This window comes from Chiroxiphia lanceolata, chromosome 5 (genome assembly GCF_009829145.1).
Source record: "Chiroxiphia lanceolata isolate bChiLan1 chromosome 5, bChiLan1.pri, whole genome shotgun sequence".
Lineage (NCBI taxonomy): Eukaryota > Metazoa > Chordata > Aves > Passeriformes > Pipridae > Chiroxiphia > Chiroxiphia lanceolata.
This window is the reverse complement of record NC_045641.1, coordinates 73,002,021-73,286,309: the sequence shown is the minus strand read 5'-3', so window position 1 is coordinate 73,286,309 and position 284,289 is coordinate 73,002,021. Positions and strand designations below refer to the sequence as shown.

Here is a 284,289-nt window from a genome sequence, read left to right as displayed (position 1 = left end):
TTTTAAAAAAAAGTATCATGGTTTAAATCTTTACTCTTGCTTTTACAGTGTTAAAATTGAAAGGATGTCCAGCATGCCTTCAGTCTTCCTCAAATCCAGGTTCTCTTTAACAAACTCATTTATATGAAATAGACACTTTATATTGCATTAAAACAAACACACACACAAAAAAAAGACAGACTTTGTAATCGCCTGGAGTCACATTTCAAAACTAGCAAGTCAGGTAGTTATCCAGCAACAACCTCCTTATTTTAAACATTTTTAAATCTTTAGAAAAGACTGAAACAGCAGTGACCCAGCACTAGCCTAGGTTTTTAAATATTAAAGAGATTTTTATCAGTGTACATTTGAAAAACAAACCAGCTGCCACCACCGGGGTGTTGATGATGTTGGTCAGAGTCCAGCAATGACCTCCTGTTGTAATTCGTGTGTTCACTCTACAGTCCATAATTCAGGGCCCACCAAAAGGCAGCGACCAGCAGGGCTGCAGGCACCAGCTTCTGGCACACACACCTGAAAGGAAGCCTGGGAACCTGGCGGGAGAAAGGAGGCAGGAATTAGGGATAACAAGCAGCAAAAAGACAAAAAAGTGTCAAATCCAGCTGCAAAGACCCTTCCTCTCTCCTCCAGGGTGAACACTGCTGGCAGCAGGCACTGCTTATCTCCCCTGGGATAGACCCTCCCAGCATTTTCCAGTGGGAGATGCCTTCCCTCTGCCAGGAATCCTTGGAGCTGTGTGGGATTTGAGCAGCACGCCCTGGCAATAAATGAGAAATTCCAGCCTAACGGGAAAAAACAGGGCACCAAGGAATAAACCCCAACCTAGAGCTGCATTATATCCTTTACTCATTGACGCTTAATTCCCTTTTAAGTGTTGCTGTTACTTCCTTGTCAACAAAAATTTGGGAGAAGAGGGGGAGACCATACCCAGCTTCCGCAGCCAACGATGCCCTTCACCCAGTCACTGTTCAAAATGTTCCGAGAGCTTCTTACAACACTTCTAATAACATTCAATGTCTGGAAAACACTGATAGCAACCCTGAGGATTGAAAGAAAACAAAACAACAAAAAAAGAAAGCGTGGGGATGGAAAATTCATTCTAAAAACTGGCAAAGAAAATACCCAAGTTTAGAAAATTGAAAAAAAGCAGCCAAGAAAAAAAAATCAACTAAAAAAAAATCAACCAGAAAAAAACCCCCAAACCCCAAAAAACCCCCCAAAACACCAAAACAACCCACACAACCACCCCCACCCCCCCAAAAAAAACCTCACACCCAAACAAAAACCTCCAATGTGTTCCTTCCTGAAAGTCTCATGTGTACGTGCATATTTCTCTAAATATTTAGGGTGTATATTTCCCTAAATATTTAGGAAGCAGACCTCCGAAAGCTAAAGGTAATTTGCTTTCTGAATCAAGTGATTAAGTGGCAATCTCGTGCCTTTTGACTTTAAATGGCTGCAGTCAATTTACATGCTAAAGCTTTTCCTTGTACAACAAGCTGCAGCGTCTGTTTTCCTTCCTTAGACCCTGGAGGCAGCAGTAGTAGCTATAATTTTTTTTTTATTTTGTGTACAGGAACACAAATTTTTGGTCACCTAACCTGGTTTTTAGAAGGATCTGCCAATAAGGTGACTTACAATCGTGCCAGGTGAAGCAGTGTATCTTCTAAGCTCCTGTGGTACCTCCTGTTAAATTCATCCCCGATCAGGGCCAGCTGACGGCCAACCTGAGTAGCTGAGCTGCAAGATGTGCACGTTAGAGGAGAATTCTGCGACAGCAAGTCCTTAAAAGCACTCTGCAAATTCAGGTACAGTTATTCCCCCAGCAGCTGGGCATGTGAAAGGGAAATGTTAAGGTTTGGGTTTGGTTGGTTTTTTTCCCCCACGTTATTTATGGTTTAGTTGATTAAGCATCTCACGCCCACATTTATATGCAGAAAGAAGTGCCTTGATGTTTTCTTAAAAAGCTGCATATTTGGCACTTTTGAGAAAAACGTTTTGATTTTTTAAGTGTCTCCTTTCTTTATAAAAGACAATGGAATTCTGGCCTAGGGTTGGTTTTTCTTTCCCACCTCCACCCCCCTGAGTCAAAATATTGAAACAGCCTTCACTTAGAACCTCTCAAAATACTTCATCTCACAAAAATGTTGCCTCTGTCATCCAACATTTATACTCCAATGATTTCCATGATGCAGTCTGGGTCTCCAGCTATTGGGTGGTACCCTGGTATGAACTGACCAAAACCTAAAGGCTTTTAGGGGGGGGGTCTGGGGCACAGAGAAACCTGAAAACAACGTCTGTGGCAACATTTTGATGCCAAAAACCGGTTATGCCTTCCTGATGAAAATCTCCAGTTAGATTTAGCTTCTCTCAGACACAGGTTTTTGTGTGTATTTTGGTACACAAATAATAGGAATATACATTTTTATTTTAACTTGCATTTCTGCTGAGATCTGCTTGTGTGAGATCTGCTGAATAGTCACTGGGCTTAAGAGCTTAATTCTAGAGATCTGCTTAAAAAAACTTGGGCTTGGTCTGGTCAGTCCATCAACTGAAAGAAAAAAAAAAAAGAACAACCCAAAACAAAAACCACCCACAGAAAGGAATTTTCACAGATGGGGTAGAAAGGCAGCCCCTGACTCTTCAGCTGGAAAAAAATGCACGTATGGGATTAAGCAAAACCCAAAGCAGCCCCACCAGCTCGCTGCGAGCGGCGCCTGGAGAATTATGTAAAAATGGCCTCTTCAGCTGCTTGTTATAACAGGTGGGTTTCCAATGAAGAGCCACATCTGTGTCCCTGTGCAAGATTAAAAACCTCACAGGCACTTTGTGCTGCCTAATGGTGCACTACAGGTTATCTACACTTGCATCTATCCCGTTCCCAGCAGCACCCACTGCGATTATTTGGCTTAGCAAAGTCTTCTGGAAAGTCTGGCCCTCTGTGCTGGGGGGAGGACAGGAGGAGCATTGATGTGGTGATACCTGATATCAAACTCCATTTGCTCTGTGGTGTCTGGGATTGTCTGGAGGTTACTGTAGGTCTCCTCTTCTGGTGCTCCACCGGGGTAGCTGGAGAGGACAAAGTGCCCGGGGGTTCTCCTTATTTGAGGCATCTTGCTCTGCAGAGAGTCATGACAGACAACCTTGTGGCTTCTTGTTACGTAAGGTCTTCCGAGCTTGGATGGAAATTAATCTTTAAAGTGCTCTTAAAGTTGCTCTTTTTACTCCTCCAGTAGTCAGAACACGAGTGTTGCTAATATTAACTATTTTGAGAGCAGTCAAAGGAAAGTTTCAGTGACCCAACAGATGTTCAGCAATTCAAACACACAGCATTTAGATGGCTGCTGCTTTACACTGGCCCAAAACAACCTAAAAATTGGAAAATCTCGATAAATATAGCTAGTGTAGTCAAGTATAGTTTCTCAGTTGTTTCATTTAGCACGAGATGCTTTCCTACACTGATTGCAACAACCTGCCTGGCACTAAATCAACTCTAACCCATGGAGATCCCCAGGCAGCAAAGTATCTAAACCAAACTTGAACAGGTTTTCCTAAGATTTTAATTTAGGCCCAAGTTTACACACCTTCCTCAGCTGGAGGCCACCACCACAGAAATTACAAGCAACTCACCACAGAAATAAATCTAATGAAGATTTAAACCCATTAAGAGCCTTCCACACAGAGGAGTGGACAGAAGGAACCACTGAAATCAGTGGAGCTGCCTCCTGGTACAGTGGGGAAGTTATTTGGAAAACACTGAGAGAGCAGAGCTTGGAGAGGGGCTGATGTTTTTGTAGTCATTAGGAGTGTTTTATTTGGCTCATCAAGGGAAACAACATCAGAGCTGAAGATGGGGATTATTTCAAACCACACACAGCCTTGGGCAGGTAACACTCCTGCCCCTTGGATATTTGCTGGCTCAGCCTGTTGTCCTGAGGGTGCCTGATGATGAACCTAACTACAGTCTTCTGGAGATGCCCTGGTTTTACCTGGCATTGGTTTTGCCCAGCTTTTTGGATGGTTTCTTTGCTTCCCAGCTTTGTCCTTACAGGACTGATGCCCTTTGTTGATGGTGTGATCTCGGACAGCAGATTCCTTTCTCCTTTTAAGCACACTCCCAGCAGGTCAAATTAATAAAACTCAACGTGAAATATTCTCCCAGAAATGAAACTAAACCAAGCAAAAAGTAATGTCCCCTGGATATGGATTTGGTTTGCCACATTTCTGCAGCCTTGTAAACCCTCTAAATTTTACACTGGGGATGAGGTTAAGGCCTTTGTGTCCCGAGGGAGCCTTGATCTTCTCTCAGTATTTAGATGAAGTTTACATTTTCCACAAAGCAAAGTTATTAATAATTAATGTGTATATATTATTGCATGAGCAAACTCACAGAAATGTGATACTACATAAATGAAAATATATTTGGTTTAAAGAGTAGGATCTTCTTAGTGATGTTAATGTGGCGGGGGAAAAGCAGCTACAAACTAGTTTCAGCTGGGTAGATGTTATGTGTCATACAGTTTGTAGTTTAATCTTCTGGGTTTTTTCCTTCTGTTCACAGCATTTCTGTTTTCCTTACAAAGATGTTTATAATCTAGGATTTTAAATACGTCCAGAGTTCTGAAAACCCCAGCAGTGCTGGGGTCAGGTGTTCTGAATTTTACTGCAACTGCTGTGAGGGAGTTGTGGGACCCAGCTCTGTTTCTGAGGGGAAATAGTGCAGTCCTTTCCTCCAAGGGAGCACCTCTCTGAACATATTTTACAGGTGAGTTAAAAGGCTTATTTCATTCAGATAATCTTTTTTTAAAAAAGAGTCTTTTCAGGTGCTATACTTGTTTTAAAAGATGCCGTGTCCTGTTTTAAATTCTTCCTTTATGTATTCCTGTGTCTCTCCCCTCAGCCCCCCAAAAAAAAAAATCGGGGAACAAAAAGGGTAATGTTCATAGAGGAACTTTGTGCATTCCTGATTTCCAGATACTCAGTCACCCCAAGGACTTTGAAGCTCTGAACCAGGGCAGCCCCTGATTTGAGAACTCCACCAGAGCTCAAGAAACTTGGGAATGGCAGAGCAAGGTTTGGAGGATCTCGGAGGTGTGAAGTGCTCACTCAGACACCAGGCAGACAAAGTAAACATCCAGGTATGTTTGTGGGGTATTCCTTCGGCCTGTGGGTGCCACGGGGAGACTCAAACAAATGGAAATGGACTCACTGTGTTTCCTCACAGCTTCTAAAGTCCTTAAAAGTTACCTAGTAAAACAAGTACCGTAGTGGATAAAATGTAGAAAGGCCAAGCATAAAAAGTCAGCTGTCTACTGCACATGTATACTAACTATTTTTAGCTTTCACAACCATGTAGTGAGGGAAAAAGAAGAGGAAAAAAAAAAAAACCCACTAAAAAAAGGTATCTTCTTTTTCTGTTTGTTTTTTTTTTTTTTTTTTTGTCTTCTTCATTTCTAGACTAGATGCTGGTTTCACATTCACGGGGCCACACAACGGAAACGTCTATATCTGTGTGAGATGAAAACTGCTCTGAAAAAGACCTATAATAAGTCAAGGCACCACAGGACTCAGACATGTAAACAAACCATACAACACCACAACAAAAGCCCCAAGTGCAGCATATGCCACCTCACACCTGTTACCATGATAATACCTTCCTCCCACGGGCTAAAAAAGAAACTGTCAGAGCTGTTGGGTCGTGCTTCCCACAACTCAGCTGCAGCCCATCCAAAAAAGAAGGGAGTTATAACGTATTTTATGGGATGGACAGTGTTGAGGCAAAGGCAGTCTGGCAAGGGCTACTCTCTTAAAGAAGTACAAGATGGCTCTAATTTAGCTTCAAAGCTCAGCAATTACCTTCTTGGCCTTGGGGCCATTTACTGATCTGTGTCATCGTTTTTAAAATTTAGGTGTATGGGTATAATGTAGAAATGCACCTAAAAGCTACATTAACATGGACCTGTTCTGTTCTTCAGATCTGGACCTGTGCAGAGGAGCAAATATCACACTCCACAGGCTCTCCTGGTTCCCCAAAGCAGGATGTGTTAATCTTCCACCACCCATATTGCACTTGCCTTCCTTCTGCCTTCAGCAGAATAAATAGTGTATTTCAAGTTTAAATACATACCTAATATTCTGCTGAAAATCCTATATCCAAATTTTAAAAAACAGCCCTCTAAGTGGCTAATTATATGATGGAAATTGTGGCAGTTTATGAACACAATTATGACTGAAAAATGAAGCATCCTCGGTGGAAAGATTATGTTTACGCTGTGTTTACTTTGCACAGGCAGGGTTTTTGTATTTGTGGGTTGTTTTGGTTTTTTTTACCTAGCGAAAGAGAACAGAAAATCTTCTTGAAAAAAGAACACGTTGCTAAACAAGTCATGCCAGCCGGTGAGTGGGGGAAAACAGAGGGATCTGAAATTTACTTTTAGTCAGAAATCTACTTTAGATTTGCTGTGTTAACTGTTTTTAAGACAGGCACAATAATACTTCAGTATAATTATAGTGAATGTATTATCTTTATGTATTTTATGACATCTGTAGTACAGTCTATGTGCACTTTATGTCTCAGACATAGAATCTTACATATTTTATGCAGACGTGACACCGTAAAGCTAACAATAATTACAATATGCGGTTTAGAATGTTTTAAAACTGGTTATGATAATGGAAAAAGTAATAATCTAATTCCAATATTCGGGCTCAAGATTCCCAGTGCCCACCTACATAAATAGAGATTTCCAGACAGGACCCTCACCGTTTACCCCCAAGGTACCAAAGCACATCTCAAACTGTTTCAGATTCTCCCAGCTGCCCATGCAAACCAAATTTAAATGAAAAACAAACAGAGGCTTGGTTGTTTGCATATATACCTCCAATCCATAGCCAACTCTTCCAAAACATGACATCATCCTCCCTGCTGCGAATACAAATCTCTAATGCCGTTTTACAAGGGCAAGTCTTTGATAAAACCAGCAAAGATTAAGAGCCAGTTCAGGTTTCAGAGAACCAGGAATATGAATATCCCATCAGCAACCTCAGTTTCTCATGGAAAGATGAGAGGTGAAGTCATTGCTACTCGTTTTTTTAATAGTGCAGGTTAGTTAACCCAGGTTTCTGGATTAACTCTTAAATCAGTATCAGGTCAAGGAGCAAAGATAAATTAATTCTTTGTCTCATACCGTGTTCTCAGTCAGCTTAACATCAATGACCTTGGAGACTGTTTACACAAAACACTTGTTAATATTGCCTCAAACAGCCATTAAAGGCACACTTCTGTAAATCTAAAAAATGCACATTCTGCTTCTTACATTTTCCTTCATTTCTGGTTTTCTGCTCATTAACTTAGTGATGATAACATGCCTTCACTGGGAATTTAACACAGGTTCTCTCCCCTCAAAACAGGATAGGGATTAGGCATTTGATTATATTTAAACTGAAAAAAGAAGTATTCCTTAAGCAAGTTCTGTGACCTCGGAAGCAAAAGAAATGCATAACTGAGGGAACCTTTTAAAGTAAAGAGCTTGTACAGGTATTCTGTATTTCAGTCTCTGCTGAAAATGTTTAAGGGGCCCTGGTTCTGAGTCAGGACTTCGAGAATCCCTCAAGATTTTTATGCATCACCAGCATTTGCATGTTGTCTGTGCACCACTGTACCGTGCCAGTTAATACATGACTCTGGAGAACAAGAGATCTCCACCTTAAAAAGCAGGCAGTACAGTTATGTCCACATTAAAAAGCCATGATTTGATAAGCCTACAAAGTATCACTTTCCTTGAAGAGTCCACTGATTCCTTCAGTGCCCACAAACCCATTTCTGCGGCTTCTAAACAAACAAGAAATGAGGGGTGTCTGCTTTTAGCAAGATGAAAACATTAATTACCCAGGAGGTTTTATGGGAAGAACTGAGAACATTGAAGAGAAAAATGCATTGATACCAAACCGAAACTATTTCTATTAAAAAAAAACAAAACAAAACAAACACAAAACCTCACACACACTGCCACATTCAGATTTTTGTTTTGTGACAGCACCACCTATCTCAGGGATATCACCTTTGTTCTATTTGTTTACAAAGAGCTAAGGTTTAGATTAAGTCAGAAAGCTCCTGCTCTAACATTTACATTTCCCTTTCAAAACATCTTCTGCCCTTTGCACTCCTCAGTCCCACCAAAAGGTCGAGATTCTTTTATAATGAAGAAGCATTTGTTTGAAACTGTTACTTGAATTGCACAGCCAAGTTGTAGGAGGTAGGTATGACAATGTGTGTAGTCATCTATTTACATTCATTCGGGTGCCTCTGAAACCCCAGTTATTGCTGCTGGATTGGGAAGATGAGAGATGTAAGCGTAAGAACTCAAATTTAACTCACTATTTGTGCTGTCATTCCTGTTCTGCACATCAGTATACAGAATTAAAATGCCACACCGTTCTCAGTTTTACTTAGGCTCCCTGTATTGGCAGAATTTTGGTAGTAACAGTTTTACAAACGCTGTTTCAGTTAAATTATAAATTTATTATATTATTATAAATTATGGCATTACAAAGTTATGACAAAATTCTAGTTCACCTACAATGTTTTAGTGTTTGGGGTTTTTTTTCATAATAAAATAGGTAAGGTATATTCTCTATCTCTTGAAGACATTGCAACTCACAATAAAAATAGGGTCTCTTATTAAACAGATCAAATGTACAGAACTGACTGTGAGGAGCAAACAGATGTTTTATGCACAGAACTCATCCTGCCCCAACACACCACTGTATTTCTTCAGACACAGTGTGTTTTTCACTCATTTTCTTCTTGTAGATTTGTAGCCCCTACTCATGTAAGCTTTAATTTTAGCATTTGGCTTCCCAGTTTCATTTCAGATTCACACTGCTTTAGGAGGGGTTAAACTACTCCCTTTGGTAACCTCAGCATCAAGCTCAGAGTTATTATTCTAATCCCACCAGTTCTTGCTTTGGTCCCGCAGAAGCTGAGTGCATTCAATTCTTCTCAGTGCACTCTTACAGTCAATGGCCTATTGATATAAAAATCCTTAAAAACAGCTAAGACAGACACCTACCAAACAGGTAAAGCAAGAAATTTTGTTGAATTTCTTCTTTCAGAGATAGTCTCTACAGTGGTGACATTCTGACAGCAGAAGAGATCAAACACCTTGAATAAACATTGATTTTTTTTTTCTTCATTATACTCAGTGCTAACTCCCATTCCACTGACACGCATCAAATGAAAAAAGATAATTCAATATACCCAAAATAAGTTAACTCAAAATAACTTTATCCATGTACCTGTGACAGAATGACAATGGAGCCCACTCTGTCTTGTTACGCACGGCCTAGGGAAGCAGATTCAGGCTAACACTCACTTTCCATTTAAACACCTACAAATCTGCTAATCACAGGACTCACCACGCTGCTGAAACCACTCTTTGTGAAAGGATTTAAACATTACTGAGGGTACACTGCCCTACAGCGCTGTGTACAGTATCCAGTATCTGTCCCCATCCCTGCTGCCGCACATCGCTACCAACACCCCGCACACAGGTGGAGAAAAAACGAGTTACTCGGGAACACTTTTAGACGTTTTAGCAGCGGCGCGCACTTTGCTGTGCATCGCGGGCTTATTTTGAGGGCTTATTTCCTGCTTTGCTAAAGAGTGAAAGCACACGTACCGCGCTCGTCATTCGCGCCCAACACAAGCGCGGAGCACACGGGTCCTGCCCGCAGCATCCTCCGGGAGGGCACGGGGAGCAGCGGGCACAGAGAGCAGCCCGGACAGGGAGCAGCCGGGACAGGGCGCTCCTCCCGGCACCGCCGCCCTGGTCTGTTAAACCACATCCATCCCTCCTGCTCCTCCTCCCGAAGATGCTGCGGCGCCGGAGCCGGCGGAGGTGCCTCCTGCGCGGGACCGTCCCGGGACACCGCGGAGAGCAGGTGAGGGAGGCGGCGGGTCCCGCAGCGCCAGCCCGGCACCGCAGCCCGGCTCTGCCCCGTAAACTCGGGTTCTCCCGCTCCTCCTCCGCCCCTCTCCCGCCGGGACCCCGCCGCTCACCTCGTCCCGGCGCCGCGGGAACGCAGGGCGGCCGTCGGGAGAAGGGGGGTCCCGGGGGTCCCCGGCCCCGCCGCGCCGGCCACTCACCGCGGCGTCCCCGCCGAGTGTCCCTATTGTCCGCCCGGCCCCGCCCCGGCACGGCACGGCCGCCCCGCCCCGCCGGGGACACCGCACGGGGGGAGCGGGCAGGGAGCGACGGGGCGGGCTGCGCTGGAAGTGTCGCGGCGGTGTGAGCGCTCTTGGACGGCCAGGAGCGCGCTCTCCTCGGGGTTCAGCTCAGCTGAAGCGGCTGGGGGGCACCTGCGGCCCCCTGCTGTCCCCTGGGTACCTGCGGGGAATGTGGGCGCAGAGCAGGAGAAGCCCCGGCAGCAGTTGCTGAGGGGTTAAAGAGAGAGAGAGGGATTTCGCTGCTGACCCCTCGCCCGAAAGGTTTAGTGAGGTCATGGGACTCGCAGTGTTTTTCTTTTGTGCTGTTGATAGCAGGGTGGTGAGTGATTCAGGCGGAGAGCACGGTTTTACTGCAGAGGAGCTTTAAAGGAACCAAAACCCCCTGTTGCTCCACGCTTTATTGTCATGTCAAACAGCAGACTTTACCCGCTAGTGTTTGAGAGTGGACTTTGCCCTCTATTTATAGTATGATTTCATCGCTTTATGAGTGAAGGTAAACACCAGGAGGAGCAGAACGAGCAGCATAGATACAGCACTCCCCCTGGAGCTGGGATGTCCTTAAGACTTTCACGGCTAAGTTTTTAAATGTACGAAAGTGCTTGTGTACGTATCTTACCCGAACCACTTCGGCGCTATGCATAGCAATCCTCCTTGTCACGTGGATGTTTTTCTCTCATCCTCGAGCTCCCTACACGAGGTTTACTCATCTGTGAAAGGAACACGACAAAGCTTATCTTCCCGCTCATGCCAAGGACTGTGCTGTGTTTGCATTTGCACATGTTAGATGAAAATTGCCTCGAAAGTACAACATAATAAAAGGGAAATTAACCTCCGTAATATCACTTCTTGCCATGACTTTCTCCTATTCACGAGTTCTGATATTTCAATTCTTGTATTTACTTAGCTTCAAATCAATACCAGTTCCTCTCCCAAAACCAGGCTTAATTCTGCACATACAGGTAACCTTTCTTAACTCAGTGAGTCGCCTCAAGCTCAAAATAGAATACCCAAATGTCATCATAGGAGTGATTTCTGTCACAACGATAACAAGCCAATGCTGCCACAGCATTTCCTGATACAATAACAGCGAGCATCACTGAGCTGCTCTCAAATTACCCTCCACTTCTCTTGTTTTAACAATAATGTTACAAAGTGGAGATGCCTTAATATTAAAAACTAGAGCGTCTGTTATTAGCTGTGATTTAATACTGTCAATGTACATTTCAGAGAGACAGCAAAACAAAACAACAGCTTTTTATCCCACGGAACTGGAACTGCAATTAAGGACTGCTGAATTAAGCTAAAAGACTTACATAAAAGAGAAACACCAAACAACGGTCTTTAATGAAACACTTGATACATTTAAAAAGCGGTATTTTTTTCTCAGCTTTCCTCTGAGGTATGATGGATGCAGGGACCACAAAAAAAAAAATGATTAGCAGCAAGGAGAAGATTGAGGTGCACTTTTCTTGCCACCAACTGTCACAGCAGAGGTCCCTCCCTCCTCGATGGAAAGAAGGCTGTGGAGGCTGCTCCCCTCTGCTGCCAGAGGTATTGTGGTGCCAGGAAATTTCCACTGCACGTGACCATAGGGCGATACACTGCATTTTGCAGCTGCTTTCATAGCTGAACTAGGGAATATTAATTATTAAATTTAACTTTTTCCTTTTAGTCGCATCCTCCAAACAGCCTATTACCATAGGGTGATCTGGCAAATCATAAAGCGTTTTTATTTTATTCAGATTATTTGGGGAATTAAGGCCCTTAGTAAATAAGAGATCATACACGGTTTCAGAGTTATTTGCTCTACTCTGACACACTGCAAACCGCTTGTTTCAGCCAGTGGCTTCATGTATCTATTTTTTTTTTAATGAGCAGTTTGTCTTACAGGGACAAATTAAAGGTATCATAATAAGTAATTTGTCCATTATGTAATACCTTATTGTTTTGTATTGAGCCTACCACAAAATGTCAGTGATCTGACATTTACGTTGGGTGTCTCAACATAATCTCTCCTTGGAAGGAATTTTGAATGTGTAAATCAGGCTTCTCTGCACAGGATCTAATGCCATAACTGTTTTCGTACTATTTCACTGTGAATTACAGTTGTTGATCATGCTGACGATGGCACAGGTTGCCCAGAGCAGCTGTGGCTGCCCCATCCCTGCAGGTGTCCAAGGCCAGGTTGGACGGGGCTTGGAGCAACCTGGGATAGTGGAAGGTGTCCCTGCCCATCCCAAACCATCCTGTGATTCCATGATGATACTATGACCATCTGTGTGAAAATCTGGACGCTTCCTTTGAACAGTACCAGTACAAGAGCAGCTATTCCTACAGCCACGCGGGCGAGGAACACTTTAGCACCTGATGGGCTCGAACAGAGGGGCTCGAGCCGTGGCATCCGAGCGCCCCTGGGGGTTTGGTGTTGCGGTGACACCCAGGGACGTTTTGTTCCGCCGTGGCCTCCCGCCAGCCCCCGTCTGCCCATGAACTCCGTGCCGGGTCGTCGCTGAGGCGCCGCCCCGCACAAGACATGGCGGCCGCGCCATGGCGGCCCCGCCCCGGGAGCGCCGCCGGAACGGGCGGGGCGATGGCGGCGGCCGGCGGGGACGGCCCGGCCTGAGGGGCAGCGGCGGCCGCGCCTCCCGCCCGCAGGTGAGAACGGGGCGGCGCGGGGAGGGTCGTGTGTGTCCGTGCCCCCTCCCCGACACCCCCTGCACACGCATTCCCCATCTTCCTCCTCCGTCCTTCTCACCCCTCTGCCCCCCCCACCACACACCCTCCATACACGCGCGGCCCCTTTCACCCACCACACGCACTCCCTTCATCCCACGATCACTCCATTCATCCCACCCACCCCCCCATTCACTCCACACGCACCCCATTCATCCCCCCCCACGTACCCCCATAAACCCCCCATACACTCCCGTTCACCCACACGCACCCCATACACCCCGCACCTCCACACTCCCATTCACCCTACACACCCACACCTCTGTTCACCCCACACACCTCCCCGTTCCCTCCCCATCCTCCACAGCCCCTCCCCAAACGCACACACTCCATTTACCTCACACACATACCCCATACACCCCACAGCTCCACCCCCATATACCACACACTTCCACACTGCCATTCACCCCACACACACCCCCATACACCCCCCACATCCACACCCCTGTTCACCCCCCCATGCAACCTTACACCCCTTCCCATACACCTAACGCACCCACACCCCCCGTACACACCCACACACCCCCAAAGCCCCCCTTTCCCCTACACCCCACACCCCCATACACCCACCCACACACTCCCAACACTGTACACCCCCACCCCACCATACATCCTGCACACACCCTATACATCCACCCCACCTCCCCCATATACCCCCCACACCCCCATACACCTCACACACCCACCCCCCCCCATACACACCCCTACACCCCCAACCCTCTCTTCCTCATACACCTCTCACACCCCCATACACCCCACCCCTCCCATACAGCCCCCCAACCCCCTCTTCCCCTTATACCCCTCACACCCCCATACACTCCACCTCTGTCATACAGCTCCTCACTCCCATAGACACCCCCCCTCTTCCCCATACACCCTCTCCACACCCCTCCATACACCCCACACACCCTCATACTCCCCTCATGCTCATACACCCCTCAACACACCCCACACCCCCTCATACCCCCCTCATGCCCATACCCAACACCCCCCAACACACCCCACACCTCCCCACCTCGACGTCTCTGTTGCAGCCTTGGGCTCCTCCTTATCCCTGACACTTCGGAAATCTCCCGACCTCCTCTTAGGGCCCAACTGCTTTGGCCAAACTGGATTTTCCAGTAAGGAACTCCACAATCAACCACACAGGGACATTTTTGTGCCATCAGAAGGACATGGAGCTGGCTGGGCCAGGTGCCTGCATGGCTTAACTTATATTTTGCAGTGTGGAAAGGTAAGTCTGCCGTCAGCACAACCGCCTTTGGTGGTGGTGGTGATGGCCTGGTTATCTGGAATACCTAGTTTGCAGATCAGAGGATTCCTGTAGAAAATTATGCTGTGTTAAAATTATACTGCTGAAAATAAGAAAGATTTTGCCATGACTTAATATGTTATTTCTTTGTGCACCCTTCTTGGTGGGTTTCAGTTGTCAATTTATAGAAAATTGGAAGATTTTGTTCTCAGGCCCCTTAAGCATCAATCTGAGATGTTCAAACTGTCTGCAGAAGCCAAGGAGGAATTCTCAGTTTGCTGTTTGTATTGTTATCCTTTCAGTCCTCCTGTAGCAGGAGGGATCTGTAAGGCCTAAGGTTCCCAAAACAGGAAAAGAATGGCAAACTTGTGATTTTTCTTTTTTGTTTCTGGTGGAAGTTATCTTCAATGTTTAGCCTTCCTGTGTGTGAATCTTCTGCTGGATTGTTTCTGGCTTCTGAAATCGAGCACAGTGCAGCCTCTGGGAGTCAACATAACTCCTCCCTGCTACCACAGAATCCACTTGCTGGATCAGGACATGGAATCTCTCAGGGTTCCTTGCCATAGGATGTGTAGCAGGTGTTGCTAATCCCTGAGATTTTAAACCCACAACAAGGTGGTGCGTGGCACTAGTGAGTCACTGACGGTCGATCCTACACACTTCAGTACAAATAAAGGAATCCCTTTGTTCCATTTCCTTTTGTTTTGGTGGTATCTGGAAGGCCCAGGGAGAGATCATGACCTTGCAGAACTGAGCACACACAAAAAGACAGACCCCGAGCCTTCATGTGCTCTTTTCTGTCTAAGCTTGATTTCAAATCGGTTTGCCAACGGGAATAAAAATAAGAGTGTCTGAAACTCTGTAAAATTGGAGTTTAGTAGTAAACGTTTCTGCCTTGTGGGATTTGACAGTATAAATAGTCTGTGGGGGAGCACTATATAATGGGTTATACCTCCTAGAAAGAAAGGAACTTTAGGGGCCTGAGCTTGCTGGGAATTGTACATCTCCATAGAGAGTCCTGGAAACTGAAAACCCCTTGAATTCCAGTCCAGTATCTTACTTGCAGAAATTATATTCACTACATTCATTACTCGCTTGCACTAATTAAATTACAACATTAGCGAAGGTGATTTTATGTTTTAATTTCCTTTTCAGTGGAAAATCGTCTGTGGAAGGGGAAGTAGATGGTGTTATATGTATGTGTGTGTGTGTAATAACCCCAGTCTCCCACTCCTTTGCGTGTTTTTTGTTCTGGGGAGAGAGTCTGCCTGTGGCTCGAAGAGATTTCCTTCTGAATTAGGATTGCCCTGCAGCTGATTTCTGGGAAGCACGGCCGGAATGATCCAGCGATCCTGACAAAGGCTGATCCGGGCGAGTGAGATCCCGTGTGGAAAGTGACACCTGGTGTCAGGAGCTGAAAGGCAGCTCAGAAACACTCCTCAGGTTTGGGGAAATCCTGCTGCCAGGGTTTAAGGAGATCAGCTTACAGGTCCCTGTAACTCCTGTCCTTGTGTGCAGTTGTCCTGTTGAGAAATGCAGGGTTTCACTCTGAACCTGAGACACTGTTTCCCTTGATTTTTAAATCAGTATATCTGTGTGGAAGTGATTTCTCTGTGCCCGTTCTGCTCTGACTTTCCTATGTCCTCCCCCCTATTTTCAGCTTCACATCTCCAAAATTTCTTTACCAACAGGTTGATCCTGCTTTGGGATAATGGCAGGAAAAGTGAAGTGGGTGACTGACATAGAAAAATCTGTTCTAATAAACAACTTTGAGAAAAGAGGGTGGATTCAGGTGGCAGAAAACGAAGACTGGAATTTTTATTGGTAAGTATGTTACAAATGCCAGTTTCTAAATTTGTGAAGCATTTTAGTGTCTTATGTCAATACCATAAATAATAAAGCAAAATACATATTGAACAATGAAAGGTGCAGAAATTAGAACTGATTTTTTTTGTCTGCAGTAATCAGAATTTTTCCTTTTCAGTTGGAGGGAATTTGTGGCTTCAGGGGAGTCTTTGAATGTGTCTTTTCCCAACGTTTTCTGATGACAAAACATGAGCAAAATAACCCAAGAGTACACAGTTGCAATATACAATAAAATACTGTTTTGTCCATGTTATGGAGGCTTGCCCTGTAACCAGAGTCCACTTTATTGTTTAATAATAAATGCCTTGTACTTTCCTTCTCCTTCATGATAATGATTTATGTGCAGACTAATTTTTCAGCATTTCAATACTGAGAGTGAATGTGAAATTAGATCAAGATTCTGCTGAAAGGAGGGGAGTAAATAATCTGCCTTCTTATTTGGTATTTATCTAAGACCACGAAATGCTGTCCTAGAATGCAGTAATCTGTTAATTGGCAGAAACAGCACTCTTTAAATAAACCAAACAATTTATAATGTCCCTTTCAAATACAGCAGAATGGCAGTTTGTGCTGCCAAATGTGCCCTTTGTGAACCACTCATTTAAACGGGCAGGAATCTGGTACTAATCTGCCCCTGCCTTTGGAATGCAACTGGGGGGAGTGGGGGGAACACTCATGGAAGTTGTTGTGTGACTGGTTGGTTTGGGTTTTTTTTTCCTTTCTGAAATGATAATGTTTCAGGTTGATGGTGTTCAGAGAATATTCTTAAATTTTCACTGTGAGACATCTAACCCTGAAAATTCTTGGCATCTATGTCCCTGCTCCTATCCTTTGTGGAAAATGTGGGAGATAACTGATTTGATGACTTTGTCCTAGGCTTCTGTAGCATTTGGGGGCACTTCAGTCATTTTTAGGCCCTGCTGGGGCTTGACCTGGCTGTCAACAAGCCAGAGAGTCCAGTAGGGGTAGTTTGTCATCTTCCTCACATTCGGGAGTAGTAGAGGGACTGATAAAACCTCCAGCTGGATTTCATTTGCTTTGCTAATAGAATTTCAGGATATGTTGGACTGTCACTGCAGCAAAACACTATACTATAAAGAGAAAGAAAAGAGGAAGAAATTGGAGCAAAACCATTTCTGCTTTGTCCTCCTGGGTTGTGTTTCTTGGGAGAAATAATTTGATGCCTGTCCTTGCTTTCAGGATGAGCGTGCAAACCATCAGGAATGTTTTCAGTGTGGAGACTGGATACCGCCTCTCTGATGACCAGATTGTCAATCACTTCCCAAACCACTATGAGCTGACCAGGAAAGATCTGATGGTGAAGAATATCAAGAGATACAGGAAAGAGCTTGAGAAAGAAGGAAGTCCTCTTGCAGAAAAGGATGAAAATGGGAAATACATTTATTTGGGTGCGTTGTTCTCATTGTCAGAGTTCATCTTTTTTCTTACATAGTCAATAACCTGGAATTGATCCAGCTTTTCTGAACCTCTGGAGTGTTAGAACATTGAAGTGACTGTCTTGAAATGCTCTGTTGCTGTCAGGGGAAAAAAAAAGTGCACTTTGTCCTAAAATTGTTTGCTGTTTTCTGCAAACCCAACACCCTTCCCTCTCCATCATCCCCTTTTCCCTCCCCTCAGATCTGGAGCATAAGGAAACACAGGAATAGGGAAAGTGATTCAAACAGTAGCAGCGAATGTTTCCTAGGAAATACTGTCTTTTCAAAGCTTTTCACAAGCCTTGCTTTGAAGAATAATATTTGACAAATTGAGAGGAATAGAGGGAACTTGTTGAAGTAGATACAAAGCAGGAATAAAGATTGAACATTTCCTTGTTTCCCTGTTGTATTCCCACAGCACTAAGCCACAGCTCCTCCACAGTGTTACTGCTCAAGGAGGAGCACAAATTCAGTTTTGATGCATGGAGTTTAGTTTTGTTTTAATTTTTAGGCTTAGCTTTGTAAGTAATAAGATCCTTAAAAACACTGAACTTAATAGAGCAGCATTATCTGACGCAACATTGGGTGAAGTGATAGTGAAATTATTATTTTTAAATGTGAGGGTGCAGAACTAGATTTGTGACTAGGATTTTTGTGGGGGTGTGTGGGAGTCAAGGGGATGGATTGGTTGGTTGGATTTTTGTTGGGTTTGATTCATTTTGGGGTTTTTAAACTTATTTTGGAGAGGGAAAATTGCAGGATTGAGGTACTTTGGAGTAAAATTAGTGGTGGAACCAAAGGACCCTGGTACTTCATATGATATAGGGTTGCAGTTTCTTTAATTCAAAAGTGAAAAACCATTATCTGAAAATCTTATACTGGAGCAAAAACTAAAATAAACTTTTGCAGAAAGGCTCTGGACAGAACTGAATGAACAAACACTTCAGAGGAGAAATTTGGGAGAAGTTTGAGAACAAAGAAAAAACCCAACAAAATAAAAAGAAAACCAGACTAAAAAAACCAACCAAACAAACCAAACCAAAAAAAACAACCAAGAACCCCGAAACTAAACCAAGAATAAATCAGGAATGAGGAGAGTTGGTTTGGGGGTCAGAAAGCATCAAAGTGAAACAGATGGGAATGTGTGGAGTTGATTTACATCTTGGGAAAGTGAGATGAAAACACTTCATATCCCATGTAAGAAAGAAGCAGTTCTTTATGGATGGAAGTGAAGATAATCTGATAGCAGGAAGGGAAAAGTGCTTTTCTTTAGGTTTCAGTAATCATGGTAAAACTGATTGTGGGAGAAAATAAGAATAACTCGTGGGGGTTACATGGAAATAAAAATTCCACATCCAAAGAGGAGGCAACATCAACATTCACGTTTTTGTCTGCACAGGGGATGATAAGTTGGTTAATGGAATGGTGAAATTTTGATTAAGTTAAAATGATATCTAGTACTCTAATGTCACAGCATATAAACAGAAGAAGAAAACTGATTCATGTGAATTAGAATCTGTTAATATGAAGGTGGCATCATATAATATTTTGCAATTGTTTAAGTAAAAAAGTAGAATTTAAATGGGATAAAAAGCAACATGGATCTTAATGAAGGTGGGTCATGCCGGACTGGAAAATTTAAGAGACAGAACCTTTTTTCCCCATCTCTATGTGTCAATAACCTTATCAGATATACTGTCCTTAATCGTGCACCTTTCTCTTTTCTCCCCTTAACTCAGATTTTGTTCCTGTGACTTTTATGCTTCCTGCCGATTATAATCTCTTTGTTGAAGAATTCAGGAAGAATCCCTCCAGCACTTGGATTATGAAACCTTGTGGCAAAGCCCAAGGGAAGGGGATATTTCTAATCAATAAACTCTCCCAGATTAAAAAATGGTCTCGAGACAGCAAAACATCTTCGTAAGTTCTTAAAACCTTAAAGCCTTTATTATATTTTCTGTATCAGGTGAACCACATCAACACTCTGATTGTCTGATGCATGGGAAAAGTATTCCATGATTGTTGTTGCTTTGTCATTATATACTTAGGTTTGCATTTAATCTCAGTTGTTATCTGGCTTCCTCCTTCAACAGGACTTGTTTTGGCATGAGGAGGTACAAAGAACTGTGCAAGTAACTATTCTTTATAAAAATGCTCTCAGTGTTGGGGGTTGGGGGGAAAACTGCACGGAAATAAATTGTTCTGCTTCTTAGTATTAAATAACAGGAAGCAAGAGAAAAATCTTCCCCTCAGCAATTTCAGTAATTATTTAATATGTATTAAATCACTTTCTAAGTTAGTACGAAGGAAGAATGGATTTATATGAAATAAACACATTGTCCTTTTGGAACAGAAAATAATACACCTCATGTTCATGAAACAGTTTAGCAATCTATGCTTTTCTCTACTGGGAGAAGTTTTGATCACAGAACTTATGTTAAGTTTTGTTCCTGTGATCAAGTGACTGGCCGAATATGACTTGAGTATTTGTTTCCCTGTTGGACTTGGAATCTGAGGAATGTCACAGTCTGAAAGTTACCTCAACTTTTCACAGCGGTTTGCAGTTGCACACCAAGCATAAATGCAAATATTCTGGTGGTGTAAGACCTTGAATAAGGAAGGTAATGTACTGTGTGCTCTTTGCTTGTCTGAACCATGCCAAGCTCTAAATCCTCTCTGAGGAAAAGACTGGCTTGTAGAGCTGCATTTAGAGTGGCTTGGTCAGCTACAGTGTTAACTTCAAAACTAGGTTTAAATGGTTAATTCATATGGGTCAATTTTATTTTTATATATATATACACATATACACACCAACTTTTATATATATATATATATATATATATGCACACACATACACACACATATTAACTTTTATACATATATATCTACACCAACATTTTTGGTGTTTAGTGCCTGGTGCCAAGTGTGTATTGTCAACCACCACAATTTTACACGTTCTCTTGGCAAAAGATGCAAGATTTCAGTCAATTCAAAAATTTACAGAATACTTCTAAAGAAAAAAAGACTTACTGGATTGTATTGCAAACATGACTTGTGTTTTTCAGGTTTGTGTCCCAGTCTTCCAAAGAAGCCTATGTGATTTCACTCTACATCAACAATCCCTTGCTTATTGGGGGAAAAAAATTTGACCTCCGTCTGTATGTTTTAGTATCTACCTACCGTCCTCTGCGGTGTTACATGTAAGTTTGTATACATTTGTATTTTGTTTTGAGACAGTGTCTGAAGCAGTCAAAATAATGTTGGGCTTGTTGCTGAAAAGAAGTTTTAACAGGCAGGTGGTAATTGTTGGCCTTTAACACATTTTAATGACTTTTTTTCAAGGTATAAACTTGGATTTTGCCGGTTTTGCACAGTAAAATACACCCCAAGCACCAGTGAATTGGACAACATGTTTGTGCATCTCACGAATGTTGCCATTCAGAAACACGGGGTAAGTGTTCTTAGGTGCTCTTTTGTAGCAAGACTGATCTTCTTAAGTTGTCCCAAAAACTTGGAATAAAAAGGTTTTGTTGTATTTTTCGTGACCTTGCAACTAAAATGCCTCAACTTGCACTTACAAATAAATAGATTTGGGAAGACTGGAGATCAAAAGTGTGCAAGATAATGAGTTGCAGCTCTGTAATAGGCTGTTGAGAAATGTTCAGCAGTTGAGAGCAGGGGTGTGTTTCCAGTCTCTTTCCATTTAAATGTTAATATGCTCACTTAGGGATTGAGCAATGAAATTAATGGTGCTTGGTTCATGTGGATTTGTGCTTTATAGCAGTGCTTTAATATCTCCTTCCTGATCTCTGTGTGCTGCCTGGCCAGCTGATGGCTTCCTCTTGCCTGGACAGAGATGTTCTACCTGCACAACAGCTCTGTCCTGGGATTTGCCATTGATATTCATAAAACACCTGGAAACACAACAGCTCTGACAGCACATCCCTGTGTCCCAGTGGGCTGAAGTTCAGCAGTGGGGAGGAAGGGCTGCTGGGTCAGGGGTGACGTGGCATTTTTGTCGGTGCTACAAACATTTCACTGCTCAGGTGCTGATTTGGGAAGTGCTTTAAACACATCGTGGTCTGACAGGGCACACTGAGAATTAGTTGTGGTACAAAAGCAGGTCCCACACAACTCAGAGAATAAATCCTGGTGCTGTTTTCAGTAGCAGTGAAGAGGTGAGGCGTGTCATATGTTGCCTCTCTTGTTATTATGTGCCCTTCCATCTTCTCTATCTGTCAAAAAGAATGGCCTTCAGAATTTTTCCCAAATAAAAGCAGCAGTGAAAGTGGTGGTGAGGTCATTTTGAGAGAATAAAGAACAGGAATGGGTATAGAAAGAGCAGCCTGAAAATGTGGAATCGTTGCTAGAATATTTGAAAAGCTTTTCTTAAATTGTAAACCCCTGCTATCTGTTGAGTTTTGCAGACAGGCATAAGAGAAGTTTAATGTAAAGCCATCCTGTTTGTTCTTCTCTTTTAGAAGTGCCTGTAACTTGGGAGGCACTTAGGCTGTACAGTTTTAGTCTTCTAAAACTCCACCTAATTTGAGCTGTCAAGTAATTTGTCAGAATTATGATGAGGTCTGGAAAAACTCTTCTAAGTTCTGGCTGTTAATCTCCACTCTGAGCCTTGTGTGAACACAGACTTCCAGTGGTTTGTACCCTCCAAGCTCATGCAAAAACATCCCTGATTTGGAAAGGGTACAAATCAGTATGGGGAGAGGGAAAGGGTAAAATTAAGGAAGGAGGATAAGTCAGAATACCCACTGTAATATTTCTGCTGGAAAATACAGTTCCAAGTCATTATTCACTGCATGTGCAATACAAGCAAGCAGCAATAATTCTTATACTTAATATTTTCACTCAGTGATCTACTGTGTAGCCTGCAATATCCTACTTTGTTTTAATGTCTTTAATTAAACAACTGTGATTGTGCAATGAAATGGTCTGGGGGGAACCTTTATAAAGGGACACAAAGCAATTTCCTGAGAGTTACCTGAGGGCTGAACATGTGTCTTTCCATCAGTGTGCACACCCTCTCTTTGCACTGGTCTTAGCATTTAAAGAGAAATAATGCAGAGCCTTGATAGCCTCTGAAAAGACAATGTAAGGTGTCCTCTTGGTTTTCCCAGTCCACTTTCAGTAACAGCAGGGTTTTGTACTGAATTACTTGAAAATTAACTTTTAAAAACAATTTGGGTTGTCATTTGTTTCCTTGTCTTCTTGAATGTAACTGTTGTCAGTTAAGAAGTCTGTTAAGAAGAGACCATGTTTGCCTTGTGGGGAACAGACAAGTCCTATTTTAAATGAATAAACACAGACAAGCACTTTCAAGTGCTGCATTTAAAAACAGCCAACTTCAGTGAAATTTAGCTATTGCTCCCTTAATTGTTTCTCCCTTTTCCCCAGAGGAGGAAAACATTCAATTCTTCCTTTCACAATTTAAAACTTACATTTCTAGATCTTAAATCATGTCTTACTCTAAAACTGTCAAAGTACCCATTGTTTTTTTCTTCTAAGAAAGATTTGTTACTTGACTTGCAATGTGAGATATCAGCATATATAATAAAAACAGTTGTCTCTGTAGGAGGCAGTTCAAAGTAAAGCTGCAAGAACAATTTGCCAAGTTTCTTTTTAGAGCAACACTTTCATGTAACTGTAAGAGTGGACTTTTTGTGTGAATGAAAAAAAAACCTGCTGAGCCACTTCAAAGTCTTAGACTGAATGAATTCCTTAAACCCTTCAGGATGATTACAACCACATCCATGGGGGGAAGTGGACAGTGAGTAACTTAAGGCTGTACCTGGAGAGCACCCGTGGAAAAGAAGTCACCAACAAGTTATTTGATGAAATCCACTGGATCATTGTGCAGTCCCTGAAGGCTGTGGCGGTGAGTACTGTCCCTGCAGTGCTGCCAGCTGCACCATTGGGGCTGCAGGCTTCTCACAGCCATCAAAGTGAGTTTGCCAGCAAAATCCCTGCGTGTGTCTGCTGCTGTTTGAGTGATGGTGTTGGTGCTGATGTCTGCAGTGCTGTCATCTCTTGATTTCTCTGAGAATCTTGGGTGGGTGAGCTGTCTGCCTGTGTTTGAAGGAGTGGGTAAATCTCTTTCCTTGAGGGCTTTGTGAGCTATTTAATATGACTCGATACTGCCCTTGTGAATAGGATTAAGTTCTGCCAAGATGTGTGATGTCATTGCAGCAATAACAAATGTGTCAAGGAAAAAAATACCTCTGGAGGACAATTCAGCAGAGAAAACCTCAGGCTATTAGTTCATCAGAGTTGCATAACCTACTTTCACCTCTTCTATACACAAGTCACGTAGTTATAATGAACTTTTATTAAAAAAAAAAAGATAGAAGAAACAACCAGTCCTGCTTGAATGACTTTGTGGTGTTTGGGTAACATCCTGTGATAACTTCAGAGAGCAGGTATTGCTCTGTGGGTCACCTGGGGTAACTGAAGAGCCCAGGACTCTCCTGTTCCCAAGTGCATTGTCTTGTCCTCTGTTTTGGGTTGGTCTTGGCACTGCTGTGAGCTGAGTCAGCTCTCTGACAAATTGCTCCCTTGCTTTATTGACGGGTTTAGTGTTCTGCCAGTGCAATGAGCTGAGTCATGGAAGGAGCAGAACACCAGACTCAGCACGAGGAGGAAGGACAAGGTCACACAGCAAAGAGCAGTGGGAGGTGGGGAAGCTCAGCTTAACTTGGCCTCTGCTGGGCAATCCTATTTGGAAACAGTTGGGAGAGCAAAAGGGATTAAATCCAATGGTAGCAGAACCTAGAAGAGAAGAGAAAAAGTGCTGAGAATGACTGAGCATGAAATTTGTTGGTCCTCTGGCTTTCTGACAACGGCAAATGTAATGAGATGCTTGTTCCTCCTTCCCCCTTTCAGTCCCTGAAGAACTGAAAAGCTCTCATTATTAGTTTGGGGGAAAACATCTCCCTAACCTGTTACTAAGGTTTCTCTAAAAGATCTGATGAGATTTGCATAGAAGAAGAGTCTTACTGTGCCCACTGCAAATGTTGAGCAGGTGCTGGAAAGCTCCTGATTCTCTAGAGGATCAGCCAAGCACGACTTGTTCCTTGGTCTCTCCTGGCTTTGGGGTTATAGTTGGCTTGAGCTAATTATAATTTAAAAAGGCATCTTGGAATTGCTTGACCTAAAGTCTCTTCATAGTTGCAGCAGCAGGATAAAAGAAATGGTTTTGAATGAGTCTTCTTTTCCTAAATTTTAAAGAATTTGTGGAGCTGTACATTTTCAAAGTTCCTGTTTTCTCCTGATGTGTGCAGGCTTTAAATGTTGTTACTGCTTTTGCTAGATATGAAAACACTTATTTTTACACTGGAAATATAATGGAAAGTTAATGTAACTTCATACTTGGCATCAGTGCAATCTTTAGTATTGAAACTTTTGCTTACAGCTTGGGGAAAAAGAAGGCAATCCTGAACTTACTAGTTGGGAGAACAAAAAGGGATTTAAACCAATGTTAGCAGACTCTTTAAAGAGAAGAGAAAAGAAAAAGTGTTGAGAATGATTAAGCATGTGATTTGCTGGTCCCTTGTCTTATATCAGCTTATATCAGAGTCACAGCACTGAAAACCAATGTAGAAGATTCACAATGTCATCACATTGTAGCAAACGAAGTGTGTAATCAGGTTACTTACTGAATTGTTGATTTTAATGCATATTTTTGTCTTTTCCTTTTTTTTTTTTTAGCCTGTAATGAATAATGATAAACACTGCTTTGAGTGCTATGGGTATGATATTATCATCGATGACAAGCTGAAACCCTGGCTAATTGAGGTAAAGTTGCATGAAATACAGGAAAAAACTCCCTTCTTATTTCACAGGAAAAAACTAAGTAGATTTCAATGTAGTCGTTCCTCTTTTTAAACAATGTTTTTTGTTCTTTCATAAGTGGATTAAGAAAAATTATGGAAAGTGAAATGGGCCATGTGATGACCAAATTGGTGTTTCTATTTTTTGAATCCAGTGCCTTCATACAGTTGGACTTCAGAATGTTTGCAGCCCTGTTAGATAGTGTAGCTGTAAAATTGGCATTGGCTTGATGGAGCATAACATCAAATGAAGTTTTTTTAACAGTAAATTTAAGTTTTAGATGCTGTCAGTGTAGTGCTTCGAACAGAGAGCGTGGATATGTTTTTCCAGCTCAAAATTTCACAGAATCACGGAATATTCTGAGTTGGAAGGGACCCACAAGGATCATCAAGTCCAACTCTTAGGTGAATGGCCCAAACAGGGATCAAACCCACAACCTTGACCTTATTAGCACCCTGCTCCAACCAAGAGGGGAGAACAGATTAAGAACTTAAATAAAAGTTGTTTACCTAGAAGAGGCCCCTGGGTTTCTGTATGTAACAGTGAACTGGGTAGATTTTAAGTACTGAAATTTATGGGGTTTGTAACCATGTAAACTTAGTTAAAAAAAAAAAAATCTCTGTCTTGTGTGATTCACCCTGGTGATCTCATCTGAATAAAAATCTCCAGGCTGACACTGCAGTGGTGTGGTACTTTCCTTTTTAAGTAAAAAGAGAAATTCCCTGTGGGGGGATTCCTTCCAGTGTCTGAGGAACTGAGATGTGCTTTGAGTCTTCCCCTGTAGAACACACAGCCGTCACAGATGCACTTTGGAGAACTTTATACCACCCAAACATTGATGCTGGCTTTATTTTTGTCCTTTGTAGGTCAATGCTTCCCCTTCCCTCACTTCCAGCACTGCTAATGATCGGATCCTGAAGTATAATCTGATTAATGACACCCTCACATTGCCGTGCCTAACGGGGAAATTCCTGACTGTAAATGGAATAAATCTCCACCAAAGGAGGTCCTTGGCAATTATGAAGTCTTGTAAGTTTTGTCAGTGCTTTATATTGTGGTTTTCTGTCACCTCACTGTTTTATTCATGTCTAATGTAGACCAAAGAGAGGCGGTGAACTTCATTCTGGAGGGAAAAATGGGCATAAAGTACCACTTCATGTCTTTGGAGCTGCAACAGTGACTTTGGAGGTGGGAGGAGTTGTCTCACCTCATGTCCAGAGAGAATGTTGTCTGATAAGCCCCTGATTGCACCTTCTGAGCTTCCAGCAACCAGATTTGAGGGACAGAAAGAGAATGTTTGTCTTCTACATGCGTAGGACTGTAATTGTATTGAGGGTAATAGATGGTAGTTAAAAAGATATAATAGTTATTTGATGCAAATTTTGTCTCAGTTCACAGAAATAGTGCTTCTTGACTCCTGTAATTCACGGAGGTAACAATAAATAAAGTTGTCAGATGCTTTTTAAATTCCTCCATCTGTATTATAAGGAGAGAAATGAGTTACATACATGGTAGCAGTGAATACCCATAAAATAGTGTAACTCAGTATATATTTTGATTGTTCTACACAATATCATAGTATTATCTTTTGTTAATTACAATTACCTATCTATAGCTAAATTCTGCTTGGAATTTGCATAGCAGCTGAGAGATCAGTATACACTGAGTTATATACTTAGGTAAGTGTATAACTCAGTATACTTAGATAACTCAGTATATAGAGTTATCTGAGGCCATAGATATTAAGGGCTATTATAAGATATTTAAAGATATTTTATATGGATATATGAGAAGGTATTACACAGATATATTAAAAATTACATAGGTATATTAAAAATATTTTAGATATTGTAAAGGCTTAGCTATTTAAAGAACTACTCATCACTGTGGTGAAGTGTTGCCAAATCCATGTCATGAAATGCATTTAATTTAATCACATGGTTGCTCAGTTCACCTCATTCTTTCCCTTCTCACTCTCTGATGCAACAGTGGGGTTTTTAACACTGCAGCTAAAAATCCTCCCTTTGAAGCAACAGCTTAAGATTTTATTTAACTGGCAGCAGCCTCGTGTTCTGCTTAACCACAGAGACCTGCAGAAGTACATGGGAAGTTTCACAAGCACAAAATTTCACAAGCTCAGGAGTTTTGACTAAAGCTGCCAGATGGTTTGTGTTTCTCTCAAAATGCAGCTCAAGGTATTTCAGATGATCTGTGTTGTAAAATCACACGTATTTCGTAGAATCATGGGTGCATGTCGTACCATGCAGGCACGAAGCTGTGTGTGGGACAGCTTGTGTTCACTTTCAGGGCTAGATATTAAGCAAAATAGAATATAAAAACAGAATGTAGAGGTCTTACTTTGTCTGTGTAACAGGAGCAGGCACTGAACTTGTCTCATTTCCAGGTATGATGAGGAGATGGCACAGAGTGATGGGCCCGAGCGGGACCCGAGGGGTCGCTCTGGGCAATCCGCTGGAGCCAAAGGAAGTCGTGCAAGGGATTTAGGAAAGCCTGTCCTGACCACCTGGAAGTGATAACAGGAAAAACAGCTGCACTCCTGGTAGGAAGATATCACGAGTAAAACAGCAGTTTTGCAACAGGTTCCTGTGTTTTGCTGCACTGCGTGTAGGAAATACTAAAGGAGATGAAACAGTCTCTGAAAAGAAGTGAAACAAATATTCAAAAACCAGGAACTTTACTAGACATACACTGGCTTGATTGTTATTACAACAATATATGTATAGTGTGTATGTATATGTAATAATATTTATATAATTTGTATAAACTGATATTATCTTGGTAATGATTAAGAGCTTTCTGTATAAAGATGACAACTCCAAATATGCATTCTGAAAGAAACTCTTTGCTGTGCTGGGTATTATTTATTTCCTCCAGCAGCCTATCCCTTGCTCCCTGTAAGAAATGAGCTGTGGATTCTGTAAAAGGGTGAGAGAGGTAAGTGTTAACATTGTCATGATGCTCTTGTAGTAAAAGAAGAGCAAATAGAAAAAATTAGGAATACATGCACTTGAGGCTAATGTCAGTTAATGCAGCTAATGATTTATATCAGGATTAAGAAATTGGAAAAGAGCTCTTTATGTGCTGAGGGTTGGGGGTTTTTATTTCCTTTAAGTGTTCTGAGCATCTAATTCTTTGAAGGTAGAAAGCTTGGTGGACTGAGGGAGTGTTTCAATGGTATGTGGATGGTATATTGACTATTTCACTAGCCATTAATGTTTGTTTTGAGATGATGCACGTCTGTGGAAAAAGAGACAGAACAACCACATACTGTGATACATCTCATTGCTGAAGCTGATGGAAAAATCTTCATTTGCACCAGAACCTCTTAGTATGTTTATGTATGTATATAAGTCAAATATCTGTATATTTTTATATATTTTATGTGTGCTCTAGCAAAATACTGTTGCACATGGCGAGCTATTTCTGGTAGCTTTGATAACAACAGTTGTGATGATTAGCTGCCAAAACATAGAGCAAAAGATAAAATGGGTATTTAAATGCTGTTAGTTCTTCTAACAGCAGACTAGATAATAAACTAGTTGGATCCGTGATTGCTGAGAGTTGTAAATGTCCATGGAGCCATAAATTTGACCTCGTCCCCAGAGTTTTCAGTTTCTTGAGCACAGAAAACAGACCTCTTTGCTTGCTTTGGAAGGTCCTTCTAGCAGAGGGCAGGAACTGTGGTCTTTGGGACAGTTGGTGCTGATGACTCTTCAGTCTGAACACAGGGCAGAGGGCAGATGTGGGCTGGGCTCACCAGGAGTACCCTTACACATAGTCTGGGATTCATCCTTGCAGTGAAGAATGGAATATGGGGACTGAGTCACTCCAAGTGTAATCTTGGTCTTCGTTGGTCTTGTATGTTCCATTAAAATAAAGACCAAATCCAGCTGATTCGTGTTCATCAGACTCCAGTCTTCTCACTGGCCTCTGCAAAAGCACCTTCTAGTTGGCTCTTGAAAAAGGCTAAGAAAAGATGATCCATGCAGGGTAGTAAAGCTCATCTAAATTCCAGGTCTCACATATTTTTGGGGTTGGGATCTTCTGGTTTTGCTTGGGGTGTTTTATTGGTTTTTGTTTTGTTTTGTTTGGGGGTTTTTTTGTTGGGTTGGGTTTTTTTTTTGGTTGGTTGGTTTTTTTTTTTAGTTCCTGTGAGTCCTGCTTGCATATTTGAACCTTGACAGGTAAGTAGATGTGTTAATCATCAGCAGTGTTGTTTTAATTATGTGATATTTAGTGGGCAGATGTTTCCAGTTTTACCCCCAGCTGCCTGTCAGGGGTAAAGTGGGAAGTAGTGACAGCCTTAGGAACTATGAGACTGTAGTAAATAGGATTTTATACTCATAACATACCAACTGAGGTGCAGTGACTTTCAGTCTCACTTTTGGGAAGGCTTAAAGTGAAAGCAAAACTAGGATTTATTGCTGTAGAAGGCTTTGGAGACTTAATCCAGGGGATACTTTCAGATGTAATTTCACTGATGGTAATAATCTTGATCCTGATCTAAATAATCTTGTTCTTTCAAACTAGTTTGCAGGTGGTTACTCTGTGTTGTGTTATTACAGTGAGTTCAGTCAGGGCCTCCAGAACACAGACACTGCCAAGACAGAATAGTATGGCACTGCCTGTGATATTACTGATATGGAATATTCTCATTTAATTGTTCAGGGGGGTTCTAATGGCTTGGAAAGGGTGAACTCACTTGGGCTTGTACCCTCAGTATTCAGTATAATAAAGCCTCTCTTCCATTGATTTAACATGATGACAGTTTTTCAGAAGTCAGGGCTGGAATTCTTGGCATTGCTTTCAAAGAATAAAGATTTCTGTCCCAGTGTGTAGCAGATGTATTTAATTCAAATATAGTAGTTGCAGAGCAATATTTTATGTGGAGGATATTTTTGTAGCAGAGCTGTCAGTTCTGAACACGCAAACCGTTCTCTCTGGCCACTGCAGTGTTGAGAAAGCATATTTCAAACCCTTGAGGATGAAGTATCTCTAAAATATCTAGTAAATTATCATTACTGCCTCAAAATAAAAACATTAAAATATTACTAACTGGGGGGAAAAAAGGAAAAAATACCCCAAAGTGATGTGAAACTTCGACTATGTAGTACCTAATCTCAGAGCCAGAATTTAGATTTTAAATGTTGATAACACGTTTTACAGTTATATCTCCAACCAGTGTGTTACTACTAATTTATCTTTGCTGGCCCCAAACATGAGTTTGGTAATGCAGCACTCCCTTCAAGAGCAATGCAGTGACTGATCTCTTCCTGATCTCATTCCACTTTCTTTTTAAAAGCAGTAGGCCACTGATGACATAAATCAGGCTGCTTTCTCCCCACTTCCTTTTCCATCAGGCTTTTTGCAGAGGTTGAAGTTTGAAGGCCTGACTGTATTTTCAGTTCCAGTACATGAAGAACCTCTGTTTGCAATGGAGTTTTAAGGAGCAAACGGAAAACAGCACGAAATTCTTGGAATACTAAGGTGGATTTCTGATCAGACAACGCTTCCTTTTCTGTGCAGAACTTGAGGCCTCTTGTGAGTGAAATGTTCTTGAGAAACTCAAAATTAGGAAGCTGTGTTGCTACCTAATGTCTGGGTTTTGGTTTTTTTTCTGTGTAAGACTTGTTGAAAATACAGTGATTCACTGAAGGAATTTGAATAAGGAAATTTTTGAATGAGGAAAGTTTTGATTAAGGAAATTTTTAAATAATTTTTTTTTTAATAAGGAGATAATTGAATAAGGGAATAATTGAAAAAGGAAAGGGTCTGTGGTAGCTGGAATGGGTGTTTTGCTCTTGTGCTTGTCTGGAGACTCTGAAAAGGAGGATGACAAGGATACAAAAGTACTCTTAGCTAATAGGAGGAGGAGGAGGGTGGTATGTGGATATCACTCTGTGAGATGCTGGTTTGTACCTGGTCTTGAAAGGTAAAGGTGAAAATCCGGTGAGGAAGAAGAGAAACTGGAAAGAAAACTTAATTGTTTACTGAGGGATAAATTCTTAAAAACTTTTCACTCCTTGAAGGAAATCTGCTGCTGCAATAGGACAGAACTAGTGGTACAAAGACTGGTAAGAGCCTGGGGGATGCTCTGCCATCAGCTGGGGCTGAGGGGATGGTGTTCTCCACTGGAGGCATGTGGAGAGGGATTGACTGAAGGTGTGATGCTTACAAGTGTAATAAAAGCTGATAAACCTCATGGGATGCTCTCATTCAAAGGTAAAGTAGCTCTTTTTGCAAGTTTTCCAAAAGATTAAAGCCAGGTTTACCTCTGACTGAGAGGGCTTAAGTGGGTTTAAATCTGCAAGCAACAAGCTCTCAGTGCTGACTAACTCACTGTGGCCTTGGGCCAACTGTCCAAACGTATCTGACTGTGGGGCAAAGACGCTGATTTGGCTTTCAGGGGAGCAAAATAAATCAGAAATAACAAAACTCATGAGTTCTGACTTGGGCTGGTGCAATAACTTGCTGGGCAGAGCTAAAATAAATGTCTGAGCCTCAAAATGCTGTTGCTGGTGTGCTGGAGTGACCGCTGGCATAAGGACAGCATTGTGTGCAGAGTAAATAGACAGCTCCAAACGGCTACGGGGAGCTGTGATAATGGCAGCAGTGTTAGAAGGAGCTCATTGCTGGGGTTGAATAGGGGGCTTTGCTTCCTGGGCACTAACCTTTCTCCCTATTAATTCTTTGACATGGAAGGAATGAATAAGATTCCCACAGAATGGCTTCTTTATGTGGCTTTAGGAACTTCATTAGTAGAAAAGAAACAGGTTATCCCTAAAGCGACTTTGTTACTGTTGGCTTTACAATGGGACTTCTGCCTGAAATGTCCCTGTCTCCTGCTTCACTTCCTGCTGCACACTTAGCAAAACAATGGACATTTCACAGAAGATGTATAGCCCTGCATTTCATCAGCAGGACCTGTCAGGCAGAGCTCATTTATCTGCGGGAGAGGAAGGGCTTTACCCTCTCACCGTAAGCTGGTGCTGTTTCTGAAGTGGTTTTAGAAAGAAAAGGGACGTGTATAGCCAAGAAAAGCTGTACCTGCGGCCACAGTTTTGTTAAAAATTCGATTATTCAGAGGAAATAGGAACAGAAATGAGCATCTTGGAAAAACTGATTGTTTTTACTGAATGGCAGGAAGTTGCGTGTGCTGGACTGGATGTTTTTTCCACCTTTTTTAAGTTGCCATCAAAGCTCAGGCAAAGCTCTCCACAGAGAGCAGCCCATAGCCAGAACTTTCCAGTTGTTGTGATGACATGGATACCTTTACCAGTGACAGAGAGTCTTCTCTGCCTTAATTATTCTCAAATTTTATGCCTGTTTAAAAGCACCTTCACATCTGACATAATCATGCTGTGAAAGATAAAGTTTTGGAGAGTGTGAAACTCGTTAAAAACAGTGATGTGAAAAACGAGGAGATAATAAAGAATATTTCAGACAGGAACATGTCTTGTCTTGAAGGTTCATTCCAGTGAAAGTTGGCAGTGAAACAGTGAAATTGCTTGATTCGAGTGCAATTAAGTTTCATAATCTCTAATTCTTTGTCAATTGGCTGGTTATATAGTCACTAATGGCATTGCATTTCCAATCCAACATGGTTCAGGATTTAAATTTACATTTAAAGTTGTAAATAAGATATGTGACACGTGGACTTCCTCAGCAAGAGGGAAACATTTTGGAAGAGAAATGCTGAGATGTTATTGCAACAGTCAAGAAAACACAAAATAAAATTTGTTCTGGGTGAGCCAAAGACAGAATTTCCGTTACAGAGAAAGTCTCATGCCTGAAAGGACACATGGAATTTCTGAGGACAGCAGAAGAAACAAGAAGCATATTTAAAAATAGATTGTGTTAAAAGTAAAATAACCGTGGGATACTATCTAAAATAAGAGAGGAATTTTTTTTTTCCCCAGAAACTTCCTGTCCTGTTCCTAACAGTCTGAATCAAATGCCCACCAGAGCTTGGAGAGACTGTCAGCTGTTCTTCTAAGAAAAGATTAAGACAAGCTTTCTCAGGATGTCACATTTTTATTAGAACTGGAAGTGTATTTTAATATTCTGATTTAATATTTAATTATTTAATGATGACGTTTTAATGGTTTCCATATTTTTAATATTGAGGGAAATATAAGAATACTAAAATCAAAGTGATTCATACATTAAAGTGTGACTCACTCCATCAGTAAATTATTTATGGCATCATAATAGTGTCATCATGCTGGGAGCTGCATCACTGATGATAGATATAATGAGACCACTAATCTCTTTTAATTCACTACAAGAAAAGCTGAAGTGTTTGAATATACATAAACTTACTTTACATGTTATAAATTGAAAGAAATAGGACTTATTAAGCACTGAGGTATATTTCCCCAAGCAGTTTTCCAGTGCATATATGTATTTATTCAGTGCATGTGGCCTCAAGACCTGTATACATTTAGACATACATTAAACTGTGTTACTGTAAGTCATGAAGTCAAATTACTACACCATTGCAGCCAAATTCACAGGAGGAGCAGTAGTGTTGATGCAAAAAGTGCCCCTAAGATGACTCTAAAATTGTGTCAAATGGTACACTTGGAAAAGGAGCAAAAAACCTGACAGTTAAAAATGTGTTTTTTAAAATTCTGATAGTGGTTATCGTCTTGGTTGGCTTCCAGAGGTGTCTAAGTACCTTTCAGCTAAGTGTAAAAAACAAAAAAGGATAGGAAAAGTCTTGCAAGCAGAAAAGAATATTCAGCAGCTTTTTTTCCAATTAATAGTCCTGCCTTTACCTCCTTATCTTCAAAATTATAATTTCATAGCATTTATAAATATGTTTCATAGCAGTTGCTAATTGGTTTATGAAGATGTTTAAGTGAAAAACTGGAAAATCATTATCTCAAGTTTTACTAAAATCCGAATTGAGTTGTTAGTATAAAAAATGTTGTGTGAATCCCTAATTTCTGATCACCCTCCATTCCCTTGGAAGGCAGTTCAAGTTCCATATGAAGAAGACTCCCAGAATAACATCCTGTGACACAAGAGCTGTACCTATATTTGTGTGTGTATATATATTACATACATACATATATATATTACATATATATATATAACATATAAATATAAAGGTATAGTAAGTATATATAGTAAGTATATATATGGAACCACAGCAAATGTATGTAAATACAGTAATAAATTATATACTATTTATATGCACATACTATAATGTAATATGTTAATTATACGTTATCTATGTATATATAGATATAAGATATATATATATATCTATGTATATACAATATCTATATAAAATTGTGTGAGCAGCACACTGGCCTAACAAGTCGATGCTGGCTTAAGTCCTGTCCTCTGCCAAGCTGGAATTCCCTTTCCTGGGAGGATGAACTCAGTTCTAGCAGGGAGTGCTGTGATTTACACTGAATTCCTGTGCTGCTCCTTCGATCTTGGAACAAGTTGGAGCATTATTTGACCATACAAAGAGATGAATGGACTGTTTTGATGTTGAGCAAAGTCTTTAAGTGTTCTGGCAGGGAGAATTCCCAGCTTTGACAATGCTCCAGGCAAACAGAAGCATGATTCCGTACAGAAAGGACTGGATTATGACTGGATGTGTCCCTTGTCATCTGTATAACGCTGGGTCGTGCAAAGCTTGATCTCACGTTTCATGAGGCAGTGGGAAAAAATAAAGTGCAGCTGTGGTCAGGAGTGAAAGAAGAAACAATATATTCCAGGTTTCTCCTCTCAAACGTGAACTGTGGACTTTCAACACAGGAGAGAGAGAAGAACAGGTTAGGGGAGGAGAAATCATGTTCAACCTTACGCAGCTTTCGCAGTGATTGTAATTGCAATTAACTCAAATCCATATTTGAAGGATTTTTTTTTTTTTTTACCAGAGGGTAAAATTTATCCCAGTGCTATGGTCTCACAATCCTGCAGGAGCTAATCTAAGTTCCCAGTGAATGTAAAGCTCCTTAAGTTAATGAGTCACAGCCTAAGTGAAAGAGTACAGGAAGGCTTGGCGCCGATCCTGATCCTGTGCAGGATCCTTCTTGCATAAGAACCGTGGCCAAGAGGAAGGACTCTCAGGACTGTGTTCCAGCCCTGCCCACCGGGCTGTCCTCAAACCGGGCTGTCCCGGGGGACAGCGCCGGAGGCACAGCGGGGCTGAGGAGGGCAGATGGCAGCGAAACAGCAGGAACCAGGAGAGGAGAAGGTGAAGGTTTTGAAGGGACGGCACAAGGTCACCGCGGTGGCTCCTGCTTGGAACTTCAAACAGTCCCGGCTAAAACAAATATCGCCACCACGTCCCGCGGGGCTCCCGCCAGCGGTGTCCTGCACGGACACACCTGGATGTGTTCCCCCGAGGAGACCGGAGCTCCTCCATCCCCAGGTGACCCCGCAGTGTCCGATCCCCCATCCCGAGGGAGACCAGAGTCCCTCCATCCCGAGGTGACCCCGCAGTGTCCGGTGCCCATCCTCAGGTGACCGATCGGTGTCCGATCCCCATCCCGAGGTGTCCCCGCATCCCGAGGTGTCCCCGCAGTGTCCGATCCCCCATCCCGAGGTGTCCCGCATCCCGAGGTGTCCCCGCAGTGTCCGATCCCCCATCCCGAGGTGTCCCCGCATCCCGAGGTGTCCCCGCAGTGTCCGATCCCCCATCCCGAGGTGTCCCCGCATCCCGAGGTGTCCCCGCAGTGTCCGATCCCCCATCCCGAGTTGTTCCCCACAGCCGCCCCTCAAGGAGCGCGCACCGGCCGCGCGCGCGCACACGCACCCCGCCCCTTCCAGCCCCGCCCCATCCCCTTTTCTAAGGAAGCGGCGTTGATTGACAGCCGCAGAGAGCCAATGGGGCCCCGGCGCCGAGGGCGCTCAGCCAATGGGGCGGGGCGCGGGGCGCGGGGCGGGCGGGGCGCGGGGCGCGGGGCGGGCGGGGCGCGGGGCGGGGGCGGGCGGGGCGCGGGGCGCGGGCGGCGGGCGCGGGGCGCGGGGGGGCGGGGGCGGCAGTCGCGGCGGCGGGCGAGAGGAGCGGATCGAAGCGGAGCGGGAGCGGGGCCGGAGCGCAGCGCTGGGGCCCGGCCGCGTCCGCCGCGCTCTCCCCGTCTGGTCACACCCCCTACACCCCGCGACCCCGCCGGGCACAGCGCACAGGCGGCTCCCGGCGCTGCAGGTGAGGCTGGAGCCTTGTCGAGAGGCGCAGGCCGGGGTTGCGATCCACGGCGGGCGGTGGGTCCGGTCGGGCCGCGCCGGGCCGGGCGAGGAGCCCCGGGGACCTCGCGGCGGGGCCGGCGGAGGGGCCGGCGCTGCCCGTGCGGAGGGCGCGGGGAAGGTGAAGCTCTCCTTGCACGGCGGGCAAGGGCAGGGCTGGGGCCGGCGGGGGATGACGACACTGGCTCGGTTCCTGTAGGAGGGCAGAGCTCGGCGCTCGCCGAAGTTTAGTGACCCCCTCGGACGGCGCTGGCGTTGGGAGGGGGGCGCAGGGAGAGAAGGCGAGGATGGAGCCCCTACACTCGGGCGGGTGGGTTTTTCTTGCCGGCGGTGAAATCCCCCATTGGCAGGTGACGGTGCTGGGCTGGTGGGAGGAGGTGTTTGCAGGGGGAACAGTGATGTTTTAAGCGGCTCACACCCCTCTGAGTGTCCAGCTAAGCCAGGCTTCGTGGTCTTGCCGTTGCCGCCTTCTTTCTGGACTTTCCCTTTTTTGGCTCGTGGAAAGAATCTCCTCATCTCCCGAAACTATGTGAGAGACAGACATCCCTTTATGTGCGGCGGGGCTACCTGGTCGGGGAAGGACAGGGTCTGTACAGTGCTGGCTGTGTGGGTCCGTACCAGCTGCCTGGCTGTCCCGGGCTGGACTGACTCAGGAGCTGAGAGATTCACTCCTCTGAGAGATTCATCCTTCTGAGCCTTCACCCTTTTGCCCTCCCAGCAAAGGAAGCCAGGAAGATGCAGTGCTGCCCTTTGCGAGGTGAACCTTTGGAAACTAAATGTAACCTTGCAGTTTTGAACCGTCAGATTACTTATTAAATAGCGAGGATAATTTAAAACTAGTGCACCGCTGCATCTGTTTGTTTAAGTTTGATCCTTTCCACCTGACCCAGACTGGGGTGAAAAATGAGCCTTTGGATGTGTTACTTTGGTTTTCTTCTGTTGTGTTCCACAGCCTCCGAAAGACTTCTTAAGAGGTTACCATGAGGCTGTTTTCTTGCTCTTGTGGGGGGGAGGATCCCCTTCTGCTAATTGGGATCTAATTCCAGCGTTTGTTCAGCACTTTTCTAAAGACAGAACCTTCCCACTGCTTTTAAAAGTTAAACCAATGATAGTGCATTATATATAGTCATAGTGAAGACTGCGTTATGTAAACAGCTGGGTTTTAGTGCAACAAAAGGATCATTCTCGTGTGTCTGTGACAGGAGGCTGATAGAAAAACACTGCTTTGTTGCTTCCTTGGGCAGGGGGGACACACAGGATGTGATGACTTAAAGGTGAGAGGCACCTCAAACAGTTTGCCAGCTGTATTTCAGATGGGCAAAGCTCCTTAATTGCATTCTTCACTATTAAGGTTATTAACACCGAGGGCTACTGTGCTGACTGTTCTATACCTGTACCTACCTGAAATGGTGTTTTGTCAAATTTGCATTTTGCCTTCAAAGGTAATAGTTATATTCTTCCAGTTATGGCTGTAAAAAGTAGTGTGTGTGTCTATTTAGCACAGTGCAGCATCATTTTGGAGGTCTCTGATCATAATGTACCACAGCTTGGGTATGGTGAGCAGGAGTGCAGCTGCTGTTCTGTGTCCAAGGAAGTAATTTACTGATCTGGGGTCGATTTTTTTTTGGCTCAGGTCTGCGTGTTGTGCAGTGCCACAGCAGAACAAACATTAAAAACTGCCCTGGGGTTTGAACTGCATACCACACGTCGAGCAACAATATCGGTGTTGAAAGAAAGCACAAATGATTAAATACTTTATTAAGGGTTAATAGGCAAAACTGTTTGGGATTTTTTTTAATTTTTTTTTTCTCTCATTTTAAAGAGGGTGTGCTGCAAGTGGGTGCAGTAATTAATACTGAGCTGACAAATTAGATGGCATTTATGATTGCTAGGCTTGGTGTTTGCTGTGTGAATCTGTGTGGATGGCCTTAAGTGTTCTTTCACTTTTTGTTTTAAACTGTCATAGGGTAATGAGAAAGCTTCTCCATTCCACAGGTCATCTCTGCAAGAAAAGCTTGATTTTACTTTGTGGTATATTAGGTAATATGTGGTAATATATATATTTCTACTTGTTCTTTTTATGCCTTTGAAGTACCATCATAGTGAGTTGGCTTTCTGACTGTGATGGTTGTGATCTACGAGTGTTTTTAAACAATACCTTCAAAACACCCAGATGATGTATTTCTTCTAATGGGTAGATATGTCTGCTTTCTTCTGTCGTGTCAAGGCACTTGAACGTTGGTCTGAAAATCAGTATTTTGAACCTGTTCTTTGATGTGTTTGGATGATTTAGGGTTAGGCATGAGAAGTTTTGTTCTCATGGTCTGTCTATACAACATATGGGTGCCTTCTCCTCCTTGGAGCTGAGTGAGCCACTTGCTTAAAGATGTCCATCTGTCCATTCTGTGCTTCCCTGGCTGTGCTTAAAAGCTGAAGGCTCCTGCAACTTGGAGTGGTACAAGAAATTTCTGTGCTTGTTGCAGGAACTGGAAGAGGAGGAAATGCTTAGCAGTGCTGCTGCCAGTCAAAAATTGCCTGTGCTTGTATGAATCTGTAGGAGTAATACAAAGTAGCTAATAGGTAATTAAAAAAAAAGGTGAAAAGCTAGTAAAAGTAGCTAACTGAGCTTTCTGTTTCTGAGTTGGTGAATGGTTTTCTCACATGTGGGAGTAGCAGGTCCTGGAAAAAGTGCGTCTTCTCATCCAATGAGCCAGAAGAATGGGTAGATGCAGATGGAAGGGTTGGTTGGGTTTTTTTTTTTTTTCTTTAATAGAGTTGTTTAAACATGCATGTAAGCTGATACATTAGTGTCTTTTTGGTTCTTGGAATGTCTGCTTTTTAAAAAAATACCAAGATTTAATGACTACTTGTTGCCTGGAATGAAGTCTCTAATGCTTGAACTGAAGGACCAGTCTGTGAGATTAACAACTTCTTTGTAACGCAGGATTTAATTTCCAGTTCTGTCTTAATCCCCAGAACTTCAAGAAGTGACATGGTTCCTTTCTCAACCTAACCCCAGTTACTGATTTTTTGGCTTGACTTAATGTAATGGATGGATTGTTCCCAGGAGATGAAAAGGAAGAAAAGCAGGAAATAACTGTGATGTAACTGTACTGAGATAAATCCACTTAAGGATTCTGAGTCTGTGGTTGAATAAATGACATATGTAATATGAATGTTACCTGGCTGATTGACCCACTGGGGTTGAGAGGAATAACCTGGAGCTGATGGTAAATTCTGTTGTATTCTGGGATCTACAGTTGTGTCATGAGACTTTAATGTTGTTCCTTTATATGTTATCCAAGGTGCCTTTTTCTGGGGAAGGGAACAGTCCAGATTTCTCTGATAAGGTTGGTCCTTGGAGTGTGGGTGATTCTGCTGAGCTTGTGTGTGTGGGTAGAGTCCTGTGATCCTTGGTGGACAGGATGTGTCAATATTTGAGAAAGTACCAGCCCTAATTAGTAAATAGGAGTAGAAGTGGCCTGGCTGTTTGCAAACCCTGCACAGTAATGGGCTCTGAAGCAAAAGAAAACCGTCTCTCAGGCTTCAGATAACGGGGTTTGGTTCAACTTTTAGAATATGCAAATATTTAAAAGCTGCTCTGGTGTACAGAAGGTATTGTAAATATTTTGGTAATAATGGAAACCGGTATCTTGCATTGTTTGGCTCTGGGTCATTGCATGTTGTTAACCCCTTTTTTTGGACCTCTGCTTTGAGTTAAGATTAATTCCAGGGCATCTCCAGACCAATATTTTAAACCAACCTTCTGTGCCTTTTATCACATACTCCTAAGCCAGTGAATGACAAAACCAGAGTACAATCAACAGCAAAATGGTGGGGACAAGAACAGTCTGTCAAATCCATATTATTAAATACTTCTTCCAAACAGTTTTACTGCAGCAAAGGCTGCATTTTATGTAATCTCTTGATATAAAACTTATAGATGTGACATGGATGCAGACTATGAAGTGAAAAGAATATGACAAAGAATATATAAGCTTGTTGTGTTTGTTGTTTTCCTAATTTTCTGACTTAACAGGTTAAATAAAGGTTGCAGGGGTGAATATGCGTAATGTGTCCTGTAATGTGTAGTACAGATTTCAATAAATGGGCTGCCATGAGTCATAGACAAACAGGACATCTCTGTAGTTTGACTTATGGCTCCCATCCTCTGCCTTAATAGTAGGCTTTCCTGGCAAATTGGCAGATCCCTGGATCCCTGCTGAGTGGGCAGTGGCTGCTTTCTTGTTGGGAGAAATGGTAAATCTGTGATAATATTGATAACGTGTTAAATGCCTTCGTGTGGAACGTGGTGTTTATGGACTTTGTCACTGTGTGGATGTTAAATTCCACACTGGTGTCAGAGCTGGGAAAGGGAGGCATGAACAACCCATCAGTGGGAGCAAAGAGCTCCATGATAATGTGACATCTTCCTTCAGCATCAGCAGCTGCAGGAGCAGCTGAGAGCTCTGAGTGTTTGGTGTGTATTGGGGGTCTCTGTGGATACCAGTTAGAGCCGTTGGAAGATGTTCCAGAATGTCTGGGGGAGTGCCAGTGTTCCTTAAAGCAGCTGATATTTCAAATGTTATTGCAGAAGTGTCACCACTCCTTTCCTGGCCACTTAGTCTCTCTCCCTCCATTATAAACCCCACACAAACTCTTCACTCATGGGACACGTGCAGTGAATTTCAGTGGTACTAAACGGGCTGGATTTATGTTCCCGAAGGCAAAAATTTAATCTCTTACTGGTGTGCTTGCACATTAACAATGAAAAATACCTTTTTGCCTGTCTTTTCAGGGTCTCAGACTTTGTGTGTTGTCTGTGCACTTGCTATTCCTTGTGTTAGCAAAACATCTTGTACTTGTTAAACCAGCTCGGAAGTTTGTTTGTGCGACTTCTACTTGCCAGTGATAATCAGGATGTAATAAAGTAGGAAAATGGAGTGTGTATAAACACAATTTATACAGAAACTGTTGCTCATCCTGGCAGCTGAAGTTGTGCTACATGACGCTGCTCAGATACAACTTACTGACTCGAGACTGTACCCTCAAACTCTTTATAGTTGAGCGAATTGAAGATGTGCTTAAATTTATGATCCTTGATTTTTACCAATTTTAAATGCATGGGTGAATAGATAATAAGATAGATAATAAATAGATAATAATCACTTCATAAATTTAAAGGTGAACTTGCTGGTTTTTCTTGTATTTTTGCTTAAAATATTTTAGTGTGGAAGGACCAGAACAGTTGAAAGCGTTTTTAAAGTTTGTGATGGTTTCACTCTACAAGTTCCAAGTAGAAAGGAGCCAAAAGTCCTTGTCTTCTAACTTTCAGAATACTCACTTGTACATGTTTCTAAGGTATAATGCTGATAATTATTCTTATGTAGTGAAATACTGTTTTTATAGAAAAAATTGAGTGTTAAATAATGTTTTGAACCTCCAAGCAGAATGTTTAAATTAATCTGGTAGCACATTGTCATTAAACCAAGTTTTGAAGAAATAGCTTTGAATTCCAGTTCAATATGTAGCTTTCAAAATTTGTGAAAAAAATCAAGTGTGTTTTAGAATGTTATTTTTTCCCTCCCCCCTTTTTTTTTTTCCCCTCACAGGGTAAATCTAGATCTACACAAAACATGCCAGCTCTCTATTTTGTAGACTGGAAAAGCTACTAATTGTAACCTGTTTGGGTTTGGTTTTTCTTTTTCTTCCTTTTTTTTCCTTTTTTTCCTCACCCTTTTTTTTTTAGAATTAGTGGAATTCTAGAAGTAGAATTAACTGGATTCTTCTGTTACTTTCTAAGCCCGATCTGCTTTCTTGGCTTTTCTCAGTAAAGTACTATTCCACCTGATGGGGTTTTTTTTGAAGCAGGTGCTCAGATTGGCCAGCAGAGAACATTTGAGCAGACAGAACACTGTTGCAGGACATTTTGTGCTGTTCTTTGTTTAATTGCTCCCTTCACTGGATATCATGAATGTCTTGTCTGTTATTGAGGTGGGACCTAATTTATTATTTATCTTTGTAAACACAAATTTGAGGAGATTAAAAGACAGTCCACGTAGTTTTAAAGGATCTGCAGGTGAACCTTAAAAATTATTTGAAATTATATTTGATCTTAAAATTGGTTTGAATTTGGCCAAGAAATCCTTTGTCCAAAGTAGTATAAAAGCAGCTGCTTTGCTTGTAGTGTCCCTGTATCAGAGAGCAACATGTGGGTTTAGTCTGTATCAAATGACTGTATTTTTAGCACTGGGTTTAGTGGCTATTCCATAATTCCTGGTAGAATGTAAATCCTGTGGGTGGTGTGAGTATCATGAATAAATCTGCGTGGTGCAAATGTTGGTCATTGTCAAGTCCAGTAACTGATAAACACAAAGAGATAAAGCAAATACCATGCCTTCATTCTGAATTTATTTTGGGTTCTGCAAGACAACCTATAGATTTCTTGGCCTTAGGCTTTGATCAGGGTGATAAAATACTATGTATTCTCCAGTTATCTGGCGTTTTTCATTGTGGAGGAACTAAAACTGGAACAGGAGATTCCCCTTTATCCCTCTCCCTCTCCTGCCAAAGAGGCCACATAGAAGCACCTTTGTTCCTACTTGTTCTTAGGTATTGCAGAGACATTTTGTGTAATTGTAATTAAGGCAAAATGGGGCTAAATTTAGCATGTAATGAATGGCTGCTGAACAAAATGACTGGGTTTGCAGTAATCATTTTAGCAGGTTTTTTGCCTAAAAGGGGTTTCACTGCAAGCAGGGAAATATGGAAAGAGATGAGCGATTTTCATGTTTTCCAACACATCTAAAGGTATCTTCATTGTGCTCATTTTATGGGGTTTTTTGTGCTTCCAGTGTTTATTTCATAAATATGCATAAAATACCACATTTTTTGGGTGAAAACGCTGTCCCAGTATAATACCTTTTGATATTATTTATCTGAGTTGTGAATGATGTTGGTAGTTCAGTTTTGGAGTTAAAAATCCCATAAAAACGTTATAAATTTTCAGGGATGTGTCAGTATCTAATTTAGGTAGGATACTCACTGGAATGCAGTTGATAAGGTAGGAAAAAATACCATGAAAAGCTGAAGATTTTATAATACACTTCTCAAAATGTGTTTTGAGTTTGCCAAGGGAAAATATGCCACGTGAATCCTTGGATTTTCTTATTGCAGTGAATAGTCAGAGAACAAAGTTATGTGATCTCAGAAAGAAAGCTTTAATAAAAATCTTGTGAAACACTCTCTTGTCATGCAATAGCAGTTGGCTTGTGCACTGTTCAACCCTGCAAATGGGGAGAAATAAGCCATTTAAGACTCCTGCTATTGTTAAATTGCTTGGTCAGCTCCTGTTGCAATCCTCCGAATCTCTGCAGTGCCTTCCAGAATGATTCAATTGGAGCTGCTTTAGTTATGCAGCTGAAGTGGCTCATGAGAATTATTGGAATGTGCAAAGAATTTTTAAAATTTAAACTAATTCTAAAATTTAATTTAATAGATTTTTAAAAATCAATTTACAGTGAAACAAATTTAGCATTAAAAGCTTAAGATTAAAAATATTGTGCCTAAGCATTTACATCAGAATCAGGATGCAAGTTTTAAATTTGGAGTACTGTGAAAAATCTCAGTCTATCTGTAGTATCTGCCCCCAAAAAAGATGGAATGTAAGTCATGTCTTCCATTTATCCACCATCACCCAATTTCAAGTGCTTCACTGCTTTGTGTAGCTGTGAATACTGAAAGAGTTGCTGGAAATGTAACTACATAAGCTTAAAAAGACATTTTTATATCTTGTTTCCCAGTTATTTTTCTGGTTTAAGTAAAAAAATATCATTTTGGGTGAAAGACAAGTACAAGTAGGGATTTGACATGCACACGTCAAATGCATCAAATGAAATGGAATAACTGGAAGTTTTATCTAAAGCTTAAATATTCAAGAAGTTGCCTGCTTGAAAATTCACTTCACAATTTGTTATTGAATTTCTTCTGATGTTTCCTAGAATTTCAGACTTGATACAGAATTCCTGATTATCTGTGTTAATCTGCTGAAGATTCACTTAGTAACTTGCATCCAGATCCTGAAATTGCTGAATATATTCTTGGAATATTCCTGTTGAAATACCCTGACTAGAGGACTGGTAAAGGTGATTTTAGAGATTTTGGGAGTCTGGGATAAGCTCTCAGTGCCTTTATCTTACAGGCAAAAGTGCTGGCTTTGTCTTGGGCCCCTTGAGCCAGAAGTGTTTGGCTAAAAGAACCCTTTCTGTATGATTTATTCTGATTACTTTGTGCCTGAAATTAGGAGGAGGTCTTCTCCTTTCATCTCCTTTCCTTTTTTCCCCTTTTCCCCCCTTTCTCCCTTTCCCCCCCTTTCTCCCCCCTTTCTCCCCCTTTCTCCCCCCTTTCTCCCCCTTTCTCCCCCCTTTCTCCCCCCTTTCTCCCCCCTTTTTTTCTCCCCCCTTTCTCCCCCTTTCTCCCCCTTTCTCCCCCTTTCTCCCCCCTTTTCCCCCATTTTTCTCCCCGTTTTCTCCCCTTCTCTCCCCCTTTTACCCCCATTTCTCCCCCTTTCACCCCCATTTCTCCCCCTTTCACCCCCATTTCACCCCCTTTTACCCCCATTTCTCCCCCTTTTACCCCCATTTCTTCCCCTTTCACCCCCTTTCTCCCCCCTTTCTCCCCCTTTCCTTCCCCTTTCCTTCCCCCTTTTTCCTTTTTTTCCCCCCTCCCCTCCTTTCTTTTGGAATGCTTTCAGGCTTTGATCCTTGCTGTGATTGGGAGTTGCAGCACTGGATTCCTCCTGCTCTCAGAGCAGCATTAAGCACAAGGTCAGATAATTGCAGAGTTAATAATTGTGTGAGTGTAATGAGACGATAATGCAAGTGCTGAGGGGGAAATAAAGAGGACAGACCTCTTTTATGTGACAAAAAATATGGTGGTATGATAAGAAGCAGGTAGTGGAACAGTTATTGTGGTGACTTCCCAATTAAAATCTGCCAGTAGAAATGCAAACAGATCTGACCTGTGTTTTCTGTGAATGGGGGAATTTTCCTGATGGAATAATTTTTGATTGAATTGGATTTTCCTGGTGGACTGTGCTCTGTCACAGGTGAAGCTCATGGATTGTCAGACTCAAATGCAGCCAAAAGTTTCCAATGCCAAAGTGTTCCCAGTCCATGACAGGATCAATAAACATCAGCCTTCTTTGTTTGCAAATTGGCATTTTCAGTTGGAATTACAGCCACAGTTTTTAAGATGTTATGACAAGTATAAACTAGGTAATAAAGCATTTTCTCTTCCTATGAATATACTGAATATTCAATTTTATGAGGGGAAAGGGAGGCAATTTGTTTGAAGGTGTCAAGAGCTGGACATTTAATTTTCAGTTTCATAAATTACAAGGTACAGAATAAATGCACATTGTTGAAGGAGTCAACTTAAGGTTATTTAACTCTTGAATACTCTATATAGCACATTCTTTACGAATGCAGTTTTTTAGATGTGGTAAAATACAACTGTTCTGTGTGTAATGCCTATTTTCATTTTTGGGGGTGACTGATGCATCATTAAGTGTTCCTTTTTAAAATTATGCTTATGCCTGAAACACATAAGAAGGAGCATGTTCTGAAATAACCTCAGTAAATACTCCAAAGAATATTTTAAAAATACTTTGAATTTTGTTCCTTTGTGTGCTCTGAGCTTTAGGAGATTTTCTAGGGGGCCTGCTTTTTCTGGTTATGTTCATAGCAGATGGCTCCATTAAAGCTTTAAGCTTTCAGAACCAGAAGTGAAAAATGCCTCTTCTCAGCTGAAATGTTCTTGGCTTGAACTGTGACATGATTATGAAAAATATCTGTATATGTGGCTTGTAAATATTATAAATAACATCCTTTTTTTATGGGCCATTTTTGTCATGTTTTCTTCGCTGTCATTCATTTTCTTCTATTTGTCTAAGCCTTCTTTTCCTGAATACTTCAAGATCTTACATATCTATTTTATTCTTTCCACTGATATGATAAAGAGAGTGAAATGTGGAATTTATTATTCACTGAGCAAGCACATGACTTGGTTTTCTTATTCTTGGGGAAGCAGAAATCTTATTTTCAATTCAACTTTTAAGGTATTTCTGCGTAATTGAAGCTTTCATCTTGCAGCTGTTGAACTCATCAGCCCTTTTCTTTTCTGGGCTGGTGGCACCAAAACTCTGTATTGGCTGTTTTTACATGTTTGTGGTATATAAACCCCATATAAATGGTTTATATGCACAAAGTACACGTTAGAAATCTGGCTGAAGCCGTTCCTTTGGAGTGTGTGCATGTTTGAGATTGTAATTCCAGGATGATTTGATTGCATTTTATTTTTGCATCGTGCAAAAATACCAACTGAATTTTATTTTCATTTAACAGGTGATGCTGCATTAGAATGTAATGACCCAGACTTTGTGGAGTCTCACGTTGTGCAGTTTTTCACTTTGATTGCCACGTGTAGAGTGATTTGCAATAAATTAAATGGCTCTAAGAAATGTGATCACTCTGTTCTGGAGCTATTTGGGCCTGCTCTCCTCAGCTGTTATGACTATCACACATAAATTAAATTCAGGAAGCAAAAAAGGTGTATAATTCTACCTTTAGTAGCAGTTGATCCTGGTTTTGAGAATCCTTGTGTAACCATTTAAAATGCTGAAGTTACTCGAAGAAAAGGCAGTTTGTATTACTGCTTTTACTAACACTTTGGACCATATTATATTAAAAATAGTCTTGCATACTTAAATTTTCAATAGTAGGGTTTTTCAGACTCCGCTCTCGAGAGGGCACTAAACTGAACTTTGGATTATCTCCCTTTCTTTTATTTTTTTCTGCCTTTTGGCTCTTGCCAGCGTGCAGGTTCCAGCTGTTTAAATGCTCTGCAATCAGTGATGGCACATTTATGAACTGCAGAAATACAGTGGGAATGGTAACTGTCGGCTCGTGGGGCCTCTTGTCCCACTTTCCTTGAACTTCAGTCCCATTTAGGTTGTGGAGCACATGGCTGACCTACTTGTACTTCAGTCAGGCATTAATTGCAAATGGCATTAAATGGTATAAAAAACTTTCCTTTTCCTGAAAAGCCAAAGAAGGGTAAAATAAAAACCCCAAGTCTTTCTGGGGTTAGTTCACCAAATTAAGCACTTATTTCACATTTAGAGATTCTGCATTTGAGTGATTTTGTGTTTGGGCACATAATGTGTTCCCAGATCTGTGCAAATCATCAGGCAGACTGGCTGCTCTGCTGGGCCTTCTGTGCTAAACCCTTAATGAGATTAGTGAAACCTTCCAGAAGCAAAGGAAAACTTTCACCTTCTCTCTTGCCTAACCTGGATCTCATGTACCTCTTTTAAAGCACACACTGAAAGCTTTAGATATTTCAATGGCATTAAAGTAGGTTTAAATGTACTGGCTATGTTTAAAAAAACCCAACCAAACAGAAAAACAGCAACAAAAAACATTTCTGTCTTTGCTTGTCAAATTATGGCACAAGGAAGGCCATAAAATATGATCTCTCACCATAATATTTAAGAGTGACACTTCCAGGTACCTTAGACCAGTGAGTTTGGTATAAGGAACCAGTTCATTATATTATTACCAAAAAAATTAATTAAATGTTTCTAGGGAATATTAACTCTGCTGGGTGTGTAGATTACTGAGTTGTAAGTACAGGTCTTCTGACTTTGTTGCAGTAATTATCATTTCAGGAGCAGAAAATTAAATTGCCCAGAAACAGGAGAGGTCCTGGCTAAAGTTTAGCTCAGATTCACTGAGCTGAAAATCTGTTTAAACAGAACTCAAGAGTTTCTTTTCTCAGTGACCATGTTAATGAAACTAAGTGTTGAGTAACCTTCTCCCCAGCTTCAACACAAGCACACTTTTTATTTTCCTAATAGTTCCTCAGGAGCTGGATTCAGTTTGCTTTAAAATCTGAATTAATCTTGTTTAATCTGAAATATGAAATACTGTCACATGCTCTTTTGTCGTGTTGCAGTATGGCATTGGTTTTGAAACACTTGAACAGATCTTTCATTGTTCCTAAATGAATAATTGCTTATTTAACTTACTGGAAAAGAAAGACAATTGAAGTTAAGTGTGGCTGTGGTTGTTTTCTTTCCATATTTATGAACTGTCCATAAATTTTGTATCAGTTCCAGAAATGACCCCTCTGAAATTATGTATAAAGTTTATCTGATGATGATCACAGCTGGAAATGTTGCTTTTAATTTGCAAGGCTGTCTTCATTAGTTATTTTTACATTGATGGTGCTTTCCCCAAATACTGAATTACCCTTGAACGTATTTTGGGAATTGAGGAATGTTGCAGGATGATTTGACCCACTTTTTGCCCACAGGGCTGTGACAGGGAGGGGGTAATGACTGCAGAAAGAATTGGTAATAATGGAAACTACTGTTGAGAGCTTTTTCACAGCCAACAGTTATGGAAGTGGTCATTTAATTAATGCTTTAGCAACAATTTACACAGTTCTGTACCAGCTTTGGCTGCCCCTTGAACAAAAGCAGTGCCAGCACAGAATTCCTGATTTTATAGGTGAGGAGCTATCCCAGAAAATTGCTGACTTTGCCTCGTGGAGAATAATCCCCTCAGCTCCAAGAGTTCTGTGTGGAAGTGGGACCTCTCTGTACTCTTTACATGAAATACAATATAAAGTTGTTGGGTTTTTTTTAATGAGTGCATTGTGGTGTGAGAAACTCATTTTACTGATTCTGGGAGTCTTCTCTATCATCCTCAATGATTTCTTCCTGAGACATTATACAGGAAGGTCTATTTTTCTTTGTGCTTTCTCTTACTTTATCTACGGTCAGAAAAGATACAGGGGAAGACAGAGTTTGCTGAGATGTTGTTAATGCACAGATTTACAGTTTCTAACAGAGCTTTAGGCTTTGGAAATAAGTTGGTGTTAAGGACAGGGCTGAGTTTGGCTCAAATGACGTCTGTGATTTGGTTCTCTCCTGAAGTAAAGAACAGCAGCTCCTCAATTTAACCTTCAGATGCAGGAAGAAAACCCTGTTTCACCTTAATTGAAGGGTTTAGACGTGCTTCTGTTCAACCCACATCAACATTTCATTAATTAGTATCACAGCCCCGTATTTCCTGAGGTGGAAAAATACAGCTTTTGCCTGTGAAACAACACAGCTGTTTCCTAAGTCTGCAAAGTGTGCCTCCACGTCTCACTGAGATATTTAAAAACACTCTTCTCCACGAGCTGTAGGAGCAACAATCATAACCTTTACCATGGGCTACACATGATCTTTCACATAGTAAACCTGAATATTCCACTTATAGAATATTCCATTACCTATAGAGCTGAATATTCAGTGATACAGAACCATGGTGGGACTGGAAACCCTTGGGTTGTTTTGAGTGCTGTGGGGGGGGGGGGGGGGGGAAGAAAAAAACTGGCATTAGTTTGAGCTGCAAGGTTTTCCTCAGCCCCCAGGAAGTGCTGAAGTCCAGTCTGATGAGAGAATTGTGGTTGTGGAAGTGGAGGTCAGGCCATGGCGTGCAGGGACCACAACTTTCCGTGCCTTGCTGAGCTCCATATGTAGAAAAAAAATACCAATTTATTAAGGCTTGCCTTTTCAGGTGAGTGTTTTGCAAACAGAATGTGGAATGGCTTTGCAAAGAACTCTCTCAGTTGCTTTTTTTTCCTACCAGAAATGTCCTATACTGTGGCATGGCTGACATAAAAGCTTTTTTGGCCGAGGGAATGTGGTGTTTTGCAATGTTTGTTTGAGAGTGTTTATCACGTTGGAAATGATGGTTCTGGGACCAAACAGCCTGCTGTCTAGAACATCTATTTCTAGAATGGTCATTGTATTATTTTTTTTATGTGCTTTTATGGACTTTTTTTTTTTTGCCAAGTAGATCAGTGTTCATGATTTGTGTGGTCGGATAAGTAAACTGTGATATCTGAGGCAGTGCTTCTTGTAATGTTCTATTTGGCTCCTTAATTTTATGTCATTTTAGAACAGCCACTTTTCTCTGCATCTGCTTTGTCAGTGCAGCTGGAAACGCTGGTTCATGGTTTCTCCTGGAGAACACATCAATATTACCCTTGTTTTTGTGCTGCTGTAAAATTCTACTTAAACTAAATATCCAGTGTGTATGCTTGAGATATTTCCCTTGATGTTTTACTGAAATAAATTTCCATTATGGCCATCTAGTTCCACTTGGTAAAGGAGCATTTATTGATTTTTTTTTTTTAAGTATCTGGGCACTTAAAATTTCTTTCTAACTAAATGCTTACCAAGTTTAGTTTGCAAGTTTCAAGGGTTTTGTACCCCCTTTGTGCTTCTTTGAAACAAACTCAAAGGCATATTTATCTCATTTTTATTTAGGAATATTAAGGTTCACTTCATTTTAGGAGACTGACAGGACTGCTGAATTAGTGGCTGATGTCACAGGCACTACAAAAGTGAACATTAGAAAAGGGTGAACACTTATAATTAAACTGAAGTTTTTTCCTGCACTTTGTCATTTTAATCAGTCAAAGCTAAACAATGGAAAGGTCTGATTTGAAAAATCAAAGAGTCTTTTAGTCTTAAAAAAGTAACTTTTTTAAAGTTACTTGAAGTGACAAATGGTCCTGAGTTCTTCAGGTGGTTTTCTGGTAAAATTTACCCAAAGCCAAATTTTATGTGTTTTTTTTTCTGCAGCGAAGAAAATGTTAATGTGGATTTTTCCTTCATCCAAAAGACCTAAAAGGTTTTCAAATCAACAATCCTTTCCAGGTTGGGGATAGTGTTATAAAATAAATACAATTGCAGTTTTTATCTGCAGAACTGTGTATTTTCTTTTCCTCACACAGTTTATTCTGATTACTGCCTCATCTCTCATACCTCCAGATAAGCAAGAAGTATAATCTGAATATATTAAGGTTTAATTTAAGTTTATGCAAGTATTTTAAAGCTCCACATACCACTTTATCAACTGGGCTGGTGTATCTATGCTATTTAAAGCCTGTGCTTTGCAGTGTTAATAATTTCCTGTGGTCAGTGTCTATTTAACTTAAAATTAGAAACCTGCAAAGCCTCTGAAGGTGAGTAATAACTGTCCTGCTTAAAACAAAAATCACACAATTAAAATAATAATAATAATTTCTGCTTGACAGGCCACACACAGGATAAAAATTTTAGTTCTATTTTCTTTCAGTGTCAAACCAGACAGAAACAGTGGCTCGTGACTCGTCCTGTCTTATTTACTTGTATATATGTGAAATAAAATGTGCAGGATAAGAGTTTTTGCCAAGTTTGGGTCATTGTCTCACCTTTGAGATGCACTTCTGTGCTGTGTGTATTCCAGTGTGATCAAGCTTAATTGGTAATTTTAAGTTTTATCCCTTTAATAAAATATTCAGTGTAATTACCAAAAAAACCTGTTCCCATTCCGTTTATTTTATACAGTTTAATTTCAGAAACTTGTCTTCTCTCTATAGTTGAGGGGGGTTTTTTACATGTGGTAAATACCATGGAAATTTAAACTTCTTTAGTGATCTTCTGATGTGTGTTAAAACTATGGCTTGAAGGGTGTTCATCGCTTGTATATTTAGGGCAGTGAATTAGTGCTGCTTTCAGAGGTTACAGCCATCAACATACAGGCTGAATTCCCCAGGAAATAGTGATTTAATTTCCTTTTATGGCCTTTTCTCTGGTGTTTGTTGCTGGAGTTGTTTTCTTGATGGAGACTGAGGGATTTTCTTAAATCCCTATGAAAGAGGGTGCTATTCTCCTGTTTTAGAGATTGAAAAATAAGAATTTGGCCCAAATCATTGACTTGAGACTCCACCTTTGAAAATCCAAGGCCTGACCTCTATTAATAAAATGCAGTCACGTCTCCTAATTGCAGTTAGAAGACTCCACAGCACTTAGTGGTGATTAATTGTGGTTTGGTGCATTTGTTCCCTGCACCCAGGGGCTGGAATTCTTTGCTGTCACTGGAATGTGTAAACCCAAGCGACCTTTCTTCCTGTAGTTACTTGTCCTGTGAATTTATGGAGTTTTCAGTGTACAGTAGCTGTGATTGTAGCAGGTTTTGGTTCATGGTTTCACAATATTGCTAAAGGAATTATGGCACTTTTTCTCTCTGTGTAAACAGCAAATAGATTGCAACCCTGAGGAGGCTGGAAAGTCTTGTATATGGATAGAATAGGGAAGGAAGTCATGTCTAAATTGCTTTATTTAGCCAGGGAATATGAGGTAGAGCATATTCATGGTAGGTACACTTGGTAGCAAACCACAGGAGTGTGCACTTAAAGCATGGGATGTATTATTTCTATACAGTGAAGTCTCATTTCCTTCCTGTTCTGGGTGGAACAAACCCTGAGAGTTCAGTGGAGATATATTAAGGAAGGATCCTATAGCTGAAGGTTTTATGAGCAGCTAATTGCAGTTGTGTCCTTGTACCTCAGTAATTCACTCCCCAGTGATGAAACTTGGGATCCTGATGAGTCACATCCCTGGTGACAAACCCTGGCATTCCAAAAATAAGTTTGAAAGCTGATGTGACCAGATGCTTTTCTCTTCTAGAGACTGTCTCTGTTTCACAGTGAGAGTTCATCAAAGTTATCCCTCATTAGAAGCTTGGGGGGTTTAACCAAAGGATTTCTTTAAATTCTCTTTCCCTTCTTCCTCTTTGAAAACACTGGGATTCATTGGATTATTTTATCTTAAAAGTCTGCATTTATTGCACAGATTTTTGCAAGTTGTGTGTTGTGCTAATCTCTGCCACCTGACATAATAAAAGTGATAAATCAAGTATTTCAACATGAGCAAAGCAGGGAATTTTGCAAATTACTTTCAAGGTAATAACATCAAACTCAACTTCTTGAGAGTAGAGGCAGCTTATTCTGTTCAACTGGTTTTGTGTGTGGTATCTGAAGGTCTGCCTGCTCATTATTAGTTAATATTTTCCCAAATCCTCCTGTGTTAAGCCTTCAGGATGTTTATAACAATTCTTTTCACATTGTGGGGCAAGGTCTTTAGCTAGAATGTTCCCTAAGAGGAAACTTTAAAGAAAAAAGTCGTATTTATTTATTGCTCAGTTACAAAGATCAATATATTCTAATTTACAAGAATTGCTGAAAAACCAGAGACCAGAACCCCCATTTTTGTGGCTATTACATTATGTGCTGTTTAGAATATAGTTATTTTTGACAGCTGGACTTCATGGTTTATTTTTAGCCTCTATAAGTTCTAGTGGCTGATGTGTGCTGGGACCTTTTATGACTTTATTTAGGACCTTTTATGACTTTCTCTGTGCTGATTCATGTTTGGTGCTTTACCTGCTTCTGGTGACACAGGCAAAAACTTATTTTTAAGGCCTTTGGACTCGATGATTTATTAAATTATTGATATTTTGGTTTTTGATGGATATTCCAAAGTTCCTTGACACAAGGGGTGTGAAAATATCCGAGAAGTATGAAAATTATGAAATGTCATTTGTGTTGGCTGAGGAAAGGGCACAGAGCAGGATGCAGAGGGGTTTGTGTCCAGTGAAAATCTTTAATCTGCCTTTGAGGAAAATGAGATTTACACCTTTGCCTTCTCTTCCAGTCCAGCTGAGCGAGAACCCCAGCCTTGTGAGATGCAGGTGATTATTTGTGGAGAATCTTTCTTGTTGTCTTGGTCTAAATTTTCTGGATTTTATATGACAGCTGTAGTTGTTGATAGATTTACTCCTTGTAGTGGAAGGAAAGACTCTGCAGGGGAAAAAAAAAAATTCAATTAACTTTCCTCATGAAACCTCTGCAAATTCACTTGAAGGAGGGGAGGACCAAACCCTGACAGAAAAAATGTGCTAAAGGCCTGGCTGCTGTAATAATTCTCTTTCATGACTCACCCCAGTCAATGTTCCTATCTCAGAATTCAGTTTATTTTTAAGTAGGGCTGCACAAATAGTGGCTTTTCTGTGCCAGCTGTTGCTATGACTTCACAATATTTCCCTAAATACGCTTGCTCATACTTTCTCACAGCGTAGTATTTGGCCTCTCAAAACCTTCACATCAGTATTTCCTGAGTGCTGATGGTTTTCGTGCTTTTATGGAAAAAAGGGATAACTCTGTGTTGCGTAGTTTTAGCTGAGGAGGAATAAAGGGGTTTTTTTAAGAGAAAAAAACCACTCCCCACAACCTGTTCCCTCATTTAAGAAAAGCTCTGGTTTGAGCTTTTTCAGTTTTTCCATGTAACTTTTCAGATTAAATTTCCAGCACTGGTATAATTTGGGCTATTTGTTAAAGGTGAGTGGACACTGGATTATTCCTTCAGAACAGTTTCACTGTCTTTTCTTTTTGGGATTGGAGGGGGGAAAAATACTGCTCATGTGTTTCGGGGGAGCGGGGTGGATGAATTATGAATTGGTTTCTTTTCCAAGGTGCTGAACTCTACACTCTGCCTGATCTCCTCCAAACTGCAGTAAAAACCTGGGTTAAAAAATCTTGGTGTGTTATGGAAAAACAACCATAACCCTTCCTGACAACCCTTGGAATCTTGTTCCTTCCCTTGTTCTGCATGGCATTCCTGGCACACAGGCTTGCCTCAGTTGCTTCCTTGGTTTCAGAGTAATCAGGGCTGCCTTAATTGGAAAAATAAACAGTTATCACAGTCTTTCATTGATCTGACAAGTTGTCTTTAAACAACTCTTATAAAATAATAGTATTATTACAATATCTCATATATATTATTGTTATAATATATGAGATATTATATATATTTGTATATAAAATAATAACCAGAAATCATGGATAAAGATACCACTGCATAGCAGACTCCTAGAAAAAGCTGTTTAAGTTTAAACTATTCTTACGAATTTGTCCAGCAAGTTGCAACTTTATTGCACTTCATTGTTCCCTCCCTATGCTGCTTGTAGCTATCTAAGAAAGGAGGTGAAAAAATATAAAACCACTTGCAAGTGTGATCTTTGTGTTGTAAAAATTGCAAGGGGCAAAACTGCTCTGGAAAGAAGACATTCCATGTAAAGGTGTGGTGCTCAGAGACTCAGAATTGGGTAGAGTTTTTAACTTTTCCCCTTTGGTTCGGTAAAAGCACAGGTGGAAAAACTGGGGGTTTTTTGTAATTACTAATAACATAATTTGAGGATTGTTGCAATAACATGTAAAAATAATTTGCCTCATTATGATCTTATTTGCCATTTTGCAGAACCTTTCCTATATTTTTTTGGTTGTCTTTTAAAAATAAAAATCTAACGATTGATGTTCCTGTAGTGGTTTTTATTCAGAGTTAAGGTTGTTAAAGCTTTCAAGAGCTGCATTTTGTCGTGATTGGAAAATGAAAAGGTATTCTCACAAGGGGGATTATCTGATACCAGTATGCACGTAGTGGTTTAGGCATAGATATCTCTTATGTCTAGGAGAGAGAGAGAATAACTATGTTAACAAATAAATATGAAATAAGTATACATAAAATAAACAAATGTAAAATTATATAAAATAAATAACTTTTTAGAGCAGTCTAAACTTGAAGTATCTGGGAGATTAAACCTGGATTTGTGTGTGTCTTGTGAGGGAGCTGTTGCCTTTCTTTCCTCCTTCTCGGTTTCCAGCCCACAAATTGCATTTGTGGATGCAAGTGCCTGAATTTTTGTCTCAATATCAGTTTTGATAGTAACCTTAAATGTCATCTTAAATGTCAGCTTGGGGTACCCCTAATTTTTTTTATACACAGTGATTTATAAAGAGCCATGAGGATAAATCATATCTTCCTTCCTTGCAGCTGTGTCTGTAAAAGCGAGAATGCCTGAATTATTAAAGTAATGACTTATTTTTAATACAGATCAGAATTTGGAGCTGATTGTTCTTCTGTTTGTTCATTTTGCTAAAATAAACCGATGACATCCTATGGTAACATGTCACAAATGTGACCCAGGTGGTTCTGGCCTTAATATTTCCAGGGGTTTTCATTATGTAACACAGATTTCCAGTGGAAAGGAATAGGAAGCAGGGGCAGGTCATTGTTTCAGAAGCAAAGGGCACTTGCTGTCTCTTGTGGAAGACTCTGGAAGTGGAATAGTTAATGAACAAGCATCTCTCTGCTCAATCCTTTGGTTGCAACAGGAAATTATAGGATTAAACTCAAAATACAAATGCATTGAAAGGTTTCTGGACAACAAATGTCACGGAAGAGCCAAGAACTTGGTGTGGTGGAAGTTCTCTGTTGCAAAATGCCCTGTGTGGTCACCTCTTGTTTTATTTGGCATCCCTGGATATCAAAAAATGGAATGATGCTGCCCAGCATAATTTCTCTTTTCATAACTTCATAACAGCTTTTCATTAATGTGCTCATTAATAATTTTTAAATCTTTTTTACAGATTCTGAAGGTGTTTCAGCTCTGAATACTCACAAGCTCTTCATACCTCGAAATGTCTGGCTCATATGATGATTCTGTTGAGTAGAAGTTTCTAGTGACAGCTTCTGGGAGGTAATCCAGATGTTTTATACAATATTTTGATTTTATTTTCACTCTTATTGTAGAAAATGAGATTCTCGTGCATTGCAAACTGTGGAGAGAGCTGCAACACAAGACACCTTTGATTCTTGTGATCTGCAGAAATAGGGCAAAATTACCTTTTAGGTTTTTAACCTAGTTCTGTCAAGGGTTTTTAATGGGCACAGAACTTGAGGATCATCCCTTTGGGTAGGATGTGCAATTCAGAATTGAACCTTTGCCTATGTAAAAGCATAAAAAATAGCATAAAATACTCTGTAATATCAGTAATTTGTGCTGCCCCAATCTGACGAAGGCTTTCAGATATTATGACAGTTTAAGCTTTAAAGAAGAGAAACTTCATAGAAGAAAAACCTTTTACAAAAAAGAAAACAAAAGTGTTTTTCTTTCAGGAAAAAGAAAGGCTTGTCAGTGTCAATCCTGACAATTGTAGGTAAGTGCTGTCTGGGTGAGCTGTATTTTGTAGGACAAACTTCCACCATTGCTGAGGCAACTTCCTGAGCAGCTTCCTTGGAAGAGTACTTCAAAATAAAATAAGGAGACACTCAGGAAAAAAGAATCCTAGACCAAAGGGGATTTTTTGATGAGTGTTGGGCACTGGATGCTTGGCAGACCATGACTTCAGGCTGGCTGTCCTGTACCAAGCTGGTGTCTTCCAGATTTTCGTGTCTGGAAGCTTAAAAGATGAGTGAATGAGAATGGGAATTCTGTAAATTCTGTATGATGATGTTTGGACAAATGTGAATTAAATCCATAAAGGATGATCAGAAATGGCAATTAGCCTACATTAGGACCTTCATGAAGGCATTGATGCCCCCTCTGCCCCCCTGCAGAGCTGCCTCCAGCTCTGGGGGCCCAGCACAGCAAGGACATGGAGCTGCTGGAGTGAGTCCAGAGGAGGGACACCAAGATGATCAGAGGGATGGAGCAGCTCTGCTGGGGAAAGGCTGGGAGAGCTGAGATTGTTCAGCCTGGGAAAGAGAAGCTTTGGGTGACCTAATTGTGGCCTTCCAGGACCTGAAGGAAGCCCACAAGGAAGATGGAGAGAGACTATTTCCAAGGGCCTGGAGTGACAGAACACGGGGGAGTGGCTTCAAACTGGCAGAGAGGAGGTTTAGATTGGATATTAGGGAGAAATTCTTCCCTGTGAGGGTGGGGAGGCCCTGACACAGGTTGCCCAGAGAAGCTGTGGCTGCCCCATCCCTGGGAGTGTTTCAGGCCAGGTTGGATGGGGCTCTGAGCACCTGGGCTATGGAAGGTGTCCCTGCCCATGGCATGCTAGGTTGGAACTACATGATCATTCAGGTCCCTTCCAACCCAAACCATTCCATGATTCTGTGATGCTTCTGGTTTGGAGTCGTCTTTCCAAATTATATTTGACTGAATTTTAGTCTAAACCGTGTCCGTATCTTACGTTCTGAATTGGTTGTTTCTCTCTGAAGGTTGCAACTTTGAATTACAGTCTTAATCTTTCTGGAAAGGGATAACTAAACAGCTCTGATCAGTGTGGCTTTTTTGACTTCATTAGAAAGGATGGTGCCTCTGGAATGCCAGCTGAGTCCTTCATGCCTCGGGTCACAAGAAGTAAAGAACTCTTAATCAGTTGGGAAGTTGTTTTGTTACCACAGACTGTCATCTGCCCTCTTTTGTTAGAGGTTTTTTAAGATGTTTGACACCATAGGTTTTTTCTTTGTTTTCAGAGTCAGCTTGCAGTTTGTTAAAAGCCACCTTGCTGTGTTCACTGCCACAGCTGAAAGCAGTGAGTGTATTTAAACTTGGCCATGGCACAGAAGAGACAGCCTGGCAGGGTGAGCTTTTGAGTTTGTTCCCTCAGACTCCAAAATAGCTCAGATTTTTTTACCTTTGGAGTGTGCTGCAAAGCCCATCTTAGTTTCTTGAAAGGCATTTAGGAAAGAGTGAGGTTGCTGGGTGGGGACCCATCTAAAAAACTGACTGTGAAAACTCTTTTCCTTAGTGCAAATCTTTTGCAACTAAGCCACTTTTAGTCCTTGAAAGTTGATGTTCTATTGAGCTGATGAGAATTGTACTTAATAAAATGTTGAGAACCAAGTTTTTGTCATTGCTGTTGAAAATTTCATATAACATTGTCTTTAGGAAATAAACCACTTGGTTCTCTGTGGTTTTCTGGCTCTAGAGGGGCTTTGTTTTCTTGGGAACTGTCACTGAGAGTTAAGCTCAATGCTCGAAATCCAATACAAATAGTAACTTTGTTTAAAGGTTAATATTTTTTATTACAACATAGATGTTATCAGATTCTGATTTGTGGCTAGGAAATAGTTGCCTTGTTGAAAGGGAACGGGAGAAGTTGCTGTTTGGATTTGTGTTCTTGCTGATGGCTCAGACCTAGCAGTCAAAATATGTTGGGAGGACAAGGCTTAGGCAGAGGTGGTATCTTGTATCAGAACAGCTGATAGGACTGAAAAAATTAGGCTTTCAGAATTATACATGTTTGTGAAAGCTGCTACTATTTCCATTTCATGCTAAACAATTAAATTGAAGGGGTTTTATTTTCCTATTTGGTTACCCCAAGCTACTACTTGTTTTTTGTCTTCTAGCAGGATGAAATCCATTTCAGGAGAACAAATCCTTTTCTTTTCCTCTAATTTGTCCAGGTGTTTACTAAATAAAGTACTTTAGGAGTCAGAGAATTTCATACGTTTTGATAAAGGTTGCTTAGAGAGCAAGGAGTTGCAAAATAATGAGAAAAGACTTTCTGAAAGGTAATTCCCTCAACAACAGTGAAGGATTTCATCAAAGTTTCAGTTGTAGTAATGTCTTAATTTACTTCAAAAATGGAAACTTCTCTCCCTTTATTTAATTGTCTGTCAAGCCTCAGTGTACCTTGATGTGTCTGGTTAAGCTCATAACTCTCTGGGTGCAGAAATTCTAAAGACTGAGAATCTTGTTGATATGCAGGAATTCCTTCATCTGTGGTACTTGGCTGACAAGGGTGATGTGCTTTGGTAATCAAAGGTCATTGCTGGTACCCTGAAGCAGGGTGGCACTAAGTTTTCCAAGGGAAAATGGAAAATTTGCAAACCCCATGTGCAGTTTGAAACCCTTTGCATTTCTTTCTCATCTGTGATAAGAACTCTAAGCATTTGCACGACTGCTGTCAATGCAAATCTCAGTTTGTCATCATCATTCCTGCCACTTTCTGCATCCAAAAATAAAATTGAGTTAGTGAAACACAAGCAGTGGACAAACCTCTTGGCCTTGTTCTGCTGGAGTAGTTTGGAAATGCACGTGAAAGAATTTGGGCTGTTAATAATGAACAAAATGCGTCCTAAAATTTGCTTTCTATTAAGCTCCAGCCTTATGCTTGCTAATCACTGTTATGGACACATTAAAAATGCCTTGGGCAAGATGAGACCAGTGCTGTTGTTCACTTACCTACCTGTGGAGGTAAGAAAACCCCTGAGTAAGTGCTCCTAGAGATCAAAGTGCAAGTGTCTGCATATCTTGCAAGGTAGGACATCAAAAGGAACAGCTCCCCAGCCTGTGGAATCACTTGTTTTTAATGAGCTATGGGTTCCTCACAGACTGTGTGGGACTCCCACCCTGGCTGTGCATCCTTATCTCCCTTGTTTTCTGCTCTGTCAGCAAGAGGGAGCCCCATTGACAGCAGGGCTGTTTGGCTGCCCTGGGGAAACACCTCCTGCCCCCCCAGAAACAGTCACTCTGATCCCGGGATTGTTTGAGTGCTGGGAGGGATTCCCTTGCAGGACAGGGCCTGGTGTGCCTTTGGAAGTGCTGAATGCATCCTGAAGTATTTTCTGGGAATGCACCAGCAGTACAGGGTTTTCATCTTCAGAAAGTGGGAGTTGATCCCATATGTAGTGTGGGTGAGTCAAATTTGGTGTCCTGTGCTTTGTTCCTGCTGCTGTCAGCCAGGGTCTGCACGAGGCAACTCTTGAAGGGGGGGTGTTGGATGCGGGGAAGTTGAGGGAGAAATTCCCCAAACTCACTCTTGAATGTTGAAAATTGTTCCTGTGCTGAGGGACTTCAGTTCCTTGTCAATGAGTGCTTTTTGCTGATGGAGCAGACTGCTCCTGTTTGCCTTTTTTCATTTTAAAATATTTGGGCTCTGCAATAGTAGATTCCTGTCACATATGCATTTTTTAATCTCCTCCTAACATTGAGCAACATAATGTTTTCCATTTCTATTGCCAGGTATTTGCTTACTGCTGTATTTGGCTGTAGATTTTGTGGGTTTAAGAGCTTCCTCGGGACTTTTCTTGTAAATTCATATGGGCAAATTTGCAAAACTTACTCAGAGCTAGTACTCATAGGTACTTGGACTGTGCATGTGCTAATTATGCAGCAAGATAATTGTTTTTATTTATAAAAACCACACAGTGTTATAGATGTTGGTTGAAGTGTTTGGAAACTTCCCCTTTGACGCAGCTGGAAAGAAATTTTACTCCTGGTCTAAATGGAATGCTGGAAGTAGTGTTTGGCCATCAGTGTGCGTGGGTTTGACTGTGAACCCTCAAAGCTTATTATTCTTTTTCCTGCCTGTGAGTATTTGTCCCTAAAAATACCCTTGTTTTACCCTGTGGAGACTGACTGTCTTTCAAATTATTCCAGTTCATAAGGCCAACTTGTCATGAATAAGTGGAAAAAGGAGTTGACATCAGATCTTTCTTCAGGCACTTGCAACTCCTGAAATATTTGTGGTTATAACAATTATCATGATATAGAATTCACTACCAGGAGAGTAGCAGTAGCTGAACATTTGAGACCTTCTGGGCTGCCAACAAATTAAAATACTCTTGGTTTTTGTTTTTTTCATTCAGTGTACCAGAAAAACCTGCAGTGGGTGTTTATATAGGCTTTTATGCTGCTCTGTGAAAATGCCTTTAAAAAAAAAAGAGTCTTATTAGTTGAGGTAAAGGAGCCTAAATAGTTTAAGACTCTCCCTTTGTGTTTAGTGCTGTAAAATAAGGAGGTTGTAAACTCTTAAATATTCCCACTACAGATCATATCAATTACAGTGCTTGCCTGCAGGATCAACTGAGGCTTATTAGTAGCAAAGCTCAGTATTTTGGAAAAGGGGAGACTGGTTACTTCAGCTTAGAAAAGGTGGGAAGAGACACAAAACTATGAATCACAATTTTCACAGAATTCAGTGACTCACCGAGTCTGTCAAAAAAGTGACCCTTACAGTGGTATTTTTAAGCAATAAACTCTTGGGGCTATTTCCTTCTGAAATGTTTCTGACAACTAAGGGTGAAGAGCAGCTGAGTTTGGTATCATGTAATAAACTCTCTCAGATGGATTTAATGTTGGTGCTAAAATGAAAGGGGGATATAGTTTGTAAGCATTTCTTTTTCTTCTGGAAACAGTCAGAAACTTTACAATCTTGCAATTTACCTTCCTGAAACAAATGTCCTATTTGTAGGACAAGGGAACCTCAAGTTTTAGTTGTCTGCTGTCTGTTCAACTGGAAATAGCCCAATGCTCAGAATGATCAGATTATTCTAAGTAGCAAAAATTATTCTAACTAGCAAAATCATATATTTTAATGTATTGATCAGGGCTAATGGAGAAATCTGCAAAAGGCATCTGAAAATTATGTAAATGTGGCTCTGACAAAAACAAAACACCAGGATTTCTTTGTTTGGTTTTGTTCCTGCTCAGTTGCTACTAATAAAAGAATTCGTCATTTTTGCTTTAGCTCAAATACTTCTCATGAAGGAGAAGGGGGAAGTCTTGCAGAATGTTTGCCTTCTACCTCAGAAACTGGAGAAAATAGTCTTGAATAAAACAGTGTATTGTTTCTCTGATCAGGGTGTCTTTAATGTGTTTGTAGGTTTTTAGTTTAATTGTTTTACTTATCTACAATTAACTCGGTAGTTCCTTGGCCACATAAAGACTGGAATTCTTTTCCTTTTACTGCGGTTTAAAGACCTTGTGTTCTCCTACCTCTCACTCTGCCTGCAGCAGTGACAGGCTGCACATTCCACTTCTCAAAAATGTGTCATTGCAGTGTCCACAACTTAAAATGCAATTTTTTTTTTTTTTGCTTGGTATATTCCACTAGGTATTTAAAATGTTACATGCCAAGTTACATAACTTATGTTCTCTGTCATGGGACACAGAAAAACACTGTATCTCCAAAATTCTAGCATTCCTCAGAGGGCAAATATTAGTGTAAAAGGCTTTCTTTGCAATAGTAGGTTATTTTCTGGTATTGCAGGCCTACTTCCTCTTTATACTGGTTCTGACCTGGAGTGCTTAGTTCCTTCAGTCCCCCTATGGAGTGAATTATCTGTGAATTATCTGCAGGCAGCTCTTTAAAGGTGCAATAATAGCAAACAGACCATAATAGGTGAGATAATTCACTTCTCTGAATACCTGCCTGGAATTTGGCCAAGTGCTGGATGTTACCACGGGGTTAGAATTGGCTCAGGCAATGCAAAATGAAAGGATTAAATACCCCACAAGGCAGCCAGCTCTCCTTCAATATTAGCATTTAAAATGCTAATTAACTAGTGAGAATTTATGGAAGGAAATGTCGGTGCTGGAGACATAAATCCCTGGGCACATAACTGGAGACACAAATTGATGCTAATACAAGACCTCAGTAGTTGTGCCAACTCAACATAACCTGTTTTTTGACTGTGGACCTACAGCTGGAGTAATCTGGATTTGTCTTCCATTACAAAGGCTTTAGAAAGTATTCTCTGAGGTACTTCATGTCCTTAATGTTTTGGTTACATATGTATATTGTGTTTGAAACTGCCTGTTCTCAGTTTTTATTTCTCCTGAAAACAAGAGGTTATTTTTCATGCTTTCTTGTTAATAATGCAATCTGTTGACATGGATGCACTGACCATCCTGATTTTTGGTGTCAGCTTCTTTGTGATGCTGGGACCTTCTTGTCTTCAATTATTGTATACAGTTCTTTACAGGATTTACACAAATCAGTGACTGCCAACTAATGCTTTATTTAGGTGCTGCCTGAACTTCCTTGATCTGTTGAAATGGATCTAATCCAACCCGAAAAACATGCTCAAAGGAATTCCTTGAGGCCACTGAATTGGGTTTGTCCTGTCATCGATGGGTTTAATTTTATTTATCTTCCCAGCTTTAGTGAGGAGTCCCAACATAGATCTGTATTTATCAGTACAGTCACTTATTTTCCCAGCAATTAATAAAGAGCTTTTTTTCCATTTTTAGAGCATTTCCCTATATACCATTTTCATCAAGAGTATTTCCCTGTATACCATTTTTATCAGAATGTACGTCTGCTGCCAAAATTCTGAATAAATGTCAACCTAAAAGCTGGGTGTTCTTCTGTGTCAGATGTGGAGCAGATATGATTCAAATGTAAAAGTGACTACCATGCCTTGAGTATTTGAATGTTTCATTCACTGCTAATCTTTATTTTTCAGTCAGGTGGTTTGGGGCAGATAAGAAACTGGCTGTGACATTTAACAGGCTGTGCAAGTTCTTTTAACAGAATTCTTAGGTCTTGTTTAATGTTTACAAAAGCCAACCTGAATGACCTTGAATTCAGTGGAAATATTACTCTGGGAGCAGTATGAGGCTTTTTTTTTCTTCCCTTCAGTCACCTAGATTAGTTATTCCATGTGCACAAGAATGAAAGGAGAGTGTTAATTATGTAAAGGATGCTCACTGTACAGTGTGCATTTTTCTCCATATCTTCATTCTGTATCCTCCTACATTGCAGGACTAATAAACATATAATAAAACTTTCACTTTTAAAATTTTCATTTTCAAGATTAACAACTTTTTTTTTACAGGAGAACTTGTGGCCTTTGTTTTATCGTTGCAGTTGGGGTTTAGGATAATTTAACCTTCTGCTATAACTGATTAATTCCTGCTAGATTTTCTTACTCTTATTGAACAGTATTTGTGTTAATTAGAGATTCATCTTCTTTTCAGAACTTTGAAGCAGAAATTGAGTGTTGGTCTCTTTGCAGGTTGGGAATTACAAGAGGACAGTAAAAAGGATTGATGATGGTCACAGACTTTGCAATGACCTCATGAATTGTATCCATGAACGGGCACGGATAGAGAAGGTCTATGCTCAGCAGCTCACAGAATGGGCTAAAAGGTGGAAACAACTTGTGGAAAAAGGTAATCCCTTCTGATTCTGAGCTCTGAAAACTTTCCCCAATGGAAAAAAAAATGTTTCTGTATGTCCTTGTTTTGGTAAGTACAAATATTGCACTTTTTAGCTATAACGGAGTCCTTGCAAGAGACTCAGTAATGTGACAAATGACCAAGCTTTTCTTGATAAAAAACCAACCAAAGCCCTGCTATTTTGCAAGTTTGCTTGTTCCTTACTGAAGCAGATGAATCTTGCCTCCAGTACTGAGGTATGTTTTAGAAAACTAACTGTTCTAGATAACTAATAGTAGAATAGGTTTGAAAAGGGATTCTGAATAATAAGGGGTCAGTGGCTGCGGGGAAAAGACTAATATTGCTCTAATAAGGCTAAGTTTAATATTTGAATATATTCTGCCACAGTTTGTCCTTTCATGGTTATCTGGGCTTCAAAAAGCATGTTGAGAAATGGAAGGCAGTTCAAAGGTGGAATTCTGAGAATTGTGGCACAGGGAGAAGGGCTCCAGACTGAATCAATATTCAGTTTTCTGGCGTAAATTTTGCAATATTGTGAATTCCTATGAAAAAAACCTGTTACCCGTTCTTGGTTTGCATCGGTATTGCTGTTTAAAAGTGAATATAATGAATAGTTTGAGGTAGTTTCTTGGGAATATAAGTTCCATGTGGGTGGTGGTTACTGAGAAATGACACTTTCTGTTGTGTTTAGGCCCAGTATGGAACAGTAGAAAGGGCTTGGTGTGCTTTTATGTCAGAAGCTGAAAAAGTGAGTGAACTACATCTAGAAGTAAAAGGTTCACTGATGAATGAAGATTTTGAAAAAATCAAGAACTGGCAGAAGGAAGCCTTTCATAAGCAAATGATGGGAGGATTTAAGGAAACCAAAGAAGCAGAAGATGGATTTAGGAAAGCTCAGAAACCCTGGGCAAAAAAGCTGAAAGAGGTACAGCAGTAGATTATGTATTAGATATCCTGTGTTATGAAATACTAATGTATCAAATCTCTATAAGGGAGTAAACTCCCTGTTCTCTCTGCTGGACCCTCCTTTCTCAAAAAGATCTCTTGCTTTCTGTCCTCTTCTGAAAATAAGCATTTTTCTCTTGGTCTCTCCTAATCTGGAAAAAGTGGGATTTAAGCTGTCACTTAAACAGTATCTGATTTCCTGCATTTGAAAGTTATGAATTGCTCAAAGGAATGAGCAGGGGAAATGCGTTTGTATTTCGGGGGTTTTTTTCCCTGTCATGTAACATTATTCGTAAATAACAGGTTTATAGAAGGGGAGCAGGAGAATGTGGGCATGAGGAAAAATATTCAGTTGGGGACTTTCTGTAAACCTTTTGTTGAGTCTGTTCAACACTTCTCTAAACTGTATGATTGACATTCCTTGTGTGGTGAGAGAATGCTGCAATAATTTCCTTGTGTTGATTCCTTGGCCTAAAGGCAAAAACAAATCCCCCCCAAGAAAGAAAGAGCATCCTGAAACAAAACCTGACACTTTCATTGCATCATGATTTTAAGGCTAAAAAGTAGTTGATGTTTGCTGTCTGCTGTCCCAGATGCAAATACTCAACTCTGCTTTGTAGGTGGAAGCTGCAAAGAAGGCCTACCATGCAGCCTGCAAGGAGGAGAAACTGGCCATCTCCAGGGAAACAAACAGCAAAGCTGACCCAGCACTAAATCCTGAGCAGCTGAAGAAGTTACAGGACAAAGTGGAGAGAAGCAAACAAGATGTGCTAAAGGTATCCTGTGTGCTGACATACTTTTTAACCCACAGCTTGTGCGTATTTAAGCTTTTTTTTTTTCCCTCCTGAGTGTGCTGTGAGCAGCAGGGGAGCTCACCTTCAGTACCAAAATTTAGTGTTCTCCCAAGCCTGGGTTGCTGCCAAATTATTCTCCTCTGAAGAATGACTAATGTGTTGCTGCTGTTTCATGTAAGTACTTTCAGCAGTGAGCTAAGAACAATAAGCCAGCAAAGTTCTAGGACTCATTTACTGGTGAGAGCTGAACTGTGTCACTTGGGAGGCTTTGAGATGCTTCAGACTTGCTGATAACATCTAGATATGTTGTCCTTCTTACTGCAGAATGCATTTTTTTAATACAGTAAGCTTACTTACTATAAAGTAAGATAGAATTCATTTAAATAAATGCTGTTGTGTTGCCCAGTTTGGTTCAGCTCTTCACTAGGCTGCCACCAAGAGGCTTTTCCAGTGTGACTTTCCTTCAGAGATGTCTTTCTCCTTTGAGGGTGCTGTCCTATGGTCTGGAAGGCTGATGTTCCATGGGGTGGGATCTTTTAATTCCTGTGTGGGGACTATTTCTGTAAATTAGTGCAGAGTCTGAGGTTCTGTCTGTTAACTGAGCTCACAGCATATGCAATTTATGTTTACAAGAGTTGATACAACTCACAGTGGACTGTAAATTACTAAAGGAGATCTCCAAATAACTTCAATAACTTGACTGCCTGCTCTGATTTACTCTTTCCTTTCGTATTACACCAGCATTTGTAATACTAAAGGAAAGTAAAACAAACTAATTTGTTTGTTAAAAAGCCAGAGAAGAGGCTTTTAGAGCTTTATTGTAACTGTTTTGCAGTTGACTTAGATAACTCTCATCATGATCTAATGTACAGTGGTCACAAGAAGAGATTGCAGGTCTGCTCTAAATCTTGGCCATTACATGGATGAGTCTGTATTATAAGATAGTAATAAAATGCATTGCTAACAGTTTGTTTTTTCTGCCCCCAGACAAAAGAAAAGTATGAGAAATCCCTGAAAGAATTAGATAATGCCACTCCTCAGTATATGGAGAACATGGAGCAGGTGTTTGAGCAGTGCCAGCAGTTTGAGGAGAAACGGTTGCGTTTCTTCCGGGAAGTGTTACTGGAGGTCCAGAAGCACCTTGACTTGTCCAATGTTGCAAGGTAAAACTGTAAGACAGATTCTCCTTGGGAAAACTTCTGCCTTAATCCAGAGTCCCATGGGCTTAGCACAAAACCAGTTTCTACTGTAGACAGGCTTTTGAATTCAAGCAGCTCCAAGGTTGGTGTTCAGTATTTAAATATAATCCTATGTACATCCTGTTTTTACTGCCAGCCAATTAAATTACTTTACACAAGAGTCATAATTCTAAAGTCTGGCAAATAAGGATTTTATGGTTTACTTGTTGGGCTGCTCTTCCTTTTTTAGAGGCAGTTAATAGGTCTGTCAGTCTGTAAAAGTCTGTCTTGCTGTAACTTGTTCTTTTTTGATACTATTGTGAACTTTGAAATATTAAAAAAACCAAACAAAACTGACTAGGGGATTTTCCATGTTTCTAAATGTTATACCGAATTCAAAGGCAAATTTGTTTTGCAGTTACAAAAGTATTTACCGTGAGCTGGAACAGAACATCAAATCAGCAGATGCTGTTGAAGACTTGAGGTGGTTCAGAGCCAACCAAGGTCCAGGGATGTCAATGAATTGGCCTCAGTTTGAGGTAAGCTCAGAGTACCTAAAACCCAGAATTGGTTTGGCTGTTTTTTCCTCTTTGCTTTTTGTAATGTTCCTTTCTGGTGTAACTTGAGGCTTCCAATGCTGAATTTTTTGTTTCTGCAAGTCAGAGTAGTTCTCTTAATTTTCAATTTTAATTCTCATCCTCCAACTTCTGGAGGGGATTATGCTGGGCACCTATTTAAAGAGAAAAGGGGTAACCCAGAAAACTCTAGTGATATTTTTTTAAGATAAAATCATAAACCATCATTTAATTGATACATCTCTGACAGCTGGATGTGTTACCCTTTATGTTTTACTCTCCCTTTGGTGTCAGACTTGAATTTGAATCTCCTTGCTGTTACCAGGTAATTAAGAGTGAGTGCAGCAAACTCTCTGAAAAAGTCTGAACTAAATACTTCAAAATTTGAAAATTGGTATTTAAAATTCAATGCTGCCATATTTAAAAAAAATGAAAGTTCTGCCTTTAATTTTAATTACTGAATGCTATCTTCCAAAGGTTGTTCTAAGCAGTGTTCTGTTAACATAAGTACAAACAAGTGTCAGTGCAGAGTCGTAGTACTGGGGTATCAAATAGCTGGATTTGAAATGAGTTTGACCAGAATCATGGGTTTGGTTGAAATAATTTCTAGACATTAAATTAATGGAGTGGAAGAATAAACTATTTCACTATTCCCTTATTAGCAGGAATGGAGAATATCACTTGTTTTTAAAATATTGAGCAACTTTAGAAAGTTTGAGGAAGAAACTCATAATAATACTGCAGAATTTACCTGAAATGCTGAACTAGAGTTAATTCTGTGAGGGGCAATTACCATCCTTTTTCTCAATTATAATTAACAAATTACACCCTCTTGTTACTGCTCTCCTAATCAATTTTCTCTCATTTACATGCTACAAGGATGACGTAAGTAAAAAAAGTCATGATCAATGCCTATGAAATTGCATTGTAAACTGCAAATGTGCATAGGTCAGTGGTCTTTAAACTGTGATAACTCAGAAATCCAATGTCTATTTTGAAAAGTTAAAATAATGAGGTCTCTCTGAAGAGTTGACCAGAAAGCACTTTAAACTGGGCTGACTTTGCTACATGTAAAAGCCCAGTAGTAATAGCAAGTCTCAAAACTTTAATTTCCTGTTAAAAGTATGATTTTTTTTTTTTTTTACCTTTAATGGTTCTGACAGGTAACATGTCTCAGCATAGGATAATTTGCTTGCATCCAGTTTGTTCTCTGTTTTACATCAGTATATGCAGTTTGGTTTGCCCTCATGTAGGAGTTGTGTTTAGGTCTCATCCTGCCTGTCCATCTGCCTCTGAATGGCTCAAAACATCAAGGAGGGTCTGCAAGTGGCATCATGAGTCTTGTCATTTGTTGATTTGAGCCTTAACTCTCAGAGATGGCTTTTTAGCACAATAAATGTCACTAAATCTAGAGTGAAGGACCTTCTGGCTCAAATCTTAGGGGCAGGAGAAATGATGCACAGTGAGTTTAAAAATCAGCTTCTTTGTAGGTCATTCTTGGAGCACTTTGTGAGAAGTAAGCTCTCTCTTATAACACTTTTTTAAATTACATGTAAGATTTACCTTTTAAAGCCAGATGTCCTGGCACTGTTTGAAACTGTGAGCCCTCACAGTGCCTCTTTTTAAGAGCTGCACTGACCAGCTCTTTTGATTTCTCTAACTGAAACATTTAGACTGACTCACCTTTTTAATAATTATTGGTACTCCTGTATGGATAGATGTCTGTTCCATAACTCAGTTTGAAATTTAAATGTGGTAATTACTAGTTCAATTAAATGTCTCCATCATGTTTTGCATTCCTTGATAGGAGTGGTCTGCAGATCTGAATCGTACCCTCAGTAGAAGAGAAAAGAAGAAGGCTTCTGATGGAGTGACCTTAACTGGTATAAATCAGACAGGAGACCAAGTTTCACAACCTAACAAACACAGCAGGTAGATTTTTCATGCCTAAAAAGACTAATTGCCAAAGATTGTTATCTGCACTAAGCTCTACAGCATCAAAAAGTTTCTGTTCAGTCACATGATAATTATCTGTGAGCATTTTTAGTGATGTCTCTGCAGTTCACAAGTTAATTTGGGAACTATGCTCCATTTCACAGTTCTCTGTCCATTGGGAATTAAAGGAAGCCAAGCTTCAGGAGAAAGTGAACTTTCTGTAGCTAACCTGGTAGTCTCTTGCTATCTTCCCATCTCTAGAAAAGACAATTACACTGTGAAATCTTAGCTTGCAAAACAGTCACTTCAGAATTCTGGATGTGATTAATATAAAACTCTTAACATCAGCTGCTCAAAAAAGGAATAAAACTTGCTAGAAAAATTGCACTGCCTTTTATTGCAGGCAGTAGGAAAAAGAAATTATGGTCCATGAAGGATATTTCTGACTGTGGAGGAAATGTGAGACTTTCCAGGCTTTTTTGGGTCTTTATGCTGCATTCAATGGATATTTGGGGTTTTATTTATTTTTTTCTTTTTTTTTTTTTTAAATTTGGCTGAAGGAGGGGTCTGCTAAGAATCTGCCTAGTGGGACACCAGTGACAGTGTTCTGCTCTTCCACAGATAGGGTCACCATAATGCTTTTTCTTTTCCAAATTAGCAGTCTTAGTGTCCAGAGTAACACAGTGCAGTCAGTACAATCAAGTTACAATCCCTTTGAAGATGAAGAAGATACTGGGAGTACTGTCAGTGAAAAGGAGGACAATAAGATCAAAAAGTTGGTGAAATGTCGTTTTTTTTTGTTTTTTTTTTTTTCAATTGTTTTCACATTTTGCACTTTCTCTGTCCAGGGTTTCCTATTTTTGGTTTCTTTAACACTCTGCTGGTCAGTGCATGAAGTGTTTTTAAGCAGTTGTGTGAGCAACACTGTGACCTAGCTTGTCTTTCCTAACAGATGCCACATCTGTTGCCTTGATCTTTGGTCTGAAACCACTGGGGTTATTGGCAGTTGCTAACAGAACTGCTGTTGCTTTTTTCCCCTTCCTTTACCCCTCTTATGAAATGTTAAAACTGATGTGTTTTTCTAGTGGAACTGCTTCTGGGGCTTTACTCTGTGTCTTCTTGCTGAATAACTCTGCTTTTAAGGTTGCTTTCTTTTTTTGTTTAGGACCTTCTCAAGCAGCTGCCTGTTGCTTCAGTTTACACACTAAGGACATAGCACTCTCTTAAATGGCATGTGCATGCTGGACAGTGAACTTTCCTTTAAATCACAGACTTGTTGCAGTATAATAGAATAGAAATACAAGTTTCTTTATTGGTGGATTGCACCATGCAAAAAGTGTTGTAGAAGTGCATAGAGGTTTGGGAGGAAGGTTCTGCAAAGCTATTTAAATGTCTTATCCTAAACCAGATAATTCCTCTCATCTACTACTGTTTTACCTTTCTAGAGTAAATAGTCCCATGGATTGTGTAGATTCCTTGATAGAGAAGTTTTTTGAGTTTGTGGGGAGGTTGTCTTTGATATGTGTCAATTTTGCCTTTTTCTACCTTGGTAAATGTATTATAAGATTTGTTTGGTTTGGTTTTTTTTGGTTTTTTTTTTTAATGAGACATTGTCAGTTAAAGATAGGTAAAAAGAGACCAGAAAGAAAATTTCAAACCTGGGCCTTAGAGTGGAGTTTAAGCTTAATTAGGGAAGCTGATATCTTAGTGATATTTCTACTCTCCTATTTTAAGAGCAGAAAAGACTAACTGAAAAATTGATTTTCAGCGTGAGCAGCTATGAAAAAAACCAAAGCTACCCCACAGACTGGTCTGATGAGGAGTCCAACAATCCCTTCTCTTCCACTGATGCCAATGGAGACACCAATCCCTTTGATGAGGACACCTCTCCAGCCATGGAGGTGAGAGTACGAGCACTCTACGACTACGAGGGCCAAGAGCAGGATGAGCTCAGCTTTAAAGCTGGTGAGTCAACAACATTATTTATCCAATAGTACTTAATATTAAAAATATCTTTCAGAATATTTATCAGAAAGGAGAAAGGCTGGAGATTTGGTTTTTTCTCTTCATCTTTTCTCTTCATCTGTAACACACTCGCCTGTGTTACAGAACGAGTTGTATTTCTTTAAAAAGGAGTTTGTGCAGCAGTGAGGGAAGATGTTGGGAAAATCTTTTACAACATAGTGTTTGTCGAAATGCCAGTGAATAATGCCTAATTTTGTACCAGAGGTAGTGCTTAGTACCTGTGTCAGAGATTAGTGTGGTCTTGTAGCAGACAGTGCTGACTCCCTACGTTGGTGCCTGGTAATCCTGTGCCAGCTGGTGCTTAATCCCTGTATTTACCTCTCCCAGTTTATTGTTTACTAGTAAATGTCTTAGTTTTGAGAGCAAAGACAGGGGGTCTGAGCAAAGCTGATAAGAAAAGCGCATCTTGACCTGTCCACAAATTGAGATGCTTTCAAGGAGAAGAGATTCATAACAGGATAATTTGGGGAATGGGGAACCAGAGGCCCTCAAAAGACCTCTACTCGCTTCCAAATAAATCCATGGAAATATTTAGCATATAAGTAGGTATTCCAGAAATGTAATGGATGTGCTAGTTTCATGAATATAACCTGGTTTTTAGACTGCTGAGTGTGCATTTAGGTGGAGAGATCCCTTCTGCACCCAATGCTGGAATTAAGGAATGTCAGCTTTTTAACCCCCTAAACTGGTTGGAGAGTTTATTCCCCTTTTTTGGTTGTTTCTAAAGCTGTTTCTGAATGTACAACTCCCCTTACAGGATCCTGCCTAACCCTGCTCCCTCCCTATAGTCCTTCTGAGTAGCTCCTATTTGACAGCACTGACTCCTGATCTGTTTGGAATATGTTGAGATGCATCTGTTTGGGATATTCCTTCCTCTGTTAAACAAAATGACCTGCAGAACTGAAAATCCCTCTCTTCTTACTTGGTGCAGTAACAGCTGCTGCTTTTGGCTGTCTAGAAGTGCCAACCCTACAGGAGTTTAGTAGGCAAACCCCTAAACACCTGACTTTTCCCTTTTGGTAGATAAGTATTGTAGGCTTCCAGAGTTTGTTTGGCCATTGACTTGTTTGAGTCGTGCCCTGATGGAAGCACAGTGGTTACAAAACATCTGTGGAATGCACAGCAACCAAAATGATTCTTCATTCTTCAGGCTTTAACTTCTCCTTTACTGAGCAGGTCTGGGAAGCAAGTTAATCCTCTGGAAATATATCTGTGTGCTGTGCCTGCGAAGCAGCAGGGTGGCAATCCAAGGGTTTGCAGGAGTCTTCCACTGGCAAAACTGTGCAATGTTTATACCCATAAATACAGATAAAGTGCAGGAAGTATGAACTGTGAGATGTAGGCAGATTTAACTTAAATTAGCTTTAATACCTTGGAAAGAAGAACATCAAAGTATGTTACAACACCAAATTATGTGGTTGTATCAACCCTAGGAAAGGGGTGGCATTCTAGCCCATGAATCCCCTTACAGATGCTGAATTATAATTAAGCTTAGGGTTTTTTTCAGAAGTATTTGTCTGATAGATTTGCACTGAACTAAAGACTAAGGGAAAAGACTCCTCAGGTCATGTAGGAGCCAGTTTTAAAACGTCCTCAGTCCTGTGCTCCTGTGTAGGTATCCCCAGACTCCTGAGCAGCTGTCAACAGAGGATTAATGCATTTTAGGGATGGGTTTAAATGTACATGGATATTCCCAGATGGGATTTCCTTGGGTATTCAAAGAATTTGCCTACAAAGTTTCTTTGTGGTCACTTCTAGATATGTGTTGTAGAATATCTGCTCTGCATAGTGTCCATTAAATATACTTTAATACATGAAATTCATTTTTGTTAGTGGAATACTTTATACATTTGGTGTTTGACTTTTTTTTTTTCTCTTGGCAAACAATTGTGGAAGGCTTCCAAAGAGGAAGAATAACTTTATTTATATCTTATGAGAGATTTTATTTTATATATATATATAAACTATCTACCATATGTCTGTCTTGCCCTGCTGTGGCCCTGCCATGGCTGAGAATAAATAGCTACAGTAAATGTTGTCAGAATATGTTATTGTGTGTTCTGTTTTTATCATCACACTTGTTTCACTGTAACTGTTGTGCAGATGACACTTTAAAGTGTTAATATTTTCTTAGACCTCCAAGATCACTGAGTTTCCAAGCCCAAGCCTAAACACAAATGCAGCTGCACGGGGGGATCACTGTGATTTTGTTTTCACTCTTTCACCCTTTATTAACATATTTCATTGTTTATTAACATATTTCACTCTTTATTAACATACACTTCATGGAAGAAACAGGAAGGTTTGTAGTTGTGCACTCTCTCATTCTGCAGTGGGAAAAAAATGTCTGCATAAACCAAGTACAGTCAGCAGTGCCAAACATTTGTTCATAATGTTTGGGGTTCTTTTGTTATCTGGTAAACATACAAACCAGAGGAGATGAAGCTTTAACCTTTTTTATCTAAGAGAGGAGCTGTAGAAGATGGATGTGTTAGGAAGATTTGATGTGAAGCTTGGCAATTTCTGCCAAAGATTTTACATTCTTTAGGCTGGTTCATGTCCTCCTAAATGATACCAAGACTTTATACCATTTGGGACTGTAATAAGTGGTTAATGCCTTCATCCTATATTTCCTATTGCTAACTAAGGTGAAACACAAATCAGTTTTGTCCAGGGAAACCATTTGACACGGATCACGAGGAAATAATTGTTGCTCAGTGTGGCCTTTTTTACCTGGCTGAGGTGGATGTTCATTTGCTCATATACAACATCTTGGAGTCTCTCTAATGCCAAAGTATTTCCTGAGAATGTACAAGATAAGATTAGTCAAAACAAAGTTGTGTTATAGTTCATGAATGTCTGGACATTCATTTTCAGCTTTTGCTGAGAGCAAACTGTGAATTACTTAATTTTTGTGGCATTTTCGTCCTTATTTCCCATAAGCTCTTAAAAGGATGCATCAACAGCAGGCCTAATGAAACATTTATTTCACTTGCACTGACATGTGTTGAGGGTTAAAAAATGTAGGATTATTCTAGTTCAGAGGGAGTTGTATCATCCACAACTACCTTTGACTGTTCAAACCTTTAAATATTAGGGAGTCTTTGATCTCACAGTGAAATAACAGAGTATATAACTTCAAAAGTTAAAAAAAAAAAATTCCATAACCTTTTTGAAACGCCATCAAGGTAATATCTGAGTTTCTAAGTAGCTTGTTTCTTCCTGTTTTCTTATCCCATATGCAAATCTGTAAGTGATAGATGTTCTCAAGTAGCAAAAGCACGAGGAGCAAAGAAGGGAAGGTTTCTACTGGGGCCTGTGTTGGGCAGGGGAATAAAACTGGACATGTAGCTAATTGTCATTTATCTTCCTGATGTTACTTAAGATGTTACAGTCTCTTAACAGTTTTCCTTCTTTTTTTTTTTTTTTCCCAGGGGATGAATTAACTAAGATGGAGAACGAAGATGAGCAGGGTTGGTGCAAAGGACGCCTGGACAACGGACAAGTGGGTTTATACCCAGCCAACTATGTAGAACCCATCCAGTGACAAAGGACAGAATAAACACAGAGGTGTGCCCAAAGCTCTGCAGGCCTGTACAGTGTATTTAGTTCCAGTGAGAGGAAGCTGAATGATGTATAGAATGTATATATTTTAAAGAAAAGGCGAGAGCTTGAGACAGAAATCATGCTGAATTAAAGGCAAAAGTCTGAACCAATAATCTGACATTGTTTTCACAACTTGTGCACAATGTAAAGGAAAAGGGGTTAGGTGGAAAAAAATATTATGATAGGAAAAATACTTTTTAAGCTTTTTCTTCCCACATGGTCTGTCATTGTGGATTCTAAACATTTTGCATTTTCTATGCTTGTGCCTCATCCTACCCTGGGTATGTGCTTGTGCTCACTTTTGTTTAATCAGTTATTTTAAGTGACCTTCAGTAACTTGCAACTTGAATTTAAAGATTATTATAGTTAATTTTTTTATTTGTTCTTATCAATGTCGTGAAAGATGCAGTATTTTTTTATTTAAATGCCATGTAGTTAAGCACCTTTTTGTATGCCTGGATTTATCAATGAATACTTAAATTATGAGATAGATTTAGTCACCAGCTGACTGAATGAAAACTCCTTCCATGTTGTAGTATCTCTCTGTGTCGTCAGCATGGCTTGAAGTTGTAAATGGAGTTGTAAAACAAAATACTGTATTTAATAAATATCTGTTACAGAAGGTTATTGTAGCAGAGGTATCTGCAGGTGTCATGGGTTGGGACTCTGTTATGAATGTTCTTCACGTGGGTTGACACTTGAACTAAGAGTTTTCCATCTGGATCTTAATGGCATTCAAAAGAAAGATAAATTATGCATAAGCCCCAGAGTAGTAACTATTTCCAGCACATGTTTGCAGGAAAAAAAAAAAAAAAGGTCCTTTAAACTGCTAATGATTTTTGGGTGATTTGAAATGTTAAATCTGTGAAGGCTAATTTTCTTGAAGAGAGAAGACTGTAAAATAGACCTTAAATGCTTTTATTAAGAGCCTGTCTAGTTGTGTATATGTACATATGATTTGATATTCCAGAGTATAAAAGAGCATGGCTGTTAGTTATCAAGCCTTTGGATGTCAATAAGATTTAGAACTGTTTTAAGAGTTTAAATTATAGGTATATTTAAATCTGCTTTCCTGCCATATTCATTACTGTACAACAGACAAAGCATCCTGTGATTAGACTTTTCAGAAGTACAGTAAAAACGCACCAATATACTCAAAATCAGTATTTGTGGATAAATGAATGGGTCAGAATATAAAGTAGCTTTAGTCCATATGTGGATTATTGTAGCAGAACACTGTAAAAATCTACATTTGCAGATACAACTTGGCCAGCTGTAATCGTGTCAAATAGTAGCCATTTGTGACATTTAAAACTGGGGTGTAAAATTCCAGCAGATTTGTGTTTAAGTATCAGGTAAGTAGAGATGCTCTGTTAGGAAGCTACACTGTAATGAAGCTGACAAAGCTTTTTTCAAGGTAACTATAAACACTGTTTATTAGTCTTGGACTTTGCTTTTTGAGCTTATAGATATATTTAGTCCTCATTTTCAATGAATCAAAGTGTGCAGGCTTAGGAGGTGGATGTTTGTACATGTCTGTCAAGGAAAACTTGCCACCATAACTGTTCATCCACAGGATGGTCACTGAAGTTGTCAGGAATTACTGGTCTGGGTTCTCTGTATTGTCAAATATTTTAGAAAACAATAAAATCTGTTAATCTCCTGAATACACAGAATGCACCTTTGGCTATTTCAGTGTGTGTCAAAACAGTCTCATGAAACAAATAATCTGTGCACTGGGTTCCGTCCCCGGTGACAGAACCTGCATTGTCTGAAAGAGCCACCCAGAGGAGTGTGACACAGCTGGCATTGTGCTCCTAACAAAAACAGGGAGGTGCTGTGCACAGGAGTTCTTGGCAAAACATTCCAGCAAAATCTTCGTGGAAGAGAGGAAAACTGCCTTTTGTGGGTGTGCAGAATGTGCTGTGATGCTGCTTTCTGTGGTGTTGTCAAGTCTCACGTAGCTGGGTGAGCACCTAAGCTTTTTCTTTTTTTTTTAAAGTACTATTCAAATACTATTATTTGAATATTTTCTGCCTTCTCTGACTTTTCTTGTTGACTGGCAGTGATTAATGTGGCACTGTTGGTGGTGAATTTGATCTCCTCTCCCCCATCAGTGCTGGCTGAACAGCAGATCCCAGAGGGTCATAATCCATGGCACAGGGGCTGGCTGGAGGCTGGGAACTACTGGAGAGGGTCCAGCAGAGGCTACAGAGGTGGGGAAAGGATTGGAGCATCTCCCTTACAGGGAAAGCTGAGGGAGCTGGGGCTGTTCAGCCTCCGGGAGAGACACTGAGAGGGGCCCCCATCCCTGTCTGTCAGTGGGAGGTGTGGCTGTCTAGAGGACTGGAGCCACACTCTCCTCAGTGCAGTAAAACAAGAGCAATGGGCACAAACTGATGCCCAGGAAATTCCACCTGGACATGAGGAAGAACTTCTTCCCTGTGCAGTGCCCAAGCACTAGAACAGATTGCCCCGAGAGGGTGAGGAGTCTCCCTCACCGGGGATATTCCAGAGCTGTCTGGACACAACCCTGTGCCATGTGCTCTGGGATAGGCCTGCTTGACTGCTGACAAACAATAGGCTGTTTTGAGTGCCTGATGCCCTTATTAGGCTTCATTTCAATGAGAACTTTGGGAAAAAGACTTGGATTTGGTCAAATGAAAATGCCTGGTTCCTTCTTTGCTTTGAATGCGCTGCTGTTTACCCTGCACAGGTGAACTCAGTGGAGTTTGCTTTAAAGACATGGGTCCTACCTCGTTATCTAGTATATAGAGTTTGTATATACCTTTCATAGCCAAATTTAGAATGCAAATTTAGAGTTCTGGAGGTTTCTTAGCCCAGCCAGGACACCCCAAGGCAGGTGCAAAGCGGGTTGTTCAGGGCTTTCCCAGCTGAGCTTTGAACATCTCCAGGGATGAAGAGTCCACCAGCTCTCTGAGCAATCTGTTTTAGTTGTTCATCACTTTCACCGTGAGGATTTTTTTCCTTTTATGTATCAGGATTTGCTCACATTTCCTCCTGCACTTCACTTGTGCTCCTCGAAGGGTCTGGCACCATCTTCTCTTCATGTTCCCATGAGGCAGCTTTAGCCTGTTGGTTGCTAAAACAACCTGCTGTGCTGTGGGCTGCCTTTGCAAGGTGCAAAAGGACAATATGATGCTCAGAATTTAATCTGTCCCAAGCCTGTCCCTCCTGTTCCCTTTAAAATTCTGAAGGGAATTCTTTTCTGAAGGAAGGTTCTGTGCCAGTGCTTGATAACCCTTTTGGTTCCCCTTTTTGGGGAACACCACTTGTGGTCAGCCTCCAGCTGGATTTTACAGCAGTTAAATACAGTGGTATCACTACAGTGATATTTGCAGTGATCACAATAAATTAGATGCTTTGTGTAATACTGGTATTTATTTCCAGCAACTGATGAGTTCATTTATTTAAGGTGGAGACAATCTTTTCAGGAAGATAACAGGCTATTTTATTAGAGGGGTGAGCAAAGGTGAGCAGTTCCTGATGCACAGTAATACTAAAATTCCTCTTAAGTTGATGCTTCTGAGGCTGAGAAAGTCTGGCACCAAAATTTTGAACAGGCTTTCCCCAAACTGGCTCTTAGTTTACTAGTAAGCTATAATATGGATATTTAAGACACTTGCTGTACACATACAAGATGCCAAAAATAAACCTACCCCCTCAGTGTAATAAACCAATCTCTTGTTGAGGGGTCTGTGAAGTTTGTCTGATGTCTAATATTGTTCTCACCATGGCTGAGCTGATTTTTTTGTTCTAGTATCTTCTTTCTTCCAATTATGTCTTCATCCATAACACTGCAAAGCAAAAATTCAGGTAGGCTTCACAATTCGAGGTAAGCATAAAAACTGAGTGGGAAGTTGGAGTAGACAAGAAATGGTTTTGGACTGATCTGATATGGTTTGGGTGATTTTATAATAACATTGTTAGGTGTATTTACTGTAAAACAAGAAAAGGGATAAAATACAGAATGATAAACTGAAGGTTGGCCATGCAGCAGCAATAACTCCTGTTCTGAAGTTGCATCTGCTTTAAAAAATTACGGATTTAAAAGATTTAAAAGATTACAGAATCTTTCTCCAGCCTTTGTGATTTGGCAGAAAGTTGTTGGTTCACCTCAGAACAACGGGGAGCTTGTTAATTGTGGCTGAAAGCATTGCTGGTGGTCACTTTGAAGAGCTGCAGTTCCTGAAATGAGGGAATACAAGCCAATCCCAGTTTTACTGCAATACTTTTCCCTTCTTATTATGTTTGAACTGAAACACAAACAGCAATTTCAGAAGCTTTGGCAGCAGCTGAACACCCCACTTCATACAGATGAAAAAACTGCTTTCTTAATGAAGTGGTTCTGATAAGAGAAAAGAAAGAGAATCAGCAGTGTTAGGTTTTAGAAGTAGCTGGTTCTGACCCCACTGGAGAGGTTCACGCTGTATTTTTAATTTTGCATTTGTCTTTGAAATTCCCTCCTTGTTTTACCTGGTCAGTCAATACCCTGCAAGATACTTTTGCAGCTGTTTTACACTTCTGTGATCGTAACAACTCAGTAATCAATCAACTGCCACCTTTCTGCTTACCCTTTCTGTAGATAAATATTCAAATCTACAAGTCCAAGCATGAATTGAATCCCTCTGGGAACACAACTGGTGCCCTCCCACTTTTTATTACCGTAGTCAGTAACTGATTAAATGATCCATTTATTTCATGGCAGTTTACTTTGGCTTTTATGAGGGACATTGAAAATCCAAGTCACTTGTTACCTCAGCTGGATCACCTTGGTGTGTGACCCGTGAAATCTCCAAGCCTGTGAGGTAAACAATCGTATCAAATGTGAATTGCTGTGCTTATTTCTGGAATCCCTGTGTGGAAAGCTCTGAAATCTGAGTGCCCTGGCAGAGATGAAACGCTGCCACGTGGCAAACGCAGGTGGGGTTTGCAGTGGATGCTACATGTAGGTGCAGCTTTGCAAGTCCATTGCAAATAAAAGCAACATATTTAAGCACAACTGAGCTTTGAGTGTGTGGATGGGCTGGTAAATTCCAGCACAGTAGGTTTTTGGCAATGTTGTTAAGATGTAGGGCACTTCCAAGAGTGGAAAGCTCCACGAAACCTCACCTGTTTGAAGTGGTTGTGCTTGGTGATGTTATCAGGGCAAACAATGCATTAGCACTAAATAAAAATGTTGAACTGGTTTCAACTGGTTTTTTAACGTAGTTCCCAATCTTCATTTCCATATAGTGGGAGAGGCATTCGAATGCTTGATATTCCTCTTCCAGTGAAGACTTTTTCCGTGTGAATTATTTATACATGTGTGTGACTGTGTTGTTAACACTGGCAGAGGGAGGTTGGCCTGGAACTCATTAAACTACAACTGTCATGAGGCAACATATATTTTCACAGTATATCTGTGAGGAGTGACTAGTTTTGCTTAGTGTGGCCAGGTTTTCTGAAGGGCATCAAGCAGAATTTACCCTTCTCTGGCTCTGAGGGGACCTTTGGCCCTGGGAAAACAATGAAGATCCAGGTTAGCAGGACCTGGGGCTGTACCCGTGTTCCACTGTTTCTCAGGAGCACTGTAAGGAGAAAGCAAACAAGGAGGGAGGCTTGTTAACAACTGGAGAACAGCACTGAGAGAATTTCACAGAACTAAAAGCTCTGAATGTTGGGAATGGCAGCAAATATTTAGGAGCTGTGAGGCAGTAGGTGGCCACTGAAGCTGTAATTCCACACAACTTGCAGATGCAAGTGCCTGGTTATCAAATCAGCCAAAGACCCAGAGAACAGACTGTTCTCCAGAGATAATCCTGAACAGTTACCCTCCTTCGTGTTCATATGTCCTGGCAGTGTTGTCTGGTGAGATCCAGGAGCCCAAGACCTTTGTTGTGCCAGTGGAATAAGTGAGAGTAGGAGAAAACACTGGAACAATTTGCCTGTGCTGCATCAGCTCACAGGGTGGTTCTGGCACCCCAAAAAATGTGTGTCGACAAAGTATCCCATGAAGAACTCATCCATTGCAGGATGGCTGTGCAGAAAAGGGGGCACTGGCACAGAATCATTCAGAGAGGAGGGGCCTCAGAATGTCTTCAGTCCAATTTCCTCCTCAAACCGGGGTCAACACTGACCCAGGAGCTTCTGAAAACCTCTAAGGACAGAGCTTCCACAGCTGCTGTGGGCAGACTGCTCCAATATCTGATTCTCCTCGTTAAATCATCTCTCCATATCAAATTGGAACTGTATTCTGGGTTGGTGTGAATGAGGGCCCGTGGTTTTTGATTTGCTAAACAGCAACACCCAACATCACACTCTGGCACGCTGGCAAGTAGTTGCTCTGCATTTGCACACGATCAGAGGACTTAAAATACAGGGCACTTGTTTCTGAGGATGCACAGGGAGCAGCTTCCTCCATGTACGTCTTTGTCAGACCAGCTGGCGTGGGAGTGATTTTTAAATGGTTCTCTGTGCAGTGGGAATACAAATATGTGTATTTTGGACCTTCTTAGAAACCACTGGCAAGATGTGATGTTGCTACACTGAGGTATAATTGGCAAAGCAGCAGTTGTGGTTCCCTTTCCCACCATTGCTGCTGGTCTCCCTCTGTGCCTTCCCTCTTTCTGTGCTCCACTCAAACCACAAACTTGCTCAAGTGGCCCACCTCTATTCCCTGGAAAAATTCATCACCTTTCAGGGTTTATTCTTTTGTTTAGGCTGGTTTGCTTCTCCCCTGGGGCTGGGCAGTCCCGATTAAGAGGATATGGAGGCTACTTCCAATATTTCTTGAACAAATTTGCATTTGTTATACAGCAAAGAAAACAGCAGCACAACCTGCTGTGGGTAGTGGTACCAGGGAAGGAATCTGTGGTCCCTGGACAGGCTTTGTCAGGGTGAAAACCTGCTGAGAATTGAGGCCAGAAGCAATATCAGCCCAGGGGAGTCAGTCTGGCTCACAGTGCTGGTCTGCTGCTGGGTCTGAGTAAGGACCTGCAGTGCAGGTAACAGCTGCTCACAAAGCAGAGGACACTGCAGTGCCTGATGTGCAGCCACCCTGGGAGCAACTTCTCTGGTTTGTTTTTCTTTTGAGTGTGTGTGTATTTTTGTTGTTTGGGTTTATTTTGATGTTTTTGTTTGTTGTTTGTTTGTTTTATTTACTCAACACGCAGAGCAGCCAGTGAATTACAAGCGCTGCCTTTTCCCTGGTGGAGATGGATCAGCTCATCCCTTTTTTACTTTTTTTTTTTAAATTCTTTTAGATCCCTGCCAGGATAACTAGTGAGTTGATAAGCAAGGTGGGGGCAAAGCTTTGGTTATTTACTGAGATAATTCAGTCTGTGGAGGTGAGGCGAGGGCGATCCTAAAACTGATATTTGCAACGGGGTAACAAGTTTATCAAGGAACAGTCCTACTCCCAACAGAGAGAGTCAGAGGGAAGGTATTTTCCAAGCTCCTGAAATTCAGTGGCACTGTGTCTAAGAGATTGAGTGGCTCTGTAAGGCTGTTGCAGTGCTTTTTCTGCATTGGTATATCACAGGAGAATTAAAAAGTACTGCCTGTGGCTGGCGAGGGTGGAAAGCCCGAGGATGGAGTGTCTCAAACAGTTCCCCTGTGCTGAACTCATGACCAGGCTGGACTTAATCAGGTGGATGTGGCACCTGTGGTTGCTCAGGTGTGTCTGTGTCTCCTTGTAGTCAATCAGATGGCACACAGGAATTTAGTGCTGATATCAAGGAATGATATTAAACACTGTGTGCTGCCATTCCCACTGTCAGAGGGGAAGAGGCAGCTCAGGCACAGAGAACTCACTGCAGTGAAGCCCAGTCTTGTTGATCTGCAAAGACAGAGAGGAGGGAGAGGGAGAAACATCAGCAGCTCAGATCTCCCAACTCTCCCATGCCCCTCCCTCTGATGGTTCTGAAGTTGTTCCTGCCATGGGTTTGTCCCCTCATGTTTTATTACATCTTGTCTCTGGTGTTCTTGAGCTGTTTGCCCCTTTTGTTTGTAAGGCTTTGGAAAGAAAGACACGGGAAAGTGCAAATATTGGATCTGTACTAAAATCTTAGTAATTTTGCTTTAACTCTCTAGTTCCTGTGTAGAGTTTGGGAAGGACTGATCTCTCCTCTGTGCAGCACCTGGGCTTACAGGCTGCCTGCTCAGAGCAGACACGAACATTTACACTGTGCTGGGGACACAAGCTTAGGAAAATAATTCCCATTAAATAAATGTGCTGTTGAATTTGTGGATTATAGTGTGTCGAAACTGAATAACTGACTTAAAATTAACGCCTGTAATTTGATCTTAGTTTCCTTCACTTTGTATAGCACGAGAAGTAGCTTTTTTGAGGGTTTTGGTGTGTCTTTAGGTGTTACCTAACATAGAGTTGCCTGATGACTCAACAAACATATTACAGTTATTAAATAGGGTGTGTTTTGTACAAATAAAAATGTTGTTAGCCCTCAAGCTACCTGGCACTGCTAACTTGAGTGTTTGAGCTCTACAGCTCACTGGGGCTGTGCTGTAAGTCTCTTTTAGTCTGGCCTAGATCTGAGGTGTTTAAGTAACTTTGAGAACAGTTCTCTTCATACACAGAAGTCATGTTTGGATTGTTTGATTCAGCTTGGTAAAGTTCACGGTTGATTCGTTTGAAGGTGATCAGATGAGTGGGAATTTAAGGAAAAGCAAAAAAAAAAGAAAGCTTGGGGTTTTTTTCTGATCTACAGATCAAACAGTATCAAATTTAATGCATTATAATAATTCTAAGTTAGTCATCACCAACTTCAGAGAAGTCTGACTTATTGTGACTTTTAAACAACTTTAAATGTAAAACCATGTTTAAGTAAATATAATATACTGTGTGCATTTTGATGGTAAGTTCCCCAGATGACATTTTGAAGAACTGTGATTATCTCGCCTCCATTACAGATTTAATGAAATATTTTATATTAATTGTCTAGTTATTATTTTAAAATTTTAGCAAGTATGTATTTTAGTTACGTACTGCAAACTTAAGTGATTTTGTGTGAAGTAAATTATTCTGATAATTGGATTTAGTACCAACCCTCCCCTCCCCTGTGACATGTGACATTTGCCCTCCCCATCCCAAGCCAGGAATGAGTCAATAAGGCTCTTGCACCTTGCTGTGGGAGCACAAACGTAACTTTGCCTGCAGAGAAGACTTTCTGTGCACAGAAATCGAAGATGTGTGTTTATTCATAAACATAAATGTACATAAATATAGACCAACCCCAGATGACTTTGATATCAGTTTCCCTACAATGGGTTTATATGAGCATATATTAGTTCTTTACAGAGCCTGTGATGGGCCACACACCAGTCACTGAATGCCTTTGGCTCTGGCCTAAAGAGGTGCCATCACAAAGAGTTTTCTTGCCATTCCCTGAGCTTTTTGGTTGTCCCAGTTGTAGGTTTTTATTCGATCCCTCAGCTCTAAAAGAAGATCTGAGCAACTTCACCTGAGTTTGAACTCAGCCCTGCTCCAAGGAGGGAGTGGGACTACACGACCCTCCCATGTAAGTTTTTCTATGATTCTACAGTGGTGATGGCTGTGAAAAGGAGAGGAAAAGGAAGGATACTGCAAGGGTAAATTGGATCAAACTGGGGCTTACCAAAGGATCTTGTTGAAGTCTCTTCAGAGAACACGTATCCCTCTGGGATATAAACCATTAAATTAAGCTCAGCCTCCCACAGTGTGTGTGAGGTTGGTTTAATTTAAACCCTCCTAGGGGTTGTGACATGAGAGATCTCTCATCTCTCAGCAGGGGCAGGCCCAGAATATAAAATCCAGGAGTCTCTGTGGTTGCTGGTGACTCAGCTAAGGATGCTCTTCCCACTAAGTGTTACATGTAGCTTGTGATTAAACAGCTTTCCCCTGAGAAAACTTTTCAGTGGAATTAATGCTTCTATTTTCATTGGAAGGGTTTTCTTTGAGAAGTTTTACCTGCTGAAAAAGCTTTAGAGTTTGAAGAAGTTTCAATTAATTTTACATGTGTCAGAAGCCATTTTTCTGTGAAAAATGTCCAACTGCTTCCAATGCGAAGTGGATGTTTTATTATTTATCTTTCCACTTTTTAATGCGTTTTAATTGCATTAATTACACCAACCGTCCCTTCCCCTGTGACATGTTAAAAAGTTACAGATTAAATCTTCCTTATTCCTCATCTTCTACTGCCATCTACTGACTCTTGGCTGAATGGCCTCATCGTTGAACCTTGAATAAATATCTGTGGTGTACTCCATTTAAGAGCTACAAATTTTGATAAAAGCATCATTTCTACTGGCCTTGGAAGGTTTGTTTTCCTCTCCATTTTAAATATTTTTGATTCTCTGTTAGCTTTTCAGCACAGATGTATCATGTTGAGTTATGTGCAAAAAAAAAAAAACAAAACCAAAAACAAACCAGGGCTTTTTGGATCAATGGGGAAGAGAAGGAGCAGGAAGTGTAGCAGCATTTCTGCATGTGAGTTCAGAAATTCCTGGGGAAAATTAAGGAAAATCAGCTGTGTAGAACAGGGAAATGGGACTTGCTTTAATAGGAACTGGCTCACTTTTTTCAGGGGAAGGTAAATTCAAGTTCAGAAAACAGAACCTTTCTTCCTCATTGAAAGGTGTTATTGGGTTTTTTTTCCAAGAAATACAATTACAGAAATTGATTTGTGTCTGCAAAATGTTTATGCTTTGGTGAACACCACATTTTCTAATTACAGAATCAGTTCAATCTGCTCTTTGAACTCTTATTGGATCAGTGTGTCCTGTTACAGACAGGTGAAAGCAGCCACCTTGAATATCATCTACCATGTAAAATATTCAGGAACCCTGTTTTCCCCTCAGATTTCTCAGTAGAGCCTGAGGCCCCTGAAGAGATATTTGTAAACCAAAAATTATATTGGTATCCATAAATCATCAAATAGATTTCACTTCTCTGATTTAGAACTCTCATGGTGTCCTTTTGCCAGTTCCCAGCACTCCAAATTCACTGGGGTCGGTTTAAATAATGAGATATTTGGAACAACGATGAATTTTAGTTTTTCTGAGCTGTCTTTTGGTATTTGAGCCTTAAGCAGCACATTTCAAGATCTTTTCACTGTTAATGCTACTGTTTTCAAGTATCTGCTGATTATGGGTGGCTGCCTTGAACTTGCTGTTTTTTTACAAGGCATCTCCTCTGACTCAGGATCTGCAGGAACAACCTCCCCTGAAATAAAATAGGACATAAAATAGCCCCATATAAGAAATTCCATGCCACATGTCCCAGCCTCAGGCATCCCATGTCCCACCCAACCTGTGAAAAGAGCAAGTTCCCTGGAAAAGAAATCCATGTGTGTCCAAGGCAGCCACACATAATCAGCAGATACTTGAAAAGAGTGGCATTAATCCCTTTTTGCCTCTGTTCCCCATTGCCAGAACGGAGATGATAATCCCAGCTGTTGCACGGTGCTGGATAAAATACCCTCATCAGTGCCTGTGATCCATGGATACATAATGGTAAAAGCCTCACAGGATCCTAAGAAAGAAGGGAATGAATAATTCTACACCTAATCTGAGGGTTATGTAATATGCATTCAATAAGTGCACATCAAATGAGGAGGATGAAAGGGACTATTGAAAACCAGCTCGTTTGCTGAAGGAAAAAAAAGGCAGGATCCTGTGGGAAGAGGAATATGTGATCATCTCATTAAGAAATATATAATTATCCCTACACTTAAGGGGGCTGAGCTTCAAGTTTAGAAGTAATCTAATTCCTAGTATTTCTTAACTTTTCCTTGTTGAACTTTGCAGCTTTATTATGTTTTGTGGAATGGGTTTCGGTTCAGCAACCACCTCCTCCAGGCTCAAGAGTTGCCCATCCTGACAAGCAGGAAGGCAGGCAAAACCACACTGATAAATTAGGGGCTCCTGGACCACAAAAGCCTTGGTGGAAGAGGATCCAGCCAAGGAATACTCAGGCAAGTTGGACCTTGATGGGATGCATCAAGGCACAGGCCTTGATGGGATGCATCCACAGGTGCTGAGGGGAGCTGGCAGATGTCACTGCCAATTTTCTGTCCCAGTACATTGCCACAGCTTGTACACTACACCTTTTTTGTTGATGTTGTTGAATGGGTTTTTCAGTAAAATTAACTTGAGGAAGAAAAATTAAGGAACAACTTCACTGAAAATAAATCTGATGTATCAAGTGCACGTCAATGTCTTGATTATGCATTTGACTCAACAAGCCTTCCTCTCAAAATTCATTTGAAAAAGCAATCCTCTTAGAAATTTTCATGTACCCTGAAAATTGAAAATGATACAAAGTAATGAAATGAACATAAGTGGAGGATTAAAATCTATGGGACAAAAAGCGTTTTTTGCTTCTTATGTGTACAGTGGGATGCAATGAGGAGAACTGTAAAAGCAGTAATTTCTGGGCTGTAGAAATTGGTTTAAGTAATAGAACTGGGAGTAGTGAAGCCTCTCTGGGTGGAAAACACCCCTGAATTCCATCTGGTAGGAAAGGATGGACACCAGCAGAGGCAAATAAGAAAAGTGATGTGGGGGGGAAAGTGGAATAAGGATGGGGGGTATGTAAACTGCAAAAGAGAGCAAAAATTGTTTCCAAATACCTTAGAAATCCTTGGGATAAATAAAACTCTCTAACACTGTCTTTTCGGTTTCAGAAAGCAAGGCATTATTTTATTTACAGTGAGGGGTGTGTATGTGGCTGACAAAAATCCTGCCTCCACACAGACACCAATACATCACTTTTTCACCTATTTATACATTTTTGACAAAGAAATCAATGCTCATTGGTTCTAAGTTACATAATTCCCTTTCGTTAATTAGTATTCTATCCAGTATTGGTTATCAATCTCTCATTGCTTATGCTAATTAGCTCATATTTATAATTAGCTCATATTTAGTCTTTTTAATATCTTTTTCTGACACAAACACTGAGCCTTTGTCAGTCTTCTTCCTTATCTGCTGGTTTCTGCAGAAGGTCCTTGTAATCCATAAATCCTGTGTTCCAGATGTCCACCTTCATCAATACATCTTTCTCTCCTGGGCTTTTTTTATTGAAGCATATCCAGGTTAACTTTAACAAAACTTAACAGTTTTAGTACTTTTCCCGAGCTATGTTCTCACAAAAGTAGTTTATGACAACTTCTTTTGCTATCCGCTGGCTAAAAGCAATTTAAGGCCTAATTAAGATTAATTAAAACAACTAATCCAAAGGTTAACTAAGACCATTAAAAAATTAGAGAAGTTATCTAATTTCCAACACCCCGAGAGGGTGTGGATGTAAAGGGGCTGTGATCACACACAGAATCACAGAATATGCCGAGCTGGAAGGGATCATGGAGTCCAAGTCCTGGCCCTGCACAGGAGCATTCCCAGCAGTCACACCGTGTGCCCCAGGGCAGAGGAGATGGGGAAGAGCCTTGATGGGAAGCCGGGTGAGGACACTGAGGGCACTTGGTGTGTTCAGCTGGAGCAGAGGAGACTGAGGGGAGACCTCAGTGCAGTTCCAGCTGCCTGGGCAGGGGCAGAGGAGGGGCAGGGACTGAGCTCTGCTCTGGGGGGACCAGGGACAGCACCCAGGGAATGGCTGGAGCTGTGTCAGGGCAGGCTCAGGTTGGATCTCAGCAAAAGGTTCTTCCCCCAGAGGCTGGTTGGGCACTGCCCAGGCTCCCCAGGGCAGTGGGCACAGCCCCAAGGCTGCCAGAGCTCCAGGAGGGTTTGGATGATCCTCTGGGGCACAGGGTGTGATTCCTGGGAATGGTCCTGTGCAGGGCCAGGAGTTGGACTGGATGATCCTTGTGGGTCCCTTCCAACTCAGCGCCTTCCGGGATTCTGTGACATGTCTGATATTGCGGTGACCAAAACCGCACACAGTGTTCGAGGTGGGCCCGCACCAGCGCAGAGCGGGGCATGTCGTGTTGTGTCGTGTCATGTCAGGACATGCAGTGTGGTGTTATGTCGGGACATGCGGTGCCATGTCGGGATAAGCGGTGTGGTGCCGTGTCGGGGCATGTGGTGTGGTGTCGGGACACGCCGTGCGGTGTCGGGACACGCCGTGCGGTGCGGTATCGGGACATGCGGTGCGGTGTCGGGACATGCGGTGTGGTATCGGGACATGCGGTGCGGTGTCGGGACATGCGGTGCTGTGTCGGGATATGCGGTGCCGTGTCGGGATATGCGGTGCCGTGTCGGGACATGAGGTGCGGTGTCGGGACACGCCGTGCGGTGCGGTGTCGGGACATGCGGTGCGGTGTCGGGACATGCGGTGTGGTATCGGGACATGCGGTGCGGTGTCGGGACATGCGGTGTGGTGTCGGGACATGCGGTGCGGTGTCGGGACACGCCGCCCACCCCGCAGCGGGAGCGGCCCCGCTCCCCTCACGCCGCCGGCGCGGCCCCTTTAAATGCTAATGAGGCGGCGCGCGTGCCGGCGCCGGCCCTCGCTGACTGTGTTAAAACTTCGGCGGGGCCATTTTGGGGCCAGTAAGACCCAGCGCGGCCCGAGCCACACGCGCCGCCACCGCCCTGCCGGCACCATGAGCGAGGCGGCGGAGACCAGCGCTGCCAGCACGGCCACCACCACCACCACCAGCGCCCCGGCCGCCGCCAGCACCACCGCCACTGCCACCGCCGCGCCCGCCGCCACGGACGGCGGTGCCAAGAGCCCCGGTAGCGCCGCCGCGCCGGGCGCGGCTGTGGGCGAGGCGGCCCCCGGCGCTGCCGCCGCCGCCGCCACAACGGCCGCGACCGAGTCGGAGAAGAAAGTGCTGGGTGAGTCCGAGCTGCCGGGGCACCTGTGGGACGGGCCGGGCCCGGCGAGCGCTCCTCGGGCGCTGCCCCGATGGGGAGGCGGCCGTGCCTCCCCCGCCCGGGCCGGAGCGCCGGGGTTTGTCGGTGGCCGGGACAGCGAGGGAGGGACAGCCCTGGGGAGCCTCTGCCCGGCACCTGCCGGCGCTGCCCCGCTTGGAAGGGGCTGCTGCGGAACGCTCTGTGTACCTCTCTTTAGTTTTAAGGTCCTGGCACAACTTTTCCCTCTGTAAAGAATGGGTTTAGTGCGGTTTGCTTCTTTGGGGCTTTTTTGGGAGTTTGCGGTGCTTGTTTGGGGTTTTTTTGTTTGTTTGTTTTTTTCCCCAGTTTCTAATTTGTTTTCAGTAAAGAGGCAAAAACCCCAGGCTCCCCAGGGCAGTTGTCACAGCACCAAGGCTGACAGAGTTCCAGAAGCCTTTGGATGACACTCTCGGGCACATGGTGTGATTCTTGGGGATGGTCCTGTGCAGGGCTGAGGGTTGGGCTCGATGATCCCTGTGGGTCCCTTCCAGCTCGGCACGTTCTGTGAAAATGCCGTGTTGCCATCTCTCAAACCCAGGGCATAGCAAGTGTGTTGGTTTTTTTTTTTTTTTAATTTGTGATTAAATAAGGTCAACCTGTTGAAAAGGACAAGGGTTGAATCTGTGGAACTAGGGATCTGCTGTTTGTAACTGTGGGACTCCAAGAGGCTGTTTAAAAGCAAAGTTGAGGCTGACTAATAGTCGCAGACTTCACTAAAGAATGACAGCACCTTCTATTCTGAAGGGAAAGACTGAGGTCTTACTGCAGCAGAGAGGAGCCAGGTAAAGGATTTCTCTGGAGTGGAGGTAGGAAGAATTCTGGCAAAACACAGATTGGAGGCACGGTTTGTGTGATTTCCCCCTGTTACCTGATTTATCAGTAAATAGAGCACAATAATCAGCACATCCATACCTGATGTTGTGTCTGGCTTCTTCTTGCATTAACATGGCTTGTTTCATTTTTGGTAATGTTTTTGTCTTGTCCGCCTGTTGCTTTTGCTTTGAGAAGGGGTAGGGGGGAAGTGAATGCACAAATACTTTTCCCAGATGAGCAGGAAAATGAAAACCACCATGGGGATGGTTTTGCACAATGGCCCTTTTGCTACCAAGCTTTTTAGTAGGAATTGTGAGGAAAATGATCACTGATAGCACTGATAGTGCTAATTGAAATGGCCTTGCCTTAAAGTCCACCTCAAATATCCCTCTCGATGGTGGTGTAATTATGTTCACTCAAGTCTTTTACAAAGATCTCCTTAGAAGCAAATGCCCAGGGCATCTAAGTGTCTGACTTCTAGGAATAGGGATAAGGGTTACTCAACTCTCTCTGTTCTGCTGGTCACAGGAAGCTTTGGCTTTCCTTGTTAAAAGGTTATTTTGTCACGGGTGGGAGTGGCTGATGATTGTTTCCTCTGATAGCATCAGAGTACAGCATCTTGTAGCAATATGTGGGCTTTCACTGGTGGGACAGACGTCATCACATCAACCACCTTCTCTGACTCATCAGTTTAACTCCTTGCTGTGTTTTCCTCTGGGCTTGTTCTCCTTGCCCGACTTCCCTGTTGGGACAGCTCAGGCTTTCCAGTGACTGTGCCGTGGCCACGTGGATGTTCAGAGTCGTGCTGTTGTCCGAGGTTCTTTGGCCCCACAGTGATACTTAGGGAAGACTGTAAGACCGATGTCTGTAGGGAATAGTGTTTCCTCAGTACTCACCCCTGGTTTCTTGCAACTTGTGCAAAAGTTGCTCTGAAACTGTGAGCACACAGAGAGTGAGTTGTGACTGCCTCTCATTCCCCCAGCTCCCTGACTCCTCTGAGGGGTTTTGCCATGCCTCCTAAGCTTCTCCTCCTCTTCCTAATCTGATTGAAATAGGCCAACGGATTCAAAAGCTGTTTTGCAGCGGAGGGAAAGAATGATGTTGAGGGAATCAGTGGTATTAGCACTGTTTCTTAAAGCAGCTAAAACCTGCCATTGGCACCTGTTTCTGTGCTTCCCTCCTTCTCCTCTTGTGTTAGTGCAGTGGGCTCTTGTAGCCAGAGCCTTTGTGGTAGCAGAAAGCATCTGTATGTAGTGATGTCCCTATAAATACTGATGCTGAAGATTCTCACTGAGTCAGTGTTAGGCAGTGAAACTTAGGAGGTTTTTATCTCTGTAAACAAGAATTCTTGGGAATGTATATTGTAGTGGGCAGAGCCCTTTTTTCCAGGTGATGTCTCAGTCTTAACATGACTTTGCTTCTTCTAATTAAGAACATTTTCTGCTGAAAAGGGCATATTAAAGGAGACCAAAAACCTCACTTCTAAAAATGGGATGAGAAGAGGCCTGTTATTGGAGGTAATAACAGCGGCAGTACGGCAATGGGTGCTGCTGTCAAACATTCTCATTTGAGGTCTGTGTTCAGAGGAGTGTGTGAGAATGGCAAGACTTCATGGGACTAAAGGTCTGTCTGGCTCTGTCATCCCGTCTGGGCATTTAGGGAAGAATGCAGGCATAGAGAGGATGAAGGTGACAATTTACAGTGAGTTCCTGCCCCCAGCAGAGTGGCTCGGACTTCTGAATTGGAGATTCTCTAGACTGTTCTCCCTTTAATTGTCTCCTGCCACCTCCAAAACATAGGTATAAGGTTTTTAGCAAGCAGTCATCTGTAAGTGACTGGATCGTTTTCAAGTAAGTGCTACACAGATTGCTTAGATACTTGTGCTCAGGCTGTGTTCAGTTGTAGAAGCCAAACCTCTCCTTTTGGTAGAGATCTGAAAAGTACAAGTTTGTTGTGTCCACCCAGTTGCTGAGAGGGAAGGAGGGGTTGAACTGCCTCCTTCGCTGTTGAGTTCCTCCCACACATTCCTATAAGTTGGAGGAACAGGTTTTGCCAGATCCTATAAGACACTGCAGTATGGCTTCTAAGTAGGTGCTGTTTCAGTGTTGAGACAGGAGCTTGTCTTGATCCTGGAAGTCAATGAACATCAAGTTGGACAGTTTGCAGCTGATCTCTAGAAGCAGGAATATTTAAAAAAGTCTTATGATGTCTTTATTTGGTTAGAGTAATGCTGACAATGCAAGAAAGAGCTGGGCCAAAACAGGGATGTGCTGCCTTTTCACTTGAGAGATATAGTACTTGATACTGCTTCTTTGGCCAGTTCTGGTTTCCAGGGAAGAAAGAAGGGTAACTCCTGAAGTTACCCTGAAGTGAAAGAAAACACTTTTAAACAGCTTTCTTCGGCTATGTTTCATGTCTGGCTACTGACCTAAAGAGAACTGATGAATTGCAGTGGGATTGTCAACTTTGCTGCCCCTTTCTGGGATAAGAAACACAAAAAGAGAAGGGATGGATGGCCAATTCTGGAAATAGAGTTTTGTGCTGTGTGTTAAACTCTTGGCTGGAGAACAGTCTGTTAAAGCACTGTGTCTTGCCACTGCATTAGTATAAACTGAGCTGGGAGATGTTCTCTCTGTTAAGAGAACAGAGTAGGTCTGGTGGTGAGTTCCCACGCAAGTATAAAAGTATTTTTGTAACACTGTTGTACTTTCTTATGCTTTAGATTAAATTCTTTAACTTTTTCTTTCCAGCCACCAAAGTTCTTGGCACAGTCAAGTGGTTCAATGTCAGAAATGGATACGGCTTTATCAACAGGTATGTTTAGATGGTGATAGACTCGTGGTGCAGATAACATGCCATGCATTAGTAATTGCAACAGGGACCTGGGGACCTGACTCCCGGCTTCATGCAGTTGGTGGTCAGCTTTGGCCAGGCACTCAACAAGCTTTTTTTCTTAAACACCCCACCCCCCAATCAAAGGGAGAAAACAGAAAGGGTCAAACTCATTACGGATTTGGTCTGTTACCGGTTTCTCGTGTTTACTCCTACTACACCTTTAATGACCTGCATAATCTTTCCTGACTGCCTGGCTGTTTTCTAAACGGCAGGAAGAAGGGAAATACTTCTGGGTAAAGTTTAAGTGTTAACTGGTCAATACACCTCCTGTGGATACACATTGAGATGCTCTGATGGCACCTCATTGAAGATATTCCAGGCCTGGCTTTCATAGAAATTCTCTTTGTCTCTTTTTTCCCCTTCTCCTCTGAACACAAGCAAAGCTCTGGATGGCATTGATAATCCGCACAGCTGTAGGTAATACCGATCACCCTGCAGCCTTAGGTGCCCAGGACCCCTGCTTCCAAGTTACTGGAGAAAACTCTGGCTTTTAAGGCTGGAATATCTGTGGGGTTGAGGGGCTTAAATCTCTTGTGTGCTTTATGAAGAATGAAATGCCTGCATGCTGAGCTCTTGCAAAAGACATACCTGGCAAGTTATTTCATTCTGCAAGTCCTTGAGCTGTTACACATCAGGTAGATTTGGGTAGGTGCAGCAGGGGGGAGAAGACCCCCCTGTCTCAGTTGTGGTGCAGTGTTGATCTCAGTCCCTGGAGGTTACTAGCCAGTGTTATGTAAGCTTAGAGGAAAAGTTTGAGTTAGGAAATACTCTTAAAATCTTTTATAGCAGTTGACTTAAGAGCCTTCAGCTGGTTATGGTGTAATAACTTGTTAGCTGCCTTCCTAAAGTGAAGCCTGCAATTGCTTCAATCCAGCACAACAAGTTTTAGGTTATGTATTATCTTCCCAAGCTCTTTGACCTGCCCGTTGTGTTTGCAGAGAGGGAATGAACAGATGGCAGGGTTTAGGCTCTCCCTTGTTGTATGGGAACACAGAATCAAGGTCTCAGACTTATCTTCATGTTTTGCACGTGGAAGCCTGAACTGTCTGGCCTAATCCGTGTCTGGGTCCTGCTCCCGTGGACTCTCCTGACACCTCTTGTGCACGGTTGCTTTGAGTTTCACTGAAAGGAGATCTCAGTTAACAGCTGCGGTCAGTCCTGCTGATAGTCTTGTTTGACCTCTGGGGTAACAGCTCAGGTTGCATTCCCTGTGCAAGTGTTTTTGAGGAATTAGAATAGCGAAAAACAAGCAGTCCAGTCATTAACTGTGCCCTGTGCAAAAACAAAACATTGAATGTTTGCCAGAAGATTACAGAGAACCTCCCCCTGTCCTCTCATGCTTTTGAAGGCTGGGGAGTCCTTTCTGCTCTCAAGCATATGACCCTACAAGTTCAGAGCAGGGTTTTGGTAGCGTAGACTTAGACAGAATGTATGGAATTCAGGGCATGTGCTACAGGCTGAGAGAAGGAGGGTTTCACTTGTAAAGCCAGGAATTTCTATTTAAGTCTCTTAGCCTAAACTCTTACGACTTCTTGTTTTCTGTTCACAGAAATGATACCAAAGAAGATGTGTTTGTTCATCAGGTAAGACAGCAGTGATTGAGCTTAGAGTTGTGTACTATGGTAGGTTTCTAGTGCAACTCCTGCCACAGCCACCCAACCTTGTCCTAGCTTCTCCTTAAAATATTGACTGCAGATACCTTGAATGAATGTGTATGTTTGAATTTTCATGGAGAAATATTAGGTTATGTTTTCCTTTCCTTCTCTCTGGAGTTTAACTGAAGAGTTATTATAGCCCTTCATGCTTTCTTTTTGTCTGCTCCAATTTGAGCACTAAAGATGCTTGGAGGGTTTTCTGGTGTGGTTTGTGTTTTTGTTTGGTTGTCTCCTCCTCTGTCTGTAAATACCTTGCTGCTTGTTCTCTCCTCCCTGCCATTTCCTCACACTCCTCGTGTCTTTTGTTCTTCCCTCCCCTCCTCATTTGCAGGTTTGTTCTGTCTGCCCTCCCTGGTATTGGGGAGAAAGTGAGCTAGTCTGGCTGTTGACCAGCCAGTGTTGCCATCAGCTGTTGTGCACGAGGCAGCTGCTCCCAGAAGAAGAGGAGGAAGGCCGTGTGCCAAGTGTGCCCAGGCAGGGAGAGCTGGCCCAGAGGCTTGTCATTGGTTCACTTTCCTTGAGCTGTCAGGAGGCTGTTCTAAGTTTATCCTGGGACTCTCAGGTTGCAGGCAAATGATGGCAAGACAGAGGATGCTGTCTCCATGCTGGTGTAAACTGATTATTGGCTTAGATCTGGTTGTGCATCACTTGCATCATTCACCAGAAAATGAAATAGTGCCCCTAGAGCTGGTCCCACATAAAATGTCTGCAGGCTCACATGATCCTTAAAAGCATGAACTTTCTCTGTGGCATAAGTGACAGTATTTCCATCAGATGTAACCAGGAAACTTGTACTCAGGGCTGCTCACAGAGGATGAGGATGTGTGCATATATAGTTAGTTGAGTCAACCCTGAGAGTTGGTTTAGTTCCTGTGGCTTTGTGACTAAATAGCCTGTGATAACTGTTTCTCTGGGTCATAGGGTATAGACTGAAACTGGATAGAGCTGGGAGGGAGTAAGTCCAGTGCCCACAATGAGTGAAGGTGATGTTGGGAAGTGTGCACAGTGCACATTCCTGGTGGACTTTAGAGCAAGAGCTGTCAATGCATATATTGATTTTTAATGGTCATTTTCCTTTCTTAAAGGACTGGTGCTGTGAGCATGCTGAGACATCAGTGCTCTGATGGGAGGGTGGGAAGAGTTCTGGTAACAGAAACATGTTCTGGATAGGCAGCACTGTACAACTGCCTTGAAGACAAATGAGGTCTCTTTGAGAGAGTGAGAGGATATCCTGGAAAATGGCTGTTGTGCTGATGACAGAGATGACATGGATCAATGTTCTGCTTGGGAAAGCTGCCTGCAGAGACCCAAACAGCAAGCTGCTGTTCCCTGTGCTGTTTTGTCTCCTTCACCCGTAGGGCCTGTTCCCCTAAATGTGACCTGGTGGGTGTGTGTGGAGGGGGGATGGAGGCGGGCACTTCCACCTCCTGGGGCTGAGAGTCCTCTGGGAGTGAACACAGAGCAAAACTGGCTTTGGTTCAGAAATACCACATCATGTGCAGGCCTGCACCCGAGCAGCCCTCTCGGGGTGGGCTGAGCACGGCAGAGTAGATGTTTCTGCAGTGGGATGTTCCTCAGCAGAGCTCGGCCCAGAGCCTGGCCCGTCCTGGCCGGTGCTGCTGCTGGGGCCGCCCGGCGAGGGAGGCAAATCCCTGCTGTGAGCAAACATCCTGCTCCCGCTCCGGCTCTGCCCCTCCTCCCCCGGCCGGGAGGGGCTGGATTACATGCCTAATCCCTTCAGAATAAGGCTGACCTAGTTGAATGGATCCAGCCTCCTCCCTGCCTCCCCTGCCTGCATCCTCGTGGGGAGGGAACAGGCCGATCTCATGATTGGAATGGGGGTTAATGCTTGGTGTCTGGCTATTGGATGCTATTTATAAACCTAGTACAGATTAAAATGCTTTTCTTTTTAGGGCATGCATGGCTTGCTTTGAGTTAACCCTTTGTCTTGCTGGGGACCCAAGCAGTGTTTTTTGGGAAGGGCAGTTCTTCACCTGCTCAGTCATGCTTGGTTCATGCAAGGTGCTATCTGGGGCACTGTGTCAGCCAGCTACAGGTGGTGTGAACAGCAGGGATCAGTCGTGGTGGGGTGGAGTGTGCCTTGCAATGTTAACACCATTCCAAGTGTCAGCAGCCAGAGAAGTCCAGTTTAATTAGGTATAGTTTGAATCAACGAGCAGTGGGGAGGAGTTAATCTCTTCTGTTGTAAGGCTCTTTCTTTCTCTTCACTCCACTGGACTGTGTTGATCGTGCACCTGTACCTGTTATAACAACCTTTGGCTGTTACTGTGACAGTCCTGGATGTGCATGGCATGTGCTGGTGTGAGCATATGGGAAGAACTCTCTCAAACAAAACCCTGAACTGGTTTGAAGACTCTTGTAGCTGCCTGTTCATCAGTGTCCCCTTTGGAAAGGAAAGGCTTTGTTGTTGAGTGCTGTGTTAATATAAAACATCTGTCTTCTGAATCAGAGGAGCTGGAGCCTGCAGGGTGCTGGTAAACAGTGAAGGGAGAACAGTGCTTTCTTCCCTCTGGATACACATGGTAAAAGTCTTTCCATCAAGCTTAGAGCTTAGGCTTGTTAGAGGCTTATTTCAGCAGTGTTTACCTGCAGCTGAAGTTGTAAGTAGTAAAGCTGCATAGTTCCTGCTTGGAATTCTAGGATTTATTCAAAATTGTCCTGATTGCCTTTATAAAACAAGCCCCAGCCTAGAGTGTAGCAGCCTCTGTCTCCAGTTGGCAGGTTATGCAATATAACATTTATGGAAAAGCAAACACCTCTGTGTGATTTTTAGAAATGGGGCAGTTGCACTAAAAGGTCAGCAGAAAGCAAACAAAGTTGTCTGAGCTAATGGTGTGAGTCTCTGCTTGCTAAAATAATCCCCCAAAGAATTCACTTGACAGCTCGTTCTGTTTCTGTGTATAAGAAAATCCCCAAACAGCCTCTTGGGTTGTTTTTGCTTTGGTAGTAACAATATGTACACTCTTACATTCTTCCTGAAGCCCTTCAGGGATGCTGCAGGGTACAGGGACAGGTGTGGCTACAAGGACACGCTGGCCTGTTGCCTGAAACAGAGAGGAGATTGTATTCAGCAGCAAGGAGAACACGTTCCCTGAACTAGTCAAGATCAACTTTAAGCTGATTAGATTTTTCCTTCAGTGAGAAATGCTTTTGGGCTGTTGTTGACTGAAGGAATATCCTACCACACACAGGCAACAAATCCTCTGAGCTGCATTCTGCCTGTTTTCCTTGTACTGCAGATATGCCAACTTTCTTCTCCTTTTGCCCTACATCCCATTTCTTAAGCTGGATTAATGCCCTGTATTTCCATGTGTTTCTGTTTACTGGTTCTGCACCTCCCTCTTCCTGCTGACAAAAGATGCCCAGATCAGGAAACTTAAAGTGAATTGGGCTTTAACAATCCAACATAACTTCAGTTAAAAAATGGCTACTAGATTGGCTTGTACAGTACATGTGTTTTCTCCCCTGGCCTCTCCCAGTTGATGAAGCCTTACCTGATGAACAGACAGTAGGCTTGTCTTGCCTACTTTTATGGAATCCAACCAATTTTTATGGAATCCTGGAAATACTCCACAGAGTAAAAGGCATCTGTAGTTGACAGACTGAAAATCACGCCAGGAGGTTTGAGTGTTCCTGTGAGCCTGAGGTTTTGATGCAAACCCATGTTGTTAGTAGTATTAAGCATTCTAATATAACTAATAATAGTGTTATTATTAATAATAGTGTTATTATTAATAACAGTGTTATTATTTTGGGGGTTTTTCTCTGTAGATGGTCTACAGGTGTCCTAATAATGGAAGGCACAGGTCACACTTGCTGCTAGAGCTGCCTTGGTGTAGCTTGCAGGAGATGAAACACGCAGTATGAACTGTAATGATTTGGATGTTTAGCTCACTGGACAGAGTGGATCCTGATTTATAAACTCAAAAATAGTGAGAAAAGAGTAAACTTTGACTGAGTATTGGTGGGACTGTAAAATGAGAGAGGTGTGTGTTTGAACTATCTTGGTGTGGTGACTGAACTGGTGTGTAGAGTTGGGATTGTAGCAGAAGAATGCTGCCCTTCCCTCATCTATGTGGTTATGAATTTATAAGGTAAGTAACACACAAAAATATATGATTTTGTATCTTTGTTCTTTAAAGACGGCGATAAAGAAAAACAACCCCCGGAAGTACCTGCGCAGTGTTGGTGATGGAGAGACTGTGGAATTTGATGTGGTCGAGGGAGAAAAGGTAGGAGATTACGGAGTGTGGCCCAACAGAGTGGGGAGTGACACAGAACCTTGCCTGTGTCTCTGGGGTTTTTGTCTGATGTGTTAATCCCTGGGTAGGTGGCATTCCTACAGCTTTTCTATGGGAGAGCTGGTTTTTAAAGGCTTCATCAAGGTGTGTTTCTAGATACGTGTCAAAACTCTACCTCAGCTACACACCAGTGCTTCTAGAATTTGTAATTTTTACCTGATAGAGCATTCAAAGCTTGCAGCCTGCCCAGCAATCATTAACTGAGGCATATATTGCTCTGAAGAGTTTGTTTGGAGTTTGGTAGTTTAATAACTGTAAGAACTTCCAAGTTCTTTACACTTCTACTTTCTTGAACATTTTTGAGAGTTATGGGGGTTTCATGTTTTTGTCAATCAGTTACTTCTTGCTTCCTTCTCCAAACTCAGCCTGATATGATCTTAGGACCTTAACTCATGATCATAACTCTTGGTTATGGGGTTGGGAATAACAAACCTGCTTTTGCGCTACGTGGGAGAAGGGAATCGCTGTAGCTTGGAATTTGGGCCAAAAAGCCTCTTTGCTGTTTCATCCTCTCCCTGTAGCTGGTGGTTGTTTTCCCAGCCCCTGGCTGACTGTGTGTTGTGCTCTCAGGGTGCAGAAGCAGCCAATGTCACTGGTCCAGACGGAGTCCCTGTGGAAGGCAGCCGCTACGCCGCCGACCGGCGCCGCTACCGACGGGGCTACTTCGGCCGACGCCGTGGGCCACCTCGGAGTGTGAGTTTAGTTCCTTTAGTGCTGGTCACCCACCTCCTCAGCAGCTGTCCATGAGAGGGAACTACACCTTCAGCACTGGCACACAGTGAGCTGTCAATGATTAACTGAGTTGTGAGTGTTCTTCAGTGACATTCTGGGTTCCTCCAGCGCATCGTTTAGGTTGACACTGATACTTTCTTTTATTTGGTATCTGGTAGCCCTTCCTTGTCATGTTTTTCTAGGATGTGTTAAAAGCATCTCCTTGGGTGTTGGTTTGAAAAGTAAACACAAAGGGCTACGACACCTAAGTGGCTCACCATGCCCTTTACCTGAAGCAAACATATTATATTACTCATAACCCTCCAAGTTATGGTTATATATGGTTTACTTGGAAAATGGGATTTATTTTAGGAGTTTGTCACTTCTGCATGGCGTGGCAGTAGTTTGACCAGCTGGCTGAAACCTCCCTGTATCATCCCTTCATAGGCCTCTGCCTACAAGTATTCTGTGTAAAGATAATGGTGTTTGGGGTTTTTTTCCCCTTTAAACCAGCTATGCACCACTGTTCATTACATCTGCAAGACTTCCTAAGCATCTTCCCTGCAGGTTTTTGCAGAGGAAGAAGTAAGCATGAGGACCATGACTGTAGTTCTAGCAGTTACTGCTCCTGTCCACATTGTACTTTTGCTAAATTGGTGCCTAGAATAATCCAACAAACTGGAACATATTTTTTTTAATAGTTAAGTCTGATCATCACTTGCAGAAATGTGTGAATGATCCAGTATAACAGCCCTGGTGGAAGGCTCTGCCCAGGCAACATAACTTTCCTCTCATTTTGCAGAGCTGACAGCACAGGGGCAAACAGAACTAGTGTTGTTGAATCCTTCCCTAAAGCCTAGTTGTTTATACCAGCTGTCATTAGGTGTTTTCTTTAATCCTGCCTCAGTGTACTTGTGCTGAGCTGTGTTCTCTTATCTAATGCAAACTCGTGCAGCTAAGAGCCTGGCTTTCATCTCACACTTGGATCCCAGTCCTTGAAGATGTACACAAGGGGAACAAATTGTGATTATCACCCTGTTTTCCTCTGGCTTGCTTATATCTGAGTCCCCAGGCTGATTTGGTGTGGGTACCAGACTTCAGCTGCTGTGTGCCCTGTGCCTGATGCCTTTAGCAACCATATGGCATTTTATAATGGAAAGGATACTGCTCATTCTTTGGGATCACTGACTCTGGAAGAATTACAGCCTTAAAAGCTTACAAATGATAGTTTACAGAAGGACATTAACCTGGGTGGTCATTGTTTCCCATTGCTTATAAGGTTTGTTGGTCCTTCCTTTGGCTTGAGCATCCTCTGAAAGTCATGTCTTGCCATCAATGCATGGACTGCTCCTCTGGATTTGATATTATCTGTTAAAATTTGGAGCAAGTTCTGTTTCATTCGAGGATAGTCCCAGTAACAGGGGCATTGGAGGTTGTGCCTCTCTACTTGAGGAAGTTTTTCCAGCTCTTGGGCACTCTTGAGCTGTGTTTGCTGAAAGTGTGTTTACTCTTTCTGCACAGCTGAAGGAAAAGGTTTCAGTGTACCCAGGCCTGCTGTAATTAAAAATCTTCAGGATTTCTAACCTGCCCTTTAGGATGACCTAATGTTTTGTTTGAATGTACAGGCTCAGTTGGAAGGTTTCTGTGGAGGAGTCTGAGTGAACACGTGTGTGCTAGACATGGGGTGATGCTTTCAAGAAACTTTCCTAATAAATTAATCTCATATACTTACTATCATATGGTCAAACAAGACCTCAAAGCTCTGGTTCTGTTTTCTGGTGGAATTACACCTGTTTCAGTGAGTTATGACAGCATAATTGTTTTATTCTGGAGCCATACTTCACTTCTGATCAATTGACAGTGATACTAATGTGATGTGTTCATTGAATTTTTGTGCTGCTATAGAAGAGCAGGAAATTATCAGGGCTTCTGGGCTAAGCAATTCAGTTACTTTGCTGTTCTGTTTTCAGCTGATTGTTTAAGCCAAAACCATTTAAAATTTTGATATAACAGTATTCAGCTCAAGATGAAGAGGAAAAGGTTTGCAATGTTTTTGAGTGATGCTTCATCAGGTCTAGTCATTGTTTCCATCACTACAGGGGATGGAGTCTTGTAACTGAGATTCCAACCCAGCCCTCTGCAGGGAGGAGTGGACTTGGGCTGTGCCAGTAAAAACATGTAAAAAACTCCAGTAGTGCCTTTCAAAGAGCTGTGAATGTGATGCTGATTGTCAAGGGCTATGGGAGAGCTTTAGCTAATGAAAAATGTTGAGTGCTCCTCCCTACAATTAGACTGGTTGATGGTTTTTAAATTTAATTCAGATTTTCTATACTAATCTCAGCAGCTGACCCTGTCAAATTGTTGAAAATAGGTGGTCTAGCTATTTCTGGGTACAACACCTGCCTCTAGACCAAGTCTCTGCTTTATGAGAACTTAAAGAGCTACGAAGTGCACTTGAAATTATTAATGCATTTGGAGGGTATTTTATGTAAGATTGTCAGGGTTGATCACTGGAGTTCATTTAATTCCCCAGGATTTCCTGTTATGACCTACAGCACTCCAGGCTTTTTAAATATTTATCATCATTTTATCTAAAGAAAAGTTCCCTGCCTCTGCAGGGTTAAAATAGAGCAAAATATGATAGTGGTGTAGAATTGGAAGGAAACCTGTCAAATGTAGACTACTAAAGGCTTTCAGGAGGCTTTTGCTTCCTACTGGATCAGGTGCAGAAGATGCACTTCTGTTTCTAGATGTCTTGTTAAATTCCTTCTTTTAAAGGGAAGAGTACACTGAGAACTGCAAATCAGGTAACACTTTAAAAACCAGACATTGCTGATGGCTGGCATTTAAAACACAAACCCACCAAACTGACATACAGCTTTATCACTATCAGCTTTAACAACTAAAAGAGAGAGAGAACCACTGCATCTCTGAAAGGCTGACAAGGCTGAGTGTGTAGAAGAGTATTTGAAGTGATGTAATACAGTTTTTCTGCCTTCAGCTTTCTCGGTGTTTTTGTGGGAGTTCTCTGTGGAACAAGGCTTTGTGTAGAATGGAGCTAGAAGGGGTCTCTGGCACGTTTCTTTCTGTTAACTTTCCAAATTGGGAAGTGTCCTGATCGGTAGCTGCCTCTCCATAACACGTTCACCCCTTACAACGCAGTGCCATGTCTCGAAACACACTGGAATGTGCACCAGGGAGAACTGTCAAGATCTCTGCCTTTTTTGGCAGGCAGGGAGGAGGCATCATCGGGTAGTTTTTTAGTCTGTTCCTGTGAGGAACAGGGGCAGCAGTGTTGGCTCTTGTGTTGCCCTCCTCTTCGCCCAAATTAAAGCCTTTTGAGAATCTGCTGCTTCTTCTTTACCAGTGCAGGTGTTTCTCTACTGATACACTGGGTTTGGACTGGCATCCAGGTCATTTGGCTCTATGGTTAATACATTGCCTGTCAAGGTAACAATTCATCTTTGACTGTCTCTTCCTTTGGTAGCAGGGTGCTGAGGGAGAAATCAAGGATGGGGTCACAGAAGGAGGACAACTTCAGCAAGTGCACAGGAATCCTACTACCTACCGGCCCCGCTACCGCAGGTTGGTGCCATTTCCTTTGCTCAGAATTCAGGTGCTTGTGTGTCCTACACAGCCTTCTAAGTGCAGGGACACTTGTGCAAGTGGTAGGGACACTGAGAAGCACTTTAATTACTGGGAGAAAGGTGAGCCACAGAAATAAGGAAACAACTGGAGAATTTGTTAAATGTGCTTATATGTTGTTTGGAGACATATTGGCTAAAGGAGGGCAAAGAATTCATTGTATCCCATTGCTTCTCACAATTGGAGTGAGATGCAGGGTCCATGATATTTGCTGGGGCAGGGTGTGCTCTATAACATTTCTTGTGGACTGCAGACAGTAGTTTATGCACACTGAACTCAGTCCTACATGTCACACAAGCTTGGTTTTATGCCGTGGTGGTACTTGTAGGTACAGAGGAAACCTCAGTATTCAGTAAAAGCTGAAGTTGTGTCCTACCTCTGACATGGGAGCATGTAATCTAATATAGTAGTATATCCTTTGTTAGTGGGAGGGTATTGCTGTCAGTCAAGATGTAAATTTTAGGTTCCTTGAGAAACTCCTAAAGGAGAAGGTAACAAAACAGGATTATTGGAGTTAAGTCTTGCTAGAGCCTTTGGAGAAAAGGGGTGCTAAAGAGCCTGGAGAACTTCCAGAATAATAAGAAAACTCATAAAATGATTGAAGGGGGAACAAATGTGTGAAGAGTGAAGTGACTGAGGACTCAGAGGCTGAGAGAAGAGACAAGTGAAGGTGGATTACAGAGGTCCTCGGAGTAATGAGTAGCATGGAAAGGATGGCACAGTTGTTCTTCTTGTTCTTCTGATAGAAGAATGTGCTATGAGGAGCCTTCAAGTGAAGGCAGTGGGAGACCTGCTGAAAAACAAAGTGAGGTTCATTGAACTATAGGACAGGCAAGGTTAGAAGGGACCTCAAGGTTCCATCTGGTTTGTTCACATCTCTCTGCTGCTCTTGGCTCTGGGGGTGCAACCCAGGGCCCATTTTGCCTTTGCTGCACTGGAGCTCTGCTGACTCATGCTCAGGTTGCTGACTCAGGTTGTTGGGCAAGCAGTGGATTGCTGGAGCTCTTTCATGCCACAGGATGTTGATGATGTTAAAAGCTTCCATGAGCTTGGGGGAGACTGGTGAAATAACTAAAGAAAACAGCATTGTGATCTCTCTGGAAAGGCAACTGTATCTGGCTCTCGAAATCCCCAGCAAGGAAGCCAATGGGAGGCTGGCAGGCAAAGACCCAGGAGTGGCTGACAGGTGAAGTGAGATTCCCAAGGGTTGTACCATTAATGGAATACAGCCACACCAAGGCTAACATAGCAAATCAGCCTGTATGGCCACTGCTGGCTCGTTTCTTCTAGCCAGCAATTCAAATGGGATAACTACAGCTTTGTTGTAGGATATGCTGATGTATCTTCAGCAGTGAAGAGACACCCCCCTTGCTTGTCTTTCCTCTTCAACCCTGTGCCAGTCAAACTCCAGAGGGATGGTTTGCTCGCGCTGGAGATGGTTTCAGGGTGGAATTGGTTATGGAAGGCTTTGCTGGGCTAAAATTACTGTAGTTTAACCTTCTTGGGCTTCTTTCATGCCTAACACCCGGTTCTGCCCCTCCTCAGAGGGCCCCCTCGCCCACGCCCTGCCCCAGCCACCGGGGAGGCTGAGAACAAGGAGAACCACCACGAGGCCAATGCCATGGGCCAGCAGCCCCTTCGCCGTGGCTACCGCCGGCCCTACAACTACCGGCGCCGGCCCCGTCCTGCCAGCGCTCCAGCTCAGGAGGGCAAAGAGGTAAGGCCAGCAGGTGCCAGAGGGATGGGGCAGCTCTGCTGTGAGGAAAGCCTGGGAGAATTGGGGTTGGTCAGCCTGGAGAAGGGAAGGCTCCGGGGTGACCTGACTGTGGCCACCTGAAGGGAACTTGCAGGAAAGAGGGGGCAAGACTATTTCCAAGGGCCTGGAGTGACAGGATATGGGGGAATGGGTTCAAACTGCCAGGGAGTAGGTTTAGGTTGGATATTAGGAAGAAATTCTTCCCTGTGGGGGAGGTGAGGCCCTGGCACAGGTTGCCCAGAGAAGCTGTGGCTGCCCCATCCCTGGAAGTGTCCAAGGCCAGGTTGGATGGGGCTCTGAGCAACCTGGGATAGTGGAAGGTGTTGCTGCCATGGATTGGAACAAGATGATCTTCAAGGTGCCCTCCCAACCCAAATCATTCTGTGATTCCATGTGGCAATGACTGAGGTTCTGATGGGGTGAATGCTCAAGACCCTCTGTCCTATATGAGTTTTTGATAAGTGTTTTGTTGATGTGCTGTGGGTGAGTGGTGACCAGCTCTGAAGTGCTGATTTCCCTGCCTGCTTCTGACCCTCTTGGAGAATGAGCAGCTTATCTTAAATGGAACTGGCAGTGGGATAGGGATTGCTTCTGGAGAGTCCTTAATTGGGGTCAGGCTGTAACAACTGTTTTTGAAGTGCAGAGAAACCAGTTGTATTTTCCAGCTTCCTCAAACCCTCAGTCTGCCTGTAGTATAAGAGATGGATTTGAAAGCTCTAGATCCATTTCCTGAACTGCTCAGACCAGATCATTTCAGGAAACTGTTTGCAAACCAGATTTTACCTAAACGAGGAAAGATTTTCTCATTCTGTGTCTACTTGAGGTGTTCCCCTGACAGAATCTGCTGTGAAATACTCAATTACAGGAAATACACTTAACTTTACAAGATTACAAAAATAAAAATTACAAAAATGACAAGAAATACACTAATATTTTCTGAGGATTCATTTTTCTTGATTACTTTAAAACCTGGGTTATGCTGGCTGTGCCACTGAATAGAGGAAGGGTCTGGAGGTCGGTCTTTGCCTCTAATCAGGGTTTATTGTGTCTCAGACAAAGGTAACTGAACCACCTGCTGAAACTCCTGCTCCAGTGACAGAGCAGGGTGGTGCTGAGTAATGCCCGGCTCCCCAGGCACCTTTACCATCCCTCAGGTAAGGAACATGGATAATTGCTGTTTGCCAGCTCAAGCAGAGTGGTGTGTATTTCCAGGACTTGGCCTCTGGCCACGTGCCCTTATGGCCTGATATTTGTGCTAAGTTCTGGGAGTGCTCTGTAGCCAAACCAAGAGCAGTTTGCTGCTTTTCTCTTCTTCCTCTCTTCTTCTCTGTGTCTATATTTGTCACAGAATAAGTTTTGCTTTATAACTGATTTTTTTTTTTTTTCAGAAAGCTCAATGTGGTCTATATAGTTACAGCATCTGCTGCTGATTAATAATATTTCATTTTAGGAAGACCCTGCATTATGGACAGGATAAGCCAGTTGTCCTTATCCTGTCTGCTGTAACTCTCTTTTCACCTGACATTTTGCCAAATTCAACGAGAAAATGAAACTTAAACTGCATTTTTATTTAGTTTTTTTAATGTGGCTCTTCAACAGGTGTCCTAAAATACAGCTCAAAAGTAACACCAAAGAAACACACAAGCAATAAATTGTCAACAGTGATGATGAGAGCGAAGATTTGACCTATGGAAATGCAAAAGAAAACAAAACTTACCAGCAGCTGAGATCCAGGGAACGCCTACAAGAGAGATGCATGAGAGAAAAAAGAGAGCGAGGTTCAGAAAGAACAACCTCCCTAGTTTTCAACAGCAACTGTGGAGCTTTTGTTTTTTCGGGTTTTGTTTTTTTTTTTCCTAGAATTTCACTGTTTTGCTAGTAAGGAATTTTTAAATTTTTCGATTTTTCTTTTGGTATCAAACTGAAAAGGGAAAAAAAAGCAACCAAAGAACTAAAAATTGAAACAAAAAATGCTTTTTTTTTATTGGATGCTGGTGCTAAACCTCCCAAGTGTGATGAGTTGTTTTTTTCTGTGCCAGTCCTGATCACTGCAGGACGTGGGGAGGAGAAACTTCCGCTTTCCTTGTTAAGATCTATTTGAAACTGTGCAGCATTGGGTGACGTTCCTCACAAATAAAAGTGATTTCAGTTACTCAAAGAACCTGTTTGAGTATGGGTTTTAATTTTATTTCTAAACCAATCCATTATTTTGCTGCTTCAGCCTTTCTGTGTGAAAGGGAACTGCCTCTTTGGTGTGTCTTGATGTCTAAAACCATGCTGGGTGATACATGAGCGTGGGTAGATGGATAAAAACTTCAATCCAAAACAACTTCTGCAAAGAAATTACACAACAAGAGCTATAACCTGCACTGTCCCCTCTGCTCTTCTGGCTCAGATGACATTAAAGCTTGAATTTTCCTGTGACCATCTTGTGGCAGGAGTCTGGGGGACGTGAAGTGAGTTCCCGGAATATTTTTCCTCATCTGTTTTGCTGGGCTTTTGTGTTGTGTAAACAGTTGGATCCAAAGTTTGAGACTCCTCTGCTGAGGAAAGACACACACCCAGTAACTGCCAGGCTTCTGCCCTGAACAATGGCAGTGTGTTTTATTGGCCTCTGCACTCTTCCTTACTTGAAACCAGTAAAATCTCTGTACCTGTGCCATCTTGTGTTAATAAGTAATTTACTGTCTTACTAATAACTTCTGTGCTTTTCTAATGTTCCTCCCTAAAACTCTGCTGCCTTGCAAATGTTATCAGTCCACTTCCAGCTGGAGAATTTCTTCAGATATCTCGTGTCCTTCACTCCCCACTCCACCAGTTCTCACGTTCCTGCCTTGCAGCTGCTGTTGGCCAAACCTTAGATAATGTATTTGTTTCCCTAAAACACCCCTTTCTGTTCTTAGCTGGGCAATCTTTGTCCAGGCTTTACTGAACAACACTTGATGTAAACCCCTTGGTCTGAGCAAGGCTGTAACTGTGCACATGCAAGACTAAATGAGAGTGGAGAAATGGCTGGCTCTTTGTCTCTTCTAGTTTCCCTGTTCTTGCTCCCTGTTAGAAGTTTTGTTCAGAATGAAATCTATTTCAGGCAGATTGGGGAGAGGTTGGAAATTTCATCATAATAAACAGGTGCAAGGTATTTGTAAATGCTGAGCCACTACTGAAGAATTTGTCATAAAAACTACTTGAACTGCCCTCAGTTGTTCAAAAGTAGGTGTTTTTTATCTGAAGTGAGATTTGACAGGCCAAAGAGAATTTTCTTCATCTCTGCAAAAATGTAGGTCAGATTGAATTAGTTTAACAAAAGTACCTAACTCCAGTCATTGTTATTTTATGAAAGGAGAAGGGAGGGAAAAGGCAAGTAGTGTCCTGGAATCTAGTTCTATTTGTTATTTCTGTCCTGACTCTGTGATAAAAAGAATCTTTGCATAAAACAGGAGCAAGTGACTGACATAACCCACTTCATCCCTGAATTCCTGCTTATGACAATACAGGTTTAACTCAAGCACTTACTAAGATGACAGTTTAGATGTCTTGAGCTGGGCATAAATTGTGTTCCTCTACTGGGCCACTTGAGCTCTTGTTACTTGAATTTGGCAGAAAAAAATATGAAGCTGGTGCTCAGTAATGAGCTTTGGTTCTCTTGGCAAGTGTGGTGTCTTTGTACCTTAAGCAAGACTATGAGCAGAATTTCAGATGAGTGCTTAGTTTGTGTGTGGTTTCTTAAAAAGACATTTGGCTACATGGATTTTGAATTTGCAGAGTAGTTAACATGCTTTTATATTGTACTTCTATATTGTAATCATTTTACACTTTAAACTTTCGCTTTTGTGCTGTTTACAATAGTGGAGCAATGCTGCTGTGATTTGATTTGAAGTCTTAGAGCTTGACAGTGATGCACTGAGCAGAAAATCGATCTTGACTTAATATCACCAGCTGATGAGATGAACCTTTAATACCTTAAGGTTTCAAGATGTGATAGAAAAGACCTAAACAAAGTTGTCACCGAGTTTGGAACTTCATTTATTTCCTGACTGATGTCAAAATGCATCATCATTCTTCAGTGCTTGGCTGTCGGTTTTGATTTGTAAATTGTGACTTTATTAAGACCACGAAGGTTTTATAATTGATCAGGAATTTTAAGGAAAATTGGCTATAAAGTACATGTCTGTAGTACAGAAAGTGACCTGCTCTCAAAAAATTTGGTTAAATGTGTGGAGCCCCACATAGTCTTAAATGAGTGGTTAGTGTCAGCCTAACTCGAGCTGCACCTCAAGTTACAGTCAAACTTGTGCTGTTTTAATATGTTAAGTAACAGCAGTTTGGTGGTGAGTCAAAATAGGCTTTGTACAGTGTATCTGTAACAGCCAGTTGGTTTCCAAGGTCCCTGTTCTGGGCTTTCTGCTCATTGTGTTGGTGTAGCCAATTCTTTTCACTTACATTATACAATACTCACATTTTTGTCCATGATTTGGAAGTGCTGTTAACAGTTGTCTTCTGAGTCTTGCCCTTCTCTCTTTAAACTATTCTGTGTAGAGTTGGTGTATACAACAAACTGTGTGTAAAATCCCAGCAATTTCACAACCATAGGATGTATCCCAAATTTGGCATGTGAGCTTAAACAGTCACTAGACCAACCTGCTCTAACTAGTGTGTATTTGTCCTGGAATATAGAAATTCTCCCTATTTCTATAGCTGGGAAGATGCCATGTGTCCTCTTTAGCCACTATTTAACTCCCTGAGGAGAGTTTTTCTAGTTACCAGCAGAACTCAATCCATGGCTAAAATCACATTTCAGGAAAAATGACTGCACTGAAATTTTGAATTTATGCAAAAAGCTAAAACAGCTACTCTTCTTGAGCCTTTCTGAGATAATTTTTTAATACAGAATTAAGGAGTGAAAGCAATGTAGTGAAAGGTACCAAAGTGACAACATGGCATTAAAAACCCTCCAGAGATGAATCAAAGTGTGAGTTTCCTTGTGTTACTCTGCCAGTTTGCCCTCCTTTGGTTGCAGTGAAAACCTATCTGGAAAGTCAAGAGCAGAGTTCAAAGTTTGTTCCTTACCATTTGTACCTCTAGAAATATTTGGTAGCATTAAAAAAAAATAAATTATTTGTTTTTCACTTCAGTGGATAAACATTCTGTGGGACCAACCCATGTCAAAATATACATAGTCTAAAAATCAAGCAAACTTTTGATAGATCATTTAGATGGGATTTCAGTCATTACCTCTTCAAGGGAGGTGGAGATACTTGCTACATGGTGCTTACTTTCTAGTTAAAAGAGACAGATTTGAATGCAAGGGAAGATCCTCCTTAAAACTTGTTGCACTGACTTCCATCTCAGATTAAATATTTATGTACAACTGCAAGCCACGAGGTGGTGCTCTCAATCCACTTAAAAAGTAATATTTTTTTGTCCTTTTTTTATATTTGCACAGTAGGAATATGTAGAGGAAAACATGTTTTATAACTTGGTTTGGTTTCTGCAGCAATCCCACTACACAGACTGCAGTCTATAATGGTAAAAAAATTTTACTTAAATAAGTCATGCTACCCTTCAGAAGATTTGAGAAGAACAATCTTTCTGGGAAAACCAGTTCAAAGAAATGGTTAAAAATCCAGTGAAACAAAATGGAACACCTACAGATGAGCTACCTGAATAATGAAACTCTGGAACTGAACACCTAGATGGCAATCGTACATCCGACTAACTCAGTCTAGAGCGTCACCTGTTTTTCATTTGGAAAAGTAAGTAATTCCTCAGTTTTCCTTGAAAGGCATGGGGATGGTCCACTACACCAGCCCTGCTCCCCCCCCCAGTGTGCTCAGGTCTCAGAGAATTCCAGTTACACTGAGGATGAAGCGAGTGTGAACTTCCAGGAGGAAAGGCACAGAAGGCGTGTGACTGGTGTGTGCAAACACTGCAGGGGTTACTGATGGGCCCCACAGAAATAGGCACTGTTACCTTAAATATATCTGTGTAATCTCATTAAATACTTCCCCAGATGTTTACTTATAAGTTCTTAGCACGGTGAAAGCCAATCCCTTTTCCGCAGTGGCTGTGAAACCTCCGTGGCTGGCAAATAAACGGAGCGATTTCCCAAGGCTCTGCCGGCGTGAGAGAATTCAGTTTATTCCTCTTCACCTTTGGATTCCTTTAGCACCTCTTGCCACCTCCTCCCCACCTGTTCTTTGCACCTCAGGAAGGCGTCTTCCAGGTGCTTCATGGAGCTGGCCAGGTCTGGGTTGGTGTGGATGGTTACGATGCCGTAGGTCATCCAGGCTGCACGAACTGCAAACCCAACAGACAGCACTAAGCCAGGAATTTTCGCTTAAAAAAAAAGCAGGGGCTGATTCAATAAACGAAAAAAGGACGTGAATTATCTATCAGTCAGGGAAGGCTTTGCTGCAAAATAAAGTGGAAACTGCCTGTAGTAATAACTCAAGGTTAAGGAGGCTGGTCAGTATTACTTCCTTATAAATGTCTCAAAATGCTTCATGACGGAAACACAGTGATGTAAATGATGAAATAATTTCACTAATACACATGTCACCTAAAAATTACAACAAACCAGGCAATCAAATAGAAAGGTTCAACAGACTGGTTTAAAATACGTGAATATTATATAAGGAATCCTCTCTCCAGACCAGTTAGGCCAGGAGGCTCCTGTTAGGTGAGGAAGACTAAGATCAAAGAGACTGCAACAGCGAGAGAAAAGGTTTTAATAATAACCTAAACAATGAAATCTTGATCTTCAAATAATGAGTAACTTAAATAGCGAAATTGATTTTGAAATAATGAGTATATCTGATAAAGGTGAGCAAATAGTTTTAGCACTTAAGCCATACCTGCCCTTTTGTTTTACCCAGAAGTGACTGTAGTTTGCAATGGCACTCATGAATTGTTTATTTACAAAAAGTTTAATTAACAGTTCTTGATAGCAGCACACAGTTTCTGATGGAAATGTTGCAGAGCATGGGGAGCAATATGCAGTCCTCTCTGTACAAACAGGACTAAGATTAAATTTGCAGAGGAGTCTTTATTGTAGCTGAGGAATTAAACCTGAGAGGTGCTATGTACCTATCCCAATGTTTTTCAGAATTAAGTCTCATTTTACATACTAAGTTTTAATACTGGTACATTAAATACCTTAGTAGTATTTCTGTTTTTAACTAAGCATCCATTACCTATTGATTTTTAATTCTGAGCCACCTGAAACTTTTATTTACATGCTTTTTCACAATTAAGAACATTAGGGCGTTAGTTGATGGTGATTGTTTCCACTTACATTTCTACCACAAGGAAGTTTACAGAATAAATATAAATAATAAACCTTCAGTGTCTTCACTCTAGTAGACAAATCTGTATAATTCTTAATAAAGATCTGTACCTGTTATTTTTTCCATTTCCTCCAGAAGTTTTTCTAAGTCGCTGTTGCACTTCTCCATTGTCTCTATTGAGTTTTCACAGTTTTCTTCCTGAGGTTCTGCTTCAGCCATCTACAAGGAAACCAGGAATTTTGTACTTTATTTTACTCTAAAGTGAGTTATTTTCACAGCTGAAAGTAACATTGCACTAAATAATAAAAAAAAAAAAGGTGTATACATTTTGAATGTACATGTGAATTCAGCAGGAATCTGACCTTGAAGTTACTGGCCGTCACCTGTATGCTGCATATTATTTTCCATCCATTTTGAAATTAATTTAAGTAGAAAGAATTATACTCAAATATGCTGTTGTTTGTGTCAGATAAAGATTTTTGGTGTCAGTAATGACAAGGATCACTGTGTCAAACACTTCATTAGAAAACTTCCTCTGTCACCCCGTTACAGTTGTCTTCAAGCTTCTCTCCCAGATACTCTGGCCAGGGGCAATTCCTAATTTTCAGTGAGTTGTAAAATCCCCATTTATAACCAGTATTTCACCCTTGCGGGCTCCAGCCAGGTAAGTAAATACACTTCAGTTCTGTCACCGCGTTTGAGTGCTTACGATTTCCTGACCTTTAAGTTGTAGGGAGTGAAATTTCAGGACGTAAAAACGCTCGGGGCAAAACCAAACGTAGTTTTAGAGCCGACAGCGCGACACAAAGCATTGCCTTTAATTTAATTCTCTGAAAACCACCGACGGATGGGATGGAACCGTGACGGAGGAGATGGAAGAGGTTCACTGCAGTAACTACATACATCACATAGCAGGCACAGTTTTTGTCAGAAACTCATTGTGTGAGGGGTGTTTTCTGTTTTTTTACTGCCACTAAAGGTGGAAGGGACGCATTGGACTGTTTGCAATGGACTGTTTGCAGTGGCCCCACAGCGTTTTCAAGCGGTGCCAAACCTCACAGACGCTGGGGCGCTCGGGCGCCGCTTCACACAACCACTCCCATGGCGTAACTGCGCGCCGGTGAGCTCTTTAAGCCAGAGATCTTACAAACCACAACCCCCTGCCTTTACCACACACTCCGGACACGCTTCGATCGCCCGGCGAGGCCGGGGACGAGCCCGACCCACCCCGGTCACCGCCCCCCTCACGGGCCCGGGCGGAGCCGCGGCCGCCCCGCCTCACCCGGGGCGGGACCGGAGCGGGCGGCGACGGGACACCAACAACCCGCCCATCAGCCGGGCCCGTCCGGTGCTGTCGGCGGCGCCGCCGCGCGCGCTTGATTCTGTGTTTCACGAGCACAGGGTGAGGAGGCGGGCGGCCCGCGGAGGGGAAGGGAGGGCGGTGTGGCGCTCCGCGGCTCCGTTCCCGGGCTGTGCCCCGGCTCCATGCCCGGGCTGTGCCCCGGCTCCGTGCCCGAGCTGTGTCCCGGCTCCGTGCCCGGGCTGTGTCCCGGCTCCGTGCCCGGGCTGTGTCCCGGCCCCGTGTCGCGGCTCCCTGTGCCGGCTCGATGCCCACCCCAGCCCCCCTTGCAGCGCAGCCGGCTCCGAGCCGCGTCACGGCCCCTCAGCCGCCCCCCATCGCCGCCAGCCCCGCGGCACGGCCGGGCAGCGAAACCGCGGCGACACTTGGTTGCGGTTTCAAGGGTTTTTCCTGAAAGCAACCGAGAAGTTGCATCTTGTCCCTTTAAAGTTTGCAAGCTGTTCTCCTGCTTCTTCCCTCAGGAGTCTTTACCTCCCCGCCTACGTGATGGGGAGAGGCTTCAGAGCGGGGGCTGCAGTGGCAGCACAGGGAGCAGCAGTTTTAGGATCTGTTTAGGTTAGATAATAATAAATGCTTCACAGTGAGGGTGGTGGGGCGCTGGAACAGATTGCCGCGAGGAGCTGTGGATGCCCTGTTGGAAATGACATAACTTTCCTCAATATTTTCTTAAATTTTTAGCTAATGATAGCGGGTGGCTGGGTTTCTTTTCCACAGGCTCCTGTTGGTGCGATCTCTAAAACAACCGAAGCTTTTGAGTTTCTCTGGGCTGGCTCTGATGAGCTTCAATAAATAAAGCTTGAGGGAATTGAGGGCTGGACATCTGGGATCTTAAATTTATGGTCCATGTTGGAGCAACCAGAGGATGCAGAGGGGATTGATTAACAAAGATATTACAGCCCGCGAGTTGGAGACTTGTCTGAGGAAGAATGATAAGAGGACCAAAGAATGCAGACCAAATTAGCCAATAAAGGATAGAATACTAATCAAATGGAGAGAACTGTATAACTTAGAAACAATAAATGTCAATTGCTTTGTTTGCTAAAGTGTATAAACGTGAAAAGTCTTCAAAGGGCCACACGTGGCTGGAATGATTCGCTGCATGTCTCTGGCCAGAATCAAGTAATACCTGGCTCACTAATGCTTAAAAGGTGGAGTTGGAGAGTTTCATTTCTTCCCGAGGATTTTTGGTAACATTATCTCCCTGCCAGCACGATGGAGAGAGACTTTGGGGCCTGCAGTGACAGGACAAGGAGAGACAGCTTTACAGCAGAAGAGAGTTGGTTTAGATGAGATATAAGGAAGAAATACTTCACAGTGAGGATGGTGAGGCCCTGGCACAGGTTGGCCAGAGAAGCTGTGGCTGCCTCATCCCTGGAAGGGTTCAGGGTCAGGCTGGATGGAGCTCTGAGCAACCTGGGATAGTGGAAGTTGTCCCTGCCCACGGCAGAGGGGTTGGAGCTGGATGGTCTTTGAAGACCCTCTCCTAAACTGTTCTAAGATTCTGTTATCTTTGCCTTTGTAAAAAAAAAAAAATATTGGAGAAGATGTTTGCAGGACTAGGCAAAATCAAGTTAGAAATTTTCTGGAGAATGAGCAACAAGACTCAAAGTTTGAGAAGAGTTTGCTGATACAAGGAATTACCTTCCCTGAATTGTCCATGCCCCAAATCACGTCCCATTCCAGATCAATATCCAAACCTTAAATGGTTTGGGCTGTCTCTTGTTCTCCTTTTTCATCCACCAACGCAAACTCTGTCCTGTTTTTAAATTATTTGATATATTAGTATTCTCATCATGCAGCACACTTGCTCATCTCTTGCAATCACCACTCATTTTGCTGCCAACTGGTGACAACCCACCTTCAAAATAAACAAAATGAAATATTTATTCCCCCAAGTTACATGAATGCTGTATAATTTATGAGCATTTTGTTGCTAAAGTTTTGCTGGGGTTCAAAATCAGTTGAGTAAAATCCTTGTTATGTTGTTACAGTCTTTTATTTCCCCAGACACTCTCACTGTCAGCTGTCTGAGGCACAGCTACTGGGTGTTTAGGTCATTAGAAGTCAGGTTTTGCCAGGAGGAGCTGTTGGGTCATCACTGAAAAACATGAACAGTGTGAAAATGTGGTGGTGAAGAGAAGCAACTTAAGAGGAAAATTTATATATTTAACAGAAAGAAAAAAAGTGCCAAACCCCTAAATAGAGAGGAAGTGCTGGCAAACTACTGAGCCTTCACCTGGCTGATGAAAATTGATGCATAATCATTCAGTCATTTCAGTTTTATATGGAGAAGCTGGTTTTTTTTCTTTATTTCTTTTCATATAATTCCTACCCCTTCCTAGGCTTTGCTCCTTTGGAAATGTTAAATAACAACTGCAAGGATGAACTGAAAATCACACTAGAATTGCCATTTTCAAGAAAAAAAAATTTAGACATTAAATAGGCTAATTAATTTTTCTCAATTAAGAAGACCTGCTATCTTGAGAGGCAAAGCTCATGAGGCAGAACAGAGACTTGGGATGATGATGGGAAGGTTTTTTTTGTTTTCACTTTTAGATCATTCGTTCTGATTCTTCCCCCAGTCAGGGATTAATAGCTGGCTTGCAGAGCCTTTCAGCCTCTTGTGATGTGCCACCCCTAAGGGGAAGGGAGCACCCAAGGTTTGTAAATACCTGTGGTCAAAAGGAACGACAAAAGTCGGAGGGTCCACAAAAAACTCACTGAATTTTATTAGTAAATTACACACCTGGCTTGGAAATTGGTATGTGAGTCCCTGACATACTATATCAGCACGTGGCAGTGTGGTTTGGATGAAGGGCTAAGATAAAAAGGAAGGGAGAAAGAAAGGGATGAATTAAAGAGGAAGAGAGAGAGAGAAAGAAAGAAAGGAAAAAAGGAAGGAAAGAAAAGAAAGAAAAAGAAAGAAAAAAGAAAGAAAAGAGAGAAAGAAAGAAAGAAGAAGAAAGAAAGAAAGAAAGAGAGGAAGCTCCTTATCTTCTGGGATTTTACCACTCTGTGGGCTTAGGTTGACCAAAAGATCAGTCCCAGTCCATCAGCCACAGTTTTAAGTCTTACATTAGAGTGTGAAAGTAAGTCAGAGACCTCACAGCCTCTAAATTACTGAAGTAAAAGTGAACACCACAATGACATTTAACAAGGGGATCCTTTCACCTGAAGTTTGGTTTCTTTCTGGTCCAGCAGCAGTTGCTTGGAGCATGCTTAGTTCTGGAAGCTGAACTGCAAAATTAGCACCTCTGTACTAATTTTAATTAACTGTCCCCCACACAGGACAAAGACTGAATGGTTTGTGGTTGAATTGCTGCTTGGCCCCAGAACCCCATCTGTGTGTGGTTTGGATGGTTTCTAGGTGTGCTGTAGCTGTCTTGGAGATAAAGAGGATGGGTATGTTAACAGAGCTGTCAGTCTGCTGCCTTTCAGTGTTTTTAATCATAATTGTTGAAGGAAAAAGCAGAGAGCAGGACAGAGGCAGTTAAACATGCAGTGTGTTCTTTGTGGATGCACAGGCAATACAAGCCACAGCAGGAAAAGTTTGTTTTTCACAGCACAATAAATGACTTCTGTCACTTCCCTGAACAGGGGGAGAGGCTTGTAGATGAGTGAGAAAGATTATATAATTCTGAGGCCTGAACTCTGAACTGTATAATCTTAAACTCATTAAAATCTCTTATCCAACCAGTCAGACTGGGAGCACAACAGAGAGATCGATGGGGGGAATTAAAGGCAGCAGTGATTGCTGCTTTGCACATGCTTACCTGAATATTAACCCTTTGCCTTCCCACCCTCTCTTCCACAGTGGGGAGGGGTAGAAACTGAAAGAAGGAGGAAGGTTTTAATTTATCCTATTTTTAAACAGGGGTCTGGATAAGTTTTTCCAGGTGCCCCCGGGGAAGATGCCTGTGGAACGTATTTCAGTAAAGAACTCATTTAAATGAGGAACTGTCCGTTGTGTTTTAGCCACTTTTTGATGGAGAATAAGACAGATCCCCTGCTCCCTCAGGGAGAAAATACTGCAGAGAGTCAATGCAACTTAGTGCCAGAATGAGAGGAATGCTGAAACCAGAGTCTGAGCCTACACTGTGCAGCTGCAGTGATGTTTTGAACTCAAGAAGATTTTCAGTCTAGAAGGTGTCCCTCCTGGTTTCTCAGGGGATGGAAGTCCACATCACAGGACTGTTTCACTAATACTGTTTTGCCCTCTTCTGTAGACAGATCAAGCAATGAAGAAACTACTCCTGGTTTTCACCATTTTGCACATATGGGTAATGAATGCCAGCTGGAAGAATAACGCCAGAGGGAAGTTTAGGATGTACTGGTGTACAAGTATATTCATCTGCAGTCTCTCTTATGGATAAATTAGCTACTGTCTTTTGGTATCTAAAGTTATTGACTCTGCCACAACTCAGATTTTCCCACAACAACATAATTATATGCAGTCCCAGAGTGTTAACAGGAGTAGGTGAGTTTTGCTGAAGCAGTTGGCAGAGATCATATCAACTTCTGCCTCTTCCCAAAGCCACCTGCATCCTGCTGTTGACTGCGACATGAACTTTGTCTCTCAACAGTTGTTTACTCTTTTAATACAACTGCCTGGAGTAGGCAAGCAAATAATCTTGTGTAGACTCATTTAACCAGGACTCGGATCTGGAACTCCTCACACAGGATTCATCAGTGACAGGGGAGGGCAGGCCAAGAGCTGGGACTGCAGAAGAAAGTCCCCAGCACTAAAATGCTGAGAAGATCACACCCCACGGCTGCTGAGGGCACCAGCACAGCACAACAGACCCCAAGGGCATCCTGGCAGGAAAAAGTCAGAGGGCAAGTTCAGGAATATTGTCTGGTCTGGTCTGGGAGCTCAGGATGGTGTGAGGAAAGGGCAGGGCGGAGCTGATGGCAGGGCTGGAAAATGCTGGCAGAATCCCTGGCCAGCCTGAGCAGGAGGGGTACCAAGGGACAAGGCAGAATGTGAGAAAAGCCAGCGTTCCTGCTGTCTCTTGTAGCATGTTCTGATATTATTAACCTTTTTATCTCTTTCTTCACTTGCAGATTGTGTCCCTGATGCTTTTTCAGCACGTGGAGTCTTAGGGGTTTTATGTGGATTTTCTGTTCCAAGAACCCGTTTTTTCTGAACGTGAACCTGTGACTGGAAGCGCCCGATTTCTGTTTATTACCTTTAATAATAATAATGTAATAAACCTCTCCCTCTTGACCTGGGTTTGTCTGCCTTTCCAGTCACACTCCAAGTCGGTGCCTGAGGACTCTGCCTGTCTCTGTACCCGCTGCAGGAGCAGGCAGACCCGTTTGGCAAGTGTGACCCTGCCTGTCAGCTGTGTGTTGGACATCCCTGGGGAGACAGCTGAGAAGACCTTGGGAAGAAAAGAACTGAAGCTGGGCGGGTCTGGGGCAGAAAAATCAGTGAAGGAGGAACTTAGTCATAAGAATTACAACCACACCAAGGTAATCATCAGCTTCGTTAGGAGTGGCCTCAAACGAACTGGGAACCAGCAGCAGGAAAAGACTACTGCGGGGCAGGAGAAGTGGTGCAATCCAGGTGAGTGAGAGAAAACACTTCTGGAGGAGCAGTTAATGACTATTTATTTTTTAAAAAGGCTTTTAGTAACGTGAATGTGACCTGAATTAGAATATAGCTGTACCATGAAGTCTAGATGTCTCTGGATATATGTGTATACTATATATATGTGTGTATGTCTGTATATATATGTGCTTACTCCTTGTATTGAAGTTACTTATAAATTTCTGTGACCATGATGGTATTGGGGCTTGAGGAAAAAATAAGAGAGGTCTACACGCAGGTTGATTTGAACAAAATAGCTTATGGGCACTTCTTAAACAGGAAGAAATTAACAAAGTAATTAAGTTTCATATAAAATTAGTCTCAGTTCACTGAAACAGTGCAGGGTGATGCTATGCTTGTGTGGATAAATATGTTCAGTGTTTGGTTAAGTAATACATGCCTAGGGCTGAATTCAGAACTAATTAGCATTTTACTTCCATCACTGGTGCTTGACTGTGAGGCAGTGAACTCTAATCCAAAGTGGTGCAGATATCTGTACATTTTCCTGTGTTTACCTGTTTGCATGAGCAAAAATTAAATTATAAACAAAATCCATGTTAAATCCACCCAGAAACATCCAAAACTTGGGAAACTGTGAAGCTAAAGTTGTGTACACAGCTTCAGGTGGCTGTGAATTTATGAAAGCAGATTAATCTTCCATTTCTTAAGCCATTAAGCAGCAATGTGATGTTATGCAATATTTTTATCACACAGCAGGTTTTTTACAAAAAGAGCTATATGTATGCATGATCCTTTGGAATAAACTCCTTTATTATTGTATTTTGTCACAGCTTTTCCTGTCACACTTATTCAGAATATCTGTATTGAGTTTGTGTTAGAGTTTGGTCCAGGCTTAGTACCAGCAGCTCCCAGCAAAATCAGAGTTCAGTCTGCAAGGAGACATTTTCAAAAGTAATGTATAATTTTGACTTCACAAAAGGAAGTCGTAGGTAAAACTGTGCTGTTGGGAGTTTAGCCTCTAGGCTTTTCAATCCCAAACTCTAAGGGCTTCAGGTTAATGTATTCCTCAACTTTTCTTTTTATTATTTTAACTTATTTTTGCAGATTACTTTTGAGCAATTACTTTTTGTGGTCTTAATTCAGGGGCAGTGTAATTAAGATACACGTTAATTTTTCAGAAACCATAACAGGCCGTGTCTGCATTAGGAAAAAATATTTTTGTCTTGATCACCGTTCGGGTTCTGTACCATTCCTGTACTTAGAATTCTTTACAAGGCACAAATAAATTAATTTTTGTGAGATGATCTGAGTTTTTCTGCTGTATTGAAAAGGAGCCAAGTTGGCCCTAAGTGATCCACCTGCACCAGTAGCAGCATGGACCTCATTATTTGCTGTTTTCTCCATGGTCTGGCTCTTCAGAAGTGGTCAGCCTAATTTTCTTTCACTCCCTTGCTGGGCTTCAGTAGCAGCTGGCTTGGGTTTGATGTTCAAGTACTGCCTCTAATTTTAGACCAAGAGAAAACCTTTTGTCACTGTAGGTGATTTTTGAAACACTTTGTTTTCTTACAGGGTGTTAACAGCTCCCAGCTGTTTCAAAAGGGAGTTGTACAACTAAACCTTTGTAGCTGAGTGGTACAACCAGTACAACCAGCCACATTTTTGTAATCCTTGGTCACAAGGACAGAGGTGACTCTGGTGTGTTATAATCTGGGCTGACTGGTCAGAATTTCCCATTTTTTTCCCCATTTCCCCAACACGGTTGAAGGTGCTGCTTGGTAACCCCCAGGTGCTTGCAGTGAGAGATGAGATGGCTCCATGGGCCAGGGAAACCTTGCAAAGGTCTCATGATCTGCCAGGCTCTTGGAAACAGTCCCTCAGGTCTTCTGAAGGCCGAAGAGACAGAATATGTGGTCTAACAAATGCACAGCTTTTTGCATCAAGCTGTTGGTCTTGAAACCTGTCAGACTTGTTTTTTATTTGCTTTGGATGCTGCTTTTAGTGAAAGAGGGACATGGCAAGGGAAGAAATCTCTATTTCACTCTGTTTGCTTCTCCATGGCGCTTTTCTTCTCCCTCTTCTCTCCCGTTCAGTGTCCACAGCTGCCGGGCTGTCCTGAGCCCACACGTGGTGGTTCCTGGAATTCCCTTTCAGCCAGGAGGACACTGCACTCCTGCAGAGCAGTTGCTTGAGCCTTGACTGGTGCCCGTGTTCAAAGGTCACGTAAAAGAGGAGGAAAATAATAAAATAAAATAATAAATGGTGACTGGAAAAAAGCTTGGGAGTAAGGTTCTGCCACTGCAAGAAATTAAGTGGAAAGCATCGTGGTTAAAGGATTTATTTTGTCTTTTATCAGTCAGGCAATATGCTGGACTGAAGTGGGGAGCTGTTCAGCTGTTCCTTAGTTATATTCCAGTTGGTCCTCACAATCAGTGCATGGACAAGTGTAAGAATACTTTTATAATAAAGTGGTGTGCAGTTAATGTGGGATAGGAAGTCTGGAGACGTAACTGCATTAATTCCATATCAGCCCATAGCACGTTTTAAATGAAGATCCAAATGAGTCTTGGCCTTTATTTTTGTCATATTAAATTAGCCAGCTGTTTCTTTGAGCAGAGTAGCTAATCATTGCTCAAGGATTTACACATTTGCACTGATGGTGGCAACTGCTGTTAGTTCACAGGTCAGACATGTTCAGTGGCAAAGCTGTCTTACTTACTGTGATTAGGTACAGCTTATTTTCCTGAGCATGGCAGGAGCAAGCAGGAGGCAGCTTCTGTGTGTGCAGCATTCCAGCTGTCTGTTCCCATATATTCCATGGACATGGAAGACTTGATATTTCTATTTCTTTTCAGTCTTCACCACCGTATTTGTCACTCAGGCTTCTTAACTCTTAGTCCCGGCACTTTAAATAGCATGAATTGAGCCTGATGAGAACTTTAAGGACATAAAATGTGAGAGAAAATAGATTATTTTAGGGCAGATCACCTTTCTGATCCAGTGAATGCTTCTGTCAGTGCTAAGGGGACAGTTTACATGTGGGAGTGAATGACAGGGGGCTCTATAAATCATAGTAAGGGTTATGCTGGCACGCAGTGCCTGTGGATCTGTGTGGGAATGGTCTCACAGTGCAGCTTCAGATGAATTAGCCATTCACCACCACTAAAAGGGCAGGAAACCACCATGGCAAAAGAAACAGTGAATTTTTCCTGCTGGGTTAGTGGTTTGGATCAGTTTACCATGTTATCAGTTGCACAGCTGGGAGCAAAACAAGGAGTGAGAAGAAAGCAGAGGGAAGAGGTAATCCCTTCTTTTGGCATTGCTGAGCACTTAATTCAGCTCAGCTGCATTCACCTTCAATGTTTGGGCTTCCTGAACTGGTTTAAGCAGCCCCCACAACTGAAAATGTTCAAACCCACATGTGCTGTGCCACTTGGGGACATAGTTTAATGGTGAACATGGTGGTGGTGCTGGCTTGGCTGTTGGACTTGCTGATCCAAGAGGTCTTTTCCAACCTTAACGACTCTGTGATGCTGTGAATTCCAGGGAGTGGAATTCGGTGTAGGTAAAAGAGTACTAAAAAACCCCAGTGGAACCAGCTGGCTCTTACTTGCAATTGCACCAATTCTCTAATGCAAAGTCTGAATTTGAACCTTTTGAGGTGTTTTTGTCCCCTTTATCCTGGCTTGGCACTGACAAACTGTCTTCATATAATAAAATAAGTAACTGAGCACTCTTGATGTGATTCCTGCCATGTGTTAGTTCCACACAACTTTCATGTGTCCCCTACTGGTACACTGCAAAATGTATTAAATGTATAAATTCTGTGGATTTCTGAGCTACAGTTGGATTTCTGAGTTACAATTCTTGTTGTGAGCATAGGAATGTAAGAACTGCAGTAATGTTACTGTTAGACCAGTAAGCTGCAGAAAAAGCCCAAGTGTGAGAATTCATTTAGTCTCAGCCTGAAAAGCAGCACTGAAAGGCACCTCAGAATTATCTTATTGAGTACAGGTTCTGTTCCTGCTTCCTGAGCTTTACAAGGCGATGGGACACATGGAGTGGAAATGGGCTTCTCTAATCAAACTTGGAGCTTGGACTGTTTATGACTCAGATTATATACATTGATTGCTGGCTAATGGTCCTAAAGTCTGTTTCTCTGTGTCTGTTCAGATGTGTCTTTCTTGTCTCTGTGTATGTGAGAGTGAAAGAGTTTGTATGTGTGTGTATATGTTATAGGTTGGAACCAGCTGAATTTGCTGGCATTATCAATCCAATCCAATTAAATAAAAAAAGGAAAGAGACTTTTTGTGACATCTTAAAGCAGAGATATATTCCATTTTCCTCTGTCCACTGCCTCTGTTGTGCAACTGATACAGCACAATTTCACTTGTTAATTTTAAGCATGAGAACAAACTCTGTTTAATGTTCCATCACCGAATTCCATAAACCCAATGCCATATATTGTCATTAACATTTGCCATTGAGGTTAATTGCCTTAAACTCATAGCCCAAAATAATTACTTGCGGGATAAGTCACAATGCCTATGAAATGTTCTGGAGGATTCTGTGTGTGAAGCTGTTATGTCTTAAGTTTTTGGCAGTGTTTATAAGCAGCAGTGACTATATGTACATGCCTTGCCTTTCTGTCAGTCATCAAACTATTCACTACATGGATTTTTGCAATTTAGAAATAGTAGTCCAGGTCCTCTGATGGTCAGTGCAGCACCACACAGACTGTCCCTATCACAGCTTCAGTGCTCAGTAAAGATTATTATGATTAGTGAAGGGGTAGAAAGCTGCATATCCAGTTCATTTGTTGCTTCATAATCATCCTTTCTCCTAATAAATTTTGTTATTATTCCTTGTCTCTGTGCAGAAGGCAGAGGTTGGAGACCTCCTTGCTTGTAGCTGAACATGCCAGGGGATGTGAAGAGGTTCACACGAATGCTCCTGGAATGCAGCAGCAATGACAAGCTGTGTGGTAAGATTCCCAGATTCCTTTGTAATAATAAAGCTTATTAATAGTTTAATAATAAAGCTTATTAACCTTTATAATAGCAAAGCTTTCACATGCTGAGCAGGGAGTCCACCTTTGCTAAAAAGTGGACCAAGCCCTTTCCCCTCTTCCACCTGCATCCCATCCCACACAGAAGGCTGGGATTGAGCTTTCAGTGTGTCTCAGGGGAGAAACTTTTATGGGGATGCAGCCTTTGTGGCAGGATTCACCTCACATAATTTTAGCTATTTTAGAGAATTTCTACTTTGAATTAGACGTGCAATAGTCATTAAAGGTTCCCTGCAGCTTCCCAAAGGTCCAGTGTTGGGAGATTTTGATTTCATGACTTTCTGGCATCTTTGGGAACTGAAATATGGTCTTGGCCTGTGCAAAAATAGCACCATCTCAAAATCTGGGGACCTAAGATAGTTCCCTTCACAAGCCTTGTTAACTGCAATGTCTTCCAGTCAAACCCCAAAGCAGGTGCCCACACCTTGTTTCCTTTAAAATGCTCCGTGTAATTTTAATGGAAGGAGCTGGAGCTGGAGTTGCATGTGTATTTGTGATGGCTTAGCAATGTCCAGCCCTTCCCACTCCCTGCTATCCCTCTGCCAGTGCTGGCTCTGTTTCAGTGGTGGATAGTGCTTACAAATGGCTACAATTCCATTCAGGCATCTGAATAAGGGATTCCAGGCAGTTTTGAACAAGAGGGTGGCAGCACTAACAGTGTCCAGGTGCTCTTCCAAGGAGCACAGGTTGCAACACGTTGCTCTTGGGGTTGAAATTCAGTTACTGAGATGGATTGTTACCACTTATTGCTTGGCTTTCCATTTGCTTTCCCTGCTGGCAGTTGTGCGTGAATATCAGCCTGAAGTGATCGTTGTCCCGGTTCTCCTTGTGGGGTCTTTTGTCATCGTGCTCACTGTGATCCTTTGGCTCCACTGTCGAGGCTTGAGAGCAAAGCAGGAGCAACCCCCTCCACCATCTGGAACCCAAGGTAAAAACCAGGGCTTTCAACCAGAGGTTGGTTGAACCAGGGTGTGGATAGCAGCAGTATGGATGGATCTGAGAAAATCTAAAGCACCATGTCATATAGGCTGTTTAACATACACGTGAGAGCTGTGAGGTGTACTCATTAACAGCCTTCTAGAGGCTACTGCAAGGAGGGGTTTACATAATTAATTACCAATGGCAGTAATTTTGATGTAGATCACACCTAGTTAATCCATTTTTTGTGCTGTCATTTAAGAAATGTAATTTCAAGCTGCTTTCTCCCACTTCCTATGGAGACAACATGAACTGGTGAGGGGGTAAAGAAAGCTTTCTTGGTGCAAAGTGTTGCTGTGTGGAAATGAATATACAGTTTTGAACTGTATGTAGGGCTTTGGGGTATGTAGGGGCCTCTTAAACCCATATTAAGGGAAATAATTGAGAATAAAGATAAGGCCTTTGTGGGAACACCCCGTGCATGTCCCTTTCAGAGCAGCTAAGAGCTGGTAATAAAAGAAAAGGGTCATTGCTTGAGCACAGAGGAATGAAGTACAAATGTGTCTGATCTAGAAAGTTTATGTAGTTAAATATAGAAGAAATTTCCAGACTAATTCTGCCTTTCATCAAATAGAGTGGGAGATAAATTCCTTCTCCTTTTCAGGGGCCAGGGTAAGTAAGGTACAATAACAGCTCCTTACTTTGTCCTGATTTCCAAAATTCTATGGAGCAAAAATTAAAGAGGATAGAAGGGTGAGCATTGCCACCCTTTTGCAAGAGTTCGTCTTCCTGTTTTTGTGCATCATCTGTATTTGCTTTTGTCAGTGAAGAAAAAGAACCAGCAGGAATCCTGCTCAACAGAGAATGGCTGCATGCAGCTGAGTGAGACATCCGTGGAGAGCCTGCTAAAATCTGCATCCCTGACTCTGAAGGAACTGCAGATACCACGAGAGAAACTCCTGCCAGGCACCTTCCAGCTGATAAAACAGGGTGGCCGTGGGAGCATCTACAGAGCACAGCTGGAAACCGGGAGCTCTGGGAAGACTAGGACTGTGGTGCTGAAAGCCTTACAAGGTGAGGCACGTGGTCAGGATCCCCCGTGGGACAGATCTCTGATGCTGGGCAGAACTTTGCCATCACTACTGGGCAAGAACAAGCTGTGTTCAGTATCATGTCAGCCAGTCAGAATGGTGTTTTTGTGGGAATGTCTTGGTAGGATTAAAGATTCCCAACCGTCTTGATTTTAAGCTACTCACCCTGTTCTTTGCTGCTGCTGTTTGGTTTTGTTGTTGTTTGGTTTTTGTGTGTGGGTTTGGTTTGTTTGTTGTACTTTTCATTTGTTCTGTTTGTTTGTTTTTGTTCTTTCAGGCCTGGGCAGTCCCCAGGAAGTAAAGGATTTCCTGGGAAGGATTAAATTCCATCAAGATCTTGGCCGTCATGAGAACCTGGTTGAGCTGGTTGGATGTTGTGTAGACAAACTCCCACTTTATATGATCATGGAAGACATGTCTCTTGGTGACCTGCTGACGTTTCTGTGGACGTGTCGGAAGGTGAGTCGAAAGAAGTGATGACAGAACAGCTTCTTAAATTCCTTAGGTGCATATTTACCCATAAGCCATAGTCCATCAGTCAGAGATGATTCTTTTCATCTCTCCATGCATCCCTCTCTATCAGTTCAAACTATTTCCATCTCCCAGAGAAGTTCCACACAGGTCTAAACTAGAATAGAATTTGGGGGTTTCTCCATTGATATTCTGTAGTTTGGAGAAGCTGACACAGTTCTGTAAAGCCAAGTCCAGCTTTGCAGACCATTGGACCTCCTTGGAAGGTAGAGCAGGCACTGGAATTAGAGTGAGAATTGATACAGGTGCCTGAATCTGCAAAGTTTGAAATAATGTCCCACTCCAAATGCTTTTAAGGAAACAGAGCAGTTACAACACCAGGGAGAAGGTCATTAAATGATAACCAGTTGATTAAAAGGGAAGAAATAGAATATAAGAATGAAAGGTTGGTACTTTCACTGGAGGGAGCTCAACTGTCTAGGAGCTGGTGCTGATTGTTGCATGTATTAATAACCTAGAAAATGGGATGACAGTGAGGTCATGATGGTTGCTGATGATTCCAGCCAGTAAAGGCAAGGGCTGACCCAGAGGAATTGCAGAAGGATATTCCAAGTCTGAGAGACTGGCCAATAAAAAGAACAAATGAAATTCAGCATGGCTAAAAATGAAATGATGCATAGGTGGAAAAGCAATCTTAGTTTCACATATGTAAATGATGGCTCCATATCTGCCCATTGCTGATGAGGAATGAAAATCTGAAAGTATGAGATCTGATAGTATGAAAATATGCGTCCATAGGAAATGTTAACTGTGCTGAAAAAAACAACCCAGATATCAGGGGAGGTTTAGATTGGATATCAGGAAAAGTTTTTCACACAGAGGGTGGTTGGGCACTGAACAGGCTCCCCAGGGCAGTGAGCACAGCACCAAGGCTGTCTAAGTTCAAGAGATGTTTGGACAATGCTCTCAGGCATTGTTGGGGTGTCCTGTGCAGGGCCAGGATTGGACTTGGTGATCCTGAGAGATCCCTTCCAACTCAGCACATTCTGGGATTCTGCATTTCAGTCAATTTATGACCAACTGTGAAATTACATGGGGGAGCACAAGATTAGATAGTACTCGTTTTATGAGGTTAGAAGGAAGCATTCCCCACTGTCCTACTGCTATGTCACTTGTTGGAACCAAACAAATTTGTCTCTAGGATGTAATGGCAATGGATGGGATCCCCTATGACTTCACTGAGAGGCAAGTTTATGAAGTTGGACAGCAGGTTGCAGCAGCCCTGGTAAGTCTGCTCCCATTTACTGCATTTTTTTTTCCTTCTTGCTTGATTGCAACACAAATCTTCACAGTGGCCTAAGTCTTCTTGGCCTAAGCACTGAGAATGTGTGCTTTGTTAAAACAGAGCCCACTGTGCTTGCTTGAGGTTGGTGAGTATATCCCTCTACTCCACAGTGTGGAAGACAAGCTTGAACTGAGTGAAAATTTATATCAACTAAATTGATATAATTTAAAATGCTCATGGTTTTCTTTCTTTTCCAACTTCCCAGGCTTACCTTGAAGAGAAGCAGCTGTTCCATGGTGATATTGCTGCCAGGAACATCCTCCTCCATCCCAACTTCTCTGCCAAGCTCTGTGGTTTGGGTCTGGCCTATGAAACCCACTCTCGTGGTGCCACCTCGGTCACACGGGGTGTGCCAGTCAAGTGGCAGGCCCCAGAGAGGCTCCTGAGGAAGCCCCCCAGCATCAAGGCAGACGTGTAGGGTTTAATTTTTGGACTAGAAGTCTGTCAGACCTGTCTCTTTCACTCCTTTATTTATAATTTTCATGTCCCAAAGGCGTATCCAGTCGCTCCACATTGCTTTGTTTTCTTCCCTTGCAGATGGTCTTTTGGAATTCTACTGTATGAAATGATTACATTAGGTAAGGAGGTTTTGTGATAATTAAAAAAAAAAATAATTTAAGGAAGCAGCAAATTAACAAGACCCAAAATCTCAAATTTCAGCATGTAAGGTTGGGCCACTTAAATAAGCACCCTGTTTTTTTTTCCAACTTGCAAAGTCTTGACAATTCCTTTAGAGCTTTCTGTCAGTCTGAATTGCGGTAGAGAAAAAAACCTGGATCTTGGTAGGGAAGGGATTTTCATTTTCAGGATTTTCATTTTCCATATCGAAGTTGTTGTTTCAGAACAACAACTGAAAAAGTCAGTTCAAAATCAGGTAAGTCAAAATCCCAACAGACCTCCACCCAAGGCAGCACATTCCTCCAAAACATTTCACTTTCAACAAAGGCAGTTTCTCTACATGTTATTTATAAGAGGAAAATGTTTTCTTATCAGAGGAAAACAGGCTGTGAGAGGCCAGAACACATTGAGTTCATCCAGCCATCTGCCCCTTAATGGGATCAGCTATACTGTGTCACTTTAACTTCTGTTTTCTTCTTAGAAGTCTTTCAGAACAGGTAAAATATTCTATTCTAGTACTTCATCCCCCTGACAGGAATTTTTTCCTACTGTATGAACTAGATTTTTTTTTCCCGGTGAAGTTTAATTTGTTGTTTATATGTTTCACCCATCTTGAACACGGAATCCTCCTTGTGGAATATTCTCCCTATACTTGAAATCAAATATCTCTGTCTCTCATCTTGGCTTGTTAAGCTTAAATAGCTGCAGTTTCTTTCAGCCTTTCTTCAGAGGTCATATTATCCAGATGACACGATCCTTCTGTTGCACAGGAGCTTGCACAGCAGCTGTTATCTGCAACCATTGCCACTGAGTTGTTCTACTGTTACTCCTTTTGTCCTTCCAGGTGCTCCACCGTATCCTGAGGTACCACCTCCTGACATCTTATCACACCTGCAGAGACAGAACATCATGAAGCAGCCCTCACTGTGCCAGCAAGCCATGTAAGCCCCTTGCTTTGTAGGTGATTGAACAGGAGAACTGCAGAGCTGAATGGAAGTGAGACATGGAAAACCAGATCTTACCCCAAATCTCTAAGTCTGGACTAAGCTGAGGAGACTTGTTCTCATGTCTGCCACATCTCCTCACTGGGTTCTTCTGCATGAAACCCTTGATGGCCAAAACCTTTCTTTTCTTCTTTTGAAAATTATACTTGTTTTTGTTTCCTTCTTTTGAAAATCCCACTTGTTTCTGTTTCCCTCTTGTGAAAATTATACTTGTTCTTTGCATTTTGTTGCTCCACTGCTTCCTTGCAAGGTGCAGGACTACTCTGGAGTAATCTTTCTCCTCTAAGTGGTGGGATATTCCCTGAAATGAGCACAGCATCCACAGGGAAGATCTAAAGCACATTTCCTTTGTATGAGGACATAATTTCTTTTAATATTCAGAGTTTTTTTCTTCCATCATGCTGTTTCAAAAAGGGATGCCAGACAATATTCTTCCCATTTCCCACAATCCCAGTTGACATCCTGGCAAACAACTGCACACCCATGCATTATTATGTGGCTGCCTCTGAAAATCTTAGTACAGATGTGACTCTCTGTGGTGTGAGGAGCTGAATTTGGTGTATCACTGATACTGATGAATAAAGAACCCATTCAAACTAAGGATTTGGCAGGAGGAGAAGGGTCACTGAAAGAACTTCACATGGAGGAGGAAAAGGGGGAGTTCTCTGGACGTTTTAAATGTGAGATGACTTGGCTGTAGTAAAACTTGGTGTTGGTTGCTTCTCATTCCCAGTGTTTTCCCTGCTTCTCCATCTTACAGGTACAGCATCATGAAGTCCTGCTGGCAGTGGGATGCAGCTAACAGGCCTTCTCCAGCACAGCTCCTCTGGTCCCTGGAAACAGCTGTGAAGAGCAGCAATGGCCACACAGTTCTGCAGGTGCCTGAGCCAGTGGTGCCTGAACTCTATGCTGATATTGCAGGTGTTGATGTGCACAGTGTAGTGAGGGAATACACCATCCTCTGAAGGGCCCTTCCACGTGCTGGTGAAGTCACTTGAGTTTTCCCTTCCTAAATATTTTGCAAGCTCAGCGTGAGGTGTGTGTGTGTTGGAAGGGATCCCTTTGTTTTTCAGATCTGTTTTTATATCTCAAATCTCTCCTCCGGGCCAGACACAACAAGCTATTAGCATTGTTATTAAATCAACGTGTTGATATCATTCTGCCAGTGGTCATTTGGGAGATAACTGTGTTTAGGGAGCTGTAGAAAATGTAATGAGAAGCTGGAGTTAAAGAAGTGTATTAGGTTTGTGTGGCAAGGATTTGGTTATGGGGTGGACTACAGGGGTGACTTCTGTGAGAAGAGAGTCCACCTGCAGCCCATGGAGGAGCCCACACTGGAGCAGGTGGATGGATGCCTGAGGGAGGCTGTGACCCCGTGGGAAGCCTGGGCTGGAGCAGAGTCCTGTGAGGGAGCTGTGGAGAGAGGAGCCCACTCTGGAGAAGGACTGCACCCTGTGGAAAGGGACCCGTGCTGGAGCAGTTTGTGAAGAACTGCTGCCCGAGGGAAGGGCTCAGGCTGGAGAAGTTCCTGGAGGATCCCACACTGGAGCAGGGAAAGAGTGTGAGGAGTCCTCCCCGTGAAGAGGAAGGAGCAGCAGAGACGCCGTGTGATGGACTGACCACAACCCCCATTCCCGGTCCCCCTGCTGGACAGGAGGAGGCAGAGAAACCGGGAGTGAAGCTGAGCCTGGGAAGGAGGGAGAGGTGAGGGAAGGTGCCTTAAGATTTCGTTTCATTTCTCATTATCCTACCCGAATTTGATTAGCAATAGATTAATTTCCCCCAAGTCGAGTCTACTTTGCCCATAATGGTAATCGGTGAGTGATCTCTCCCTTAGCTTGACCTATGAGCCTTTCTTTATTGGATTTTCCCTTCCAGTTGAGAAGAGGGAGTCAGGGAGTGGCTGGAGGGGCATCTGGAATTCAGCCACTCAACCCATTTGAGGTTTCTGTCAGTCTTTCCCTTCTGTCCCAGGAAATGCATCAGTTGGGTATTCAAAGAAGTAGATGCGTTGGGGAATGTGCTGGGGAAGTGTTCAGTAAATGTCTGGGATCTCTCCAGTGCTTTATACTCCCATGGGAGAGTGGGTACTGTGTTAAAACAGACAAGCAAACCCACAAACAAACAAAAAAAACCCCAAACAAAACCAACAGCAACAACAAAACCGAGCAAAGCCCTTCGTATCTGAAAATATTTGATCGTTGATTTTAATGGGCATGCAGACTTGGTAAAAAATTGGAGGTACTTGAAGTTGTGAGCATTTTGCCTTCATTCCAAAAGAAGCAGAATCAGTCTGTGAAACAAATTTCTTCTTCTCCTCTCTGCTATTTGTGGTTTCTAAGGCGACAGTGCCTTAAGGTTTCTTCTCTCATTGTTTTGGTGCTTTGAGCATTACAGGTTCTTGTGAAAAAAGAAGGAAGGAATCATTTAAAGGAATGAAATCACTTTAAAGGAATCATTTTACCATTCTGTGTGGAGTGGATTCAGTGTTCACTCAGTATCCCTCCAATGGCTCTTGTTTGAAGTTGAAGGGCACAGAGACCTACAAAAGGCTGCTTGCAGTCAGTTATATTAATTGGTTTTCAATATTTCATGTAGTTGAATCCCTGATAATTCCAGAACCAGTTGCAGGCCTGCAGCATCCCATGAGACCAAAATTAGGTGTGTGAGCCATGTAGGATTTAAGGTGTGAAAAGGCTAAATGGGTGCTCCTCAAAATAGGAATGTTTATCCTAAAGGAAATCTTCAACCACCCCTTTAGATATTAAACCCTTAGATATTAAAGCTGTAAAAAGAAACAGATCCTGTTTTCCATTAAAATTTATTGGTCTTCTTCCAAAATCAATGTTAAGAAGTTTTCTATTTTGAATGCAAAGTAACATGAATGACATGGTTGTTTTTTCTATATCACTTAGGCTTTGTGAGAAACTGTGTTTCCATCCAGAAATAAATGTCATGTGAGTTCCTACAGCATCTATATGACCACTAAGCACTGGGACATTGCAAAGTCCATGTATATCACTACTGTACATTGCAAAGTCCACTAAAGAGGGCTCAGTTACCCTTCTGACTTCTCTTATGGTGTTGCCACCTTGATATCCATAAACCACTGGTAGTGTAAATCAGATATAAAGAATGGAAACATCTTCTTTTCCAAATGCTAAAATTAAACATCCTCTTTTCTCCCCCTCACTTGAAAACAGGTTCAAAGCTGCCTGGTAAATTTAGGTCAAATTCACCTGTCATTTAGGTGAATAAACTGTTCATTAAAAAAAAGCATTTAATTGGTTCAGACTCCAGGAATGGGATATTCTCAAAGGTCTCTACTGTGAAAGGTGTTTCAGACAGGTAACACAATCCCTGAACTGCTGCTGCAGAGCTGGTGAATAACCCCTGTCAAACAGAGAGCTAAAGGTAACAAACACAGCCCTGTTCTCGGAGCACAGAAAGCAAAGTCCTACTTTACACAAATGCTCATATTTTGTTTCTCTTGTCAAAGCTCTGATCAAGGGAATCCATGGGAATTCAGAATGCTGAGCACCTCACAGCCTCCAACAAAAGATCTGCTTTGGTTTCCCCTGAAAGCAAATCTGTGCCAAGAGCCTGCTCATGAATTTGTCCACAGAAAGACATTTTCCTGCTCTATGAAAAGGTCTAATTTAATTTCCCTTCAATAAAGTGGCCTCATTCTCAATCTCATTCTTATTCTGAGCTGACTGTCTTTTCCCAAGGTTGGTTTGGAAGTGGCTGAATCTAAACCAGATTAAGTTTTGCAGTGGCATGAAAGGAATTATACATGTGGAGTTGCCCTAGTTTAACCACACTTCATGCTAATTAAAGTAGTCAATATAGAAGTTTTTTTCCACAGAGCAGTCTCCATTTGTGCACCCACATTTTTAGCATCAGTGTAGACTCATGAATTCCTCCTTAGTGAATCCACTGAGGGCCTGGTGAAATTTTTTTTCACAGATGTTGTGTGGAGAATCATGGCTTTTCAATGGCAGCCCTTGTTTTATTTGTTTAATTGGAATATTTTGTTCCCATGAAAAATGTAAACTTTTAATTATTATATTGAAATTATATATCTATTCTATTAGGAGCAGTTTAGCACCACAGCATATAAATGACATGCATTTGAGTATTTATTAAACCAGTATTCAATGTACCTACTTATACAGACTTGGAGACTGGAAAACAGTGGATTTTTTCACCATTTTTCTTGAATTTGGTGTGCCTTTCATTACAGATCAAGGATTATCTCTGCCACCTTTCTTCAGCCATCTGATCAGCAGTGAGAGGCTGAATGAGCACCAATAGATCTCCTGAAGGTGAGGAAAGTCCTGTCCAGAACAGACAGAGAGGGAAAAAAAGGTTATGGTCCAAAAAGTGGCAACAGACAGGATGCACAGATACTGAATATTCATGGTGTGATTTGGCTTCACCATGTTGGAATTTCCTGAAACCACAAATGAGCTTTTTAAGAGTCCTTTTGAACTCTGAAATCTTTTAATCTGCAAGTAGCAAAGGATTCCCATTTAAACACCCAGAAGAGAGGTACTGCAGTACTCCCTCTTCTGCACTCACAGAATGGCTTTTTGGTGAGGGCTGTGATTTAGGCATGAGGATGTGAGAGTGTATTTGTGTATGCTACCTCCTACAGCTTGTGGTTTTATTTGTAGCAGGTGTTGCACCACTAAGGAGTAGCAATAATTCACAAACATCCCCCCCAACTCTCCAAGACACAAAAAATGCTATTTTTTTTTCACATTAATTAGGCTCATATTTATAGAATTCCTTAACAGGTCTTTCTATGATAAGCCTCAGGAGGTGGCCTGAGGTTTTTCCTCTTGCTTGTATTTAAACAGCCCCCACTGTTACCCACTTCTGCAAGAGGCATTTTGCTTCATAGAATCACAGAGTCACAGAATGCCCTGAGTTGGAATTGACCCACAAAAATCGAGTCCAGCTCCTGGACCTGCCCAAGACAACCCCAAGACTCACACCCTGTGCCTGAGATCGTTGTCCAAACCCTCCTGGAGGTCTGGCAGCCTTGGTGCTGTGCCCACTGCCCTGGGGAGCCTGGTCAGTGCCCAACCACCCTCTGGGGGAAGAACCTTTTCCTAATATCCAACCTAAACCTGCCTGACACAGCTCCAGGCCATTCCTGGAGCCCTGTGGAGCCCCACCAGTGACTGGTCTCTACTTCTGTAGCTTTGTGTTTCACTTTAGAGCTGTTGCTCTCTCCATGTCCAGAGCTCCATACAAACATGTTTTAGCCATCAGAATTTACAAGCTCGTTCTCCTTGCAAGCTCATTTCCAGCTTTCCACCAGTGCTTTAGACCTGGTTTTGCTTTCCCCTGCTGCCACCACTGCATATTTTGCCCTTGGCTAGAGCAGCCCCCGTTGTCAGAGCTGCTCCGGGGTGGCCTCCTAACCAGAAGGATCAGTCCTGCCTGACTCAGCAGCCTCTCACCTCAGCAGGGGGAGTTTCTCACACGTCAGACCAAATGGATGTCAAACCCCCCTTCTTCCAGGGTTGGGGCTGCCTTTGCTTCACACGGGTTCATAAAGGAGGCCAGTATGGTTTCTGATATAAAAAACATGTGACAAAATCCCACAGGCTGCAGTGTTTGCCCCCATTTCCCTGCAGTTCATGTGGCGTGGCAGCACTGACTGGTCTCACCACAGCTGCCCTCCTGTGATGCAGGAACAGGACTTGGCCATGGAATCCAATTTTGTAGAGAGGCAGCTGTGAATCTGAACACAATTAAAACAACTCCAGGTGGAGTTTCACACATTTCAGGTGACAGGAGCAGCTGCACTGTCCTCTAATGTGCTTTGAGCTCTCAGGTGGAATCTGCTGCATTTGAACTGCTGTAAGAATTGAGATATTCCTGTTTCTCTTTCTGGATTATCCCACACGTATCCTGATTTGGTGAAGCCTTTTCTAACCAATCCTTTGGGCCATTGATAAGTTTCTACCAGTGTAAAAAGACCAGTGTAATTTAAGGCATAAAATACCAGTGTAAAACTGAGGTTTAAGGCCCAAATCACATCAAAAGACTCCACGTCCTACCTTTAAATGAGGAGATGTACAAAAGTGGCCAAGGGTTGTGCAAAATTCTTAATTTGCTCAGATATTTTACATGATCAGTAGAGGAAAAAATGTACATATCGGTAAAAAAAAATAAAAATAAAACTTTGGAGGGATTTGTCACGTTTTAGGAACAGGAATTTTGCTGTCCCCGAGTGGGAATCTTGGCTCACATGGGGAGCTGGGGGCTGTCACATCCTCTTTCCCCATCATAAGGCAAAGCTGACCCTGAAAAACACACTGAGATCCACAAAAATGATGTAAATGAATAATTTATATTCAAAACCTCCCCCCGCAGTGGAACAAAACCTGGAGGATTTGTCCAGGAGGCTCATTTAAAACAGAGGCTGAAGATGTGGCAGCTTGAGGATTCCCACATTTTTGGCTTATTTTGGGGGTTTTTACAGCTGTTCATGGGATATTTTTCCATCGGCTCTGAGGGAAAACACACAAAAAATACAAAAACCAAGGATGACTTGTGCAATTGCAGCCCCAATTCTCAGCTAAGGCAGCAAATTGCCTGCATTTGTGTTTCCAAAAAAACGTGGATTTAAGAAGAAAATACGCAAAACTTTAAATTGCTCATTTGGTGATGTCATGAAAATTATTTTTAAAGTCTTCTGTGGCTTACAGTTTGATATCCAGTAATTTTGCTTTCCAAATGTTAATAAATGCTGGTTTGGTTTTCTTGTTGCAAATTGCTTTGGATTATAATAATTGTATCACAAATTCCATCTTCTGTGGTAATTATTTCTGTGCAGAGTGTTGTATTTACCTTTAATGGGTTTGGGTCCATCTCCCTTGACGATTTTGCCCTTGGAAGCTTGTTTTCATTCCTCTTTTTCCTCCCTTGCAGGACTCAAAGTGTTAATAAACACTTTGCAAAGCTACTTGTTTTTGTTCATTAGTTTTCTTTAATAGCTCTGAGTTACAAAAAAACTAACACAGCATGTGAGACAAACAGCAGAGGTGCTCCAAATATTTCAATAAATACTGTTATTTTCTGTGTTTCTTCCTGGCAGAATGTGAAGTAAACCAGGCAGGATCCTTGGCTTTTAAATTCTTCTCATCTGTGGTGTTGTTTCAGCCTCTGAGGCTATTTAAAATGCCTCGCCTGTTGTTTGTAATTTTGCAAGACTGACATCTAAACCCTCATATATTTTTACAATGCCCATTCAAGCATTTTGCCACCTGACAGCCTCCCCTGATTATTGAGCTTTTTGTCTTGGTGAAAACCCTGTTAACTTTCTGTTCCACTCTGCCTTCAGTGTGACAAAGGACTAAAAGTATTATTTTCTTTCTGATGGTATTTTATACAATTTGAAAGCACTGCGTGCACAGTGCCAGGAAAAAAAAAACAACCAAACCTGGGGAAAAAAAAAAAGTTAAATAATCTGGTTCTTTTTAAAGAATTTTTACCTTTAGTCTCTTTAATAATATTAATCACAAAGGCAGTGGGGAACTTTTCCCTGTGATCTGGGATGCTTAATGCTGTGTGGACATGTCCAGTGGAGGGCACTTGCTTGGAAATGTGGGGGAGGATGCTCTCAGGAGCTATTAACAGCCATCTGTTATAATAATCTGATTTATTTTTCAGCAGTTTTCAGTGGACAAGGTTGTGAACACCCTGACATAGTGACATATGTCAGACCCAGACAAGTGTCTCCCATCTGCTGCCTTGCTGGCCCGTAAGACATGTTATGAAATATTAGAACATGGGGTTTTTTTCCATCTAGTTTCCAGCTTCATTTCCAAATCTGGCATTATTTCCCAGCTGGGCCCACAGACAGCAAAAAAAAAAAAAAAAAAAAAAAGAAGGAGGTAGCAGCCTTACTTAATATTCTTTCAATCTGCCCAGCCTAAAATCACCTTTCAGCATCGTTTGCCAGACTGATGATGCCTGAAATGGGACGTGGAGGAGGGACAACCAACACAAAGCTCTCCTGGGTTCATTTCGACTCCCACCAAGTCAAGAAAGGAATTTTGTCACTGAACTTTGAAGATTTTCTGCTGAGAAATAAAAAACTTCAGTATTGCCAGCATTTTGGGTACGAGGAGGGTGAAATATCCATTAATTCCAATATTCTGGTTTGGGGTGGAACATTCAGCTGGTTTTCAGCTGAGGACTGCTGAGAATAGGTGTTATTTTATCCAGCTAGTTTGGAAAGCAGAAGGAAACATCATGTGTGTAAGATAACCCTGGATTATCAACCTCCCACAGGAGCAGATGTGGATGAGCACTGTTCTATCAGACCTGGCAGTTCTGAGCACTTTGAACCTTTAAAATATGCTTTGCAACAGTAATTAATTACTAATTAAGTAATATGTTTGAAATAAAGTCCCAATTAAATGTACTATTTCTGCAGACTGGTATTTTTATATTTTTAATTCATTTAAATTACCTTTTAATTTTTTTTCATTACTTCTTTATTAGAATCTTGCCAGTTATCATCAAATAAAGCACATAAGTGAGTCAGACCTTCTAATTAATTCTGTTGTTCTGTTTTTCTTTTCAAATTACAATGAAATGAGATAATTATGAAATCTATTAATATCTTTTTGTACAAAAAGTTAAATTGAATAATATTTACTAATAAAGCACAAGCTTGGCAGAAGAGATTCCCAAGTATTTTGACGATTACAGACTCTAAACTTCATAGCAGTGAATCCCACTTAATGTAGGGTCCTACTTAATGTCTTGGGTCCTTTATAATTATTTTGCTATTACTATTATTATTATTTATAGTTAAAATATATTAGTAATAAATAAATTTAACAGTAATACAATATAACAAATATACAAATAACAAAACACAATAATATATTATAATAATAATGATAATATATATTATATGTTAATATATAAAATACTAATACCTAATAATTTAATATAATAATTATGATTATATATGGATATATTTATGGGGTGTAGGAGTTGTGAATCTCCAAAGTGTGGAAGAGTCATCTTTATACAGACTAATAATAATAAATCTATATAATAATTTATCAATAAACATTAATGTATTAACAGATGATAATTTATTAATAAACAACAATTTATTAAGACATAATAACTTGTTAATAATAAATAATATCATTATTATTGAGATTCACAACTCCTACACCCCACATCAGGCAGACAAATATGTTACATTAGCAGTGGCTATTTGGGTTATTTGACTGAAACATGAGTTTTTAATAGAAAATGCTTATAATAAAATTATCTAAAAGTGGAAAACCAGAATAACTGGGGGGTTTCTGTCTCACCCTAATTCACCCCATCTTTTTTTCTGTACTTTTTAAGAGGCAGTACAAAACTCCACAGAAAACACACTATCCCCAAATTGTAGCCAGAAGAGACCATTAATTAACATATTAAATCTAAATCTAAAGCAGCCTTGGCTGACCTGAAGTAATTTGTGACTTCCTGGCCATCTCAGACAGGGATTTATTATCCCTTCCTGAGGGAAGGGACCCCACCACACAGAAGGCTGACGTTGAGCTGGAACTGCTGCATGAACCAGCTGTGCCACCAGACAGGTCTTGGACACCTTTCCCAGGTGGATTAAGGGCCTTGTCATGGCCAAAGCAGTCTTGACTTAGGGAGTTTTATTTAATTTATTGCCAACTAGTGCAAACTTTTGGTTAATGACTCGGACACTGAGGGAATAAAACCCAAAACAATTTAACAAATATTTAGGTAAACAGGTTTTTTCCTCTTCCCCCAGCTCAGGTTGAGTGGATGTCCCCAGCAATGACTTCTTCCCTTTTGTGGGTGGGGCTCTTTCTTAAATCTGTTGGAGCAACAGCTTACTTTCCTTTTATAATTGTTTCTTCATTATTTTGTTGAGGAATATGCTGCTAGAGAGGAGATTTTTGTAGCTTTGTAGTCTGGACAACCCCAATAGCAGCTGCAGGAAGTAGAGAAAATGTCCAAGCTGTGGGAGCAACAGAGTTTCAACCCCTGAGTCAAAGAGAAGTGTCAGTGCACTCCATCAAATTGCAGTTTATTCCACATGGGAAACCATGTTTGTGTGTGTTTTCTGCTTTCTGGGAAAGTATGAGAATATTACAATAAAAGAATATGTTAAAATAGGAACCTGCCTTAGCAGCTCTGTGATTTTTCAGGAGCTCAGAAATCAGTCCAAACATCCAATTGATTCTGCCTTCTGGAACAGCCAAAAGTTTGCAAATTTTATGAAACCTGTTCATAATAAAACAGGAGAGCAGATGCTAAATACTTTTAAGTTGCCAGAAAATCCAAAAAAATGGAAATGACAAGAAGAAAAATCACTTTTTCTTTTTTCAGGCTTGCACTGTGATTTTTTTTTTTTGTTCCAGAGAAAGAAGGCACTGATAAATGAAACAATGAGCTTTGGAGGGAGCTGCTGCTCCAAGACAATTCAGCAGTGTTTTCTTGGCAGTATGTCAGGAGCAGGGACCACCTTCTTGTTACTGGTTTTGGCAAAGAAATCAGAGCTTTTCCAGGCTACAAATGGCAGAATATCAAAATGTTACAACAGTCTCTTCCCAGAGAACCCAGGGGGTTCTTTCATTAATTAAAGATAATATGAATATACAGGATCCACAACTCAAATTTTACTTTGTAAAGAGTATAAGCTTGTGATTAAAAGTGCTGGGGATCAGAAGGACAAGGCTTTTTTTTTTTGTCCTGACTCTGTTTCATTGTATGGCTTTGGGACAAGTCAGTCCACATCTCTGCACCTCCATTTCCCCAGCAGCAGACTGGAGAAAACAAGAACTACCCCACTGGGCCACTGGGAGTCTGAATAGATCAGTATTTTTGAAAGAACAGAGACTGGCATATAGAACTTATTATGTAAGTGTGAAGTAATAAAATGCAGACTGTGATCAGACCTGTCACTGCTCATTTTCTGTTATATGCCCCCAGGAACAAAGAACTGTGAGTGAGAGCTGAAATATTTCAACGTTACCTCTGAACAACCACTGGAAAATGGAACAATACTTATTTCAGATTCTAACCTGTATTACCATCTCCTCAGTCATTTTTATGTACATTCTTACATAGTGCATTGCAGCTGGACTACTGCCTTTTTTGGCTCCCATTCTAAAAGGCTTGTTTTGTCCTTTTGCACATTGTCTCCTAGTTTTTCTCTCCTAAAAACTTTATTCTATTGTCCTTCATATCTGCAGAGTTTACACTGGCAAGCTTTTCTGTAATCACCTGAAGCCCATGACTCCATATTACCCTGTGTGTTTTTCCTAATCCTGTGTTTCCCTATTGATTGCCACTCTCCAGTGGCTATTTTTGGCACATGGCTTTTGGCTCCAGCTGCTCTGTTAATGCATAATGCATGTTTGTCCATCATCCTAAAGGCTGGGTGCACATCTTGCTGTTTTGCTTTTCTGATTGCCTGTACACGCTGTACTTGTCCAGGTGGTGTGTTTAAGAAGTGTGTATTTGTCGTGGGAATGACATGTGATGTGAGGCATTTTTCAGCCCTGCTCAGTGTTTGGCTGCCAAGTATCTTTGGGAATGAAAGGATTGCTAATCAATGCTATAAATAGAAGAATAAATGCTCTACGTGGAAGCAGGAGGAGAGTGTAGAGATTCTGATTTTCGAGTGATGACACTGCTGGAACTTCATTAAGGTTGAAGGGACTGGATTATGAGCTGAAGGAAAAACTGATCCAGTTCATCTCCTGTCCAGTCTTTATTTCCCTCCATAGCTTAGAGGAGTATCCCAGGTAATGGAGATTGGAGATGCTTCTGCATGAGAACAGATTTCAGCCTTCTGTCATCTCTGAGAGAGAAGGTGGCTGGACATCAGTGGGTATGGAAATCCTGGGATACTCCTCTAAGCTGTGGGAGGAATAAAGACTGGAGATGAACTGGATCCATTTTTCCTTCAGCTCATAATCCAGTCCCTTCAACCTTAATGCAGTTCCCCCAATGCCATCACTTGAAAATCAGGATCTCTACCTTCTCCTGCTTCCATGTGTAGCATTTATTCTTCTATTTATAGCATTGATTAGCAATCCTTTCATTCCCAACATGCAGATGACATTGGCCAGGGAGTAAAATCAGGGAGAATCAGACTCTTGCTTTACAGAAAGGTGCTGCAACATCCAGCTTTTTCAGGAGAATATTAACTATTTCCTGTAACACCTGTATATCCAGGCCTGAGCTGTGCTTTGGGATGCCTGCAAGGTTCCAGGAACACAAATCCTTGGGACTTGTACCATTGGCAGCACAAGCTGGGTCAGCTGTTGTTCGTGGTCAGTGTGCTCTGCTTGGGTCAGTCCTGCTTGGGTCAGCCCTAGGCCCTTTCTATGGCTCATCCTGGGGGAGCATTTATCTGAGATTGAGTGACAACAATGAGCTGCACTTTGTCCCTCTGATGGCATTATTTCTGTTTTAATCAATGTTTTCTTTCACCTCGGACACCTCCCTGTTTAGCATAATTTGGGATCTTTTATGTTACCCATATATGTCCTTCACAGTGATGCTGTCAGGCCCTAATGCCTCAGGCCACCTCTTTCCTTAGGTAGTCTCTGCTCCAGGAGAATGTTTCCTTCCAAAGCAAGCATCAGGATGACTGGAGAAGGGATCCCATGTGCAGTGACAGTGACCAAGGCAGAGTATTAATTACTCAGCCTTCCTAAACCGGCTGAGCCCATCATTTCCCCCAGGCCTTGCTTCAATACCATTTCTATAACTTACAGAGCAAAGGCTACAGATATAAATGAAACAGCCTTTGAGCACAGGATAATGTTTCACCTTTGGACCAGGCAAATCACATGCAGTAAATGGGTAAATGTAAATGCTTGCCTGCACATTTTGTGTTTGTGCCTCCCAGTGATGGCACCGACACAGACACAGCATGGCAGGTACAAACATCACCGTGGCACCATGTTCCTAGGAAATGGGGGAGAACGGGAGTGGGAGAGGGCTACTTAGACATACTTCATAGTGGTTTCCTACTCGAACCAGCAGACAATGCCACAAGCTACACAGAAAAACCTGCGCTGTATTTGAATCTGAAATTCAAATTATTTCAGCTAATAGTGTAAGCTTTTAGCTGATCTATGCCCATCTGACTGGAGTCACAGCACCCTCCTGCCATGTGGGGGGAGCTTGTTTTAGTCACAGTGGTGGGTACGAGCACAGGAATTGCTGCTATGGGCAGGCTTCAGTGCAGGATGAATTCCTGCCTCGCCCTCAGCACTCGCAACAGAAGCTCCCGCAGTGGTTCCACTCTGGATGCAGCAGGGAGGAGGAGATCCTATTAAGCATAGCAGGTTTTGTTCCTGTGAGTTTCAGTGTTGTAATTCCTGAGCTCAGCACTCCAAGGAATTCTCCTGCTCAGAGCACGGCAGGGTTGGATCCGGCGCTCACTCCTCCTCCTCCTCAGGGCCCATCTCCGCTGCTCCTGCTGCCAGCACCCCCACGGGCCACAGGGACTGGGAGAGGTGGCACGTCTGTCACTGCCTCCCCAGGTGACAGCACACATCCCTTTCCTCCCGTGCACTGCCAGCTCCCGACTCGAGTTCTGGCACTGAGCAAACGGCAGCTCCCAGCAGGACTCCTTCCCTCTCCGCGCACCAATATCCGCCAGGAAGAGCAGCCTGATTTATCACCACTGCAGGCTGCCTTTCTGAGGAGTCCCAGATTTCCCTAGCTTTGCTTTTCCTATCTTTAGAGTAAATGCTTTTCCTATCTTTAGAGGGCCCTGGGGCCTCTCCCACACTTGCTGGGAGTCCCACCTGAGCCCGAGCGGGGATGGGACAGCGAGGGCCAGCGGCTCCACAGGGATGTGTGACAAGGCACTGTGGGACCCGCTCCACGGCACCCAACACGGCCAGGGAGGGTGGCCAGGCCCAGGCACAAGCCCCATCCACAAGGCTCATCATGGTGATGAGGCAGGCCAGGCTCAGGCCCAGCGATGGCAGGGCTGTGGGCATGGGGATGGGCTGAGGCTTGGCCCTGTAGGCCTGGCTTAGTGGGGCTCGTAGCTGGGCAGGGCTGTGGGGAGCTGGAGACCAGCCCTGCCGCAGCATCACCAGGACAGGGGCCAAAATCGGTCCTGAGGGGGCTGAAATGGACAATGCCAGGACAGATGCTCACAGTCCTGGGCCATGGTGACCCCCCTCTGGGGGCATGGCATGTACAGTCAGGGCTGGTGATGCTCTTGAGGCCCCATCAGCTGGCAAGGACTGTTCAGAGCCTTAAAATGTCAGAAAAAGCCTCAGTGCATCCATTACACACCTTAAAACCTTCTCACATCATCCAGGTATAATTAAAGTTCCTACTGGTGGCATGGCAAGACAGAGCTAGGTGTGTACATGACAGTATCACCAAAAAAAGGAGATGAGTGACTTGTCCTGGTAGACAGGACTGAGTAAATCTGGGGTGGTGGGAAAAAGTAGTAGCAAAAGTAGCAAAAAAAAAGTAGTAGCAAAGTTCTGGCAAAGCTGTCCCTTTATTTATAAGCCCATGTCAGAAAGAAATATCACTCACCCATTTGGACCAATCTGTGATTTTCAAATGCATCTTTATTGATAGGCTGATTAAGCTCTAGTCTGAACTTTATTTTACAAGAACCTGCAGCTAACCAACACAAAAAAATTACCATCATTACCTCGTACAATACCGGACTAGCACAAAACCAGAAGTAAATGCCACAATCCAGTTAAAAGAACTGTTAAAAGAACTAAACTGTAAACTCTACATGTAACAAACAGCTGTGATTAGTCCCACATGTCATTTATAAACCCAGCAGCGGGAGGGGAGGTCTGAACACAAAACCAAGCACCCCAGATGCCAACTCCTTCTCCCCTGAGTGTGCTTGGCAGTCCACACATGGACAAGTGGGACAGCAGCAGAGAGAGATGCACACCAGCTGCCTGTCTCCTGTCTTTTACCCTAGAAAGCCCCCTGGGTCTGTTCTCTGCTTCAGAACATTCAGAGCATCCTAAAACATGATACGGATTTGCACCCAAAGGATGTGAAGAGAGCCTGGTAGCTGAAGGAGAGTGGGTCTAAAAGAGAGGACTGAGCAGTGCAAGCAGAAAACTGAAGTTACCCAAGTTGGCAGTAGGTACAACTCATCCAAACACATTTATTCCAGATGGATGGAACAGCAAACCTGAAGTTCAGGGTTGTAACACTGGGGATATGACACTCCCCATTTCATCTTCTGCTCCCTCATTTTCTGTCTGCCCATTATGACCAGTCTGTCTACATCCTTTGTGGTTCCTCTCTTCTCTCCCACTCTTCTGCTACTTTCCATTCCCCACCAGGATCAACCCTCCTGCCCCTCTGCACTGCCTTCCCTGACCTTCCCACAGTTCTGCCAGTGACTCCCCCCTGACACTCCCTTGAGCTCTTCTGCCTCATGCACCTCTGCATAACAACACTCAGAGAAGGCTGAACCTGATTTCCTGTTTCCCACAATCAGAGGAGCACTCATCTTGATTTCTCATTCATGAGGAACACAGGAACTGGGATCTAACTTTATAAACAATAGAGCAAACACCTCCAACTTATTGTGGAGTCTGCCTGTGTTCTTCATCCTTCTTGCCTTTTCCTTCCTCTTGGTCCCTCTCTTAAATGTAGGAATGTTTACAGTAATTCAGGTCTAGTTCTCTGATTTTTAGATAAGACCCCAGAATTTTCCTGAAAGTCAGCTCACTCTCCAAAACCCATTCCTTCATCACAGTTATGGCAGTTATGGGAAAATCTGCTGTTTGTGCCACTGGGAAGAAAACTGCTTTGGCATGACAGCATAAGGCTTGCACAGGACATCACCCATCTGGCACCTTTCTAAGAACAACACTGGTTTAAAATAAAATAATTAAAAAAAAAATCTACAGATAATCTATTCCCCTTCAAGTCTAAAAGAACCTCTCTTGTGGCAAAGAGTGGCACCATTATCCAATCACAAAAAGCCAGCAAAACACACGTGGCAGTGACTGATTTCTTCCACTTGTGCATGTGGTACAAGGGCTGTACAGGGATGAGACGTGGAAGGGAAGGCTAAACCCACAGGACTTCTGCCATCCTCAGATCTGCAGAAGACTGCTACAAGGACAACACTGAGAGATAATTTTCTGTGTTCACCAATAACAAGACCACTAGTAGTTAGTTGTCTTAATGCACAGCAAGGGAGACTAAAGTTAGGATACCAGGAAAAGCAATCTCACTTGTAGGCTAGCTAGGAACTGAACAGTCAATCTCAGCAGCCTCCAGGGTCTTCCTCAGGGAAGTTCAGTAAGAACAAGTGTGATGAGCAGCCACGGTGGACATGTTTGGTGTACTCAGTCCTGTCTCAGAGCTGGTGGGGGCTAGTCCTTCTCTTGAGGTCCTTCCTAGCCCTGTGCTTACGAGTTTATCAATTGACTTCACTGAAAAGAACAAAACGGCCATCTCTGATTTTTCTGTCCAGCAGTTGCAATTAAAGCAACAAAGGGAAAAAAAAACCTTAAAAAATCCTTCCTTCCTTTCCCCAACCTTCACATCTCACAGCTGAGGAGTTCCCAGCCCTCAGAGTTAGCCCTTCTAATACTGGTGGACAGAGTCAGCCCTTCTAATACTGATGGAAGTGATGGGAAACACAATACCCTTGGAACAATTCACATGCAGCAGCTGGAGTGAGGACTGTCAGCACAGAACAGCCTTGTGAGAGCAGAGTGAAGCATTTCACAGCTCACTGAATGCTCACAGCAGTGTGGCTCGTGCCACGGGCAAGACATGATAGGGTCAGTGTACAATACATGGCATGCCTTCTTCATCCAGTGAACGGGTTACGTGGGAATGGCCATCCTGCCCAGTCGTTCTCCTGGAGCTTCCCCACACTGCCTTGTCCAGCAGCCTCCAGCACTAACTAACTACTTCCAGCTGTGGCAAGAGAAGAACTGTGAACAGTGGAGTCTCCCCATCCCTCAGCGTGGAACCCCTTGTTAGTCTTCCAGTCCACCCTGTCCCCCTCCCCTCCCTCCCCTCGATTTAAAAAACAATGGTTATAATTAATGCGTGGAAGTTGATGACAGTGTGCACGGTGGTTCACTTCCAGTTCTCTTTCCCTCTTCTCATGCATCCTCCTCCTGCCTCTCCAACAACCCCCTCCCCTGCCAATCCACTCCATCAGTCCATCCACCCTGCAGGCCTGGGGGGCTGCTGCTCACTTGCCATAGACGCTCTCGTCGCTGTAGGCCACGTACAGAAAATAGTCCTCCTCGTGGTTATCCTGCAAGGGGGCAAAGGGACAAAGTAACAAACCGGAGCCCTGGAACTCACCACATGTGAAAAAGCCCAACCCAGAGGTCACTGTAACTAAAGGGCATAACCTGTCTTTCACTGTTTCTCCCCGTTCACATTGAAGGCTTCCCTTCCCAACTCCCTCTCTCTGGCCACAGCTCTGCTTCCAAGTGCAGGCACGGCACATATCTGGGCACAGTGAATTTACTTGAAGAGCCACATGGAGAGGAGAGACTTGGTAGGCTTTAAACAAGTCAAAAAATCTAGATGGTATTTTTAATTTTTCAGAACACTTTGACATGTGGCTGCATTTCTAGGTCCTGTTTTACAGGCGGGCAGCAGAGCTGAGATGTTCAGTGATTCACTAACACAAAAAGTCTGTCAGTCTCAGTTCTGGACAGTCAGACAGCTTCCACTGACGTGTTCAGACTTGGAAAACTCCCTGCCTTATCTTTTATTATCTTCATCACTCCACACACTGAGGAAGAGTCCAGTGATTGTCAAAGGGTGACAGGTCAGACAAGGCTCACAGCACCACGCTGCAGCTCTCTTATTAAAACACACTAACACAGCAGAAGGAGAAATCAAGGAGAAATCAATGCAGGCTGCAAATCACCCATGACATAGTGGCTGTATAACTAAGGGACGTTCCTCTGATGGGCACTGAATATGCCTTTAAGGTCGATCAAATAACAGTGCTCAGCAGAAACAGTGGGCAGCAACATTCACAGCATCCCACACAGTCCTTACTTATACAGCATAAGCAATGAAAAACTAATTCTGAGCAAAGAATAAGTGTTCCTTAAGAACCTATTTATAGACAGTTGGTTGCCCAGTGATATTGTGTCCTTTTACTGGCTGAAAGGAAATCTCCTTTGTATAAACAGAAAAGCCAGGGCCTATGTTCTGCCCCCTCCCTGCCCCAGACACAATCCTTCCTGTGAAACATAAATTGGTTTATTTCCATACTTTTTCAAAACAGCAGGACCAACATGTTGCTGGGGCAACAACTCCCCACAACCCTTTCAAACAGCAAACAATCAGTTGAATTGATAAGGCTCCCCAGGCTCCTAACTGTGGGATGGAACTTCCCTGGACAGCTGATGGGACAGAGCTCAGGGCAAGAGGGTCCATGTTCATGCACCTGTGACCAAGCTGAACCCACTGCCAGCTGAGCAGTGCATTCTTCTCACCAACAAAAGGTGAGAGGAAGGGGCCAGACTTACCTCGTAGAGCTGGCCCATGGTAGCACTGGTGGGAGGGATGGTATTATTGACAAAGAAGAACAGGGCATCTTCCGGCCTCAGGTGGATCCGCTTTCGGATTAAGAAGTAGAATTGACCAACTGAAGAGGAACAGAGAAGGCCTTAGATGCAGAAACAATGTCAGTTGTGGTTTTTGTTTGTTTATTTTTGTGGGTTTTTTGTTTGCTTGGTTGCTGGGGTTTTTGTTTTGGTTTGGGTTTTTTTTTTGTTTTGTTGTTGCTGTTTCTTTTTTGTTTTTTAACCCTAACCCCGGTTGTTTTCTTTTGGTGGTGGAGGGCATATGCTGTACATAAAAAGTAGGGGAAAATGAAGTTTGCAGGGCACAAAAAAGCAGTAAAAGCAAGCAGTTACTTCATCACATCAGCAGCCAATCCACTGGGAGCTGGCAGGTTCTCAGGTACACACCTCATGCCACGTACCCTGCAAATCCACACTCCATACTGTGGTATGAAATGCTCTACTGAGGGGATTGGTGGGAAGACCCTTAACTAGCTTAACCTTTAAATCCCACAGATCAAAGACACCTTAGGGAATTTAGCCTTGGTGCAAACGGTCATACCACTCCTGAAAAAAAAATTATCCTTGCTATTTGCTTGAACTGTGTTGCACAAGAAAGTATTTCACAGTCCATTCCATACTGCAAAAAGGAGAAATGCTGTTCTTTCAACTCATTCAGGTTCTTCAATGAAAACAAGTGTAATCACACACACACAAAATCACCGTGACCATTCAGAACAGGAACTTTGCAGCTATGACTCTAACCACAGGGGTGGAAAAGGATGGGACTATTTCAAGAACTTGTCTCTTCCTGCAACAAGAATACAGCCTCTGGCAACTCTGGTCATCACTGGCTGATAATTATGCTGCTGCCCATGATACACAATTCAGTCATGGTCAGAACTCAGCTGTGACACGGCCATGGCAGCCAAGGCAGTGGGACACCTCAGGGAATTCTCCATCTTGCAATCCAGCTGGAAGGTACATAAATCCAACAAGGACAGCAGGTGAAATGGGTAGTGATAAGATGCTGAGCCTGTCTGGATGTTTTCTTTGTGCTGATCATGGAGTAAAAAGCACTTCTGAGGCCTTCTCACTGAAAATCAGGAAGAAAAGAGGTGAACATTGTTACCTGTGAGGTCAGAAGGCACAAGATACTTCCTTTTGTCTAGGTCAGGTACTCTGGCTTTTGGTGCTTTTTCCACAATTACCTGAAGGAAGAGAGAGAGAGTGTGAGAGAAAGCAAGAAAACAAACATGAATATCATAAAACAAAATGGTCCAAAAAGCATCAGTGGATATTATCCTTTGATGGTGCTACCAGGCCTTTAGCTATTTATTTAATCCATAACAAATACACAGCATTAAAGAACAGAGAGGTGAGAAGATGACTTAAAATCACTAACAGTAGCTGTCCTGGGAGCCCAGGACTGCAGCAGTAAGCACAGTGAGTGAAAAAAGGAGTCCAGCACAGACATAAAAATAAACCATAATGGCTGAGGAAAAAAAAAAAAAATCAGGACACCTTGATGTTCCCAATTCAGGTTAATTTTGTATGAAGCAGCTGTCAGGAGGCCAATGCATGAACACAAGAAGTATCACAAGTAAGTTAAACTTTCCAGGTTACAGTTCCAAACTGCCTTGCACAAAATCAGCCCTACTCCCAGTAGTCCCACATCCTAATTTCTACTTTCACCAATACCAAGGGCTCTAGAATGAAGAACTAAAGACAAACTACAGCTCATTGGGGAATTTATTTTAAAAATCTCCAGTTCCTCATTAGGTATCTTCTGCTCTGATATTCATATCCTGCAAATGGATATTACAGTGGATAATAATATGGATAATATCCACACCTCATACAGCTATGGACATTTCCTTATTTATATAAATACCTAATAATTAAACCCAGCCTACCATCTGGGCAACTGGACCCACAGAGACCTTTGACACAAAACACTAATCTTCATTATACTCTAATGTCATTATAATATAGGAAAATATGAAGCTCAACAGCCTTAAGGTCAGACCAAGAGACCTTCTGCTACAAGTTAAGTTTTGTTAGCAGAGGTAGGCAAATATTTACCTCAGGAGCAAGAAATATTCCAAAGTGACCTGACCTCCTTCCACTAGAACTACTGGGCTTGTGTAGAAAAAAATTGCAGGCTTCATTTTTTTTTTTTTGTTGTGATATGTATTTTTAAACTGGTCAGAGTTCATGATTCCACCTGTGTGGCTTGCTGTTCTGCAGGGGCCATTTTGACCACGCAAACTAAATCTTAAAGCTGGATTTTACGAACTTCTTCAACTTTTTAATTCTGTTAGACCCTGTAATTGTAAATACTCCAACTGAGACACCGTGGGACTAATTCCTAAGGGTTCTGTGTTCCCACAGATCCCAGCCTGGACATCTCTTGCCTGTGCTCCATTTGAGTGTGGCCAACACAGCCAAATCCCCTGAAATTTCCAAGTTTGATTTTAAAATAGAAACACAGTTGTCTCTGCTACTTCAAGGATTTCAAGTACCTAAATTAGAACAAGGTATTCAAGCTCTTTCAGGCAGTTTGTGGTACAGGACGTGCATTTCTGTGCAAGATGCAGTTGGTAAATGCCTCGAAGGAATGACAGTTCTACAATCTCACTCAACAGGAAGACTTTGCACATTTTTTTTTTTACCAGCACATCCAACCAGGCAGTATCTAACACAATAAACTGCAGTGGAGAGAAACTTTTAGCACTTGCCCCCAATTAAAAAAACGACTGGCAAGCAGAACTGCTGGCTGTGACTGCCCTGACTCAGGGTGGCTTTGTCACCAGATGATAAAGGAGAACAAGTCATGCCTATGAGGAAGAGGTGAGAGTGTTGCTGGGGTTTCTAAGGCCCTATGGAAGATTTAGGGAAAATTTAACTCAGCGAGCTTAAGAAAGCTCTCCCTCCTGCAAAGAGGCAGGGAAGGAGTGGAGGTGCCCTGCTAATCTGACTGGCAGCTGTAGTCAGCGTGCCTGACAACGCAGGTTATCTCTTCTGAAGCACTAAACCCTCCACACACACACACAAAACCCCCTACAAAGATAATCCAGAGGGCAGATATAGATTATCTGTGCCTCTCCTGCTGCTGAGTGGTGACTGTGGTAATGCAGGGCCGTGCCAACAGTAAAATCTCAGCACAATGCTGAGATGTATCAGGGCACTGCAGTGTGGGCAGCCAAACGAGTGACATCTACAAGGATCCTGCTGTCAGGAAGGGCAGAACAGGCTGCTGCATCCATTTGCTTCCTATGCAGCTCTGACTACAGGCTACCCTTAATAATTCCCCCCTGGGCCTTGCCATGCAGCACTTCCATTTAACCTTAACTACAGCACGCCTTGTTATTTTGGTCCTGGTTTTCTTAATAAAGGTCTGATGATGCCCCCCTGTCTTGACCTCCTTTACCTCTTGCCAGACCAGGCCTGGTCCTGGGCTCTTCCAGAGCTCTTTCAGACACGTTTATCATGGCCTGCTGCACAACCTGCCATGTTAATCCTCAGTTTACAGCCTGTCTCACTTCAGACCTCGCAGGTCCTCACCATGAGACACCAAACCACACACACTTCATTACTGATTTACTCAATCTGCTATGCCATGGCAGGCATCCCATAACCAAATGCACCCAAATACTGACTTCCAAAAACTTGTTTCAAGTCCAGTTGAGGGTCACTTCCAAGATAAAAAATATGCTGTTAGCCTGTAGGGAAAACATGGGGTTTAGTAGCTGTTCCCCCTTGTCCTTAGCTTTACAGGGGTGCCTAAGTATTTCTGGCATGCAGTAAATCTAGGGCAGACTTCTCCAGTGGGGATGGAAAAGAAAAGACATTTGCAATAGGTTTATTAAAAAGGGAAAAAAAAAAGAACAAACCAACCCAAACACGATTAATTAGATTTGTCATTTCTGCCCCCCCCCTCAATTATTGTTAATAATTATGAAGGCAGAAGTTTTCCACAGGCACGGCAATGGGGAATGAGGAAGCAAAGTTTAGCTGGATGACCTTGCATTCTGAGGGACATTTTGTCCACTGGGGCGCAAAAAGATTGAGAAGTATAATTTTTTTGCTCAATGCAAAGGAAAAGAACAAAGCAAGAATATATTGAAAAGACAAGCCAGGAGGCAGTAAAATAAAAATACAGGGAAATACGAGATGACACGGACACAGATGATGTTTCCTATGATGGATTAACCCACTCATTGTTCTCCTCCATTTTCACAGACCAGGATAAGCTCCTTCCCCGCTCATCACCACCACGCAGAAAAAGACGGGTAGCGTCTTCCCCGTCGAGTTATTGCGGACCCCCCCCCAAAAAAGGTGCATTACACCCTACAGCCCCCCCAGCGCGGAGGTGGCCACCACGCAGGGAGGGGCAGCCGGGGATGCGGCTCAGGCCATGGGCAGCACCGAGCGCCTCTCGCCGCATTAAAGAACAATCCCGGGAGGCGCCGGCAGGGAGAACAAAGGCGGGGCCGGCGCTGCCCCGGGAGCCCCCGCGCACTCACGGGCACTCTGTCCGGGTACTTCTTGCGGATCTTCTCGCCCTCCTTTTTCCGGTACTCGAACGGGTGATCCTCCTTGTACTGGAACTTCATGGTGCCGGGCTGGGCTCTGCCTCCGCTCCGAGCGCTGCGCCCGCTCCGTCCCTGCCCCGCGGCCCGGCCTGCACCGCCCTCACGGTGACGTCACGGAGACCCGCCCTCCCCGTGACGTCACGGGGAGGAGCCCCCGCTGCGGCCGGGCTGTGCCGCTGAGAGCTGTGACGTCACGGGGAGGTGCCCCGCCGGGCGCTGTGACGTCACGGGGGGGTGCCCCACAGAGCTCCGGGACGGGAGGTCCCCCTTTGCTGCTCTGACGTCATGGGGAGATGCCCCTCTTCTGCTGTGACGTCACAGAGAAGTCCCCCTTTGTCGCTGTGACGTCAGGAGTAGATGTCCCTCTGCCGATGTGATGTCACAAGGAGGTCCCCCTTTGCCTCTGTGACGTCATGGGGAGGTGGCCTGCAGGGAGGTCCCCCTTTGCCGCTGTGACATCACACAGAGGTCCCCCTCTGCCAGTGTGACGTCACAAGGAGGTGCCCCACTGTGCTGCACATTGCTCTGACGTCACAGGGATGGTGCCCCTTTTGTGTCTGTGATGTAACAAGGATGTCCCCTTTGCCACTGTGACGTCATGGGGAGGTGCCCCACTGCATCTGTGACATCAAAGGGAGGCCCCCCTTTTTGCCCCTGTGATATCATAGGGGTTCCCCCTTTGCTGCTGTGACATCACAGTGAGGTGCCCCCACTGTGCCATGGATTGCTGTGACGTCATAGGGAGGTGCCCCACTGCCTTTGTGACATCACGGGGAGGCCCCCCTTTGCCACTGCGACATCACAGTGAGGTGTCCCCACTGCCTGTGTCTGTCTGTCCCAGGAAACGTGAACATTTCCCTGCAGTTGCCAGGTGGTGTAAGAGGATCCATCAGAAGGGGCTGGTTTTGTGCAGTCCCACAGGGAATAGCCTAAGATGGAAGGAATTCCAGGGTTCTGACCTGTGGAAAATTCTGGTTTTGTGGCACTGCATCTTTCCATGATTCCTGTGTTTGGCCTCCTTGCTTCCTAACTGCTGGCAGCACAGCAAAGTGTATTCAAGGTCTGTGGTGATGTAGGTTTGTCCTCAAGGGCAAAAGAGAGGAACTTACCTAGCCTGTTTCACCCAGGCCACCAACACGTCCTGGCAATTTTAACAGACTGACCTCGAACTCCCTTTGTCCCGTACATGGTTGTTTCCATCCCCAGGACTGCACACAAGGCAGCTGAGCCTTGTTTGGTTTGAACTGCTGATGACAAACCAGGGAGAAGCTTTAGGGTTCTTCCCTGTCCTGATGAAAAGACATGGCCTGTGAGTGGTTTGCTAAGTGACTTCTCCCAACAAATCCCACGTGAGGTGAGATTCACAAATCTTGCTGTTGTCTTCCTGCCCTGATGATGCAGCTCTGGATGTGCAGCCACAGGACTCGCCCCTCCTGCTTCCCCACTTCATCAGGCACCGAGTTCCCAGCTCTCTCCTCCAGCTTCAATAATAACAACAACATCACTGGAAAAACAGCAGGCAGGAAGATGACACGCAGGAGCAGTGACAAACAGCTAAACATCTGACTTGGAGTTATTAGAGTGTCATCCCCTGGGCATGTGACAAACCCCATGTTATGGATCCGTGTGCTAGAGGGAGGAACTGGAAATGGGGTTGGCACAACCCACAGGCTATCAAAACAATGTAGTTTTTCTTAACCCAGAGTGTCAGACCCGCTCTGAGCACGTACTGTACTGCTGTGCCTGCAGCTCACGTAGAGGGACATTCTGACAGGGATTTCCCAAGCGCTGCCAGTGCCGTAGCCATAGAAGCAGGAGATAAAAATATTTGCACAGAACCTGGGGGCAGGGTTTACAGTCTGTGCTGTACCACACGGTGCTCCTGCCCAACGATACTGTTCAGCTAATTGTAGGTCTGGATTCCCTTGGATATTTCTTTCATTAGTACCTCCCATGGGATACCTTTACTCCATTTTGCCTCCACAGGCTGGCTTTATCTGTTTTTAAGCCTTTGTTGTGGATTCAGCATATCAAAGCCTCTCTTTGTCAGGACACTTCTACTTTGTACTCTGAATGGGGATTAAACTACACATGGTGTACCTGGAAGCACTTGTGAATCTGTTCTGCCTGGTGTCCATCCCTGCCTGGCATCTCTCCCATACCCCTCACGACTGGTCTGGTGACTTCAGAGCCAGTCTGGACACATTGGTCTTGGATGAGGGCACAGGATTAGTCACCGCCACCAAACAATGTCTAATTGTGTGTATGTTTTCCTTTCCTCCAGAAAAGGACTCTGTGTTGTCTGTGCTGCCTCACTGCTCTATTTTTCTGCAGTTTCTTATTTTTCACAAAAAAAGTCACTCGTTCCTCCCAAACTTATTGTATAGCCCAGCCTCAGCTCAAGCAGCTTAAACTCATACAAATGGTGTCACGAGGAGATTAAGGAACATACCTTGTGGCATAATGAAAAGCAGCAAATGACAGCAAAAGGCTTATCCTGCCTTTTCACAAAACACATGTGGTCTTTTTCGACTCTGTCCTTGTTTTTGGATTACTTCAGAGGAGAGAACTTTGAATTGTAACAGATCTGCCAGCAAGAGCGAAGTGTCTCCAGTCACCTGTGCCTGGTCTTTGCTTTCTTACACAGCCTTCTATGTTTAAATAGAGTACTCTGCTTCTGCTTTTTGTTTGTTTGTTGTAATCTGGTGTTTTATTGGCTCACCTGAAGTCAGTTTAGTAGGAAACAATCCCTGAGCAAGTGAAGTTATATCTATCATTATTGTCATTTCAAATGCTTCAGATGTCTTGGCAGTAAAAAACCCCTTCAAGGTACCAGCATAGCACCTGAAAACTAGGAGTGAGACAAGCAAAGAAGGATGTGAGCAGATGGGAAGGGACTGGAGAGTTAGACATGGAAATCAGCAGGTAAAACAGCTGAAATCAGGTCTGGGTACAACTGACCTGTAACTTTTCCCCCGAAACTGAAGAAGGAGGGAGCTCAGTTTGTTAGAACACCATGCTAAAAACACCAAAATCACGTTTGATCCCCACATGGACCATTCACTTAAGAGCTGCACTCAGTGATCCATGTGGGTCCCTTCCAACTCAGAGTATTCTGTGATTTAAAGACAATTAGAAAAATTCATAGAAGAAAAAAATCTCATAGAAGTTAAAATATTTAAGACAGTAGAGTAGAGGAAAAATAATAATTTTAAAACGTCCCTTATCATTGCACGTATTAGAGAAAAAATTGCGGTGTAATTATTATGGTAAATTGTTGAAGACTGAGCATTTCTGCGTTGCCAGGCAGGATTGCTGCCCTGTGGAGCGAGGTTGCCACCGTGTGTTAAATGCCTGCACAGCTCGGGCTTCGCAGGCAGGAGGTGGAGTAGGAACAGTCTGTTCCCTCTGGAAACGACTGTGAAAACTTCCAGGAAGTCTTCTGGGCTTGGTAGCACTTGACGCACGTTCAGCAGACTCAAATGTCTCTGCTTGCTTCAGGATTTCCCCGGGGAGTAAACAAGAGCCTTCCAGGAAATGTTCTGCAGCTTGGGGGACACGTCATGGCTGAACAGGACTTCAGAGAGCAGCTGATAAAGTGGGTCACTCGACGAGATGTTCCACAAACAGTTGCTATTATTTCAAGGCCAGGTTGGATGGGGCTCTGAGCAACCTGGGCTAGTGGAAGGTGTCCCTGCCCATGGCAGGGGGTTGGAACTCAATATTTAAGGTCCCCTCTAACCCAAACCATTCTATGATTCTGTGATTCAAGCATGCTGTACAGCAGAAGGGACATAAACTTACATGTCACTTCTTTATTTTTTCCATTCCACTTTATCACTCACTAATGATACAGTTGGGCAATGACCAGACAATTCAGGAAGAAGTTTATAACCTCAGAGATCAAGACCCTTAGACACAAAATTCCTGTGACTGGGCAAGGTCTGGGACATATCAAAGGTGTTTGGGTTGTTCAGTTCAGCTTGATTCTATCCCTGCAACCTTCTCCAAAATTTTCTGTGGTTGATCTCAACAGCAGTTAGGTCCCTAAAAACATGTGGGACCCTGTCCTTGTTGGACCTTGTCCAACATTGTCCTTGTTCTCCTTATCTGTAAAAATAACCATATTTTCTGTATTTCACAGGAAAGAAGACCAGCATATTAGGGACAGTGAGAATTTGGGTACTTCAGTAAGAAGGGCCATGCAGGTGTTTCAGAAAGATGTAATATCTGTGTCCTGGGCATTCATATCAACATTAACATATACATCAATAAATTCATGGCTGCTTATCATTTGATATTTGATGTCCCTCTGCTTTAATGTTTTCAAGTGCTGAACCTGGGGTAGAGACAACACTGATGTAATTCAATACTCACCTTCTCCTGACTGCCTAACCCAAGAAAACATTTTACAGATGGTCCATACCCATGTTCATCCAGTTTGATCAACATTTCTGGATGGTTCAGCATATTTGTATCAATCAGGAGAGACTCACAAATTATTCTATCTGGGAAATGGCTTAAATACTTCAAATGGTCTTACTTAAATTGGTCTGGTTTTGACAACAACAGTGGGAATTAATAAAGAATACAATATGAATGCAATTAAAAGATGATTGAGCTTTATTTCAGGGGCAGTGTTCCTGCTCCTCCCCTTCTTTGATCTGTTGGCACCTATATAATACTTTTTAATTCAAATATAACAGGCTACTATTTCAGAATTGCTATATATCCTATCCAGAACCAGACTGTCTTCATTCTCTGTAACCTGGAGGACATTTGGGGCACATACTGCACAGAGTGTCCGTATATATGCTGTCTTTTGTTTACATGCAGATTGTTTGTTTTAAAAATGACTATAAATGTTTGGCACTTTCCAGAAGTTTGGTGTTATTTTTGGGTCTTAATAGACCTTCTCACATGTCTTTTTTTGCTTTGGTGTGATTTTTGTTTGTTTGGTTTGGTTAGGTTTCAGTTTTGTGTTTTGAAATCCTCTCTGCCATCCCGAGAAAACTCGGGCTGGAGGCAGGAGGAATGAGAGGCCTCTGCCACCACCCTGCAGGTCACTGGCCTGCAAAATGGCTCAGCACCTTGATCCTGCTGCCTGCTTATTTGTGCCAACTCTGCTGCTGGTGTTGTGTGCTAATAAATGGACTTGGAGAATGCCAGTGGCCAACCATCGCAAGGAGGGGACAGAAGGAGGAGTCAAACTACGACAGCTCTGAAAATATTTTGAATTTTAGTTAGTTCCCCCCCTCCCTTTCTTGTTAGACTAAGGAAGTTAATCTGAGATTCCTAACCCTGCCCAGATGAATTAGTCTCTGCATGTAACTGTTCCATATTATTTGCCATGAGTTAAACTCAGACACTAATGTCCTGGGAGGGCTGGCCGGGCATCCTTGCCCTCAGCAGGTGCCTGCAGCTTTTCCTCCGGCACGGGATCCAGGTCTGGCACTTTCTGGCCCGCCTTGGCCACCGTGAATCTGCTCATGTGCAGGGCTTCTTCGTACACCGGGGGAGTGTCCGACCCCGAGAGGGGTGGTGTTCCCTGGGCAGCACTGTGGGAGTGTGCCACTGCTAATATCCTCCTGGCAGCAGGCCCAAACACGGAGTGGAGAGCTGGAAGGGAGGAGACAAAAGCTGTTTGCCTCATCCTGAAAGCATCATGTGATTAGGGAGTGCATCTGCAGGGCACAGGCTTTTCTCCCCTTACAGCCTGAGTGTTTTCCTTTTCCTGCCCCTTCAGCCTTCCCTAAAAGGAGTGTGTGTGAAACCCCATCAATAACATCCCACAATTACTCTCTCCTGAAATGCCACTGAGACCTGTAGCTGCCCTAATTCCACCCAAACGTGTCTCAGGGCTGACTCTCCATCTGGCTGCATCTGCTACGAGGAGTGAGTACCTCAATTTGTAGGATGTACAGGTGCTGCTGTCCCTCCATCCTGCTATGAACTTCCCTCTGTCAGCCTTGGGGTGTCACAACCTGGGCTTTTCAGAGTGCAGCCCCTCCCTTGGTGGTGTGTTGAAGTCCCCAGCACCCCTCAAAGCCAACTCACAGGTGATGGTGCTCTGGAGGGTGCTGTCGTGGTCGAAAGCGATGACGGTGACCTCGTAGGGCTGCGGCCCCGACTCGTCCCCTGCCTGATGGCACTGAAAACAGCACCTCACGCAGACAGACACCACGCCACACAGGAGCAGGAGCCCACCAATCACCACCACCACCCTGGAAAGGGAGGGGACACACAATTAGGACAGAAAGGTTTTGTTTGGAGGACACGTCCTAACGTCTCTCACTGCTGAAAGCGTGGCTGGACCTCAAAGCTAAACATCTGCAGCCTTTTCCAGCAGAGTTTGGACATTCCCCAGGGATGCAGATCCCTCATCCCCTCCAGGCACCTGTTCAAGTGCTGCACCAGCCTCAGGGGAGGCATTTTTCCTTCTGTCTAATCAGAATTTTCCTGTATGCAGCTTGACCAGCCACCTCAGGTGCTTCTGGTGAGCACCTCCAAGAAGTCTCTATGTCTTGTCTCAAGATCCCCCTTAGGTAGCGGAAAACTAAAATCAAGCTGCGCTTTTGGCCTCCTCCAGGCTGAAGAAACCTCGTCCTTATTACTGGCTCTCCAGTGGACTTGTTTCAGTTTGTCAGCATCTCTTTTTTACTGGGGGACCAAAACTGGACTGGTCATGAGTGAAAAGCAGGGAGGAAAAATTGGATCTCACAATCTTCTGGCTATGCTCTCTCTCGCTTTAAAGAATATTATATACATATATATAAAATACATTGTTATTAATTATTAATGATAATTGCATATTAAATATTATATATAGTAATGCAGCGTTCTAGATGTTCAATAAGTACTGTCCTTTTTAATCTCATCCTGGTAAGAATTACTAAGGAATTAGACTGAAATGACTTAAATAATGGGTCTTTTAAAAGGCATATTGTGCCATGAATGCTTTATTACTGTTGTTCATACACCTAAATTAATATGTGGAATAAAAAAGGAGGCTGATAAGCCAACATTTGTTAAAGATGATGGGGTAGCTGAGGGGCTGCCTGGTTACTATAGAGCATTAGAGCATCCCAAGGGGAAGTGGGGAGTGGCATCACACTTGAGCAGGTCATATTTAATCCCACTCTTTGCTACTGGAACTGACTAGAGGTGCAGGTATTTAGAGTAAAAGTATGTTATCTTACCAGATATACCACAAACGGTCCCACTCTGTGCCTGCACAGCTGAAGAGAAGAAGGTACAAAAAATAGTCATCCACGGAATACCAAACAAATGGGAAGATCCCTGTGGCACCTTCTTCCATCTCCCCTCATGCTCCTCCCTTATTGTCCAACTCCCAGGTGGCACAATGATGAGAAACTCATTGTGCTTTGGGGAGAATACAGTTGTCCAACCTCATCAATCTCCCTGTAGGTGGGTTTCCCTTCTGTTTGGCTTTGTCTCTTTATTCCTCTCCTGATATTTCTGCCTGCCCAATTCCATTTGCAAACCTTAGAGACCTGCATTCACATTTGTTTTGTCTTTTTTGACAGTATATAATTATTCTGTCATTCTTACAAAGGGCATCACTGATAGTGATATTCACCAAAGCAGTATACTTCAAACCATTTTTTTTTCAAGGAAAGTTCAGTTCCAAATTCATAATCTCGGTCAATTGAAATTACACCAGAAATCTCTTAACTATTGCAGTTGTGCAAATAGGCAGCAGGAATGTTACTATACGATCAGTATGTTGATCAATAGAAGTAGTGATTAATACACCACATTCAAAGCAATGATAATTTTACATGAGTATTTAATACTCACAGTTAAATAACTTTTTCTGGAAAATGTCAACCATCAAGTCATAACATTCATGGCCACTACTGCCTTTGTCCTTCATTGTTTTCTCAAAAAACCCAGCAATTCTGACAAATACTTACAATTCAGTATTGAGGCAGCCTTCCTCACCTCTTACTTGGAGGAACTACAAAGGATAAAACAAAAAAGACACAGCTAAGGGAATTAAATCTTTGGAATTTGCAATTTTTATCTCTGTTATCTGGACCATTACCAGTCTGAATCTCCTATGGGACGGACTTCTTGTTATGCCTCTTCCATTGTTTCCATCCTGTATTCTGCTGCAGATCTGAAGTTACTGTGATACCAACTGCATTGTTTCATATCTGAACTTCCTGTAGTCAGTAAAATCCTGTTTAGTACTGTTCCCAGCACAAACCCTCTCTTACCTTCATTCTCACCACAACTTTCCCTGGAATAGCAGCAAATATTGTCTTCCATGCCTTTTATATATCCAGTCCTTTCAAACATCAGGGAAATTTTTTGTACTAATGGCCCTCCATCTTTCCAAGGTAACTCCAGACCCCACAAAGAGGAATGTGAGCTGTGACTTACCCATAAAGAGCATCCCAAAACAAAGCAGATCATGTCTGAGCTGTGCATTCCCGTGAGGTGATTCTGTGGCCTCTTGGTGACTCAGGCTGCTCAAAGTCTTGTCCTTCCCAGTTTCAGTTCATCCTCACCAGCCCAGCGACCAGGAGAAGGAGCAGCTTCAGTGTTGTGTGTTGAATCCAGTCTCTTCTTCCTACTCTACCCCTTTCTGCCCTCTGCCCTTCAGCTTTTTGCTTTTTCTCTTTCCCTCTTTGTCACTGGCAATTCCTGATCGTTTCTGCCTGTGTCTTTTTGTTGGCCTGTTCCTCTCCCTGTTTTGAAGGGATTTCTAAAGCCTTCCAGTCAGATCAGGAGAAGAGCAGTAGCTACAGATTCTGACTTTAGATGTTGAACTAGTTCAGTGAAGGGCATCGTGAGACCTCTGCAGACCTGACCCTTCCCTTCTAGGAGCAGAAAGGGTCTCTGAGTTTGTTCATTCCCAATTATTTCTCTCCCCGCCCCTACCCTCAGGGGAGTGGGTTGAAGGTCGTGTTATTGACCTTTTTAATTGGAGTTCAGATTCCTCTCCCTCCTCCAGTACCTTTTCTGTCCTGGCACTCACATTGTCCTACCTGTGTGGATCCAATCTACTGACTTTGAACTGAAAGAATTTGCAATATAATAAATATATATAGCATTATATATATATGTAGTTACAGGTATATGTGTAGATCTATGTATGTATGTATATATATATATGCGTATATATATATATACACATATATATATGCATATATATATATATATATATATGCATATATATAAATATTCAACACCTCTTCTACCTCCCATTTTAAGGCTCTGCCACCATCCCTCTTACCTGGCAGCCTCCTGCTATGTCAGTCCTGCAGCTGAGAGTTTTCACTCCCCAGTCCCTCTCCCAAAATTCCTGCATGGCCATCCAAGCCCCCCTAAACACCTTCCACCACAGGGAATACATGTTGACCCTCCTATCCTGGATACTGTTTGTTCTGCAGCTGATTATGTTAGCAGGTTTCATTCAATGACCCATTAATTTTCTCTGTCTTGTAGAGCTGCTTAAAATCTCTGTTAGTGCTCATGGCCATTCAGAGGGTTATTATTACATGCACATAATTGTGTTCACCTAATCTTTCTCTTTTGAATAGCTGAGACGGGGAAAAAAAATGCTCTGCAGTAATGTGTTACTATTTCTTCTTGGAAACCACCCGGGACTGGTGCATAAATGTTGGTTAAAGGCAGGAGAGCAACTATGGAAACTTGTTGCCCCATGTTGGAACCACAGTCCATTCACATTAAACTGGTGAATCATTAGCCTGCATTTTAGAGTTGATGATTTTAGAGTTGCAGAGCAGAACCAATGGATTCATGAACATAATGAATTCTCCCAAGGCAGGCTAAAAACTATTTACCATTCTCTAATTATAAAAGTTAGTGGTGCAGTATAAACATACCTTAGCATTAGCTGATCTATCTATCCATCCCTCCCTCCATCCCAGTCTACTGGAAGAAGGTTTCTGGGTCCCAATGGAGAAGTAAGAAAGAAAGAAACATGACCTATTGACTTTGTATTTCTACGGGATTTGGCCAATATTCTTTTTGTCTCTTTCCCCTAAACTCTTTTGTGTGTTGTAGAAGTCTTAGAAGAAAAGACCCAGCAGAACTGTAAAATAGCCTTTCCTGTATGTATGGTTTTTGAAACTGGGTGGGTTCAATGTAGAAAAGAAGTGCAATTTACCAATTTTTTTCTGGGGCTTTTTATTATCAGTGTCATAATTCAGTAGATTAAACTTAATTTTAACTGATAATTTCAAAGTCTAGCAGGATCCAACAGGAGAAACACCAGATAAAGTGATAAAAAAAATTTCTAAAGAAAAAGCAGCAACGTGACATGAAACAGTGACCCCTCCAAAAGCATATTGTAATTCACTCTTACTGAAACATTGATTACTCCTTTTCAATTTCTGTGGCATTGCTGTTAATACTGTGCTTCCTGTTCTTGCTAAAAGGTAGTGATTATCACATGTGACTGTGCCTGGGATCAGTGTGTTTCTCACTTCAATTTACCTTCAATCCTCCTGTGCCCCTTGAGACATCGAGGAGCACTTCTGGCTGAATTTACTGAATATTAATCACTGTTTAACAGAGCCAGGGAACACAGCCCCATGTTACTGAAAAACTTCAAGAAATTATTTAGACTTAATCCAAAATTAGTGTAATTTTCTCTTCCCTGCAGCCTTTCCTTCTTTTTCTTTCTACACAAAGGACAACAGGATGCAACTTAAGAGACCTCAACATGATGAAGAACGAGCTGCACGCAAATTTCTCAAATATGCTGCAAGAAATCAGGAAATCAGCTGTGCTAGGAAAGGGGAAAGAAGTCCATAGAAATAATGGTAAATCAACAAATTGTGATGAGAGCTTATCTTTCAACATGGCAGGGAAGGAAATGAGATGTGTCCTCTGTTTCTACCCAGTTCTGTCTCCTCAGGTGAGTCTGTGTCTTCACGGAAGTGACCATCTAGAAAGTAATTTTTTAGCATATATGTTCATTGTGTATCTTTCTGTTATATAGGTTTCCAGGCTGTGCTTTTTTCCCTAAAAGTGGGAACTGCAGCTCTGTAATTGTTGTGGAGAGGAGGTAATGAGCATAACTTGCTTACTGTGACACGAAGCTTTTCCCTTTCCTTCAAAGCCAGCGTCATCAAAGGCCAGCAACAGCGTTCTGTCCCAGCACCTCTTATGAGGGAGCAATCCCCAGACATATTCAATTTTGGAGGTGCTTTTCCAGCCTTGGATGTTGGCTCCAGAAAGAGGATAACAGTACCTTTCCTGTGGAAGTGAAGAACCCACCCCTAGTGCCGGTGGTGGTAAAGGAGAGGTATGGGAGAAATCCCTGGGAGTCTTTAATTTTGGAGGCGGTGGTCAAGTTTTGTAGGTACATTTAATTTGGTTTTTGGAAGTACACCACGCCATCTGGTGGAGCTGCTGAAATGCGGCAGTGGAAGGTAAAAGGCGACGAAAGCTTTTCGTCCTGGCGCAAAACGTGACGGGAGAGAAAACGCTCAGTGGGTTTCACGCTCACAGCCAAGGATTTCGGCTATATTATGCACTCAGAGCTTTCCTTTCCAACTATATGTACCAGCCCATTCTCTCACGCTCATAGAGGTCCTGTAGCTAAACTAAAAATGTCCAGCAAAAACCTCAGTGCCAGCCGAGAAAGCTCCACACTGAACTCAAACTCCTTGAATTGCACCACAGCCCCTGCAGCCTTTACCTTCCCCCGGTATTTTATCGTCTGCACCACCAATACCGGCTCTGGGTGCTTTCCTTCCAAAGTTTGGATGCAGCCTGCAAAAGTGACTGCTCCCACACAAGGGATCTCACACAGGATAGGAAACTTTAGCTGTTTTTTCCCTCCCAGCAGCAGACCATCATCTGCACAGCCAGCACTGCTTCAGAGCTGGGCCGGGATGGAGGTGGGACAGGCTATTGCCTTGACAAAATCAATGGACTGCCATAATTTACAGGAGCCCAGCTCCACAATTTTTATGCAGTCTCCAAAGCTGAATATGCCCAGGGATTTATCCTGAAGAAAAGGAGCTAAGAGAGAAAGCTGCTGCTGGCCATTACCTCCCCTGTGCACCCTACCATCTCTAACCCCAACACTGGGACAGGGTGATTTCCTTCCCAAGGGTTCTTCAACCCTCACCAGCCCCACAGCAGAAGGGTCCTCTGAGAGACCAGGGAAGGTATTCAGCTCTCTAATCTCCCCTGTTTCCACAGCAGCTCTCCCAAAATTCCCTTTTGGGTCTTTGAAATTCCTGCTCCTGAGGTAATCCTTGCCAAGGATACACTGGGCCAGTCACAATGGGGTGTTTTTGCCATTTTTTCCCAGTCAAGCTCACTCAGCTGCCAGTACAGTCCACCCAAACATGACCTGGAGGGTGTAGAATACACAGTTTGGTCACACCCACATAGTTCTGAGCTTCCCCTACTGTCCCTGTAACTAGGATGATAAAAACAAACTAACAGGCTGTCTTTGTATACAACAGATGTCAGATTTCAGGTTTACTATAGGCAAATTAATTTAATAGTCTCATATAAAAGAGATTTCTTATGGTTTCGATGATTTATTTTTCCTTATGCTGTACATTTTCCCCATCATGGAATGCAGCAGGGCTCAAGCATGACAACCTCTGGAATTACAATCAGAGATGGCAAGGGATGTGGGAGAAGGACTGTGTGGGTTCTGCCAGGCCTAGTAAAAATGGTGGAGATGATTTCCACAAGGTACTTGTCATGATTATTGTCCTTTTAGTATATTCTCTTGCTGTACACAATAACATAGGTGCAAGCAAAAATATATCAGGCTGAAAATTTATTTTCATACCTCAAAGAAAATAAAAAGGTACACTTAAAGTTTTCAGAAGTGCTCCAGTGATTTAGGTTCATTTCCAAACATGGCATGTGGAGCAGCAGGAGTTCACTTCCATAATTCTACATATGTGAATTACTTAAGACTATAACAACCATGTAAACACTCTCATTCTCCATAGGGTGATAGGGTCATACCCAGGAGGGAATTAGTTCCCACTGTCTTATATACCCAGTTTAGGATGAAAAGAATAATCCTCTGAAAATGTATTTTTCTCTCCAAAGGCCATATAGGGAGTCTGGCCAACCAGCAGAGACATAAGAAATCAAATATCTGCTATTTAATCCTGGGTGAGGCGAGTTCTCTGTTTAGTATCTAACTCCCCTTCCAGGCATTCACACTGACATTAGACACCTAAACTTTTTATTTGTGGCTACTGTGTATCTAAAAGCCAAAATTCACAATTGGGACTAAGAAATGTAGATACCTGGTTGAGTTGAATGGGAGAAAGTTAACCTAATCCTACTTTAGTTCTGCCTTGTTTGCAGAGGATTAAAATCTAACTGGTGGGTTTGCTGGCTTAGAAATAATGATGATTTTCTGGGCAACACATAATAATAGTCTGAATTGTCCAGCGACACCCTAGAGGACAAAAATTCAATATAGCACAACGAAAAGACAACCTTTATTCCCAGTTTCTCACACACAGACACGCACACACAAAATCCACAGTATCATTGTGATCTATAATACGAGTGGATTCGTGGGTTTGGTAGAATTGAAATTATAATACAAAAAGTTTACACAATGATTTTTAGGATGCAACTCCTCTGCACTTGGAGATGTGGAGGTCTTGCGTTGTTCTTGACAGCCTTGAAAAGCCCTCCAATGTTAAAAGAACAGCTCTCAGGTTTTGTAGGGTTTTTGAAGCAAAAAAAAAGAGTGCAATCCAAACCATATGTATTTGCTTGCCAATGGGGCTGATTTTTAATTATTTTTTTATAATAAAACAACTTTTGTCAAAGAGAACAAATAAAACTGGAGGTCTGAAAAATTCTATTTTGTGCAGGATCTAACTTTGCACGTAGGTTTGGCCAAGATTAGGAACTACCAAGGCAAACTGTGGTGCCTCTGGTGTGCAGTTGTCCCTCAAAGATCAGAAGGTTTGTAAATCCCTGCTCAAGTCCTGTGGCTTTGTTCACCTTTTATAGTGATGAACTCTGGGGTCTGGGATTTTCTTGTAGTTCTCCATATAGAGTCCTTAGAGCTGCTCAGGTTGCTCTGTTGAAATTTTGCTGTATATATTTTCCACAACACTTTTCCCCATAGAAACCAGGAGTAATAACTTTTAAGGAAGCTGTGGAAAATATTTCAAATAATACTGAGATTCTATTGCTTCCCCCCTCTATGCTTAATCACAATAAATATTTAAAAGGGACAGAGAAGTTATTCAAAGACCTGGCTGCATTTTCCATTACATTAAAAAAAATGAAAATAGAAAATTAAGTCTTTGCTACTTCATTATCATTTTCTTGGCAGATCCATTAATATTTTTTTAGATACAATAAGCAGTATGTAATTAAAACAAATATAGCAAACCTTCCTTTTTTATGTAGGATTGTAAGTGTAAGTAAAATAATCTTGAAGCTGTGTCAGTCTGATCTTTTTATATGATGGCACGAGAACTGACACAGCTCTGTGGGGATTCTGTCACAGTGACAAATTTAGAAGCAAAATAAAGACTTGACAGTCCATAATTTACATAATTTACTCTGAATATTTGTTTATATTGCTATATTAGCATAAAGCTCTGGTGTAACTATATTAGTCAAGGAATTTGTCCCCACTTTCTCGGCACAATTTCCATGTTTTCTCCAAAAGAGCTGCTTTAGCATCCACAGTTCAAACAAAGTCACCTATGAAATGATGGTGATTTCAGCTCTTCCCCTAAGAAATGGGAAAGACTGGGAGCCTACAGGCAGCTATGTGAGTTTGGATAATAAGTGGGAGCTCCTTATGATCCAGTGCCTTCATTGCTTGTCTTGGAGTGTCATAAAGAACATGTGGAGGGAAACCTATGGGTTGGTCCACAGTGTGGAAAATGGCAGAGCAAGCTGTTGTCAGCTGGAACCAGAGCAGCCTGTTGAGAGAACACTGCCCAGAGTGCAGCCACCTTTCCCCTCCTGGTTAGTGGGTTAAATAAACCAGGGCAATCCAGGTGGAGAGTGCTCAGCCAGGACCTGTGGCAGATTAATCCAGACTGCAGCAGCTCTTAGGTCATTTTCCTCACATTGGTGAGGAATTTGTGAAACCCCTAATTTATGAAAAGCTTTTCCCACTGACACTATTCCTTCACCATTTCTGTTCCTTTGGGGTTGGCTGGCCAGGCTGATGGAAGCCTGCTACAGCGTGGAATCTGTGTGGATTTCGTGGAGCCAAAATTCGGCATTTTCATTGAGATCTGCTTAGAATTCTTTGCATCCCCCCTCCCTCCACGAGGCCATCAGGTGAAGCAGCTTCTGTCTTTAAGCTGCCCGTCAGCCATGGTCACAGATTCTCCTTTCTCCGGGGTCACCAGCCCACGGAGGGACCCCCCCCGCCGCCGGTGAGTGCCCCGCGGGGACGGGCAGGGGCGGCGGAGGGGTGGAGCATCCTTCCCCGCATCCTTCCGCACATCCTTCCCCTCATCCTTCCCCGCATCCTTCCCTGCATCCCACCCGCCATTCCTCCCCGCATCCGTCCCGCATCCCCCTCGCATCCCTCCCCCGATCCCTTGGCGCATCCTTCCGCACATCCCTCCCCGCATCCCTTCCCTCTCCTGCTCTCGGGGAGATGTCGGTCGGTACCAGAATTCTCGTCTGCTGGAGTCTGACGTGGGAAAGCTGGCGACGTGTTGTACCTGAGGATCGGCCTGTGGTTGTTTCCGCTCGCTTAAAGGTCCAAACATACCCTACAACATTTCGAATTCCCGTAATTACCTTTTTTTCCCCCCGTCCTCCTTCCCCCCGGCTTCCCTCCCCCCATCCCCGGCAAATCGAAAAGCCCTGATGCAAAATACTCTTTCAGATCAGAGCTGAGAGTGTTCTGACATTCAAGAGCTTTTCATTTTTCTTAATCCTCTAAAAAAAAGCATTTCAAAACATTTTAGCTTGTCACGTAGAGGAATGAAAGTGCTTCACTTAGAAACAGCAAAATGAAACATTCCACATTCACGTTGCCTTCTTTTTTTTTTTTTTCCCTCCTGTTTAGACAATTTTGTGGAAATGGCAGAACTGAATTAAATTATGAAGTTTAATAGACAGAAATTAAGTAAATTTTCATGTTTTGATAAAGAAAATCGTGACCATAAATTACTCATTATATGTATTTTCAAAAATATCACATGACAATGCTATTTCAGATGATGATTAGGTGGGTTAAAGATTTTTTTTTATTAAATCTTGTGTAACAAGACAGATATATAGAAGAACTTGGAAGCTTTCAGTCAACAATTTTTTTTTCTGAAGCACTGAATTTTAGTACATGAAAAAGGAAAGAAATAAAAGATGGGGGGGGGAAAGTAAATGCAATAAAACATTTCAAGCCCTGTGGAGGACTGTTGAGGACTATCTCAGTGTAATGCTGTGTTGATGCTTCAAATAAAAGGGAGAAAACAAAAGATGCTCATTTCCTCTAGTTCTGAGGTTTGATTTCTCATCCCTACAACAGTCGGGTAAGAAACATCAGAGAAAAGGGAGCAATCTGGATTTGCCAAAATTCTGATGTCCTGCAGTGTTTGGCCTCAGCCATCCAACCCCATCCTCAGCCCAGAGCTCACTGTAACCCCTCTTGGCATGGAAATGTCTTTCCCCTCAATCCATTGCAAATCATTTGCTCTTTAGTGATCCGGATGCAACCCCTGGATCCCACAAGGTTTAAGCAAATTCTGTCCCAGGGGCCTCCAGCTCCAGTACCTAATGACAAGTCCAAGGAATTGGACTTGATGATCCTTGTGATCCCTTCCAACTCAGGATGTTGCATTATTCCAAGAGCTGCCATGTGTCCTGTGAGGCACCACAAGCCCCAGACCTTTGCAATTTGTGCCCTTGAGTTTTAGGGCTCAAGCCATGATGGAAAAATGTGAATCTTGGTTCACCTTTGATGGCACTGAAATAAAAATGAGCAAACAAACCAACTGGCTGCATGTAGACCCTCTCAGGACTTCTTTCTCACTAAATGAACATACACCATGTGTTTTTCAGCTAAAAAATATTCCATGTAAAAAAGGCCTATTGTATTGAAAACTGTATTCTTGGTATGAGCAATCAAATTAGTTTGGAATTTCATTTCAAGTTTTAAAAAAGCTGTTTCAGAAGAAGCAGGTCTGTGTGATCAAAAAGTGAGATTTGGTCTGTCTTTTAAGCAGAACAGCTGGAGGGATTTAGGTATGTAAAAAAAGTGAGTAAAATATCTGAGTAGGCTTTTCTGCTCAATATGGTGGAAGACATGCAAAATTACGTGGTCAAATTCCAATTATCCAAGCTTAATTCAAAAGAAATCCAAAGCTGAGTCTCTGCAAGCCTGCCAGAAGTTAGACTACCTTGTCTAAATCAGTTACTTCAGAGTAGCCATCTGCTAATAGTCCGTGTGCTGCAACGCAGCCTCTTGGAATCTTACTGCTCCAGAGAGGGCAAAAATGAAAATAAAAGCAAGCAGAAGAAATCCCGGGGGACTGCAGCTTCAGGAGGCGAAAAATCGGTGCTTTTTGCTTGCCTGTCTCTTCCCAGTTTCCTGCCCCCTTCAGCGTCTGAGAAAGACAAGAAGAGTTTGTGCACTTTGGAAACTCGATAGGAGGCAGCAGCTGATCTTCCCATCACCAGCCTAAAAATAATCCGCTCCAGGGCTTGGAGCGGCTTCACTAAGTGGAGGAAAATCCTGCCATCGGGATGATATTGATCACATAGCACAGCCGAGTGACAGTTTGGGTTGGGATTTGGGGTTTGTGTTGCCAAAGGTAAGCTGCAGAGTTTGTTCTAACATTCAGCAACCAACCGGGGCATGCGATGACCCTCCCCCATTATCTCCCACTAACCACCTCCTCCTCCTTCCCTTTATATCTCTGGGACAGGGCTGCTCCTCGTTCTTTCCTGGGATTACAACTCCAATCTCTTTTTCCTTTTCCTTTTTCATTCGCAGGCGTTCTCAGTCTTTACTGTCTCCTCCTGCTGATGTTTTTTTTTTTGCTGCTGTTCACAGGGTTATGTTTGTTTTTTTTTTTTAAGCTGTCCTGTCTTGGCATGTGAAGTGGAAGGTTTTAGAGCAGCAGGGCAGAGTAGCACGCTGGTGTTGGGAATGGCATTGTGTGGAGAAACTTACCAAAAAAGAGAAAACAAAGCGATGTGTTAGACCTGTGAGACCACTGCAGATGTTTGTGTGAGAGGCTTTGCAGTGCCAACAGCCTGTTTAGCACCGCTGCTGCTGTGATTTTCTCTGTGTTTGGAGCCTGATCCAAAAATCCTCCCGAAGTCAATGAGATTCTTTGCATTGACTTCAGCAACGTTTGGATCAGGCTGCTGGTTACGGCAGCGAGCGATGCGAACGCTGACAGGCACCAGAGGTAATTCGTCACTGTAGGGCCCAGGGTAACTGGGACAGTGCTCAGAGAGGAAGAGGGGTCTGTCTAGAATGGGTGGTCACAGCTTAAATAGGAATAAAAAGGAAATGGGATTTTGTATAGGATCATTTTTTATTAAACAGGTTTTAAAGGGGCGGCGCTTTTTGCCGCTGCCTTGGCAGAACTCTTTGTGAAGGATGCAAGGACTGTAGATCACATAGGCTGGGCTAGGTCCAGTGCTTTTAGGAGGGTAAGAAGGACAAACTAGAAGGTTTCAACCCAGAAGGAAAAAAGATTCAGAGCACTCACCTAAAATCTGTGGCAAACCTCAGAGTTAGGCCTTCTGTTGTGTCTATTCAAACTTACAAATTCATAATTCATCCTTAGTTGAAATTCACTCCGTGAAATTCAAGAAGGAAAGAAAAATTCTTGCTTTTGTAAGAAGACAAGAATTTTTGTGTAACTGGGAGTATTTTCTCAATCCTGCACCTATATGCATACACATGTCTGTCTCTCTATATAGACATTTATATATGTGCATATACAGGCATAAAATGTATATCAGATGTAAGACCAAAATGAAATTCGATCTGAACTGAGACACAAGTATGCTCTGTAAACTGATCTCTTTTAATTAGCAAGTGCAGCTATCAATCCATATATTTTTTTTAAATATGGGCAACAGAACTACTGCAATAAATGTTTTTCAAAATATTTTTATTCCCCCAAGGAAGCTCCACCTGAGGAGTGTACTTATACTCTTTTCTCTATAGTCATAAGTATCTTGCAGAGCATGACGAACAGAGGTATAATCCAGGTAAGATGAAACTCTTGAATCTGAAGATTTTTAAGTCCACTTTAAAAGACCCTTAAGGTAGTTAAAATGTCTTTCGCTAGAATTCTTATAGTTTTATACTTGGTGAGGATGTGAGGATGTTGTCATAACTTTTACGGAAATTCAGATTATCTACCGTTTTTCCACTGTCTTCCTCACAGTTGCTTGTGGAAAATATATCTCATGGACTGGCTTAGTGCCCTGAGAATCCCCATTTGTGCTTGTTAATATGATATTTGTGAGTGTTTAGGTTCAGTGTTATGTCATTTTCATGTTTACTACTTTGACCTATTTTTTTTTCTTCCCTAAACCTCTGTCTTCTTCACAGTAAATCACTTTTTTTGCTGTTTTCTGTTTGTTATCTTATGTCTGTACACCTTCACTCAAAACCAGGAAGTCTCAACTTGCCAGTGACGGGGATTTTAGCATAAAAACTTAAATGCTTAAAGGACACAAGGTTTTTTAGCCATTTCGTTGCAGGGTGAACTGCTGTTCAGATAGTTCACATCCTCATTAAAGTAAACCAAGAGGGAATCAGAGTCCCAAATGATGTAAAGGAGGGCTGAGAATTGCCTTCCACTGGCACCCACATGGGCCCATTCTCCTGATTGTTCTTTCCATTCCCTCCCCTCTGTGAAGTTTTGCTGGTGGCTTTAGCTCATATGTGACTCTTCAGCAAAGGCCATTTTCAAAGGGAGGAAGAAGAACCACCTCTGAGAATTTCTGATGAGTTGTAGAGTTCATAAAGACAGGAGTTAAAGCGAGTAATTTGTCAATAACTGTAAAGGGCAAAGGCCCACCAGCCTACAAGTGTTAAAGCAAAAACTTACCTGATACTTGGCACCCCAAGTGAGGAATGTAGCTGGTACCCTCAGGTAGCACATACTTGTTATCAGATGATCTTTGTCACATTACTGCATTTTCCCTGACTGAAATGACAAATTAAACCTGGTATACTTGACAACATTATTATGAAGTACAGCAAATTTTTACATTCCTGCTGTAAGTAGCAGTGAAGCAAATATATTGTGATGTACCCACTTCATTGTAATCACCCCAGCATAACTTGTTGGCCTACTGTATTCTACAGAAAGGGAATTTGTCTCTGGGAAGGCCATTTTTTGGTAACAACTATGTTGTCTTATTAAATGAATATATGAGGAACTCAACAGCTATTCTGAAAGGCTGTTACTACCTGACAAGTACTGGTGATCAATAACTGCAGATGACCAACAGAATAACTTGTTAACCTTTCCATCTTTTCTCTCCTGAATGTTCATGTTTGGGTTATAAATTTCATTGCTTTAATGTGGCAGTTGGACTGCTCCCATTTTTTGCAGCCCCTGCTGTTTGCCAGCCAAAGCTTGTAGAGAAATCTTCAGCTCCAAAGATTCCCACCTGAGCATGAGCTTAGAGAAAAGATCTTTGTAAATCCATATGAGAAGAAGAGGCCTTTGCTTTCCAGTGACTCTCCCTTCCTTTGGGACCCACAGAGAAAGATTTTCTAGGAAACTAGTGGATGTTTCTCCACTGTTATGCCTTGTTCCTGTGGTCCTTGGGACAGTCCTGCATGAGCCAGCTTTGAAATTGAAGTATGGCAACTGCAACAGCTCAGCACTGGTGTTAATCTTGCTGTGAGCAGGGCTTCTTATTTTGGGAATTGCACCAGGGGGATAAATACTGTTAATTCCGAGGCTGAACTAATATTTTTGTGGCTCTCTGCTGGACTGTGAGCCTGCAGTGGAGCAGGCTGCTGAGGGTGATAAAACCACCTGGCTTTGCTGCTTAATTCACCTGAGCATAGTTCCAGGAGGGCTGGTTTTGTGCTGCTTCTGGTGTTCCCAAGGAAAGGGTCTTGGCAGGTGTGGGAGGGCAGAGGCTGCTACAGAGTGTGATCTCCTCTCTGAGTTGCAGCAGTAACTGCTTTTTTCTCTTCCACCCCTTGACAACAGAAATCTCTTCAAATTTCTGCTCATGCTCCTCTGCAGCCCTGTTTTTCCTCTGATATTTCTCTGCATCCTTACTGTGGCCTAAAACGCCTGTCTTCTCATCACTGGTGAGGAGAAAATCACCTTTGGCTGCACGGTGGGAAACCTTGAGTCAGCTCTGTGTTCTGACCTGCTGAGGGCTAATTCAAAGACCCCCAGCACAGCTGTTCTTTACAGGTTTTGCTGCTCCATGTGTTCAGCATTCTGTCTTTGGCAGCGATCAACAACTGGTGCTTGGGAAAAACATGTATTTAGTTATGTACTTGCACAGTGCTCAGCACTGAGAGAAACAAACAGCACATGGGCAAGATTCACCTCTCTAAAGGTCTAGTTCACCTCTCTACAGACCCAGTTCTGACTGAAGCCCAACACTGGCTCACTAAAAGAGTTAAAGAAATGGAAGAATAGTTTGATTTTTATTAAGAGAGCCAAATTTGGCCAGTGCTTAATCATAAAAGTGTTCCATCTTCCTTTCCAGCTGCAGTTTTTGATGAGTTACAACAGTAAGCGTGACTGCAATTCTTCATAGTTTTTCTAAATTTGTTGTTCTTCCTTTTCACATTTTCATTTCATTTCATGAGATGAAATCTTACAGGTTTACAGAAGAGGAAGGAATAGTGCCTTTTTGCTCTACCTTTCATTTGGTATCTGCAATCATGGTCTTTCAAACTGTCTTAATTTCCAGGTTCAGTTTTTTGAGTGAAGATTTTCAAAACCTCGTTAAAAGCCAGTATAGATGAGGCCTTATAAAAATCTTTATAATTCTTAGAATTATTAAAGATCTCTTTCTTTAAAGAACACCCAATACTGAAATATTGTTTGAAAATGCAACTTAGACTCTCAAATTAGTCTTTTCAGTCTTTTGAACGTGCTACTTGCACTGTTCACAGCCCTGACAATGTGTCCTTGTGTGGTCACACTAAACTTTCCAAGCATGGGATCTGAGAAATTTTGCCATTATGTTATCAAATTTTTCTTTGGAGAAGACTGAAGGCTGCAGCCCCTGCTGCAGATAGTTGATAGTTCTGAACTATCACTCTTGGATGAGTGATGGCATCTGAAAACTTGTCATGGTTTTTTTCAGTGGTGCTGCAAAAGCGTTGTTGCAAAATGCCCTGCACTGTCTAGAGAAATCAAGGATTTGCTCTTCTGCCTTAGGGGTTTTTCTTTCTGTCCTTCTTTGGAGATGAACACAGCTTGTTAAACCTTGAGGGTGATGAAAATGAGCTTCTGGAAGCATGTCCTGATGCAGCAGAAAGTAATGGCTAATTTCAGCTTTGAACCAAATGAGACTCTCCCTCATCCCTTAGATGTCAGTAAAATTTCATCCAATATATTTCACCTATTTGTGCAGCTTGACCCAGGAAGTCGAAACTGCATGACTTGCTTTATTCCTGGGGTGATGTGTCTGCAGCTCTGCACCTCCAGAGCCTCCTGTGTTTGTAAGTTCTCCAAAAACACAGAGCAAGGTCTAGTGGTTTGAGTCACAAAACTGTGGCGGGTTTAACAGATCTGCCTTCTGTACCAGAAATGGGTGGGAAGGGAATGATGGATCTCTTGGAGCTCTGCTGTGCTGCAGTGTGTTTCCATACACCACTCCTGAAGGTACAGGGAGCTGCCAGCAGCCTGTCTGTGCAGACACCAGAAGGTGTTATGGAAGTTGGGGTGCACCAACAGATGCAGAACATGAGTCCTCCACTTCCAGTCACAGCTCATTCCCAGCACAGTGGGAATGCACAAAAGGATGGAAGGCAGGGAGGAAGGAAGGGTCACTGGACTGTTAATGCTTCCAGAGTTCTTATCTCCTCTATTCCCTATCAATGCCATGCTGTAGTAGATGTGTGTCCTAAGGTGGGTGCTGCTAAAAAGGGAAGTTGTGCACTTTATGATTTGGCATTTTATGAGGCATTGGGTCAGCACAGCATCACAACACTGGCCAAAATGTTTAGACAGATTTTAAGCCTGTGGAGGTTCAATGAATATGGTCACTGGATATGGTGATTAACGATGAAATGTTTTCTGTTTTAAAATCCTGGGAATTTATTGCCAATTACCCTCTATCATTTCATTGGCAAAGCAATAATATTTTGTTTTCTGGGGTTTTTTTACAAACTAACCAACCTAGGCTTGATTTTCGGTCTCATTTTAACAGAAGACAATTAAATCCTACTTCCTTTTTGAAGCGAAGATGTAACAGAAGTACTGTGAATAAAGTGCTCATACCTACTCTGGAAAATTATCACCAGTATGATGGGCACTGTCTCTACATATCAGTATTAACTAATAGGACCAGATTCTTTTCTCAGCAAAGGACAACTGGTTTTAAGAGTGTGTTGTTGGTGTAATGGGAAACCTCTACAAACTGTTAGCTAGGAGATAACACTCTCCATGAAATTAATAGTCCTTCTTCCACAGGAACACCTACTGCCTATATTCCATTTCCCTTCCAGAAAAATGTGAAAAAAACCCCAACAGTTCCCTTAGCTTCCCTGGGACATGATTTTAATCCTTTCTCCCAGATTTATTTTTGACCAGAAGCCAAAAGCTACACTGGAAGTCAATGATTCAGTGCTCATTTGAACCCAGGATTCTCCTGCCTTTCGGTACCACTCCAACCACCAGACCACAACAGCATCTTACCCTGTCTCAGAAAAGAGTCCTCTTTGTGGGAAAGGGAGGAAAATTCCCAGCAGAACTCCCTTGGACTTCTGACCTTCGATAAAAATGAGGAAACAGTGCTTCTGATTTTCAAGAGATTATCATTACCATTAAGTTTCTCTTAAAGGAGACGTGAAGTTTTACAAGTTAAACCCCACACAATCTCTGTGCAGCTTTTTGAAAAGTTCCATATTTTTTTTTGCTAATAAGTCCCCAATTGAGACAGAATTCATATTAACATAATATTTCTTTTGTGTTGCTAGTCTCATTTATTGATTAATGTATTTTTATATAAAAATAAAATGATAGAATGATAGTGGTCATATCACTCTATTCATTATAGAGAATGGGCCAAACTCTGCATCAAATTGTTCTGGACTATTAACAGATGGTTTTTACTGAAGATTGAGTGGGTTGTTCATCAGCTTTTGCATCACAGTAAGTACATGCATGCAAGTTATGTTTTACTTCTGGCAAATCTCAGCCATAAATTGCTGATATATTTGGGAAAGGAACTGCATTTCTCACATTCTTTTCAAAGGAACTCCTTTACAAGTGTCACTGATGTGCTTCAGTGTGGATTATGCTTTTCAGAACCAGCAAGAAGTTAGTTAAAAGTGAAAAGGGGGTTTAGCAGAGGTTCAAAATGCATCTTTGAATTCTGTATCTTTTGAAGATCTGCATGTTTATGCTCCCTCTAAGGGACTACTTGAGTAGTTTATGCTTACCTTGTTTAAACAACTAGGCTCACAGAATTAATCTAAACTATTTGAGGAAAGAAGGAAAACTTTTTCTCCCCATTAACTAACTTTTTTTTTTGTTAAACTGCATTCATGCCTTTTTTGCATCTGTTTGGTTCTGATTCAGCAAAACTTGTTTGTCATTAATGCCAATGTTGTTGGAGAAGTATGCCTTGCTGAATTAAATATATCCTTTCTATTCTAGTGTGCAAAATTTGAGAAAAGAGAATGATGTGAGTAAATGAGTTTATATAATCCAATCCTAACCACTGTGTTGCTCCTTGTAAGTCTCAGGCAAAGAAATGAGCAAGGACACGTTTTTGGTCGCAATCTTGTTTCATCTTCTGATAGAGAAGAATGAAAAAATAAAAGATTCACAGGTTGATGAAAGCCAGAAACTGGTCACACTGTGGTCTGCAAGCACGAACACATGAGCTTATCTTGGTGTACAAAGATAATCTCTAAGAAATCATGGTAGTCAGGGACTGCTTAGATGAGTCTAAGCACGTGCATAAGGATTTGCAGGATCAAGCACAAATGCTGATTTACTGCCTGTGCAACCTTCAGTGCTACCTACTTTGGGTAAGAGTTTGTCAGTCATCTCCAATGACTCGTGTGTGACTGTTGCTCTGTGCAACAACAAAGAAATACAAATTATCACTGAATGCAAAGCTGTCAAATCACAAATATCAAAGGTCCAGAGCAGAATGTGGTGCCACAAATGGTTAGAGATGTTGCACAGGCGATGTTGGCTCACCAGAGAAGCACTTACACGCAGGAGTCAGCCTATGTCCATTTGGGTTTTCGTATGAGAAATGGAAATACTTCTTATTCAAAACTTTCTTATTCTCACAGGGAGAAGATCTGTGCACATAATGAACACTGAAAGGCATAATTCATTTAAAAATAGCACTTATTATAAATAGTAGATGCAAATAAATATAAACAACATCAATAAAATACAAATGTCTCATGAGCACAGCCTTCATTCTAACGTGCCTATAGTCGGCATAGCCCAAAATAACTTTCAAAATGCAACTGCGTGGGTTGTTCAGTGTCTCTTTATTCTATTTGTTTGGTCCTTAGGTAATGGGAATGCTAGCACTCTTGGTAGTCAAAAAATCTCTTTTTTTTTGTAGTAGCCAGACCCTCTGGGAGCGATGAGACTCGCGTTCTGTGGGAACGACAACGCCTCGGCCTACAACATCAGCGCTGGTGTCCTGAGGAATGTCTGCTTTGTGGATGCCCTCAACCTGGTTCCACATGTCTTCCTGCTGTTTATCACCTTCCCAATCCTGTTCATCGGTGAGTTAATCAACAATCCTGCAAACATTTGAGCACAAATTTATGTTCGGTCTGGTTTTATTCGTCCTGTGGTGGAACCGTTGGATGTTTTATATTTCTTGATTTTAAAAAAACCAAGAGGCAGAATGGCTTCACCCAGAGGATGTGATGCCAACTAGCTTCAAATGCAGGCATTTTGGATATGAATATGAACTAATCAGCCTGAAGAGATGGATGAGAACCAGAGGCATCAGAGCCAAACTTCTCTCTGTAGAAGTTTTCCTCAGAACTGAAATTGCCAACTTGCAACCTTTGCTATTATTAGACATTAGAAGACCCAAGGCAGTGGGTCTGAATTCCCTTCAAGTTATGTGAATTTCAGAGAATATCTAAAATGTGCAACTTGGAACTAAGGATAGGACAAGTGCTGGAAATTTTTAGAACAGAATAATTGCTTCTTTTTGCCAACATTTGTAAACAAAAGTAGAACTATAGAGATAATTCTCTTTTTCCCCCACAGGAATGAAAAGAAGAAATGATAAATCCCCCTTGAGGAATTTAGGACAGTGGAACAGCTCTAACTCATGCTTTCTTGTATAAAAACCCTATCTAAACTAGTACTCTAATGACACTTTTTTTTTCTCTAGTTATCTCTTTATCCCAGTTAATTTGCAGGCATGAAATAAATACAATATAATACATTTTCAGAGCTGTCAAACTGATCATAGGAGATAAAGAGACTTGAATAACCATCAAAAGGCACTAAGTATTAATGAAAATAAATACTCTCCTGACAACTGCATGAGAAATGGCACATCAGTTCTTCCATGCCACTTTCCTGGTGTCATATATGTACATAGGAATATATTTCTTGCACGAGGAAGATTTGAATTTGGGACTATACTTGAATTGGGGATTTAAGGACTTTTCTTATGCAAAAACACTCTAAAGTGACCAAATAATAGGCTACAGGAACCTGTGGGCTAAAACATTTGATAGCAGTCAATATATTATAACCTAAATATAATACTGTAACATAACCCAGTGACTGAAAACTAATTAAATAATAAGGCAAAGCAATAAGAAAAAAAGTTTAAAAAAAATAATAACTAAGGACTGGGGGAAAAAACCCCAAACGAGGGTTATGGAGAACTCTTTCCAACAGTGCTGGATTTTTATGTCAGTGCTGGCTTTTTCTTTGAGATCAGAGCAAGTCACTCTTGAATGATGGGGTTTTCTGCAGAAGTGTTTGATGGAAGCTCAATGCAAGGTCTGAGGGCAGAGAGAAACTTTTACAACACTCTAGATTATGCATTGAGTGGCTGCTTTAGTTTTTTTACAGGTATCAGCCAATTAATTTCGAAATAGCATTGCAGCCACTGAAAATCCCCTCTATTTTCTGACAATGTTATGGGAAAAAACCCCATAATAGCTTAAATTGTATGTTGTTTGTTTGAAGTAAATGTATCTCTTTGAGGCTTCATTTGAGGAGGCAAATTTTATATCAGTGGAAAACTTTGCCCACTCTTGTCTGTGACTGGGAAAGATGTGATGTTGTGCCATCACTTCAGATCTGTTGGTCTGAGGGTGACACTTAAGATGGTTTTTTTGTTTGTTTGTTTTATTTTCTCATAATTTTTCTTGGCCAGGGACTTCTTCTCTTTAATTGCAACTGTGGGAAGACTGTTGTCCCATTGTCTTCAGGGTTAAATTGAAGTTACATGGCCACTGAGACACTCCTGCCTCATCTTTTCAGTCACAACAGCCCCTATAGCCTTGCAGGGTGTTTTTACTGATTGTTACATATATATTAAGCGTGACCTATGGATTAGAATAGAAAAGTCACTGATTATCACTGTGATAACCTTTCTCTTTCACTACCATCATTTCCCAGGCTGGGGAAGCCAAAGCTCCAAAGTCCAGATCCACCACAATACCTGGCTGCACTTCCCTGGACACAACCTGAGGTGGATCCTGACATTCACCCTCCTGTTCGTGCACGTGTGTGAAATAGCAGAGGGAATAGTTTCTGACACGTAAGTGGCAGGGTTTGGTGGACAATCAAGCTAATTGCATTCATTAATATATGGTCTTAACGTGTGAGCAGATGGATAGTAAAGCATAAGGAGGTTTTCCCCCCCAAAAAATCACAGAATCATTTCATACACCGTCCAGATTTTGATGGGATGAAGATGATTGTTCTTAGCACTTATTCTCCTCTCATGTTATAGTGACAAGTAAATACTGACAAAAGTTAAAGCATTCACGTGGAAAAAATCCTTTTTGTCTCTAGGAAAGTCATGTTTTTCCTCTTGAATAGATAAGCAGAACACCTATGGTTTCACACAATGGTGAAAAAAGGCATCAAATTCACTGATTGCTGCCTGATTTATTTTCAGACAAATGAAATCTCGCCACCTGCATCTCTTTCTACCAGCTATAATGGGATTTGTGGCTGCCACTGTATCCATAGTCTATTACCATAATATTGAGACATCTAACTTTCCAAAGTTACTGCTGGGTAAGTCTAAGTCTAAGTCTAAGTCTCACATTTTTATATATATATAAAATATATAAATTTTATATATTTATGTACTCAAGTCTAATATTTATGTACTCTTACAAGACCTAGTAGTTTAGCCAAAGTCAGCTTGTGTAGATTGAAGAGGAGGGTGAAACATATGAGAATATTAATATTAATATATCTGCTCTCCCACCTGGTAGCATCATAGGAGTTACTGCACCTTTTATGAAGTACATGCTGAGAACTATTTTTAAAATTATCGCAAAAGAGAAAGCCTTGTATGACTGTTGTATTTCTATCATGAGCTTTTAGGTATTTCTGAACACTGCTCATTATTTTGAGGAAGAACTTGTCTTCACTCAAAAGGACTATTTCAAAAGGCCACTTTTAACACTAATCTGACCACGAACTGCCCTGTGCAGATGCTGTTGTTTCTCAACATCCTTTGCAGTTGATTTTAAGATTATCCAGCCTGCTGTCTCAGTCAGGAGATGGTCAGACTAGACATTGCAGGATAGTGTTTCATAGAGATTCATACTGTCCAAATTACCTATAACTCAGCAACCTGAACAAGCTGTTGACAGACACAAGCCAGGATTCAGGATACCATTAAACTCCATGAAGTCTTTTTTAAAATGGGCACATTTCCATATTCTCACTTGGGATGCACCCTTCTTTTTCAAAGAGGCAATGTGATGTTTGTTAAATTATGAGACTTCTGCTTCTTGTTCCAACACCTCTACCATGGGCAGGGGCACCTTCCACTAGACTAGGTTGCTTAGAACCCCATCCAACCTGTCCTTGAACACTTCCAGGGATGGGGCTTGGAAGCTCAGGCTTTTGAGGCACTGGTGTGGTTAAATTCTCATATATATATTTATATTTTTTTTCACTATGAGTGTGCACCTGTTTTACAGCTCTCTTCCTTTACTGGATAATGGCCTTTGTCACCAAAACCATCAAGCTTGTCAGGTACTGCCAGGATGGTGTTCCTTTTTCTCAGCTGCGTTTCTGCATCACTGGAATCATGGTGATCCTCTATGGGCTGCTCATGGCTGTGGAGATCAACGTCATCCGAGTCAGGGTATGTGGCTTCTTTAGCAGGGTCTGCAAAAATATCAGCAGTATCATGGGGATGAAGGTGGGTCTTTAGTCCCAGTAACTCTGGTTTGAGTCAAGTCTGGGCCCAAGTTTAGCTTGGCCATAAATATTTTGTTAATTCTATAGAAATCAGTGGGCATGTCTTTAAAATGTATGTCCTTGGTGTGTCCCCTGGGCTTGGTATGTATGGGTGACTGTGTTCAGCTATCCATCTATCCATCTATCTATCTATCTATCTATCTATCTATCTATCTATCTATCTATCTATCCATCTATCTATCCATCTATCTATCTATCTATCTAATCTCTCTCTCTCTCTCTCTCTCTCTCTCTCTCTCTCTCTCTCTATCTATCTATCTATCCATCTGTCTATCCATCCATCCATCTATCTATCCATCTATCTTTCTATCTATCTATCTATCTATCTATCTATCTATCTATCTATCTATCTGTCTATCTATCTATCCGTCTATCCATGTATCTATCCATCTATCTATCTACCTATCTCTATATATCTCTATCTCTATATATCTACAGACAAGGTGAATATATTTATATAGATAGATGCATATTTGTGGATGTAAGGAAGGTGTGTGTGTGTGTATAAAGCACGTGCTACATTAATGCTGATCAACTATTCAGGTAGTGAATGTATAAGTCAGCACACATTCTTACCCTCAATGATTTAAAGTAATTATATCCCAAGAGTATTTTTTTGTGGTTGCTCAGATAGGTGATACTGGTGGGCTGCAGAGCTGTGCCCACATCCCACTTTGCTCAGCGTTTTGCAAAATGGAAATGCTCCTACTTATAAGAAAATTCATATTTAAGTTCAATGTAAATGTGCCCTTAAATGCAATTTTGACATTGTAGTTGTACTGTACAAAATTTTTGCTAAAAATCACTGTTAATAAGAAAATTTCTGAGCAGATATTGTCTACTTTCTCCTCTCCAGAGGTACGTGTTTTTCATGAACCCCCAGAAAGTGAAGCCCCCAGAGGATCTGCAGGATCTGGGGGTCAGGTTTCTGCAGCCTTTTGTCAATTTGCTCTCAAAGGCCACTTACTGGTGGATGAATACTCTCATTATATCTGCTCACAAGAAACCTGTGGACCTGAAGGCCATTGGAAAGCTCCCAATTGCAATGAGAGCACTGACAAATTACGTCTGTCTCAAAGAAGCATATGAGGAACAAAAGGTAACTACAGATGTTCATGTCACTGTTTGGCCTTGGAAATGTGAAGTGTCGTTCTGATTTTTTTTTTTTCAGCTTTTATGAAATCCTAGTTTCAGGAATTTTTAACTCAGGACTGTTTGTCCCAAGGTGAAACTTGGCATGGGAAGTTCCAATCCAACAGTTGCTGTTTGGTTTTAAGCGAATTTATAGCAGGAAGGAGTTGCCAGATTGAGTGCAACTGGAAACTAAAACCACAACAGAATGATTGCTTGCTGGATTTTAAAAGTGAAAGCTTTGTTTAAATCTGAGCTACTCCAAACAGCATCTTAAATTGGAAGACATTCTGTCCATAGTATCAGCTGGAAACACTCATCTTCACTTTTTTTCCTCCAGAAAGAGAAATAGCCAAACCACACATCAAGAATAGCCAAAACACTGGTGTCTTAACAGCGCTTTAGTCACCAATGTCAAGCACAGCACTGCATGAAGAAAATTAACTCCATCCCAACCAGACCAGTAGAGAAAGCATGGTTGGGAAAACTCACTGGGGAGAGAAGGACTTCCCAGAGAAACTTCTGGATGTATTTAGGCAGCTCTCTTCTCCCAGCAGGGAGCTACAGGCTCCTTTCTGTGCCCTATAAGCAGTACAATTGTTTATATTTTAAAGAATATAAGTTGCTTCTCTTCCCTTTTGCAGACAGTTGTTACAGAGAGTAGAGACTAGAGGTCAAGATCCTTCTGCTTTAAGCAGAAAGCTACTGAGTCGTTGGAACTGAGCTTTTCTCAGCAAGGGAGAAGTGCATTCCTTAGGCCAGCTCCTTAAGGTGCCTAAATCCTACTTAAAGAGGCCAAAGAGTCTTAGGCACCTCCACGCCCTGAGGACCTGAGTCTCTGGGCCATTCTTAATGACAGGCATGAGGACAATTCCTGTGGCTCATTTACATCTGCAGATACTGTCTGTGCCTGCACAAATATGCAGTTCAGAGGCCAAAATTCAAGTTAAATGTGCTATTGCTTGTGTGCAAGAGCACAAATTTTTGGTGTCTATCTTCCCTTGGTGTGTGCCATACATGCAGAAAGACTTTAATAGGTGTACACCATGCAGTTACACTCACCTATGTTTCTAATGTTCCCTTACATCAGATATTTTGGGTTCTAAAGTTGTCCAAAATATTGAGATTACCCCAGCTATCACACTTGCTTGGAAAACAGGCTGTAGCCCTAAAGTAAACTGGTTCTTTGCAGATAAAGTTAAAGTAAACCATGTGGCTAAAGCAAATCCAAGGATCCAGGCAGTGGAACTCACTGCAGTTTATCCCTGTGTGGATATGTGCTGGCTCGTGCATGGATGGGCCAGAAACAGCCACATCATTAGGAAAATTCTTCAGGTTAGAGCGTGGTCTGCAGTTTGGAAGAGATGATCTGTCACTGTCTCTGCTGCCAGTGTGTATCTTACACTAATCTTCTTCTGGAAGGGATGGCAGCCCCCCACCATCCTCTGGATTAAGTGGGGTTATCCCTGCCTGTGCCTGGAGATAGCTGATCTCAGCTGTGCTCCACGGCCCTACAGAAGGAAAGCTTCTGTTCCTCCCCAAACCCTTCTTATCACACCTCAATGAAAGACAGTGAACATGACCTCGAGTATTCTACATTGCAAAATGCCTTTGAGATAGCTCACATGACATTGTCTTGCTATCTGTTCTGCACGCTATGAAAATAAAAATAATTTAATAAATTCTCACATAATTACCCCACCCCCCCCAAAAAAAGTGACCCTGTGTCTGTTGCTGCTTGGCTTCTGTTTCAGTTCCTATCCAAGCAGTGTAGATGTTTCAAACCACATACTAATGCACCATACATCACAGATGTGAAAACAGATTTAGCACATTGATATTACATTTGGTTTCTGTGTAATTTGTCCTGATGGTCAATAGAAAGTTTTTCTTTTGGGAGTGTAACAGCAAAAGCAAAGTCAAGGACCATTAGTTCCCTATGCCTGCTATTCATGTGTTGTGATGGATGTTGCCTGTTAAGGAAAAAAAAAGGAAGAAAAAAGTGTGTCAACTAGAAATCACAGGGGCAGAGCATTGCCCTACAGCACAGGATTACTCTGTCAGCTCCAGAGCTGTGGGAACAGTCAAATATCCGTGTTTACTGAGGCACACCTTGCAGGTGACTTGATTTGCCAGCAGGCTCTGTCTTACTGTCCCTGTTTTGACTGCTGAGCACCCAAGGTAGAGAACAGGGATTTGAAAGGAAGGTGACAAAGGAAAGGAAAATCTGATCGAGTCTCACAGCTGAGAACAGCAACCCATCCTGGGTAATTAACACAACAACAAATGCTACTGACTACTTTAACAAAAATAATCCCTGCAAATTTAAACAAACAGATGCACAGTTGATCTATAATGAGTGGTGATTGACAGATCATCCTTCAGCAACTAAATAAAGGGTCGGGCTGGCACATACAACACACAGCCTGTACTGCAAGGCCATAACTCTCAAGAACCATTCTGGAAAAGAGCTTATGATCAGAAGAAAAATTCACTTTTTGTCCCCTCTCCCCATTAGATACTTCAGCTAATATGATGTCCTGATTAAAAAAGGAAGAGACAACAGTTTAGCAGCAGAGATTATTAGAGAAATTGATTGAATTAGTATTTTTTCCAATGAAAAGTAACTAGATTTCATGTGGTGATGACAAATATGTGAGTTGTAGTAGTAGTGAAAATGACTATTAAATTGTTACAGAAATAAGGATTACCATTGCCATTTACCAAATTTGCCATTAACTGAATGACCAGGATACTATGACAATTTTTTTTCCCCAAAGGATGGGAGCCGTGTTTTCCCAATAATTTATCTGAGCTCCTATCAAGCTGCTGAAGTGACAATCATTTCTCTGAGGAGGGTGACAGCAGCCCCTTTAGTTCACTCAAGGTCAAACCCCACTAGGCAGCAAATCCAGAGCCTTTTGTCTGGGCAAAGGGCACGAGGCCCTTGTTCGCCTCCCCTCCTCAGAAAAAGCTGTTTCATTCTGACCCCTTTCTGAAATGTTGGCTCTGGTTTGTCCCCATGCTGCTTGTTTCTCCTTACTAAGCTTTTTGGCCCAATCCCTAGTAGCCATCTGGTCCACCTGGACGTTTTTGGCACCACACACATATTCCATGGCATTGTTGAAGTGGCAGTGAAGGAAAAACCAAGAAAAGAGGAAAAAAACCAGGAGGCATCCAGGCAGTTCCAGGCACACTTGCTTTACTTGGGTGACTTTGCTGGGCTGGGGGGTGCTGTTACTGGGCTGTGCTTAAAATGTCTCTGTGAATGCTCAGAAGGGCTTGGCTTGGCTTACAACTTGCAGGCATCTGTGCTACTTGAAAAATGACAGATGCCTTTTTAGAGTGTCAAAAGCTGCTGAACTGAAAGGAAAGCACTCGGCAGACCACGGGTCTGTTCAGTAGAATTCTTTCTTCGTTAGATTGAAAGGAGTTCAGAAGCATCAGAACTCCTCTGAGCAGGCAAAGAGAGATCTGCTGGCTGGTGTTTTAGGACAAGAGTTGGAATACTGTGTAAATTCACAGAACTGAAGGCTGGAAAGGACCCTTAGTTGATTCAATCTTACCTCTCAACCTGGGTCTGTTACTCTCATCTTTTCGAGCACAGTAATGAGTGATCAGCTGAAGTGTGTCTTCCTGGAGGGCATCCAAAGGACGAGAAAAAAAGTCCAGATAAATTTAATTAAACTGTATTCTTGCAGGTGTCTGTCCACGTATTTTTCCTTCAATCCCTTTGTCACACCAGAAGCCTTTACTGGACCAGGTGGTCCCACAGCCACTGTGAAATGAGGATTACCCGCATGGGCAAGGGGCTGGAAGGTCAGACTTTTCCCTGAGTGCACATGAGACAAGGAGCAGTGGCTGCCTGCCAGGACTATTAATCTATGCTTGCATTCCTGTGCCCACAGGTTCAGAAAAGGGGTAGGATGTAGAGGTGAGGAACCACAGCCACAAAGGGGAGGTAGAGCTTGAATTTGCTGTGAAGAATGTCTGAAATCCGTTGGTATCTCCAATGTTTGCTACCTCACCTTTCAGGAATCATTTGGGCATCCAGGATGCTGCCATATAAAGCCAGGGAGGCTTCTTCTTAATGTGTTGATACCTATTTTTCTGTTTTCCAGAAAAAAGTGGAAGAGCAGCCCAACAGGAACCCCTCCATATGGCTGGCCATGTACAGTGCTTTTGGACGACCAATCCTGCTCAGCAGCACCTTCCGGTACTTGGCTGATTTGCTGGGCTTTGCTGGGCCATTGTGTATTTCTGGCATTGTCCAGGGCTTCCAAAATACAACCAACAACACAAACACAACAGAAAAGGTAACCAGACAACAGGGATTGAAAGGCTTGGGTAGTTTAGTTCGTGTCGGGTGTTTGATACACCCGGCTTTTATGATTGGCACTGTGTTATTTCATGTTTTTTTCTGAGCAAATTGAGGTGTTTTTTTTCTTTTTTTTGGTGAGAGACAGTCAAGTTCCAAACCAGAGTAGTGGAATGGAACACAGGTAGTGGAGGCTTTCCCCAGTTTCACAGAATCACAGAATATGCTGAGCTGGAAGGGACCCACAAGGATCATCGAGTCCAACCCTCAGCCCTGCACAGGCCCATTCCCAGGAATCACACCCTGTGCCCCAGAGGATCATCCAAACCCTCCTGGAGCTCTGGCAGCCTTGGTGCTGTGCCCACTGCCCTGGGGAGCCTGGTCAGTGCCCAAACACCCTCTGAGGGAAGAACCTTTTTCTAATATCCAACCTAAGCCTCCCTGACACAACTTCAGGCTGTTCCCTCAGGTTTCCCAGCTGTCTACCTCTTGATGGAGTCATCCCAGCAGTTCTGGGGATAATGAACAATTTTTCTGCTCCTCTTCAACTGTCCCTCTTTGTTCCAGGCAGCACAGCCACTGGTGGTGCCTCAGTGATCCATCCAGCAAGGATCAAGCTGAGAATTTTCCTTAATTTCTCTCCATTTCTCAGTTTGTAATTCACTGACAGGTTTGAGCTCTCTGAAATCTGTTTTTCACTGGGAAGCTGAGAGGAGTCAGTCCCTGTTTGTGACTGATTATACCACTGGTTGCAGTGATGAAATGGGTTGGCACATGTGAGAAACTGAAAAACATTCACTTTATTCAATGACTTTCCTGACAGTAAAAATTCACTAAAGACACTGGAATACAGCTCATTTCAAGTTTCACTGAGACTGAACTTTCAGAGATCACTTCTAAGCACTGAACAAGCCTCTTATTCAGAATATTTTCTATCATAAGAAAAAGAATTTATTTAATTAGAGAAAAATACAGGTAGAGTTATTTTACTGACTGACAGCAGAGAAGACACGAGGAAAAAATTTTCCTACATGTGTCTCCTGATAACAGAAATTTCTCCATACACTTTATGAAGTCAGTAATTTGTATTTGAATGAGCAGATAGGTATGTAATGAAACAACATTTTCCCCTCCAGATAAAGTATTTGACCATCATCACTATCCAAATATCTTTTTCTTGGCTTCTCCCTCCTGACATTAATTTTCTTGACTGATGGGCTCAGTCTGGCTTTAGGCTTTCATTGCTCTGAAAGAGAGTTTAATTGTACAGCTTATCAAATAAAGCTCTTTATCATCCTTGAACCTGCACAGGCTGGACTTGAGCCCCAAAGTCAGAAGGCAAAGTGCATGTTTTGCCTTCAAAAATGTGGTTTTTTTTTTTTTTTTTTTTTTTTTTTGTGTTGAACAAACAAGGTATTTAAGCTTGAAAATAACTTCTGGATCTCAGAGTTAGGAATCTATATCTTGTCTGCTTCATTTATCTTTTCTACTCTTCAGTGCAGTGGTTTCAGTTGTGGGTTTCTTAAAGTTTTAATCAGCGTTGGCTCAAGGGAAGATTGGAATCATTGGAAATCTTGAAATCACTCCAAGGGTCTGGCTTGGTGACAGTCACTATTTCTCTTGGCTACATTTCAGAATACATTTGCCTTTAATTTATGGATTTTGGTAAACTTTCTCGTGGTCTTTTTTCCTATTACCCATTTCTGCTTTAATTTCTCTCTAGTTTGAATTAATGGGAACAACTTTAGTTTTATGCTTATTCTGCTTTAGTTCCTGAGAACTCTACATACATTGAAAAAAAAAAGATATTTACAAATGTTATTTTATTATTGATAACTCCACTATGAAAACATGGGGGGGTTTGATGCAGCAGAATGTGAAGAGTTTTCAAATATATTTATCTGACCAATCAGGCACTCAAACAACCCAAGTCTTGGGCAGGTGGTTTGCTTTCCTATATTGCCCAAAATTTTCATCTCAAAATCAGGCTGGGTATTTCAGTAAAATAGGCTTTTTCCTCCTCCTTCTTCTTTTTTTTTTTTTTTAATTAAATCTCCCTAAGAATTCCAGTACATCCTGCTTCCAGCTGGATCGGAAATACCAAAGGGACAGTCCCTCTTGCAGTATTTTGGTACATTTGTTTCCTTTTCTGCCTTAAACAGAGCAGAACAGTGAACACAAAAACTAGAAAATGAAAACAAATAAAAGTGATTTAAACAACATTTTCTCTCTCTCCTCTTGAGGCATCTGAACCTCATTTTGTGGCGATTGCTGGCATTGTTTTATTCAGAATTCACAGGTATCCTAGACTTTAATTCTGGAAGAAATTGTTTCTATAATATGCAAGATAACTAATCCCATATAATAAAAAATATTTCCTTTGTGGTACAAGTGGAATGATCTTTATTTTGTACTGAGTAGCATTTCTATGTTCCAAATCACCAGAATTTGATGGAGAAACTAAAGACAAGGCAGATGTGGTGAACTTACTGACACTTTCCTGCTAAAACCAGATCATTTTAGAACTGCTAAAAGTTGAGATCCTAAGTCTTTGGAACATGAGAGGAGTATTTAATTTTGATATCTAGGACAGTGAGAAATCTGATTTCTATAACTTTCCCATAATACCATCAATATTTTTTATTTTAGTGCACTGACTGAATTTCCTCGTTCCCAGTTTCTCAAGAAAGCACAATGCCCTCCTAGGGCACTTGAATAATTTTTTCCTTTCTTTCAGGTAAAGGATCCATCCAACTCCTATCTTTCCTCAGAAGAGTTCCTCAGGAATGTCTATGTTTTGGCAGTCCTTCTCTTCCTGGCCCTTATCTTGCAGAGGACATTCCTGCAGGCATCCTACTATGTGACCACAGAAACTGGCATCAACCTGCGAGGTGCCTTGCTGGTGAGCAAAGATGTTCTGCCAAAAAATTCCCTAACAACAGCTCCAGCTCTGTGCTTCCATTTCATTTGTCTCGTTCTTTATCTGAAGGCTGAGCTAATGATGGTTTGAGAGATGATACAGGCTGTGTTTCTATGCAGAAAACTGGACAAAGCAGCATCACCGTCGCAGCCAAACTGTTGGCAGCAATTCCTTCTGCTGAAAAACTAACCTGTAGAAGTTCGACACTCACTGTGTGTGTGTAAGAACACATCTTTGCAGATGAGGAAAGATGTAAACAGTGTCATTTTGGCCCTGTGGCTGCTTTGCTCATTCCCTTACGAGTTAGCCTCTGCTGGCCGTGAACAGAGTCATCTGCAAAGCATCTTCATTTTATGGGAACCTTGTCCATGTGCCCTGAGTGGTGAGGCTGGATATTTATGCCCTTTTGCACAGAGCCCTGTGGGATGGGGTGGGAGTGATTCATCTGCAGAGCTGTGTCTGTAAACCCAGCATCCATTAACCCCCTGTGACAGTTTTGTTTATGGACTGGAGCCAGCAGCTCCGGCTCAGCACGTGGGTGGGTTGTAGCAGGGCTCTCCCAGACCAGACTCCACAGGCAGCAGTAGCAGGAACTGATGTTTTGCCAGATGTAACTAACCATGGGAATATCAGCTCAGCGTGGAAGCTGCTTCTTTTGTGCCCACTGGGACCGATGGAGCTGTCTCAAATGTTTTTTGCCTTCTCCCAGGATAAGGTGGTACAGACTTGGAGAAGAAAGAGTACCTGGTTATTTTCTTGTGTTTTTGTGACTCCCACTTGCCAAAATGGGGACTTTTAGGAGCATATTAGCTCAGTTGGTGCACATAACACCAAGGCTGTGGGATCTGTCCTGTACAGGTCATTCACTTTAGAGTTGGACTTCATGATCCTTGTGGGTCCGTTCTAACTCAGAATATTCTGTGATATGCAGCTGATGTAATTCACCGTGGCCTGTAGACATTTCTGATTATTTTTACAGGATCTACATTGCTCAAGGACAAAACAGGTCAAAGAGGACAAAATTTTTAAGAAAACTTCCTTGGAGCTGCGTTGTTTGATATTTGGTCATAACTATGAATGGGGCTAACAACATTTGACTTTAAAAGTCTTGTAGATATAAGCCCTGATTAATTTAAAACCCTGTTAAGCTCCTACAAATTTTATGGAAAGAGGTGGCCAGGTAAAAGGGAGAAAGCCAAGGGAATCCATACCCACCCTAATCAAAACTTCACAGTTTAACTATCTTTTCAGAAACAAGTATCTCTTTGAGAGACAGTGTCACAGAAAAGCAGGCTCACCAAATGTTTATTAAAAAAATGTCTTTGGCCAGTCCCCTAAATTTTGAATGTTTTGTTGTCATTTTGTTCTATTTTAGGTCTGCATTAAGCAACAAACCTTTTGAGAGGAATTGGAGCTTTTTAAAGTCAGTTCTCTCTCTCGTGCTTTCTCTCCCTCTGTCTCCCTCTCTCTCTGTCCCAGGTGAGAGACTGGGAGAAGGGCTGCCTTAGGCAAAGGCTGATGCTGCAGTTTGAAACATCCTGCTGCCACTGTTGTTTTATAATTACACCGTTTTCATGTCTTCCATTTTATTCCTTTCCTACAGGCAATGATATATAATAAGATCCTGAGGCTTTCTACATCCAACTTGTCCATGGGAGAGATGACACTGGGACAAATCAACAACTTGGTTGCCATAGAAACAAACCAACTGATGTGGTTCTTGTTCCTGTGCCCCAATCTGTGGGCAATGCCTGTTCAGGTAGAGCATCAAAGAAAGGGCCTGATTTCAGGGGTCCTGCAACCTGGTTGGGAAGAGTCTGTGAGACTACTACAAAATCCAGAGGGGAACCTAGTCTTCATGCTCATTTCCCAGGAGGACTAACAAGCAGGAATGTGGCCCATCATCTGCTCCACGTGCTGGGAGGGTTTCTCTCCAAGGGCCAGTGAAGAGAGAGGGGTTTTTTGAGAGAGGGAGTTTTTTTTTGAGCAGGATTTCCACGTCATGGATGTTATCTGTGACTTTAAAAAGATTGACCTGCAATCCCTTCCCTGCTTATATTTCTTCCACTGCTGACACAAGCCATTGCTTTTACTTCTGCCACATGGCAGCAGCACAGGCATCTGACAGGGCTGATTATTTCTCTTTGCAGAGTCCAGTTTTAACTGGGTTTTGTGGCAGGAGCAAAAAGTAATTGAATCCTGCTCCGTGACTGACAGCAGCACTGACAGTGCTCAGACGAGCTCCCCTCTAAACAAGCTTAGTGACTGTACACATCTGGTCCTCAGCAAGGCTTGGAAAGAACTACAGGCAGATCTGTGGGAAGGAAAGGTTAAAATTGTTAGCCTGAAAGAAATCTTCAAAAGTGCCAAATGCCTTCATAAACTAAGACATATTGGTTTTCCATGAAGCTTGGACTCCTGTAGCATTTCATAATTTTAGCTTGGGGTGGGTTTGGCATGCTCCTTACCTGTTGGTGATCCCACTGACATTAAAAAATTTTAAAAAGGGATAGAATCAACTGTTATTATAAGTATTTTATAATCTTTTAATATCTCAATTGACTATTTTTTAGAAAAAAAAAGAGTTGGAAGAAACTAACCTGTGTTAACTATGAGCACATTTCCACTCTGGAAAAGGTGATAGGACTGTCCTGCTTATAGCAAATAGTGAACTTATATCCATCTAGTGTGACCAGATTTAGGCATACCCTGATGAAGATCAGGGTGAATCATAGAAAATATATTGTTCATCCACCAATTATGGACTAATACCCCCGGGCAAACATTCATTGCAGGATCAGGGCGCAAGTAAGGGCTTCAGTTTACACCAAATGCAAATTACTGCCTGCAACCTTTTATTATTCCCTAAGAAAATGGCATCTGGATATGATATTTTGCTGTACAGAAGCCTGAAAAGCTGAATATTGCTTTGAAAATGTTAAACTGTACTGATTCTTATTTCTGATTGTGTAACAAGAAGGGAGATTGAAAGACAGAATGGACTCGTTTAAGAGAAAAAAATATGAGATAGGCAACTAGTTCTGTATGCCCTCTTGTCACTGAGGATATCTCTGTACCACGAAGTAGAGCTTTTAGTAAAAATACTTAAGTAGTAGAGCTTGTATTAACTCAGGAGCCAGAATCCCAGTAGTTGCACCACAACCATTCCCAGGTAAGCCTTTTCGGGAAGTGTTCCCACACTCTTTGCAGGACTAGGGCAGCGTGTTGGTGTTTTCCTACAGATGGTAATGATGCACAAGCTCAGGTTGTGTCACTTCCAGCACATCTGCTTCATGCTTCAGTGCCTGTCTTAGGTGGAGGACCACTGTGACAGCATGCAACTGTGATCCAAGGCAGCCCTAAGATCTTTGAGTGCTCCCAGAGTGATGCAAGGAGCTCTACTGTAAATAAGACTCGAGGCCAGTAACTCTCTGAAATGCCTCGGGGCAAGCACCATCATTTTAGTGCTCCTTCAGCTCTGTGGAAACCCAGCCTGGATTAGAACTACCAGGCAGTAACACAAACTATTTAGTTAATGTCAAAAATAAAGGCTTCTGGGTTTATTTCCCACACTTTCCAAACGTGACCTTCTGAAGGGTGTGCTCAGCCCATTCCTACGAACCATTTAAATGTTTATTAGAAGAACAAATATTTGTCTTCTTGGTACTGTTCTGGCATATTGAATTCTACTTTTTTCCCTCCTATGTTGTTTTTTTTTTCTTGACAGATAATAATGGGTGTGATCCTACTCTACAACTTGCTGGGAGTGAGTGCCTTGGTCGGTGCTGCAGTCATCGTGCTCTTAGCTCCAATACAGTATTTCATAGCTACAAAGTTGGCTGAGGCTCAGAAGAGCACCCTTGTAAGTAAATTATTTCAGTGACATTTGTGGTCCAGGAATGAGAACCTGTAGTTAGTGAACATCCCTTAGTCCCATGGTTCCTCTGTTTCTCCGTGGCTCAGTGTCTCTTCCTTCCTCACATTTGTCAGAAGAGACTCTCAAATAAAGTGTGTGGGCCTTGACCTGCCTTCCCTGCAAAGAATATTTTTAATACAACTAGCACAATTTTGTCTGAATTCAACTCCATAGAAGGGTGTTATTCCCACATTCAGACATTGTATTTCATGGGATGCTAGCAAAGAGTACAAATTATAGCAGGAAATACTAAAGAATGTGTACAACAGACTTTTTGCTCTCACCCCAAGCTTTGGTATTCTCTACAGATCAGCTGGCACTGCTGCTTTAATATCTATTTTGCATTCTTTGGTGTTGCAAGTTTGTTTTGCTGTCTGATTTAATTCACCAGTTGGAAATGTTTTCTGGTACTTTGTCTAATTTTTAACTTTATAGTCGTGATCCTTGAACTTTTTAAGTAGAACCTTTGATGTTTAAGTTGCCAAATATTTAGAGATCCTTTTTATCTTAATATCTTAATGAGCAAATTATACATACATGGATCTGATCTCCCGCAGACTTCAATCCTGTTAAGTTGTGCCAGTTTGTACAACCTGTACAAATTGTACAGAGGATTTACCTTTGCATAATTTCAGGAATAGTCTGAATCTTTCTTATTGCTCTTTTCCAATTTCCTCTGATTCGTAACAGCTTTTGGATTATGATTTTACCAAAATTTATGATTTTACCAACCTTATGATTACTGCTTTCTGATGAGGGACGATTAGCTAAATATATCAATAAATAATTCACCTGTTTTCATGACTGGTCTGTTTGGATCCCAGAATGAATCTGGTGTAGCAAATACACACATATAGTCTTCTATCTATTGTTATGGACACTGTTGGCACAGTAATCCCCCTCCCTGAGTCTCACCCACTGTTTGAAGGGTTGGGATGCTTTTCTTTTCAGAACAGGCTCACTTAATTTCCCCTCATGGCTGTAACCATTTTAATATCTCCAAAGAACATGGAATTTTGTATTGTTTTTCTCAGTATGGCACCTGTACAAAATCATGAACAAACAAAATTAAGCATTTTTGATGAATTTTCCAAGAGAAATGAAGGGGAAAGAGCGTTCTCATTAAGACTACAGACCTGTTATCTATTTCTTATCCTGGTTTTCTTTTGAAATGAAGGACTATTCTACTGAGAGATTAAAGAAAACCAATGAGATACTAAAAGGCATTAAGTTATTAAAGCTGTATGCCTGGGAGCACATATTCTGTACGAGTGTGGAAGAAACGAGGATGAAGGAACTCACCAGTCTCAAAACCTTTGCACTTCATACGTCTCTTTCTAGTAAGTAACTTTATTTTTGGTGCTTGGAAATGGATCCTGTTCTTCAGGATCTTCAGGATGTCAACATTCACCTAAAGCAAAACCCAGCTGTGTCTGTGACACGTTTTTGTGTGTGATGTGATTAAAATAAAAAGGCATGATATATATATAAGACAGAAGCTTGAAAAGGTAGAGTATGTCTTGTTGATTTATTTTTGACATTATATATTATGACATGGTATATTAGCAGCTCTGATTGCAACAAAGACAAATTAGTGTCTGCAAGAAATTGTTTTTTGTGTAATGGAGAAGAGCTGAGAGGGTAATGTTTTAGTTGTGTTACATAACATTTGTGCACACAATAATTTTTCTCCAAGTTTACTGGAAAATACAGATGAGAGAACTCCCTGGCTTATTTGTTGGTATGTTTAAGATCTCTGACTACTATGCAAGGGAGTTTCTTCCTGCAGAGTAATTTTCCTTTGGGAGTTTTAATTACTTGAATTGGAAATCCAAGAAACTGCATTCTTCTGGTGTCATACCCTTACTCTAAAATTGTTTTTTTCTTATTTCATATAATCTGATGCCTATTTTGTTTTTCCTTCCCAGTTTTTATGAATGCAGCCATACCAATAGCAGCTGTTCTTGCAGTAAGATATGTTTTTTTTTTAACTTTTCCTTATAAAAGGTGGAGAAAAGGAGAGGGGGGGTGGAAAAAAAGAATTGACACCATTGTTATTGTAGCACCTATTCCTCATAAAACCAGCAGGTGAGTTAATGTGCCCCTGCTAACTGTAGGAGAGCATGACACTGGAAGTGTCCATTCCCAGTGTGTAGATTGGTAACACCAAAAAGAAATATAATTTTTTACCATCAGAAAGGAAGAGAAAAAATCACTGCAACTTGAAGGGTGACCCATTTTGAAAAGCTCTTTTTCTGAAGGGATTTTGAGTGGCTTTGCTTGTCTCTTGAGCATTAAGTGCATTATAAGCCACCATTTTAGTTTTCAGGAAAGAGTACTCAGTAGTTTATGAACAAATAAGTTTTGCTTGTGCTCTGGCCAGGTTTAAATCTCAGCCTCAAGCACTAGAGGAACTGTGACATGCCAGTAAGTGTGGGTTTTTCACAGACCGCATTTCGAGGGCATTACCGAGAGTACAGTGAGAGTGGGTACCAGAATTGGTGGAAACATATCCAGAGTTCTGGACCCATAAGATTTGTTGGATTCTTACTGATTTTTCCGAGTTATGTGTTTCCTCTGAAGCCTGAAGTCACTTACAAAGCTAGATGGACACCTTTCTCTTCAGTTTACTATGATCCCCTAACCACTAGACCACCAGAGGGCCCTTTCACCGCCACGGCCCGGGTTCGATTCCCGGTCAGAGAAAAAGTCCCCCGGGTAGATGGAGCTCGTCAGCCCTGTAAGGCCATCCATCTAAGAGAAGGTCACTCTATACAAACCTACGTCCTGAGGACCTCACTGCCACCGTCCAAGCTTGCTCGGCCCCGGCAGATGAACCTCAGGATTAAAGGGTGGGCTCAGCTCAGCGCACGCTGTGTCTCACCTAAAAAATCCACTGCGCAGGCTCGAAGGGTAAAGACCCTTCCCAAATCTTCGTTCGCGAAGACTGGCCATACTATGATCCCCAGTAGACTGAGGTATATAGTTATTAGCCTTAATTGAGAAAAATATTTTGCTTGCTGTCCTTGCCCCTCTTTTTGGAGAGCCCTTGTCCTGACCTGCTCTTTCCCTCATGTGACAGACCTTTGTAACCTATGCCTACACCAACGACAAGCCCCTGCAGCCCGCCCAGGCCTTTGCATCCCTGTCTCTGTTCCACATCCTGGTCACACCCCTGTTCCTGCTCTCCACCGTGGTTCGTTTTGCAGTCAAAGCTATTGTAAGGTAAGTGGCCCTTCTGTTCTCACCAACTCATGAACACCTAGTTGGGTAATACATCAGGGAAGGTGCTGGAGGAAAGGGTTGTCTCTACCTGCTCGCGTTGGAAGACAGTTAAGATGCAGGACTCAGGTGTTCAAAGATGTAAGAGAAATCAGAGTAAACAGTTCATTTTACTGGATGATGCGAAGAAACAGCAAAGGAAAGGCATTGAGCTGTTGGAGCAAGTCCAGAGGAGACTACCAAGGTGATCAGAGGGATGGAGCAGCTCTGCTGTGAGGAAAGGCTGAGACAGTTGGGATTGTTCAGCCTGGGGAAGAGAAGGCTTTGGGGTGACCTAATTGTGGCCTTCCAAGACCTGAAGGGAACCCAAAAAGAAAATAGAGAGAGGTTATTTCCAAGGGCCTGGAGCGACAGGACAAGGGGAAATGGTTTCAAACTGACAGACAGTAGGTTCAGATTGGATATTAGGGAGAAATTGTTCCCTGTGAGGGTGGTGAGGCCCTGGCACAGGTTACCCAGAGAAGCTGTGGCTGCCCCTGGATCCCTGGAAGTGTCGAAGGCCAGGTTGGATGGGGCTCTGAGCAACCTGGGATAGTGGGAGGTGTCCCTGCCCATGGCAGGGTGTTGGAACTGGATGATCTTTAAGATCTCTTCTAAACCAGGCCATTCTATGATTCCATGATTATAAATGATCCATTCTTTTTATGATTGCACTACCTTTGGCAGTTCAGCTTCAGAGCTACACTGTTCTTCCTTGGGAAATGCTCCTCTGCTCGCGGTGTGCTCACTCACCATCACTCTCATCTAGTACTTTCTGGGCTCTTGTCTGTACAGAGGGAGATGAGAGAGACTGGTGTGAAGCTCTCTAGCAAGACTGGCCCTGCTGGGGCAAGAAAGAGCGACTCTACCTCCACAAAGGGTGCACTGGGCTTTCAGTGAGAATTTGGCAACATCCTGCCTGACATGTTCCAGGCATTTATTTCTGTAAAATATCCCAACAGAACAGCTTCCTTCATGCTGGGCTATAAAGCACTTAATCTCGAGGGAGCTGGTTGGTAGGAAGTCAAATTTCAGGGTTTTGGCTGCTGTGCCAGTGGCCTGTATGGACAGAGTCATGGTCACAGGGCAGTTATGCAGACCTACACACTGCCAAGATGTCCCAGGGGGCACAAGCTGACACCTGACTGGCAGCAATGTGTCAGATGCCAAGCACTAGCAGGATGTGAGGACAGAACTAACCTTCCCACCCAGAAACATGGTTCCCTCGTGCCAAGGCTGAGGCACGTTGGCAAGGTGTTGCATTGCTGCTGTCACTGACTCTTTTTGGTGGGCAGCAATAATGACAAATAGCAGTCAAAGGGACTTCAGGCTCCACAGCTGTCCTTTGCCAGCACCACACTGACTTCAAAAAACAAAAATAATTAAAGAGTTTATTTTTATCAAAGCAGCAGCAGGGCCACATGAGACATTTTCCCTAGGTTGAAAAGGATTTCTGAGTAGTGGAAAATCTCAAGGCTCCTCTATAAATCATCCAAGCCTCTACATCTCTGTACTATGTTTAGCAGAGCCCTAATATCAAAATGGTGTGTACATTTTCCTTAACACTGCTGGCCACTCCTCAGGACACTGTTTAGAGACCATATTTGCCAAAACAAACTGTATCCTTTGGCAAACTCCTTTCCTAACATCTTTCTCCCATGAACATCATGTCCTCCAAGCAAAGAATGAAAAATGTGTGCTTGGCCACTCCATGGCACTATCCTCAATCAGAGGAGTATGTGCTCATTTGTTTTATGATTAAGTGCTTATACTTTGGTCAGTATTTCATGTTCAAGAGTAGTTCTAGTGCCTTGAAAACTTTTGAGGGTACTTCATTCAAATTTGAAGTAAGGGTTGATGTTTTCTTGGTGCACGATCAGAGCAAGGTCTCTTATCTTCCAGAAGAAAATAAATTCTTGCTTGGTGCCCTTATGTAAGACTGGAATTCTGACACGGGGGTTAGACACATGAATCTTCCTTTCAAAAGAGGAGGTAGAAACAGGAATACTGTCAGGAGGAAATAGTGACACTAGCAGTGCTTTCTCGCTAACCAGCATCTCTGTGGCTTGAACACGTATTGAACACACACGAAATGTGCAGGTGGGCCTTGAGACAGGACTGCTTTCCCATTTTCAGATTAATGTTCAAATCACTGATCTGAAGGCATATGTCCTCCTTCTTTCTTGGTCTCTGACCCAACACAGCTTGATTTTAGTTTTTGCAAAGTCACAGAGCTTCACCGTGATCAGTGAGTGACTTTGTTCATCCCTGCAGAAGCTGTGTCAGGATGCACCTACTGCACTGGCATTTCCAGGGGGTGTAGGTGGGTGGATGACTCATTTATGCACCCTGGCTGTGTGTAGGCATGAGAAAGGCCCAGAAGAGATGGAAACCATTCCCGCAGAGCTCCCTTGGCACCCACATGACCAACCCTGCTCTTCGTTCCCAACCACCAGTACAATGTTTGATTATTTTCATCTGTCCTTCTTCCACACACATAAATTTTCATTTGCCATCAGGGTGGCAGATAGACCGAGAGGAAACTGAAAGTATCCCATGAACTTCTTTTTGAACATTTCTGATAAATGCTGCTGCACGAAAATGGGAATACGCTGATGGAAACTTGGGTTTGTGCAACTCACTGTCCTGTTTTCTTTCAAGTGTCCAGAAGCTGAATGAGTTTCTCCTGAGTGATGAGATTGGAGATGACAGCTGGAGAGGGGGGGACAGCTCTGTACCTTATGAATCCTGTAAGAAGCACACAGGACTTGTAAGTTCTGGTTTGTGACACTGAATTTCAAAGCCCTATAGCCCCATGCAAGACCAGTGGCCGAGCTGACAGACCTCGGGAGTTTTGGCTTCTAGCCTGACTAATATTGACCAATTTTGCATCTTTTATGTCTTAATCTCTGTGTTTCTATGACATAAAGGGCCCACAAACACATTTAAGCATTGCTGAAATGTCAGTAGTAATAAAAACCCCACAACACACCAAGACATTTGCACATGATTCAAATTAATCCTCCTCGGTTTTTATAAAAGCCCCAGGTGGATTCCCTGTGGTTATGGGGTTTGTGCTGTATATTCTCAGTACATCCCATTGTATCTTGGGCATCCTTAGGTAGGAACAACCCCTGCTCTGGGAAATTCAGAGTTGGAGGTGAGAAAAACTGCACCAAACTTTGTGAAATAGAAATTAATTCCAAAATGCTATTTCTGGAGTGCTAAACATACAGTGAATTTGAGTAAAATTTGAGGACAGAAAAAAACCCAATAGAGATGATTTGGGAAAAGGTTGGGGGGTTGTTTTTTTTTCATTTTGACATTTTTTTAAAAAGCCAGATATTTCAGCTCTTTCAAACTGATTATACAAATTGAAATGTGACTGAATCTTGAAGACAGCAACAGAAAGAAAGGATTAGCACAAAATAAGTTTGATTTTGAGCTGAATTAAATTATTTTGCCAACTTGAACAACATTTCTTGTTTTTCTGGGTTAACAATTATAATAAATGAAACAAATACAAAATTGTTTCAGCATTTGTTTTATTTCTTCTGTCCACCTTTTGTCTAGCCTTAAAGAGACAAAGTCTATATAGATGATGGGGAAAGGGAAAAACAAAGGCAGTGTCTGTAAAAGTTGATCAATAACCAAATATAGTCCAGCTGTAAGGAATCAATAAGATTATATTGATTCAGCTTGATACAGAGGTGCTCACAAATAACCACAGGGAGCTCTGAGTGAACTGGCTCCAAAATCAGTATTATCCCTCAGGAAGGTGCTCTGCACAAGCTAAACTGACATGCTTCCCACTCCTGCAGCTATTCTGCTTCCAAGAACTAACTGGTAGCTCAGCACGTCATTACACTGTTAGTGACACAGCTTTGCTTGGAGCTGCCTCAGGTAGGGCAGAGGAGGGTGACAGGTGAAATTTGGGATGGTTTTGTGTGGGAAACACAAAAAATCAGGTATTTTCTGTGCTTCAGTTAAAAGTGTTTAAAGCATTACACTGTGTGCATGACAGCAGCATGTCTTTTATTATCACATGTTGGTGTCGTGTTTTGAGCTGGTACGGTGGTAAGAAAGAGAATGGATCTACAGGGAACTAAATGCTCCTGAGGATTCCAATTTTTCTCCTGTGTGTTCATTTCCCTGTGCAGCACACCAAGGCCATCAACAGGAGGCAGCCCCTGAGGTACCAGCTCGAAGGCTATGAGCAGCCAGCAAGGAAGCAGACACGGCCCGTGGAGATCGACGACGTCGCGATCAAGGTGGTTTGAAAACATCCTCTTGTTCTTTACCAGGAGCAGCTCCTCCTGAAACAGCACCTGATAGTGCCCAATTGCTGCTGCTATTCCAAAATTTCCACTGTAAGAGCAAGATGAGTCAGCACTTTAGCCAAATGTGCATTGAGAAGAGTTGGCTTCAGACCAGGTCTTTATAGTGATTCCCATCACGAATATAAAGGAAAAGAACTTAGAATATCTGATGGGCAGGAATTAATACAGGTTGATTAACCTGTCCTTTCAGGCAGTTCTCATTCACTCTTCGAAATAAGATCAGAAGTTTTGAGTTGACATCGAACTGTTGGAGGCTACCAAGGTGATTAAAGGGATGGAAATATGAGGAAAGGCTGAGAGAGTTGGGATTGTTCAGCCTGGAGAAGAGAAGGCTCCGGGGTGACCTAATTGTGGCCTTCCAGGACCTGAAGGGAACCCACAAGGAAGATGGAGAGAGACTATTTCCAGGGATCTGGAGTGACAGGACAAGGGGGAATGGCTTCAAACTGACAGAGAGCAGGTTTAGATTGGATATTAGGGAGAAATTGTTCCCTGTGAGGGTGGGGAGGCCCTGGCACAGGTTGCCCAGAGAAGCTGTGGCTGCCCCTGGATCCCTGGAAGTGTCGAAGGCCAGGTTGGATGGGGCTCTGAGCACCCTGGGCTAGTGGAAGGTGTCCCTGCCCACGGCAGGGGTGTTGGAACAAGATGGTCTTTACTCTCCGTTCCAACCCAAGTCATTCTATGATTATTTGATCTATGTTATAACCTGTCATTTATTATGACATTATTTTAAGTTATGTTTGCCATGTGCCCTCCCTCAGTGTGCTCTGTACAACGAATGCTTCTTTAGTCTTATATTTGACAGAGTGAAAGTATTTGATAGAGTTCAACTCAAGATTATCCTTTTATTACATTGCATACAGTATATGTATTTGTGTATATATCTTTTCTTATTCAGAAGCTTTTCTGGGTTTGGCAATCTTCAAAAACCTTTTTTTTTTTTTTTTTTTTTTTTTTGGTGTGTGTACAACTTATTTAAGTGACATACTTTAAATCCAAACCAGCCATTCTATTTTTTCCCCTCATGTGTTTATATATAAGTGACATATGGTAATTGTTTTGTAGGTGACCAATGGATACTTTTCATGGGGAAGTGGCTTAGCTACATTGTCCAACATAAACATCAGAATCCCAACAGGTAGGATAAAAGCACAACTTAAACATGAAACATGTAATGTCAAATTGTTATTACTAATTCCATTTCTTGATGTTGTGAAAAGCATAGAAGTACACCTTTAGATTTTTATAAGAAAAAAATGAAAGTTAAAAATGTATAAAAATCCATGACCTCTTTTTGTCATATAGCAATATCATTAGATAAATTATGTGGGTTTTGCATACCTTTAGATAGTTTCAATAAAAGCACAAAGTCAAGAGTAAGAATAAATATGAAAATGATGGTTTCAAATAATTCATTATTATTTCTAATAGAGAAATTAAAAAAAAAAGAAAGAGGGAGAACTCCAGACTTGTTCAAACCCAGGGTGAATCTAATTCAGTATCTTACTTCCACCAGTTGGTGCCCAGGGACACAGCACTTGTGTCTTGCACTTTTCCTGCCATTCATTGACATAACAGTCTCCCAGTTCACAACTATTTTCATCTCAGAAAATGCAGTTTTTCTGTCAAGAAAACCTCAATTATTTCCTCTTTCAATGAACTTCTCCTTGTCAAGCTGAATTGTTGTAATTCCTTGCATTGGCTAGGGGTTCCACAGGTTTACAAAATACTGGTTTGTTTTGAAAAACTTACATAACAAGTGTGAAAAGTAACAACTATTATGTTCTATTATTATTATTAATGATAATAATAGTAATAATACTTTTTTATTGTTTTTGTTGTTAATGGTGTGAAATACCTAACACTGTTGGTACGTGATGCTATTAAGTAGCCTTATATTTTATTTTTACCTCCTATCAAGTGCTTAGTTCTAAAATAGACTGTTGCTTTAGGTTGATGTCACATGGTTGTTAAGCAATCCTGAAGTCTGTATTGTTTGTTTCCATGTAGCATTAAGTGCCCTACACGTGGATGAACACTCCTTTGTGCTGGCCCAGTGCCACATCCAACACCACTAGAATGCCTTTGCTACAAGGAATTTAAAGTCTAAGGCCAGGGGTTCACAAGCTGAGTGAACCAGAGTTTATCTCCTTTGGAAGGAATAAGACCCTTAAATTCTCCGCTGAAGAGAGACATGGAAAATTTCCAGTACCTGAAGGGAACCTACAAGAAAGGTGGAGGAAGGCTATTTATAAGGGCTTGGAGTGACAGGACAACAGGGAATGGCTTCAAACTGACAGAGTGCAGGTTTAGATTGGATTTTAAGAAAAAATTCCTCCCTGTGAGGGTGGTGAGACCCTGGCACAGGTTGCCCAGAGAAGCTGGAAGTGCTAACATATTTAACCAACTAGTTCAAACATGCTCTAGACCTGGATCTGGTTGCACCTTGTTGACTGGATATATTTTTTTTCCTCTTTTCAAGATGTGTTTTTTGGTGTTTTTACTATTATCACAGGTCAGATGACAATGATTGTGGGTCAAGTTGGCTGTGGCAAGTCCTCCCTTCTCCTTGCTATATTGGGAGAGATGCAGACGCTGGAGGGAAAAGTTCACTGGAGCAAGTATGTTTATATAGCTTTTAATTGCTGTATTTAAGCAGGAGGAGGTTGAGGTTTGCTGTGAGAAATGTAAACTTTGTGCCTCAGAACTGCGTGTTGAGTGATTCTCATCACCCAGATCCTCTCTGGAATGCATCACCTGCAAACTTATGAAGGGTTTTCACTGCTGTTTTATCACGGTTCAGAGCAGGCAGAGCAGCCTTAGGAAGGGAAAAAGGCTAGTCTGGCAATTAATATCTAATATATTAGCCTAGCAAATGACTCAACTAGAAATTCAGATTATCAAATAGGCATGTGTTTCTCACTCAGAGATGCTACTGCTGGCAGAAAAAAAAGGTGATACAATAACACGTGTTACTGCTGTGCTCCTTCCCCGGTACATGATCAAGCCTCACCTGTGGAAGTCACTGTTACTCTTCACAGTAGCCCCAAAACTTGTTCTTTGATTTTAAAGATCAGCTCTGTTTCCTTAAAACTGCCAAGCCAAACTCCTCTCAATTAGCTTTTTGCTGAGGAAGAGGGAATTTCATCACAGAGGCCAATATTTTGTTGCCCCATCCCTTGACTAGTAACCTCCCTTGTCATATTTTTCTTACAGCAATGTTGCAAGCTGGATGTTTTTTGCTTTTCCTGTGCTAGTATCCATGGCATTTTTTGCTCTCCAGCTATATTTCACTTTGTGCTATTCTAAACATATGATCTCACTGGAGTAGCAGGTACAGTTGGAGCCAAGGCAAGACTGAGTTTAAGCTTTGAAGGAAGAAGAATATGTGACTTATCACAGTTAATTTCTTTGAGACACGTAATAAAGGTTTTTACACTCCAACCAGGCATTGTTTTTCTGAGTAGTTTGAAAAAAATACAGGGGGTCAGTAGAGTGTACCTTGAAATGATTCTCACGGTTTTTTTCAAAAATATAGTTGAGAAAGACTTGGGTTTTTCCTAGAAAAAGATATGAAATCTAAGGGAGATTAGAGAAGTGAGAAATCCTAGAAACACACTAGAGACAGTTTGTGAAATGTTTCATAATCATGAATGATGAAAAACAACAAAAATGAAAATTTCACATTGTTCAAGGGGTCGGATCATGCTGTCAGTCGATTGTCTGTACATCACCAAACAACTCAGGTTTTAGGAAGCATCTCAGGCTTTTTTTTTTTCATTGCACACTCTGACTGGTACCATGACATAGCTGATGGAAACATGGTTATGTTTTGCTGGTAATTTCAGACTGCCTGGCAGACAGACGAATACAGAAGGATATTTCAGGTATTTAACCAAGTGGATCCCCTATTTTGCAAAACCATACTAAAGGTCCTATTTACTCTCTTAAATCCCTTTCCATGTGATTCTACGTGCATGACTAACGCAGCTACTGATCCAGGGGTGAAATGCAGTGAATTCCCCCACAAATTCAGGCACAACAACACAGTAATAGCAATAATGGATAAAATCTCAGCCCCAGTTGTATTGGGGCAATCCTGCAATGCATCACTGGGATTTGAATACCCTGTTGCTGTGGATGTTGACTGCAGTAAGAGCTGTATGTCCTGCTGCCAGGGTTGTCACTGGTTTGGCATCTCAGGGAAATAAACCCCGTTAGTGCATCTTTCTGTAAAAGATCTTGGCCAGGGCAAGTCTTATGGGTCAGATCTCAGTTCTTCCCACTTACGTAAGACATGTCTCAGATACATTACAAACCTTAGACACAAAAAACCAGCCCCTTGTCTGAGGTTTGTAACATATCTGAGGCTGTCTGGATGCAGCGATTGAGCCAAGCTCGTTTCAGACCTGAATTGTTAATTATTAAGTCTATATGAGGACAGTTGTGGGGATTATGCAGAGACATGTATTCCCCTCATCCACACTGAGCCAAACAGCCAGAACCATATTGTTAGGCTGCTAAGCAAAGAGTGGCTAAGTGGAAATCCTTCACTTACTGTACATTTTATGGGCATTGGACTGGTTTCTGTGCAAACAGGTTGTTGTGTATTAAGTGAAAAGCTCAGGAAACACAAGAGCTATTAAAGAGATCCTCACAAATGGCCTGTTCTGTTCTCAAGTATTAAGGATACAAGAAAAGTTAGGAAAAGGAAATACTCCCTTCAGTTTGCAACCACAGTAACAGCAGCTCACAGAAACCACATTATGGGCTCTGGAGGGATAAATGATCAGATAAATGAACATTTGGCCAAAATCAGCATAACCACCTAGTGCTGCTGTGGCTGGTAGCAGGGACAGGACTAAATTCCTCTAAACTCCTGAGTAAAATCTGTGTAGATGCTCAGTCCTCATATTGCCTCAAACTTCTTGCTTTTATTAGCAGAGGAAACAGTTCATTTTGTTGTTACAGTGGTATCCCAGAGATTTTGTATCTCTTTATTCTCCTCCCTTTTTACTTTGTAGGCTGAGGGGATCACAGCCTGGTTAGAGATGCATCAGTCTATTTTAAATCATTCAAAGTTACTGTAAAAGTATCCCAACTTCAGCAAGGCGTCCTTTTTACTTTTCCTTAAAACCTTGATTTAAATTAATTTCTATTTTATTTCATCTTATGTGTTCAAAATCTTACAGAATGACCAATCAGTCTGGTCTTTCCTACCATTTCAGACTTGAACTTCCCACGGCCCATTTTGGCCAATATGTATATTTTATAATACAGCTGAAAAATCAGCATAAACAACCATATTTTAATAAAGAAACTAGAGCAAAAATTGCTGATCCCCTCAGGCAAATAAAATACTCTTTTTAGAAACCTCAGGAGCTTCAATTCCAGTGCACTCCCATGCCCTGCAATCCCATCACTCAGCTTCAGCCGGGTAAAAAAGTATAAAACCAAATACTTAATCCCCTTGTTTGTGAAGGCCCCAGCTCAGTAAAGGTCTTCTATGTGTTTATTCATGGGATTATTGGTGAACGTGGGTTCTCATAGAAATCTCACTCAAAATTTGCAAGAATTAAAGTGTATTTGTCAAGCTAAGCATGGAATGACATTTCTAACCAAAGAAGTGTTTAAGTAACTAAGATCTGAAAATTAGTCCTTGCTCATTCAGACAATCTATTTGATTCCAATGGCAAGCATATTAAATCTGGTATGGAATTGCAAGGGGTCCTGCAAGACCTGTGCCCAGTTTTTGTTGAACTGTAGTTCAGAGGGCACTCCCAAATGTGTATAGGAAAACATTATCTCTTTCTCTACCACTGCTATGCCCTGCTGATAAAAGTTTGGGGGTTTTGAATAGAGCAAATTTAGTTTGTTCTTTTTTTCTTTTTTGTTTGGCTTGACCTAATTTCCAGTCCCTTTTTCAATCTCTCCTTAGACTCCATCTTTTGCTTTCTTGTAACTTTATTCCATCGTAGGGAAGACTAGAAGCTTCTGCTGAGTAAGAGACCAGTTCTAGTGAAGTGATGTCTCTTTTGAGCCTCAATTTATGTCTTCTTGACACTTCTGAGATAAATCAGCAGGACTTACCTTTAATGAAGTATCTCCTCTGACAATTGATGCCCAAAGGAAACACAGATTGTGCCCTTTGCAAGGCCTGAATTGTCAAAGTCCTCAGAGAGCTGATGTTCTGCTGTGTCTCAGGTCTGGAATTTTGGGAAGATGTTAATACATGAGTCTGGCATTACAAGGACTCTGCTATGAGAATTTTCTAGACTTGGATATTCTCCTTACGAGTGCAGTTGCGTTTACTGGTATCCCAGCAGTCAAGCAGACATTTCTGCCTCAGCAGTGAAATATTTCATCTGGAGGATTCACAGGCCTGAGAGTGGAGGATAATTTTGTTCATGGTTTTGTTTTTGTGGTTTTTTTTTTTTTTTTAAGTCAGGAAAATAACACATTAGCATCAGTTTTCTAGTCCCTTCCAATACCTGTTTCTATTTACCTGGCATAAACTTACTCTTCTGGATTTTGCACTTTGCAGTGATGCAACACCATGCCTGGACACGAGCATCAGCACTGGTCCAGAACTGCTTTTGCTGCCATTCCAGTCCCTTAACACAGTTTTTGACTCAATTAACAAACAGAGGGAGCTGCAAAATCATTCATGTCATTACTGCCACTGAATGCTCTTCAGAATGAGTTTCTTAAGGATATGATCCTTAAGAAGTGGAGGTTGCCAAGAAAAGCCTTGTAGTGCCGTGCTTTATGCAACCTTAGTGCTATAAACGGGTTCAAGATCTCTTCTGATTCAAAGGTGTGTCTGCAAAGCTTATCTTTGCTCCAGGGGAAATCTGACATTAGTTACCAGCTCTTGCAGGTCATTGACAGAACTGTGTGGAGAAGTTGTTGCTTGTCAGCCTTTTACGTGCCCAGGCAATATCAAATATTTTAATTTTTAATAGGTTTTACAATACACTTTTAATTTTTAACAGATTTTCTAACAACATGATTTGCCTGTTTAGCCACTGTGTGTTATAGATATGAAACTGTTGTAATTAGAAAAGTTTTATGTTTTTACTAAGACCTTGTTTGTTTTCCCTTCAAGAACAAACAAACCTCAACTTATGTTGATTTCTTAAAATATGTACTTAACTCCAGTTTTCCTGTGTGTAAAACTAGCACAAATTGTTATTCTTTATATTTCCTGCTTACTAAATGTCATTTACCATAACTTACAGTGTAAATGAAACTGAACCTTCTTTTGAAGCATCCAGAAGGTATTATTTCTTTTTTTTTAGTGTATCTTAATACACGCATTAATTCCTTCAGAATTTCCCCAAACCTTCATCTTTGTACTCTTCAGCCATCTCTGTTTTCTTACCATGTTGATGATAATTGTTTACTGTGGGATTAACTGACAGACTGTGTTAAATCCAGTGTATCCCAATCTTCTCCAGTTATTGCACCACTACCTCAGTCTTGTCTGAAAGATGTTCAGTGATCCCAGGTCCCATTTGACAGCCCTGGGAGTTTATTGTGCTCCATATTGTGCAAGGCAGGGCCTCTAGATGGACCTCTAGATGGATTTGAGACATCATCATGTGGATGCTACTGTGTGTTTTGTGTGTTCTGGGGTTTGTGCTGTGCCTAACCCAGGCTGTGTCATAGAGCAGGTCACAGAGGGAGCTGAAGTCAAGCAGTGCCTCCACCCCTGGCTCCAGGGAAGGGGCCTGCAGGTTTAAAAGGAGGACAAGCCAAACTGAAAACATGTCATAACTGACAGAGAAGTAGTGGCACACGGAGCTGTGGTTGGGAGACACACCAGGATTTGCTGCCTGATAATCCTGAGGACACATTTTTTACTAGTCCATCCTGAACTGCTTAAACGCCTCAGAGTTTTGGGATACTACTGATGACTTCTAACCAGCTATTTCTCATGCCCCTGCACCCTCTCTGTCGACAGCAAATCCTAGATGTTTACACACAAAGTTAACCAAGTGCTTTGTTGGAAGCAATAGCAGCAAAGAGACTGAGAAGGAACCCAATTGTGGCCTTCCAGAACATAAAGGGAGCCCACAGAAAAGATGGAGAGAAACTATTTCCAAGGGCCTGGAGTGACAGGACAAGGGGGAATGGCTTCACATGGACAGAGAGGAGGTTTACATTGGGTATTGGGAAGAAATCCTTCCCTGTGAGGGTGGGGAGGCCCTGGCACAGGTTGCCCAGAGAAGCTGTGGCTGCCCCATCCCTGGGAGTGTCGAAGGCCAGGTTGGATGGGGCTCTGAGCACCCTGGGCTAGTGGGAGGTGTCCCTGCCCATGGCAGGGGGGTTGGACTGAGATGATCTTTAAGGTCCCTTCCAACCTGGGCCACTCTGTGATTCCATGTTTCTGTGATAAGTGTTCAGATCCATGAGGGGTGAACCAGTTCACCACTCCTGCTTCACACACCTTGGGCACCTCAGAAAAATATCTGACATTACACGATCTCTTTTGCTGCTGTACATTGGCAAAACAACCAGAAGAAAAGGACATGTCATTAGGTATTTAGACACATTGAAAGGATGTCTTAAAAATACTTGGGAGAGTGCAGTGATTCCTTCCCAATCTGTATTAAACTGTTCTCTTTTCCAGTATCATGTCAGTCCACTGAGGATCTAATAGACTGAAAGTAAAAAATCATTCACTGAGAGAAAACTATTTTATGTGTGTGGTCACCTAAAATAATCTAAAACTTCAGAAAGCAGCAAGTCAAGTGTACTGATGCCATTTGAACAGTGTCTTGTCACTTATCTGTTCTGACGTTAGAAAAAAACCCCAAATAACTATTCTTATGAGAATATAATAATTTTTATTATTTATTAATTTGCCTTTGGATTGAAATTGCAGTTACTAGATTGAGGTAGGTACCAGGCATTTATAGGAGAATAGAATACAACCTAGAGTTTAGATTTTGCCTTCAAGGGAGAGAGTGGATGCTGTTCTAACAAAAGCATCTAATTTAAAATTCTTCCCTTCATTTTTGTAACAGTTGCTTTGCTTATGTGTTCCCCCGTATTTCTCTGAATGCACATTCATATAATTAATGTTAAAACCTCGGATTCTCAAGCACTGCATAGTGTGGCTGCTTTCCTTTTTGCTGATGCTCTGTATCTGCCTGCAGTAGAAACAGATACTCCGTGGCTTATGCAGCTCAGAAGCCGTGGCTGCTGAATGCAACTGTGGAGGAAAACATCATCTTTGGGAGCCCTTTTAACAAACAGAGGTAAATATCAACCTCCTTGCAAAAACACCTGGCAGCTCCTTTTAGAGAGGGTTTGTTTTGGGTTTTTTTTTGGTGTACTCTGGAGTAAGTTTGTGGATTTGGAGAAATATCTATCAATGCCCATTAACCCTGGGGTGGGCTTAGTAAACCTGGTTTTATCCATCTCAGAGGAAGGTTTCTGGTTTAAGTGAGCCTTTCAAGAAGATGTGTGTGAGAAATCACATAGGCTCTCCATGGGATGCAGAGGAAGCCACACCTCTGATTTCCAAGGTGAGATGAATCCCATCTTTGGAGTTTATTTTGTTTAATGGAGCCTGAGGTTGCCAGAGGACTCTGGAAATGGGGATTCTAGGCACGTTTCCACTGAGTTTATGTGCTTATCCTGCTGTGATCCAGTTGCTGGAGCACTTTTTTACAAAAACAGTGCACATATGAAGATGGGCTCCTGCAAGGAAATAACCTTAATTCTTCCTTTAGAAACACAGGAGAAGGGGGTGTGACAGCTGAGGTGCACAGCTTCTATTGTGTCTATCCAGCTGCTTGTATCCTTCTAAAAGGTCAGTTAAGAAATGTGGAAAAAGTGACTGGACTTAAAGGAAAACAAATTGCTGATGTTTTCAAAGGCAACATCCTCTCTGTTTTAAGTTATTAAAAATACACCCCGTTCCTCTCAGCCTGTGCTTTGTTAAGATGGATGAGTCCATTCTGACTTGATAAAACTTGACCATGACCAAATGCCTCAAAATCCACAGAGGCACCTAAAATTTCAGGGACCGGATTCTTCAGCTACTGCATCCATCAGCCTAAATTCACTTGATTGAAAGAGGCAAGGCTGAATTATACCACTCAAATAGCCTGACCCCAGCTGCTGATTAGCAGGTCACCTGTGATACCCCACAGACCCAGAAATCTCACAGCAAATTTCAAGGCTTTGCAAGTGGTTTCCTGTTTCTGGCAAGATCAGAATCACTGCAAGGATCCTTTGTCCTGGAATATCACTGTGAAGAAAATGAAGAGGCGCCTAAAGGGGGGAGAATAATAACTCAGTGGAAAATGGCTTTAAATCCTCCAGAGTCCAACAAAACAGCTCCATGATAGGGAGAAACATACTCAATATTTTATGTAATTAAATCTTTAAAAAGCACTGTTGTCAATAAAGATCTCTAATAAACATGACATGTTTTACAGTGCTTAGTTTACAATGCTCCGGGGTTAGCTGCTGAGTAATCATTTTGCCCTTCTGATTTCTGCAATTATCCATCCATCACAGAGCCTTGATAACTTAGCAGTGAATTCGTTTTTTTAGCAGAGTAAGTGGCTGGTTAAATAATTGCAATGACTGTGTTGTTTTTACAGGTACAAGGCTGTTACAGATGCGTGTTCTCTGCAGCCTGACATCGACTTACTGCCATTTGGTGATCAGACAGAAATTGGAGAAAGGGTAAATCACACAAATGCTTTAATCTCTGCTTGGCCTTTGTATTAAGAAGACACTCTCAGGTGTCACTCAGACAAATCTGATCTCTGTTGGGCTGCCAGACTGGTAAAAAATTGTAATTTACCACAGCTCACTGCAAAAAGAGTTGAAAACTTTTTTTCCTTCAGCTGTTTCTCAAATGGTATTTTTGGAGCAAAGTCCCTGTATTTTGCATGCAGAATTTGATGCTTGTATTTGTTACATTTTTCAATCTAAAAAGCCTACTGTGCTCAGAGCAGCTCTTCCTAATTTACACTTACCTGTGAGTAGTTGCTGAATAATAATTTATCTTCTGATGTTACATGAAGATTATGCTTGTTTATCAACAGAATTAGCATTTTAATGAAGTTTTTGATATTTACTGGAGCTATGTATAATTGTAAAAAATCACATTTCCGGAGGCCTGTCATAATATTTATTCAAAGATCCTATTTTTCATCCATTATACTCATTAGGGGATTAATTTAAGTGGAGGACAACGACAGAGAATTTGTGTTGCTCGAGCACTCTATCAGAACACCAACATTGTCTTCTTGGTAAGATTCTTCTTTTCCATGTGGAGCAGGAAAAGTTAGTAACAAAATTGTCATTCCATATATTTATATTAGTTTTAGGAGAGCTACAGGGACTTGTGTTCAACTCCAAATACAAATTGTGCAGGTAGGAAATAAGCAGCCACCAGAGGCAGCATCAAAACATACTGGGAGACTGATGGAGGTGGAATTTCCTACTCAGATTAACACTGGAAGAGTAGAATAGATTCTCTAACTCCAAGTGAAGATCAGTTTGGTTTAGAGGAAATTAGAAGAGTTGCTAATTCTGTTTTAACTTTCCTGTGCCAGTTTCCCATCAAAGTTACTAATGAAATTAATTAAAAATTAACTGAGTCTATTGTTATGAACTGAAGATCAATGGATTCCAGTTCCCTGTTTTGTAGTGCAGGCCTCTGCCTGGGTCTTAGTCATTAGAGAGAGATGAAACATTAGCAATCCTAGACACTTTCTGATTTTAAAATGATATTTTAGAAATAAGCCTAACTTTTGTACCCTGTTGTAATATTTTTTAATTTGGTTTGATTGCAGGATGACCCGTTTTCTGCACTGGACATTCACTTAAGTGATCATTTAATGCAGGAAGGGATTTTGAAGTTTCTGCAGGAAGACAAGAGGACTCTTGTCCTGGTGACACATAAATTACAATATCTGCCACATGCTGACTGGGTAAGAGAAGCAGTACCAGGGTGCAAATCTGATGAACATACACTTGAAGTTAACACCATAACACTTGATGGAATTACTACTTCTCTCTGTAATAGATTCCCTCCTTAATTCCACATGCCATGGGGCCACCTGCCACTTTAACAAATACAGATTTTGTAGTGGAAGAACTATTTTGTTTTCACGTTATTTATGTAGCTTTTGTAATTGAAATTGAATCAAAGTTAATTTTGATTTTGATTGCAAATATGACTATTATTTATTATGTCTTGTCCGTGCTTTTTACAAGTGCAGCTAAACTTGGCTTAAAGATGTTTCAATGTTTCACTTTATGGGCTGTGACAACAAAATTAAAAAGTTATTCATAAAATGTTCAATAAAGTGGGCAGAGAAATTTGCATAATGGCAATGCCACCAATACTGAGACATGTCTTGTAGGATCCAGGTCAGTGATTATGGTATTTATGTTGTTGAGTAAATCTATCAGGTGCTTTCTCCCCTAGATCATAGCAATGAAGGATGGAATGGTGCTTAGAGAAGGGACACTAAAGGATATCCAGAACAAGGATATTGAGCTCTATGAACACTGGAAAACTCTGATGAATCGCCAGGATCAAGAATTAGAAAAGGTAAATAGACATTTAGACAAGGATGGCTTTTCTGAAAAGAAATATTCTCCATTTAAATTAAAAAGAACCCACCCCAAACTATGTCAGAAGAAGTTTTCAACTAGGCATTAGGGCAGAACTGCATGACCTGTGAGGAGTTTTAAGGACTGGAATAGGTTTTCCAGGAAGTGTGTGGTACATCCATCATGGGTGGTTTGCAAGGACACATTCCCCAAAACACCTTTTGGAATGTGGTGCACAGCTCATCCTTTGGTGGGCCATGGTATCCCTTATTCTGTTATTGCCATGAACATTTAGGATTCTCTAAAGGCTATTTCTGAAGTTTTATCAGTCCAGAAGAGAGGGAATGAAAGACTGGAAGAAGGAGAGAGGGGAGTAGATGGACAAAACAGGATTTTCTGGAAGTTAAATCCTAAAACACTGTGATTTTCCATTCTGTGAGTGAAGTGACCCCAATAACGTTCTCTTTGAGGTTACTGTTGGTGCTGCCACAGTGGCAGAACAGCTAAGCTCTAAATGAATAAACACATTTCCTTATTTCAGGATATGGAAGCTGACCAAACTACTCTTGAAAGGAAAACCCTCAGAAGGGCCATGTACCCCAGAGAATCCAAATCCCAGCTGGAAGATGAAGATGAGGGTATGTCTTATCATTTCACTTAATTTAACCTGTTCCTATGTTTCATTGCCTTTCCACTTCAATAGCTGACAATTCTTAGCTATGAAATATGAAGATGATGGTGACACTTGGTAATAACTGGGAAGTCCAATACTTGGAGCTGTTTATGATATGATTTATTTGAGGAATTCTACATGTATTTGTGCAGGGATAGGGGTGTCACAGAACAAGCTAATTTCTTTGCTAACTCACACTGCCTGGAGTTATTGAGGGATGAGAGAGAAGTAAAACAACAGAAATAATTGTAAAGAGAACAAATTGGGGTAGTTGTCAAGAGCAGGGCAACATTTCCCTTCCTCAAGTGCAGCCTGCAAGGCTGTGTAAGATGTATATTCTTATTATCTGCAGAAAAAATTAAATGTCTTGTTTACACACCTATGAAATATAAATCACTAATTGTGTTTCAGTGTAACATGATCAACTATTAGATTATCACAGACAAAGCTTTAGTACTCTTGATTGAAGGGAAAATTGAACTTTTTTGTGCAACAGATGTTGGAGCCTCTGAATGAAAAGGATTGGAGGGCTTTCTAGAATCTTCCATGTGACCCAAATTGCTCTGCTGACTGTAAAATAAAAGCAGCTGAACAGGTTGGGAAAGGCCTGGTCTCTGCTATAAATAGTTTAACTAAAATTAACAAAGCAACAAGTCAAAGACTGACAAACAATAGAATTGCTTAAAGAGCACTGGGAAAGTCTTATGAGGATATGTCTGAAGTGTTTGTGTTTGCTGTTTTTAAATGACAAACCTAATGTTTTCTTTAAAATTAAAATTCAAGACAAGAAAAGAGTCACTCAAATCTAGTAAAACAAGGTAAAATTCCTAGTACTGAGTCCCAGCTAAACTTGATTTAATGTCTGAGTCACAGAGGAAGAAGAGGAAGAGGATGAAGATGATAATATGTCAACTGTCATGAGGCTGAGGACAAAGATGCCGTGGAAAACCTGTTGGAGATATCTCACCTCTGGAGGATTTTTCTTGCTTTTTCTGATGATTTTCTCCAAGCTGTTGAAACACTCAGTTATAGTGGCCATAGATTACTGGCTTGCTACGTGGACATCCATGGACAACACAAATGAAGCCAGGAATGCTGATGATGATAAGGTGAGCCATATTTTGGAGGATAAAAACAAAGAAAGAAAGAAAAAATATTCTAAAGTAATGATTTGCTGTTCATCTAGTTAGATTGGAAAGATAATAGATGGAGTAAGCTTGGTTATTATATAGGATGGACAAATTCTTCATGTTAAAACAAGGCCATCCAAATTTTATCCATCCTTTTGAACATGCAAAACTGAAACACGTTTGAGGGTAGAAAAATAATTGATCTTTCAAAGGAAGGGACCTCATACTAAACTTTTCCTTCTGGATTTTTTAACTCCTAAGTCAATGACCCCATTTTCCTAAGTGCTGGCTGTCGAGTAATGTCCTGCCAGAAAAAAAATTTAAAAAAAGTCTTCAATTGTGCTACTTAAGTACAATCTACTTATAGCTTTAAATTTGACTAATATACAATATTGCAGTGGAATCCACTGAGTAAACTTTCAGAAGGCTTGAATGTGTTATAATCCTGGCAGATGAGTCTAGGATCTGCTCTGGGAATTTTATGATGCTTGAACTTAATAAAGTGGAATATCCATTATCTCTCAATTCCAATATCTCTCAAATACCTTAATTCTTGAGAGGTTCTACTTTGGATTGAATTTCTTGGCCAAAAATGTGTGATCCTTTGTATTTATCTATTTAGTCCACCTTCACAGTTCTAAGACCTATCATTTCATGGCCTTGAAGGGTGTTCATCAGTAGGGTGAGGGCACTTAGAACTACCATAACTTCTGCTTATGTGAACTTACTGAATTGCAGTTCAGTCATAGTTTTTTATTTCCCAGATATTATATAAGATTATAATTACAGCTATGTAATATAAGTGATGTGATATAGTAGCTGATTGGTACTTTGGGAACCTCCTAGCAGAAAGCAGAAATGGATGTTTATTTCTAGGATTGATGTGTTTGTCATTTTATCAGACTTATCATGTAGCTGTCTTCAGCATCCTCTCCGGAGCTGGGATTGTCCTTTGCCTCATCACATCACTGACTGTGGAGTGGATGGGCCTCACAGCAGCCAAGAACCTACACCACAACCTACTCAACAAGATCATCCTTGGACCCATCAGGTACAGCAGAAATGATATCCCCCCTGAAAAGCTCCATGACCAAAACCTGCCCTCTGTACCTGGGAGGGCACTCCTCTGAACAACTCTTGTGGCTTCTGTGTTTCCTCCAAGGCCTCAAAAACTGAAAATAACTAGTGAGTGAATTAAGGGGGGAAAAATTCCATAGCAGAACATGTGAAATTCTTCCCCCTTTTTTATCTGGCTGAAATCTGTTGGATAACTGGCAGCCCTTCAAGGCTGGAGTGCCAAGGGGCAGTTCAAGCTCCAGGACACCCAAACTCCAGCTCTGAGCAGTGACATGGTGACAAACAACACCAAGGCTTCTTCTGATGGCCAGGGACAGGTTTTGTGGATGACAACAGAGGCAGCAGGATGGCCAAAAGGATGCATGAATAACAAATCAAGTTATCCCAGTGCTTCCATGAAACTTCTGGGATTGGTGACCTTTATCAGGAGCCAGGGACAGGCTGAGATCTTTGGAAGGGATCTTAAGTCTTGAGGGAACAAGAATGAAAGTCCAGGACATAAGACAGAAGGTTTTTGGAAGAGGAGATAAAGCTTTTTTCTGTGGGGGAAATGTCAAAAGAAGCATTTGGACAGTCAGGATGCAGATTTTATATCTGTTGTGTTACTTGTATTTACTGCTTGGTTTTAGAGAAAGGCTGGAGATAGCTATCTGTGTTTTGTCTGACTGGACTTTTTACCCAAGAATGGAATTACTTTACAGGTAACATTTTGGTTTTAATTTGTTCAACAGGTTCTTTGATATGACTCCATTGGGGCTGATTCTAAATCGTTTCTCTGCTGACACAAATATCATTGACCAGGTAGATGCATCGATATATTCTGTTTTGTTACACCTTGGCTTTGCAAATTTTCACTTAGATACTGAATAAGGGCATCAAATGTATTAAAGGTATGTATTTTTAAATGTATTAAAATGTTCAGTAGAGAAAAGCATGGCAAAATAGGCACTGGGAGTGATAAAAATAGAAAGTAATATGGGCAGGTAACTATAAAATTAAATGTAGTGAGAGATGGAGACTCTCCATTTCTTCATATGCAGATTAGTTGCTTCTGCTGGAAAATCTGGATTCGCAAAACATCATATTTTGAGCTCAAAACAGGAAAGAGGGTAGAATATAGTAACTTCAACTGTATAGGAGTAGATATGACAAATAAATGTTCCACCCTGGCACATATGGATTTAGAGCATTCAGGGGAAGGAAAGGATGTTTTCACTATGGCTGTGCATTAAAATTTTTGGATGAGCAGTGAACCTCAAAGTGAGAGTGATGGGAACGTGGAAGAAAAATTAAGAGGTTCTAAAAAAGTTCATTGTATTTTTCTAAATACTTAGGATATGAAGAAAAATTTTTTCTTCTTAACCTGCTATCTAAACAAGGTGGAAATGGCTCCTGGTTCCCCAGGAGATTTGAAGGTCTGACTTTTAGAAAAAAACCACAAACCCACTGGCTCATTCATTTTTAACATTTGGCTATTAGGCTCACAGAAACATAAAGGCTCTTGATGTAAAGAGAATATTGATGACTGCACAGTGGTATCATTCCACTCTCCCGGTGGTCCTCTATGGGAAAAGGGCTATTATAGTGATTTTTGCCTTATGTAAGTCTTTTATTTCACTGTAGCACATCCCTCCTACGCTGGAGTCCCTTACCAGGTCCACCTTGCTCTGCCTGTCAGCCATTGGGATGATCTCCTATGCCACCCCATGGTTCCTTGTTGCCCTCGTGCCTCTCGGGATAGCATTTTATTTCATCCAGAAATACTTCAGAGTTGCTTCCAAGTACGTATTAAAAAAAAAAACCACAGCAAAACCAAAAGTCAAACAACAAAACCTGTCCTGAAAATTTCTTCTTCTTCAAAAAAAGATGTGCTAAGAATTGTGATGGAATGTGAGGCTACAGGAATAAGGGGAAAATGGCCACGGCATCCTGCTTCTGATCCCGAGGCTTGAGTTTGGGACATACACAGGAGGATTTTTCCAGGTGACCTGACTACAAATGGGATATTTAGGGCAGTAACACCGGTTGCATCACTTTTGTACTCTGTTGTGTACACTGAGTCAGATGAGCATGAAGTCTGTTAATCAACTGAGCCAGCTTGCCTCTGGTCAAAGCTCCTCTTTGACCTTCTGAGGGTTAGTAGAGAATGGAAAATAACTCCCTGGATTAACATCAGTCACTACTTTTTCTTCATATTGGAGGAAAAATCCTCTACAGAAAGTCATTTCCACTCTATAGCATTTCATATCCATATTCAAACCATTTTGATGGTTTGCCTGGGTATAAAAAGTACAATTTTTCAGCAAAAAGAGCATCATGATTTCTTAGACTCGCACTAAATTCATTCTGTAAAACATCTTAAGCAAGCCTTTTGAAGGTTTTTTCTTAAATTGGATCCATTCTAGTTAAAATTACTCACCAAGGCACCTGCTGACTTGCAGGGAGGCCAAAAGAATCTGTCATTATTAGCAGGTTATTATTATCTGGCCTTATCTTTGCAGTAGGCACATGCTACAGCATTAGCTGCTGTTTTGCAGCAAATAAGAAATAGATAAACTAGTAGTTTCTTATCCAGAAAGAGTTGTGTCAGTTATTCCCCTTAAATCCATGGAGCAGGGTGGGCATAGAGCAATATATTAATAATTTTGCTTCACTTTACCCTACTTTTCATTGTCTTTCCTCAGAATTTTCAACATTTATTCTTAAGAAAATGACATAATCGGAATTCATAAACCAGGAAAATGTTTAAATCTGAAAGAATCTGCGTAATTTCTCTGAGGTTTTTCCAGAAACCTTGCTCTTATCCCACCAAACCTGATGCAGCAATAACCATGCAAGCTAGAGAGAGGCTGATCACCCCTCTAAGTCAGCACACACCTACACAAGCACCCATGGGCTCTGCGAGTCCATAACTACCTCATCCATTTTATTCCCTTACTTTTCTGGGAAAATCTGTATGAGGAGTGTTGGGGTTTTTTTAATTAATCTGTTTAAATTAAACTCTTTTAAATCACTTGTGAGGCACTTGGGGTTGGCTTGTGTTCTTTCAATGCAAAACAGAAATCAAAAAAATCCAATTTATTTCTATAAAAATCAGTCTTGGGAAATGTAGGAGGAAGGAACAGCTTCAGCCAGTATTTATGACTTACTTGCACGCAGTACTTTGCAGGAATATAAGCTTCACTAATTTTTAGAAATGCAAATATTTACAGTATTTCTTGCAGCACTTTGTTGTATTTTCCATTACATCTTTCAAAAACTTCTGTGTATTTTCCATCATAAATTTGAAAGATATTTATCATCAAAACATAAGCAGTGAAATCAGCTCTGTGTACTGCAACATTCAGCATCATGGAGCACTCATTTCTCCTGGCCTATCTAATGCAGTGTGCAAACATAGCAGGATTTTGATAAAGACTTTAAATCTCTAATGATCTGGCCTCTCTTCTGTTTATACAACTGGCTGCTGTGCCAATGGCAGAGTGTTACAGAAAGATGGATTTTTCTCCGTGGTTTGGAAAACATTCCTGTTTCAGGAGACTGGAACTCTTTGGACTTAAATATCATTGCTGCAAGCAGGTCTTGGAAGTACCATTGCTGAGTAATTGAGGAAATTCATCATTCATATTATTTCTCTGTCAGTGCTGTCTCTGTTTCAACCAGTGTGGTAATTTAAAACTGCAAATAGAAGGTCTGCTATCATCATCTGTTATATTTTACATTCAGCATGTTGTGATATTTACAGATATGGAAAATGAAGCAAGATTTATATGGAAAGGTACCTTTTCTTTTTGTTAGACGGGCTGGTACAGTTGCAATAAAATAAATAAACTTACAGACACACAAACCCTGTTTTATACCTGACCTAAGAGTCACCAATAACATGCTCCAAAATTTAAAATCAGCGGTTCTGAATTTAAATTGATTATATTAATAAATTAGAATGTGTGAGAATAACAGGTAATTAGGATCTGGCTAGCATGAATAGCAGGTGTTTACCCAGGAGAGACATGATAAATTCATTATCACTGGGGGACAAAGAGAAGCTCATCTGTGACCAAAAGTAGATGGAAGAGGTGACTGGGAAATGGTTCAAAGTCTCCTGTGGCAAGAGAGGAACATGATATTCCCATGCCAGTGTCTTTCTATACTATAGAAAGACAATTTTGTGTGTTCCTGAAAAGAATACGTGCAATACATGAAAGGTCCATCCTTGCCTGCTATGCAGTGAAATTTCTACAGGCAGAGATGTTTACATTGTAATGGGTGTCTGCTGTTTTTTGTGCTCCCAGGGACCTCCAGGAACTCGACGACAGCACCCAGCTCCCTTTACTGTGTCACTTCTCGGAGACAGCTGAAGGCCTTACCACCATCAGAGCCTTTGGGTCAGTAAAACAAATTTTTACAGGGAGGCTTGGCTTTTGGTCTGGCCTGTGCAGGCTCCTTGAAGCATGTCTGAGGGCAAGTTCTTGGATTTGAGGAGCTTTCTTAAACTATCTTAAAAACAAACAAACAAACAAAAAACCAACCAAACGAAGAAATTTTGTTTTCCTATAGCTTTTCCATGCCTTTAAAACCTTTTGCATATTTTCAGTAACACACTAATTATTTCGTATTGGTTTTCCACTGAATTAGAGATGATTACATATTTCGGATATGATATTTAGACTTTTAAGGAGTCTGTTATAACCACGGCTTGCCTGGGCAGCAGGGAGCTCTCTTTTGCCAAGCAGACACAGGCATTGCTCCTTCAGACTCCCCTGCTACATCCTACAACCTGTGTCCCTGAATCAGTGCTGTATTTAATGCACTCCCTGGGCAGGGAAACATCTTTATAGCACTCTCCAACTGAAAGTGTGCAACTTGAGAGACTTTCCAAGGAAACTACAGCAGAACAGAGCTTGATCTTAATATTGTAAAACCTACCCTTGCCAATGAAAATTGAAAAATAAATTCCAGAAGATTCAGGTAATTTTTTTCAGCTTCCAATGCATGTATTTTTTCTCTACTTCCTACATGAAATACAGGCCAAATCCTCCTTGTATATTCACTACATTATATCTGGCACGACTGACCAAGTCCCAGGTTGATGTTGCTCCCCAGTAAGCACAGCTTGCACTCATCCTGTGCTGTGTAGAACCCCAAACCAGAGCAGATCTCACTGCAATGCCATTTACACACCTCTCTGATCAGCTTAAGACTATTTCACCGCTTCAAGCTAAGCTTTAGGACCTGGGCTGTTAGTACAGACTGTTGCAGTAAGGAATGTGGAAGGATAAGCAAAAGTATTGCTGTGTTGAAGAGACGTGAGCTAGTGGTCAACAGGAAATGTCTTAACAAGCTTGATCAACCAAAATGACGTACTGAAAGAGTAAATCATCATTAAGGCCTGATGATGATGTAGCTGAGTGCTTCTTGAGAGGTTCAGAGTGGCCTTTTACCGTGTTATCTCCTGAGAAAGATGAAGGAGCTTAGCACCTCTTGGGAGCTGAACTCTACCTTACAAAACAGACACTGTGGGCTTGGATGGCAGAGAGTAAAAGGCAACCTGAGGGAAGGACAGGGCATCACAACCATCACTGGAGTTCTCCAGGAACTCTGGTGCTAATCAAAGCCATTTCATCTCCCTGTCCGTGCTCCACTGTCAACCAAACTTGAAGTCTCCAGCACTTTTTGTCAGCAAGCTCGTATTTACTGTTAGTCATTCTCTGCAGTTTGAGTTCAGTATGTTCCAGGATAAAATAGAGCAGCTCCTCACATAACTTACCACAAAGTAGTACAGTTGGATCAGAGAGCAATCTCAGTGACCTTTGCTGTTTGTCATCTGACAGGATAAAAGTCTAAAGCGGCCCAGAAGATGAGCTGAACGTGGACGAAAGCATACGGATTGAGCATGTCAGATTTTCCATTAGGAAAACAGGAGTTTTGCTGCCAGGAAGGCAGATGAGCAGGATTGTCAGTGCATCTTTGCTCCTCCCCATGTCATTCCTGTTACCAGTTGTTTTGGGGAGGTTGCTTGCCATGTTTGCAAGCTGTGTAGAGGGAAACAAAACATCAGTGGGAAACAGCAGAGGAAAAAAGAAGGAAATCTCTGGCAGAACAGGCATTACAGGTGCTTCACAGCAGGGCCTTGAGACTTTAAAATGGAAGATAAAACAATGAGCTGCTGACTAAAGTTCAGCTGGTTTATTCAAGTAAGGGTAAGGAGCAGACAGCAGAATACAAAACAACAAGATGGTTTCCATCTGACTGTGCAAGGCACCATGAATTTAATACACTTACACCAACAGAGATTTCCCCCTCCCCTCCCAAAATGCACCTCAGCTCTTGGAGTCTCTGGCATCCTTGGTTTTAAATGTGATGAGCATTACAAGTGGGAGAGGGAAACAGCTGACAGTGGAGGTAACACCCCTCACTTTTGTAATTCAGAGATGATCTCTGGCTCTCTCTCATTGTAGTTTCCCAGTTGTTTAGGCAACCTGTGACTGGCTGAGAAAACAGCTGAGCTGTGTGGCTGAAAGGTATTGATCTGTGGATCAATCTACATTAGCTGAAACCTGAGGGGTGTCACTCTTGTTACTTAGAGGTGTCACTCCTGTTGAAGAGCCCTGCAACTGGCCAGGCACCTTTTCAGACACCTTTTTTTTTGTCAGACCAGCTGATACAGTTGCAATAAAGTAGCAGACACACAAACTTTGTTTTATACCTGACCTAAGAGTCACCAATAACATGCTCCAAAATTTAAAATCAACTGTTATTAATATAATGAATTTAAAGTCATTATATTAAGAAATTAGAATGTGTGAGAATAACAAGTAATTAGGATCTGGCTAGCAGATCCAGGAGAGACATGATAAATTCATTATCACTGGGGGACAAAGAGAAGCTCATCTGTGACCAAAAGTAGATGGAAGAGGTGACTGGGAAATGGTTCAAAGGCTCCTGTGGCAAGAGAGGAACATGGTATTCCCATGGCAGTGTCTTTCTATACTATAGAAATACTGAAAAGAATATGTGCAATACATGAAAAGTCCATCCTTGCCTGCTATGCAGTAAAATTTCTACAGACAGAGACGTCTGAAATCAGCTTTTCAGATGACAGGTCTTGGTGGTGGCTTGTGAGGAAGAAGCAAGGGGCCACAGCAGCACTCACTTGTTAGAGGACTGAAGGGTGGCCACAGCTATAAAAAATGGATCAACTTTGAGAAGCAAAACCCCAGCACCCCAGCACTGGAGTCTCTTTCAGGAGACAGGCTCTGATCCAAAATCTACTCCAAAACAAACCCTCCCCATTACACGTGTAGCTCTGGTTATGGAGAGTTGTGGCAGCAGGGAAGAGTTTTTAACCCAAAATCAGAAGGGCAAAAAGAAAAGTTTTGACTGGGGGGGGCGGGAGGGAGGGAGGAAAGTCAGAGGAGAGTTAATGCTTCACCCCTGTGTGTGTGAGCGTGTGACGTGTTGTAAATGTACCAACTTTGCTCTCGGCAGGCACGAAGCCAGGTTCAAACAGCGCATGCTGGAACTGACAGACACCAACAACATTGCCTACTTATTTCTGTCGGCTGCCAACAGATGGCTGGAGGTCAGGACGGTACGTTCAGTTTCGTCCCAGCCGTGGTTTTGAAACCTTGGAAGCAAACAGAGGCTTCGCCTGACGCGGAGAAGATAATAACGGGAATTAATCTCGCGATGAGGTTACACACACACAGCTCCTTAAAATAGATCAGCATTGTTATATTAAACCCAGAGGATTTTTCAGCTTCCTTGGCCAGGAGTAGGAAAATGCAAGTTCGCCCTGATCTTTTGCCGCTGTGCTGTGTAGTGTCTGAAGAGAATGCAAGGACAAACATTTACATAACTTGAAACAAGGCTTTCTGTGCTACTGTGCAGCATCTGCAGACCTGCTCCAGCAGGACCTACTTTCAAAGAAGGACATGGATTTTTGGTAGTTTTGTGAACTGTGCCATAATTCTGCCAGGGCTGTTTTAGGCGCCACTCACCTTTTAGGTCCTGAAGTGTCTCTCCAGCAGCAGGTTTGACCCCATAGCTGTAAGTTAAACCCCTCCTTGCAGTGCCCTTACTGCAGCTGTCAGGCCATACTCTTTGTGGTTTTACTGTTTGATATCATGAAAGATGGCAGAACCAGACTCCAACTGGAAAAAAAAAATGACAGTAGGGCACAGAGCAGCCACTGACAGTGAAACAGGCTCCTGGTTTTTGTGGGGGCTCTCCAGAGACAGCACGTGAGGGACTTTCCTGATCTGCAAGGCAAGAAGAGGCCAGCAAAGCAACTGTCATTTCCTTATTCATCTCAAACCCAAAGAGCAGTGAATAAACATAGCAGTGACCTGGTTCTGCTAGACACAAATAGCAACAGGCATTATTAATCTCCACATCAAAGGCTGGATACTCACCTTATTTTCCTGGTATTCTGTCAGAGCAACAAAGTTATTCTCCATTTCCTATGATGGCAAAGCTTTCCCTTGTGCATGAAGCTCTCAGCTTCTTAGAGCATACAAGACCAAGCTGAACCTGCTTCCAAATCTAAGGCAGATAAATAACAGAGCAACAGCCAATCCTGGAATGAGCTGTGGCGATGCCTGTTAATGTCTCACAGTTTTAGACTTGCTTACATGTGGAATGAACCTGATCCAAAAATATGCCTCGCTTCATCATAGCATTAGGAATAATGTGGCCTTGCCAGGGAATAGTTCATTTAGCTCTCCTTAATAGCACAGTGGTACTAAGATCACCCAAAAGCTCGTAGGATTTTATAGCAGCTGTCAAGTCCTATCCCAGCTGCTGATGGAGTCTCAAGACCACTGTGGTTCCAATTCCCTGCATGTGTCAATCATAAAATCCCAGAATCACATGGTTTGGATTGAAGAGGACCTTAAAAATCATCTACTTCCAACCTCCCTGCCATGGGCAGGGACATCTTCCACTATCCCAGGTTGCTCCAAGCCCCATCCAACCTGGCCTTGGACACTTCTAGGGATGGGGCAGCCACAGCTTCTCTGGGCAACCTGTGCCAGGGCCTCCCCACCCTCACAGGGAAGGATTTCTTCCCAATATCCAGTCTAAACCTCCTCTCTCTCAGTTTAAATCCGTCCCCTGCTTAAGTTTGAGTCTGTCACCTGCTCTTCAACACAATTTACAGACAGAAGAACCAGGCAACCCTCATTTGCAATCTCAGAAGGAAAGATTACAGGCCTTATCAGACAGGAGGAGAAAAATGGGTGGAAAATGTAATCCAAACTAAATATAATGCAGGCAGCAGTGGGAGAGAGAGAATACCAAGGGTCTCATTAATCAGGCACCTTGATTCCATGAGATCACATGTGGCGTTCACTTCAAAACTGAGGTGCACATCAAGAAAATAGGTTCCAGCTCCTGCAAAGCTTCTGCCAATAAAACATATGCATGACCTGTATAAATTCTACCAAAAGCCTTCCTGGACTTTGTGAAGTCACTGATACTTCTCTTTTCTGAGGAGGCAAACCCATGTTTTAAGAAGACCCGAAAGAGAGTGGAGAAAGTGGAATTGATTTGTTTTAGTGGGAGGAATTAGGGGTGTCGTTGTTATATCATTCTTAGGATTTTTTATGTGCTTATTTGATTTTTTTGATACCTGCTCTATCTGGGGCTCCCACAGTGAGATATCAAATGGATTTGCTGAAATTACTGGCCTGTTTCACTTGTGTTCAGCAAGTTGATTTAGAGTGTTTCAGGTTGAGCCCCACAACCTGTGACCTTCTCCAGGAAGAACAATAATTAAATAGTAGGTGTCATTATATAAATAATTCTCAGTAAAGGTAAACTGCCCCTCAACTAAAAAAGTGGTCTTGTTGCTGCCTTTTAATGTTGTCTAGAATCTTTCTCTCCCTGTCTCTCTCATTCCAGGATTACCTTGGTGCCTGTATTGTCCTGACTGCAGCTGTCACCTCCATCACTGAAGGGCCCAACTCGGGATTTGTGGGGCTGGGTCTTCTATATGCTCTGACAGTACGTACCAAGGCAAAGCTTAAGAACTTTCAGATCAACCAAGTATTAATTTTATAATATTTTTATATGTACATGGTTATCTTCCAGCTTTCTTAATCTTGAAAAAAAACCCAATCCTGCAAATAATGGATTCGAGCCAAAGTCGAGAGAGTTCAGGGCAACTTGGACTTGCTTCAGGCTTTATGAGCCAATTAAAAAAACACAGCCATTCCCAGGCCCTGCGTGCTCCCAAGCAGAGCAGGAAAATTAAAAATGCGTAAGAGGACCTGCCGTGCACTCTGGTTTGTATAACACAGTGTTGGTTCTGCCTCTACATGGCAAAAACCTACCAGGAAATACTATTCCACAGATTGTCATAATCCAAGTAATCTTTAACCAGAGACCAAATCAAATAATTGCTGAAGAAACAGAAACACCAGTTTTGCCTTTGGAGGGAAACTACTCAGATGCCTGATGTTGTCCATGCAATTCTGAATGGATTTGGGGACTGGGACCTTTGTAGGCATGGTTCATCATGCCAGGCAGCAGTAGGAAAGCAGAGGAGATGGAGTTGGGAATGATGAGATTTTGGTGGTCCAATAGCTGACTCATTTTGCCACTATCATGAGCAGTGAGCTATTTTAGCTGAGGAGAGGGAGCAGTGTTTTAGTGTCCCTGGCTACAAGAGGGGCTGAGAGAGCACCATGAGCACAGAGCGGATTACAGTCACCATAGGGAGTAGAAATATTACTGAATTAACCACAAGAGTGGGGGCAAAAGCAGGATGATGACAGTGGCAGGAACAGCTTTTGAAACCATGGCAAAAATCTGGCTGCTTTAAAACACTGATATGAGGGAGGGATATGGGTCTAACACAGAGATCTGGCTTTGCACCTAAATGCTGTCAAGCCCGTGGTTACAACAGAGGTCTCAGCAGCTGCCTTGGGGTGGCCTTAGAGGCCCTTCATGCTGTCATTGCAGTAGTGTAAGGACCTGCCAGCAACTGAGAATCAGTCCCAGGACTTCACTCAGAAAACATACCTGGTAATCCTGCTTCATTAGCAGAGATCTGGGAGTGCCGGGGTGTCTGCATCATCCTTGGCTTCCTTGTTTTTAGCCTGTGTTTGCAAACAGATCATTGGTGTGAAACAGGCATGTGCTGAAGTCTGGCGTAGCAGAGGAAGGAGTGCTGCAGTCACCAAGTGTTCACCTGTCCCTCTGCTTCCCCACAAGAACACTGGTGACATTTTGAAGGCAGTTTGATCATTACCCATGTCCCCTGGCACAGAGTTTTGTATTATTTCTCTTTGGAAGTAAGAGAGGACCGATGTTTGGACCTGGATGAGAGAAAACTGTACCAAGGCTGTGTTTACAACAGACATCCATGGCTTGTTCTTTCCTCTTCTGTAAACACTGCCAACCCCCCTGTACAACTGTGAGGTGGTGGTTGAAGTGGTGGGTAGAGCTTTCTGGATGCCAGGCTCTGTTATCAGGTCTGTCAGTTCTGCAGAGTGTTTTGCTTATCTGAAAACTTAACCATTTCTATAACTGCCTGGCTCAAAAGCTGGGCACCAAATGAGGAGTTTCTGAACAACAAAGAATACCCCCTCCAGAACTCTATCTTAATGATCACTAAGTCTTACTTACTTACTGAGTCCTCTAAATTAACAACAGGTTTTGCTGAATCTCAGTAAAAGTTATTTTCTGTTCGCCTATTGCATCAGTATTAGGTTAGTGGGAAAGAAGTGGGGCTGGGGGACTTATTCATAATAAAATCCTTATTTGCCAAATTCAAGGATCTTCCATAAAAAAAAAAATTACAAAGCCTTTCTCTGAATTATGTTCGTGCATAGGATGTTTTCACTGCGTTAAGTTTTTAAACCTTTAGCAGGTCTATAAAATAACTCAATTTTTAAAGGTTCTTGGCGATCAACTGTTACTAATAAGATCAATTTTTCTTTCTTATATATGCGCCTAAATACAGACTTAGGAATGTTTAGGAAATAGCTTTACAATTTTCAGCCTTAAATAGTCAGTCCTGACTAGAAATCAGTTTGTTTAATCTACTGGGTATTGTTAGACAACTAATTGTCAGCTATTATCTACTGGAAGTAATACCTTTACTATTGATCAAATCCTTTTCATTACAAATGAGAAGCAACTACTGCTGAACTGATAATACTTTTTTTCCTCATATATTTCTGTGCTAAAAATTTCTTGTATTTTTCCCTGAGAGAAATGGATTATCTAAACATATGCAGGCAGAAACAGAAATGAAATGATCATCAAATCTTTTCAATATATTTGCAAATGACAAACTTCCTTTATCCTTAGTTGCAGTCTTTGAAAGATTAAAAAATGTGGTATTTCCTAACAGAGATTCCAATTTTGATTCTTTTCTGTATTTCTCCTTCAACAAACAAGGATGGAAATACCAAGCATTAAGCTACTATGTCAGGGCTGTTTGTGATGGGGTATGACTGCCTTATTATGGACTTGATGCTGCTGCACTGGGTTTTAAAGTGGTGGAATGTCCCTGAGTGAGGCCAAGGGCTTTCCCAGATGTATCCAACCTTCATTTGCAAATAGGTAGATGAACAGACAGAAGGCTGAACCCTGACCTTGTTTTCGTTTTGTGATGCAGATAACCAACTACCTGAACTGGGTAGTGAGGAATCTGGCTGATCTGGAGGTGCAGATGGGTGCAGTAAAGAAAGTACACAGCTTCCTGAACATGGAGTCGGAGAACTATGAAGGCTGCTTGGGTATTGCACTCTAACCTTTTGGGGTTTTTTTGTGGTAATGAGAAAGAATGGTTCTGGATCTCTTTCCCCCCATGGTGTAGGGCAGCCCAGTTCTCGTTCCATTTCCATCTGAGGAACCATTTCCGACGGCTTAATGTGGATGGGGGGGGAAAACTCCAGCGCCAGGGGTTTCTTCAGGTCCTGAGCCTGGAGGGGAGAGGTGCTCTCCTCTCTCTCCACCCACGTGGCTCCATGGCAGGCACAGAGACAGCACACCAGCGTGGAGAGGAGGCAAGAGAGAGTTTATTGTTGGGGGGGTTGCATTTATAGGGTTAGAAGGACTCACAGAGTAACCAATTAGAAATCTCAAGGGGCTTACAGGAACACCCAATCACAGGAAGGGGTTAACAAGGTCCAATGAGAACACCTTAGGACATCTTCCCAGGACATTCCTGCATGGGATAACACTTGTCGTGGGGGGTCTTGGGAAGAAGAAAGCATGAGTTAGCAAAGAGACTACAAAAAGCCATTTTGAAACATGTTTAAACCACAGTTTTCTCATATACTGCAGATTTACTGCCACAAATGGTAGACTTGGTCATGCAAAATGTACACACCACTTTGGCCAAAATCTATTCTCATTGATGTGGAGGAACTGCCACTGATGTGAGTGACAAGGAGAGCCAAAACCAGCTATGAGATATGTTGCCCATGCCAGTCAACGTGAAGAGAAATCCCTATCTAATGCCAGGGAGACAGAGAATGGCCCTGTGGTACAATCAGAAAATACCAGTTATAGGTATTTTCATATGGGAAAATGATATTTCATATAGTATCTTAATTTTTTTCATATGGGATGAATAAAACATCCAGGTAGTTATTTAAGAAACAAACACAGGGATAATGCACCATCAGTCACACGCTTCAAAATCTCTGACCTTTGCAGCAAATGGGGACTACAGGACAGGGTCACACTGTCAGGCTTTGTCAGCTGAGGCCTGAGCTGCACATCAGAGTTTGTGCTGCACACACTTCAAATTGCCTCTGAGGGGTATTTTAGAAGTGGTTGAAGGGTGAGACCGAGAAGGCTGGCAGGCTGACAGGTTTCCCTGGAAAGCCAAGCTCCTCAGTGTGGAGACAAAACCTGCTGCCTATTTGCAACTCAGGATGAAATATGAGCTATGATAATGTCAACAGCTCGTGTTGTACAGCAGTAACAACATCCCCCCTCACGCTGCCCTTCCTGTGCCGGTTACTGACCGCAGAACGCGCTCACCCTGCGCTGGACTCTGCTTCTTTGCCTTCTCCCCGTTTCACTGCCAAGAGACACTTCAGCATCTGCCCTCTCTCCTTATGTGTTGAGAGCTGGAAGCCAAGTGCTAATGTGCCTGCCTGGCAGTTCCCAGCCCAGCTCCCCCCTTGGCAGGGAACTGGGGCTCCATTTCTGGAGGTGCCCTGGCAGGAGAGAGGGGGAAAGGGGACTGTCCTAAAGGGTGACCCATGGCAGCACTCATTTCAGTTTGTTTTTCTGTAACTATTTCAGATCCCTCTCAAGTCCCCAAAGACTGGCCCCAGGAGGGGGAAATCAAGATTGAAAATTTGTGTGTTCGGTATGAAAACAACCTGAAGCCTGTTCTCAAGCACGTTAAGGCGTATATCAAACCAGGACAAAAGGTATCAAGCAACAGCCCATCTTCCTCATCCTGGAGCAGATCCCTCCTTACTGTATTTGCTTTTCTAAGGTGGCAGAAGAGCAAGAATAACAACAGCTTGCAGTGGCAGATATATACATTGACAAACCTCTCCGAAGTCCCTGGGCATGGGTCAAAAACTTACACTGATAAGAGCTGGTTCTTGGTTGGGATCAGCTTTCCTTATCAGAGTCCCATTTCTTTCCGAGTCCATCTCCCTCTCATAGAGGGAGCCTAGGTGGCAGATGAGATTAGACCTGGAGCACGAGACTGGAACTGAGTGAAAATGCAAGAATATCTCATATTTCAGCAAAGTGTCATCGGAGTCCAGGTCAAAACGCAGAAGTTTCATAAATGTTCCTGGGACAAGTCCTTATGATGTAGAGAGGCAGAAAAAGGAAGTGTGTCTTGCCATGCTGTTTTGTTTTTCCCCTGGTGTCTGCCTCTGCCTGTTGGGAAGGACCTTTCTAGTCACCAGCAGCACAACTCAGTCCAGCTTTCCCAAAATAACTGCAGGTCTGATTTACAGCTTCCCTCTGTAAGGAAGTGACATCTTGTTGTCTTTTGCAGGTTGGGATCTGTGGTCGGACTGGCAGTGGCAAGTCCTCCTTGTCTCTGGCATTCTTCAGGATGGTGGACATATTTGATGGTTAGTTTTCACTGGGGGATGTTGTCACTCCTAACCTGCCCCCCCCTTATTTCTTCAGAATGAGCAAGGAGACTCTTTGATAGTTTCCATCCTGGCTCTTGGACACTTGATTAGAATGGGGTTTGTTATGCCTGATCCTTCGAAATACAAAGTGTCCTACTGTGAGCAACGCTTGGTTCTTGCAGCAAATGTTGCACACAGACCAAACTTTTCTGTGGATGCTCTGACAAAACAATATGCCATTTTTGAGACATGATGAAAAAATATGTAACTCTCTGGAGTGTTTAAATTTCTCCCTAAAGAATAGCTTCATTAACTTATTATAGCTGTCAAAATATTAGCAGAGTAGAAACTAGAACTCAACAAGTCATTCTCTAAATATTTATTTTTTATTTTATTGTGGTTTGCCACAACTGCAGCACAAACTGACTAAAAGTTTGGAAATATTTGGCTGTTTTCACTCTTTTAGCTAATTGGCATGAACTAGTATGCAGCAATGCCCACTCTGGCACTAATAATATAGGTACATGTGTGCTGTTGCAGGATTATAGAAACCCACTGGAAAGTCATCCTTTTGTTTCAAAGATTTCCTTGTTTCTAATTTAGCCATTGTGCATGGAATGTTTTCTAGGAAACCCCAGTAGGATGTGGGGCAATAAGTGAATCTGATGCAGATAATACTTGCTTTTGTTGTGGTTCTCTGCCTATATGTATCTGTGGTAATAGGCTTCTGATTCATGACCAGGGTTCCTGTCATTGCAGACAAATAATAGCTATGTTTATGGCCAATGTGAAGTTTCCTTCTACTTAGATCTCCTTGCTGTATATTTTATTTGTCTGCTTCTTCTGCATCCCTGATTTTTCCCAATGGGAATGTCTAAGTCTTTTCTAATCAAGCTCTGTTTATCCTTTGTGCACGTCCCTCTCTCAGCTAGACCAATACTTGGCCTCTGTGCTGCTCCACTTCTGGGTGGGGTTCCTGACTCTAATAATAAAGTTACATAACAAGATTTCGAGTAACTTTGCTAGAGCCAAGATTTCATTCATGTTGTTCCTTAGGTCTTTGTTATCTCTTCAAATCTGTATGTGTTCCATTTTATTTCACTACTCTTGCTTCTTTCTTTGTGCTTTAGTGTTTCCCTTCTCTTACCCTCTGTTCCAACTACTTCTCGTTTCTCTACTGTCTTGCTTGACAGACCATTACTTTCCCAGTTTCCCAACTCCTCTCAAAATTACTTTTTCCCTTCTCATCTCCTCTTTTCTTTTCCTTGAGCACCTTGGCTTCTACCAAATATGCATTTCCTTAGAACAGGGACACACAGATCAACCTACAAAATGCAGTATCATGACAATTGGGAACGACAGAAGAGACACACGTGCACAGCTCTGAATATCCATGTATCTGCCAGGTTTTCCACATGGAAACTGCAGAAGTGCCTGAGAAAATACCCCTTACCATATCCTCATGCAGTTTTACCTGGCCCATCCCATCCCCATAACCTGGAGGAAGTTTTCATGTCCAGGGGAAGTCAGTGGGGTCAGTCATTCCTAGATTTTTTTTGAGGATTCAAGGGAAGAGAGAGATTCCTTCTGCCCTTCTCACCATCATCCATTCACAGAGCAGCCAAACAGTTTCTCTCGTACATTTTTCCCATCTCCCTCGCCTGAATATCACCCATTGCTGCACCCAGAACATCATAAATCAGGTTTTCAGATGAGATCCTTGTGTTCATTGACCCGAAGTAGTGACTAGAAAAGGAAAAAATCCTCTTTCTTTACCAATTATCCCAGCTGTTCCCACAACTTCTTGTTGGGGAATGAACTACTGGGAGAAGGAGTGATTAATGTGACTGCTTCCAGTAATCTTATGGCAGCAGAGCAGTATGTGGCTAATTTGCGTCAAATACTCAAATGGAATTGAGCTGTAGGAATGAGCATGAGTGGAGCAGGACATCCTTTTTGTTTTTCTGATCTGCCTCTTGATGAAAGGTTGATACCACCCCATTCCTTCTAAAGTTTGAAGGACAGCTTTGTCTCCTGATGTATGGATTGCAGATAAATGCATATATTGTGCACAAGCAATTGTGCACAACCTCGAAGTAAATATCTACTGCAACTGCTGAATTCCAGGGGAACAAAGAAAGGCCAGGATGTGGTTAACTACAGAAGTTGCTCTTGCTCTTGCTCTGTTTGGCTGTAAAGCTCAGGTTGCCCCATAATAAATCATCTTTCTGGTGCTATCATTAATCATAAAGCAGGAAAGCCATGTCTTTCCTTTAAGGAGGGTGGGGGACAAAAAAAAAAAAAGGCAGAGAGCAAGGTGATAGTGTCACTAATAAGCTGGGATACCTCTGGCTTGTGTTGTTACGTACATCCACATTTCCCAGGTGGATGACAGTGCTGAGAGGTCACAGAGGCAGAGCCCAGCCCAAAGGAGATGTTTTCCATCATGTCTTCTGCATGTTGTTTCAAACAGGGAGGATAATGATTGATGGAATAGACATCAGCAAATTGCCTCTTCACACTCTCCGCTCCCGACTCTCCATCATTCTCCAGGATCCAATCCTGTTCAGTGGCTCCATCCGGTAGGTGTATGTCATCAGGGGGGACAGGCAGCCTTGCATGGCCTGTTTGGAACAGGAAGGTATGGAATAGAGAAGTAACCTGCCTAGTTCAGTCCAACCGTATCCACACAGTCTGCCCAGGGGAAGTCAAGTGGCACATACCATGCCAAGGTGTTAATTTGCAGAAGAGTTGAGTGTAATTGCAGTAATGAGACTCCTGTTACGATTTTCTTTGCAGCTTTAACTTGGATCCAGAATGCAAGTGCACTGATGACAGACTCTGGGAAGCATTGGAGATTGCTCAGCTGAAGAACATGGTCAAATCATTGCCGGGAGGCCTTGGTATGTCTGAAAAGTCTCTGGGAAAACAGGACAATAATAAAATCGTACATGCACATATAAACAAATACATGTGATCTGACACTCTGAACCATCATGTAGGAGCTGACAGGCACATAATGAAGATTCTCTCTCCATGATAGAGAGAATATTCTTACTAAAAAGCTGAAGAGGAATCTGTTTTTCCACGCACTGTGGAAAAATCCTGCAGCATCTCAGCATGATGGTGTGATTCTTGGGGCTGGCCTGTGCAGGGCCAGGAGCTGGACTTTGATGATCTTTGTGGGCCTTCTCCAACTCAGAAAATTCTATGATTCTATAATTGTATGATCATAGTGGGATAATTAGTCAGTAAGGACTAAAAAGAGCAATTTTACCTCCGCTCCTTTAGCAGAATCTGGCTCTGCCAGCAGAGCTGCAGCTCTTGTCTAGAACACTGACAGAGTATTTTTCTTACCATTTCAGATCCAATTCATGAAGGAAACTCACATATTTATTTCCATATTAAGCATATTTCATACTACTAAGATATTACCCTGCAGCCTACCAAATTTCTCAACAAATTTGGGCCAACTGTTTGAGCCAATTGTTCATTTAATGATATATTGCTCCTTTCCCAAGAAGCTGTGCTCGCTTTTCTTGGTATCACTCCATTCCACTGTTCAGTCAAGATTATGATCATTAGGTTTTATATTTTGGCCCTGGAAAGAGTGCACAAGCAGAGCTTTCACAGACAGCATTTCAGTGGTTGTGACGTTCAAAGTAACTGGTTTTATTCCAGATGCCATGGTCACAGAAGGAGGAGAGAACTTCAGTGTGGGGCAAAGGCAGCTCTTCTGTCTGGCCCGAGCCTTTGTCCGCAAGAGCAGCATTCTGATCATGGATGAAGCCACAGCATCCATTGACATGGCCACAGTGAGTAAAGCAATTAGCACCATGGATCTGCTTGGAGAAGAGGCACCCAAGTGTCAGCTGTGAGATCTCATCAGCGTAAAGAGCTGACTGGTTTTGCTTCTCTCTTGTGCTTGGTTTCAGCCATTGCTGTTGATGTGGCTTGGGGATCGATGTCCGTGTGAGGGGGGGAAAATGATAAAAGGAAATGTTTCAGAAAATCCCTGATTTCACGTTTCATTACCTTTCATTACTATCTCTGGTCTGGTGAGCAGATCAGAGATGGTGTGGAATATGATGGTCTCTCTTAGGTGCTTGAAGACACATGAATTAAAATGCAAAAAGGATGAAGTAACTGAAATGAGCTTTTCCTTTGACAGGAGAACATCTTGCAGAAGGTTGTGATGACTGCGTTCGCAGATCGCACGGTTGTAACGATAGCGGTGAGTACTGGTGCCAGAAAATGCTCTTTCCTCACTCCTCGGGCAGTTCATCTTGCCTTCTACCCATTAAACATCACTGTATAAAACTAAAAATATCACAGCATAGAAGGAAACCACAAGATCAGGGTATTCCCAGATACCAGAACAAGTCAAGACTGGATCAACATAAAATCTTTCAGTAAATGCTGTCTTGCTATCAAACTAAAACTCCTAGATCTCAAGAAACACTTTACAGAGAACTTCACCATATTCAATGTCTCCAAGAAAATGTAAAGTCAATCTCACTAAAAAATTGAAACCAATGGGTTAAACTGTTATTGAAAGTTGTGCCAAAATCTAGGTTTGAATTTTGCCTCTGAAGTCTATGTATGCTAGTGCCTACAATCATGACCCAGATTTATGAGTTGAGATTTCAAAATCTCTTTGGTGTGGTTTCTCAAGTTGGGTTATCTTTTCTCTCTTTCAGGATAAAAACCTGTGTTTATGTTAAGGGTTTAAAAAAACCTGATCAATGGGAATTGCCCAAGCTTTAAGATCTCTTCAACTCAGGGTTTACAATATTTTTACCTATTTTCCTGCCTTTTCACTTGCCCAAAAATTCCATAAATCTGTGCAGGTATGCACATGAATGTGCAGACATATACATGCACACACATGGTGGATACCATGAGGAATATTTCCACCTTGTGACAGCAGGCTTAGTCAACAAACAGATGTTTTCTCCATGGGATAAGTGCATGTTTCAACAGCTGTTTCATTTGCTTTGTCTGGAATCCAGTCCTGTGGTCAGAGATTAGAGTCAGGTCTCCTGGACTCTGGTTTCAAGTCTGTCAGTGACTAGTTTGTGTCAGGCAAACCACTTAACCCAGCTCATTTACAATGTGCTGTGAGGTTCTCGGATGTGTAAGTGCTCAAGGTGCCAATGATGTGGGTGTTCTACATTCACACGCCATTCCAATTTTCAATACTGTCCTTCTGACTGGGATTATAGAATAATAGAATGGCCTGGGTTGGAAGGAACCTTAAAGATCATCTTGTTCCAACCCCCTGCCCTGAGCAGGGACACCTTCCACTAGACCAGGTTGCTCAGAGCCCCATCCAACCTGGCCTTGGACACTTCCAGGGATGGGGCAGCCACAGTTTCTCTGGGCAACCTGGACTAGAATAGTCCAGTCCCTCAGGGGACTTCTTCCCTTCTTCACAGGGAAGAATTTACTCCTAATATCCAACCTAAACCTCCTCTGTTTCGGTTTGAAGAGATTCCCCCTTGTCCTGTCACTCCATGCCCTTGTAAATAGTCTCTCTCAATCTGTCTCCCTTCAGGTGCTCTCACTTCCCTTTTGCTTTGCCTTTCCAAATTTGGTGTCTCAAGCAAAACAGCACACATTAATATTTAGCCTTCCTGACAGAACTGGCTTCATTTCCTTCCTCTCTTCGCTCACGGCTGATCCTTCCTTCACCCACCTGTTTTTCTTTTCTGTTTTCCAGCATCGTGTATCTCACATCTTGGATGCCAATCTTGTCCTAGTCCTTTCTGAGGGCTTTCTAGTTGAATGTGACACTGCCTCAAACTTACTCCTCAAAGAGGACGGCCTGTTCACCACTTTGGTGAAGACTCACAAGTAGACTCTCTCAGCCCACACTGTCCACGAGACTTCTGGCTCTTTGGTAGTTATTTTTACCTCTTTAGTTTCCTTTCACTCTGCTGCCTTTCTGCTGTGCAGCCCCTGAGACGACAGTGCAAGAAGGTGTTTATTGTGTGGTTCCTGGGTTTGTTTAATTCCATGACTATTTATGCTAAACGTGGGTAACAAAGCTTAGACGTTGAAACTGTCACATCAAAGGAGCCCAACCCATAAAGTGATCCCTGACTTTCAGCCTGTAAAGAGAAACATCCCACTTTTAAGAATTCATCCCATCTATACCTGAGTGGGTGTATTCACACGAAATTAAACTCAAACTGGTTTCATTCCTGTTGCCCATAGGGTTAAACTATTGCCTGGAGCACACTCAAATTAGATCTCAGATAATTCATTTATAGAAGGGGTAGCCCAGAGGGAGAGTAGACTGGTGGGGTACAGAGACCAAGGAGCAGAGCAGGATGCTAAGCCACCTGGCAGTGCAGGCATATCCAGGATGTTTCTCATCCATATTTCCTTAGGGGAAGATGTATTTCAAGGATACCATAGGATTTATTCCAACAGCTGTGCTGTCTATAATGGCAATTAGCACTCAAAGGTAAAGTGCATGCTTAGTATTTTCAGGCTTGGTGGCCCAGGCTGTAAAGTAATCTGGCTGTAATCTGGACATCAGATTAAAGATAAAGTACAAGGACCTATTCCAAATACAAAGGATAAACAAGGATAGTCTTTCCCCAGCTTGCTGTGCCTGGCATTAGGCCCATTAATGACCTGCAGTGGGAATTATCAAAACGAAAACTTGTGTTTGCCTTCCTTTCGGGCAGCATCGGGTTCACACCATCCTCACTGCAGACCTGGTCATCGTCATGAAGAGAGGGAACATCTTGGAATATGACACACCTGAGAACCTACTTTCCCAGGAAGATGGCATCTTTGCTTCCTTTGTGCGGGCTGACATGTGAAGAAAGCACATGATGCAATTTAATAGCTTATTTTTTAACAAATGAAACGCGAATATTTTCTATTCAATGTAACATCACTTTTACTTTTTTTGTCCTTTTTTTAGAGCTTCTTTCTTCACACTTCCATCTTCCAAAATAATAAAACCTATTGCAATACATGTATGCCTTGAAGCAATAAAAATGTCACTTTATTCAAAGCTATTAAAATTCACACGCACACACACATGCACGCACGGAGGGAGGAGTTTTTGCTTCCTGGGAATCTGGCATTTTCCTTAGACTTTTTATTGACTTTATTGTCTTTTATAGAGAGCAAAAGAATGCACTGATCTTATAAAGTACATATGTTAGGCTGGAACTGGCAACTGAATCGTGCACTTTGTCAAGGAAACGAGAGGTTCCCCAGAAGCATTTTGTCCCCAGAGGGGAAAAACTGGGAAAAAAATCCAACGCCATAAGGCCTGGGGCAGTATGCTGCATTCCAAAGGCATAAACTTTGCTCTCCAAGTTGTAGAGTAGGAGCAGTGAATGAGGGAAAGGAATTTCATCAGAAACAAGGAAATCCTTCCTGTCCTTCACTCCAGTTAGCACGCTTTAGTTGCGACAGTGCTATTTTCAGTGCAATGATGGCTTATTCCTACAGTCAGTTCTTCCTAAATCCATATTAATTCTACCAGCTTTCATCAACCAGAGATTCAAATCATCTTATAAATATGCATGCTTTGATAGGCTTACAGAGGAATTTTGTACAGTTTCTCAAGATTTTGTATTAAAATTCATCTGAATTTATAAACTTGGTATTAGCCAATCTTTTAATCATGCCCACTATAATATTCTACTTAATTAGCCAACCACTAATTGTTTTGTATGTCTTTAATCCTTCATGTTATTTTTTTTTATCCTGGGATAACCTTTTCCTTTACCCATTTCTGGCACATCTCTGCATCAGATCTAGTACAGGGAGGTATGATTTTCAAATTATTACTGTATCTTGAAAAATTAGGTGAAGTTAGATAGATATTTAGCTCGTGCAGGTTTGGAAAGGTTGCTTGCACTTGACTAATACACATGGTTAAATCCTGATCCATGTCAACTCCATGGAAATCTCCAGAAGGAGTTTCACACGCATATTTTCAAAGGCACAGATGAGACATCAGCTTCTGTAACAGTATTCAATGTGATTCTTATTCACCAATTGCTACAAGATTTAGGAAGACCATGAGATGCACTTAAGCCTATTTTTAGCGCAATTAAAATAACATAAGACACAGTATTTGGCCCAAAGAAATGCAATGAATTTTGGAAAAGTTGTAGGACTTAAAATTGGGATTACATTTAGTCTGGTAGCCTAATAATTATACAGTGCATTATTTCTTTTATTGATTTTTGGAGGTTTTTTTTTTTCCCTCTGAACTATTGTAAATAAAAGCTGTGTGACACAACTAAACAAAGAAGCTCAGTCTTGAACAATTTATGAGGGGAAGTACATCTGTGATTTCCCTGTCTACTGCTGTGAAAAGTTTTTCTTCTTTTCTGGATTAATTGTCTGTGTTGACCTTTGTCATACAAATAAAATAAACTAAAAAAAACAAGCAGATGTTTGCAGCGGAAGCACATATTGTTACCCAAATTTCACAGCCAGAAGGCTAAAACAGTTCTTGATTTAATTTCATTGTCTTCAGTGAAAAGCTAACTGGATTCATTGCTGTCAGACTCGGCCAGTATGAAATACAAAAAACTTTGTTTATCTACGTATCTTTGATGATGATGCAATCCTGATTTATTTTAAGCATTTATTTGAAGTAATGCCAACTAGTTCAGTGAGATCCCAGTTCCCACTACATTAAATAGTTGCCTAGGGTTGTATGAGGTATATTTAAGGGAGGCCAATAATTAGCACCTCTTTTCTCTTACATTTGTCCCAGAGCCATTACAGGTGTAAGAAGCACCTTTCTTGCTCATCCAGAGCTATAGAAGTTGATACTGCCATTTAAACACATAGAAAAGAAAACATACTATGGGATGAGAAAAACCTGCCAGCCCGATTCCTTCATTTTGAGGGAGGAGAGCAGGAATGTTGGCCCTACTGTTAGGTTAACCATGGTCAAAGTGTTTGGTAAGCAGGTTTAGAAAGCACAATATGATTTCTAAAGCAATTAATCCTATTCAAAATAGACAAATTAAAACAGAGTTAACAAACATAATCCATCTGCTGTAGACATATGAGATCTCCCCCTGTTATAGCTGCTGTGCACGTGATGGTATAAACTCACCAAGGGCTAGGGTGAACTTTTTAATGTGTTTTTCTCTAACAGAGGAGGGTGTTGCCAACTGTATCACAGTTGTTTTGTTACTAAGAAGGCTGTAGAAACAAATTTCTTTTGATTTCATGTAAAAGTCTGAAGTGGGTCCCGTTTGGGAGCAGTTTCCTTGGGCTGTGGCATGTACAAGGTAAAGGAAACATCAGCCTTATTCTCTTCCACAGCATCCTCACCTTTTTCTTCACCATCTCCCTATATCACACCCACTTTGAGGCTCCTGCTTGTATCCTTGAATGCTCCTTATTCTGCCTGTGCCCTCCCACTCCTTCCTGGTTTAGCCTCCCACCACCTGCCCCATTTCTCTACCCACACAGCACTGCACTCCCTCTCCTTTCCCCCTGTCTTTCTGCCATAACACCCCTCCCCTCCCCTTCTTTCTGCCATAACACCCCTCCCCTGCCATAACACCCCCCCTTCAGGGGAACACTCAAGTGTTATGTTTTGAGGTTGGTTTTTTCCTCTAAGCATTAAACTAAGCCAGCTTTCATTACCCAGATATTATGCACTAGGAACTATGAACTTCCTCCTCTTGCAAAGGAGCTTTGAATGCAAACACTGACTGTGTGCACATTTCTTTAACTATGGGCAGAGGAAAATCATCTCTGTGAGAGAGCCTTAATTATGTTTCTCATCTCCATTTCTTATTCTGTTAACTGTTTCTGTGACAGAAGCAGCAAAGTAGAAGGATCACTGAATCATAGAATCACTGAATGGTTTGGGTTGGGAGGGACTTTAAATCTCATCTCATTACACCCCCTGCCATGGGCAAGGACACCTTTCACCGTCCCAGGTTGCTCCAAGCTCCATCAAACCTTGAACACTTCCAGGGATGGGGCAGCCACAGCTTCTCTGGGCAACCTGTGCCAGGGCCTCCCCACCCTCACAGGGAAGAATGTGGCCCAAAGAATTTGGCATCCCACTATGTGTAAAGCCTATGAAAAAAGTGATCACGTAGAATTATGTTTTCTTAAAATTCAAATACAATTTTGAATGTGGTCAAGTTCCAACTTCTTAAACAATAAATTGTTTTATTTAATTAATTGTGTCCTTTTTGCTTCCTAAAGCAATGGCTGTCATGCTTTGTTGTGAAAAGATGCCGATACCTTCACAGACCACTAATGTGTCATGAGAAGCTGAAGGACACCTAACACATACATTTTATACAAGCGTTTTTAGATATTTTATCACAAATGGAGATATAATGCACTCAAGGCAAACAGACACCTTTGTAAAAAAAGCTGTGGACAGGGGCCATCTCTCCATTATCGTGTTTCCATTATCTGGTGGAAAAAGTTGGAGCATGTTTCCCTTGGAAGCACTATAACCCAGTGTGATACTGCCAATTGAAATGTGTTTGAAAACATCTAGTGAAACCACAGTGTTACTTGTAAAAATCTCTTTGGAGCAATGATTCTCCCATTAAATGTGTTTAAAAGCAAAAATTAACTCAGCATACTTGTATCCTCAAGTAGTATTTTTGAAAGCTTTATTTAAAATCAAAATATGTTGTGTAAATTCTCTGATATAAATTCCAGGATGGCATGTGAAGAGCTCTTTAGTTTCTTTGGAAATAAATCCTTTCAGAGGCAAAACTAAGAGAGCACTGAGAAAAGTCTGAAAACAAAACTGTAAATCAAATTATTCATTGCCACGCAAACATCCCAATAATTTCCACACTGGTTTTTTACTGCTTGTTTCTCTCCACTAGAATTGACCTGTGTGCCGAACTGTGGGGAAAGATTAACAGGTTTTCAAATTATCAAATAATTGTTGGAAGGAAGAAGTTCTCTCTAACAAATTAGCAACTTGCTGATGTTGCTTTGGCAGGACAGCTGAGTGTATTGGCTTGTGTGAAGCCATGGAGTTCAGAGAAGCTTCCAAATGTAATCCTTCAAGAGAAAATCTACTTACTACAGTTGCTATTAATTATTCACTATTAACAGCATTTGTCTGCTGTTACACACTACCCATGCAAACATAACAGACCTTCCTGGTAGGGGCTGTTTATTTCTCTAATATAATAAGCCACATTCTTAAGAGATTATAAACAAGAAGTCATTTGAATATTTTATTCTTTTTAAATTAGTTTCTCTTTGGTGTAATTGTCATTCATCACATGCAAGATGCCTTCTTTTATTTTCATGGAACATGGAGATTTTCATCCTATGAAGTACTATATAATAATGCAGCATTCAGCTCACACGTTGCACGTTTCACTGCCCAGTGCATTCATTCCCATGTATGTATATTAGTCTGGTTTATATACAAATACATTACATGGTTATACAACTTTTGGATTAAAGGTATAAGTAAGTAATGAACAGTGTCAGCTAGGACTGCCCATAAGAGTTCCTCGTAGCTATTCCCATGACATTTCTTAACTCTCCCTTTAATTTACTTCAGGGGTTTCTGGCTACATCCATAAATATCACTAAAACGTCCAGTAAAATATTTAACCATGTAACTAAGAAACTAATGCAGCTCACAGTAAATGACATGGTCCAGAACCACCACCCTTCAGGATCACAGTTACAGATGCCCCAAAGCAGCATATTCTTTCATATTTAATGGTTATATGTGTTTTTATTCTACTGGCCAGATTAGGCCCTTACTCCTTCAGCAGTGTGACCACTAGATTTCTCCATCAGAGGCAGGAACCTGAGGTTTTAGAGGCTCTGAGTACTGCAGATTTTCATGGCTGAATCGTTTGGGTTTGGGGCCTTCCACTTCTCCAGGTCTCACCACAGCACCTGAGATCTGAGGGCTTGAAGTTGCCAGTTATTCTGCTACACGATCTTAAAATAAGACATGGCATGTCTCTTCCATCAATGGCATAATGTTGGTTTAACCCTCACCCTGCAGCCAGCAAGAGATAATCACTTATGGGAAAGGGGTCCTGGAAACACAAAGAGGGAAAGGCAAAAAAATTCCATTTCACAAACCAGAAGAAAAATAAAAATCTCTTTCAGGTGGTAGTATGGCCCACTGAGCCAGTTCTGGGCTTCCCAAAGAGGAGAAAGAATTCTATTATTCATCTTAAGCTGAAGCCAGTCACAATCTTTATGGTTGCTGCTGCACAAGAGGAATAAGCACAGTTTGGACAAGGAGATGGAATGAAAAGCCCTGCCCTCAACACTGGCTTTGTTCCTCCAGAAACCACCAGAAGAAAAGGAGAAATGGCAGCTCTAATTTATCCCAGCAGCAGGAGTTATCCCTCTCTTAGTTTCTGGCTTTTTGCTGTGGGGAACAGCTTTACCTGTTCCTTGATCCAACCTTTAGGCTCTACCTACACAGCCAAATAAAATGGGAAAAGTGAAACTGCCCATCTGTGGGAGCATCCCTGTATCTAAACCCACAGCTATCCAAAAATAAGGTTGCCTTTTCCATCCTGCACATTTACAACAGTCTCTGGACTATGCTTGGGGCATCCCACACCCAAACCACACCTGGGCAATGGGTGGGAGGGAGGTGCTGCCCAACACGAGCCCAAATCCTGCCATGGAAGAATCACAGAATGATTTAGGTTGGAAAACATCTCCAAAATCATCAAGTCCAACTTTTGACTGAACACCACCTCGTCAGCTGAGTGCCACATCTAGTCATTTCTTGAACACTTCTAGGGGTAGAGACTCCACCACCTCCCTGGGCAGCCCATAGCAACGCTTGACCACCCTTTCAGGGAGGAAATTCTTCCTGAAAGACTTGGACAAATGACTTTGCAGTGGAAGATGTTTTTAAAAAATTGGGTATTAGACATTTGAGATATCATTTAGTGAGGAAATCTCTGGTCCACAGGAGTTAAAATCCAAATGTCATTTGCAAACTTGAGATGAGACTGAGCAGAAGGAAGAGGGCAATGACACCAAGGAACGTACAGAGCTATGCCTGGTCACTGAGGAGCAGATTAGCAGATCTCACCCTGAGACTCTCTTGAGCTTGGGAACAGCTCAGACATTCAGAGAACTCTTGCTGTTTTGAGTATAGTTTGTTTTTTTGAGTGTAGTTTTTGAGGTAGCCCTATGAGGGAAAAATGGAGGGAATGCAAGAGGAAGGCACCATTTGATGCCTCCATCTTTGGCAAAGGGTGGGAAGAGGAGCATCCACATCTCCAGCAGCCAGAGGAGGCAAAGAATTCTCATGTTTACTCAGCCTATTCAGGAATTGCTCTGGCCTGTAAACTCAGAAATGAGAATCATCATTAAGAGATGGATCAGCAGCCAGCTCTTCCACAGAAAAAATATCATCAGAGAAACAGCCAGTGAGTCAGAGAGGGGAAGAACCCAGGGGACAGAACACCCCAGTGAATTGGCAATATAACTTATTGTAACCATGTCCAACCTACCTGGAAACCAACTTGCAGTCTTCCTTGGTTTATGGCATGGGGAGGCAATAATCCCAAAGTGGGGCTCCTCTTCCCAGAGCCTCGGAATAAACTCCTGTCCCAGGAAAGCGCATGTAATAACAAACTTCACTATGCAACTTATATTGGATGAGGGGCACTAGTTACATGTATTTTGATGATAAAGACTATTTTGTCCTGCTGCTCCTCCATGAAACAGGGAGGAAAAAAAAAAAAAAGAGCTCGTCAGGGTAACAGATGCCCTTAGTTTGCAGTTTCTGCTCTTTCATGTTTGATGGATGTCCTGCCAGCTCATCTGGGGAAGAGTTCATCCACGCTATCCGAATATGGCTTATCGGCTTTGTGTGTCTGTGGAAGCCTCTTTCTAAGTGCATGACATCTCTGGAAGCCTGCAAAGTCATCCTATCTCTAAGCTAAGATTAGAATTTCAAACAAAACTTATTACGAAGCAGGATTTTCTGAAAGGGCTGCACACAGCTATAATGTGGAAATTTCAGATTCATGTCTAAGCACGTTATTTAATCCTTTTTTTAGATAGATATAATTGTAAAGTGATATTTACCGTATTATCAGTAACCCTTGTGGGTGGAGGGGAATGAAACAGCAAGGAGGAGATTCATAAAGGGCCATAACAAAACTGGACCCAAACTTGCCATCAATTCTGATCATGTTTTTTTCCTGAAAAGGCTGTGCTCACAGCACTCAGACACTGTGTTCCTTACCAAACGGGTTAGGAGACATTTTAGGAGATTTTCCCAGCTATTACTTAAATCTCAGATTTAAATGTGCATGTGGCAACCAAGCAAGTATTTTAAAGGTCAAGGGGAATGTTTTTAGTAGCTGTCACTCTCCAGAGCATATTCACACTGCTGCAACTTGGAGAAGTGGATGCTCTGCTCAAAATCATGTGTAGTGCCCCTGATCTGCACACCCTGTGGTCATGGCCCAGCAGGCTTCCTCAAAGCTCATCTGCAGTGTAAGCAGGGAGGAAGGCACCTCCTCCTGTGAGAAGGAAGCTCCTTCAGTAGAGAAAGGTAGGTTAGCAGGGAACACATGGGGCTGAGAGCTTGCAGGGGAGTCTGACAGTACCAACGCTGGCAGAGGTTTCTGTTCCACCTGACCAGCTTGAGGAAGGTTGCTCCTTGCTCCCACATGCCCTCAGAGATGGTTTGGATCCACTTTTTCCAAGCTAGCTGCTGATCTACACGCTGATTTTATGCCACACAGCCACAGTCACTACCAGAAGAGATGGTGTGATGAGCAGCAGCTGAGGAGCCTTGGCTGAGAGAGAAGGAGCTGAGGCTGAAAACAGCCACACAGGTGTGTAATGCTCCAAGGTGCCAAATAAATAAAATCACATTTCTTGGTGTTTCTGTGTCCCTGTTTATAAAGCTGTGGATTCCAAGAACGTCAGAGGAAACTGTGCAATTGGACATGTCACATGAGGTAATTTGTGTCAGAAGCAAAGTAATACAATTCAAGGACCTTATGAAAAGTGGGGGGTGGGAGGTGTTTCTCTGCAGTTCCCAGGGCGTTCTTTATTTTTGAGTTGCAGCGAGCAGCCATCCTGGGAATATCAATCTTGTTCTAGCCTTAGTATGGAACAAACATTTCATAGGAGCCTAAAAGAGAGAAAGGCAGAGGAGAAGAATAAGGAAAAGAGGAAAAGTATGAGGAAAACGGGAAAAGGGAACAGATTTGTTTTTAATGTTATTAAATCTGTTATTTCCAATAGTTACACCCAAGTGAGATGCACTTTGGAGGTTGCATCAAAAAAATAAGTCAGCCCCCCTAGAGCTGTCCCTGAACCCTCATTTGTAGCAGGGTGATGCTCTGAGTTCCCCAAGCCCAGCACAGGAAGTTTCAGAGCTGGCACCAACAAGGCTGATCCTGCAGATACCCACCTGAGTGACTTTATGTATTTGCACTCTGGTGTCTGGTTAGAATCTAAAGGTATTAGTTTAGATCCTGAGTTTTCAGACTGCAGCTTCTCATTTGCCTAAAGTTAATTTAACACCACCAATATTTAGCTAATTGCCTCATATGACTGGGGCTTTGTGTATGTGTCTCTCTTCTGGGTGCTGGGTATGTGGTACTGGCAAAGGACAGTGCTAGAGAAGTTTCCAGGAACCACTCATCTATTTAAAGCTGAGCACGTGCACGTGTTCAGCAGGGTGGATATCTTCAGGCTGAGGATTACACTGCCTGTCAATGTGCCTTCTCAGTTTTTCCAAGCCTGAATACACTTAAAACCTTCCTGATGGCAGCAGGCCTGTCAAACCTTTTCTTCTCTAGTTTAAAGAGAGAAGTGTTTTGTTCTGTATAAATTTTATACCGTACAGGTGATTTGCTTGAGTGATACACAGAAAAGTTTGGAAGCTTCCCTGCTGTTCGCAGGCACACACAAATTCCATGGACATGGGGGAGTCAATCTGACAGGATGAAATCTCTGCACTTTGCTTCATTAAAATCTAAATTTAGATCTTTTCATAAATTGATGTACTGTTTATTCTTCCTATTACAAACTCTAAGACTTCAGTGGAAAAAAAAAACCATAAACCCCTGCCACTTCCAAGAATGCAAGTTTCCATTAAACATGAGAGCCAAAGCTGTAAAGCTCAACGGTGGGAAAGAAAAAACTTCACTGATTTCACTGGTTTGTTTTTTCTATTTTTTTTTTTGTGCATAATTTCTCCTATACCCATCCCAAACACAAAAACCAGTGCTGGCTGTCCAGCTGAACAGTATAAGGAGCCTGACTCTGCCCAACCATAGCTGTGACCCATGAAAAGGGACGTCTTTTTTCCTTTTCTTGCAGAGACAGGTAATTAAGTTTGTCAAAGGCGGTGAAGGTCACGAGATTCTGGCTTTGGTCTCCCGAGCACAGCTTCGCTTTCTGCTCACAAGCCGTCCCAGCCAGATTCGAGGGGAGATGGAGTTAGGACGGCACAATTCTCGGTTTGCCAGGGGAAGCAACCAGGAGTGCAGCCGGGGTTGGCTTCGCTGGCTTTTTTTTTTTTTGCACCCACGAACGGCGTGAGCACCTCGGTCCTCTGCTCAGTGGGCTGGTCCCATCCTGAAGCTCGCCGAGCGCCGCATCCCCCGCGGGCACCGCGCAGCGCAGGGAGCGCTCCCCGCCCCGCCCCGCCCGCGGCGGGGAGAGCGGCGGGGCTGCGGGGCCCTGCGGAGCGGTGCGGGGTCAGGCAGCCCCTGCCCTCCCCCGGGGGGACGGGCCAGCCCGCCGGGGAGCCGGGCTTTTCCGTGGGTTTGTGCTGTCACCCCGTCTGGGGACAAAGTTTGGGAATAAAGGGAGGGCTTCCCCGCCTGATCCCGGAAGGGAAGGAGAGCTGAGAAGGGCAAGCGCGACCGCCTGCTCCGTGGAGGGCCATTCCCTGCTTCCCGCACCTCCGGCTCGGCTCCTTCTTGTGATGCTCGCGGGGGACGGGGCAGGGGCTCTCGGCGGGGTGCTGGGCGCGCTGCGGGGCTGTAGCCGTAAGGAATGAGTCTCCACGCTCTCTCCACAGACTAGCCCCCGCTCAAACAGGAGACGTCCGATTCTTCAGGTTCTCAAGGATGCGAGTAACTTAGTGATTCGTGTTCTGGTACCCACCTGGGCACTGCTGCCTCCTGGAGATACAGCCCGAGGAACCGACCTGTTGTACGTCACGGTACTTACACCCGCGTTTGTGAGGCCGTTGTGCAGCCTCCCTTCCTGCACGGAGCGTCCAAATGGCATCTTTCCTTTCTCTTACGAGCTGATACCAACTGCTCCTATAAAAATGATGGTCTGAAAGAGGGAAGGCACTGTAGAATTAGCATTTAATGTAATGGGTTTTGGTAGGGGTCACCCGCCGGGGCTTCTTGCTTGTAGTGGCAATTTGACCAGGTTCTCTCTCTTTGCAGGGTAGAGTGAGCCCCGCGGAGACGCTCTAGAGGGACCACCCCCCACTTCTCATCTCGCTGTGAGTGGACTATGGTGGCAGGAAGATGTTGGCTCGGAAGAGTATCATCCCCGAAGAGTATGTGCTGGCACGGATCGCTGCCGAGAACCTGCGCAAGCCGCGCATCCGGGACCGGCCGCGCAAAGCCCGCTTCATCGCCAAGAACGGCGCCTGCAACCTGGCGCACAAGAACATCCGCGAGCAGGGGCGATTCCTGCAGGACATTTTCACCACCTTGGTGGACCTGAAGTGGCGTCACACACTGGTCATCTTCACCATGTCCTTCCTGTGCAGCTGGCTGCTCTTTGCCATGATGTGGTGGCTGGTGGCTTTCGCCCATGGCGACATGGACCCGAGCACAGAAAACGCCGCCAACAGCACCAAGTGGACGCCGTGCGTGACGTGTGTCAGGTAAAGTGCGGTCGGTGGGGTGAAGGAAGGGTGGGGAGCAGAGGCTGCCTGCTGTCCTGGAGTTGCCTAAAAATGCAGCTTTTGGTTTACACGAACAAAACGTTGTGTTTGGTTGAGACAGCTGAAAAGTGCAGTGTTTTCCTCTAGATTGCGTATATTCAGCAAGCCTGCCGGGCTTGGAAAATACTGTACTGTAGATTTCTTTGATTCCTTACAGGATCTGAGAGAGAGGGAGACCTGCTGCTTTTCATGTGTCTCCACACTCTGTGGGTAACATACCTTGCCTGTCGAGATAAGAGCCTGCTGCAAGAGTGGGTATGTGTTATATGTATTGTAACGTTGTCTACGGCAGCGGGAGCATCTCCAGCCTGGTGGTCACTCCGGAGTGGTGCCCGAGAGGCAGGACACCAGCTGTGGGTGCCAGGCAGAGCTAGCAGGAAGAGTGTCACTTAGGACAAAACTGGATGTCTTTCAAGATGACTCTCGCAGGACAGTTAAATATGGGGTGCTTCAAAATACCTTGGTGAAGCTGCAGGTTTGACAGAGGAGCTGTTTCCACAGTGAACATGATGTGTCGGACAGTGAAAGCTTAAGGGATGACTAGATTAAATGTCACCTGCTAGGGTATTTTTCCTTCCACCCCCAAATCCATGACAGTTGTCAAGGCACTGATAAACTGGCACATTCATACACAGAAGAGAAGACTGTTAATTGGAGGTGGGGTAAGCAATAAGATCGCTTCTACATCTGTTAAATCTCTTTTTTTAGGGAGAAAAATCCTGGTTTGTTACCAGCAGACTGCCCCAGCTCAGCTGCCCTTACACATTGCAGTGCTATGAGGGTCTGGAGAGCTGCAGGGTCCTCTGAGACATCAGAGAATCCACTTCCCTTTTCTTCTTCCTCCTTCATAGTTTTGAGACACCTCACCAAGTTTGAAGGGACATTGTATCTGGCTCATGAGGGAGCAGAGATTTAATTCCCCTTTGTTCTGACAATTTTTTGCTACGTGAGGATTTTCCAAGCTAAAGGAAATGGGAATTTTTCTTAGCTAACCTTCAATAGGTTTGGGGGGATTGGAGCAGGGGTTGCTGCCTTGTTTCTTTTCCAGTGTGTGGCCACAAGCAGCCTCCTCTGAAATGAGATCTCATGACCTAGCTTGCGCCCGCAGGAGTGTTACCCCCGGCATTTCTGGGATTTGTGGGATTGGTCCAGCCAGAATTAATGAGCACTACAACCCTCCTGCTCTCAGGGTCAGCTGAGGGGACATCCCTCTGTGTGGTTGGCAGCCCCCTCAGCTTGGCCCACCCCATGGGGTGGCTACTGGGTCACCCTGCAGAGCCTGAGCTGGATGCCAAGGGCTTCGTGCCGCTGGGACCGGGCCCCTCCACAGCCAGGACTCTGCCCCTCATCCCCTCCCTGTAGCCCCAATTGCTGCAGCGCCACCTTGGCAGCTTTTCCAGGATGTCTCCTGCCAGGACAGCCAGGAGGGGTGTGGAAAAGCAGAGCGAATGAATCGGTGTAACTTTCTGGTTTAGCCCGTGCCAAAGAACACACATCCGTCCCTTGTGCCAGTACCTGGGGTGGCTCAGCCAGCAGCTGCTGGAGTGTCCATGTGCAAGCCATGGAAAATCTTCTCCCTTCGTAGTGAAATACTTGCCCTTGTTAAATCTGGCTACCACTTTGGTCAAAACCAGGTAGTAACACTGTGATTGCTGCCATTTTTAAGGATGGCGAGTTGTTGGGTGCAAAATATCTTTAATATTGCATTTAATATTATATGCCAAAATAATGGCAAACAATTTTTAACCTACTTCCCTGAGGTTTAGGCCCACAGATATTTCAGGAGGGCTTTCTTGGGTCATGCCATTACAGATTTATGGGAAATCTGGCTTTTGAAGTTTTAACCAGTGCCCAGAACTTGCACAGCACTTTAATTTTTCAAAGTACTGCAGAAGTTTCTAAGTCTTGCAGCTCTGCCATAGGAAGCGAACATTATCCAAAAAGGAAAACTGCTACACAGCTCTAAGGGAAAGGACCTGGGAACAGTGTGGTTTGGAGTTTCTGGCTCCCTTTTCACATGGTCAAAATGCTTTACAAACTTGCTGTTTCAGTTACTCCCACTGTTAAAAGTGGATTTCCTTTACTTTGTTTTTCTTTTTAAAAGAAGGGGTATTGTTAAGGAAAATCAGGGTATTTACTCTGCAGAGCTTTAAGTTGAATTAAGCTGAATTAAGTTTAGTCCAGGAGCTTCATTCTGCATGTAAATAAATATTCATGAGCATAAGTAATCATTCCATGGATTTATATTAATTAACTCCTTCGTACCCAGTTTGAGTGGATTGCAAAAATAAACCCCCTCAATACAAAGGGATTGGCTAAAAATTAAAAAAAATACAACAGGTGAAGAGTTCTTTCAAAGATATCTCTGCAGAGACTGGCTGGTTTTCTGAAAGATGGACTTTCTCGTTCTAAAGAAAGTTATCCCTGATATGACCCATGCTATTTTAATGTCTCCTCATGACCCCAGTGAAAATACAATTAGGAAAAAAAAAAGAAAAAAAATATTTAAAATCAGATTCATTGAAAAGTAAACCAAACCCAATGAATTATTTAGACCCATCTTCATGGGCAGGACATATTTTCCATGGGTGAAGCCCTGTTGAGCATGATGATGCTTCAAATTCAGTGGATAGTACTGTGTTAAAAAGGTGACTATGATATTAGTTCATATGAGACCCAGCGTGCTGCGAGTTTACCAGATAAACCCCAAGGTACTGATTTTAGACACATGAGACTTTGCTGAAGCATGTCTTTGGCTGTAAAAGGAAATTAAAGACCCTGATATATACAGGGGATATGACATTGTGGGCTACTATAAATAATGTATTTTAGGAAGTTTGTGGACAGGGTTTTTCTGATGTCCAGCACCATAGAATATTAGAGAATTTAACTTAACCCGCACTTCTATAACCCCCTTCTGTGTGCTGAAATTTTCCGGCTGGTCTTGCCATGGCAGTGAGCTAAACCCAAGCCCTGGGTCACAGGATGTGCAGGGGACACCATGGAGGCCACTGGCCTCTCTCTGCAGCCTGATCCTGCAGGTTCAGTCACAAGGCAAGCGGGGTTTTGGGAAGTGTCACGAATCTGGGAGTGTCCCCTTTCCCTCCAGGAAATTCTGGCTCATGATTCAGGTAGCATGAATGAAAGGCCGCAGTTTTCCCCGTTTCCTTTCCCTGGACAGGCTGGTGGAAGGGTCTCAGTGTGCCAGCTGATTGCTCACTGTTGCCAAAACTACCTCTCTCCACCAAGAGCTTCATGGGATGGAGGAGGTGGAAAGCCCAGCTGTTACAGAGCTGTTGACTGACACAGTGGGCAGGATGTGCTCCTGAGCAGAGATTCCCATGAGCTGCTCAGGGTCATCTCGTGTTACAGACGGTGTTTTAGGGGCTCAGGCTCTGAGGTTTCCCTGCCACCATCAGATACTACACCCACCACACAAAAACAGAGTCAGCAAGTGCACAGTGGTGGTGTTAACAGAAGGCTTAAGTATGCCAGAACTGTACGAATAGGTCCTTAAATTTGTTTCTACAAAGTACATGTGAACAGTTTCCCAGTTTGTGTTGCCATGTCCTGGGAGTTAACTTGCTGCAATCTTCCCCTACAGGTCTTTCACCTCCGCTTTCCTCTTCTCCATTGAAGTCCAGGTGACCATTGGTTTTGGGGGCAGGATGATGACAGAGGAATGTCCCTTGGCCATCACGGTGCTGATCCTGCAGAACATTGTGGGTCTGATCATCAATGCCGTCATGCTGGGCTGCATATTCATGAAAACAGCGCAAGCCCACAGGCGGGCCGAGACCTTGATTTTCAGCCGGCAGGCCGTCATCGCGGTTCGCAACGGCAAACTCTGCTTCATGTTCCGAGTGGGAGACCTCAGGAAGAGCATGATCATCAGCGCCTCAGTGAGAATCCAGGTTGTGAGGAAGACCACGACCCCTGAAGGAGAAGTCATACCCATTCACCAGGTAGACATCCCCGTGGACAACCCCATCGAAAGCAACAACATTTTCCTCGTGGCGCCGCTGATCATTTGTCACGTCATAGACAAGCGGAGCCCTCTCTACGACATCTCCGCCGCCGACCTGGCGCTCCAGGACCTGGAGCTCATCGTGATACTTGAAGGAGTCGTGGAAACAACGGGCATCACGACGCAGGCCAGAACCTCCTACGTGGCCGAGGAGATCCTGTGGGGCCACCGCTTCGTGCCCATCGTCACCGAGGAGGAAGGTGTGTACGCAGTCGACTACTCCAAGTTTGGCAACACTGTCAAGGTGGCTGCGCCGCGTTGCAGCGCTCGGGAGCTCGACGAGAAGCCCTCCATCCTCATCCAGACCCTGCAGAAGAGCGAGCTCTCCCACCAAAACTCCCTGCGGAAGCGCAACTCCATGAGAAGGAACAACTCCATTCGGAGGAGCAACTCCATGAGGAGAACCAACTCCTCCCTCATCGTGCCCAAAGTGCAGTTCATCACACCCGAGGGGAGCCAGAGCGCCTCGGAAACGTGAGACACAGCTTTGTGTGAGGCTGCTGGGCTTTGGAGGGAGGAGACACCTGTGGTGGTTTTGCTTAAATTTCCTTTCACTTCAGAAAACGAGAACACGACGCAGAAGAGAACCGTGCAAGAACTATTTATTCCATTGCTTACTGAAAGCACCACCTAATGGCATAAGAAAACACTTTAGCACTTAGTGTATGAATCAATAAAAAAATGGCACGTACACTAAAGAAAGCACAGTTCACCCATGTAATATAATGTGTATTTATACTTGTTTTAATGGCACGCTAATTGTTTTAATAGTATTTTTCCTAATGGGGGTCTCTTTCTTGTCTTCTGCTGGGTGTCACAAGGTGTGGGGTTTTCCTGTGTGAGTTACTCACCTGCAGGCAGAAGTGAGTTCTTTTACCAAACTTCTGCATACAACAACTCTCACGGATTTTGTGCAAGATATTTGGATGTCCATCTTTTTCGTGTGAATTCCTTAAAAGAAGTAGCTAAATCCCTCAATGATTTCACTGGAGGAGAGCCACTATTTTACCTTCATTTTCCAGGCTTTTTCTTTTCCTTGGTTTGTGGCAAGGGCATTTTGAGAGCCCATTCAGGTCAGGTGAAGTGACCTGTCCATCCCACAGGAAAACTGGTGCCACTCCGGGCAGCAGTGGCAGGAAAACCAGTGGAACAGCAAAGAGATACTCGGCTGCAGGACAACACACATCTTAGTGTAGCTGTAGCCCAAGCTGAGAAACTCCAGTCCTCCTGGCTGCTACCTGAGCATCTGTTTCACTGAAATGATTCAAATTGGAAAAATCAAATGCCTCTCTAACATCCTCTTCGTGTCGGTGGAAGACCAAATCCTGTTTTGTTTTCTCTTATAGATTCATACATGGAAGACAACACATGTACATCCTTCACTTACAGTATTTTTCATAGGATTAAGTCTGTTTGCTCCAGCAGAAGGTTGCATTTTGCCAGTGGGAATTCATGAATGGGAATGTGAGGAAACCATGCCAATAATATTAGAGAAAGTATTTGCAAAACTATCCAAATAATTTTCAGGGGGACTTGGGTGCTGCTGCTGCTGAATTACTTTTTTTTTTCAACAGCATCTCACTTGTGTTTTTATATAACCTGGCATTGAGAATTGGTGGTAAACAGCTTTTCTCTTCAAAGTAAAATGGACATTTGTTACCTAGAGCCATCCCAAAAGTGTCATCACACATTTTTCTACAAGAATACATAAATGTATTAAATTACGTAAATACATTAATTGTATCACATTTGGTAATGCTAAATCAATACCTGCTTTTTTTTCTTTGTGAATAAGAAGCATAATTATGGACAAATTCACATTCAAATTTCTTTAAAAAATAGTGTTATGTCTGTGGCTCAAGAGAAGGTCTGTCCTTGTATTGACTCTCTGAGCCACTCAACTATTTGAATACTTCTGCAATTTTAAATATTTGCTTATTCCTGTTGGGTAAAATAGTCAGAAGCAATGCTGGATTCTCATTCTCTTTGGAAGTCGTTTCATCAGCAGTTGCATGGATGGTTTTTAGGCTTCATATAGCGTTGGGTGGAGGCAGGGAGGGGCATTGCTCTGTAGTGTAGACTCCCTGCTTTTGGAGCAGGTGCTCTCCAGAACATCAACTCTGACAAATTACTTCTGTCTGAAGCAGTAGCGGAAACTGAAGTTTCTGCTAAAAGCATCCATTCCCTGGCCTGCCCACTAATGTCCTGGAAGAATGGATGGTGAACATCTGGAGATATTAATCTGTCTGTTTTGTGTCCAAACAATGAACATCTGCAGCTTCCAAGAAGAGTCAGAGCAAAGCATATACAATTTGTCTCTGGCCTCCGTTTCCAGGGCTGTGAATTTCTTTGAGGTTGTCTGTTTGATACATGGTTAAGTCAGATGCTGTACAAAAGCAGATTTTCTACAAAATAATAATAAAAAAAGTGACAATTATGATTTCTTCCGTCTCTGATTTTTCCCTATGTCTTTCCTCTTTTCCTTTGTATTCTCCATTCATTCTCCTCTAATCTTAGTCCTTATATCCCAGCCTTTTCCTTCTGAGTAATAATTTTATTTATTTATTTATTTATTTATCTATCTATCTATCTCAGTCCTTCTGAGTAATAATTTTATATTATCTCAATGTTCTGTCAGTATTTCAGATGAGTTTTTTTTTTACCCACAACCATTTTCTCATTTTACCCCTAAGTACATTCTTTATTTCATTTTCACCTAACGTGCTCTGTTTCTTGTCAGACTACTATAGGGATATTGGTGTTTTGAGACAACACTAAGACACCCCAGTCCAGTGCCAGGATGTTGAACAGATACACAAGGCAGACCCTTCTGTCATGAGTGTCATGTTCACATGTGCTGTGCTCCTGCTCTGTGCAGAAAATCCTTTATTGCAAAGCCCCTTTCTTGAGCAAGTTTTGCAGACCTGGAAGAGGTCAGTGGTAGAAGCAGCCAGCTGTGGAGTAGGGAAGAGGTTTCAGGCCTGAGAGCTGCATTCCTCACTGAAAGGACACGTTTCAGACACAGCTTTGCAATATTGTGCCTGCTGAGAGGGGATGAGCTGGCAGTACCTCAGCTCAGTATGTTTAATTATTTACTCTCCCTGGCAACTTTATCAGAAAGGGGCTTTATTTTAAATTTGAAGTTTTCTGTGTTTAATATAAACTGCCAAGTTAAGAATGACAGTTTAGATTTCAAACAAATACTACTCACAGTTCATACTGACATTTAACCTCCTGTCTCTCTCACTGATAATAATTTAGGAAAGTAGAAGCAATAACATATAATATAAGCATGATCCCTTCACACTTATTTGTGTCCCTGCTGTTCCCATCCTCCTGCAACGTGGTGTAACTGGAACTGCGTTACTTGACATTGCTTATTCTGTGTATTTAATATGCTTTGGCTCTTTGAACAGCCTACCAGGGAGATGTCACTGAAGAGTAAAACTATTTTCTAAGCATAGAAAAGTAATTGCAAAGTCCTTCCAGGGCAGGTGTAATGTCTGGGATTGCACTTTATTTTTTCTTTCTAGCTCTCACTTAAAGAACTTCTCTGTTTCAGACAGAAAAAATGGCAGTGAGACCCTTTGTCCTCTTTTTGGACACCCAGAAGATTCAGAGTTAACGTGTTGGAGATGCAGAGAGCAAACAAACACAGACAGTGCTTACAGGGGATATCAAGATTAATGCTCCAGGGTTGCAGCCAACATCTGAGTAATAGGCTTTGGAGAAAACTTTGGAGAAAACTTAGGGTGTTGGCAGGTCATTCCATGGCTGTCACCTTCAGGATTTCTTGTGCTCTCTTTGGAAACATTTTGTGCGAGCCAGGGGCAGAAGCAGGGCCTCGACAGGGTGCAGCCTGAGGAGGGTGGGGACATCAGGTCTCTGCAGCAAGTTGCTCTTCAAGCCCAAGGGCTGCTGAAGATACAAGCAGGATAGGCAGCTAACCATTAAAAGTTAATGTCAGTGGGATCATGAGCCAATGAGCAATAACTGAATGTGTTTTGGGAGCCCTTGAACACCCCGTCTGGTCCCAACAGCTCCTCAGACAGCCAGTGGTGTCCTGTTAGCACAGGCTGCCCAGAGGTGGTGGATGCCCCATCCCTGGAAACATTCAAGGTCAGGCTGGATGAGGCTCTGAGCAACCTGATCTCACCGAAGACATCCCTGCTCACTGCAGGGGGTTTGGACTAGATGACCTTTAAAGGTCCCTTCCAACCACAACTATCCTATGATACTGTGGCACTCCTGTCTGCTCAAAGCACCTCTCTTGGGCACCCTCCAGTGCATCCCGCTCTGCGTATCAACCCCTAAAGCCAATAAACCAGTAAAAACCTCTGCATTACCCCTGGCATCACTGTGGCCTTGTCAAACAATTCCCTCCCTGAACTGTTGCTTCATGGGCATACGTTGCACCACAGCAGTTTGCCCTCTCCAATTCAACTGCTTGGCCCCATCCACAGAAGGGTCAGCCCAAGCTTTTTGGGATACTCAGGGCAGAGAGAGAGCCAGAAGTACATTCAGATTTAGTTAATACCTCCTGTATGCAATAGGCCTTTGCCCTAAAGCCAGTGTTACTTTAGGTCATGGGGTCATTTCAGGGGCCCAGACTTGCCTCGCAGCCATCCTGAAGGTATTTCACCCAGCACATGCCTTATCTGCATAAAGTTCAGGCCAGGAATCATGCTTGTGCTTTTCCACCTGGAAAGCAGCATGGACAAACCATTCTTTCTGACTGAAAAAAGCCCCCCATGGCTAATTCCCCATGTCTTTTCCTCCTTCAAAAACTGGAGATTGAGGACGTTTCGTGAAGCCGGTTTCCAAGCACTCCAGTGATTGTCACTAGCAAATACTTGTTGCTGCAAGCTGCAAAAGTAGTTAGTCCAAGACCAGAAAGGAGGAAAAAAGGAAGACCACTGGAGGAAAAAATACATTAGATATTGTGTGATGAAAGGGACAAAGCTTTCATTATTATGTGGAGCCTGATATTTTCACAATACTGGTGGTGGTTTGGAAGGCATCACCAAGCAATAAATCGTGCCATATTGCACTCTTGAACCCAAATTGAGGCTGCAAATTCCCATCTCTCTAGCCCAAATTTCCTGGTTTGGGTCGCTTGTGTAGTCAGGTGAGAGTTAACTTTTTCAGTCCCAAATGCTTACATTAAGATATTTTTCCCCCTATATTTCTGTTTACATCACATCCAGACTAATCTAAGCTGATAGACATGAGTTTCTAATACTCCTAGTATATTAATAATGCTTCTCAGCCCTATCTCCCTGAATTATATTTCCTACTTTTCCCTTAAGGGTTCTTTGAACTTAAAAAAAGATTTCTCATGTGATAACTGGACAGTAAAGATAAAATATGCTCCCACATTCCCTTATTGGACAATGAAGAGAGATTTAGCCAGCAGAGACAAGATCTGTGCTGTCCAACAGAAACAGCCACAGAGATTGAGGCACTCACAGTCAGGACACATCATCAAGGGGCTTGGATTAAAAGAAATATTTTAAAATACTAAGTATTCAGTGGGTTTCTGTCTGAGGACTCTCAGAACACTGCTAAGTTATTGGCCAACAGTGAAGGGAATATTCTGGGATCATCAGGACACAGTACAATGTAAGAAAGACAAAAAACATGCATTCAAGGAATATGTTGTCCATATTTTTAGTCATTTTTACTAATTATTTTAACATGTAGATAATAAAATTCAAAGGGGCAAACAAAAGAATGATGGATACTCTCTTCACATTTAATAAAGGTTTAACACCTTTTTTTTTTCTACTCTAAAGGAGAGTTGATCCATCTGGAGACATTACTCCTACACACAAACGTACTGGAATTTTCTGGAGGATATGTGTTAATCCCAACACACTTTTCTGGGCCCAAGGCAGGAATAGCTGTGCAGGATGTTATGGGATAATCTAATGGTCCCTACTGCCCTCCAAATTTATGGATAGGGAGAGTTGATGAGTTTTGGTCAAGAGAAAGCCATCCTCTGAGTCTTAAATTATTCTCCCACTGACGAAACAAAGAAACAGGGGAAAAAAAAAACCCAGCAGTTAGGCATCCCCAATTATTGATTTATTTTGACAAATGCATTTCAGTGCTAACTGTGGCTTCTTCAAACAGAATTGACGAACGTCCCTGGGGATAATTCGTTAAAATTAGGGTGTCTTATCATTACAGGAGTTTACTTGGGTTTCTACTGTTGTTAAACGTTGGCTTTGTAGCAAGGATGAGAAAGCCAGCTTCTGTGTGAGCCAAAGGGAAATTATATTCCTTGGTTTTATGGTCTGAGGTCTGCTGCAGAGACCATAAAGTGAGGGTTGGCACTGGAGTGACTGCAAAGGGCTGTTGTGGTTTGGGGTTCAGTGTCTTCCTCATCCAGGGAACATCACTGCTTTCCTCAAGTGCCTTTTTTTTTTGTAACCACAATAGCCATGAAAATTAATTGCATCCTTCCATGGCCCAGCCTCGTTATCCTTCAGGGTATATTTTTTGATGTTAGGTCTTTGATTGTGGGTGATCTGGGTCGGTCTGTCCAAAAGGGGCTGATCCTGCTGACTGTCATGGTTTTTGGATTCAGTCAAGGTCAGGACATGGAGAAAAACTGAAGGGTTGCAACACTCAGTGAAAGAAACTCTGCTGAGTTTGAGTGAGGGCAAGTGACAATTGTGAGCCCCTTGGGTGGTCAGCTTTTCATCTCAAAGCTTTTCAAAAACACATCAAATGCTAATAAATGTTGCCTGCTCAGCCTTAGCTAGTGTTTTAAATCACATTATAAACAGATACTATTCCTGGCTGATCAGATTAAATTGTTTGTGATGTAGCTATTTTTTCCATATACAAAATCCCACTGCATTCTTTAAATTTTATATTAAATTAAGAGAGTAATAAAATTTCTGAACTGAAGCTCTCCTTTGTACTGTCTATACATTCACACGAAAAGTAAAATGGAACACAAGTCTGAATGTTCTTCTTGAAATACTAAATTTAACCTAATTTTAAAGGCATGAGTGTCTTTAACATGAGTTTATATTGGTATTAAGTATGTCATGTTATCAGTCATGGGTGTTTTCCTTAAGGGACAGTAATCTGTTCAAATATCAATTCAGATACTCTGGTTAAAGATGAAAAGCAACAGTCAGTGAGCAGAGAGTAAGTCTGTAGTTTGATCAACTACAACAAAATTGCTTGTGATATTCCATCATGTTTCTGTGAAGGTTTGTAGTAGACTGTGTGACTGAGGCCAAGTTTTCCCGTGTGTCCTTTTTCAGGGATTTAAAAAAAAATCCAGTGGAGCCACTGGTGCCCCTTCTGTCAATGAAAGTCCCAGACAAAATGGGCCATCTTCTGTGTTTTGGGTTTTTTCCCTTGCTTCAGTCCTAATAAATGTTTCACCCCTGTTTAGTTAAACTTGGAAACAGTGCAACCCAGATCATACACAAGCCCCTGAAATATTTCCTCACGATAGTTTAAAACCTCTTCTGTTTATAAGTAATGGAAAATCCTGCGTTTAAAATGCAAAGGGCAATGCTGTACATTGCTTTCAGAGGGAGCTGCAGAATGTCCAGGGCTAATGCACTTCAGTCATATCAATTAGTAGAGAAGAGGCACAAATCCAGAGAAACTAGAAGTTCAGATGGTTTCTTGACCATGTACTGAATGGTAGGTTGAACAGTCTTCAAAGCAGAGGTGCCAGAAACTTTACTGATGGATGTGTTTGGAGTGAAATCATACACAGACATGTACAAGCACAATAATTCAACATGGAGACATTTAAACTTAGTCAACCATTATCTTTCTCATTTCAGATGTCAATATCTGAACACTCACTCGCTGAGAGGCTGCTATTGGTGTCCACAAAACAGAAATATAATTTTAAGCAGGTAGCCACCCCTTCCACAGGGTTTGCTGAGTTATCACTCAGCAAGCAACTGGTGATAACTCCTTATGGCTTTCCAACACCATACATCTGTGTATATGAATACATTCTTTCCTATTCCACTTCAAGTACAGGAGCATTAATTCATTAGTAAACCCCTTAAATTTAAATTCTTCTTGGGAACATTATGTAATCAAAGGAGAAAATTTTGTTTAACTTGGTATTTACACAAATATGAATATAAACACACACACACAAATCTATATGAAGAGTCAAGTGTTTGCACTGCCAGATTCAACAGTAGGGATTCTCCAGGTTATTTTTACTTTGAGTTTCCAGCTAAAAAATATTCCACTTAGGCTTTGGCCACACACACACACACACACACACACACACACACACACACACACACACACACACATAAATTCTGTATATATAATGAATCCTTATGTCTCAGAGACCCCATTACGTGCTTTAAAGAGCAAAAGATCATCACTCTGATAGACTTCTCTGCCCCCCAGGGCCTCAACTAACCAGCTACCAGCCCCATCTGTTGTGGCAGACATTAAGAAAGGTCCAACACAGCAGAAGATACTTTGTTTAATCTGGGAGAACAGGCTGTGAAGTGGGAATTTTCATCCTTATTAGGTCAACCTAGCAGTTATTAATGTGACATGATGTCACAGGAGAAGCACTGGTTTGGAGACCGATTTTTGTTTGGAACTCTTTGCGTTGGTTTAGATTTCTGTGAAATGTCTCAGGGAGTTTCACATAATCATTTTCCAGTTTTGAAGTTTTCAACTTGAATTACATGTATGTGTGTAGGGATGGAGAAAGGCTGGCACATGCCACTGTGCCATCTGGGCAGAAAACGGGTCAGGATAGTTACAAAGTGAAACTTCTCTTTCTTCCCCCATCAGGATTTCCAGGCATTTTACATGGGTACTTCAGGGATGTCATTTGGAGCATGACACAAGGGAAATAAACTGCAGTGGAAAAATGTGGGCATGTACAAGTGTGCATGTACAAATGCACACATGGAAACATTATTGATGTTCTGTTCCTGAACTTTTTTTTGTGGGGGGAAAGGGAACGATTTTCTTAGTAGAAACAGATTCTTTGAAAAACTTGCCCATAATAAGCTGGGACATGAAATCACCAAGAGACTGTGGCATTTCAGCTCAGTAAAATTGCCATACATACAGAGCCATCTGCCCAACAGCATCAGCCATGGCACACACAGAGAAGACGGAAAAAACGTACCTTCCAAGGGGTGAAATGCTCATTAGGAAAGACACAGCAGGCTCACCAAACGGTTTCATTCAGAGATCTGGGTTTTTAAAGGCACACACCATGAGGGACATGCATTTAAGTCACGAATTCAGCAGCGACCACACAGCTACGTGCTACCCTCTCACATCAGGCAGGGGCTCTCTTCCAGCTGGGTCGAATGCCATGGCCATGTGAACTTCACAGCAGCAGCAAGGATCAGCCCTGGATCTTGCTCTCAGAAGCACATGTGCCTGATTTCCCCCTGGGGAAGGCTTGCTGAGAGCTGCCAGAGCACGGTTCAAAGGACTGTCAAAGGCGAAGCAGATTCCGTCTTCCCTTCCATGGCTTTTGCTTTTCCTCTTGCTAAAGGATTGATTGTTGCACGTCAGGAACAGTTGCACAGGCTCTGAGCAGGAATGGGTCCCTTGTATCCTCTGACTGAGCATGGACAACCTGGATTCTCTCTGGGTAGTGAATGCTGGAACAGTTCCCACAGTGTTGGCTGGGCCATTACAGTGAATCAGCTCAACAAAGAGCTGCTGGGCAAAAAAGAGAAAAACGGTAGGACAAGCCACCTTCAGTGTGGGAGCCCAAACCCAGCTTTCAGCAAAGGAAAACAAGGGCTGACAAAAACCTCGTGATCTGAAGGAGCTGGACCCTTCTCACAAGACCTGTTAAAGTTCTACCTCATGGATCAAGCCTGGCTCCAGCAGAAATCAGAAAGGACTTTTGAGATGATTGTATCAAACCATGTCTAAACCCCTGTAATTCCTCTATCCCCCATGTAATCCTACTAGAAGAAAAATTAACTATTTAGAAATTGCAGTAAAAACTTGTGTAATTCCATAATTAACATAGCTCGTCCCCTTCATTAACATGTCCAGCCTCAGATACCTTTAAAATAGTGTTCTCTTGTTCAATAAACTATTCCAGTTCCCCCATACTGGGATCGTGTTTAGCTTTTATTTTTCAGACCGCCACTAATGTCGCCACAACCGTGGGGCTGAGAACCTTCTAACATTTAGAAGATTCCTCAGCCATCGGCTGGCTGGACCAAGGGAAGCAGCACTCCTTGTGTTTCGGTGGTGTGTGCGTAGTCAGAACTGAGAGAAAGCGGAAGACGTGCACGGAAACTTGTCCTCAGCAGGCGGGAACTGCTGAGCGAGCTGACTACGAACTCCGGATTGGGTAATTATTTTAAAGACTTTGTAACAATAAGTAGGGTACAATGGGGACTCAAATATCTTCTGAACAAAACCACATTTATTTAATTTTAAAACGCGAGCTTAAGCAGCACAGCGCGAAAATCGACGAACGGCCCCTGCAGAACCTGTTGCTGTGGGCCCAGCGTCACATGTCAGAACTGAACGTTACCAACCTTCTTGGTACGCGCTTGAGGGACTCGGCAACCGCCCGAAAAAACCTCAGCAGCTGCTGCCCGGGACGGACCCCAGCCGCTGAGCTGAGCGCACAGGCACATTGCAGCCCGACACACGCTGCCCGGAGAGAGCCGTGTGAGACAGAACCATGGCCACCGCCGCTGCAGCCACCCCATCCAGGGTCGGGGTGCGAGCCAGCGCCAGCAAACTGCCGCATTGCCTCGGCAAGTCCCTGTGTTCCCCGCCCAAAGACCACCCAAAAACCGCCCCACCACGCCCCAAGATGCAGAGACCGCCTCTCAGCAGCAGCAGCAAGCACCCATAGGCGAGAGGTCAACACCCCAGAGCAGGTCCCTGAGGAAGGGCCACCACCTCCGGCGCCCCAGCAAACAACGAGATCGAGAGACCCGCGGCGGAGGAAGCAGCAGCGGGACCCGAGCGGGAACCACTCAGAAGGCAGGAGGAACCCGGAACCTGGAAACGAAAGAGGCACCGGGAAAGACAAACACAAACAGCGCACGAGGTACGCAAAAACCGGGGCTATGGAGCGTGGGCGGCGGAGAGGATCCCACAGAATCCCTGGGGGGCTCCGGGAAAGGTCCGAGGGAGGAAACAGCCCGAGCGGGACCGTCAGCGAAGGAGGCGAGCGGAAGCCCTGGAGTAACAGCACAGAGAAACCCAGGAACAGCGACCCCGGAGACAGAGTGGGGCAGACACAAAGCTGCCGACTTCAGCAGTAATCAGAGCAGCAAAAACCCCCTTCCTTGCTTTTTTCCTTTTTCTTTGCAGCCTGAACTATGAACTGATCTTTTTTGCAAACCCATTTTGTTTATTAACCTGTTTCAGTTTCACAGTATAAGGCGAACAAAACGCTACCAATGGAGAGATTGTCCCCCACACCCCCGCAAACAAAAAAAAAAAAAAAAGGGGGGGAAGGCGGGGAAAGCAAAGAACCCTTGCTGAATGAAGATATCCTTCCATAAGTAATAGCCAGAATAGTTTTTAAATGTATGCATAGCTGTATTTTTGAAAATTTTTAAGTCTTTGCAATAACAATTTTCCCTAAGTCCAAAAGCCAAATTAACACAGAAAGACATATATTTGCCTTAAAATAGAAGAAGTATGTATTTTATCTTTGACTATAAGAATGTTTATATGTATTTGAAATTTAAATTGAACATGAAGCAAATTGCTTATGTTTTTACAGGTTATCATCAAAACAGAAAACATAGTTATATTAGTAAGCTAAGGATGAGAAACAAAAAATGCGAATTTCTCAGTTCATAACCAAAAGACACTGTAAAATGAAACCCAAAGGTATGTTGTATGATGTGTGTTCGATGGCCATCGAGTGTGAATGTGTGAATGTATGCATGTGTGAATACATAATATGTTCTGATTTATACACAAATGCGCATTACCTCACATATAATGCACAAACACTCTTAGATAAAAAACAGAAAACATATCACCCTGAGTTGAATAGAATTTCATTTGCAGAGATGTTTTAGGTTAAATAAAAGTTTTCAAAAACAAACACTAAAAAACACTTTCAGTAAAAATCAGGAGCACACAAACCCTGAAGTCATCAAGTTATTAAGTTCGGTTCAAAATCAATTGCCTATAAGTCAATAGGATCTTTAGAGGATAGCTTAAACAAGATTTTATAAGAGTAATTTCTAATAAGAATAATGGGAATAAGTTAAGTTGTTTAAACAAGTTTTATATTAATCCAGGGTTATTTAGTTTAACATTGCTTGGAATTTTTCCTTTTTGCATTTTGTTCCTTGTTTACTTTTCTATATCCAAAAATGTCTGATAGTCTTTTTGATTGGTTAAATGTTTTTAATGTTAATGCTAAGTTTAAAAAAAAAATAATTTATGTAGCAATATGCAGAATGCCTTAAAACAGCTATGATTCCTTCACATGCCTTTATAGTGCCAAACCTTGTGGCCCAAACTATTCTGACACACAAGGCCTTTGCATAATCATATTTTCCATCTCAGGTATGTAAAAGACTGTACATTGCCTTGAAAAAGGAGCCTCCTTGCTAAAATTAATTTCACTTGTGGTATTAAAAGTAAGACTGCAATGTTTCTTGTTAGATCCATTTAAGTATACCTTTGCTTCTAAAATGCAGCTATAGAATTTGTTATTAGCTCACTCTGAACTAATGCATCAATGCATTGATAAATTGAAAGAAGAAAATAGTAATCAAAGCTTAGATTCCATGTTTAGTTAGCATGATAAGTTAAAAGAAAACATTTAAGGTAATATTTGTATTCCCTTGTATTTTGTCTTGCATTGGCAAATGTTTGATCAAAGTTTTTTCTGAGTTTTTTGTTTTTTAGAAAAAAAAAAAAGAAGGGCAGATGTGGGAGCCCAAACCCAGCTTTCAGCAAAGGAAAACAAGGGCTGACAAAAACCTCGTGATCTGAAGGAGCTGGACCCTTCTCACAAGACCTGTTAAAGTTCTACCTCATGGATCAAGCCTGGCTCCAGCAGAAATCAGAAAGGACTTTTGAGATGATTGTATCAAACCATGTCTAAACCCCTGTAATTCCTCTATCCCCCATGTAATCCTACTAGAAGAAAAATTAACTATTTAGAAATTGCAGTAAAAACTTGTGTAATTCCATAATTAACATAGCTCGTCCCCTTCATTAACATGTCCAGCCTCAGATACCTTTAAAATAGTGTTCTCTTGTTCAATAAACTATTCCAGTTCCCCCATACTGGGATCGTGTTTAGCTTTTATTTTTCAGACCGCCACTCTTCAGCACACAGGGAGTATTGTAATGAGACAATGACAGGGCAAGGAGGAGACCAGAGATACTGGAGACAGGAGGCTTGTAGGAACACATCATCCAAGGGAGGAGAAGGCAGCTCCTCCATGGAACTAGACTACCTGGGAATGCACTGAAGAAGGCAAGGGACACCTGGCTGTTAAGGAAAGCAGAAGTGAATGTCAGCTGTTCAGTTTTAAAAACATTTCTTACTGGGTAAACTATTCTTTTCGGTAGAATAAATAAACTGTCTTCATGGTTTATTTCAGATCAAAAACTTCTGAAAGGGGGATCTGCAAGTGCTGGATTCCAGTTATTGTGCTTGGAATGACCTGCTAAGACATAGGTACTTAATACAGTGTGAATTCTAGAATACTGTCTGCTAATATGAATAAATATAACAATTAAAACACTGGTTATGCTGTTATCCACACATAGGCAGGTTGTATGGGAATCTGAGCAACCTGGTCAAATGAAAGGTGTCCCTGCCCATGGCAGGGGGTTGGAACTGGACGGCCTTTAAGGTCCCTTCTAACCCAAACCAGTCTGTGAATTCCATGAAACATCTTAGGCACCTCTGGAATCCTAAACAGTTCAGCAAACCCTGTACACTTGTGTTCAGCCTCCTCTAAATTAGGAGGATTCTCAAGGAAGTCTCTGCAGTTAAATGTATGCTTAAGGGTCCAGGAAGGAGCACTCCAAAGGAAAAGTAGCACAAATCTGTCTAGCAGGGGAGTTTTCCTGATCCTGAAGCAGCCCTTCCCAAGCAGCATGGCTGTGTGCCTTCCAATCCCAGGGATCTTCTTAACCCTAAACTTACAACCAGCAGCATCTCTGTTTAGACATTTCAACGCAAAAGAAATGGCAGGAAGGTTCTAGCTGCCCTTTCTTTCCATATGGCAGCAAGGTACTTCTGTTTCACAGGTTTCTTTCTGATAAAAAGAAAAAGGAAGGTTATGTAGCAACAGGATCTCAATGAATAATGAAAAAAAGATACATCAGTACACTAGTAAGAGAGCAGGATTTGGGTTTCCCTATTTTATACCTCATGGTTTTGAAATAATTGTCTTCTGTGTAGAGACAGAACTCCAGACACTGCAGAGTAGACTGGTGCTGTTTGAAACTCCAGATGTGAAAGCTGTAGGATAAAAATAAATTCAGATAGGCTGTTTGGATCAACTATTAGACCTTCCAAATGTGGTGAATGCAAGCAGCTCATATCTGAAAACACCGTCAAGTAGAAAAAAGAGGTTCAGTTTAGTTAAACTTTGCTGTTTGTTCTGACATAATCTGAACCTGGAGTTCTGTGGAGGACTTCAGGTTTTCCAGATGCAACCCCAACATATTTCACAACCGTTCTTCACACTAACTATGCTGCATTTCCAGAAGATAGAACAAATATCTTCTTTCATTTTATAAACAGAGCAGAGTTTGTTGCTGGTTCAATGACATATTAAATGCATCATAATTACAGCAGGCACAAATCACCACTGGCACCTTATGCTCTGTTTTTCACAGTCTGTCGGCTCTGGCCCCCGAATTCCCTGTGGGACAAGGTATGAGAGCAAGGATGGACAGTGGTCCAGTAATGAGCTGGGGTTTCCTGAGCTTGCCATGCTACCTGCCACCAAAACATAGACAGTCCGGTTCAGTCTTGCTCAGAAAAGCCTTGAGAGGACAAACCCCTGTATATCCCCTCTCATAAACCAATTTAGCCTTAAGCATAAAAGCCTTACAATTACATAATTACATGTACTACTTGTAGTCAGGGAAAGAAAAATTACTTATCTCCTCCGAGCAAAGGTCCAGTAGTCACTTGAGAAACAAAATGTCAAGCAAGAAGAATCTCCAGGGTACTGAGCATTCCCAGAGGAAGCAAAAGACACGTTTCTTCTCAGGAGATTTTTCCCACCGTCAGGAAGCGAGGCCGTCACGCAGTTTACATAACAAACAACAAACGAACAGATCCCAGTTGTGATAGATCAATTCAGCTGGTTTGGCGTGCTGCTGTTTTGTTTGGGTTTTTTTTTTTCTAGTTCATAATCCTGAAATTAAATACCCACAAGCAGTATTTTGCGTTATTTTCCTGGTGGTATGGATTTGTCTCTGCCATTTTAAGCAGAAGAGCCAGGATTGCAATGCCAAGTCTCATGGGTAGCAAAACCAGACCGCAGTGCACACATCCCCTTCTGACATACGTTGCTATACTATATGCAAGAACTTGGAAAACATGATAAGGCTGTAATAATTAACAGGAATTGGTTTACTACTGAATTCTCCCATGGAACATGTCCCAGAGTACAGGAAAGGGAGGCTCTGTCTGGCCCTTCGTGCGTCAGCTGGAACTGGATTTGGCACCAAAATGGAGAAGCACCTAGACACCCAAAACTGATGTCTTATTTTGGTATAGCCTTTCTTTACTGAGAGCTAAAACCCAACATGCTGAGGAGAAGGATAATTCTTTGACTTTTTTTTTTTTTTCTGTATAATAGAATGAAGTCCTGAAAAATTAATTTTCTTTCCTCAGTTTAGTCCTAAGTTTTGGTTACCCCTACATACACATGCACACACCTTCTTTTCTTTTGACCATCATCTCCATTCCTTGTCCTTATGTGGGCAGCTCAGTGATAGCCTGGAGCTCCTGCATTCTTAAATATTTGTGGCCTGAAATATGACTGAAGATGGTAGCTTTTTTTTTTTTAATCCAAAGACTTAACCCAGATTTTAATGTCATGGTAAGATACTACTGGGAAACTTTTCATACTTTTTTTCTCTCTGAAATCATGGAATCACAGGAGTTGAGACGGAGATATTTTACATTAGTCTTTCTCTTAATGTCATCTTGCATTGGATTCATGCCAAATCTTGCTGGAAATATGTTTATCACAGCAAATGAAACAGCCAAACTATTTCTGACAGACTATAGGATGAAAATACAGCCATAGGTATCAATTCTCGTTGTTGGGCAAACCTGGAGGCTGTTTGTCAGACTGGCTTTACAAGAAACCTCCAAAGCATAGAAATCTACAGATATTCACTCCTTTCCACACAGTACAAAGCTTTGGGAGAGTGGAAAATTAGAATAAACGTTCTTTACTCTGTGTGCATCTATCTACATAAACACGTGTGTAGGTAGCTCAAGGAACAATTTAAGCAGTGAAGATTAACAGAAATGCTACATTAGTCCTGTATGTTGATCTTCTAAAAACTACAATGGATTTCTTCTGAAAACCTTTCAAAATTGGATTCTGACCTCCTCTGCACCACTGCCTGGATGGAAGAGGATGCAGAGCAGATGAAGACGTGTGGGAGAAATGCAACATATTCTCTCTGGTATAAGAGTATTAAGAAATAAGCCACTGGGACAGTATGTCATCCTTCAGTGATAAGGAACTATTGGATCATACCTCCTGCAGAAGGGAAGGCATATTGCAGCATATTTCTTGCTGCACTCATCAGTAAAAAGAGTCAATCCTTCACCAGATATTTTTGCAATCCATGCTCTGAATTTCCCAGTAAACGTATTGTTCCGTAACTTAGCCATGTCCTACATCAGTGGAAGATATGGGATAGCACCCCAATGAAACTCACTTGCCTTCCTCACGCTTTTGTCCCTGTCAGAGGACAGACAGAGCTGGCTGGGGACAAATAGACATATTCAATAAACACAACAATCATTTTGTTTGATGAAGAGAAAAATGATGGATGGGTGGGTGAAGAAACTTCCCTGACTTTTAAGGGTGGTTGGGAGCAGTGCATTCTTGAGCATCGCTGGCCTGTCACCTTGGGGAGTTCATTTCCACATAAATCAAACGTTACCCACACAGGGGAAAACTGTTCTCACTGTTACAAAGGAGGCAGCTGGCCAGCTCCAAAGGACGAAATCTCTATTCCTCTGGGACATATGGAAATGGTCATTACAAGACAATATTTATTTATAAACACACTTGGCCCCATCAATTGGGCTTGAATATATAGAGGAATGGAGCTCATTAGTAAGATAAAGCTTTCCCATGACCTATAGAGGACACTGCATAGGGACCACAGATGTTCCGTATTAATAAGCTGGAAAATTTATGTCAATGGCCATGAAAAGCTCAGTTGGAAAATAAGTAAATAAATAAATAAGGAGGTCGCCAGCAAAGACAAGGTTAAGGACACTGGAAAATGGATCTTGCAGGATACTTAACCTTTATTTATTTAATTAAGCAGAACAGATCCTGACCTCAACTCCGTGTGTCTCCCCTGAGCGACTCTGCTGAAGTCACCAGAATTATTCTGTATTTGCACCAGCCCAGGGCTGGGCAGATGGCTGCTCTGTCACGCAGGCAAACAATCCCTTGGCAGTGGGATTCACACAAGTGGTGCCAGGAAAGGGTCAGGCAAGGACTCCACTTCTGAAGTTCATGCCACTTTCTGATGCAGGTATGGAAAAATCCCTGTCCCTGTCAGACAGAGGCTTCAGCTGCATAACCTACATCATGGAGCTTTTTAACACAAAATTTATAGCCTGTTTTAAGATGGAAAGACAGAAAAAGCTACACAAAGCCATCCTAAGAGCAGATTTAGTTTTTATTTATGAGGGCCTAGTCTTTCAGACCCCCAGGTGGGTCTAAGCCCATGGATCCTCTGTTGACACCAAACAGTACCACGTCCTGGCTGGCCTGGAGCTGTGAGTCAAGGCGTTTGTGTATCCATGCAGGCTGTGGACACAGGTAGCTGTTGTTTGCACAGCTGTGGGTTCACTGTGCATCTGGTCCAGCTCTCAGCCACCTTCTGCACCTCAGCTGCTTCTTCCTCCAGCAGACACAGAGCAGTCAGACCAGCACCTCCTCACCTGTCTGCATGAAAAGGGATCCTTTTCTGCCTAAAATTTTTTTTTTTTTTTGGCTAGTTACCTACCCTCCAAGCCTTCTGAGAAACACCCAGCAAGGATTACTGTTTTTTCCAACCATTGAAGTGGCTCTCTCATGTTTAGGTGTAAGAGGACATGCAGCAGGAATTAGAAAAAAAAAAATCCTTGTTTTTTCTAGCTTGAACTGAAAGAAGCCTCCTTAATCCTCAGGCACAGGAGTGAAACCACAGAACACTCAGTGTGTAATGAGGCCTCTCCCCTTCACAGTTTTGCAGTGAAAATGCTACAGCTGTCAGAGCACCACAGGTATGTGAGCGAGTGACGACGAAGCCTGAGTTCTTCTAAACCCTGTGGTGCTGCAGGAGGTTTCCAGCTGTCCCTTGGCTTCAGAAGGCCAGGCACCCTCCCAGAAGCACAAAACTGTGGGTTCACCTCTACTCTCTGTTGCCTCACTTCCTATTTTTCCCTAAGCACCCGGACTACGAACCCCCCAAAACTGGAGCACCTACAAAGGAACAGAAATTACTGCTAAAAAACCAAGCAAACCACACTGCAATTCAACATTTTTTAGTATTGTTTCCCATGGTAGGATAGATATAAAATATCAGTCTGATTACTGCAGCTCAGGCTGGGTTTATTGCAAGGGCAATTACTGAAGAATTGTTTTCTTCTCCTGTGAGTTTACACTGACAGAAAAAAATCCCACAGTACTACTTTACAGAGTCATTTTCTTTACATTTGTTTTGTTTCAACTTTGCTAGGATTTCCTTTTTAGAACAGTTAAGAAGGAACAAAAGAGTTGAAGTACATAGAACTCTCTCTGGCCTATGAAAATTTAAAAAAAATACCTCTACTTTTCAATGCTGAGGAGAAAATTTTCATCTGGAGTGTAATAATACCTGCAATATGGATTTTGTTGGATATGGTATATTCATTCAGTCTTTGATCCACTGAACCTTCATGGGGACTTTTGCAGTTGAAAGTAGAACAGGATCCATGATAATTTATTATTACCAATAAAAATAAAAAAAGAAGTCAAACTATTGACCCCGACAGCAATTCCTGGGGCTCACCACTGGAGACTGGGCCCCAGGATGTTGTGGGGGACACTGTCAAATTCTTTCTTGAAGTAAAGCAAAAGAGTAGACACTGATTTTCCCATGTCTACCAAGCTGGTCATCTCAACACATGAGGTTTCCCCTTTGTAAATCTGTGCCTGACTGTTCCTAATCACCTTCTTTTCCTTTATGTGTCTGGAAATAATTTTCAGGATTAGTTGCTCCCTCATCTTCTCAGGGCTTAAGGTAAGGCTGGCTGGCCTGTAGTTCCTCAGAAGGTTCTTCTTGCCCTTCCTGAAAATAGAGGGGACATTTGCTTCTTCCAGTCCTCAGGAACCTCCAGTCATTGCCACAGCTTTTCAAAAATAATTCAGAGTGGCCTCACAATGACGTTGGCCAGCTCTTGTGGGAGCAACTCATCAGGATCCATGGACTCGTGTGTGTCCAATTTGTTTCTTTGTTTGTTTTTATATTTACTTATTTGTTTTAATAATTTTTTGACTCATTTATCTTCTACAAATAGTGGTGCTGAACTTGTCATCTCACAGTCTGCACATTTTTATATCCATACATCATGCCTTTTACAGAATCAGAAGTTAAGGACTTCTTCCACACTGCAATCTTCACTCTCTGCTTCATCCCTCAAGGTATTCTAGTTTATAAAACAGAAAGAACAGAACATTAAGTAATTTTAATGTTGTTCTTTGCAATGAGAGTCCAGAGTTGGTCTGTTTGTGTGTGTTATTTACTCTTGCTCCCCTTGAAACAACCATCAGTATTTCCAAACCAGCACTCGTGTTTTGATGCAAACCCCTCTGGTTCTCACAGAGACTATCCTATGTGGAATTAGAAACACTGATTCATCCCAATCAGTCTGTGCTCAGAGCTGTTCCTCATCTTCCCATGTGAGATTCTGGGTAACCCACAAAGGGAAAAATACTATCACAATGCAACCTTTCTTTCCAAACCCTCTGCTGTCCCTGGATACCACAGGAGCCTGTTTCAACCACAGTAGGGACAAGGATATTTATTTTGATTTATGCTTTCCTATCTGCTCTCCCTCAGCCACAAGCAACTGATCTCCAAGCATCATCTCTGCGTATCTCTGCTCCCCAACCAGACAGTGACCTATTTCAGCAGTCAAACTGAGATCAAATGTTACTCTCTGGTTCATGGGTAAAAAAAAAAACCAAACAAAAACCAACTTTGAATCACAAGAGGCACTAGAGGAAAAAGAATTCCATCCTGCACACTGCTGTGTTCACAGTGAGTACGGTTGGTTCCTTTCCCACACATCTTTGCTGTTTATTTGTTTTTTGATTAAGCTAACATGCGTTTCAACAGCTGAGAGTTTTAAGATCCCTGAGAGTTTTAAGACTTATCTAGGAGCAGGCTAACCCATTAACAAGAAAATAGGGCTGGGAGAAAGAAAAATCCTAACCTGGTGGCTGCTGAATCTTGTTTTTCTCATAGCTTGGTGAGATAAATCGGTGTGCAAAGATTTCACAAAGCCCACAATGACAACACAGTGTGTGTCTGCCCAGAGAAGCTGTGGCTGTCCCATCCCTGGAAGTGTCCAAGGCCAGGTTGGATGGGACTCTGAGTAATCTGGACTAGTGGAAGGTGTCCCTGCCCATGGTAGGGGATTGGAACGAGATGAGCTTTAAGGTCCCTTCCAACCCAAACCAGTCTGAGATTCTATGATTCTATGAAGTGCTGATCTGGTTAAAAAAAAAAAAGTGGTACATCTAAAAGAAAAAGTAAAAGGAGAAAGCAAAGGAGACAGAAGAAGAAGGAGATAGACAAGAAGAAGGAGAAGGAAAAGGAGAAAGGAAAGGGAAATATGAGGGAAAGCAGAAGGAGAAAGGGGAGAGGAAAGGCAAGGCAAAAGAGATAAAGGCCCCAGCCAATAGCCCTTATTTCAGCAAATTAAAGCTGGAGCCACTGACCATAAACAAGCCAGTTCCAAGGTCAGATCTGAGTTCCAGAGTTCATATTCGTGGTAGCTCATGGTCAGACTGAGGCTTTTAAATCAAGGTACAGAAATACCACAGCAACAGAGCCTCCCTGTATTTAGGGGTATTTAGACTTGAACTCTATAACCTCAGATTCTTGCCACATCTCCCTTTCTGTTGCACCACTAAAGCTTCAAGTTTTTGATGGGTTTTGCTGTGTACAACATCTCTGAACAAAAATGATTGTTTGCACTCCAAAGCCACTCACTGAAGTGAACAAGCCAAAAATTTGCCTTTGTTCAAAGTGTCATCGAAACATCAATGAAATAAACATTCTGATTCTTTTTATGTTCTTTATTGAAATAATGCAGAACTTTGCCTTACAGGAGCAGATTAAATTCAGCACATCTCTAGTCTGTTGTATGGATGACTTGTCTTTCTACACCAGGTCAGCTGGTCATTTGTCTCTGATGGAAAACAGTGAGTCTTTAAAAAAATGTGTTTTAAAGGGAAGAATCTGGCTGAGAATTAAGCAGCTTCCTAATACCTGCCCTAAGATTGATCAACCCAAATCTGTGTTATTTTAGAGGGCTACTCATATCCCTGGTGCTGGAGGTATTAAGTCAGTTGGTAACAGCGGCTCAATCTGAATCCAACAGAAATGAAAGGATTTTTCACGTGAGTTATTCTAGAAGTAGCCAACAGCATGTGGAAGAATCACAGAATCACTTAGGTTGGAAAAGACCTCCAAGGTCACCAAGTTCAACCCTGTGACCTTGTCACCCAGCCCAGAGCACTGAGTGCCACGCCCAGTTGTTTCTTGAACACCTCCAGGGAATGATGACTCCACCACCTCCCTGGGCAGCCCCTTCCAATGCTTGACAAAGGAAAGAAAGGCTCTACTTTGTTATCAAACACTGCACTAGCACAATCATTTGGCCACAGTTTGTTTAGAGAGCAGTGGAGACAGGGAAAACATAAAACAAATCGTGGCTTTACATGTATTCAGGATGGAGGCACAATTATTTCCAAAAAACAAGAGATAATGTTGCCAAGTGTGGATTCAGAGGTGACTTGGCTGTTAAACTTATCAAGGAAGGAAGGTGGGAAGGATTAAAATTTTAAAAGCAAAGATAATCACCAGCTAATATTCCAAAAACAATTAATGAGCCAACTGTAACTAATCCATAATGCACACACAAATAATTTCTTCCAGGATGTACCATGCCAGAGGACTCACTGTGTAAATGGAAAGCATGATGGATAGGGCTGAGGGAGGGGTCTCTCAGGAACTGTCATGGCCAGTCCTGAGGGACCAGTTCTTGCACGTCCCCTAACCCCAGGAAAACAGAGATGGGAGGGGGTAAACCACTAGATCAAAATGAGTGACACTTCCTGAACAGAAGCTGGTGAGCAGTTTACAGCAGAACACCCCAGGGAAGGAGAGAGACTCATTTAAAAAATTATCATTTAACCTGATAGAGAGAATTTTTGTGGTATATTTCAACTGACCCATTAAACTTAAAAGGATTAAAACTGCACAGCTTTGTCCAATTCTTTATCTTGTAAGGGTAGATTTCCCTTATTAAAAAAGAGACCCTCAGTTTGGTCTAAACTATGCATGGGCTTGGTGGCTGACCTTCTCCTGCTTCAAATGGCAAACCATACATGCTGGTAAGAGTCTGCTCCCCTTGTCTCCTGCACCAAATAAAATCAAGTGTTTTAGGGATTTTAGGACACTTTTGCATTGCTTGAGTCTTTTGCCACAAACAAAGGGGACTAGAAAGTCTGTTCTTCTGACTGGGAAGTAGAAAACATTGCAGAAGTTCTAGTCAATAAATCTGCTTAATGCAGGGAGTTTAGAATAAAGTATGAAGAGCTATTTTTATATATGCAACAAATATGAATGAATGAGTAGAAGAAGACTTCTTGACATGATCAGAGATGAGAATAATAGTCCAGGCTATTGCCATCTTTGAGAGACAGGCTTTCAAAGAGAAAAAAGCAGCTGCCTGAGCAACCAAAACAATGGCACATCCTTTCACAGGGATTTTATGGTTTTAGTTACTTGACTTTAGTGTTCAAGCGTGTAAAATATCCAGGTGATATTCGGTATAATTGGGCATTTATTTATAAAGGCAGCCTCTTGTGCAGGTTCTGTACTGACTGGAAAGATGTAGGTTCACACTGCTATTCTTTCCTCAGTAGAAACACTAATAAATACTCTCTCTTCTACTTGGATACTTGTTTTCACAAAACCTGTAGTCCCTTAACCACCCTCAAACCCTCTACTCTTCGTGGTTGATGGTATTCAAGGATTCCAAGATTACCACAGAGAGAGAAAGAAGAAAGAGATATGCAGATGTGCAGGCATCATCACGGTGGTTGTATTCACCTTGTTTTCACCTTCAAAAGCTCTGTAACACAGTTTCAGGGCATGGAAAACTATATGATTTGCATACTGGGTTGTTGTTTGTTTTTTTTGTTTGTTTCATCTGGGGTAGAAAGTGAAAGGAAATGATCAGCTTCATCTTTGTGAAGATCCAGATATCTTGGACTAAGATAATACAGGCAAAAATGTGAGTTACAAGTAACAGAAGAAGGGGGATATGTCAGACCACAGTAAGGCTGAAGATGCACGTGGTGCCCTCTCCTCCACCTGAGGGAGTGTTTCCCAATGTTCAGATGGAACTTCTCTGGTTCAGTTTGGGCCCATTGCCACATGTCCTGTCATGTCACTGGCACCACCGAAAAGAGCCTGGCTCAATCCTCTTTGCACGAGTAAACATTTATATTTATTTACAGTATTTATATACCTGGATAAGTTTCCACCCCCACAGCCTCTCTTCTCTGGCTGAAAGGTATCAGGTCTCTCAGCCTTTCTCACATCTGTTTGTTTGTTATGAACTTCCTCTGACAGTCTGAGGTGACACCCATTAGTTTGCATTAAAGAAACAATAAGAAGTGGGTTTTTTACCCAGACAACACACGTCACAGAATCACAGAACCATAGAATATGCTGAGTTGGAAGGGACTCACAAGGATCATCAAAGTCCAACTCCTGGCCCTGCACAGGACACCCCAACAATCCCACCACGTGCCTCAGAGTGTTGTCCAAACACTTGAACTCTGGCAGGCTTGGGTTGGGACCACTTCCCTGTCTTCTAAGCATCTGTCATCTGCTCCTTTGGGCACCACTTTCCCAGGCTCAGGCTTCCAACCTCATTTAATCCTTCCACTTTAGTGGCAATCTTTGTTTTGTTTCTGATCCTTTCAATTCTACCATGTCTTTTCTGAACTGAGAGAGCCGGGACCCATTGTTCAAGGTACATTATGGACTCTCACAGGGACATCATAATGCTCTATTTCCTTTAGTTTCCTTTTCTTAATGATTCCCAGTGTCACGTGCCAGGGAGCATTTGAAGCAGAGGTCTCCAGAAAGGATGCTGTAATTTGTGTTCCTAAAATGCAAGAAACAAGGGGAGAGCATTTGGCAAGCAATGACTTACCACCCTTTTCCATCAACAGTTTGAGTGGCATCTGTGTGAACAGATTAACAGGAAATTCAAACTCTCTCTCTTTTACCTTTGGAAACCTGAGTTCAGGTTTAGGTTCCCTTGTAAAGCACTGAGACAGACTTAGGGGTTTTCAAACCCTCACTACTTACCTACCAACATCATCAGATGCTCAAAGTGTTAGAGCCTGGATCTGATGGTTTTGAATAAAATCTAAGGAGACGAGGTAATTAAACTCATGATTTCCACTTTCCGTCTTAGAGTTGGAATCAGGGCAAAGAGTCACATGGTGGTTTGAGCTGAATAAATTGCTTTCTGCATCAGACCCTCCTTACAGTATGGTGAGCTAAAAGTGGCTTTATAAGAGCAGGAGAGAGAGGGATTTCTACCCAGTTTATCAGCCTAAGAAGCTCCAGGATGGGCACAACAGAGCAGGATGGGTACCAGCCTGGCTGTGCCACCTGCCTTCACCCCCAGAGGAGTGCATGGATGCTGCTAAGGGGTCCCACACTGCCCACCCACACCCAGGTGTTGTGCCCCCACAGCCTCTTATCTCCCATGGACTTGCAGCACCGGGATGGCTCTCCGGGGCTGTTGAACCTGCAAACTCAGCTCGTGGAGCTGCTGTTGTTGAGCAAATTTACCTGCCAAATGCAATGACAAATGATAAAGCTTCAGTGTACTCTGGCTTGTTTGTTATTAGCAGTGGTGTAAATGTTCTGGGAGAACAATGTTTAATAGCCCCATCAGCTGACAAAACGCCTCTTTCAGTGCTATTTACAGGAAGGGCTCGTTTCCCTTGAGTAAGTTTGCTTTGACGTTATTGGGAGGCCTTTTGTGGCAGATATTTACACTCACACAAATTGCTGTGGCATCCTCCGAGCACATCTGACACAGGCTGGGGGCCCAGGCTGCCAGACTACGAAAGAGCCCTTTCCATAGCTCCTTATCAATTTGTTGTGCTGACTGAGTGCCGTGATTACTTTTCCATGGCTGGGAAGGCTGACTAACCCTCCCTGAACCATTAATCTCGGGACAGTTTGAACCAAGAGAGGTTTCTGTAAAAATAGACCACAAGGAATGCATCAGAGACGGGAGGCTTTGCGTCTTTTACAGCTTCTTGACCTCTTCTGGCTGGATTTTTTGCTAATGGGAAGGATTAAAGGGAATATCCTGGAGCCTCAGAGCAGCGCAGTGACCAATTTGCGCAGCTGTTCTCAGTCATGTCTCTAAAGAACATGGCTGCTTGGGCTTCATTGTCTGACTCATTGCTGCTTCAACTCAGTTTCTGTCCAACAGTTCAGATTTTTTGGGTCTCTCATTGATTTATGCTCATTTTTTAGGAGCTTGGTTTCACTGGAATCAGGCTGGAGAAAAAAAGGGAAAGGGAACACCTGAGAAGGCAACTGTTTTCCTAGGGCATAACTTTTGTCTAGGTGATGATCAGCTGTGGTGGCTGCCCTGGGTCCAATAAATCACAATATTGAGAAATGATTGCACACGCAGCAGTGTGAGATTCATGACAATAAAGCAATTGAATGCTAATGTAACACATCCTGCGACTCCAGAAATATGAAGTGCGTGGAACAATTTGCCTCAAACCATGAAAAAAAGGCTCCTACGTTTCAAAATTGTATTTGCTATATAAGCTTTTTTCTTTGTCGGATATTTTGTCTGATACCATAAAATAGAATTTTGTATTTTATATAAAATAGCTTTTATATTGTGGGAGAAATGCACTTACTTTCCCAAGCGAGTCTCAGAAGCCCTAATAGATTTATGAATTGGAGTAGTAAAGATTGCAGAATATGGAAGTGGTTCTTTAATCAGGGTGAGTGCAATAATCAAGTAAATCTTCATTTCAGATTACAACTAATGACATATCAGTGTCACTCCCTTTATAAAAGTGCACATACTTTTAGCTACAACATCAAATTCACTGTTAAGTGGAATGAACATGTGAGTAGCTACACCAGCTGAAGTGCTTAAACCAGCAGGTATATTTTCTAATTTAGACACAGAGGGAGTTCAGATTTTATGTTCCAGTATGATTTTTTGTGTGTGTAAACCTTGGTTGCTCCTGTGCTGCCTGTGCAAGGATGTGTCTGCAAAGGTGAAGAAAACACTCGAGCAGAACATGTTTGGACATTGGTCTAATAAATACAGATTAATTTTTGTGATTTTGTGAGTTTTCTGTATGCAAAAGCATAACTATTAGAGAATGCAAGAATGGGGGATTAGTCAAGACACTTTTGAACATTCATTAGCTTAAATTTTGATCTACTAGAACTGGACCAGCAGCCTTATGGCCCAAAGCTGTAGACGAAGAAATACTCAAGCAACAGTAAGAAAGATCCTTACCTTATCCTCTATATTATTTTTTTATTTAATTTCATTTTAAAAAGAAAATAAGGATTTTGGTTGGGCTTAATTTTTAAATGTTTCACCATTTAATTATTAATTTTTAAATGTTATACTGACCAAAGCTGCTGCAGGATGAATCTTGCAACACCTGGGTGCTGATGCAAAAGTGGGTGCTAGTGCAAAAGTGGGAATTGAACCATGAATCTAAATCTTCCAGCCTTTAAATACAGAAGGTGTTTAAAAAGCAAATTTGTAGTGAGCAAGGAAAATAACCCCTTCTCTTTGCATTCAGCTGCTCTGAAATTAGCACTGTGTATCTCCAGGTTCTGTAACTGAGTCCTTTGTGGTTGTTTCTGGGG

The 284,289-nt window shown here is 42.3% G+C and overlaps 10 protein-coding genes and 5 long non-coding RNA genes across 39 annotated transcripts; 9 read left to right on the top strand and 6 right to left on the bottom strand.

Annotated features, from left to right (window-relative positions):
- Positions 1-23: 23 nt before the first annotated feature.
- Positions 24-12,737, bottom strand: LOC116787289. 3 transcript variants are annotated; one of them, XM_032688773.1, is made up of 5 exons: positions 12,540-12,737; positions 2,983-3,119; positions 1,639-1,740; positions 928-1,039; positions 24-533 (listed from the first exon to the last, which is right to left on the bottom strand). In XM_032688773.1, the coding sequence occupies exons 1-5, from the start codon at positions 12,714-12,716 to the stop codon at positions 438-440; spliced, it is 624 nt and encodes a 207-aa protein (XP_032544664.1). In that variant the 5' UTR covers positions 12,717-12,737; the 3' UTR covers positions 24-437. The 3 variants fall into 3 exon arrangements, with proteins under 3 accessions (XP_032544664.1, XP_032544665.1, XP_032544666.1); XM_032688774.1 differs by lacking the exon at positions 12,540-12,737 and adding an exon at positions 10,148-10,176; XM_032688775.1 differs by lacking the exon at positions 12,540-12,737 and adding an exon at positions 10,061-10,148.
- A 74-nt stretch (positions 12,738-12,811) lies between these two features.
- TTLL1 (tubulin tyrosine ligase like 1) lies at positions 12,812-30,219 on the top strand. The gene is given in 12 exon segments (XM_032688772.1): positions 12,812-12,883; positions 13,996-14,195; positions 15,905-16,037; positions 17,280-17,488; positions 19,255-19,435; positions 20,581-20,715; positions 20,858-20,966; positions 23,262-23,405; positions 25,235-25,321; positions 26,224-26,299; positions 26,302-26,386; positions 27,762-30,219. Coding segments are annotated over 10 exon segments (1,269 nt in total). The 5' UTR covers positions 12,812-12,883; positions 13,996-14,195; positions 15,905-15,924; the 3' UTR covers positions 27,892-30,219.
- Positions 30,220-36,396: 6,177 nt separating this feature from the next.
- LOC116786860 lies at positions 36,397-44,623 on the top strand. Its single transcript, XR_004357095.1, has 3 exons — positions 36,397-36,551; positions 42,461-42,583; positions 44,590-44,623. It is a non-coding gene; the product is annotated as an uncharacterized LOC116786860 (long non-coding RNA).
- A 12,384-nt stretch (positions 44,624-57,007) lies between these two features.
- Positions 57,008-77,954, top strand: PACSIN2 (protein kinase C and casein kinase substrate in neurons 2). The gene is given in 13 exon segments (XM_032687923.1): positions 57,008-57,032; positions 57,035-57,066; positions 65,067-65,223; positions 65,540-65,541; positions 65,921-66,154; positions 66,795-66,950; positions 67,956-68,131; positions 68,565-68,685; positions 69,601-69,606; positions 70,529-70,653; positions 71,315-71,431; positions 72,425-72,621; positions 76,116-77,954. Coding segments are annotated over 13 exon segments (1,461 nt in total). The 3' UTR covers positions 76,229-77,954.
- Positions 77,955-90,833: 12,879 nt separating this feature from the next.
- YBX3 (Y-box binding protein 3) lies at positions 90,834-109,098 on the top strand. 2 transcript variants are annotated; one of them, XM_032687458.1, is made up of 9 exons: positions 90,834-91,083; positions 94,704-94,767; positions 96,398-96,431; positions 100,667-100,756; positions 101,396-101,518; positions 105,027-105,121; positions 106,727-106,898; positions 107,991-108,091; positions 108,537-109,098. In XM_032687458.1, exons 1-8 carry the CDS (start codon positions 90,849-90,851, stop codon positions 108,054-108,056), a joined length of 879 nt encoding a protein of 292 aa, XP_032543349.1. In that variant the 5' UTR covers positions 90,834-90,848; the 3' UTR covers positions 108,057-108,091; positions 108,537-109,098. The 2 variants fall into 2 exon arrangements, with proteins under 2 accessions (XP_032543349.1, XP_032543348.1); XM_032687457.1 differs by having other exon boundaries at positions 105,024-105,121.
- A 3,360-nt stretch (positions 109,099-112,458) lies between these two features.
- Positions 112,459-115,448, bottom strand: SYCE3 (synaptonemal complex central element protein 3). Its single transcript, XM_032687461.1, has 3 exons — positions 115,388-115,448; positions 114,334-114,442; positions 112,459-113,234 (listed from the first exon to the last, which is right to left on the bottom strand). The coding sequence occupies exons 2-3, from the start codon at positions 114,440-114,442 to the stop codon at positions 113,074-113,076; spliced, it is 270 nt and encodes an 89-aa protein (XP_032543352.1). The 5' UTR covers positions 115,388-115,448; the 3' UTR covers positions 112,459-113,073.
- On the top strand, positions 115,330-132,803 carry STYK1 (serine/threonine/tyrosine kinase 1). 3 transcript variants are annotated; one of them, XM_032687455.1, is made up of 12 exons: positions 115,330-115,625; positions 120,834-121,152; positions 123,228-123,352; positions 126,014-126,118; positions 126,984-127,130; positions 127,946-128,194; positions 128,489-128,670; positions 129,884-129,967; positions 130,233-130,441; positions 130,565-130,605; positions 131,490-131,586; positions 132,410-132,803. In XM_032687455.1, exons 4-12 carry the CDS (start codon positions 126,052-126,054, stop codon positions 132,612-132,614), a joined length of 1,281 nt encoding a protein of 426 aa, XP_032543346.1. In that variant the 5' UTR covers positions 115,330-115,625; positions 120,834-121,152; positions 123,228-123,352; positions 126,014-126,051; the 3' UTR covers positions 132,615-132,803. The 3 variants fall into 3 exon arrangements, with proteins under 3 accessions (XP_032543346.1, XP_032543345.1, XP_032543347.1); XM_032687454.1 differs by lacking the exon at positions 123,228-123,352 and having other exon boundaries at positions 115,332-115,625; XM_032687456.1 differs by lacking the exon at positions 123,228-123,352 and having other exon boundaries at positions 115,543-115,625; positions 120,887-121,152.
- Positions 132,804-133,051: 248 nt separating this feature from the next.
- On the top strand, positions 133,052-139,558 carry LOC116786662. Its single transcript, XR_004357038.1, has 2 exons — positions 133,052-133,353; positions 135,149-139,558. It is a non-coding gene; the product is annotated as an uncharacterized LOC116786662 (long non-coding RNA).
- On the bottom strand, positions 135,811-154,964 carry GABARAPL1 (GABA type A receptor associated protein like 1). Of its 2 annotated transcripts, none has more exons than XM_032687459.1 (4): positions 154,778-154,960; positions 151,381-151,459; positions 150,213-150,331; positions 135,811-135,989 (listed from the first exon to the last, which is right to left on the bottom strand). In XM_032687459.1, exons 1-4 carry the CDS (start codon positions 154,865-154,867, stop codon positions 135,897-135,899), a joined length of 381 nt encoding a protein of 126 aa, XP_032543350.1. In that variant the 5' UTR covers positions 154,868-154,960; the 3' UTR covers positions 135,811-135,896. The 2 variants fall into 2 exon arrangements, with proteins under 2 accessions (XP_032543350.1, XP_032543351.1); XM_032687460.1 differs by lacking the exon at positions 135,811-135,989 and adding an exon at positions 146,263-148,975 and having other exon boundaries at positions 154,778-154,964.
- Positions 154,965-155,647: 683 nt separating this feature from the next.
- Positions 155,648-159,416, top strand: LOC116786655. Of its 2 annotated transcripts, XR_004357035.1 has the most exons (5): positions 155,648-155,906; positions 156,053-156,155; positions 156,248-157,771; positions 158,348-158,444; positions 158,991-159,416. It is a non-coding gene; the product is annotated as an uncharacterized LOC116786655 (long non-coding RNA). The 2 variants fall into 2 exon arrangements; XR_004357036.1 differs by having other exon boundaries at positions 155,648-156,200; positions 157,647-157,771.
- On the bottom strand, positions 159,140-163,946 carry TMEM52B (transmembrane protein 52B). The gene is made up of 5 exons (XM_032687453.1): positions 163,256-163,946; positions 162,784-162,827; positions 162,046-162,084; positions 160,904-161,070; positions 159,140-160,465 (listed from the first exon to the last, which is right to left on the bottom strand). Exons 1-5 carry the CDS (start codon positions 163,301-163,303, stop codon positions 160,215-160,217), a joined length of 549 nt encoding a protein of 182 aa, XP_032543344.1. The 5' UTR covers positions 163,304-163,946; the 3' UTR covers positions 159,140-160,214.
- An 8,526-nt stretch (positions 163,947-172,472) lies between these two features.
- Positions 172,473-241,915, top strand: ABCC9 (ATP binding cassette subfamily C member 9). 12 transcript variants are annotated; one of them, XM_032687443.1, is made up of 42 exons: positions 172,473-172,641; positions 179,066-179,160; positions 180,602-180,767; positions 182,641-182,782; positions 183,146-183,267; positions 184,188-184,354; positions 185,327-185,569; positions 189,723-189,917; positions 192,657-192,821; positions 194,443-194,598; positions 196,567-196,701; positions 197,933-198,095; positions 198,684-198,724; positions 199,838-199,980; positions 202,678-202,786; positions 204,177-204,287; positions 205,422-205,494; positions 206,872-206,977; positions 208,205-208,243; positions 211,598-211,636; positions 213,524-213,622; positions 214,979-215,063; positions 215,555-215,635; positions 216,182-216,319; positions 216,820-216,945; positions 217,489-217,585; positions 218,494-218,729; positions 219,653-219,801; positions 220,559-220,628; positions 221,451-221,608; positions 224,120-224,212; positions 227,316-227,418; positions 229,731-229,832; positions 232,456-232,576; positions 234,099-234,229; positions 234,817-234,895; positions 237,372-237,480; positions 237,698-237,801; positions 238,580-238,713; positions 239,070-239,132; positions 240,621-240,800; positions 241,597-241,708. In XM_032687443.1, the coding sequence occupies exons 3-41, from the start codon at positions 180,623-180,625 to the stop codon at positions 240,756-240,758; spliced, it is 4,710 nt and encodes a 1,569-aa protein (XP_032543334.1). In that variant the 5' UTR covers positions 172,473-172,641; positions 179,066-179,160; positions 180,602-180,622; the 3' UTR covers positions 240,759-240,800; positions 241,597-241,708. The 12 variants fall into 12 exon arrangements, with proteins under 12 accessions (XP_032543334.1, XP_032543330.1, XP_032543333.1 ...); XM_032687439.1 differs by having other exon boundaries at positions 213,521-213,622; XM_032687442.1 differs by lacking the exon at positions 240,621-240,800 and having other exon boundaries at positions 213,521-213,622; positions 241,597-241,915.
- On the bottom strand, positions 227,917-228,394 carry LOC116786656. Its single transcript, XR_004357037.1, has 2 exons — positions 228,242-228,394; positions 227,917-228,088 (listed from the first exon to the last, which is right to left on the bottom strand). It is a non-coding gene; the product is annotated as an uncharacterized LOC116786656 (long non-coding RNA).
- Positions 241,916-251,169: 9,254 nt separating the features above from the next.
- On the top strand, positions 251,170-259,291 carry KCNJ8 (potassium inwardly rectifying channel subfamily J member 8). 6 transcript variants are annotated; one of them, XM_032688716.1, is made up of 4 exons: positions 251,170-251,239; positions 251,940-252,073; positions 252,319-252,767; positions 256,432-257,332. In XM_032688716.1, exons 3-4 carry the CDS (start codon positions 252,403-252,405, stop codon positions 257,330-257,332), a joined length of 1,266 nt encoding a protein of 421 aa, XP_032544607.1. In that variant the 5' UTR covers positions 251,170-251,239; positions 251,940-252,073; positions 252,319-252,402. The 6 variants fall into 6 exon arrangements, with proteins under 6 accessions (XP_032544607.1, XP_032544606.1, XP_032544610.1 ...); XM_032688715.1 differs by lacking the exon at positions 251,170-251,239 and adding an exon at positions 251,583-251,680; XM_032688718.1 differs by lacking the exon at positions 251,170-251,239 and adding an exon at positions 251,660-251,676.
- Positions 259,292-266,059: 6,768 nt separating this feature from the next.
- Positions 266,060-272,395, bottom strand: LOC116787255. Of its 2 annotated transcripts, none has more exons than XR_004357231.1 (2): positions 271,968-272,395; positions 266,060-266,556 (listed from the first exon to the last, which is right to left on the bottom strand). It is a non-coding gene; the product is annotated as an uncharacterized LOC116787255 (long non-coding RNA). The 2 variants fall into 2 exon arrangements; XR_004357230.1 differs by having other exon boundaries at positions 266,060-266,553.
- Between the last annotated feature and the right edge of the window lie 11,894 nt (positions 272,396-284,289).

Excerpts from the sequence above, each read along its gene's own strand:
- LOC116787289 (XM_032688773.1), bottom strand. The coding sequence starts at position 12,716 with ATGGGCAGACGGGGGCTGGCGGGAGGCCACGGCGGAACAAAACGTCCC. Across the intron at positions 1,741-2,982 it reads CAAATGGAGTTTGATATCAG|CTCAGCTACTCAGGTTGGCC; the intron begins GTATCACCACAT and ends CACATCTTGCAG. Across the intron at positions 534-927 it reads TCGTTGGCTGCGGAAGCTGG|GTTCCCAGGCTTCCTTTCAG; the intron begins GTATGGTCTCCC and ends TTCTCCCGCCAG.
- YBX3 (XM_032687457.1), top strand. The coding sequence starts at position 90,849 with ATGAGCGAGGCGGCGGAGACCAGCGCTGCCAGCACGGCCACCACCACC. Across the intron at positions 94,768-96,397 it reads GGATACGGCTTTATCAACAG|AAATGATACCAAAGAAGATG; the intron begins GTATGTTTAGAT and ends TTCTGTTCACAG. Across the intron at positions 105,122-106,726 it reads TACCGGCCCCGCTACCGCAG|AGGGCCCCCTCGCCCACGCC; the intron begins GTTGGTGCCATT and ends GCCCCTCCTCAG.
- SYCE3 (XM_032687461.1), bottom strand. The coding sequence starts at position 114,442 with ATGGCTGAAGCAGAACCTCAGGAAGAAAACTGTGAAAACTCAATAGAG. Across the intron at positions 113,235-114,333 it reads GGAAATGGAAAAAATAACAG|TTCGTGCAGCCTGGATGACC; the intron begins GTACAGATCTTT and ends TTGGGTTTGCAG.
- STYK1 (XM_032687455.1), top strand. The coding sequence starts at position 126,052 with ATGCCAGGGGATGTGAAGAGGTTCACACGAATGCTCCTGGAATGCAGC. Across the intron at positions 128,671-129,883 it reads TTCTGTGGACGTGTCGGAAG|GATGTAATGGCAATGGATGG; the intron begins GTGAGTCGAAAG and ends ATTTGTCTCTAG. Across the intron at positions 130,442-130,564 it reads CCCAGCATCAAGGCAGACGT|ATGGTCTTTTGGAATTCTAC; the intron begins GTAGGGTTTAAT and ends CTTCCCTTGCAG.
- GABARAPL1 (XM_032687459.1), bottom strand. The coding sequence starts at position 154,867 with ATGAAGTTCCAGTACAAGGAGGATCACCCGTTCGAGTACCGGAAAAAG. Across the intron at positions 150,332-151,380 it reads TGTGCCTTCTGACCTCACAG|TTGGTCAATTCTACTTCTTA; the intron begins GTAACAATGTTC and ends GTTCCTCTTCAG. Across the intron at positions 135,990-150,212 it reads CCATGGGCCAGCTCTACGAG|GACTTTCCTCACCTTCAGGA; the intron begins GTAAGTCTGGCC and ends TGTTCTGGACAG.
- TMEM52B (XM_032687453.1), bottom strand. The coding sequence starts at position 163,303 with ATGCACAGCTCAGACATGATCTGCTTTGTTTTGGGATGCTCTTTATGG. Across the intron at positions 162,085-162,783 it reads GGCTGCCTCAATACTGAATT|CTGTGCAGGCACAGAGTGGG; the intron begins GTAAGTATTTGT and ends TCTTCTCTTCAG. Across the intron at positions 161,071-162,045 it reads GACCGTTTGTGGTATATCTG|GGTGGTGGTGGTGATTGGTG; the intron begins GTAAGATAACAT and ends CTCCCTTTCCAG.
- ABCC9 (XM_032687442.1), top strand. The coding sequence starts at position 180,623 with ATGAGACTCGCGTTCTGTGGGAACGACAACGCCTCGGCCTACAACATC. Across the intron at positions 184,355-185,326 it reads TCAACGTCATCCGAGTCAGG|AGGTACGTGTTTTTCATGAA; the intron begins GTATGTGGCTTC and ends TCTCCTCTCCAG. Across the intron at positions 237,481-237,697 it reads CTGTTCAGTGGCTCCATCCG|CTTTAACTTGGATCCAGAAT; the intron begins GTAGGTGTATGT and ends TTTTCTTTGCAG.
- KCNJ8 (XM_032688719.1), top strand. The coding sequence starts at position 252,403 with ATGTTGGCTCGGAAGAGTATCATCCCCGAAGAGTATGTGCTGGCACGG. Across the intron at positions 252,768-256,431 it reads CCGTGCGTGACGTGTGTCAG|GTCTTTCACCTCCGCTTTCC; the intron begins GTAAAGTGCGGT and ends CTTCCCCTACAG.